Genomic DNA, 245,489 nt, shown 5'->3' on the forward strand with positions numbered 1-245,489 from the left:
GCAATGATTTCTCTTCTTCCTTCTCCGGGCTAAGGTTTCTGTTCCATGGGAGAGATAAGGAGCAGGGTCTAAGAGTTTTGTGCCTCTCCTGCAGCCACAGTTTTTCATCTCCCTAGGCCAGCAGGGTGGAAGTTTTCCCAGGACTCTTCCCCGTCCTCCCTGTGAGTGCCTAGTGGGTTTGGAGGAGAAAAGCCCCCCCTATGTCTGTAACCCCCAGGAGCTTCATACTGCCCCACCAGCCCATACTTGGCCTCCACCAATTGTCAACTACTCCAGCTGGATTCTTCTTGCTGGTGTCAAATAGGAAGCACCCTGCAGGTGCCTGCCTATCCCCAGATTTAGGTGAGTTGGTTCCCCTATATCATTAGCCATCTGATGGGTATACGAAAAGCTGGGGCCTTGCATTCTGCCTGCCTTTATTCTTGTTGTAAAGATTAGGATGATGCTCTTTTCAATTCTATATTCTGAGTGGAACCCAGGAGACCCAGAATGTCTATGAGCTTACATTTGCTCTTATTGCCAAGTTTCCTGTCTCCCTGGGTCATGGGTTCAAACCTCATTAGCCTAACCTTCCTGCTTAGTAATCATCCTAACAAATATGCCCAACTCCCTAAGTGCTATTAGGCCAAACTTTTTGTAATTGCAAATTTGGTTAACCTTTGGACCTCTCTGTAATTCTTCAATAGCTCCTTCTTACTATGCTGGTTGAAGTCCAAGGAATCTTAGAATAACATTAGTAGCTCTCAGGGAAGGTGCTGGTGCCAGTAAGGGTTGGGAGAAAACTGCTGATGCATCCTAGCCATGCCAGGGTAGAGCAAGAGAAGGGGAAGTCGATCCAAAACACTCGTGTTTAATAAATACTGGGTGCCTGCTATGTGGCAGGTGCATGCTAGACAAGGTGGCTACATGGGTTAGAATGACATGAGTTTTACCTCCACTACCTAACAATTCAACACACAAATAATTATAATAAATTGTGATAAATATTAAACCAGAGGTATGTACAAATATTATAGGAAAATACATAGGGAAGAAATTATTTTTACTGGAGTGTTCTCAGAAAGCAGGTAGAAGGGCAAGCAGACCCTAAGACAAGGATTTGAGGGCAAGTGATTCATTTGGGAAGTGGTTCCCAAGAAATACCAGTAGGAAAGTGGGCAGAGGGACAGGGAAAGAAAGGACACAAATAAAGGGCATGTTATCAATGGGACCAATCCTGCTGGAGAGCCCGGGGGCCTGTGAGCAACATACACCTTGGAGTTATTCTACCCAAAAGGGATCCTGCTGGTTATGGTGAGGACTGGTGAGGCCAGGGAGAGGGACAGTAAGTGAATTTTCCGGTGCTTGCAGGAAGCCTTGCACAGGCAGAATGGACTCTGTGGCAACAGAGCACTCTAAAGCACAGGGACTGGCAGTTGAAGTCAGGCTGGTGTGCACAGAGAAAGGGGCCAAGGGGATATGGGTGGGCTGCTGACAGCATTGGCTACACGATGTGGCACTTGACTTGAGCCTTGAAGGATGAGTGGCATCAAAGAGCAGGGAGGGGCACATCTGGCAGAGAGAAGGGAAGGGGCAGAGGATGAGAGACAACTATGTTACAATGTGGTCAAGTAAAGGTACACAGTTTAAAGTGGATAGAATGGTCAGAAATGAAACAGGAAAAGCCAGCTGTGGACAGCTTGATATTTACTCTCTGGGCAACAGGAACCATCAGAAAAGAGTAAGTAGGGGAGAGATGGAGAGCTGAAGGGAAGCATGGTCAAGGATATGTTGTGATGATGTGCTCGTTCTCCCTTCTCTCTCTCTTTCTCTCTCTCTCCCCCTCCACGCTTCATATGCCCAAGTCTACTTTCCCATACATTTTCAGAATGTCTCTGTGTTATATCTTACCCCCTACTAGGACGTGGTCTCGTCCTTGAGGAGCTGACATCACTGAGATTTTCTCTCCTCTGACTTGAAAGAAGAGATTGTGTCATTTTTTGCCTTACCCCCAGAGAGGCTGCAGCATGCCTAGCTCAGAGTAGAGCCTTAATATACATTTGTGAGGGAATTAATTAAAGTAAGCCCTCACTCCTCAGCAATCAATGTTAGTTATTATTACCAAAATTCAGCAGCTTAAGACAACAATAATTATTCTCATTCATTTGCCTACAGTTCAACTGGGGGTTCACTACTTTGGGCTGGGCTTGGTGGGCCTTCTTCCACGCTCAAGCTGAACCAGGTTTGCCTGGTGTCTCTGTCATTCCTGGAGCAGCAAGCTCATCAACATACATTTTTCTCACAGAAATGCAAAGGTACAAGAGCAAGTTCCACCACATGATTATATGCCAAACCATCATGTCCTATTAATGGCCATTGGCCAAAGTAAGTCATATAACAGAGCCAACAGCAATGATGTCAGGGAACTGCAAGCAAAGAGCTTGACCCAGTGATATATCACATCCCTCAAATTGGGAGTCTTGGGAAGTTACACACGTTATTTTTGCATTGACTTAACCTGCTCTTAAGATGAATATTGAAGAGGAAAGTATTTCCCTTGGAAACAGGGCCAAGCTTGAGAACTCCCAGGTAATTTTATTTCCCTTCTCTGTCCATAACATAGTGATTCTCCTGCCCAGTAAGAAATACTAGACTGACAACGGTGACTTTTCTGAGGTTAATATCTGTAGAAGAAAGGGAAGAAAAAGCAGTCAGGTCCTGGAACCCAGTCCAAACCGTGGCACTGTGGTCAGGAGGGAATGTGTGCAGAGCAGCAGCACCAGGCCACACAGTGACACACTGTACACCCCATGAGCCGCTCAGAGAGACTCCTGTGTGAAGGGAGCCTCTGGGGAGAATGCATGCACAGGGCCCCTGAGTATGAATCGGAGACACAAGGAGAGGTCCTGGAAAAAGTGAACATAAACTGTAGTCTATTCCTGTTTCCCATGAGGCCACCTCATGTATAACCTACACAGTGCTTCACAATGATAGTCATAATGATGCCTGACACTGGTGGGTCACTTGCAGTTTACATAAACTTTTTCAATCCATTACTGCATTTGTTCCTTATAACAATCCATTTTAATAATGAAAAAACAGACTCGAATGTAGAAAGGTGGGGAAGCAAGGCAAATAGTAGCACAGTTTGGACTAAGCCCAGGTCTGTCTATTTCCACAGCCTAAGCACATACCAGTCAACATGCAATAATTTCTTCAACAGCCTCTCCACATTTTAATGAAAATTCACCAACAGATCCTGACAATACCATCAGTAAGCAAATAGGCCAAATGCCCTGGGCAAGCTCCCATTTCAGGGCCTAAGAGCAGTGGAGCTCAGATGTGGAGTAGCCTGGACAGCCCTTCCATCTGCTCTCTCACCTGCCCACCTCTCCTGGGAAATGAACTCAGGCAAACTACATTTGTAGACGCAACCGCAGGGTCAGCCCAGTGACTGCTGTAATGCATTCCCAACTCATCAGAGCTCAGAGTTCCTGACAGATAGTATGTCTGCAAGAATTCAAGAAGCATTTATGTCCTTTAGGCCAACAAAGACCTTTTTTAAATAAAAAGCAAAAAAGGAAATGACTCCTTAAGCAGTTCCCAATGAAATAAGACTCATCTCTCTCTGTGCATGTGGTTTAAATGAATAAATAAACAAACAAACAAATAAATAAATAAAGTTTCTCTCCAATCTAAAAATGCTTTGGTAGCTTCTCCTGAAGTAAGTGCGGCCTGTTGAATAAACAGAAAACATTTGAATCAACATTTCTTTAGCTCTTGTAGCATGCAGTAGTTTTTCTTTTTTAACTAAAACTGAAAATGAATTTTGATGCCATGATGCAATCTTTGGCTTCAGCAGCCTATCTGAATAGAGACTAATGCTTTCTTTATTCTCTCAACTAGATTCTGGAGAGAAATTGATCAAAGTAAAGGGAAGAACTTATGTTAATCTAAAGCCGCACTTCTCAAACTTTAACATGTATTAGAACTATCTGGGGATCTTCTAAAAATGCAGATTCTGATTCTGATTCTGTAGGTTTGGAGTATGGCCCAAACTTCTGTATCTCCAACAAATTCACAGGTGATGCTATTGCTGTTGGTCTATGGATCATACTGTGAGCAGCAATTACCTAAAATTTAGACTCTCGTGGATTTAGCCTGGCTGTTCTCCAGGATGAGTCCTTGTCTCCTGACTCCTCTCTCTCTACTGTCATTGAACAAGTCCATGCACATCAGTAGCATCTACTCCCACCAATGCACCAACGATTCCAAAATCCTAGTATCCAATCCAAAACTTGGACTTCCCACCTGGATGTCTCTCAGTCTGCCGTGCCCAAAATTGTTCTCTTCATCCTCCCACAGCCTCCCATATTTGCTCTCTCCCCTGGTATTGTCTCATGTCCAATGACACCACCACCCACCCACATGTCCAAGCCAAACACTCATGAATTAACCCAGATTCCTTCCTTTACTTCCTTTTTCATCACTTATGTGTCTGGTGTTTTTAATTAATTTTATTAAAGTGTAATTTACATATAACAAAATGTATCTTTTCAGTTTAATAAGTTCTGACAAAAACATACATTTGTTACCACCACATAGAAGATGTCCATTACTCCAAAAAGTTATCTCAATCCCACCCCACCCAGGCCTCCAGTAATCACTAATCTATTTCCCAGCACCATAGCTTTGCCTTTTCTAGAATTTCATATGGAATGGATTCATTAAGTATATACTCTTGTGTCTGGCTTCTTTCACCTAGTGAAATGCTTTTGAGAGTCACCCACGCGTGCATCAGCAGTTGTCATTTATATTGCTGCATAGCATACCACTGTATAAATTCCCTAATTCTGCCGGTAGCCGCTGAATAGCTGAGAAGTTTCCAATTTTTTCTATTGGTCCAGAAAAGAAAAAAGACCAGGATTAACTGTAGTGCAAGGTTATCCCACACACAGAAAAGGAAGCCAAGATCATGTGCAAAATTAAATAGATTTTTTAAAGTAGTATCTTCAATATTGTTAATATTAGAGGTGTGTGTGTGTGTGTGTGTGTGCGCGCGCGCGTGCGCCTGGCTGTAGGTAAGTGTATGGGAATACATATGCTTTTAGGGATGTAGCAAGCAGTTGGCAAATGAAGAGACAGGGGAAATGTCCCCACTCATTTCTGCTTTAGCCTTTGAGCCTTCCTCCCTGCATCATCGAAAGAGATGGAGGACACTTTACATGAAATACTCAGCATTTATCAGGTTCCAAATGGGGTTCTGAGGAACTTAGGGCTTGGATCCAGTGCTATGCAGACGCATAGCAGACCACTTCAGGCCCTGGCTAAAGAGAGATCTAAAACAGAAAGAACCTAACAGGCCAGACTCCACCTGTGACAGCCTCTGTCACCCTCAAAGAGGCATCTGCAGATCCCAACCCTTGGGCTCAAAAGGCTGGAGCTGATAGTTCACTGTTGGTGTCATGACAAACTCATAAAAGATGTGACACAAACCACTCGGTCAAACCACACTGGTTATCTCTGAGCTGCCTACCCAAGCTGGCTATTTAAATGAAGGGTTTTTTTTTTTTTAATAAGGAGATGGCATAAGTTGGAGTACAAAATCATCTACACCTCTTAGTCCCTGAGTCCAGTAATCCCTGGGGCTACAAATTTGTAGCTTCACAGTGGAATGTGTCCCACTGCCTAGCTCCATGAGATGATCTTTGTGGTACTTAGATTCCCCTGCTGTGTGAATATAGCTTTGCAGATAATAAGCAAGAGAAACTACAGAAAGGGCAACCCCTCTGTTTCAGGTATTATTACAGTAAGAAGAACTCCTCTAACTAGAAATGGAAAAAATATGGCAATGGTTACCAAAATCCCTTCAAAAACAAAAAGAAAGATTGAGGCTGGGTGCCTTGGCTCACACCTGTAATCCCAGAACTTTGGGAGGCCAAGGCGGGAGGATCATTTAAGGTCAGGAGTTCAAGACCAACCTGAGCAACATAGAGGGACCACCATCTCTACGAAAAATAGAAAAAATTAGCCATGAGTGGTGGTGCATGCCTATAGTCCCAGCTACTAAAAAGGCTGAGCCAGGAGGATCTCTTGAGCCCAGAAATTTGAGGTTGCAGTGAGCTATGATAATGCCACTACGCTCCAGCTGAGGTGACAGCACAAGACCCTGTCTCGAGGAAAAAAAAAAAAGATTGAAAAATCCTTTAACTCAGTAAATTCTAATCCTCAGAATATTTCCTAATGGAACGTAAAGATATAAGCAAAAGATATAAGTTCAGCCCAGTGTTTCATGTAATGGGAAATGATGTAAGTGTTGTTTAAAATAGGAAACAACTTAAATGTCCCTCAGTAGGGACAAGTTAAATAAACAACGATATGATGATGCAGTGGAATGTTGCTCAAATATTTAAACACAATAATGTAGATCAGGGGTCAGAAACTTTTTCTGCAAAGGACGAATAGTAACTGTTTTAGCCTTTGTGGGCCAGCTTGTCTCTGTTGCAACTACTCAACTCTGTCATTGTTGCTCAAAAGTAGCCAAAGATAATACATAAATGAATGAGCATGGCTGTGTCCCAATTAAAGTTTGTTTACTAAAACAAGCAATGAGCAGAATTTGGCCCTTGGACCATGGTTGCTGAAATGTGATGAAGATGAAGGTTTCCTTGATATATAAAGATGCCCACATTATATTGATAATTTCTAACCTGAAAAAAATCAGGTTAGAAAGCACATAACATCTTTAAAGTATAATAACAACATAGAAGCCTGGAAAAAGCTCTGAATGGCAGAATTAATTGTGTTTTACTTTTTTCTTCTTTGTGCTTATTTTTATATTCTCTTTTTTCCTAGAGGAAAGGGAATATAAAATAGAAAAGAGTGGTTTAACCTCGGGAAAAAAAGCAATCACACCACATAAAGAAATTGTGCTAATGTATAGGTAACAATGACACTTTCTAAACTTTCTAGTTTTGGGCCACTATCATCCACCTCAGAAGCTAAAAATGCCACATTGTCACCAGCCACAGCAGAAAGCTAATGTGCATTCATTGAACAAGCCCAACCCAAGCCATTTCTGATTCCAGTACGACTTTTCCACTATATCCTTCCAAATTCAGCCTAAGGGCTCCCCCCAACCTGTAGTTCTTCCACGAATTTGAAGTGTTGTGACATGGGACAAGTTTTTGAATCTGTAGAGTGGAGCCACAGAATGCCTCTCTCTGAGCCCTGCTACGAAAGTCCACAATTCAGCAACTCTACATTGAGGCACCCTTAACTGTTCCCAGAGAGTAGTTTCTGCCCTGGAATGCCTATTAAAGTTATGACGGTTAGCATAGCCAAAACAGTGAAATTTTGTGGTCAGCGGCTGCCTACTCAGGAAGTTGTTGAGTACCACTGCTTGTCTCCTGAAGCCTGCTAAATTGTGGTCATGGGACACAGGCATTTTCCTTTCATGACCTCAGCTAAGCTCAAGCTAAATTGAAATGGTGTGCCAGCTGAACAGGAACTATAACTTTCTCACCTGTGATTTAAGCTGGAAAGAGAGCCTATTCCAGAGAGAACTGGTGAAATTTAATTTACGGTGGGGTTGGGATTAGGAGCAAAGCCGAAGTTGTTTAAGGTTACGTTTCCTTACTATTAAATTTCACTTTCGAAGATGTGCCTTCAGCTCAACCTATGTCAGAAACCAGAGGTCTCCACAGTTCCAGTCTGGGGCTGTGGCGTCTATGGTCTAAGGCAGCAATGCAGCAAAGAGAGAATTTTGATGGGAGGCAGGGAGATGACCAATGCAAGAGCATTCCATCATTTCCAGTGAGTTTTAGCTAAGGGCAAATTGCTCATTAAGTGGAGAGCAAGAGTTCTGAGGTGGGAATGGCAGCCCTACCATTTTCACCAAGAATTTTTACGCCCCTCTCCTGATCCTAGCTTCTTCTTTGGGCCTCTTGGGGACCTCTAATAAGCTCTCTATGAGGCAAGATTGCTATTATCAACAGAGAATGGGCTTCTAACCGACCTCTGTGAAATAGCTTTCCTTTTACCCGCTGTGCTCCTTCTTGAGACAGCAAACCTCACCACACATTCTGCTGTGAGCCGAAAAAGGAACTTTCTGAGTGTACAAGAGTATTTGCTTTGTCCAGCTAAGGAATCTATGTTGGCAAAGAAATCAAGCCAGAAACATGTTACTGGAAAAAATAAACAGGGAAAGGAGGAAATTTGTCTCTAGTGCAATATTCTGGTTCTCTCCTTTTTCACCTGTTTTGAGTTTCTGTGGGGTTTTTGAGAACCTACACAGACATTAAGTACCATAAAAGATCTGATGTCAATAGGGTTGGGGATTACCAAAACTGCCAGTAGTTGGGCAGTGTGTAGTGTGTGTGTGTGTGTGTGTGTGTGACTACAAAGCCACGCTAATGCAAAGCACATTGGAAAACTGTGGATGTGAGTCAAAAAGAAAGAGCTTAAAAAGTCAGGTGATTGAAATGCTAAAGTCGGCTCTGATTCCCTTAACAAGAGGCTGAGGAAATGGTCAAAGGCCATAGGATGGATAATGTGGGGACCGCATCTGGGAAGACTCAGCTGGCAAAGGCTAAAGAGTTTGACCCATTAGCTGTCAATTACCAATAATTCCACCAGCATTATACTTCTCTTTTCTATCTATATAAATGGAAACTTTTACTCAAAACTTTCCTCAGGTTTCCATTCATTTAATATTCAACAAATATTTACTGAGTTCTTATATTCCTTGCTACACAAACTGGTTCATGAAACATCAGCATGCTCATAATCTTGGAGCTTGTTAAAAATGCAGAATCTCAGGCCCTATTCCAGCCCTACTGGAAGCAACGGACTATGTGATGAATATTGATCGTATGAATAAATAAATGAGTGAAAGTGCATCATTAGGTCACCAGAGCCTCCCAGTGAGGATAGCCCAGTTTTGCTTTGTTTACTTAAGGATTCCCACCATGCCTCACCAACTTCCCCTAGTGCCATAGGCCATGCAATCAGGCTTGGCACCACAGCACTCTGGGGCCTTGGAAGCACACCAGGACAAAATTGGGGTGGGAGAACATGAAAATTTGGCCCTCTGTGGACGGAGGGAGTAAGGACTGCTGCTCAAACTGCATGTTCAAAACTTGAGCTTGATGTAGGCAAGCCATTATCCAAGGTGTATAGTAGATTATGTTTTAGGTTCCTGGTGATAAATTTGTTTTGGATAAACCAAATGGGTTGGAGTCAAGGGCCAAGCCAAGGCCTGGGTTACAGTCAGGCAGATAACCCCTGAAAAAAGGTAAGATGACAGGCTGACAGAGGGAGCTATGTGGATGCTAAAGGCTCTATCTGACATACCTGACTTAGTTCAGAAGGAGTAATGCAAGATCCCAACATTTGCAAGTGGGGGGCGAAGTTTTGTGTGTCTCTGAGCTTGCCAGTAACATTCTGGCTGCCCTAATCACAACAGGACCAAGGTTTGAGGGCCTGAACCTGTAGGTTAACAATTGATGGCACAGGCTGAGGAGTACAGTTTGGGGAAAAGCTGGAACATGCTTTCACCCAAATGGAGGAGAGTGGTGAAAAGAAACAAGCATAACATCTCTGCATAGAAACCAACACATCCCTTTTGAGCTGAGTGTTATACACTGGAAAAACAAGGAGCTAACAGGTGTTACTGCAGCAAAGCTGGAAAGTGACCACAGGGAACTTACATATTGTTGCAGTGTGTTCAGTGTCACTATTCTGCACCCCCTCACCCAATGGGGTTTCTGACAAATGAAACACAGGAGCTATGCAGACAGTTGTTTCCCAGACTTCCTGACCTGCTTTATTTTTCTTCTCTGCCAATATCTTTTGCTTAAGTGATGATTTTTTCTAAGTCCCTCTAAGCAAACAGAGGAGATGGAATAGTGTGGCAGGAACAATTGGCCAGGAGTCCCTACCAATGGTCGGATACAAATGCTTGGAAGACTAAACCAAGTTCATAAACGTGCTTTTTGTCTGCCAAAAATCCAGCTCCTCATTATCTTCAGATTCATCAATTTCCCACCATCATCCTTGAAGAGTTGTTCATTTCCACCCTTAAATCATGGTGTTCCATGGGCAGCTCCACTTTGGCTGCAAGGATGGGCAATTACATTCCCTGGCTACAGTGATTGGCTCAACCGAGCACGTGACACAGGCCCAAGCCAATCAATCAGTACATCCCAGTATCCCTTTATCTCCCAGCTTAAGTGCTCAGCCTGTTTCCCAAGTTGGTCTATTGAGACTTGATTCTGGAACTTCTGTCAAACTGAGAAGGGAATCTTTCCTGATGGACTGGGAACAGGAAGGATTTGATCTTAGTGTTCTTGGGAATTACTGTGAGAAGAGGATTTGCTTGGGAGTAAGGTCAAGAGGGAGGAGAGCAAAGCCCAAAAATGAGTGAAAAAGAGAGAGTGAGAGAGAGCATGAGAGAGAGACACAGAGAGAGGCCTGTTGATATTTTCTGAGCGCTTGAATTAGCAATGCCTTGAACTTGTCCTATCCTGGACAATTATCATTTCGATTATATGAGCCAATAAATTCCCTTTTACATCTTGCACCAGTTCATATTCTATCTCTTGCAACTAAGAGTTGAACTGGTGGCTGTAGTACCTGCAGTCTTCTGGCCCCAGTGGAACAGACATCTCTGGGCTGGACATCCTCAGCAAAGGAGGCAGCGTTGGCTGGGTCATTTTAAAAACGAGAAAAATGAGACAAAGCAAGTCCAACCCTTCATCTTTTGGGAAACTATGTGTTCATAAAACTAATCGTTCCTGTTTATTTAATGTTTTCTTAATCCATGCATTGAACTAATTATTTATCATATGTTGGTTACTACCTTTAATCCTTATGATAATACAATAAGAAAAGCACTATTATCTTAGAAAATAGAGGTTCAGAGTGGTTAAGTCATCCACTTTATGTCACACAGCCTGTATCTCTCTCTCTCTTTGTCTCTGAAAGGAAAAGCTTTAGTCCCTTGACTTATTTTTTTTCGGTCCATTGAGTTATAGAGCCAAAATGCCTACTTGATTCTTGGGCCACTTAATCAACAGTATTCCTTGTGCTCTTACTACAAATCAAGAGGTTACATGAGCAGGATTATCAAAACGCTTTATGGAAATCTGGGTAGTAATGAAAACTTTGAATAATGGGCTGGATCGTGAGTATTCTGGGAAGTCTCAGTCTCCAGCAGTAAAACAATTATTGAAATGTGCTGTAGGCTACATTTGTGTTTTCAGAGATAATTAATTGAGCATTTCTTCCCTACAACTATTTAAAATATTTATCAGCAATACATACAAAGTGGCCTCTAGGACCTAGAGGCAAGATGACAACATTCAATAAGACACAGAGAATTTGAAAATTTCATAATTTTAATACTGTCTCTGATATATCTCTATGATATAAACTAAGGGTTTTTGCTTAGTGGGAATGGAAACAATTGTGGGTATAAAAGCTATGCAAAGTCTAGGTTTTCTTCCAGTATCCTGACTTTGTTTTTAACCACTAGCTATTGACTTCTTAACACCTTTGAACCTTGGGTTTTGAAAATCTCTATACTAGTGTTAGTGATCACCATTCCCAGTGGCTGTTACGATGAATAAATACGGAGGTGAACTATGCGAAGTGCCCTGCATAGTGCCGACACGTAGTAGCCACTCAGCACGTCCCTCACTCTCCGGTGGAACGAACAGACTGATTCTGAGGTGAGATTTTTAGAAATTATCCTCATGAACATATTGTTCCTTATAAATCTAGCACTTCTTCAAATTGATCTGATTAACCTTTAAGTGAACAAGAGAACTTCCGATTCAAATATTCAAATATTATTTGTCAACCTCTTGTTTGTGTGTTTGATTTCTAATCCATATAGCTCAGTAAAGCCTTTAAAAGTAGAAATGCTGGTTAAAGATGAGACTGGAGTTTTGTTTCAAAGTTGGCAATTCACCTATAGTGTTTCTGAAGGAAAAGAAAAAAGAAAATGATTGTCTCATAACTACTCCTGAGATTGTGTTATGGAGTCTACAGGGGAAAGTAGGGAAACAACATTTCCATGACATTTCATATCCCTTAAAGTATAAAATGTGCATTAAAATATTGAAAATGTAGAAGAAAGTGGAAGTGAAAGGAAGACAAGCTTTAATATTAAATAATATAACAGAGTATTAACTCCTGAAGTCATTGTGTTATGTAGACAGAGAAGTTTTTCCTGTTAGACACAGAGTTAGACAGAGATAGCATATGAAGAAAGGCACTCCAAATTCTAGAGTAAGAAAAAAGAATGAAAGAGGTGAGTAGCTATTTGGAAATGCAGCCAACATGAAGCTTCATGCTACCTCAATTTATCTATGAAAATATCAACTAAAAGGGAAAGGACTGCCCTCCTCAGAGAGTAGAGTGTGTATGTGTGTGTGTGTGTCTGCATATGTGTGTGTGTGTGTGTGTGTGTGTGAGAGAGAGAGAGAGAGAGAGAGAAAGAAAGAAAGAAAGAGAGAGAGAGATGCAGGATGCAGGAAAAGAGGGGGAAGGACAATCGTAGGCAGTAGAAGGGGCCAAAGGTTTCCACTGGCAATTGTCTCAGGAGCAAAGAAAACAGTCAGGGATGCGAGCTCTTTCTTCTCACATATGCACTTTAGGGGCAAGCAGATGTGAAATAGCCAATGCTACCACTCCCTGCCTTTCTGTACCACTGACTCTGGAGTACTCTTTCCAAACTGGAGCACCTATTGTCAAAACACTAATGGCGTTATTGATAAGGTCCAACCAGGCAGGTGATGAGATACACGAACATGGGATATGACAACCTTCATTGTCAAGAAAAATATTTCCAATGAAAATAGTTTCTACTGTATAACTGATCAAAGGTGATAAGCATTTGAATAGAATTAATAGTCATTTGTTATGTACTTCATACTGAAAGTTACATGTTTGTTATGAGAATTAATTTCCTGGAAAGGCAAGTGATAAGATCACTAAAAAGTTCACAGTGGGATTAATAAGCATAATTCAAAAGCATTTTTCAAATAAATTAGCAGGTACCAAGATGCTTGTTAATTCAGTTGAGGTTATATGAATGAAACAAACATTCTCAAAGGAGACTTGGAGAAGGACGTATGAGAAAAACATTCTATACCTCTTAGAGACCAAATGAGAGTCAGCCAGGTTTCCCCAAGGCTAAAATTATTCTATTTGTGTCTGGTCAATGGAGGCTGGGGAAGACCATTTCTTCCCTATTTTAGGGGTCTCCCCACTTCCTGTGACATCTTTGGTTTTGGAATTCTGGCCCCACTTGATCTATAGTATAACAGTAGAATCACAGAAAGAGGCAGCCCTGCTCCCCAAGGATAGGAAGGAATGGCCACAAGTCCGGTGAGGAGGCTGGGGAGGTGCTGGGCACTGTGCATCCATCCTTCCTTTATGCTGCTGAGCTCAGTCATCCCACTGACAGCCACATGTAATCGCCAACTGGGATAGGAAGAGGAGGCACGGCTGCAGTCCCAACCACCAGAACATGATGCCTACTTTCATTCCTGCTTAATGGGGATGCTCGCCCAGGACACACCACAGTGGCACCCATCAGTGAGTCATTTCCAGAGGCACGTGTAGCATTAAGAGATTGCCAATCCACACTCCTTGACACAAATATTTTAAGCTAGTATTGATTTGACCATTTATGTTCAGCCCATGCCTCAGGTGGGGCTCCCCAGTAGTGTGTCCTGGGAGGGATTCCCTAGGAAGTGATGCCAGGAAAACCAACGGGTAGGAATGGGGATGGGAAGGAAGCCAGGCTGGGATACCTCATCAGGTACCATTCCACAGAGGGCAGCTTTGACCCAGTTCTTCTGGGACATTGTCCTCAGAGCTGTCTCAATGAGGGATGAGGGTGCTGGAGGATTTGTTCCCATGTACTCCTCTGTCATGGATTAAGGGCTGCCTCTGGGGACAGAAATCTCCAGGCATTACTATTGTCAGCAGACAAAGCTGGTTCTAGCAACTGGAGGGCAGTTCCCACCAGGGAGACACAGATGCATGCCACTGGGAAGGAAGGTGCACCAGGAGGCCGGTGCACAGCGATAGTCAAAGGGTCCACCGGACCTGGGTGGTGCACTGGACAAACCTGTTCTAGGCTAACATGGTACTTGAGCACCTACCACTATTGCAGTGTTTAATTCTTGCATCAAGTCTAGGCCCAATAACCTCTTTAAATGGAGTCTACTATTTTCTTCATGATACAGATGTGGAAACTGAGCCTTAGAAAGGTTAAGTCTTTGGTGTGAGGTCATACAAGTTGAAGATCATGGAGCTGACATTCAAACCCAAGTCTACATGAGTCAAGGGCCTAAATTCCTAATCATGTTTACTTATTATGTCATGTGCAAATAAATGTAGAGAATCGTATGCTTTAAGTAATTTCTTTCTTGATCCTTGAACAATTCACAATATGAGTACCTATATAGCAACGAAAATGACAAGTATTTCCCTGGGTTATATAAACAACTTTTTGCGTGTACCAAAGATGGTTAAAATGTCTGTGTCAACACTGCATAACTCAAGAGATAAAACGAGTGTATGCACAAAATAAATTCTTGACATTTTAGTCTTTATAGTGTGATAGCAAATTAAATCTGTATTACAGAGGCAGCTTCAGATAAAGAATAAAATGAGTACAAAATTATATGCTTAATTTTGAGAAGAGGGACAGAATCTTTAAATTTGGGAGACATTTTCCTTGATTCATGGCTTATGAGGGATATTTTTAAGATTGCAGTTTGTAGCTATATCAAGTTATACTCTATAATTCATTTACTTAATTCTTGTTCTCTGCCATATAAACAAAATTACTGAGAATAATCAATTTGTTCTCATTTGATAAATGACTAAAATAAGAATAGCAGATGACACCACATCGAGTTTTAAGATGTGGGGGATATTTCCTTTCCTTTCTTTTTTTTTTTGGTGATTATGATAATTTTATTTTATTTTATTTATTTTTTTATTTCAGCTTATTATGGGGGTACAAAAGTTCAGGTTATATGTATTGCCCATGTACCGCCCATCCCCCCCAAGTCAGAGCTTCAGGCATGTCCATTCCCCAGACAGTGCGCATTGCACTCATCATGTAGTTATACCCCATCCCCTCCCCTCACCCCATCCCCCCGAGTCAGCACATTCAAGCGTGACCATTCCCCAGATGGTGCGCAACACACTCATCATGTAGAGCACCACATGTACTCACCAGCAAATTGGTTTCCCTGATCATCACCTAAATGCACATTTGGGAATAACACCAATTGGGTATCAGACTGAGGTGGGGGTGGGAGGAGGGGCTGGTGTATACCTGCATGATGGGGATATTTCCTTGATGCTACTCAAAGTCCCTCTGGCTTCTGGCAGAAGAATAATGTCCATTCCTGCCTCTCATTCCAGTGGCTGAGGCTTGTCTGTTTATTTGCTGGGTTAGATTTGGTTTTCAAATAGCCTGCTGGATATATCTAATGAAATCCTGGACAGGCACTGGAAATGTTTTGGAATTCAGGTCCTGCAGTCTGAGGTCATTTTCATGAGCCTACTTCACACCATTTCTCCTTTCCCAGAGCCCTAGGACAGAGTCTTCCATCAGGGCTATGGTCACTTGATATTGTGGTATTTGATACTCTATGGCCCCAATATTTCAGGTCTGCCTATGTCTGTGCCCTTTGGAATTGCACTTTGTGGCAGACACACTCCCAAGGTGACCCCAGTAACCCATGCCCTTGTATAATCCCCTCCCCAGGTGTAGACTTCACCTGTGGCTTGCTTTTAACCACTTGAATATACCAAAGGTGACAGAATGTCACTCCTTGATTTGGTTATAAGACTCTGTCTCAGCAGGCTGGAAAGAGACTTTTCTGTGGGCCTTGAAGCTGCCGGCTGCCTATGGACAGGGCCACGTGGCAGGGGACTGTAGATGACCTCTAAGGCATCTAGCTGCTGAGGACTGCAGTCCTCCAAACACAGGAAGTGAATTCTGCCAACAGTCACATGAGCTTGGAAGACAATCCCAAGGCTCAGATGAGACTCCAGCCCTAGCCAACGCTTTGACTTCAGCGGTGAGACCCTGAGCAAAGGACCTACTAGGCCCTATTTAAACTTCCAACCCACAAAAATTGTGAGACAATGCATGGTTTGAAACTGCTAAGTTTATAGTAATTTTGTTACATGTTAATAAAAACCTGGTACAGCTGCCCACGCCAGTGCTGGGTTTGACTATGTGATCTGCTTCGACCAAGGGGAATGGCTTTGTCAGAGTATTTGTACGTGTCTGCGTTCTCTCTTTGACTCTTGCTACCAGGACAAAAGCACATCTGAGCTAAGTTGCTGGAGAAATGTGAGAGACCAGGGAAGATGACTGGTTTGTCCCCCATGGGTCTATTCTAGACCAACCAGACCTCAGCCAACCTGCCAGCTCCCCATAGACACATGAGGGAGCCCAGGGGAGACCAGCTGGGCCTGGCTCAGATCAGCTGACCCACCCACCGACTCATGAGAAAAAAAATAAATGGTTGTCATCTTAAACCACTGTTTTGAGGTGCTTTGTTATGCAACATGTGCAACAATAGGTAATTGCTACAGGGACCCACCAGTTATAGCTGAGGACATATCTGAACTTACACACATATATGAATGCCTGTTTGGATTTTTTTTTTTAATCAAAAAACTTGAAAGCATAAGAAGAGAAATTGGGGAAGCTGGTGAGAGAGAAGAGATGACCATTTGCTGTAAATTCTTGACAAAAGAGAAATTATTTTCCTATAACATTGAAAATACTTTTTAAATTTTCTTTAGCATTTTACAGAGCAAAAATAAAAAGTTGCTTGCATCTTTTATATAAATCTCTTAAAGAGACATTTCTTTTTTCTTCTCTTCAGGGCCTTCTACATTTTATAGTCTAGGTGTGCTCGTGCAGGGAGTGTTTTGGAGGCTTTAGAAGGACAGAAATCATGTGTAGAGAAGTACCTCCCTCTGGCTTCCATATCGCACCACCATTACAGAACCAAGAAGCATTCCTTCTAATAACACACATCTCTGTGCAGGAAACCTCATAACAGTTTGTTCCTCGGGTAGGATATAGGGTATGGGGGACTTTGCAGCTGGGTGGGAGGTGCTGGAACCAAAAAAGATACTATGGTAGAGATTACGTGGAAAAAAGCATATTCAGGGTATTTTTGCATTCTGCAGGCATAGGCCCTTGTCTTGGATCCTGGGCTGTCCAGAAATAGAAGCTCTGGGCAACATGAGATTAGGGACTTCTCTTCCTTTCTGAGGACAGCTCTGTTCTTTTTGATCCTCACAAACTTATCACTTGGAACAATGGAATACAGGAAGTATTATAATTCAGTTTTGATCCCCTAAATGTCGGTAAGCAAAATACACTCAAAAGATTTTCTTTGAAGTGATTTTTTTTTCCCCAGTTAGGAAGAGTATAATGATGGAATATTTCCACAGCCTGATTATCAACTGGTTTACAAGCAAACAATTAAAATACCTTGCAATGTTTCTTTTCCAATCTAGATGATATAAAGATACTCAAATTTTCATTTATTCATTTAAGTTCCACATACATTTCCTGCAAAATTTGCATTGTCAGATGAAATGGGCCTGAGGCCATGGATGAAAGATGGAAAACAAAACGTGGCCCCCAGGGGCAGAACCACACTCCCTTAACGGCAGATAAAACTACTTCTTTGAAGAGTCGAACTCTTTGGAATGCCTCCTAGGGACCCTATCCTATGGATTCCACCAACAGGTTACTGTAGAGCCTTTGGGGTCTTCTGCTGCCATTCTGGGTGTTCAACTTGCTGGTGGCAGTGCCCAGCAAAAAGCCCAACAATAACTGTCTGCTGGGGAAGGATCTAGTTAGCTGCTTCCAGGAGACTCAGTAGCAGGGATCACTCAAGTTTCTGGAGCTACCTCTTGCCAATCACTCACCACCCAGTGCAAGGCCTGCTGGGTGACCCGGGCCCTGGGGAATCACTTGCCTTCTTCTTGCCCTCCGGCTTCTCAAAGCATAGTTTTTATTTGGGGATTGTCTCACCTCCTTGAAAGATCTATCTTTCATCTCTAACAAGTTGGGGTTTCCCTTCTGAGTACTTAGAGTTATTCACCACCCTCAAAGTAATGTTAGGTTTGTACAAATACTTCATGTGTTCCTTGGTGGCATGAGGTATCCCTAAACCAGCTCCATTTCCTCCAAAATTCACTGAAACATGAGGTAAACACAGAGTACATGGAGAGCAAAGGCTTTAGCTAAAATTTAATAGCCATTCACGGCCTTATATTCTTTTTCAGAATCCTGACTCAAATGGCGAAGCTAAATCATGGTTTAAGGATGTAATTTTATGTGACCTTCATAGTCTGATTTAAGGTGCTAAGGCCTTAAAGCATTTGTTCTTCTTGGTTTGTTATTTCTGGCACAAACCTCTGCACTTGTTTTATGGGACCAGTTCATCATATGTTTGCAAAAACTTCAGCTAATTTTTCATTTGTGAGCTCACCATATCAATTCCAAGCATTCCTCTGTACTTGTGGATAGTCAAAATGACAGAGATAATTTTCCATAAAAACAAAACTTCTATCCTTGTTCAGGAGAAACAAAGTTAAGCTACTTTCAAAAGACAGCATTTGAGTAGTCACATATTTGCCATAACACACTTCTGTTATCTCTAAATACAGTAGCTGGGTACAGTGCAAAACTTCACAGTACAAAAAGGCAGCTTCTCACATTTAGAGAAAAAACTTTCCACTTTCACTTAAGTTCATTTACTTTTAGGATAAAGCAATGAACTGCATTTTTAAATTTTTATATTATTAATCAATTGCTGCATATATGTGCTAAAACATCTAGCATACCTCACATACCAAGAATGCAGCTGTGATTTTAGGGTATGTGATCTTCATTTTTTTTCTCTCTTTTTCTTTTCTCTTTTTGCCTTCAGCTTTGCATGGACAACTGATCTTCATTTTTAAAAACAACCATTTCCTGCAGACTCAGAGAACACGTAAATTGGCATTATTCATCACTCACCCCATTAAAATCACAAAAGCTTTCCTGTCCTCTTGCGAATCTCAAAACAACATCACAGCAGGACTATAATCAACCATAACAGTCATATTTATAATATGCAATTTACTGTAATGACACACAGAAGAATTCTTTTATCACAAAGTTGTTTCCCTGAGACATTGTGTCTTCCTATCAATATGAAAAAACAGCATTCAAGGGTAAGCATACTGTTATCAGCTCATTTCAATTGAAAAAATAATCTATCCAAAACCATGCCAATTTCCACCAAAGGATAATTAATATAATCTGAAAGATGTCAAATAGTGTATATATGTAAAATACACTTATTATTACATTTAGTTGTTGAACATGAAGAATTTCATGTTTGGACAGAATTTCACCCAAGGAGTCAACGTCAATATACAGAAGTATTAAGCTTCCCTTGCTTAGGAGTCCTTCAGAGCTGTATCTACAGGGTGCTGAAAAGCTGTTTCAGCCAGATTCCTTTGCGCCTCTCCAGTTCATTTCAGTGCTCATGAATACCACCATTAAACAGAAAAGGCAAACAATAAAAGTCCCTTTAAAAGACATTTTTCCTGCCTTCAGAGAGAAGCTGAAGTCATTTCTAAAGGAACCCAGCATCTTTACTGTGCAAGCTTACTCTCTACTCCAAAAAAAGAGAAATAGCAATAAACATATTTTGCAATCTAGCAAATCAAAAAGAGGAATGTAAGTTCTATGCCTTTTAATACTGATAGAATTGACTAACCAATATTGTAGCTTCGCACATCTTAAATAAGAGTGGTGATTCATTGCTGGAATTACACATAATCAACCAGTCCTATATTTGTTTTTGAACACCGAGATTCATAGTATTAATGAATCATACGTGATACCTACAGGAAGACCTGAACTCCTAATCAATAATATCATCTGAGTAAATTTCATAACTGTGTTTCTTAATTACATTCTTCTTTAGAATGCCAAAACAGACTCTGTGCACACCGCCTAATGCCACTCAAATGTTTATATTACACTTAAGCAACATTTCTCTAGGTTTCTGAAATTCATCCACAAGCAGTGGGTCCACGTGTACACATTACTATTCCCTGAAAGCCTCCAGTTAGAGATTACGTATCTAGAAGAAGACAAAGTTAACAACAAGCAACTATTCCTGCTGCTGTCATGTCCCTGAGAATGGAACATTTTGCTTTTCAAAAGCAAATTAAGGTTTCAAGTAACACATATTCAGATAGAGCTGGTGGATCAAAACATAATTAACTGAAGCATTTGTGTTTCAAAAGTGATCTGAAAAGACTGATTCATATTCTATTCCATACAAATATTCAGTCACTGGGAATTAGATGAATCCAATGAATTCACAGGGATTTCATCATACAACAAATATTAAAAATTATACAAGAGAAAGAAAAAATTTTAAATCCATCAAGAAAAGGTTAGGAGGCCTATTAAGTTCAAGTAACAACTTCTTTGCACTAGAAGACCGTTTGTGGAATCAAAACAAAATGATCATTCTTGTTTTATTATGAGTAGAGGTGCTCCTTGTTTGAAAGTTAGAAAGTTGAGGGCTTTTGAAAAGTCAACTTCACTCTTGGGACATGATTCCATATACAAAATGGTGCCCCTGCTAGTGCCTAACCTTCTCTTAGAGATGTAGTCATGCACAGCAAGGTGTACATTCAGTGATAGTGGTAATTTAAGGAAGAATTCAAATAGAGCATGGCCATTATTTTGGCAAAATAACACATCTATCAGCATAGACTTGATGGGCCTGAAGTTCCTGTTAAAAAAGACACACATTTGCTTATTTTTGTTAATTTTTACTGGCTTCTGGCATAATAGATGTCATTTCTAAGACCTAAAAGAGTTAGATAGAAACATTTTGCTCCTTTTTTGGTCAAACAAGGTCAACTGTAAGCACTTAAAAATACCTTCAAATAAACTATTTCTCTATTCTTACCAAGGTGTGACTTCTGAATACTATTCTTTTCTAAACTTTGTTTACTGTAAGTTACCATTTGAGAAAGAACTTGATAGTTCAATCTCTTACCATAGAGCCTGGTTTATTTCTAGGTATGGGATTCCAATAGACTTAGAATTTGTACCCCTCTTGGCCTGTGCTTCCTACAGGGTGAGGAAATGAGCCCCTTCCATACATTAAGAGATCTAAAGAATGATACTGTGGGTTCAGATTATGTTGGAACAGAGAACAAATTTTGTCTGGGTAAATCAATAATACATAGCATTTTGATTTTGCTTATAAGTTCCACATATAGAGGGAATTGGCTTGAATGCTGAATTGAAATTTTTCATTACTGTACTTGCATCTATTATTTTAAGTTACAGTGTATTCAGTAATTATTAATTTGGCTTAAAGACAAAAAAGATTCATTGGTAATCTTCAAAAGCATTAGTGTATGAGTAAAGGGAATTTCAATATCACTTAAATATTAAACACACTAATTTAAAAAATAGCATAGATTCTCATACTACATATAAAGTTATTACGTTTCAGCCACTGTAAATATATTGAACTAAATTCAATCATGCTAAAAATATATTAATGTAAATAAAGATAACTCAGTAAGATATAAATAAAAAGCATAATTTCAGCTTCCAGATTACTAATTATAGAATAAATTGTTCTTTCAGTAGTTAGAAGTGCAGTCTGATGTGGCAATGAGGGCATTTCTTGACATTACACCGGAGTTATAAGAAGCAAGTTGAAGAGAAAGAGTTAAGCCCAATAAGAATCTAGCAAACTTTCATCATACATTCTCCCTACAAAGGGATGGGACACTGTTTGGCATTCTGATTTCCCTTTCTTTGAACTGTCTCAATGAGTAGAGAAGGAATTTATATTTTACTATATAACATTTTCATTGCAAATTCCCAAACAATTAAAATTTTGTAAACAATATAGGCAATTTTAGTAAGGACAGACTTTGGATAAGGAATATTGCATCTTTTACATAGATTCTATGAACTCTTCAAAGTGCTCTAAAAACACTATGAGTTTGGTTAGCAGCAAAGCATTAGTCTAATCAAAACTTCCCTTCTTCCCCCATACATATATATATATACACACACACAAACACACACACATGCACACTGTACATCAACATATTATATTAGTCTAACTTAAGTCTGACAATTTGACAGTTAATCCCTGAGACTGCAAGGTTACAAATACTGTCTACACTGTATCAGTTCAAGACCACTAGCAGCCAAGTGGTTAAGAGAGAACCAATCCTTTCATTTAAAAAAAATCCAATCACATATTTTGAATTTCTTTAAAGATAAAAAATGGGGGATACAGTGAATCACCCAATATATAATTCTGGATCCTGTAATTTTCTTTATCTAAAACTATTTTTTATACATGGAAGGCTATATGCCTTTAAACAAAATTTCAGCAATTCTGAGTATAAAATGTTCCTTTGAAAAATATGACAAGTTTTTTTTCTTTTAAACTTGAAGGAAAGTTCTATAAGAGTGAGTTACTGCCCCCCCCAACAGATGAATTTTGCAGCATTTTCTCCCAGGAGCACATTGACAGCCCTGTCATCCTGTATACAATGTGTCTTGGCAATGGAGCCCCCAAGCACTGCAACTGCCATATACGTCAGCATAGAAAGAGGTCCTGCAGGCCCTGTGGCATCTTGGTCTTTTGTCTTCTACACCCTTTTAGCAGCACCCAATCCTTGGGCATCTTGCAGTACTGGCTGAAGTCCAGAACTTGAACTTCACGGGAAAACCAAGTCCATTCAATATGCAGCATTTTCATCTTTTGGTTGGGTGGTTTTTGGTTCCCCATGGATAGGAGTGATACCTGTAAGATTCAGAAATGAAAGGAGTTTTCTATAGTTACAAATATTTTAGTTCACATATTCAATTTCAAAAGTTGTGGCTCAGGCATATAAGTAAATAGATCGCAATAATTAAAAAGATGATTCTTTTTATTAGGATGGGGAAATTTTGAGAAAGCTGCTTTGTACTGAAGTTTAGTGCTAACGAGCCTTTCTCAAATTATGAACTCGGTAGGAACTGATAACCACTCAAAAATAAACACTCATTCAAAGTAGCCTGTAAATTTAATGCCTAAGTACATTAAAATAACTATTTTACATGTTTATCAGTCAATTGGGAAATAAAGCAATGCAAGTTGACCAAACACATATTCTATTATTAAGAAATAAAATATTGGCCGGGTGTGATGGCTCACGCCTGTAATCCTAGCACTCTGGGAGGCCGAGGCGGGTGGATGGCTCGAGGTCAGGAGTTCGAGACCAGCCTGAGCAAGAGCAAGACCCCGTCTCTACTAAAAAAAATAGAAAGAAATTATCTGGCCAACTAAAATATATATATAAAAAAAAATTAGCCGGGCATGGTGGCGCATGCCTGTAGTCCCAGTTACTCGGGAGGCTGAGGCAGTAGGATCGCTTAAGCCCAGGAGTTTGAGGTTGCTGTGAGCTAGGCTGATGCCACGGCACTCACTCTAGCCCGGGCAACAAAGCAAGACTCTGTCTCAAAAAAAAAAAAAAAAAAAAAAAAAGAAATAAAATATTAATTTGTACCCCTAAGAATAATCATAAAGATGATATGCTTGTTATCAACTCATCCACAGAACTCAAACAGTTTTACTCTCAAAAACAATAATGACAAAATTAAGTCACGTTAAGTTGTATCCTTCTGGTAAGGAAACTAAATGTTCACGTATGTAAAATATAATTTATCATACAACCCTGCAAATGATCAAGAATAGATCCTGCTTTGGGAACAGTTATTAGTCTGGCCAAGCCTTTTTGACCTTCTTTCATTTCTTTACATGGATTTCTTCCTTTCAACTCAGTCCTAGTTCCTTTTCCCAGAAGCCCAGAATGAGAGATCCCCCACTTTGATTGGGAATCCTTGTTGCTATTTCTGTTCCTGTTACCATTTTCTTTTCCTAATGCAGCATTTCATGCCTGAGACATTCTTCCGAACCAGCTGTGCAAGCAGCCTCTCTTATTTAAACAGCTCCAGAAATCTTCCCCAAAGATAGCTAACAGATAGATAATGGCTTTATCCCGAGACTTTCCATCTGAAAATGGCACCTCTCTATTCTCTCCCCTAACTAAATGTAAACCCTACAATCTAAGGCTGAAATTATACTTGTCTTGGACTAATGCTTTAGTTAATGCTTTAGCTGGATTAATGCTTTAGTTGGCTGATATGTGTATAAGGTCAAACTGACAGTCTTAAATTGTAAATTTGAATAACACAGCAATTACGTATGTAATTCTCTCTGCATGGCGCTTAATCAAGATTATTCAATAATGTTTTACAATGATGATGACGGCAACTAAGATGATGATGACAATGAGAACAGCAGCAGATCTGAGTAGACCTTGGTGGAGGAATAAAAACAATGTTTCCCATTTTCAATCATATATCTAGGGCAGCTTTTTTCAACTTGTATGCCATGAAAACAATGAGGAAAACACTGGAGTAAACAAACAAGGTCAACAGATTTCTTTTCTACAGTGTATCTCAGAGTCTTTAATATGGTATTCATGTCAACATTCCCTAAAAATGAAAAATTGTACATTCTGAGTTTCCCAAATATATTTGGTCATGAAACTTTATTTTTCTGAGACCCACTATTAACATCTTTGATAATATTGGCCATTCTATGGAACCTACTGGGGGAAAAATATGCTCTATTAATTATAAATGCTGATTCTAAATACCTCTACATGTCCTGTGACATTTAGCATTCTTCATCCTTTAACCATGGAAAAACTGTGGTAGCACCAGCTGATCTGATTTGTGTTTGAAGTTATGTGTATTTTCAGCTCATGGATTATTAGGTGCTTCTAAGTAAAGCCTGACTTATTTCTTGGGAATTTAATTTGAAACACTTGTGAACAAGTAAGTAGTAGCTTTCAGCACAACCAAGAGTTATTTTTACTAGTAAGTTGTGAAGAGTTTTTCTCCCAAGATATGTTCTATTATTGCTATTAGACACCAAAGGGAGTACCATGGATAGAATTTTTAAATGTGATTCATTTTAAATTCAAGCATTTTAGGAAAAGTTGACATGAGACATATCCAACTTATTTTGCTTCAACTTGACTGTTCAAATCATGCCTTCATATTCTATTCACAGTTCCAGATATAGCTGTGAATAAGTTTTTGCCTTTATTATTAGGCATCTTATTATCTGTTTAACATAATCAGAATATATGCAGTGTCTTTTAATAAAGGAATATGTCTTTGGAATTAGATTTTTAAAAAACTTACTGGCAGTAGAAGTGAAAAAGAATAACCATAAATTCTAAAGTAAGACTTAAATAAATATTTTTAAGAAAGTAAAAATAACAGCTCTTGCAAGAGCTTCCCTAAGTTCCTTACATATTCAGTTTTTCAATAATATATAGTTAATTTTCTTCAGAAATATGAAGGCATTCCTTGCCCATGATCCCAAGTCTCTGAGGAAATACAGATAAAACAACTAGAGTGATCTTTGCCCCAGTACAAGCCAAGGGCCCTTGAAAGATTCTGAGAGTCAAAAACAGAAACATTCATACTATCCGTAAAAGGTTGGATATACTCAGCCCTGAACAGAAAATGAAAATTCAAAAATCTCTCCAGGGATGGTGGGAGGACAGTGGTTGTGGGAATAGTAATTTCTATTAATGATATATCTTTAGAAAATGAGAATTACTCATCATTTTTCTGCAGTTACAAATCACAACAGAACTAAATTTATAAAGGTAGTATTTTGAAACTATATTATCAAGCCAAAAGAGCAAGTCATTAAATAATCTTATTTGTGATTCATAAGAAAAACTCTCTGAAATGGGAGAAGAAGAAAGAAACCATTAGAGACTGAAACTTAAAAAAAGAATCTAATTTCCATATAATGACCTTAATAGGATGTTCTTTAGCCCTTTTTGTCTTACCACGGCTACTAGTTATCTTTGGGGAAGAATACTGGAATAATTTAAATGGTGGTCAAAAAATAGCCTCAATAGTTAAAAAGGAAGGCAGTTCCTCCAGACATAAAACGCCACTTTGGGTGAACATACTCCAAAGGACTATGACTCCTAAAACAACTTTGGGCCATGTGGAGTATATATGCGGATGCTTACAATCAGTTTGATGACTCAACCATAAGTGGGATCCTTGGAAAAGTCAAGAGACAATTCCTCTGTAGCAGTCATTGTAAATCCCCACGCCCCCTCATCTACATCACTTCAAAACATGCTGGCCATATTTCCAACTGCCAGTACCAGCATTTCTTTTCCTAAAGATTTCTCTGGCCTCTAGAGTCTTCTTTGTACACATTTATGAAAGGCCAGAAATACCAGGGAATTAACACTTCCTAGGGTAAGGCCTCAAACAATGACTAACAGGAGATTAGAGGACAAATTCCCCAGTTCTTTCACTCTTTGAGTGGGATAACTCAGGTATGTGTCCTGCGGTGGCTCTCAGATTTCCCCAATGGGATTATCCTCCAGTTACTCACAATGGTAACTTTCTTGATTACAAAACCTTTATTGAATAACTTCTTCATTCCCTACCAGTGTTTCCTGGAATCACACCTCAAATACAAAAATTGTACTCAAATTGCTGTGCCAACACTATGTCCAAAAGTAAAATTATAAGAATCCAGAACTGTATGAAACTGATAAAATAGAGTATATTTTTAAAGCATCAATAATGGTTACATTAGAAGATAATATACAACCCCAGTAATTGGAGGTTTCTTATCTAGGGTAAGCAAATAGTAACACATAATAGCAAAGTCCCTTTGCTACAAACATATCTTAAATTTACCTGAAGTGATTGTTTGTTCAGTTGCATTTTTTTCCCCAGCATACTATGAAAATAATGAGCAGATTTAAGTGATAGAAATCTGAGTTTCTAGCTCTTCTAGAATGAGACAGTTAATTTTTAAAAAACCAATCTAGATATGCTTTTCCATTTAATTATGTTTGTTATTTTTTATGGGAGTAAATTACTACTAAGCAATCACCCTTTTTGTTTCAATAGAGAATTCAGCAGTTGTGTCCACTCAAAAGATGGGCAACATATATTCTACCCCTGGATGTATCTAGTCTAAACAAAGATATTTCATAAAAGTGTTTAAAATAAAAATTGAAAGAAAAAAAACCCTCTGAAATCAAGGATAGAGAAATCAGATCTAACATCCAATGATCTCAATTCATCTTTCACATTTGAAAGCAAACTCTAGATCTTACCTGTTAGATGTAAAATTGTAATAGCCACTTTCCTCTAGGACTTCTTCAATCACAGTCTAAAATTAAAAAAAAAAATAGTATTGAATTAAAAGCAACAAAATAAAATCATTCAGAGGCACTGCAAAAATCTTACCTGCATCTGTTCATATGTTATTCCTTCCTCCAAATCAAAGCTGGTAGGTAGACCTGAAATAGAAAAATTATGGAAAGTCTGACATTCGGATCATATTTTCCTACTTATACTTTATTGGCAATTATGACTTTAGCCACAGTGCAAACAGATCAATTTCTTAATGATAAAGATGAAACTTACAAGCAAATTTCAAAGTCTCTTGGCTTTGAATATTCAAACTTTTTGTTTTTCATTCTTTAATAACTGGCTGCATTGAGCATGACCATCAAAAAATAATATACAAAGATTTAGGGGCATTGCTCATGGAATATGTTAGCCAATTAAGTAAGGGGTGTGTGTATTTGTGTGTGTGTGTGTGTGTGTGTGTGTGTGTATGTATTAAGGGCAGATGAGGAGTGATTCCAAACACAAACTACCTGATGGGTAAGTTTTCTGATTAAGAAACTCTAAAAGAGTAAATATGTGCTAGAAAGAAAATTAATTCATATAGGGAGGCAGAAATAGACAACAAAGCCTTGACCTTTTCATATGGCTGTCTAGAAGGAAATAAAATACATTTAATGCCAGAAAACTTTTTGAGGGTTGGTCTGAATTTGGTGTACCAGCACCTTAACACACTCTGATGCCCCCCAAAGCAACGCTGACCAGCCTTCATTCAAACCCATCAACACTGATGGAGGCCCAGGAGTTCCCCTACCACTTCAGATAGTGAAAAGAGAATGGGTTGAAGGTTGAGGGGAGGCATAAAGATGTGAATACTGGCAGGTCATCTTTAAAGCCAAGTTGAAAGATGTTCCCCATGGTGTGGGCAAGCTCTGCTGTCTTTGTTTTGCCCAGCCTGCTGTGACCTGGGCTAAGCCTGGTCAGCTCTGGGGTACGGCATCCAGCTGCCCTGGGAGGAGTTTGTCAACTTGCTCTCAGGCTTCTGAGAGATTTTTATCAAAGTTTTTCATTTCTTCAGAGTTGCTATAAGTTTGGCCTGCAGATGAACTTACCTGTCTTGAGAGAGGTTTTTAAAAGCAAATGACTTTATACAACATTTTATCTTGATCTTATGGATTTCTCAGGGACTATTTTAAATAAAATTCTGCCTACATGGGGGTTAGCTTTATCCCAGGAGTCCAAGACTTTGGGAAAGTTTGCTAATTAATACATTAAATTATTTACATAGACAACAAAAGAAAAAACACAACAAAAGTGAGCATTTTTCCAAGCTGTAGAGATGGCAAGTCTTCATTTAACTGTAATAGCTTCACTTTTAACTACTCCGCCAAGTTACATAACTATAGTTTATAAAGATTTAAAAATTATTTAGGCATTCTCAAACCTCAAAGTAGCTCGAAAGCTTCCTTTTAGAGTTCAACTATGATAAAAGAGTTCAATTATGCTGAGCCCCTACTGATGAACAGGCACTTTTTATGCTTATGCTGATCCTTACTATGCCTGTATAATGCAAGTATTATTTTCCTCCCCATTTTACATGGGAGGAAACTGAGGTTCAGAAAGGTTAAATAGTTTGTGCAAGGTCAGCTACTAAATAGTTGAGCCAAGATTTGAATCTAGGCATCCAGGTTTCCAGAATCTGTGCCTTTACATCCCTATGCTATACTCCCTCCTTATGTGAAATTTCTGCAAAAAAGAAAAAAAGTTAAATGTCTGATGTAGATATTTTAGATAAGTTTCAAGTTTTCTCCATTTTGAATACTTAAGCTTTTCATTTCTGCTTTTTATTTCCCTGGATGGTTTAGGGCATTTGATTTCCCATCATCAGATAAGCAAGGAGAAATAAAATGAAATACAATTCATCTACACAGATTCTGCTGTTTATTTATGGTATTAATACACGATCAAGGAAGCTGCCACAACTGTGTAAGATAAATCTAGGGGAATTTCTAGATTCCTACCAGATGTCCCTTCCAACTATTGCCATAGATAATCAGAATAAACTCTATTTTTCCTTTAAATTGAAGACAATCATTTAGGAATAGCTATTGATCTCAATAGTACATGTCTTTGTGAAAGCCTGATTACCCATGTTGATGACCATTACCTGACAGGTCGTTGGGGAACAGGTTGTTTCCACCCGATGACTGATGTAATAAATGGTAATCTGCTGTAAAAAAGTTGGGCTCTATCGGTTCTGGAGATCCCTGAGATAACTAAAACAGAAAAAGCAAAGTCACATCTTACTTTACTCTCAGAAGCAAATGACAGGAGACTTCTGCAGGGGGGTTTCCATTTCTGTATGTCTCTGCACAGAAAATTTAGTGCTCAGTGGCTTTTAATCCCTTGTAAATAGATGAAGAAACATGTTCTTCCTTCCAAAAGAACTTAGAAATTAGAAGCAGGCAAATTCTCTGGTCACGTGAAAAAAGTACAATTCATAGCTTTGTGAGAGCAAAAAAAAAAAAGGATAAATAATGGCATGGGCCTGGGACATCAGGATGTTATTTTTATCAGATGTAGGAGGAATAAACTCCAATTATTGAACAGAACAATATGTTTAGCCTAAATCATTACCCCTTTTCATGGATCTGCTTTGAATACTGGCTTCTTGTTTGACCAAGGCAAACAAGTTTCTCAATGCATCTTTCTATATTACTATCAATCATTTTTAATCTACAAACATTAATTCTCAACACTCTGAAGGAAAGAGTAATTCACCAAACAGTAAATATTAAAGTTTGAATTGTTTAATATCCTTCTATAAAGCTGAATTTTTAAAATGGAATTTTAGGTTATAAATGTTTTTCAACCTTCTTTCAACTTTAATTGCAACCATCACTTGGGCTGGCCATGTTTTAGTGCCTAAGTTAATATAATATACTTTTAAAGTATCATTTCATATTAATAAGCCAGAAACAAATGGCACAATTGGTACTATGCATTAATAGTTACCTTGAATTCATATGCTCTGTTCATGAATTAAAATACATCTCAAGTGTTGTTCAATCACTTGGGAAAACTGTTTGGCAATACATCCTAAAATTAAACAACATATGCTTACTCTATAACCCAGCAATCTCACTCTTAAGGATTTGCATGAGAGAAATAAGTATATATATTCATCAAAAGACATATGTAAGCATGTTCATAGCACTTTTATTCATAACAACTAAAAACTGGAAAAACTCCAAATGTCCATGGACAGAAGAATGGATAGATATGTCATAGTGTGCTCATACAATGGAATGTTGCAAAGCAATAAAAAAGAACAACCTATGAATCCTCACAGCAATGTGAATGACTATTAACGAAGCCAGAATCAAAGGAATGACTTCATTTATGTACATTTTCATAATCAGACAAAACTAACCAAATGGTGGTAAAAATCAAAATAATTACATGTGGCAGGTGGTGAACCTTCTCCAGGCATAGAAATGTTCTATACATTGAGGTGAGTGGTTGTCATATGGGTGAATATATGTTCATAAAAGTCCACGGACCTGTAATATGTATTAATACCTCGCTGTATGCATTATGCATTTATGCCTTAAAATATTTTATATTTGCAATTGAAAATTAATTTTTTCATCAATGTATTTTGAATCATTTATGTGTTTTTCAGTCTCCATGTTGCCAAACACCTATTTACACTTTAGGAAAAAAATATGGTTCCATCTTTTTTATTCTTTTTTTTTTTTTTTTTGTTTGTTGAGACAGAGTCTCACTCTGTTGCCCAGGCTAGAGTGAGTGCCGTGGCGTCAGCTTAGCTCACAGCAACCTCAAACTCCTCGGCTTAAGCGATCCTACTGCCTCAGCCTCCCGAGTAGCTGGGACTACAGGCATGCGCCACTATGCCCGGCTAATTTTTTCTATATAGATTTTTAGTTGTCCATATAATGTCTTTCTATTTTTAGTAGAGATGGGGTCTCGCTCAGGCTGGTCTCGAACTCCTGACCTTGAGCAATCCACCCGCCTCGGCCTCCCAGAGTGCTAGGATTACAGGCGTGAGCCACTGCGCCCGGCCCATCTTTTTTATTCTTGAAAATTTATTTTCTTTGCTTCAGTGACAACTGATAAAATTAATAACCTATCTGTAATATGACAAGATTGCAAGATTGTAAGATACTGTAATACCAGAGGATCTGATAGTCAGACACACAATAACTTTCTCATCATTGCTGTAGGGTGCCATGGAGGTAGCCCTAAGCTCATGTATGAGTTCTGTATGGCTCATATCCCAGCTAGTTCCTACAAGTATCCTGCAAGGCAGGCATTAGCTCCATTTTACAGACAAGGAAACTGAGAAAGAAAGTAATTTGCACAGGAAGCATACTATTAAATGGCAGAACCAGGGCAAGAACCCAGGGCTATCTACCATCAAAGGTCAAAACCTCCCACAATACAAAGACTCCCTGGGCATTAATGACTTAGGGGGTGCAGGAAACAAAGTGCAATGGTTGAAAGCAATTGTGAGGTTTAAAGACTGAACAAAAGGAAAACTGATGCTTACAGGGAAACCGATGTGGACAGGGGAAGGGAGGAGAAGGTGGTGAGTCTAATTCTGGACATGCCAGATGGCAAAGTAAACGGTCACTCAGGGCATGGAAATATGGAGGATACAACAGAACATCTTTAAAGCAGCGGCCCCAATGGCTGGATGAGCCATGAGGTAGGTCAGCAGTCCAATACCAGTGTTGTGTGAGCCCTCTCTTGCCTCACGGGCATTCAGCTTATAGGTGTACCTCTGTTTTTAGCATACATGCTATTTGAAAGAATGTATTAAGACCCTCCTTCTGAACCAACAAAAAAGGGCTCTCCTGCTCTGAATAAACATCTACAGATCTGCAGAGCAAATGATTATACACACTGACTAAACAAATCAAGTAAATATATTAAGGAGAACAGACTGTATCACTGTTAATACCCCCTCCCCCACATAAAACCCACTGATTTTAAGCAATTATTGAGCACATTTAGCATTTAATTGGTCAATTGAGAATATAGCAGTTTTCAGGCAAAACCTAAGTAGAAGAAAACAATGAGGAATTACACATGTAATCTTTATTAAATTTCCCAAACTACATCTTCTTTTTCATATTATAAAATAGGGTTATATTTGCTGTAGATCAACCACACAAAATATTAGGAATCTAATCAGATGAGGTAGAACTTTGAAGGAAATTGAGCCAAACATAAATAAAATTCAGTACCAGAAGTAAGAAATTTTTCAACACATTCCATCACACTGCACTTGCCAGTCCTCTGGTCTTATTTCCTTTAGATTTTCCTTGTCTTCTTTGACTGAAGTACATCATTGTAAAATATCATTGTAAGATATAACATATTGCCTAATTTTCCATCTTTTCTAACCTACAGCTCCTTTCCATTAGTTTTTTATTAGCTTTTTCCAGGCCTCTTTGCTAATAGAAATGTCCAGTATTTACACTCACTGTTTTCTTCCTACACACACACACACATACACACACGTGTGTGTGCAAGTGCACGCAGAGAAGTGTGGTCCATTATCAGCTCCACCATACTCAAGTCCCAGGCATGTACACCTTACCCTCATCCCCACTTCTGCCAAAAGTAGCCCTTTTGCTGTGATGTTTACATTTGCAGCAAGGACTGTGTTCTTAACAGAAAATTCCAAAACTAAGAGAAGGCTGGAAAACCACTGTTCTATTTTAATTCCAACCAGGAACTTATCCTCCCAGAACCTTGGCTTAACACCGAAGGTGATGTCAAGGCGAAGAGTGAATGGTGGCCTGACACAGCTGGGCAGGAGAGCCCTGCTATTGGGGTTTCTCTACTTGGTCAAAAAGTTAGGTGCTGGGCTCTGCTAATTTATGATACCTCCATGGGGCCCTAAGGAGGGCTAGGCAAATATGAAGTATGATTATTATATGCATAAAGAGCCATTAATTAAAGTCTGAGGAGCTGAGCAGTCTGCCTGCCTGGAAAAGAACCAGAAACCTGGAGTTAGGAATTAAAGAGGCTGCCAGGTGTTCAATAAGATAAACTTGACCTTGTTGATCTGTGTTGAAGCGGAGATAAGAAGTAAAGAGAAGAGCAGGATAGTCCATGACTATAGGAATTAATCTACACCATAAGACAGGGAAGATGTCACTGGGTTTTGTGTAGGCCTTATTATTCAAAGTGTGGTCCACAGAATGGCAGCATCAGCCACATCTAGGGGCTGGGTAGAAATGCAGAATCTTGAGCCGAGGATGTGATTTCATCCTGGACAAATATTTTGGCCTACTAGACAACCTGTCTTTCTACTAAAAAGTCTCAAGTCTGTTGGATGTAGCGTAAGCTCACAGTGGCCAGGTGCTATATTCAATAGCCTTGCTACTTGAACTGATCAGCAGCAGCCGCCATCACCTGGGGGATGGTTGGACAAGCACAATCTCCGCCCTCCTTCCCCAGACCTACTCAGTCAGCATCTACATGTTAACAAGATCTCCAGGTGACTGATACGCACAATACAATCTGAGAAACACTGATCTGTCAGGCCACTAATTCTCATTTGGCTGCTTATTAGAATCACCTGGGAGTTTTTAAAACAAAACAAAAACAAAAAATTCTGACATCTGTATCCAACTCCTGAAGAGCCAACCCCCACGAATCCAATCCCTGAAGACTGATTGATGTGGTGTGTGGTCTGAGCATCAAGATGTTTAAAAGCTCCAGGTGATTCTAATGTGCAGCAAAATTTGACAATTCCTGGGTTTAGGCACATGCCTATATAGCCAAATGCTTCCCACCTGGGTCTAGCTTCTTTTGTTTGTTTCAATCCTTGGTCCAAATGACATTTGTAACTTACAATGCACTGATTCTCAGCCCTGACTATAAGCTAGAATCACTTGGGGCCAGGGCTCCAACTAGCCCATACTGTGCCTTTGTGCAAAATAGAAAGTCACTCCTTTCCCCCAGAGGATGCAGCCCCAGTCAGTCCCTTCATCCAGGTGTTCTTGGACTGAACATAACCTGTCCAATTCTAAGTGGCAGCTCTGCCAGGAGAGCTGTTTTCAAAGTGCTAATGTCCAGGTATTGGTCTGGGAGGAGTCTGGCATCAATATAAACAAACAAACAAAACCCCACAACTATTTCTATTACAAAAAATTTCAAACATTTATAAAAGTAGAGAGAACAATACAATGAACTCCAGGTACTCATGGCCAATCTTGCTTCATTTACATCTCCTTCACTTCCTTCCCTTCCTACCTCATCTGACTCCCAGCAATTGGAAAGCACATACTGCTATCCATAATATTTCAGCATGGCTCTTTAAAAAAGATGGATTTCTTTTTTTTTTTTATTAAACAGAACCACAATATAATTAGTCCACATAAAAGAAGTTATTGATTCCTTAATAGAGTCATGCATCACTTAATGGATATATGTTCTAATAAATGTGTGATTTTGTCATTGTGTGAACATCACAGATTGTCCTTATACAAACCTAGATGGCATAGCCTACTACACACCTAGAGTATATGGTGTAGCCTAGTGCTCCTAAGCTATAAACCCGTACAGCATGTTACTGTACTGAATAATGGTTGGCAACTGTAACACAGTGGTAAGTATTTGTGTAACTATACATATTTGAACATAGAAAAGGTATTATAATCTTATGGGACCACTGTCATATCTGTAGTCAGTATTTGACTGAAACATCATTATGTGCTGCATGACTTTACAACAAATATATATTCAATGTTTAAATTCTCCTGATTTGCTTATATATATTTTAAACTTTTGTTAGAGTTTCTTTCTGTAAGTCAGAAAGAAAGAAGTCCATACATTGCAAGTGGTTACTATTTTCCCTAAACTGCTTTAATCTTTATTTGAGATTATCTTGAATAATCTTTATTATTGCTATAGACAATAATAGCAAGAATAATCCGCTCTCTCTTTCTCTCCTCCCTTAGCAATTTATTTACTGAAGAAAACTTTCCTACAGAATCCCCCAGTTTGGATTTTGCTGATTATCCTCATAGTGTCCTTTAACATGTTCTCTTGTCCCCTGTATTTGCTGCAGGTGGATAGGTAGATCTACAGCAGGGATTGGCAAACTTTTTCTGTTAAGTAAATATTTTTGGCTTTGTGGGCCCTATGGTCTCTGTCACAGCTACTCAACTTTGCCTGGAACCTCAAAGCAGCCATAGACAATACATAAGTGATCGCATGTGGTTGTGTTCCAATAAAACTTTATTTATAAAAACAGGCAGCAGGCCAGACTGGCCTGAGGGCTACATTTTGCTGACTTCTAATCTAGAGGCTTGATCAGTTGTGGATTCATGTTTTGAGTAAGAATACTTCATAGTCAGTGCTACCCACTGACATCAGGTGGACCATAATGTCTAGTTGTCCTTCTATTTGTGATGTTAGCAGCCACTGGTGATTATGTCTAGATCCATTATTTCATTAGGGGCTGCAAAATGGTAATATTCTTTATTGGCACTTATTAGCCAAAGTACTTCGAATGAGAAACCACCCCTCATCAATGATTTAGTTATCCTGAGTTAGAATTCATAAGAGAAAGGCAAAATAAATGTTTGATTCTTTCCTTTGTAAATAGTTTTTAAAATAATAAGTTGATTGCTTAGCATTCTCCAAAGGTAACCAATGAGGGATTTTCTTTTTTTTTTCTTTAGTATCATTATGAACACTGGAATTTAAACATTATTTAATGTATTCAATCCATCATGGTTATTATTCTTATTGATGCTTCAATTATGCCATAGATAGTCAGTGGGAGACTCTTCACGTTGGCTCCTGAGAACTTTTGATACACCCTCAGTAGCCCTGATAGTATCCTTGCTATGCCATCTGTTATGTCAGGATATTCCAGTCTAATCTTGTACAGTTACAGCTCTCGGTCTGCAATCAACTATTTCTCCAGGGACTTATGGGTCAGGGAGCTCATTGCTGCTGATTAGTTTCTAGACTATTTTAGTGAAAGTATTAGGAAATGTGTATATTTTTTAATAGATGAGATTTATCATTAATTCATATTCATTCATATTGATACTTCCAAATCTAATTTGAGGCGATCTCTTCTATCTTACTACTATTTCTCCTTTTTCTCATGCTGAAAATGCTAGTTCCCAAAGATACCTATACAATTATTTAATTGCTTTATTCCCCTTACAATTCTAGCCAAGATTGAGTAGACTGGACTGAAGACCACCTTAGGTGAGTTATAAATAAAGACCTTAATTTCTTAGAAAAGGGCTTTCTCATTTTTTGAATCCTGTATATGTCCTGCTGGGTCTTAGGCCATTAATAAGTAGGTACAATCATCCCCTAATGACTCCTTCAAACTGGGGACGTGGGGTCCATGGATTTTAGGAAAAGCTTCAGGGAGAAAGGTGAAAATCAATTGCATTTTATGTGCTGTCACCACTTACTGCTTGGCTCTGGTATGGGGTGACTTTGTCAGTCAAAGGATAATTGGCCACTCCTCTATGACTGTACAGGGGATGAAAAACCTATTTCAGAACAAAAAATTATTGCTAGTAAAAGATTATACCAGAAAGAGGAAAAAAACTGAGATTACAAACCCTTCTCATTTAGGTTTAGGTGGGGGCAGAGAGCTCCTTTCGCTATTCACATAGAAATATATATATGAATATATTATATCAATATACACCAATAAAGAATAGAAAAAATATAAAATATTATACAGAATATATCTTAATATAGAATAGAGTCTATATCCAATAATTATACATTAACCATCTACCATATGCCTGGCACTGTGTAAGACCCTGGGGAATTAAAAATGAATAAGATGCACTCACTGCCTTTGGGAGAAACAGAAATGCAAGTTAGATAAAAAGCTATATAAAACACAACAATATGAGTGAAAAAGTGATGCAAGCACAGACAAAGGTAAGAAGAATTCTGGACAGGGAAAATTAAGGAAGGTTTTTTTGGAGTAGCTGGCTTCTCAGTTCAGTGATGAAGAGAAAAAATTAATATCCCAAGCTGAAAATTTCTTTAGCACACAGGAGGCAAGGCCTGCCTCCCTGACCAGGAGGGTATGAACCAACTTTGGGGGAGATGGCTCAAGCTGGACACAGCCTATGGAGGAATGAGACCATGCTTCTGTTGATCACTAGCTGAGCCCTGGAGCTGACTGTCCGTCCCTCTCTCCAACCTTCAGGCCACAATAGATGTCCCCAGACCACCATGAGCTTGTAATATCAGAGAAGAGGATTGTGGCATTTTTCATGGGAGAGTTTAACCTGCATCTTAACCAAGTTAAAGATAAGGATGAGTTTATCCTTCCTCGGGTTCCCTCACCTGTGCTTCCCAAACACCCTATACCACCTGTCAATATCTGTTTCTATTTTCCCAGACCTAGAGGAACAAAAGGGAAGCACTCTAATGAGAGATGTTGCCACAATCCAGAGGAAGGAATACAAAGGGCAGGATGGGAGAATTTAACAAAAGAATTCTCTTTTCTATCAGGGGAGGAAAGAAAAACAGTGAGGAAGAGATATAAAACTGAAAACCTAAATAACAAAAGAGAAAATGATTCACTTCAAGGACGTGCACTGAGGGAAAATCACTGAGCAGGGGAGAGTTGAAGCCACCTTTGTGTATCAGACAGTTTGCAGCAGATGCTTTCATTCTCATAAAACTAGGATTTCTGTTAAAATAAATTTGTGTACAAACTGGATTACTCTGAATATCGTTTTAATAAGAATATAAAACCTAAGCAACATGTAATCTTTTCATGGGAGATTTGAGCTTCTGCTTTTGAAAATATATTTATTAGTATTCATGATACAGTATATAAAGATTGTAAGATAAATATCTGAGGTCTTTTCTATTTCTGTTTTTATCTCCTCTAGCTCTGTTTCTTGGCCCTTTTTGCCAACACAACCATGAAAGAAATCTTGCTCTCTGATCTCTGGTGAGGCAGAGTTTATGTTTTGTTTACCTGCAGCTGTGTCTTTCCCCCCATTTCCTTTCTGTGTATGTATGTGCAGACCCCACTGGTAGAAGACAACAAAGCCAAAACATATTGTTTGCATTTTTTATCAAAGAGCCTGTCATATCTCCTGAATAATGAATAAGCAAATTTATGCTTAAGATTGAATTCATTAAAGAGAAAACTTAAAGGAAAAGGTCACTGGCAGCATGATCGTACCAAGGTTTAAGCATATGATGAAACTTTTTTAAAAATATGAAATTGAAGTGGGACCACGTATCTTTACCCAGGTGGACCCAAACTGCTTGTACCTTGGGCCTTTCAGAGACAGGAGAATGGGGACCTGCGGGCCACTTTCAGGGGCTGTCTTAAAAAGGCTATCAACCTGGACAAGGGGATCTCCCATCACCAAGTTTTGTTAACGAGAGGTAAACAATTTTCCTTCTGCCTGGTTGCTTCAGACTCTTTGGGTTTTGCTTCTATATGTATGAATAGAAATATTTGCTAGCACCAGAAGTTTGGGAGACTGTAGAATGGCAAAGATGGAAAGAACCTTAGGAATAGTTCTGACAACCCTCATATGTGATAAAAATCATAGCTTCTTGGTTAAATGACTTCTTCAGAGTGGCAAAGCTAATTTAGGGGGTCGTTAAAAATTATTCTAATAAAATACTGAAATAGAATCCTCCAAAAGAAGCTAAAATATACAGATTTCAAATTAAAGATATGTAATAACATTTACTCTTAGGAAAACACAATAAAACTGAAAGAACTTTCTGTTAGTCATCTGAGAATAAGGGCTACAGAAATAAAGGTGGGAAAATTAGAGGCAAAGACATAACCTCAATTTAGTACCTTGAGCAGTGATAATAACCTTTAACAGAGGATAGAGAGCTTAAAGTACAGAGTAAAGGAGATGTAAAATGTAACTCTTGTGTTTTTGTTAGCAAAAGAATTCCTAAATATAGAATACCATACCTTTTTAATTTCAGATTTCAAATTACAAGGGTTACTCTGCTGGCTGAAGAGGGACTTCTTGAATCTCTCTATAACCCTCCTTTTCAAATTGTGATGCAAAGCTGGAGGAAGCTGCATAAAATGAGAAAATCATTGTAAACAAATTGTTAACACTGCACACCTGACTACCAAGAGCATTGACTGAGTGTCAATGTAATAATATTCACTCAACGAGACTAAATAAGAATTTAAATTTTACTGCAAATAGCATGACTATATGCTATAGTTTTTTACCCTATGACCCAGAAGGAATAAAATATTTGACTCTGCTCTCTTTCAAAGGGCTGCTTCCATTTATCATATTGTTCTTTTACTTACTGATATCATTTTTCATATAACAACTAAATAGCTTATAAATTGCACACATAAATTGACTTTTGTAAAGAATAGCCTTGACAAAGGAAGGGTGCATTTTATCATACGTTTAGGCACTTATGGCATGCCCAGATTCATGCCAAACACTCTAGCCATGGTGCTGGCCCTGCAGAATCTGATATTTTGGACCACGAAACACATACCTACATTAGTATATAGTCAGATGTCTGCTTGTGAATGCTCCTGAAATTTCAGCTGGAGAGAGATCAGATTTTAGAGATCAACATTATTCAGAAGAAGGAGAAAATGGATTAGTATATATTAGGGCTGGACCAGGATGAGCTAGATTTAAATTGAGTAGTATTAATAGAATGTCACTTTAGGATCTTAGAAAACATGGTAATTAGATTAAAATTAGGGTTTAAAAAAAACTCATTTGTAATGCTTTGCAGATTAGATCTATGCGAGGAAATCAAAGGTCCTGAAAAGCACAGAGAGAGGAAGTAAAGTTTGGAAGAAGGCTAACAGAAAGAAATAGGGTCAGAATTACAAGGGTCTCAGGGTTATAATAATGTTCAGTTTTGTTTAAATTATGGAGAGAAATTGAAAGGAGAGAAAAGGAACCAGTAAGAAAAAATATGATTAAGTGGGAAGGAAAATGTGGTAGTACGAGCTCTCAAAATTAAACAAGCATATAATCAAAGCACAGATCAAAAGAAAGAGGAATATGTCAGAGACAATTATCACCCCACTTTTCCTCCATTTTCCTGGCTCCCTTACAGTTTGAGTCTGTGGCATGTGACTACTTTTAGCCAATAAAAATGACTTGTGCCACTTGGAGGATGGGACAATCCAAAGCCAGTGTGTTTCCTCCATTTCTGTCCTCTCCTACCACAGGGAGCATGGAGTCCCCCTATTCTTATGGCATGGCCACAAGATAGAGCAGGGCCACTTGACCAACCCAACTTTGACTGAGAGATAAACCTCTCCTGTCTCAAGCCAAGGGATTCAGCATATATCTGTTAGTGCAGTATAATTTCCCTTATCCTGAGGAATACAGGGTATACCTCTTCACTAAAGTTTGATGGAAGAGGGGGATATATAAAAGGTAATGGCAGAGCCAAGAATAGGGTCTGCAAGGGCTCAAAGCAGCTGACTGATTAGCCAAACACAAACTGCTCATCATCCCAAGCACAATGGGATGCAGGGCCTATTATGAAGTACTGTAATTATATAAAACACAAAAACAATGCAATTGAAAAATGTTTCTAAAATGCATCTTTAATCCTAGTGCTGGAGTCAAAGTAGGTTTAATTAGGGAGGAGATAAGACTGTTCTGGAGATACTGAAACCCCTTAGTATACTTTGAAATGTTTTGCAGGACTGAGGGAGCAGCACTGAGTCTCTACTGATCTCTTCTGATGTCAATATTATAGCTTTCTTTTACCATGATCCAGATGCGATTCCTCCCTTCACCTCCAGCAAACAGTCATAATTATTGTTGTCTTTTCATGTGGAATGAAAGAGGGAAATCAAGAAATGTGGAGGAGAAAAAACAGGGGAGAGGAGAGAATGGGGGGGGCAGAGACAGAGATATCTCAGCATTAAGGGGCAAATATTTGGAAGACAGATGAGAAGGAAAATGAGTATAAATTATATATGTATGCATGAGAGAACAGCAAAAGAGAAATTAATTTAACTTAAAGTAGAAATAGGCAATGATGGGAGATGTATGTGCATACTCTGCTGGCAAGGGGATGGGTTGGAGTGGTGAGGGGACCAGAAAAGTACCTGAAAAGACACCAGGTTAGATAATTTCATATTGTTAAGCTCCAGAAGTTGCCACTTTCCCAAATCAAACACCAGAGGACAGCGTTGGCCCTGGACTGGCTAGTTGCTGCCCAGCTGATTGCAGTGTGGCTGTCAAAGGGAAAGACAACAAACCTTCTCTGCTACAACAAACCTAAAAGTGTGAAACACCAGTGGCCTCACAGGTTCCTTCAAAGGGGACTTAGCCCAGTACTGGCAGTTACTGGTATCAAATTATTAATTCAGATACTCTGCAAATTCTTGCTATTCATTTAACTTGATAAGCCTCTAGTTAACTTAGAATTGTTTTTACTGCTCCTGATGGCCTGAATTAATCTTCATAAAAACTCATTTGAGTAAGTTACCATTCAGTCAACTTAAGATGCATACTCGGGGCAGTATTAGGAAGCTATTGATCTTACTATAGTCCTATAAGCTCCCCCATCTTACTAATGAAGTAACTGATTCTTGAAAAGGTAATGACTCCTCAAAGTCTAAAATCTAAGTTTGTTCTTATTTGCCTGTTTTTACTATACCACAGAAAATGACAAAAGAAAAAGTAAAACCTGTTCTGGATGTTTTATACTAGTTTTCTCAAACTTGAAGAATTCATGGATTCTGTCCAAAGAACTGCCTGCATTCTCTAGTAACTCAAAGAATACATGAGAAGACCATCCATAGCTCACAGGGCTCCATTTGACAGTGACTTAAATTAGTGTCTTATCCTGTTTTTTAAAAAGTTATTTTGACATATTACTGCTTAAGAGATTTCCCTAAATGCTGAAACAAAATGTTCAAATATTATCATCAAAATAAATATGCAAAGTATAACACCTTCTTAGAATTTACAAACCCTGAAGATGTTAGTCAATTTGAGAAACACACAACTTTACCCTAAGTATTTTATTTTGTTTAATCTCATTCACCCTTGCCATCAGTAACTAGGAAATCCAGATGAGTGGGTATGGATGGTTCTATTTTTATCCAGCACTACTGCTGAAAAGAACACAGTATGCTTCACCAATGACAGCCAGTAGTAAAATTTTCATCTGAGGACAGCACATTGCTATTCTTAATCACATTTTTTTCTTGTTGGCAATAATTGTGGTTGTGAAAATGGGCAATCCAAAGGATCTTCAAACTGCCTGTCTGCTCTCTAGGACAGCAGTACTCAACATTTTTGGCACCAGGGACCAGTTTCATGGAAGACAATTTTTTCCATGGACAGCGGGGTGGGGAGGATACTGGCGCTCAAGTAGTGCAGCCTTGTTCTTAACAGGCCATGGACTGGTACCAGGCCATGGCCCAGGGGTTGGGGAGTGCAGCTCTAGGAGACAGATGCTTAACTGTTAAAAGTTGCTATATGCTGATTTTCAAAGCATTTTCTTAACAAAACAATCAAAACGTAAGTATAGGGTTAAACCCAATGCTTAATTTGGCTATGCAGGTCTTACCTAAGCAATAACACATAAAGACTCATACTAAAAGGTAGCATATGTATTTTAGTCACCTTATATGCCCAAAGATAGATTTTGGTTTCCAGCAATGGAAATGAACCACTGATTTCATTCTTTGCTTGCTGGTCTTGAGATTACCATTTTAGTTCTGATGAAAACAGAGGTCAAATCAGTGACGGCAGGGTAAGGATTTTAATATCCTGCCTTGTAAAACAGTTGCTTTTAGATGATTTTCTCAGATCTGTTTCCATGGAAACTGGACAAGAAAGGCCACCACCAGCCAAAAGTAAGAAGTTTTCCCTGTAAGTTCATCTGTTGGGTGTTGTAATAGGAGGTATCTGGCCTGCAGTTCAGAGCAGCCACCAACTGTAGGCTGTGAGAGTCTGAGTAGTAAATAAATATGTGAACAAGAAGCGTTTTGTTTGTTTGTTTGTTTTGTCAATTCAGCGTTACTTTCAATAGTTTTCCGTTGCAATTAGCAGACAGGGAAAACTGATCTTGGTTTTTAACCTATAACAAATATACTAGCATAATATTTAGATGTATATTTTTCTTCTTTATTTGAAAGACATTGACTTTGTTTAGCACCTTAAGTTAAAATTTCCCAGAGGGGAATCATTCTTAACTATGTGTGATGTCATAAACTTTAAAGTATTCTTGAAATACATTTTTAAAATCATAATAGTTATATCTGAACTTGTAGCAAGGAATGCCATCCTGCCAAAATATATGAAATCATTTGTTATGCTGGCAGTTTAAGGGCATAATTATAAGATATTTAGTTTCATTCTTGCTTTAAAATACTTTCAAATCCAGTACAGAAATGGAATACATACATTAAAAAGTTTTTTATTACATAAAAATTAGCAAGGCAGGCATATGGAAACTATATTTAAATTTCAAAGGATATTTCTCTCAATTTAATAGTTAGTAATTGAGGTAACTAAAAAGCTATTTAAAGCTATTTCCATAACACTAAAGTTAAGAATATTTTTCTCATATTTCCATATCAGTATTTAAATGGAAATACATTTTGAATATAATATTTTAACTTAGTACAGATACGGCAGATTAACCAAGATTCTCTCCCTCCAACAATACTTCCTTGTACCCCTGCACCCTCTTCAATTTAATCAGTTAGACAATTCTATGTGATTGCCTAAGAGAAAGGTTGACAGCAGAAAATAGAGAGGAAAGTAATCAATTTTAGACTCTTGTGCCTCAAAAAGGCAGCTGTCAGGGTGAATAAAAGGAATACCAGATTTTGGACAAAACTTGATAGATAAGAGCCAGGCTACTCAGCCCCAGGCTTAAAGACTCCTCCGCTAGAGAGAGAGTCAAAGGGAAAGCAATGAGAATTCAGAGGTACCAAAGAAGGCAGGTTGGTACCTTGACTGGTTCCCCCAGGCTAAGTATGCTAGTTATCAATGCTGCCAAGCTCTAAGCCCACCCTTAATTGCCCTTCTTGTGATGCTGGAAACATTTCTCCCTTGCCAGCTGGCAGGATGCTAAGCTATATCAGAAATGGGCACTGCCGGGACACTGGGGGAGGGAAGAATTCATCTCTGCTTCCAGTGGTGCTTCTGTCTCACTTTGCTCTAGCAGCTCCCAGTGGACAGCACATGTGGGACCCCTAGTGGTTGGTGCTCAGCCCTAGTCAGTTCCAGTGGCACCAACCCTGCAGATGGCTCCCACAGAGTCCCAGGGAGCAGCACCTACCAGTGGGTGGCCTCCCCTGGTCCCACAGAGGGTGCCTCTCAGCATAACCCCCTCAAATGCTTATCCCACCAAGTTCCACAGCATGGTACCTCACCGTGGATGGCTTGCCCTGGTCCCCCAGAGGGACACTTCAACTTCAAATCTCTCCAGCTTAGCACCTTAGCAATTATTCCTGACCTTTCTAATGAGGTTTGGACCTCAGCCCAGGGTAGAAGTGTTCACTTCCATATTTGTTCTTTTCTTGCGTGCTCGGCCTCAGCCCCAGAGACTGTGACTTCCCTATCTGCTCTTCCTATATTCTTTAGATTTCTCTTCCCCTCCTTAGTAGATAATACTCTGTTATAGTTCACAAAAATCTTTATATTAAACCTTCCCTGTTGAAATTACCATGTGGCTTCTGGCTGGACCTTCACTAATACAGATTCAGGTTCTAGGAATGTCTCAGGAGAAGAACTCATACAGATAAGATTTGGGTGCCCTTGAAACTGATCCCAGTGCTGAGTTTTGTTTGTTTGTTTGTTGCCAATAGGACATGGGATGCTAGTGATCCATGGCATGCAGTGGTATCACAATTAATCAGGTCATCATCTTGATGAAAGACCAACTGAAGCAGGCACCTTGGAAGCCCAAATGGCTGCTGTTTTCACTGTCAGGTGGTGATCGGGACTGTGGTATAGAATGGATTCTTCTAAATGCACTGGAGCACTTACACAAAGAAAATGGCAAATTTAGTTACTTTAACTCTCAGCTCAAGTCAGGGTCTGAGACCTGAAAAGAGTCCATGACAGCCCTAGAAGAATCCGTTGCTTTGTGCTTCCACAGCACTTATATGGCTGATAATCAAATGCAAAATTTAATTGGGCAGGTCGCTATATTACAATGTCAGTTGAATTCATACTTCATCAAATTTCTCATGTGAAAGTTAGAAAAAAAATAGGATCCTAAAGCTTGGAGTAGGGATATCTTGTTAGACCCAGATAAAATTAACAATCTTGAAACTCAGATTGCTCTGAGCCTTCCTTGCTAGTGGAAATAGCTTATCACCCTGTGCCTGAGAAGACAACCTTTCTTTGCTTAAAAACTATATATGACAGCCTTGTCTGGGACAAATGTCTTAAACAGGGATGCTCATAAGACCCACAAAAATGAGGGTCAAATCCATAACTAGGGTAGTACTTCAATATAATCCACATACTATGACCCAGGTGGAAATAGCTTATACTCCAAAAGAACTGAAAGATTTTGCCATTACATATCAGCAGAAACTCAGAGAATATGATCAGAAGTGGACTACAAGAATGTTAGGCAAAAAAAGGTGAAATATAGCACAAGATCAGACTGGATTCATTGATATGGATGCTCGTACTAGAAATTCCAGATTTAATACATTAGTTCATGCAGCTAGAGGTGGTAGCTTAGTTGATTGGTTGACTTGTACTCCCCAGTGGCCTGTGTCTAGTGAGGATGAAATGCCAGAGCTTCTCTGGTATGTGGAGGGGGGAATTAGAGAGGCTTAGAGAGACAGGAACATGAGGTGGATTTACCACGTGTGACCTGCACACCCACTCCCCAACCACATTCAGCAAGAACCCCCAGAAGCTAGTCCTTTCACTAAGGCACTGAGAAACACATTGCAGAGGGGAGCACCAGCATACTTGAAAAGCTTTATGGTTGCTCTCCTTCATAGGCCAGGTGTGACACTGAAGGATGCATGTTCCAATGTATCCAATTGGCAGAGGCCAAATGACTACAATTGACCACCAGTGACAAATTGCAAGCATTTACCATAAAGGGCAGCAGGGATGTACTGTTAGTTAGAACGCCTTGGCCCACAGAGATCTTTGGTGGTGGTTAATTGACTAAAGTGTTCCTGGAAAAGAAATAGATGTTCTGCCTACTAGAGTATTCCTTGATCTATTTCACAGAAAAGAAACTCCAGGTCTGCTAGACAAAAACCTGACCTGAGTTGCCATTGCCACAGTGGAGAGTTAAAGCCTCTCACATGGTTTCCAGACATAAGTCAATTCAAAGACCTAAAGCCCCTTGATTAATAGGGAAGCTGAAACCCCTTGAGGAAGGCCCCTGAAGCATTGCTACAAGTACACACTATAAATTTTCCTCCAAGCCTTCCCCAAAGAGACTTTTAGCCATTTGCTAGACTGGCTGTTCACTGGGGAAAAGGAAATACCCAGGCTTTCAGGGAATGCTAGGCAGTGGTTGTAAATTGACACTAATTTCTAGAATTGTATAATGTCACTGTGGTACAACAATGAAAATGGTTTTTGGGGGGAGGGGGTTAGCCAGGTGAGAGATGGAGTATTAGCCCAAGTTTGGCTTACAGTGGGCCCAGTTGGTCCAATGACCTAGTGGTATTTCTCTTCAGAACCTGCAGTTATAAACAATATTGCCACAACTGGCAACTGAGAGTATCCCTGACATTGGCTCTTTGAATCTTAGGGTGAAGGAATATTTATATGTTTTGCTCACTGATATATCTTAAGTGCCTGGAATAGTCCTGGCACATAGTAGGTACCTAATAATTATATGTCAAATAATAAATGAATTAATAAACTGCAAAAGACATACAATGTTAAACTTCAAAATAATACTTTCATGTTCAAATGTCTGCACTTCTTTGTCTACAAAAGTTTCGTTTTTTATTAACAGTACATAACTGTACATTTACCTTTGGTAAATGAATATTTAAGTTGTTTATCAATAGACAGATTTTTGTCAATAATTAATGGCCATTTGTTAGCACTGATTGTTTCCTTGGTATCTAGGAGTCACCAAGATTTACAAAAAAGAAGTCTTAACAATTCTGGACGTTTTGTGGTTTGACCTTCCCTCTCTGAAATGTTCTGGTTTCCACCCAATATCCTCAGGATTAATGGATGGGCACCATTTTCCTCTTTTTTGCCTGTAGTAGAGCTGATTATGGGCAAAGAAGCCCTGCTCTGTCTCCATTTTCACTCCACACTGAAGGGCTATTTATGTTAAAGTTTGTTTTTGGTTGGACATTAACAGTGAAAGAGGAGGTTAGGAGTCATAGGGAAAATATGACATATTTGCTTTTTTACCTTACTACATTTCCAGCTCTGTTGCTAAACCAAAATATCCCCAAATATATGTGGTTGGAGAGAATAAGAACAATAAGAATTAACTCTAAATGAAACTCCCACAAAGTAGTTCTTCAGCAATATTAGCACCAAATTTTCCTTTAAGATGAAAACAAAATAAAAAGCTAGAACACTGACCTGTGTGATGTAGATGATTTTGTGCAGCTGAATTAATATCTGCTGAATAGGATCACTGATCTGACGTACTTTCCTCTGGGACACAGCAATTCCTGCAGATGCTGTGGGTGATAAATTCTATAGTTAGTCAAGTTCTCTTTCAAAAGTGATAGTAGTGGAAAAGGAAGTAAAATTCTCACAAATATTTTAAAGCAAAGACCTCACCCTACCAATGAGACAGTACGCAGAGACCCTGTAACACTTTAATATTTTGTGATATGAAATAAACAATCTTCCCTTTACTTCTCAGACTTTTATGTAACATAATGATGTTTCCTAACATAACATTTGAAAGACTGCTTAGCTCTTGGATATTTTGCTTGCAATTACAGCAGGCTGCCATCAGGAGTCAGTGGTGCCTTGGACACTGTGACCACTGAAAAGCCAGGCTTCAGACACATATAGTTAAGAGGATATCGTGCTTTTAAATTTTTAATTCATTATGCCCTCTATAACATGTTTTTTGTTGTTGTTGTTGTTTTGTTGTTTTTGAGACAGAGTCTCACTCTGTTGGCCAGGCTAGAGTGCCGTGGCGTCAGCCTAGCTCACAGCAACCTCAAGCTCCTGACCTCAAGCGATCCTCCTGCCTCAGCCTCCCGAGTAGCTAGGACTACAGGCATGCGCCACCATGCCAGGCTAATTTTTCTATATATATTTTTAGCTGTCCATATAATTTATTTCTATTTTTAATAGAGACAGGGTCTCGCTCTTGCTCAGGCTGGTCTCGAACTCCTGAGCTCAAACAATCCACCCGCCTCGGCCTCCCAGAGTGCTAGGATTACAGGTGTGAGCCACTGCCCCCGGCCTATAACATGTTTTAAAACTAATTTTATCAAAACTACTAAATGTAAACACTGAATAAGCAATCTTACAAAGCAAAAAAATCCAAAAATCCTCTTAGCTAGGATTAAGTAACTTTCAAATCCTTGATTATTACAAATTATAATTTTCACCTGGATGAAAATTATAGGTCTAAATAGGACACATTTATAATTTATACTGGATTCTCATAATAGAGCCACACCACCTTCACAGTTTCAGGCTAACATGATGTCAAATTGCAGAGGGGTTGCTTCCCCAGCTTCCTGTTATAGTCACAAATGGTCCATTTTAAATGAAGAATATAAGATTATTTAAAGGAATGACTTTAATTTCTAGATTAGCTGCAAGGTCACCTCTGCCTCCTTTCACCCACAAAACCACACTGGAGAAAATGGAAGAGAAACTTCATATGTGTGATGTGTATTTTCCTCCTTCCTTTCTCTTCTTACTCCTTCTCTTCCCCATTCTCCCCTTAAGCTCGAGCATGCTTCTGCAACAATACTTCTCTTGCCAACTTCCCTTTTTAAAAAAAGTCCCAAAGCATTTTCTTCCCTTTATACAACTTTGAGCCTCTATGAAATTAAATATGAATAAAATCATTGCTTTAGCAACAGCTAAGATTTTTAAAAAATGATTCTTACATAAGTGTTTTCTGAGAAAGCTTGCATATTTTACCATAAATATTTTGTTTTCAAGACATTTAAAAAGAAAATTTAATGTGTTTGCTTAAAAGACTCAAGTTTTTTTATTATAAGCTTATGAAAATTTATATTTAAGACACAAAATACAATAAAGAATAAAATATGAATGTTTAAAGAAATAATATTTTCTTTACGGATAACTTAGTTGAGAAATTAGCACAAGAAATAATCTAGTTCTAGTTCATCTGCATTTAATACCTTGTTTAAATATTTGGAATTTGAAGATCTATCTCACCTGTACACTGTGTCTAACCCCTTTAAAGTGTCAATTATTTTATCATTAAGATGAGGTTTAATAAATCACCCTTAGGGTAAAAATGTAAAGGCAAACCAGAAAGAATTAATTTAGCTCTAAAATAGAAAGCGGAGAACTGCAGTTGTCTGCTCCAGCTTGTAGAGATGGCCAAGTATACCTATGCCATATTTCCTACAGTGGTTCCCCTTGCAGAAATAATCCTTAAAATGTAAGTATTTGTTTATCTAGACTCATGCCAAAAAAACGAGATACTGTGTAACATGGCCAAGTTGATGTTGCTACAAAAACATTAACTTTGTGTTTTCTGAAAATGGAGGGCTTGAGTTTTGATCATTTTTATATTAATTACTTTATGTTTTTGATTTACAGATGCAACATTCATAGATAATGAGTTAAAATCTCACAGCATGGCAGAGAGTTCTTAGGCTTGTGAAGACATTTTGAGTGGAATATCACATAGGTTTGACTCTACCTTGCCACAAGAATGTGCTCATCTGTGGCCCTAAATATAAAAACAGAGAGAGTTAGCTAGAGAGTTAGCCTGCCTTCTGAACTAATCAACTATTCAATTTAACTTAAAAATTATGTTTCTTAAGAATGTTTGACCACTACCCTCTCAATCGCAGTAAATCCCTAACTTCTGAAAATAGTTATAATTGCTTATTCTCTAAAAAATAAAACAAGCAAGCAAGCAAACAAACAGAAACGTTAGGGTTCCAAATGAGGCTCAAGGCTCCCCGGAGCCACCACCCATCATAGCCACCTCCCCAGAAGTAACCTCTGATATTAGAGTGGTGGTTGCCTTCCAGTCACTTTTCCATCCATTTGCATACATATGTGTGTGCCTCAAAACAATATTTTTCAAACTATAGTTAAGACCTGAAATCAATTTAATGGGTCATGACCAGCATTTTTAAAAATGGAATGGAATGCATTGAAACTAGATCAAAAAATTTCAGAGTGCATTGCAAGGGTCCACTCAGTCAAGATATATAATGTGCTCCTGATTGATGGTCACTTCCAAGAGTTCGAAAGGTCCTATTATAGAAAATCTATAGTAGTCCTTCCTCCTCCCTCTTTCCCTCCTTCCCTTCCTCCTTTTCTTCCTTCTTTTCTTTTTAAACAAATAGTGACACATCACATCACATAGTGCTTTATAATTTTACTCCCACTCAGTCTATCATGGAGCACCTTTTTTATCAGAACACCCAGTTCTAGCTTATTCTCTACAACTATTGAGTATATTGCAATAGTACTGCATGTTTTGGATGTAGCATATAGTTTACATAGCCACTTCTGTCTTGATGGACACTTAATTTGCTTTCAATTTGTCATGATTATAAGTGATGTTGCAGTGAGTATACATGTGCATGCCTCATTGTGAATAAGTACAAGAGTTCTTTTAGGGTAGACAAGGAGAAATGAAGTAACTGAAGGCCCAAGGATACACACATTTCTTATTGTAACAAATACATTTTAAAGTGGTTGAATCAGTCCCATTGAGTCTACCTCACCATGTCTTCTCACAAGACTTTCAGAATCAAAAGGTTTCTGGCCAAGAAGCAGAAGCAAAATCGTCCCATCCCCCAATGGATTCGTATGAAGACTGGCAATAAAATCAGGTACAATTCCAAGAGGAGACATTGGAGATAAACCAAGCTGGGTCTATAAAGTTTGCACATGATATAATGGCATGCATATTTATGCTGTATCAAGGTCACTATCATCTTACCATATCAAGTTGGAAATGTCACTAATATCCGGACAGACACATTTCATTGGGAAAAGTGATTTTTCTCTTTGTTTATATGCTCTGTACTAATAAGCTAGTTCAGTAATAAATATGTGAGACCTTTTGTTTAAAAAATAAGTAAATAAATAAAGTAGCTGAATCCCTTTATACTCTGACAAGAGAAGAACCCATTCTTCTATACCTCAGTTAACACTACATATTACCAGACTTTACAATTTTGCCAATTTAATTTTTTTCTATTTTGTATTTATCTAAATGTTAGTGACGTTATTGTACTTCTTTGGTGAATTTCTTGCTTGTACCCCATGCTTCTTTGTTCTTATTGATTTGTAAATACTCTTTACATACTCTGAATACTAATACTTTTATTGCATTTTATATGTTAAAAGCATTTTCACCTCATCTGTTACTTCCTTTCTGTTTAAAGGGCATTTCCCACTCCTACCACTTAGACTCAGGTACCACCAGAACAGCCTCTCAGGTAGCTGCTGCTACTGCATCAAGGCAAGCTGGGATCCCACCACCAGTTCAGCATTACTGGGTGCTCTGGCAGGATCACTAAACTGTGTCATGAGTTAGGATAGGGAAGAGAAAGAAAACTTGGGACTGAAAATGATGTCTACCTGTACCATTTGCAAACTCTCTTGATTTCCTGGACAAATTGAGCTAAACCTAGGTATGAGAACCATTCTTCCTCATTTTCTACCTGATCAAATCTTCACATTTGTTTTATATTCTCCTACACCAAAATATATATTTATTTAGCTTTTAATAATTTTAGGGAAACAAAAATGATAAAAATCCAAATACATATCTTCTTTTATTTTTATTCTTCATTTAAAGATTAATAACTACTAGGTTCACGGCAAATGTTAGCCAAATCGTGTTATCTAGTTTTCAAGCATTCTCTCTCAATAAATCTTTCAGATTAGCTCACTGAAAATATTATACTTCCTAATGATTCACAAAGAAATTCAGCATATATTTATTTTGACAATTTTGTCCTAAGAATATTTTTATTAGAAGGATTTTTCCTTAAAAAAAAAAATCAGTGAGACTGATCACAGTTCATGTGCAATGTCAGTCATACATAATATGCCCATGACTCATATCTATGTGGTATTTCCTACCGCAAAACATATACGATATTTGGTCCCCTTAAAATTTAAATAAAATCAAAGTTTAAAATATTGTAATACTTTGTATTCTTTTATTGTTTTTATTGAAATAGTAAATTTGACTAATGTCTTAAAACATAGAAGGAAACTAAAAAATTCCTCATAAGAGGTAATTTACTTAAAAGTGTCAAAAATCAAAAGTAATTATATTTGCTAGCTTCCTCTGTGGCATGACACTAAAGAGCTATACTTTCCGCCTGGAGTGTCAGGTAGGAGGACCTGCAGAAAGAGCAGTGCTTTCTTAGCATGGACTTGGGTTAGAGACTGGGAAGCATTTTACACATTTAATCTCATCTAATCCACACAACCATTCTAAAGGGTGGCTGTCATGTTCCCAATTTTATACATTAGGACACTGAGTGCTATGGTCTGAATGTTTCTGTGCTCCTAAAACTCATACATTGAACAATACCAAAGTGATGGTATTAGGAGGCAGTGCCTCTGGGAGTGACTAGGTCATGGGGGTGCACCTCTCATGAATGGGATCAGTGATCTTATAAAAGAGGCTAGCGAGAGCTTGGTCACCACTTCCACCATGTGAGGACACAGCTTGAAAGAGCCATCTGTGAACCAGGAAACAGGCTCTCACCAGACACTGAACTTGCCAATGCCTTGATCTTGGACTTCTATCCCCCAGAACTTGAGAAATAAATTTCTGTTATTTATAAGGCAGCCAGTTCATAGTATTTTCTTATAGCAGCCCAAACCAATTAAGACAGTGAGCTTTAGGGAGATTAAAGAAAATGCCCAACCAAGATCACACAGCAAGTGAGTGCTGGGACATGAAACCAGGAGGGCCCTAAAACACTACTACACTGACTCAGTCTATATGGTAGTTAAGGGCCTCCCAGTTTTACTCCTAAACCCATCCCTAGGAGGCTGTGTGATGATGGACAATCCCTCTGGTTGCTGCAAATACAAAATAATACCTACACTCCTTGCCAGCCTGAAACACTATTTCCTTTCTTGAAAGGGGTTGCTACTTTTAACATGATGTTCTACCTATCCCTTTGAACATTTAATGGACTAATAAATATTTTTGGAAAGCACATACATGTAACAAATTGGAAGCATTAGGTCTTTGGAACCTGCACAGTACACTATATTCTATTATCTCATAGCACAATGATAAAACAGCCAAGTTAGTTGCCCATTCCTGGGGCTTTCAGACTTGATTTACACTATATATCCAGTCTATGGAAACTACAATTTATAATGTACAACCTGAAGCTGTCAATTACTACAAATTGAACCAAAAATAGAGTATACTGTATTCTCCCAGGTGACCAAGAGATGGTATCAACTTATTAGTTTTCTGGATTCTTTCTGTTAAGAATCAGGAAGTTTTGGACAACTGGAAAAAAGAAAGATTGGGGGGAGGGGTGCGGCGGCAGTCTGTGAAGAAGGAAAAAATATATTTTTTTTAATGAATGAGGCCAAACACAGATGAGCTTCTCTATATTGGACCAACTGTCCTGTCAAAAGACAATACAAATTCACTTTACCTCTTTTCTTTCCTTTTGTAACAATGAAATAAAGTACCTTAATTGTATTTCAAGTCTACAAATGTTCAGCAATCAATCCCTGTGTCCCTGGTTAGATGAACGATTTTGCACTCACAGAGGTTTCATGGGAGGTTCCCCCAGAGAACCATGGATGGGGGATAAAGAGTGGATGCAAAGGTCACATGTGAGCAAACCATGGAGAACTAGGAGGCCTTCAGCAGGCACAGGGCATGGGCTGGGTGTGAGGGAAAGTGTATTGGAGTGGTGGCTTCCTAGTGTTAACAGAAGGAACAGTTCCAGCAAAGGGAAGAGTCAGCTAAGTGAGGGCTACATTTGAACAGCAAAGCATCTATACCGTAATGAGGTATGGTATTTGTGCAGCTAAAGAGGTAGCCAGGGGCCACACGTGGTGAAGAGCCATAAGGGTGACTGTATTTCATGAAAGGTGACCTCATAAGAAGATGCCTGGAGCTGAAGTCAGAAGGCCTGGCTTAAATTTTCTCTCTCTGCCAGGTACCAGGAACATGGTTCTAGTCAAGTCACAACTTCTTTGGGCCTTGGTTTCTTCATCGGAAATGGGAGCATGGTCAAAATGGGAAAAAAACAAAGGGGGCTGAGGTGATATACACTACGGGGGGGGTGGGGGAATGAGTCTACAGCGTGTGGAAACTATCTGTGTGCGGGGAGCAGAGGCTGAGGATTGCAGAAGCTTGGGGCTGAGTGACTAAGAGAATGATGTCCCATCAAAAGAGAGAGAGAAGTGACAGAGAGGATGAAGAGTGGGAGGCTGGGGCATGGGGTGGGATACTTCCCACACAGACCAACAGACCGTTCCGCAAGCAGGCAGGAATTGTTAGAAAGGGACTTGACAGTCTGGGCCCAGTTCCCCTGCTGTCCCCCACCCCTGCTGGAATTTCCCACAGGATGGCAGGAAGCCGAGTCAAAGCATCAGCTCCCTTCACCTTCTGGGTGATCAGGCAACAAACTCCCTTTCATTTGAAACTTCTGAAACAAGCTGTTTAAAGGCCACAGAAGCAAGGCCGCTTTGAAGTCCTTCCCTCTTGACTTCTGACTGAATCTCATTTATGTAATATGCCTTATATCCTGTCCAGGTTTAATATTTTTGGTGTGTTTCAGGGTTAGGGTTCTTCCAATTTCAAAACTGCTATCTCTTCAGTTATTTTTTTAGAATATAAAATATAACCACAGGATTTTTGAAATTGAAATTCCTGGAAATGGCTACATAATACACATGGAAAGCTGCTCTGTGGAGAATTTACTGCTGTGTTATTTCCCACACTTACTTTCGACCCCAGGAGCCTCCCCAGTCAAGCAGCAGAGTGTGAGGGGAGCATCGCCCCAAGATGCGGCGGCAGAAAGGAACCAGGAACAGAGAAAGCTCTAAGCAGAAGGCAGAAAGATTCGAAAGAAGTTTTGTTGAACAAACTTTTCTTTCTGCCTCTCCTGGGTGAGATATGCTTCTCTGAGGATGGAGGATGAGGAGATAAGAAAAAAAGAAAGCCTCAGGAAAGATCCAAATTCCAGCTCACTTTGGGCAGAGTCTGGGGTGGGGGCAGCAAGGAGGGAGAGTTGGATGCTAGAGCTCTCTTTAAGTTTGGGGATTCAAAAGTGGTGAGGCTGCCTGCCCCAGTCCCACAGGGAACTCTGAGAGGACTCAGTCATGCTGATATTCCCCTCACCACTATGGCCTGGGGGTCAGGGGGCAGTAGACATAGCTCCCTGGGGTATCAGAGCAGAGAGCTTCTGCGGAGTTCCCAAGTCTCCATGCCCAGAGAGGTGAGGAAGGGCAGGCCAACCCTCCCGAGGTCCCTGAGAAAGTGAGCTGACGGAGCAAGAGAGCTTGCCCTGCAGAGGACTTGCTTTCATGTCCAGGGGACACTGCTGTGGGTGGAAACATGGACTAGGAGCTTGAAGTCAGGTAGGGTTGTGCCACTTCTTTGGACACAAAGGTGGAAAAATGACCACACCCAATAATCAGATCAATGTGAGCACAGGCAGTCACAAAGCCCCAGTGCCATAATGCTGACTAAGCCCTTGGAACAAATTCCACCCAGGGAAGCAGAAGAGACAGAAGAGCAATCCTCGATTTGTCTGATATCAGACTTTAAGTTTGATATGATAAAGAAATCACCAACACATTGAAATTTACCTGTAGGTCAATTGATCATGTTTCTGAAATCAGTTAATATAGATAGTAGGTTCAGATTTGGGAAAATACAGAAAGTTATATTTTTATTCCTGACTGTGTAGGCTAAAAATAGCATATGAACTTGGTCTCGTTCATAGAACCTGACTCTTATCCAATGATCTAGTTGTTTCTTATACTATACTACAATTGCTGATCAAGTCACACTAGCTCCCTTTATTCTTAGCACAGGGAATTTTTCTTCTCTGAAATTCAATTCCATTGATGAAGCCCAGAATTCTCAAGAAAAAAGTGTTGTGGTGTGAAAACCATGCTGTTCACCACTATGGATGCAAAGGCAATTCAACTAAATGAAACCGAAAGAAAAGATGGGCTTCCTCTCCCCACCCCACCCCCATTCAATTGCCTGGACAAGAAAAATTTAACCCAAATGTGGAAAATAGGCAAAATGGTGATTGCTTGATTCTCTGATAGCATGCTAGAGCATTTTCTAATAACCCCACTTAATCTTAATCTAATACTCTTGGGTAATGTCGTAGTATATTTAACTAACAATCTACACCAATAAAGAAGCATGCAGTTTATAGCTCCATAGTGTTAGAGTTAACCTGTAGAAATTGATATATTGTTATGATTTTATACCTGATGAAGAGCTTGATCACAAAAATGATTTAGTTTTATTGCCCTGTAGAAATTTAGCCGGCCTTATGCTTGATTTAGCAATCTTATTTCAGCTTTGCTTTCTTGCCTAACTATACAAATCCCTGTTCTCCAAATGCTCTTGGAATCAGCTCTTTTGTCTTCTACACAATTCTATCATTAATGGGTTAAATAAAAATATTCAAACACTTGCTAAAAATAACTTTAAGAATTGTGCTGTTGCACTCCAATTATGAGAAGAAATAATATGTAGTTACCACAATAAAAAATTGTAGTTGACACACTATCTAAAACATCCCAGACAATCTTTTGAATCCATACTGAGCAATGTCAATTAAGAATAACACATTCTTAGCTGTAGGGGAGGGCAGGTAGGTGGCCCAGAGAGAAGAAAGAGGCCTCCTGCTTTCAGGAGAGTGGACTGCCGCAGCAACCATTAGAGAATGGTCTGGCCACAACCTTAGTGGTTTCAACGTTTTTCTTGAACAAATGGATTTAATAGAAGCTTAATAACTGAATTAATGATTAATACTCCCTGTGGGTTAAATGTACTCTGTCTGAGATTCTAAAAAATTAAACTACTCCCCAAATAGGAGCCAACACATGGATGGGTTCTAAGTTGTTGGTGCTCACATTTCTACAAAGGAATAATTTGGTTAAAGGTCTATATGTATGAAACAATATGGTTTATGTGCAGAAGAGTCCACAGGAACCTAAGGTCCTTAATGTCTAGATTTCTCATTACTATGGGCTCATCTGTCACCATCTTCAACACTCAAATTGGTCTGTATGACAAACCAATTCAAAGGGTATTTGTAAATATCTAAACTATTTTTTAAAAATATATGAAAAATCATTAATAATGGAAAATTGAAATTTGAGAGACATACCTTTCTCCATTACCTCAATTATTTTGTATACTGTGCTACAATCATCACCCAAGTCACATTGACCTGGCCTGATTCCTACCAGAGAGTGGTGTACCTTCCGACTCTTCCTTCAGCCTGTCCTCCAGGCAGAAACCCTAAGGACAGGAGTATGAGCTTCCATTGAATAGCTGATATGCAGTTCGCATTTGGTCTTCAATTGGGATGATCAGTAACTTTTGTGAGACTGAGTATCTCTTTGAAAACACATTTCCTACAAAGACTGTGAAAAAAATCTATACCTTTAGGCAGCATTCTCCCGGGAGCTGGTACACGCTCCCTAAGTACATGAAGAATTAGTAAACAAATCATCATTGGTAAAGGAAACGCGCATTGTCGCCCACTCCTACCCCAATCTGAAGTCTAAACAATATAAACACATATATGTTTAATACAATTAATAAAATAATTTTAAATAAAAAAATAATTTGAAAAAGTCTATCATAAAATAATCATTGATTCCCTCACTGTTTCAGACTACTTATACAATTGCTGTCAATACAGTAGCAAACAATACAAGGCTTTATAGAGGGTGGGTCTGCATCAGTTACTCAATAAGCAGTTTTCAAGGGGCTGATCTCAGAGGACATACTCAAAATATATACAGGTATACGTCATTTTATTGTGCCTTAATTTATTGCACTTCAAAAATGTTGTATTTTTTACAAATTGAAGGTTTGCAGCAACCCTGCGTCCATCAAGGCTATCAGCACCATTTTTCCAACAGTGTATGTTCACTTCTTATCTCTGTGTCACGTTTTGGTAACTTTTGCATATTGCAAACTTTTTCATTATTATTATATCTGTTATGGTGACTATGATGAGCGATCTTTGATGTTACTAATACATAAACCGTGCTCATATGAGATGGCAAACTTAATGGATAAATGTGTGTGTGCTGACTGCTCTGCCAACCAGCCATTTCCCTCTCTCTCTCCCTCTCCCCAGGCCTCCTTATTCCCTGAGACAAAACAATATTGAAATTAGGTCAGCTAATAACCACACAATGGCCTCTAAATGTTCAAGTGAAAGGAGTCACAGGTCTCTCACTTTCAATCTAAAATTAGAAATGATTAAACTTAGTGAGGAAGGCATGTCAAAATCCAAGGTAGGTCGAAAGCTAGGCCTCTTGTGCCAGTTAGCCAAGTTGTGAAATACAAAGGAAAAATTCTTGAAGGAAATTAAAAGTGCTACTTCAGTGAACACATGAATAATAAGAAAATGAAATAGCCTTATTGTTGATACGGAGAAAGTTTTAGCAGTGTAGAGAGAAGATCAAATCAGCCATAATATTCTCTTAAACCAAAGCTTAATCCAGAACAAGGCCCTAACTCTCTTCAATTCTGTGAAGGCTGAGAGATGTGAAGAAGCTGCAAAGGAAAAATCAGAAGCTAGCAGAGATTGATTCATGAGGTTTAAGGAAACATGCCATCTTCATAACATAAAAGTTCGAGGTGAAGCAGCAAATGCTGATGTAGAAGCTGCAACAGGATAATATTTTCTTATCCAGAAGGTCTGGCTACACTAAACAACATATTTGATGAAGGTGGCTACACTAAACAATATATTTCAATGTATATAAAATGATCTTCTTTAGGAAAAAGATGCCATCTAGGACTTCCATAGCGAGGGAGGAGAAGTCAATGCCTGGCTTCAAAGCTTCAAAGGACAGGCTGAGTCTCTTGTTAGGGGCTAATGTAGCTGGTGAACTTAAGTTGAAACCAATGCTCATCTACCATTTCAAAAATCCTAAGGTCCTTAAGAATTATGCTAAATCTAGTCTACTTGTGCTCTAGAAATGAAACAACAGAGCCTAGATGACAGCACCTCTGTTTACTAAATATTTTAAACCCACAGTTAATACCTACTGCTCTGGAAAAAGGATTCCTTTCAATATATCACTGTTCATTGACAATATACTTGGTCACCCCAGAGCTCTGATGGAGATGGACAAGGAGATTAATGTTGTTCCAATGCCTGCTAGCACAACATCCATTCTGCAGTCCATGGATCAGGGGAGTCATTTTGACTTTCAAGTACTATTATTTAAGAAACACATTTTGTTAAGTAATAGCTGCCATAGATAATGATTTCTCTGATGGATCTGAGAAAAGTCAATTGAAAACCTCTGGAAAGGATTCACCATTCTAGATGCCATTAAGAACATTCATAATTCATGGGAAGAGGCCAAAATATCAACATTAACAGGAGTTTGGAAGAAACTGAATCCAACTCTCATGGATATCTTTGTGGGGTTCAAGACTTCAGTGAAAAAAGTAACTGCAGATATGGTAGAAATAGCAAGAGAACTAGAATTTGAAGTGGAGCCTGAAGATGTGACGGAATTGCTGCAATCTCATGATAAAACGTGAATGGATGAGGAGTTGCTTCTTACGGATGAGCAAAGAAAATGGTTTCTTCAGATGGAATCTCCTTCTGGTGAAGATGTTGAGAACATTGTTGAAATGACAACAAAGGATCTAGAATATTCCATAAACTTAGTTAAGAAAGCATTGGAAGATTTGGGAGGACTGACTTAATTTTGGAAGAAGTTCTACTATGGTTAAAATGCTATGAAACAGCATTGCATGTTACAGAGAAATCTTTTGTGAAAGGAAGAGTCAATCACTGCAGCAAACTTCATTGCTGTCTTATTTTAAGAAATTGCCACAGTCCCTCCAGTCTTCACCAACCATTACTCTGATCAGTCAGCAGCATGAACACTGAGGCAAGACCCTCCACCAGCAAAATAATCAGGGACTCACTGAAGGCTCAGATAATCATTAGCACTTTTTAGCAACAAAGTATTTTTAATTAAAGTATGTACATTATTTTTTAGACATAATGTTATTATACACTTAATAGAGGACAGTATAGTGCAAAAATAACTTTTATATGCATTGGGAAACAAAAAAATTAATGTGACTCACTTAATTGTGATATTCTCTTTATTGCTGTAGTCTGGAACCAAACCCACAATATCTCTGAGGTATGCCTGTATATATAAAAGCTTTACTGAAGATGCTTACAATATGGTTGGGAAGTATAAGTAATATACCCCAAATCCTAACAAACAATATGGAAATGCATATAATTATATGCCAAATTGCATGGTATAGACTAGTATTATAAAAGTTTTGACCAAAATCTGGTGAGCAAATTTTTATATGCTAAAAAAATTGCTATGCAATAAAAAAAGAGAATGTATGTACTCAAAACCACTTTGGCAATTGTGAAAATTAGTTTTAAGTACTTATGTCAATAATTAACTTTCAAGTAAGCTACTACAAGTTGCTCTCATGTAAGGATGACTAGAATATTAGCTGTGCTCTCTAGAGTATTTTGATGAAACACTGACTGCTTGATTTAGATCTAACCTTTACGAACAAAAGGCAAGTGTAAAAATAGATTCATAGTCATCTAATAAGAAAACATAATTAAGAGCCCAGAAATCCTGAAGTGACAAATTCTATTCAAAATGCAGAGCATAAGAATCTCCATACATCAGCCTGGTGTCAGGGGCTGTCTAAATGAAAAACTCAGCATGGGAGGGAAAAATGCCAGTGTTAATCCAGTCAAATTAGACCATACTCTTAGTTGACATTACATTTGCACTTTAAAATTTAGGTTGACCCACACACCCAAAAATTTACATTTGACACACACAAATAGCATCCATAACATTACATCATGTACGTGACAAAGAATACATTACCTGTGTTATGTTTTGGTATGATTCAATTTTCACAAATATACACCATTTCCCCTGCCTCAAGCAAAAAAGATTACTTCTTTTTTATATATAGGACAGACCCTGGACTTTTTTTCCCCATTCAAAATACTTGGTAATATCCAGTTGTTTGATTAATTGATTTGATGCTACAGACAGCAGAATCAATTATTTTTAAAGCACGGAGTTTCCTAAGGCATGAGGCACCTATACAGCCTAATTTTATATAGTAAGTAGATCAGGTATGAAATAGCCTGCTGGGAAAGGTAATCCTTCTGCAATTTTCTTTTCTTTCTGCTGATCATAACAAGGATTAAGTTTCAGTATGGTGCAAGTATGTCTTCACCATTTCTCAAATACTAGCCAATATCCTGTCATAACAAAGACAATAGACCTCAGGATATGCAGACAACAGTATCTACTTAAAATTTAATTTTGTGTTTCATAGATTTGTATTTATTTTTACAACTACCATCTATTCATGGCAAGTGATACTATACTAGTTTCCAATTTATAGAAATAACATAAACTTCACTTGTAAAATTATTGAAATTGAGTGAGTCAGTTTAAAAAAAAATATTGGGAAATAATAGTACATATGGTTCTCAGATATAGCCAAATTTGTGCAATGATAATATACAAGTGACTAAAGTTGGAAAAATAGAGCTAAAATAATTAACATCTTAAAAATGTTTATTCATTGATTCCATATTAATTACTATTAACATTTTTACCTAATCCAGGAATTCTTAAATTTTCATTTCTATTGGCATGAAAATACAACCTATTATTTAATCCAAATAATATTCATAAAATAAATTATTGATATAATTTATTAATCATTAGTATTAAAAAATAGAACAAGGGGACTTTTAGCAGAGTTAACTTGTAATAGTTTCATGGTTACTTGTTCTACAGGAGTTTGGGGGTGCCATTAAATACTGTTATATCACCACGCTATGAATCTAGAAGTCCATATTTTAGTAGTGTCACATAGGCAAGATCATATTACATAATACAGCCATCTGGCACTCTAAAATAATGGTTCTAACCCTGTGTTCTGCCATAGCACATGGAAAATAATGTTCACATACTAGATATATTCTTGGGGACAGACTCAGATTTTGACAAAATTCTCCTCTTCCTGCTAATTTTTTCCAGAACACTGGGCAATACAGGGCTATAGATGTTGATTACACATAATTTCCAACATTTTTCTTTCCATCCAACAAAGCTAAATCAAATGTTAGGAAAGCTAGACATACGAAGGTAAGGACTGGAATGGAGCATGATTTGCAGATGAAGTGATCTAAGTGAGTGAGGCTGGTACCAGCCGTTTGTATTTTGATAAAGTGACTAACAGCCCAGATTCACCTGCAACACTTTAAAAAGTATGAATTTATAGTATACAGAAAAACAATTTTGTGTTACGATGGAAAAAAATAAAGAGCTAATTTTTTGACTCGAAAGAGGAATAACTCACAAGTGATAACCCAAATTTTCTCTTGTGCATTAATGTGTTTTACAATATTAGTACATTACCTATTCCTTTTATGGGGAAAATTTAGCATTCACTGATAACACTTAAAAATGTTTAGTGTATTCTGATTCAAATTTTAAAAATATATGAATCAGTAAATTTTAAAAAATTAGATGGTATAACAAACTATTGGAATAAGGAATATATTAGTATTATTATATATGGAAACTGTGCCACATTTAGTTTGTTTAAAATCCAGAGATCTGATTAATATCACTGACATAAAATCAAGTCTTACACTGGACTAACTCAACGCACCTACTAGGAACAATAATTCCTATTATGAATTACAACAGAACTGTGAATTGCTTATATATGTGTGTGTGTGTTCCACTCCTGCTGTTATAAAAATCAATCAACAACAATCATTTTAATTTTATGATTATGTTATGAACTTGCCTTTGCCAAAATAACAGGAACAAAGTATGGTCAACATGATAGTTTTGGGTATCCTAATAATCTAATAACATCTTTTTTTTGCATCTATACTGATATTGTAATGGCCCCAAACTGTCAATGACTCTTCCAAAGCACATTTAATAAATGTGGACACATGGGCTAATATTATAGTAAAACAATTTACATTGCCTATGTTCACTATACATGTTAACTCTATAGAAGAGTGTGAATTAAGGAAGCTAAAGTAAAAATAGCATTAAACAGTAATTCCAAATTAACCAAAATAGTAAAGTGGAACTTTATGTTCAGGAGTCATATACAAACACATATGTTACAAGCACAATTATTAAACTTTTTTCTGAATTGTCCAGGTTTAGCTAATAATTTTAATGTTACCATTGGACTTTGGTCTTCTTTAACCGAAATTAGAAACAGATTAATAAACACATTCTTTTCTTCCCCAAACCATTATTATAAACTTTCGTGTTTAAGGATCCACAATTTTTCAATTATTATATAAAATGTGATATAATATTTTAATCAAGTACAAGTAGAAATAACTGAGAAATAATTACCTGTGTCAGAGTAGAGGAAATAGGAAAAAATATGATTCACTCTGTTCCCTCTATATGCATCATGTAGGTGTGGAGTTTACAAAAATACCCATGTAAAACACAGTTCCAGTGTTTTGTTAGTAGGTATGTACTTTAAGTATCAACACTCAACTGGTTAACATTTCCACCAAGGCAGAAACACAAATTTTAGAAAAACAGCCATAATATTTCAATCTATAAGTGAACACAGAAAGCATTTTGATACGATCAAATTGCCAAACTAATAATGATGGACAAATGAAACAGAATTCTCTTGCTATTTATCTTAAAATTACCTCCCAAGCATCATTCAGACATCTCAGGCACCACTATAATTCTGTGTTCACCCATTGTGTACTTAACAACAATGTGATCTAATAAGTACTACCATGATCTTTGAGATTTCGAAGAATCACGGCAGGAAGGCTGTGGGACTGCCACCCTGTCACTAACTCGGCCTCTATCTCCTTAACGTGAGCCCTGAGCCTGAGGGGTGGCACTTTCAGAAGCAGGTCAAGAGGCAGCAAAGCTGAAGAAATAAAAGGGGGAAAGATAAGAAACTGTAACACAAATTACATTGAATTTCAGGGAGGTGTGTCTGATTTTATTGCTGCCAACACTAAGTTACCTGGTCTTGGTCTTGATCCTATTCCACCAGTAAAGTCCCTGAAAACAGAATGAGAGGCCATTAGAATGACTTGTTCAACTTGGATTTGACAAATATTTATGGAGAGTCTACACTCTGCTATGGTCTACATTATAAAAACAAACAAAGGTCATTTTCCCTCAAGATGCTCTCAAGAGTTTCAATAATGAGGAAAATAAATATATTCTAACACACATGAGAACTGACATTCTACTGGCAAATGGAAGAACCCTGTCCCTACCACAGTTGTTTATAAGCTCTAAGTATATGATTAAGAACCTACATCTCAGTATCCTGAATGATTTTCTTGTTGTATTTAAAATCCAAATACTGACTTTTTTATTTAAAGAAAAATAACATTTAAAATTTTGAATATGGTATTTTCCATATTAAAAAAAATAACATTTAAAATTTTGTATATGGTATTTTCCGTGATTTGTTCCTGTTGTCTTAAAAAAATCAACAAAAAACCCTATAACTCTTCCTGTGAGAATTTTTTTGCATTTAAAAGAAATATATTTTTCCTAAAGTTTCCAGTGTTACTATCATCCCTCATCTCCTTTGCTTTAAAATTATAGATTACTTGATAATTTTGCATTGCTTTGATAGATTGCTTTGATAACTTGGTCTCAGTGTCTTCTATGGAGGTGGCCTTACACCCCACTAGGGATATCCATAAATAACCTTCAGCCTTGTTTTCCTCATTGTATCTTGGAGCCAGTTTCTTAATAGTTTTCTAGAACAAAATAAGAAACATCTGTGCCATGACAATTTATAGAATCATACTTCAATTTAATGCAATCCAACAAAAATATATCAAACATCTACGATGTATAAGGCACATGATAGGCATTTGCTAAGTAGGAGTGAATATAGGGATTCAAATACAAATAAACATGGCTGATAATTCTCTTATCCCAACCTTTTCATTTGAATCATAGAATTTTCAATGCATATATGCAGCAACACATATCTAAGTTATTAAGTGTAACAAAATTGGCACTCATTTACCCACCATCCAACTTAAGTACTAGCATAATACCATCATCCTTGCATCCACCTATGAGTTAGTTACCTCTCTAACCCTATCTCTTTCCATCCCCTCTTGACCCTCACAAAACCAGCCCTGTCTTGATCCCATAATTTTTTCTGTCCCATTCTCAGCATAGGTTTCCACAGCCTTGAAAAATAAATGGAACTTGCCAGCCTTGGCTAGAAGATGCACTCTCCATATCCCTGGGAAATGCAGCATGCTTAAAGGAAATAAAAGGGACAGTCCTGCTCTCAGAAAGTTCAAAGCCAGGCATGATCACAGCAGTGCCTGTGTGTGGGCAGGACAGCCCCAGGGCCGAGCTGCAGAGCAGAGCATCTGTTCTGGCTCCTCTCATCCTCGCACACACACCATACCCCAGCAAATGCTTTCTGCATAACTCTCTGTCCCTTAGCCTTCTAGATGAGTACAGCATTGACTAATAGAAATACAATGCAAGCTACAAACATAGTTTTAAATTTTCTGGTAGCTACACTAAAATAAAAAGCAAAATGAAAAAAGTGAAATTCTTACTATTTTATTTAATCAAAAATATCCAAAATTTTATCATTTCAACATATAAAAACTTATGAGATATTTTACATTGTTTTACATTCAAATTAATATTAAATGAAATTAAAAATTCAGTCCTCAAAAATTCAACCGTTCAAGTGTCACATGTGCCCAGTGGGCTCCATATTTAACAGTGTGTTCCAGGCCCTTCCTTAGAAGGTGTTGGTCATTGCTTTCATACACATAACATCACAATCACACCCCTTAGCTGCTAAACTTGCAAAACCTCCTGGACCCCACTATCTTAAAAGGTGAATAAAAAGGTAACTTGTGGAAAACTTGTATCCATAAGGTTACGCATGTTCTTAAAAAGCTGATAATCACTCACATGCTGAGTTAACTAGATGACTATTCTAATTGTCCTGATGAATCCAACATTTCAAACATTTCTACATATTAAAAAATGTTATGCACAATGTGTGCTAGTGGGATAGGTGAAATAGCCCACCCTGATGATGCTGAGTTGCTGCCAACTTTGCTACTCCTATATAATTATAAATTCCTCTTTAATAAATTTTAGGTAATCTTTAAAAACAACCATCACACATTCAGTCATTCATTCAAGAAATATTTATTAAGTGCCCACAATGTGTAACCACTGCACTAGACAATGGAGACGGGATGGTGAAAAGAAATAGTTTCCACAGTCTTAGAATTTACAACATTGCATAGGTATAGCACAAAAAGTTTAATTTTTCTGGAAATTATATAACTAACCATGAGAAAATATAGTCATCTGAAATTCCATAATAGAACAGATTCATTGTGACCAGAAGTGAGGGGTTTAAACTGTGCAATTGTTGGGTCCACAAATGGAGAAACGATTGAAATTATGCAGAACTTGCGGGAAGGCTGCTTCTAGATTGAACCACATTGAATGTTTACGTCCAATAGAGCATTATGGCTACAGAGAATGGTTTTCCCATGATAGCTCAAGCTGGAAAATACACAAAAGTAGTTTAACACAAAGAAAATGTTCCAGCAACATTTTCTGTTGAAGAGGCTTAACATATTGCAGTTTGTGTTCTCTGAAAGTTTAGAAATGGGCATTGACCAATAGTATTTCAGGCTAATGGAAGAAGTTCAGAGAAATGGAAGGTTAAAAGGATTCTAAAAGGTCATCACTTCCAGCTCTCTTCAGATCTGGTGTGACCTCGTTTGGAATTTATATGTCAAAAGAGAAAATGTTGTGCTGAAAATGACCATTAGCCTACAAGTTCCATCCAAAACCACTAACAGGTAAGGTGAAGAATGCAGGTATTAGCTTTGTAATTTTTAAAATAGACTTTTTGCTGAATTATTCAAGTGCAGGGTGAATTATTTGGATAATTATTCATCCTGGCCACGAAGGAGATGAAGCTCTAGAATTTTATCTCCCATAAGAATTCCTTTAACTATATCTCTGAATGAAGGAAATAATTTCACATGTATCATATAATTTTATTCAGTTGTGAAAAGTAGCCAGTACTATTTGATGTTAACAAAAAAAATTAACCTTATGAAATGAGAGGCTTGGCTAATGATATTAAGATAATGCCTTCGGAGGCTACTGCTACCACAACATATAAGCTAAGCAGCATTTACAACTGAAAGTCTCTTTCAGGCAGTGACATTCATAAACCTGTCCTGTGTGAATAAGCAACATCATGTAGGGTTGAATTCTCATGTCCAATAAGGGCTTTTATCTATCTACAATGCAAATGGCGTTGGTATCACGACAAGAAAGTGGTATAATGCTCCTGCGGCTTTCCACTCATACTCTAATAACAACTAGAAACAAATGAGCAATAAGCCAGGAAAGTTCAGAACTGTCACGGAAAAGGAATAGAGTGGTCTTACTGACAATGTATTCCAGTATATATATATATATATATATATATTTTTTTTTTTTTGTGAGACTGCTGGAGTGTGACATTGGCAGATAGGCTAGGATGACTTTGGCAAGTGGTGATCTAGCAGTATGTATTCAATCAAAGCAAAACTAGACACAGATTATGAAAAGGGATGGGGGGAATAGCCACAAGTAAAAACAAGCAAGACTTCTGCTAAAAGGAGGCAGGATCCACAGGTCCTGAAAACATACAAGGTCTTTCTGGTCACATCCATGATGCTGAATGGTCACAGACATTTACAATTATCTTTGCATACTCTGGAATGCAATCATGCATGTACTGATTTATCAACAAACTTATGAACCACAGGCATCTCTGATACTGCGAACATCCAATATCTTAAACCGGTCTGCCAACTATACTCTGTTTCCTTGGCAACAGGAGGCAAGCAAGCATGGAGAAATCTTGTTGCCTGAGCAACAGGATCCTAAAAAACATGGGCCTTAAGCTGTGGCTATGGCAAAGGCTATAGGTTCAAGACAGTAGGCAAGATTTCAGTCCTTTACAGTCATAGATACAGAATTTACACTAAGGTAATCGTCATTCATCTATTAATTAACAAGTATTTGTGGATTGGTACCCACATGAAATACACTGTGCCCTGGGGAATGCACAGATAAATCACGCATAGTCTAGCACATGTCTGGCATACAGTAATAAATATCTATCAACTGAATGAATATTATTAAGATGGTCATAATACAATACCCAAAGCTCACTAGGACCTGAGTGTATATGATAAAGAAGCCCCTATGTGACTTATCAAATTCTGCTATACAGAGAAATTTATTTATAAGTTGAAATAAAATACTAAGACTTGCTGGATTGGAATTGTTGGTGTATATATACTGGGTCAGCCTATAAAACCCACATAAAACTGGTAAAAGTCAAACTCATTCTTAATTCTTTCCTGACAAATAGTAATGAAGGAAGATTTTAGATCAAATTTGAAAATAATTGAAGTGGGAAATTTCAAAGCAATCGGAGACTGGTCCTCTCTTGATCTCGCCATTAATTATATTACCGAAAACAGTTTTACCATATGACAATGACTTGGATCACCAGGGTGCCTTCCAGTTCAAATATATTTCCTTTCTCCAGCCTTGAGACTTCCACACTTCTCTGATGAGGCAGGAGCTGTCCTTTCTAGTTCTGTTTGCTCATGTTTTACTCATTTGTCTGGCTCATTTGTCGAAGAAAGCCTATCCCAAGTTATTAGGCAGGTACTTCAGCTCCTCAGCAGGCAATTGGTTCAAAGCTGGCTCCTGAGATCTGGTGTGACCAATGTTGAGAATTTATGCTTAAGCTTTCTCTCTGTACTGTTTAGCCAGCGCCAAGTCTGAATTCTAAACTTTGAAAGCTGTGCTAAGATCAGGTATACACTTCTCTGTGGCTTCTTCTCATTGGAACCAACTGCCTTTTTCAAGAGGGTCCCCAAGGGGACAGTTGTACAGGGTCTCATTGTAACTGGTATATCATTTCATACATGGCACAGAGTAGCCAAAAAACCTCTACAAGCTTGATTTTCAATTTATTTTTATTCTATTATACAGCTTTGCTATCTTCTTTTATATTCAGATTTCTCATTTAGCTTCTAAATATTTTGCAAGATGGGTTCACATTTCACATTAATAAACCAGAAAACCCAGGAAAATCCTAAACAAATTAGATTGTAAATAATTTTGGCTTTATTTAATGCCTTTTAAAGAATTATAAATACATTTTAGATCTGTCTCCTTTTAACTCAGAGAAGCCCTGGAGATTACCTGGAAGAAAGTCAGAAAGTTATTAATTTTCTCTCTTCTTACTTGGCATCAATCAAAGGCTGTCTTTTATCATTTATTTTCCTCTGAAGTCTGCCTTTGTCTTCTCATTACACTGTGAGTTCCTTGAGGGAAGAGAGCTTGTCTTAAACCAACCTTTGTTTCCTGGTGGCATGTCACACCATATGTATCACATTCATGGCACAGTTTTGCAAATGTTGCTTTAGGTCAAGTCCTATAGTCCTATTCACCTTAAAACACGCTTTCCAAAACATAAACATCAATGTCTGGGTCATTTTCCATTTTCCATCTGTTGACTTGATAATAACCCCAAGTTAAAGCTTACTCTGTAATATCCCTGTTTCAATGAGCTTCAGATTGAACTTCTCCTTTCTGCTGATTCTAGTTTACTCAATTTGTTATAAAATGTTTAGATAATGACTACCTTTTTAAAAACCATCTCAAGCTCTAAAACATACAGTACATATGTTTCTTTTGCTTTTGAAAAGTTGGACATTAAAGGCTGGGTGCAGTGGCTCATGCCTGTAATCCTAGCACTATGAGAGGCCGAGGCGGGCGGATCGTTTGAGCTCAGGAGTTCGAGACCAGCCTGAGCAAAAAAACAAGACCCTGTCTCTGCTGAAAAAAATAGAAAGAAATTATATGGACAATTAAAAGTATATATAGAAAAAAAAATTAGCTGGGCATGGTGGCGCATGCGTGTAGTCCCAGCTACTCGGAGGCTGAGGCAGAAGGATTGCTTGAGCCCAGGAGTTTGAGGTTGCTGTGAGCTAGGCTGACGGCACGGCACTCTAGCCTGGGCAACAGAGTGAGACTCTGTCTCAAAAAAAAAAAAAAAAAAAAAAACAGTTGGACATCAAGTGGATTCTTGCAAATAAAACAATTTCCCATGGATCCTTTTAGCAAAAAAAGAGAATTATTTGGCAGTGCTGAGATTCCTAAATTAATCTGATTGGTAATTTCTATTTTAATATAAAATTCTCTTAATTGAGGAGTATAGCCATATGTCATAATTTATTTTTATACTAAAATACTTGTTTTGTATCTTTCCTACATATTTAAGCAACTTTATATCACCGAATAAAGTATATAATAATAGGAAAAAGGACTTTGACAATGTTCTTAAGAATGCAGATAATCACAAACCTTAAAAGAGGGTAGTTATTTTCCAAAGTGCACATATTAGTTATTTTGGATCGTTTTCCTATACAAGTACTGTCCCTGCCAGTGGATAGATTTCCAGATAAGCTCACAAAAGTCTATTGAACTCGTTATGTGGTTAAGGTAGAAGCTATGATGCCAGAGATAAGGACACACTCACTGCTTCCGACCATGTGTTCAGAACCCCAGCTCCAGGGCCAGGCACATGTCTCCCACTCAAATCCCTCCCTTGCTGGACCAAAGAAGCAGGAACTTCCATAGTTTCAGTCTCCTATGTGTGGCTTCCTTGACTGCAAAAAGTACAAGCAAAGGTGGTGGGCTAGCAATGGAAAGCAGAAGGTGGGGAATGTTGGGGACCAGGAAGACCTGGAGATACTCTGGAGGATCTTCTAACTCAGGTCCCCAGGCCCCAAAATCACCTATTTTGATTCTCTTTAGAGTTTTGGACTGTTTCTTTTTCCCCTGACCTCCTTGTTACTTCTGTCCACAGCTTCTCTGCACTTTGGCCTACTAAAGAACACCATGAGGTCTTATAGGTTTTACTCAAAGACCTTTCTGGTAGATCATTTGCCCAGGTAGGCTTTCCTTGAGTTTTTGTTACCAGCTTATTTATTCCATTTTTGTGTCACCTTTCTTAGGATTCAGAGTCCTGAGAAAGAGTCAGATTGACTTGGCTTGGATCAAGTCCCTGTTTACTGCTCTGGAAAGAGCTGAGATCCTTGATTGACAGTCCTTCAAGTCCATCAGGGAGCCTTTGCTGCAGGGTGCAGGTGTGGGTGCTAGGCAGCCTAAACGGAACCACTGTATATGTGTGGAAAAGAATTAGGAAGTTAAAAGGCTCCACCTTAACCCTTCCTGGCCCTCACTTGGAGAAGATAAAATTATCAGCGATGTATCTTTGACTAGACAAAAAATGATTTATCCGTATGCACCTTGTCTTGCAACCTAACTGAACTTCCCAGGGATTTGCTGAGGGGGTTCTTCATCGTAAAATTCATTTCCATTATGCAATTTCCAGCACCCTCAAACCCACAAATAGACCGTGGTTCCATTTAGGCTGCCCAGTACCCACACCTGCTCCCTGCAGCAAAGGTCCCCTGATGGACCTGAAGGACTGTCAGTCAAGGATCTCAGCCCTTTCCAGACCAGTAAACAGGGGCCTGATCTAAGCCAAGACATTCTGACTCTCTCTTCCAGGACTCTGAATCCTAAGAAAGGTGACACAAGAATGGAATAAACAAGCTGAGAGCTCATTCATCCCAGGATCTGTGCCCTTACAAGTCTGCCAAGAATGTCTAAACTTGATCCTCCAGATTCCTGATGTGTGAGCCTCCAAAGCTTCCTGTTGCATAAGTGGGCCAGAGTCAGGCTCTTTTGCTTATATCACAACACCCTGACTGGTACAGCACATCGCAGCCTTGGCCTTTTGTCACATATATGCTGTTATCCCTGTAGCTGGAGCCACTGCACAGCTTTCAAGCCCCCTGACTGGCATCACTACTTACGGTGGTCCCAGCCTCAACTGCTGTCCTCACCTCAGAGCTATCTGGCAGTCCTTATGCCTGTCTCTGTTTGGTCCCTTTCCCATCTCTAAACTGGTTATTCCTAGCTGATCACACTCCTCAAATGTAGATGGTTCTATCAGCAGTGGCCTAGAACATCATCTAATGCACAGAAACCACCACATAATCTTCCTTAATATATTACTTTTCGAGCTTCATTTAATTTTCACCTTACTTTCCCCAGACACAAAGAAAGGGTTGCCCTGCCATCTTTTCCAGAGGCTCACTCCTCTGGCTCCAAGCTACTCTGCAACTAGATACCATCAATTATCTCTTCTTTCCAGTCTCTCTTCTCCATTGGCTTCTTCTCCTCAGTTCCAAATGCTTTGAAGTCATCCTTATTCTAGAAGGCCCTTTACCATCAACCCTCCCCTGCCAGCTAACTCTCCCAGCTCACTGCTCACGTTCTTCAGCTGCCCCCATCTCCGCTTCCAGAACATCTAAGACCATTGCAGTCATATTTCTGCTCCCTCCAATCCCATCTGGTGCCAGTGAAACTACTCTCACAAAGGTCACCAGGTGGCTTGCAAAAGGCTGAATCTAACAGTTTTGTTTCAGTCCTCACTACACGTGACAACTGTCACTGACACTGCTAGCTGTCCCAAAATTACAATTTTGCCTTTCTTTTAAAAGAGAATCCCCCAAACATATTCTATCCTCCCTTTCAGCTAGATGTGGTCTCATGAGGAAGTTCCGGCCAATGGTGTGTGAGCAGAAGTGATGAGCACAACATTTGGGTCATGTCTTTAAAGGAAGGGGTGTCTCTCCACTTCCCCTTTCCTCTTGTTGCTGGCTGGGATGTAGGATGTGGCCTGGTGAGCCACACTGGCCACATTTGCCATGAGGATGAGACCTACACCCTGGGGACGTGGAGGAACAAGACATCTCATGGAGCACCAGGGTCCCACCTGCTGGCCTGCCCATGAGCTCAGAGAGGCTAAGAGGCTAACCAATTGGCTCAAAGCCACAAAGCTAGAGAAAGCCAGAGCTAGACTAAGACCCAGGCCCAAGCTTAGTACTCTTTACAGTATGCTATTTGGTTCTGGGAGGGTGAGTTTTAACAGCCTCTCTTTCCATGGGCCCATGGTAACTTCTGGCTAACAGGTTTCAATTTACCCACCAGTAACTCAGCTCTGTACAGTCTAATATTTCTAGGAACTCAATTTGTACATACCTTGTTTGGGATTGTCTTTCTCCTCCTGAAGCACTAAAACTTCTCTTTAAAATGCCTGAAATAAGAAAATAAAAGTAACTTTACATTATTTCCTCTGCAAATCTTTTGTTTTATTAAAAAAAAAAAACAATGCTGAACAAATGCTAATAAGGATGTGAAGAAAGGGGAACTCTTACACACTGTTTGTAGGAATAAAAATTAGGATGGCCATTATGGAAGTATGGAGGTTCTTCAAAAAACTAAAAAATAGAACTACCATATAATCCAGCAATCCCACTACTATGTATATATTCAAAGGAAAGGAAGTAAGTATGTCAAAAAGATATCTGCACTTCCATGTTTATTGCAGCACTATTCACAATAACCAAGACATGGAATCAGTCTAAGTGTCCATTAACAAATGAATGGATAAAGAAAAAGTGGTATATGTACACAATGGAATATTTTTCAGCCATAATAAGAATGAAATTCTGTTATTTGCAGCAACATGAATGGAACTAGAGGACATTATGTTTAGTGAAATAAACCAGCACAAAAAGACAAATATTTCATGTTCTCACTTATATGTGGAAGCTAAAAAAGTTGATCTCATGGAGGTAGAGGTAGAATGATGGTTATCAGAGTCTGGAAAGGGAAGGAGGAAAGGAAGATGAAGAGGCTGGGTGCGGTGGCTCACGCCTGTAATCCTAGCACTCTGGGAGGCCGAGGCAGGCGGATTGTTTGAGCTAAGGAGTTCGAGACCAGCCTGAGCAAGAGCGAGACCCTGTCTCTACTAAAAAATAGAAAGAAATTATATGGACAGCTAAAAATATATATAAAAAATTAGCTGAGCATAGTGGCGCATGCCGGTAGTCCCAGCTACTTGGGAGGCTGAGGCAGGAGGATCGCTTGAGCCTAGGAGTTTGAGGTTGCTGTGAGCTAGGCTGATGCCACAGCACTCTAGCCCGGGCAACAGAGTGAGACTCTGTCTCAAAAAAAAAAAGGAAGATGAAGAAAGGTTGGTTAATGGGTACAAACATACAGATGGAAGGAATAAGTTCCAGTGTTTGATAGATCATTAGAGCAACTATCGTTAATAATAATTTATTGTATATTTCAAAATAGCTAGAAGAGGAGATTTGGAATGTTCTCAACACAAAAAATATGATAAATATTTGAGGTGCTGGATATCCTAATTACCGTGATTTGATCATTACACATTATATGCAGGTATCAAAATATCACATGTACTCCATAAATATGTACAAATATTATGTATCAATAAAAATATTTTTACAATAAAAGTAAATTTTTTAAAAATTCATAAAAAGGAGATATATATTCAGTGAATGTCTTGGTCTGTAAACACCGCATATTGCTCTAAGGCAGGGGTTACCAGATGTTTTCTGTAAAGCACCAGGTAGGAAATATTTCAGGCTTTGCAAGCCATACGGTCTTTGTCCCAACAGAACCCTGCTGCCCTTGTACCGTGAAGGCAGTCAAACAATATGTAAGGAATAAACATGGGTTTATTCAAGGCAAAAAATAAACAAAAATAATGCTGAATTTCTGTCACCTCAGCAATGTACATACTACAAAGATTATCTTGTTTATGAAAGCATCAGCTAAAATATAATGTTACAAATTGCTATTTACTTTGACAGGTTTATTTAAGGGCTTCTTTCTCAAAGAAAAGGTGCTAACCAGACAAAAAAATTCCATTATTAATATCTAACAAAATACAATAAAATATCTATGTCATAATCTTCCTGAGCTCTTGCTAAGGCAGCTACAAGTTATCACATGCAAACTTCTCCTTTCCACCTCCCCACTGACCTCCTACCATTGTCACCAGGGATATACAACACTGAACTCATCCCAAAACAGTAATGAACTTCTTCTAGAATTTGCTATATATGTTTATATACACAAATACTTTTTCGTGTATTATACTCATACTTTCCCAATTGCAAATCAAGACATTTTATCTAACAAGCAGGAATTTACAGGAAAAATAGGGTAGAGTGTTGGAAACTGGGATTGACCCAGAAAATCTGGAATATCTAGTCACTATTTTGATGGATCAATTATGTTGGAAAAGGCAAAGAACATAGCTAATCTTTAACATTCTACTTTGATTCTTGGACTATTTTAAACTTTCTTTTATGAGATTTTCATTCTATAGTCGCTGAGAAGAGAGAATTATTTACACTTAATTTATTTCAGAGTATTTCTATCCATAGTTTTTAATATTTTATCAACTTACTCTTTAAAAAGAATATTCTTTTCTCTCCATTTCCTATTTTAACTACTCTTTTCTTTTAGCTTCAGGTGTTGAGTGCATTTGATCCTATCTTTCTTTACAGTCTTTAAATTTTAATTTTATCTTTACCTTTTTTTTTCTTTCCCCTACCCCAGTATGACTATTTTCTTAACTGTTTCAAATTAAGAGTCAAGAGTAACATTATAGACTGAATTTATATATCATTTTTTATAGCTCTAAAAAAATCAAAGTTTTTCTTTTATTTTAGCGTTTTAATACATCCCTTTACATTAATGTAAATAAAATTATACAAAAATTAGTCCACACTAAGACTAATTTCTTCTACAGGCTTTTAATCCCTCTGACCAACAGACCCACAGAAGCTCATTTCTATTATTCCTATGGTTATTTAGCTGTCTCCAAATTAGTTACCTCAGCTCTCCAGTTGGAACCTGCATTTGCTGGTAGATATAATGAAACTATGCATTTGACAGCTAAGAAAATGTAAAACCACTGTTCTGTCTGTCCTTTGGGCTCTGTCATAGAGACAGACACCCCTGTCCTAATTAGCATTACTCCCTGGAAAACAAACCACCAGGTTATATATATGGTGATATTTGCTTGACTCAAGTATAATTCCCAAACCACTACTTGCCAGAATCCCACAAATGGCAAACTTATAAATAAAGCTTACTGAAGGTAGATTCTTTCAGAGGGCTTGAACTGGAGCTGCTGGAGTTATCCGAAATGTCCAATTCATCATCTAGCTCTGAATATATATCTGCACATTAATAAAAACAATAAAAAGCAAATGAACCTTGAAACAGAGAGGAGTCAAGAGTGCATTCATGCTGACACCCTTTCACTAGAAGTACCTTTCTCAATATTGTCCAGGTTGAAGTTATCATCCAACAGGATTTCATCACAGGCCCTGTCTTCCTCCTTACCACTGGGAGCCTGGAGGCCTTCAGGGGGCAGGTCTGCACTTTCTGAGAGTTCACTTTTCAGGCTGGCTGCTCCACTGCTGCTGCTACTCAAGCTTGCCTTCTCAAAGGTTTCCTGGAAAGAGGATTTAATTTTTAATAGTCTCTTTCCCTTTCCTTCTGTAGGACCCAAAGCCAGTTAGAACATATATTAAAATGCCTAAAATATCATTATAAATATTTTATGCAGAAGCACATCAGTAGTTCCACCTATATACCTGCTATGGAATTTATTCAGTTCATAAATACAAAAAAAAGTAGGTCCACAAGGTACCATTGGACAAAGAAGAATGGAGGTGACGACAGTGCTCAGTAGCAAAGGCCTATGTAATCCAATGGGGGTGGCGGAATGTACTTCCATGAAATAGACTATGTATCAATTTAGCAGACATTTTAGAAATTTATGTTTTTTTCTAAAATATCTGCTATCAAAGCCTCTCAGCAGCACAGGGAATAAATAAGGCTTATTTTCTTCAAAACTCAAGGGAAATTATTAGCAGACAAAGCCAGGCCATGGAGAGTGGGAAGTGAGGTCCTCTATAAGATGAAGAGCTGCAGCGAAGAGGACTTCCAAACTACCAGGACTCCACGCTACTGCTTGGCTTGAACACTCTCTGTAAAACTAGCCACGGGCTCCTCCAGAGTCCTCTAAAATTGATGGGAGCATTTCTATTATGATAGCACCACAAGGTCATCCATCTGGATGTGTGATTCCACATTTCTCTAACTGGTATTATGAGAACAACAAAAAATATGTCTCAATAAGGATAATGAAAAAAATCTTAATATCATTGAATGCTAGAAGCTTTGATTTTTCTAAGAAAAAGACACTGGCAGCCAAGTGCGGTGGCTCACGCCAGTAACCCTAACACTATGGGAGGCCGAAGCGGGTGGATCCTTTGAGCTCAGGAGTTCGAAACCAGTCTGAGCAAGAGCAAGAACCCGTCTCTACTAAAAATAGAAAGAAATTATATAGACAATTGAAAATATATATAGAAAAAAAATTAGCCGGGCATGGTGGCGCATGCCTGTAGTCCCAGCTACTCGGGAGGCTGAGGCAGGGGGATTGCTTGAGCCCAGGAGTTTGAGGTTGCTGTGAGTGAGGCTGATGCCATGGCACTCTAGCCTGGGCAAGAGAGTGAGACTCTGTCTCAAAAAAAAAAAAAAATGACACTGGGGAAGGAAGGACATATGACTCAGCAGAGAAGTACCCCTTGTTTCTTTACCCAAGTAATTCTTAATACCTCAGACATTCATTGTGTCCATTTGCAGCAGGTGTAAAGAACCTTCTTCGGCTGTGGGGCTAAATAGCGTTGACAACACTAAGCTACAGATCAGGTAGACAAAAAGACACAGGCAGAAAGGCCATGAAGGAGGAAAGGATAAAACAGAACGTCCAACAAAACAAAACAAAACAGGGGCACATTTTCTCAGTATGTCTTGAGGCCATGTGTACTAGGCTGTTGGTCACACACATTTGGCTCAGCGTAAACCTCTTTAAATTTAAAAAAAAAAAAAAAAGCAAAAGGCTGCATTTATTGAAAGGAAAAAGAATTCCCCTGTGAATTGTGTCAGGTTAGTGACAAATTACCCTTTCTTGATTAAAAGGCACCAATGATAAAAGCTGCCCATTTGAGAGATAGGTTTGGGTTTATTTATTTCAGATATTTTTCCTACAATTAAAATGACACCCACAGCTTCAAGGGGCAGGCCTTTAAAAACTTCATGGTGGTAAAGAATGGAAAAACAAGCATCACATGTACTCACCAGAAAATTGGTTTCCCTGATCATCACCTAAATACAAATCTGGAAACGACACCAACTGGACATGAGACTGAGGTGGGGGATGGGGGAGGGGATGGGGGTATGCCTACACAATGAGTGCATTGCGCACCGTTTGGGGAGTCGTAACACTTGAAGGTGCTGACTCGGGAAAGGGGGGGGTGGGGAAAAAAATATGAAACTATTGTTTTTAACTTGCACTGTTCACTTAATAATTTATCATGAATATTTCCCATATTATTTCATATCATTGTACAAGAAATAATGTATACATTATGAGGACATACTGTACCTAACAAGATATACTGTTAGACTCTTTGATTCTGTAAAATTAAATTGAAAAAAAAAAAACCAAAAACTTCATGGTGGTAGAATTTGCAGATGAAGAAAACCTAAAACCTTATGGATAACTAAAGTCAGAAGTAAACCTCTGAAAGCTTTCATGTGTTTATGTTCTCTAAACAAGATGAAAAGACAAAATGAATATCAAAAACATTTGTGCACTGCAAACTGTCCAAAACAATTACTGTTTATTATTTCTTTTCCATGAGAAACTTTTCAGTGTTCCTTTCTTCATAGTTTCCTTAAGTTCCTTGCTTTGTTGAAGCTAAAATGCAGGTGAAGAAGCATTCTAGCTTTAGTTTTCTGTGACTAGTCCTCCATCCAATGTTCAAAGTCTGCTTTTATGACTATGAATTGTTAATTACTGCTTCGTAGGCCCACCTTGGTCTGCTAACTTAGAATCTGAGATGAGAAATGCTTTGGCTACCCTCTAAAAGACCTGTGTGTTTGCTGCTTAGAAATGTTTCAAATGTATTGGGCTTCTAATGCCAGCTTCAGTTCTGCCCACACTCAGCCCCTGATACCAAACTCAAGACCTCCTACTAAGGCCCCCGAATTTACTGTAAAACCCACTCAACTTCTTTCATGTCCTCCTCTTTTCTCTCTCCCAAGCCACAGAATCCTTATTCCTCTAACTATACCCAATTGAAGTAATTAGGAATTTATTAATACATGAAAATAAACATCTAATTTAGGGCCTTCTTCTCCTTATGCCATTTTTTATTCTAAATGAGTATCTTCTGCCTAGTCTAAAGACCACAGCTGACATTTACAACCTTCTAAGGACTTTATATCCAAGGTATGTCAATGCTGTCAAGGTTGAAAAAAGATTAAGGAGAATTTTTGAGTTGAGAAAACTTTTTTTTTTTTGCATTGATGCAATTAAGATACTGGAATCCTACAAGGCCAGTATCGCCCTGATACAAAAACCATACAAAGACACAACAAAAAAAAAGAAAACTTTGGACCAATATCCCTGATGAATGTAGCTGCAAAAATCCTTAACAAAATACTAGCAAACTGAACCCAACAGCACATCAAAAAGATAATAAACATGATCAAATAGGCTTTATTCCAGTGATGCAAGGATGGTTCAACATTTGCAAATCAATAAATGTGATACATCACATAAACAGAAATAAGGAAAAAAACCATATAATCATAGTCAATAGACACAGAAAAAGCAATTGATAAAACTCAACATCCCTTCATGATAAAACTTCTCAACAAACTAGGCATAGAAGGAACATATCTCAAAACAATACAGGCCAAATATGACAAAACCACAGCCAACGTCAAACTGAATGCAGAAAAATTGAAAACATTTCCTTAAGATCTGAAACAAGACAAGGAGGACTACTCTCACACTCTTATTCAGTTATGGTACCAAAAGTCTTAGCCAGAGCAATCAGGCAAGAGAAAGAAATGAAAGACATCCAAATTGTAACAAAGGAAGTTAAATTATTCCTGTTTATAGTGATATTATCTCATATCTAGAAAAACCTACAGACTCCACCAAAAAGCTCTTAGATTTTATAAATGATTTTAGTAAAGTTGCAGGATACAAAACTAATGTACAAAAATCAGTAGCATTTCTATATGCCAATATTGTTCTAGATAAGGACAAAATCAAGAAGGCAATCCTATTTACAACAGCTAAAAAAACAAAATAAAATACCTAGTAATGTATTTAACCAAGGGGGTGAAAGATCTCTATAAGAAAAACTACAAACTATTGATGAAAGAAATTGTAGATGATACAAACAAATGGAAAAACATCCCATGCTCATGGATCAGAAGAATTAATATTGTTAAAATGACTATACTAGAGATTGAATGCAATCTAGAGATTCAGTGCAATCTCTGTCAAAGCAATCTAGAGATTCAATACACTCTCCATCAAAATACCAATGTCATTTTTCACAGAATCAGAAAAAAACATTCTAAAATTCATATGGAACCAAAAAAGAGCCCAAATAGCCAAAAAATCCAAAGCAAAAAGAACAAAGCTGGAGGCATCACATTACCTGACTTCAAATTATACTATAAGGTTATGGTAACCAAAACAGCATGGTACTATTATAAAAATAGATATATAGATCAATAGTGAATAGTGACACATAGATCAATGGAACAGAATAGTAAAGCCACATACTTACAGCCAACTGATCTTTGACAAAGTCAACATGAACAAACATTGGGGAAAGCATACCCTTTTCAATAAATGGTGCTGGAAAAATTGGATTATTGCCATATGCAGAAGAATGAAACTGAACCCTTATCTCTTACCATATACAAAAATCCACTCAAGATGGATTATAGACTAAAATTTAAGATCTTAAACTATAAAAATACTACCAGAAAACCTAGGGAAAATTCTTCTGTGCATTGGTCTAGGCATAGAATTTATAACTAAGATCTCAAAAGTACAAACAACAAAAACAAAAATAGACAAGTAGAACTTAAACTAAAAAACTTCTGCACAGCAAAAGAAATAATCAACAGAGTGAACAGACAACTTGCAGAATGGGAGGCAATATTTGCAAACTATGCATCCAACAAAGGACTAATGCCCAGAATCTACAAGGAACTCAAAAAACTCAATAACAATAACAAAAATAATCTCAAGAAGTGGACAAAGAATATGAATAGACATTTTTCAAAAGAAGAAATAAAAATGGTCAACGGGTATATGAACAAATGTTCAACATTACTAATCATCAGGGAAATGCAAATTAAAACCACAATGAAATATCATCTTACCCCAGTCAGAATGGCTATAATTAAAAGGGCAAAAAATACCAGATATTGGCAAGGATGAAGAGAAAAGGGAACACTTACACACTGCTGGTGGGCAATGTAAATTAGTACAACCTCTATGGAAAACAGTAGAAAGATTTCTCAAAGAACTAAAACTAGGACTACCATTTTATCCAGCATTCTCACTACTGGGTATCTACGCAAAGAAAAAGAAATCCATATATCAAAAAGATACCTGCATTCATATGTTTATTGCAGCAATATTCACAATAGTAAAGAAATGGAATCAACCTAAGTGTCCATCAACAGATGACTTGGTAAAGAAAATGTGGTGTATACACAAAGGAATACTATTCAGCCATAAAAAGAATGAAATAATGTCTTTTGCAGTAACATGCTGGAGGCCATTACCTTAAGTAAAAGAAGTCAGACACAGAAATACAAATATCATATGCTCTTACTCATAAGTAGGAGCTAAATAATGTTGTACCCATGGACATAGAGACTACAGTGATAGACAATGGAGACCTGGAAGAGTGAGGGTGTGGGAGAGGGTTGGATGACAAGAAATTACCTAATGGGTACAATGTAAGTTGTTCATGTGATGGATACCCTAAAAGCCCTGAATTGACCACTACGTAATATATGCATGTAAGAAAATCATACTTGTACCCCATAAATTTATACAAATAAAAAAAGACAGTGGAATCCATACATGTCTAAAATTAGCAAAACTTCAGCAAAGTCTTTGTCTCTCTTAAGAACAGACCTGAAAAAAACATCAGAGGAAGACATTTCCCTTTGAACAAATGAAGAGTAGGAGGAGCTGTGATTCCTGAAAAAGGCAATTGCAAGTTTAAGGATGCTTGACTAGCAACCAAAACCCAAGAACCAATGGAGTTGTAAATCAATGATCATTTGCAACTACAAAAAAATGCACCCATAGGTAATTGAGTATTTGCACAAATTCTGATAAAGGGAATTCACAATCTGATAGAGATGTTTTTTCATAAAGTAGAATGTATGATTTTAGTTTAAAATTTATATTTCTATAATAATCTCTTACAGAAGTTTTTGCATCAAAAAATTGATTCAGTTTTTGAACTTGCCGTAAACTGTATGCTAATGTAATACATTTTCCCTACTGTGCTTTCCAGAGTTTTTCATTGTAAATATTTGAGTGTCCACCCAACTGTTTATCCAAATTGCTCCCCCAAGAACAGGGGGCTATTTTAATCCCTTTTAAACCCCTCAGTGCTTTGCACATAGCACATAGCAAATGCTCAATAAATAGTTTCTGTGTTGAGACCAGAAGAGAGAGAAGAGCCAAAAAAGCAAGTGAAGTCCCTTATAGGGCGAGTGGGTTTTGTGACTTCTGTGGGTTTTTTTAAATCTTGCTCCTTTACTCAGGAGCCTATATTGTGAAGTTTGTCCAAGAACTGAAGGGACTATTTGATGATACATCCATGAGTAGGAGTGGAACTTCTCCCTTCCTTTTTCCCCTTTGCATTTATGAGAAGTTGTAAAGCCGTCTGTCAGAGATGACCTGCCCAGCAATGGCAATGTGCCTTTATAACCCAGCAGGCAATGGCCAAAGGCAGAGTATCGTTGGATGTTTTTGCTCTAAATATTGAAGCCATTAAGTTGTTCTCAGCAGATACTTCCAGCAAGTACATTAAGCTATTACATGGATTTAGGAAGGAAAAAAAAAAAAAAAAAGAAGCTGCTTTGGGGGATGGAATTTGACTGCTATCATCTTTTTTACTTTCTAATTACTTAAGATTTTTCAAGGAGGAGGAGAGGGAGTTAACTAGACTTTTTTGGCATCTGCATCTCTAGGAATGGATGGACACATTCTGTGTATCAATATGACAGCAAGGAGAACACAATGCAAATCAGACAATAAGATTATCACTGATATGGAAATCACCACCATTATAGAAGACGCTTCCTGTCACAGTGCTGGTATAGGCACAATTATGTTTAGCTTGGTTTTGCTCATTATAATGCAATATTTTTATGTGTGCAGCAGATCATAATACATTTTTAGTTGAATAGCAATTCTGACACTGCCCAAATTAACTGCTACAGTAGGGAAAGAATTAAAAGAGCCTATTTTATTAAAACTAGTGCAATTTTTTTAAATGACCAGAATGTTAATTTTATAAGGAGAGAAAGGAAAGAAAGTAAGAAATAAATTAAAGCCTCATACCAGCTAAATCCTATAGATGCTTTACTTTAGAATTATTAAAAAATGCACTACTTCTTTTATATTCTGAAATATTCATATTCTACTAGCTATATTTTTACCCAGTTTCTTCCATTTGTTAAGTTAATAACTTTGCTCTTAAATAAATAAATTTAGTGCTACCAGATGCTTGACAGAAATTCATCCAGCATCCAGCTGAGGTGATCTTTTATCAGTGGCAAAACACATTCTATGCTTTTCATGGATGACAGCACAAACAAAATTCAAAATAGAAGACAGATCATTGGCTGCATATTATTTTACATCAACTTAGTCCCTAAATTTCAGAGCACTTTAAAAACTCAGTCAGTGTGGTCAGATGACTGAAGGAGCCATGTGGACCCGACCATAGGTGAGTGAACTGCCCTCTTCAGCAGTGCAATGAGAGACTCTCCAGGCCTGGCTCTGGGAGACGAGGCTTGGTCATGTCAGAGATGACAGAGATGCAGGCTAATGAAACGAGCCTGGAGCCTGGTCCCTTCCATGGTAGATGGAAATCTGTCAGCCCCAAAGTCGTTTGGATGATACCATTGTCTAATTCCATCTGTGCATCCTGAAGCATTTCCTTTTTTCCATTCTCTCCATATCAAGTAAGACAGCAATAGTTAAAATTAAACCAGAAAAACTGGTGTTTTGGAACCCTAAAAATAGCTAAATTTATAAGAATTATATAATAAAGGAAAACATTCTCTTCAAGTTTAGATCTTATTTACTGTTTTATTTTGAAATTCTTAACATAAAATTCTGCTATCATGATGTAGTTGTGATCCTGTTATTTTTTTGATACTACCTTAATTAGAACTTCTTAAAAGTACTTTAACATATAAATGAACTTCCACTAAATTAAATAAGTTAGAAAATGAATTTATCATTACAATTCAGTTTAAAAATCAAGTATGAAATTTACCACAGTTGAAAATACTTCACCGCCACCCCATAACGAACCTAGTACTGTATCAGAAATGGATGGGTTCTCTATTATTCCTAATGCAAACACAGGTTTTCTAGAAGTAATAAAGAAGAGGAGAAGAACAATGTCATAATCTGAAAGTATCATTTGTTAAACATACAGAACATGTGGTCTGTAACATTACTGACCACTATGTTCTTCCAAGACTGCAGACTAATGTGAGAATAGAACTAAATGTGTATGCTAATATCTCCAAAAGCATTTCAAATGAGTCCAAAATCAGATAATTCTATTTAACATACAAAAGAAACAATGAATAGAGAACCATCAAGTAGAAATAATGAAGATACGACATCTCTATGGTTCTCCTGGAGAGAGTTGGAACCCATTATATTAAGCGAAGTATCCCAAGAATGGAAAAACAAGCATCACATGTACTCACCAGAAAATTGGTTTCCCTGGTCATCACCTAAATACACATCTGGGAACGACACCAATCGGATATCAGACTGAGGTGGGGGGTGGGGGAGGGGATGGGGGTATGCCTACCAATGAGTGCATTGCGCACCGTTTGGGGAATGGTAACGCTTGAAAGTGCTGACTCAGGAAGGGCGGGGTGGGGAAGGGAGGGATATATACCTACATGTTGGGTGCAACGCACACTATCTGGGGAACAGACACGCCTGGAGCTCTGACTTGGGGGGAAAGGCGGTACATGGGCAACGTATGTAACCTGCAATTCTGTATCCCCCATAACAATAAGATGAAATAAAAAAAAAAAGACATTCTAATTTGTATTTCTCAAAAACAAAAAATGCAATTGAAATCTGGCAATTATTAAAGCATAAAGAGTATGAAATTAGACATGAGTGGTGTCAACATGAATAAACCCCACAAATTAGAACCCCACTGACTGTTCTATTTTTAACACAGAATTACATAAGGAAAGGTCTAGCTGTTATTAAACTGCACACTTGCACATGATGTCAAATACCAAACTGATTTAAGTACGAGTAGCAAAAGAATTAAAAATCAAAAAAAGAGTCAATATCATCTTTTGCTTGGTCCACTGCAATCTCCTTTTAAACAATCTCCCTGCTTCCACTCCTGGCTCTCAGTGGTCTCTTCCTACACAGTAGCCAGCTATATCCTTTTAAAGCCTAACAGTAGCCTCTTGCTTGCTTAGGACTCACATCACTCAAGTCTATGCCACAAACTATGGCAACCTCATCCCCTCTGTCTCCCCCTGCTTCACTGTACTCCAGCCACACAGGCCTCCTTGCTGCTCCCTGGGCTTGGCAGGCACGCTCCCACCTCAGGTTCTTTGGACATGCCATTCCTTCTACTGTCAATGCTTTGTCTTCAGATATTTTCAGGGATCATCCCTTTAATGTACAGTTGACTCTTCAACAACACAAGGTTTAGGGGTGCTGATCCTCCATGCAGTCAAAAATCCATGTGCAACTTTTAATTCCCAGAACTTAACTGCTAATAGTCTACTGTTGACTGGAAGGCTTACCAATAACATAAGCAGTCAATTAACACATATTTTGTGTGTTATATATATTATAAACCGTATTCTTACAATAAAGTAAGCTAGAGAAAAGAAAATGATATTAAGAAAATCATAAGGGAGAGAAAATATATTTACTATTCATTAAGTGGAAGAGTATCATTATAAAGGCCTTCTCATACTCATCATCTTCACATTGCGTAGGCTGAGGAGAAGGAGGAAAGGAGGAGTTAGTCTTGCTGCCTTATGGCAAAGGCAGAAAAAATTTCATGTTTAATTGGACCCACTAAGTTGAAACTGACATTGTTCAAGAGTCAACTGTATTCAGGTATCTGTTTAAATGACACATACTTACAGAGGCTTTCCCTGACATCCCTATTTGAAATAGCCTATCTCCCTGCATCTACCAATCACTCTCCACTACCTTGCCTCCTTTTATTTTTATCCATAGCTCTTAAATATATTTTTATCTATTATTTGTCTTCCCCTACTATGAAGGAGGGAGTCTTTGGCTATTTGATCACTGTTGCATCAGGAGACTACAATAGTCCTCAGAAAAAAGTAAATGTTTAACAAATATTGTTGAATAAGTGAAATAAATGATTGAGTTTTATAAGCATTGTGATAATCTTCTCTGTGTGAAAACAAACAGTAAAAATCAAAATTTTAGTATGATTTTTTGAATAAATTGACAAACTGATTCTAAAAATAATAAGGAAATACAACAGACCTAGAATAGCCAAATCAAACTTCACAAAGACCAACAAAATTAGAGGACTTATACAACCTGCTTTGAAGCCTTATTAAAAAACTACAATATTAAAGAATACAGAGTTTCCATTGGATAGGACAAATAAGTTCAAGAGACCTATTGCACAGTTTGATAATTATAGTTAGTAATAATGTATTATCTTCTTGAAAAATGCTAAGAGACTAGATTTGAAATATTCTCACCACAAAAATAACTGTGTGGCAATGCATATGTTAATTAGCTAAATTTATTCATTCCACAATGTGTATATACTTCAAAACATCATGTTGTACACAATAAATACATACAATTTTATTTGTCAAGTACAACAAAACAAGACATTTTTAAAAAACTACAATAATCAAAACAGTGTGTTATGCGCCTAAGAATAGACATATAGACCAATGGAATAGAATAGAGTTCAGAATTAGATCCATAAGTGGGTACAAACATAAAGTTAGATAGAAGAAATAAACTCCAATATTTGATAGCAGAGTAGGGTGACTATAGTTATGAACAAGGTATTATATATTTCAAATTGGCTAGAAGAGAGGACTTGAAATGTTACCAACACACAAAAATGATAAATACTCAAGGCAATGGATACCCCAAATTCCTTGATTTGATCATTACACATTCTGTGCATGTAACAAATACTCACATGTATCCCATAAATTTGTAAAATATTATGTGTCAATAAAAAAAAAAGAAATATATCCATGAGAAAGGATAATCCTCATATACTGTTGATAGGAATGTAAATTAGTACAGCCACTATGGAGAACAGTATGGAAGTTCCTCAAATAACTAAAAACAGAATTAACATATGATACGATCCAGCAATCCCATTGATGGGTATATATCCAAAAGAAAGGAAATCATATCAAAGGGATATCTGCACTCCCATGTTTATTGCAGCACTACTCACAATAGCCAAGATATGGAATCAACCTAAGTGTCCATCAATATATGAACATATAAAAAAAGTGGTACATATACAATGAAATAGTATTCAGACATAAAAAGAATAAAATTCTGTCATTTGCAATAGCATGGATGGAACTGGAGGACATTATTTTAAGTGAAATAAGTCAGGCATAGAAAGACAAATATTGCATGTTCTCACTCATATATGGGAGCTAAAAAAAAATTGAACTCATAGAGGTAGAGAGAAGAATGAGGTAACCAGCGCCTGGGAAAGGTAGTAGGGAAGGGAGGATAAAGAAGGAATGATTAATGGGTACAAATATACAGTTAGATAGAAGGAATAAAATCTAGTTTCAGTAGCACACTAGGGTGACTATAGTTAATAATTTATTATATATTTAAAAAGCAGAATTGGAGTATTCCTAACACAAAAAATTATAAATGCTTGAAGTGATGGATATCCCAATTATCCTGATTTGATCATGACCCATTGTATGCTTATATCACATGTAGTTCACGAATAAGTTTAACTATTATGTATCCATAAATAATTAAAATTAAAAATTAAAAAAGCTGTAAGCAAAACAAGAAAATAAATAGATCCACATATACATTTTCAAGAAATTTTTAATGAAGTACTTAGCAAAAGCATGGGGAAAGATTAGACATTTTAAGAAAAGATGCTGGAAAAACTGAATACCCATATTTAGAAAAGTCAATCTCTTCATTATTCTATACACAAAATTAAATCAAAATAGATCATAGGTCTAAACATAAAATCTTTAGTCATAAAACATTTACAAAAAAAAATAGGATCCTATTTTTGCAACCTTGGGGTAGGCAACAATTTCTTTAAAAAGATGCAAAAAACTCTAACAACCACAAAAAACTAAATGAATAAAATTGGTCTCTATCAAAATTAAAATTTTCTGCTCATCAAAAAATACTATTTATAAAATAAATAGGCAAGCCAGACTGTGAAAAATGTTTGCAATACCGATGTTTGACAATAGGCTCATATCTGGAATATATAAAGAACTCCTACAAATAAAAAAAAAAAACCACACAAATAATGCACTAAAATGATGGGTAAAAGACTTGAACAGACATTTAACATATACATACAAAGATATACAAAGAGCCAACAAGCACACGTAAAGGAGCTCAACATCATTGATCATGAGGATAATATAAACTAATACCACAAAGAGATACCATTACACTACAGAGGCTAAAATACAAAAGACTGAACAATATCAAAGGTTGACAAGGACGTGGAACACCTGGAACTCTCATACCTTGCTTCTGAAAATGCTAAACAGTACATTTTGGAGAAATATTTGGCATTTTCTTTTACAGTTAAACATACAACTACCTATAACCCTGAAGTTCCATTTCTAGGTATTTATCTAAGAGAAATGAAAATCTAACCATAAGACTTATATGAAAAAGTTTATAACATTCTTACTTATAAAACTCCAAATCTGGAAACAACGTAAGTGTTCATCAACAGGAGAACAGAGAACCAAGTTATGGTGTATTCACACAAGTTAACACCACCTAGCACTGTAAACAAACTACCAGTACAACAATCTCACAGACATTATGTCACAAGAAAGAAGCCAGATACTAAAGAGTGCATGTGTTTGATTTATATGAAGTCAAACAACAGGCAAAAGTATCTATAGTGACAGAAATCACAACAGTCTTTGTCCTTGGGCAGGGAATTGTATAGAAGAGTGAAAGGGAACTTTCTGAGGTGAGGTAAAGGTTCTGATTCTTGTTTTGGGTGGTTATACATGTGTCAAAAGTCATTGAACTAAGCACTTAACATTTGTATATTTTACTGTATGTAAATTAGATGTCACTAAAATAAAGGATTGTAGTATGGATGTGAGAATTGTGTCTATATCTGTATAGGAGTCTACAAGGCACGGCTTTAGTTTCTTAAAACATTATAAGCACAGAACATTTCCCAAACAAGTCATGATTTTTTCTGATACTTCATTCCCTGCATCATTACTTGCTGAATTTTCACAGCCTTGGGGGAAATTCAGTCAACAATTAACCAGACAATAAAAGCAAAGATGTTCACAAAAATATTGTCCTTTTAAAATACATCATTTTCTACATGGCTTAATTTAATCTCCTAGCAGAGGACTGCAAATACATGTTTTTAGTAGTGTGCTCAACAATTGTAAATGACATATGGTATAATAAAAATAAAGCAACTCAGATAAGTAAATAGCACTTTTTAAAATATTTGCACCAAGAAAATTAGAATATGGATGTTTGCATAACTGTTCAATTGTTAAATGGTCAACTTTAAAGACATCTGAGAATTTAAGGAAAACATAAAATATCTGTGAAAGTTTGCTAAGAAAACGTACAGATCAAATGTTATTAAAAAACTATAAGAATGCCATAATAAAGAATTGAAATTATGAAGAGTTTGTGAATTTAAAAAATAATCTTTTCTGATAAGTGCTCTACCAGCTGCCTTGTCCTTCAAAGTAGAAGGAATTTAAGATGACACTCATGTATTCCATATTTCGACTGTTAGACTATATCAGATGATCATAGAAATCTTTGTTTTAATTCACCAAAAGCTTTAGAGGAAATTTCCAGGACTCAACTATATGAACATTTACTTGTCATCTTAAGCATGGGTTATATTTAAGATATTTAACACATCCAAGATCAGATATGCTTTTTTCAAAGTTAATTTTGGTAGGCATGTAGAGGACAGCTAAGGGAGAGAGATGACCCTAGATAATCTGAGTGGAACTGATTCAATTAGTTGGCAGGTCTTCAAGGCAGAGCTGAGGCTTCTCTGAGAGAAGGAAGAAATTCAGCCTATGGACAGCAGCTTCAGCCCATGCCCAAGGTTTCCAGTCTGCTCTTCCTGCCGAGTCTCCCTATGGATTTTGTCTTGCGAGTCCCCATAATCACATAAGCCACTTCCTTGCAACAAATCTCTTAATATGTATCTCTTGGTTCTCTTTCACACATTTTGTGCAGGACTGTCTTGCGCATGGCATATTATCAGCGTCTCTGGCTGCCGCCCCTTAAATACCAACAGCATTCAAAGTCACAGTGATAAACAACAATGACATGACACTCACCAACCCCCAACACACACATTTCCTAATGCTGCCTGGCAGAAAATGCAGAGGTGGTATACTGACTGAATCCCTGGTAGAGGTGAAGAAGAGACAAGAGGCAAGAAAGTTGGATGTTGCAATGATCCAATGCAAGATAATAAGAATGAAAATTGAAAGGATAAGATGGATTTGTTGAATATTTCAAAGACATAATTGGTAAAACTTGCCAAGAAAATGAATGTAAAGATTTGAGGGAGTGTGAACTGAAGATGTCAAGGTTCCAACAAAGGTGAGGAGAGGATAGAACACTACTGGGTCGAGGGAAGAGAACCCATTCACCATGGGACTTGCTGAGTATGAATATCTGTTAGACATGCAGGTGAATGTCCAGTTGAAAATTTAGGTCTGGCACACAGGAGAGGGTGAGATCAGACAGGTAGCTTTAGGGGGAGTAACTCTGGGGGTCTTCAGCAAATGGGTACGGAGATTATGCTGTAAAACACATCCCAATACATTTTGCCTTCTCAGAAAATTTTGTGCACGTCTCCTCCCAGAGCTCTTCTACTTCTGAAACCAGGCCATGAGGCCAAGGCTAATAGACCTACGAGAAGACAGGGGTGAAGAACACCTGGGGAAAGAGAAGGATGTGATGGATGGAAGGGCAGCGTCTGGCAGACAGGATGGGAACTGGAAAGTTCTTCTAAAGCTCAAAGGAGGAGCCTGGCAGAAGGAAGAGAAAATGAGAGGGCAGGTACAAATACCTTGTTTTTCCTTTTTACACCCACTCCAGAGCTGAGCTGAACCTTTGGATTAGAGTTGGGAGTTTGGTAGAGATACACAGAGGGTTTAAGGGTGGAAATCCAGGTGTAGCCAGAAAAGAATAGGAGCTTCAAAGAAGCTCTGTGATCATCACAATACTATATACTATGTGGTTGATAAGGGCATGTAACATATGGCCCATGAGAACAGAGATGTTGTCTGTTTTGCCTTCTGTAGTATCCCTTGTACCTAGAATACTGCTTGACACCTGTTAGGCACTCACTAAATACTTTCTGGATGAATAATTGAGTGGCAGGCAAGGAAAGAAAAGTAGGAAAGAATGAAGAAGGTACCTGAGCGGAAGGTTCCTTAAGCTGAGATAGTGCCCTACTCCCAGGTAGCTCCGCATGGGCTGTGTGTGGGTGGCATGGATGGGAATCCGAAGCTCTCATGTGTCTCAGTGGGAATGAAGATGGCTATGGTGCTGGCAGGCATGTTCACCAGGCCATCACTGTACTGGGGGCCACAGAGCAGACTGCTTAAATGAAGGATGCCAAGGAAGTCACAATCAGGCCTCAGAAAAGCAGGAATAGTGACCCAAAAGTGAGAGTTGAGACATCATGGTTCATTCACTGGGCTTAAACTATGATGAGAAAAGAGGCCATGAGTTATAGATGCCATAAACATTTAACAAGGACAGAAGTCACTGTCCCAGAATCACAGAGATGGGTTTATATTAATATCATCTAAGGCCAGCAGAGGCCAAGAGAGGAAAGCAGCATAAAGAGCCCCTTCCCCTCTCCCATCAACATGGGGATGCTTACGCTTACTCCTGCATCCAGCTGCCATCTTGGGAAAAGGATATAGAGATAAGAACCCTTGAAATGGAAAAGAAACTTTTAGACAAAAAGAGACTGATATAGTTGATACTGACTATATCTATCATTTTCTGTCATCAGTATGAATAGCGGTTCAAAATAAAATGATATATGATTATAGAAAATAATGTTCCCATCTTATACAACCAATTTTTACCCAAATTCATATAAAATGAAAAACCAGGGGGCTAGATGGAGCTCACTCAAGAGAAGAGCAAGAAGAGAAGTAGAACATCTAAAGTTAAGAGGCCAGAGTTGGTAGAGAAACCAAGAAACAGTATTCAGAGAGGTAAGATGGAAACCAGGACAGAGGAATGTAGTGGAAACCACAGAAGAAAAAAATCAAAAAAAGGGTATGTATGATAAGCAAGAATTAGCCTTTAGTTTGGCAATTTGGTTTTTAGGTACCTTGGAGAAATTCAAGGTTTTAGTCCAAACAACCCACAGGATTGAATCCAAACACCTTAACACTATCTAGCGCCAGCCTACTTTCCCAGACTTTTCAACCTAGACATATAAAAATATGCATTGTAAATCAGCAGATTTCACTTTCAGTCCTGGGCCATCACTAACCAGCTGGGAGGCCTTGGACAAGTCTCAACTTCTCCTGGTTTCCCTTTCCTTATCTATTATTTAACATAAAACAACACTATTTCTAAGTTTGATTATTAGTCCTAAGTGAGCTAAGCTGTTATATCTCAAGTTCCTGACACTTTTACTATTACTTTCCATGCATGAGTGACTTCCTTAACTAGATATCAAGACCCTATTTTCCCTTTGCTCTGGGAGCCTCGCTGAACTATCACCTACACATCTCATTTATTTACTCAAACTGTCTAGAATCATTAGAAATTTCCTCCTGCTCATGCATATCTATCTTGTCTTCTCAAGTAGATTATAAGCTACTTTACAACTGGTACCATTGTTTATAATTTTTATAAGCTTCACAATACCAAGCATAATGCCTTACATTCATAAGATATCTAATAAATGCTTGCTTTTTATTATTAATTATACAGTACAAGCATTTGTAATTTTTCTCTTTTGTTTTATTCTCTGATATGCTTATGGATATGAAAGCAGTTCTCCAAACTGAACAAGTTTGCTAAACTAGTAAAAAGAAATTATCATTCAGCTTTAAAACAGGGGTAGTAAACTTCCTGTCAAATATCATTGGAAGAAAGTGGTAATCCCTGCAAATCTCACACTGCAATGACATTCTTCTCTCATGATACCCTTCATTCTCTCTGGAACATTCAACTCTGCTCCCTTTGTACACAAACAAATATACTTTATTCACCCATGTAAATATTAAAGTCTAAAGCTGTATCCAGAAAATGCCAATAATCTGAATGGAATTGGAGCTTTCCATTGATTCTCCAGGTTTTTCCAAGCTGAATTTTTTTAATGTTCATCCTTGTATCTGTTCTTGAAGACGTAAGCAATATACTTCTCAGAAATGTCTGTAACTGATTTTTCTGTCTGGCACATATGATAATACATAAAGGGTGATGATTCTGTATGTTCAACACATTTTCTACAGTGATCATGATTTTTACTATTACAAGGCCACAATATCCTCTGTATTATAACATCCTTTCAGTTATTACACATTTAAGTAAAAATTTTACCACATTACACTGTTTGATTCTTATCATTCTCAACTGTGTGCTCTCCTTATGATCTCTTATTTTAAATTGTAAGAATTAGAAAGCTTAACATTCTTCAAAAGGAAGGTCTTGTTTCACTTTCATAGTGGGTAAACTGCAGTACACAAGAATAAACTTTAATAAAGAAGATTTCTTTGTCCTTCTGAAATACATACGAATACTTGTCTTTACTAGCTTATTATGAAAATTTCCATAATTAAGAATAAGCTAAAATGTGAAAGTAAATGGTATACTACCCCATGAGATAGGAGCCTTTAATGTTTCCTAACAATTGTTTGCTTAGGCACTAATTTGCAAAATTTCAGTAATTCACAATGGATCACCTTATTGGGTCTGGGAATTCATAAAGTTCTACTGAAACCACTAATTTCTTTTTCCTTTGACTATTATTTATCATTGGATTGTATAATGGCATTATTAATACTAACTGCTTTAGGAGAACATGCCACTATATTTGAAATGAAATAATCATAATACTGCTTGAAAAAAAAGAGTCATAAAATTTTACACTTATAATTTTTCTGCCAGCAGTGGTATAGATGTAAGTTTAAAAAAATAATAATTGGTTCTCAGTGAGGATAATGCCAATTAACTGCATGCTGTCTTTTGCTGAAATACAGTCATATTTCCTTCTTGGTTCTTTAATAAAGATGAATTTTTTTTTCCTTTTAGTTAACATTTGTTTAATCTTGAAGTGAAAAATTACCAGTATACTTAAAATAGTTCAAGAGGAGAAGGTATTTTATGAATATTTAAAGGAGGAATATAAACTTTGCTTTTAAGAAAGGATGTCTCCTCTGTGGTCCATAAAGGGCTGAATGCTCCTTGAGGGCACTGAGGCTGGCTAGCAATAGGTGTCAATAAACATGCATTAACTGCATATCTGACATACATGGATTTAATGACAGTGACCACTTGGACAAATTATCAATAAACTATTCTTCTGCTACCTTATAATTTTATGCCACTTTAAAAATTGCACAGTATATTTGAACACATTAATTTATTTAATCTTCTGCGGTAGGCAATATTTCCCTCCTTAATTTACAGATGAATATACAACCTAGATCTAGAACCTCAAAATCCCTCCCTTGACTTCAGAGATCTTCCTTTACCTGGCCATGGCCTGAGAGCCAGATTTTTATAGCCAAAATGGCTCTCCACGTACATATGGAAACATTGATGGTTGAAATGATATAGTATCTGAGATTTGCTTCAAAACAATCTGGGGAAGGCAGGGAGTGGAAAGTGGGTGGGGATAGAGATGATACGATTAGTCCCACATCGCTAATTATTGAAGCTGGGGATGGTACAGAAAGCACTATTTGCTTCTATAAATGTTTGAAATTTTCCATAATAAACAAATTTTTTTAAAGCTGAGAAGTAAAAATAAATAAATGAATGAATTAATTAATTAAATGGTCCTTCTCAAGGTGTTTTACTAAAGATAAGAGGATTTCTGCTGTTAGATTGTAAATTAACACCACCCACCCTCACATCAGCCAAATGGGTCTAATATAAAATGACTCTTTTATATGCAACTGGAAATTAGCTAAGTAGCTTTGCAGTGCAGAACATAATAGAAGGCCCCAAATACCTAAGATATACAGAATAGCTAAATCTCTTGCATTTTAGTCTACTAGGAATACTATATTTGGAACGCAACATAACATACATAGAATGATGTGTTTCTCATGGTTGCCTAGTTATTATGAAGTCAGTTAGTAAAATAACAAGCAAAGTGAGCTCAAACTTCCTATGTATGAGATTTAACTGTGTTCAGTGAGAGCTATAACTCCGAGTCCTAAACATAAACATGTTACTTAAATAATCATTGTGGATTGTTCTGCAAAATTACAGCTGGGCTCAGCATTTAAGGTAATGAGGATGAAAGAGTTTCCTCCCAAAAGAAAATCACATTGATTCTTCAACTTCTGGATTCCAAGTGCCTTAAGGCAAACCCACTAAACAGTAGTATTTTCCTTCTTTTTAGAAAGTTCACCAGAAATGCTGTTTTTCAAGAAATCAGAGCTGCCTCTTTGAGACCAATTTCTTATATAATTTTCCCAACTGAGATACAGCAGGTGCTTAGGATCCCAGGAAAGAATTTAATGACCAGGTACCCTGACCAAAAATGGGCTTTATGATCCTATTGCCTTGGGCTCCACCCCCAGGACAGAAGAAAAGAACATTCAGTGGGTTGAAGGTCCCCTGATTGGATCCCAGCTGGGTGGAGGCCCAGAGCATGAGCAAACCATGTATCACAGATCATTACTATGACAAAGACACAGAAGAAGGAAAATAAGAAACAGCAACAAGAGAATCCCTGGCACCACCACTTGCACAGATGGAAATTTGTAGCTTTGGCATCCCTTTTTCCAGTAATGCTCAGAAAGACACTTAAATATCAAAACAATCTAAAGGTTACTGGCAAAAAAAATAAAAAGACATATTCTGATTTGAGTCATGGCAACATTATTACCACCACAAACATCAATGAAAGCAATTACACAGACCAATGAGAAAAATTTTGAAATCAAATGCTATTTCCTTCTCTGAATTAACTCACAACATTTTCACCCATATTCCCAAAAGATATAATCAGATTGCTGAAGAAATTAAATGTAAGCATTCACTGCTAATTATATAAAGAATATAATTTAAACCTAAAGAACTACTAAGAGAACTTTTTGATACCTCTGGTTTTGCAACATACAGTAAATTATAAATGAGTATTTTGGAAGGTCAGTTATATTGAATTATTTTAATTTTATTTATAAGATATAGAAATGGATGTAAATATATAACTATATAATATTGAAATATTGCATGTAACAAATATTTTCCTAACAGGTTGGGGGTAGTGGCTCACGCCTGTAAACCTAGCACCCTGGGAGGCCAGGCAGGAGGATCGCTCGAGATCAGGAGTTTGAGACCAGCCTCAGCAAGAAAGAGACCCTGTCTCTACTAAAAATATAAAGAAATTAGCTGGACAACTAAAAATATATAGAAAAAAAATTAGCCGGGCATGGTGGCACATGCCTGCAGTCCCAGCTACTCAGGAGGCTGAGGCAGAAGGATCGCTTAAGCCCAGGAGTTTGAGGTTGCTGTGAGCTAGGGTGACGCCACAGCACTCTAGCCTGGGCAACAGAGTGAGGCTCTGTCTCCAAAGTATGTATATACATATATATATATATATATATATATATTTCCCTAACTTTAGAAGAATTTTCCTTAAAACAAGCATGAACAACTTCAGACAGCCTATTAGTGTGCACTATGAAGAGACTGAAAGATTTGTACTTACATGAGATAGCAGAGCCAGCTCATGGTGACATGTGACGGCATTCCGGTTGGCTTCCATAAAATACCTTTGTGTGCGCCTTCGTTCCCGTTCCAGCTTCTTCTCCAAGGCCAACTGCGATGTAGATAAGTTGTCTAAATACTTCATCATGACATCCGATATCATCGAACTGACTTCTACAATATCTGGACGGGCCTCCGCATCAGCAGTGAGGCACCTAAGAGAAGATAAGCTAATTATAATATTCTGGTCAATGTCAGGAGCAGCTCATGAGGTCTAGAGAATAAAAGTTAAACTCCACTGTGTATATAGTATTTGCACTCAAGAGAACCTGGGATAAGATGGATATCAAGCACAGCTTTGAGTCTAAAACTTCTCAAAAGGGATTTAGAAAGTTAGGGAAGGAAAGGGAGGCTGTACTCTTCTCTTTGCACTTGGGCAGGAAGGCAAGCATTCCAGGCTGCGCTTGAAGCTGTTCTTCAGGTCTCAGGATAGGCAGATGGGGTCATCTTCTTCTGTGTGGGTTGGCTGCTTTCTGAAATCACTGCTAGCTCATTGGCCAGTGAAACACAGAGGGATCCTAATAATATAGGCCTTGATGACCACCCTGGATGCACCAAAAACAGGCAAGGTTTTGGGAGTCACAACTTTTTATCCTTTTCCAGCTGTATATTAGCAATATTAACAGCACTTGATTAATGAGAGTCTTACATAGCATGAAATCATAAATATAAAACACAACCCAGTTACTTAGAGGTTTAAGATGTTTTTAGTGTCAAAAATAAAATCAGATCAAATTTTAAAATTGTAGAAGCTTATTGTGCATACAAAAGAACAATTCATAAACCAAGAGACTTTGAGAATGAGAATGAGAAGCTCACTTTACAACAGTTACAGCACAGTTTATAACACATAAAGTAGGAAGTATTTTGATCTTTTTCATGATTGGCTTTTATAGATTATCATTCTTTTTAAGGCAAACAGAGTGAGCTGATTTGTCCATAGATGATTGGTTTAGTTTCACTGAATCATGCTGACAAGGATGTAAAGCTTACATTTTGTGTTTTATTTACGATGAGATAGAATTTCAAGGACTTCAGAATAAAATTTTTTTTTAATTTTTGTGGGTACACAATAGTTGTAAATTGTCTGACTTAAGTTGTGACTATGTGATTATAGGCAGTTGGCCTTGGGATGGGTCTAAATTGTGGCCTTCATTTTTATTTTTCTTTAACAGTGGTAATTTTTTTTAAAGCAGCTTATTTGACACATTGCATGCTAATATTTTATGTGATTTTAGAGGTAGAAAATATTAATCAGCACAGTAAAGGGAGCATTGTTCATGTCACAGCTAAACACTAATAGAAGGCTATTCTATATGCCCATGAAACCAATTATCAAGGTCATTGGTTAAATACTTCTGCAATTCACTATAGTATGCTTTTTATTTTTAAATTCAAATTCTCTAAGTACACTGAAATCATGCATACTTCTCAATAAAATTTAACTTTTTTGGATTTTGAGGAAAATATCTAATTTTCACATCTTGTATTTGATTTAGCAACCCATAGTCAGGTAATGCAACTTTCACCTATACTGCTGTCTCCAGGCAAGGTTTCAGCATTATTAGCACACAATTATTCTTCATAACAGAAGCCAATATAAGACTCTAAGTGATAATTTGCTAATTATTCTTTCTTATTGAGTTTATTAACCATAACTAAAATACACAAGAGTCTTACTTAGGTTTTAAGATATTGCTTTATCTTTATGCTTTTTCTTTTTAAATTCCAGGCAAAGGACATGAACAGAAACTTTTCAAAAGAAGATAGACTAATGGCCAATGAACATATGAAAAAATGCTCAGCATCTCTAATCATCAATGCAAATCAAAATCAAATCAAAATGCAAATCAAAACCACAATGAGATATCACTTAACTCCATTGAGAATGGCTTTTATCAAAAAGTCCCAAAACAATAAATGTTGGTGTGGATGCAGAGAGATAGGAACATTCATACACTACAAACTAGTACAACCTCTGTGGAAAGTAATATGGAGATACCTCAAAGAGCTACAAGTAGAACTACCATTTGATCCAGCAATCCCATTACTGGGTATCTACCCAAAGGAACAAAAGACAGTCTATAAAAAAGATATCTGCACTAGAATGTTTATAGCAGCACAATTCACAATGGCAAAGATGTGGAAACAACCCAAGAGCCCATCAATACATGAGTGGATTAATAAAATGTGGTATATGTATACCATGGAGTACTACTCAGCCGCAAAAAGCAATGGTGATCTAGCACCTCTTGTATTATCCTGGCTGGAGCTGGAGCCCATTTTAAGTGAAGTATCCCAAGAATGGAAAAAACAAGCACCACATGTACTCACCATCAAATTGGTATTAATTAATCAACACTTATGTGCACATATAGCAGTAACATTCATTGGGTGTTAGGCAGGTGGAAGCGGGGAGGAGAGGATGGGTATATTCACACCTAATGGGTGTAGTACGCACCATCTGGCGGATGGACTCGATTGAAGCTCTGACTTGGGCGGGGCAAAGGCAATACATGTAAGCTAAACATTTGTACCTCCATAATATACTGAAATAAAAAAAAAAAAAGAAAGAAAACCATACCAGGTGCTGATCAACCAAAAAAAAAAAAAAAAGTTCTAAGGCAGTGGGCTTGCACTTTGGTTATGACAGCTACTTATATATCTGCTGAATTCATGTTAAACAAAGTTCACTCTATGAATTTATTATATACAGAGTAAGGCAGAAGATTGTGGAGATAAGGCAGCTACATAATTTGTGGGGTGCCCAGTGCAAAATGAAAATGGGGGATTCTAGGGGGGAGTGGAGAAGTCAATCTCCTGTTCCCACAGCCCAGTGTCCCAACTGATGATAGACAGGTGACCCCCCAGGAGATTACAACCTCCATGCTAATGAGATGAACCTGATTGGGGGTGGGGAAAAGGACCCACTGGTTATCCACTGAATGTGCTCTGTTACTGTCAGCCTAGTCAGGGATAGTGTCTTCTTTGCTCCAACCCAAGATAAAATAGGGCACTTGCTCCACCCTCTGTCCTCACCTGCAGTCACACCCCCACAGGGGAGGAGGGGGAAGGTAGAATACCAAGCCTTCCAATGGCAGTGCCAGGTACAGGGCATCAGCAGGGAGTTGCAGGTAGAGGTGGAGTCCAGGTGGGAACTTAGAGTGACAGGAAGCAAATGGCTGGGGAAAAAAACCATGCAGGGGAGGTGGGGAGCTGGAGGGATGAAAAGGCTGAGGCTCCAATCCCCCAGGACATGCTTCTTGTCCCATTGACTTCATATCCAAGCACAAATTCAAATACAAAATTATTAAGAATTTCAAGACCTTGAAAACAGAGCCTTAAACCCCAAGCACAGGACTGTTTGAGCACAAGGGCCCTGCATTGGTCATAGGTACATGCGTGGCAACAAAATATTTGTATTCAAGTTTCTTACTTTTGCTCATAACCACAAAAGAAGTTAAGTTGTTGAATTTCACTTTCCAATTGAATCAGGTTCTTTATCTACCTTCACTTACTTAGCAAAAGGAGTTAAAGCTGCTAAAAATACTTGGTTGACCTAGTGTTGGTTATGACTGCCATGTGAGAAAAGAAACAAAAAAACCAAAACACTAGCATCTAAGCCTTTCATTAGTGCAGATACTCTAAATTATTAGACTATAGATGTTTAAACTGAATGTAATATTAGCAGCTTAATTATCAGCTGAGCTTTTTTTAAAATCAAAAGAGCAATGCAAGCTACTTTTACAAATATATAGTTATATATTATGGTAAATGGGAACTGGAATGACCTCTGTTCTCCTGGCATTTAGTCATCTTCTTGCCCAAGGTTGTTCCTGGTCCTGTATTTGCCTTTCCTGGAAAAGGCACCACCAGGAAGATGCAGTTCAGCATCATAGCTAGGCATTCAGGCTCTGGCTCAGATTGCTGGGCTTTAAAGCCCAGTTCACCATTTATAAGCTCTGATCTTGAGCAAGTTACATAGCTTCTGAGTGTCAGATAGCCCACCCATTAAGTGGGACAATCACAGTATCTACCTCATCAAACTGGTATGGTGATTAAATAAGGTAATTTCTGTGAAGTGATGGCACATCGTAAAAGCTCAATAAATTGAAAAGAAAAATCCACACTTTTATTTCTCCTCCATTCCCTCCCACATTTAATAGACACCAAAGTCCTGTGGCTTCTACCTTCTAAGTATTTCTTGAACCCATATCCTTCCCCTCTGATCCTACAGTTAATGATCTGTTACATCCTCACTTGCTTGGACGACTGAGTCTCCTAAATGACATGCTCTTTTCTTGTCCACCTCTGATTGTACCATAAACTGCTACCAGAATGATATTCCTAACTCTTGCTATATTATTCCTCTACTCAAAATTCCTCAAAGCTTCTCATGGCCCAATAGAATAAAATTAAAATTCCCAGAATGCCACACAAGGTCCTTCTCAAACTGGCCTTGACCTCTGACCACTCTTTCCCGCCCCTGCTCAGCAACACACCCTAAGCTTCTCCCTGTACCTCTCCAAACAGCACTTGGCTCTCCTATGCCTCCATTTCTTTGCTTATTTTATTCTGTCTGCGTGAATTTGTTTATATTTGCTGATGGTATCAGTCTTTTCCCAGTCACCGTCCTTTATGTGCTTGCCAAAATCCCACTCTTTTCGCAGTCTCCATTAGGAAGACTTTTTGGACTGCCCTCAGACAGACTTCCTGGCCCCCTTTTGTTTGTTCCCGTTGCCCTGTCTGCATTTAAGTACTTAAAACTCCTGTAATTATTGTATTGCAATGGTCTATTTCACCACTAGATTGGAAACTTCTTGGGGGGAAGGAGATATGTCCCTTTCACTCTGATCTCCCCAGCATGTAAAATGGAATCTGGGTCCTGAAGGTACTCAGCAAATGGATAAATTAATCAATGAATAAACGAAAAAAAGCCTCAGCCAAACAACTAAAGAATATGCCTACATAACTCAAAATATTTGGCCACAGACTTTTGGACTCTCAGGAACATCTCCTACCAGAAGTTCCAGGTTAGCCTCATTGCTTTGAAATGACTCCCTGCTTAGATATTTCAGAAAAATTCTTAAGAGTGACCAAATTAGAGTCATAATACAGGCTGAAGATTGTCTACCTAAGATTGTTCTCTAATCAAATAGGCATAAAATCTTGTTCTAGAAAAAATTTGGGATGTTCCTCTCACCTCACCTACCCCCCACTCCACTCTGAGAGACCAGATACAATGAGGAGAAAAATAGAAATAGAAATAGAAATAGAAAATAGAGTGTTCCATTGTATTCCTGTTTTAAGAAACAAAGAGTTGAAGGTAAGGTGAAAAATACAAAGATCCATTTGTCCTTCAAGCCAACCAAAAGAACTTTGTTAGTGGTCATGACTGTCTCTGAAACAAAGCACCAGACAGCTTATGCAACCAGGCACAGAGAGAGAAAAATAAGGCAATTGGAATATTTTGTGCATAAAAGGAAATGTTCTTCCTTTTTAAAAAGTAAACAGACAATACTCTCTTAACAGTGTACCGGTAGGTAAAAATAGTAATGCTGGTACTGGGCAGAACAACAAAATATATTTATTTTCTGCCCCAAACGCTTCAGGGTTGCTAAGTTATTCTTGCAATTTAAATGTCTGCTAAGAAAGAAAAGTTTCAATAACAAATGTGCTTATACACCACATGAGCAAACAGGAAAAAGGAAAGATGCTGCACATTAGAAATGCAAACTGTGTGAGCTCTACTTGACAAGGATGTAGGAAATAGAAATGAGAAGATACTAAAAGAGAAGAAAGAAGATATATATAATTAGAAACAATACATAGTTTAAGAATGATTATAACACACTTTCCCATCAATAGTTGTCTTATATTTCAAAGGCTCTATCAAATTACTAGTGATTGCCCCTGAGCCTGGTGTTTTGCTGAGTCATAAATGACCATTAAGAACACTTTTGGCTTTATGTGCCCCTTACATCAATTTCTTGAAGAAAATAGGAAATTTGAATTTGGTCCCTAAATCTTTTGTAACTTAATTTTTTTAATAATAAAAATCCAAAGCAAATTAAATATGCAATTGCATGAAACCCATGACTGATTTTTGTTTTATGTCCAATTTTCTAAAGATAAAACTTTATTTGGAATGTAAACTCAGACAATGAGGAGTCTTGAATAACTCTAAATGAAAATAAATTTGTAACAGAATGCACCCTGCAATCTTAATTTATAGTTAGTCATAAAATTAAATTGTCAGTTCTAACTTATTATGACATCTTGTTATTCAGATTTAAAAGTGACCTCAAAAACATTTAATCTGAAGTTCCCTAATAGGTGATCATTCATCCTCTGAAGTATTCTGGTGAGAGTGAACTCGCAACCCCCCGAACATCCTTGTTCACTGTGGACATCTCTAATTCTGACAAACGCTTCCTACTGGCGAGCTGACCTTGGCGTCCCCATAACTTCTACGCCTTGATCTTGGCTCCATTTACTGAAGCTCCACCAAATAAATCCAATTCTTGTCATATTTCCAATGTCATTCCATTTTCCCAGTTAACCGAAGTATTTTTGAATCCTCTTACAATTGAACCCCCTAATGAACAGAAGCAAATTCCAGCCTACAGTGGAAACAATCCCACTTCTTTCTGCCCCTACAATACCACTTCATCCAAGTCACCGTCACCTCCCGGGGGCAAGTAAAACTGCTTCGTCCTCCCACTTTCATTCCCTGCCAGGCTGTTCCCCATAGATCAGTCAGCATGATCTCTGCTGAAGAAGAAATTTTCACCGTGTCCCAGCCTGCCAATATAACCCTCAGTCCTCTCCTCAGCACTCAAGGTAAAAATTCAGAACCCTCAACGCAGCCTCCAAGACCTAGTCCACGTGGCCTTTGTCACCCTTTCCCAGCGTCAAATCATTTGCTGGCTCTTCTCTCCCTTACTTAACATGCTACATCACTATTTTGAGTTCCTCAAATTAACAAGCTGGTTTCCTCAGCAAAGCCTTCACAGAGGCTGGTCTGTGAAATGCTTTCTCCACTCTGTTAACTAATTGCGAGTTATTGATTGTTCAGGTCAGATTATGTGTCCTTTCTTCAGAGAAACTTCCCAAATGCCCAAGCCAGCCCAGGTCCTTCTGTAATCTGTCATTGCCCCCTTTATTGCTTTTTATTGCACTTATCATAATTTGTTTTATATACTTAATTCTGTAAATAATATAATATCATTATTAATAACAATAGCTAATTTTATTGCAAGCTTACTATGTGCTGGGTACTGTGCTGAGTGCATCAGAGGCATTATCTTATTTAAGCTTCAAGACAAGCCCATGAAGTAGTTACTATCGCTATCCAAACATCACAGATGAGAAAATTGGGGCTCAGGAAAGTTAAATTGAGTGAAAGATGAGAGATCACAATTCAGTCAGTTCCAGAATCTAATGATGCTCTAAACTTTTACACTATAAGGTTGCTATCTGACTCTCCCACTAGTCCATTAACCTCAGGAGGCTAACAATGGTACCAATAGCCAAGGAACCCAGAAGAGACTTGTGGTTCTCTTTGCCTATATTCACATCAACAGAGCAGTGTCTCTGTAGCTTTTTCTTTGCACTACCCCTCCCTTGCCCTTCGTGGCACTCAAATACCTATGAAAAGGAAAAAATAAATGAGCAAAAATGGTACTTTTGTCTTGACATCTCTGGAGACTTCATTCATTTTAGGGTATTAATATTTTCCAAAAAATAAATAACAGAGAACAGGAACAAACTGTAAAGATGAGCAGTTTAAATACATTTGTCTGAATTCATTAGCATCAGGGCATGATCCAGTATATGTGGAATTCAGATGATTTAGAGAGAGGTTACAGCTCATTTCCCATCATATTAACACTGATAATTGCCAAAATTACTCAAGTATTTACCATTAACCAAGTCCTATGCTAAGGGATTTGCATACGGTACGTTGTATAATCATCACATCAGCCCAATGAGATTGATACTATTATGATCCCTATTTTACTAGATAACGAAACAGAGATGCAGAAGTGATGGTCACATTACTTGTTCAGAGTCTGCAGTTTACAGGATGCAGCCCCAGCTAGGCCTGACCCCAGAGCCTGAAGCTCCTAAGACTGCAGGTCAGTATTGTGCCAAAGAAGGAAAGGTTCAAGATGGAATCCCACAAACAGGTGAGGAGTAACTATTAGTACAAACAATGGGCTGGGAGGAGAAAGCAAAGGGAAAGGGGCGCAAGCACAGTAATAAATCTATTACATTCCATCAGGGCTAAGTGCTGGGATGGATTTCACAACACGCTTTAAGAGACTCGGGAACGGGGATGGAAAATGATTCTATCTGGGGTGATCTAGAGTTTCTATAATCCAGAATACTGAGAATTTGGTTTAGCTTGATGGGATGGAGAAATAATCTTGGGGCAACTTAAGTACCTAAGACGGTCCAGAAGTACTAATCAGCCAGATAAACTTATTGAAACAACCAATATTTATTAAGGCTCTACTTTGTGCCAGGCACTGCTCTAGGCACTAAACAGCTGTGAACTAAACTGACCAAGTCCCTACTCTTGAATTTACATTTTGGTAGGGAAGAGACAGACAATAAACAAAAAGTGTGTATGCACATGTATATAAGTCGGGGGAGATGGGCGCTGTCAGCTAGATGAAGCAGGCAAGGGGGCTGCAGTGCTGAGGTGGGTCATCAGAGTAGGCTCTTTGACAGGGGGACACTACAGCGAGACCAGAAGAAGCAAGAGCCTGTGCCACGCATATATCTGAGCATCAAGTGTTCCAGGAAAAGGGGACAGCAAGGGCAAAGGCCTAGAAGGAGGGTACATGCCAGGATGAGCAGGAGCTCTGTGTGGCTGAAGCAGAGGGAGCAGGAGGGAAAGTGAGGGCATGGGTAAGAGGTCAGCAGGGATGGTGCCATGGGACCAAGAGGGACAGGCCAGAACTTTTGGAGTGTGTGTGGATAATGACTTTCATTAAACTTCTTCTGTACTGATAGCTGGAGCTTCTGATTTTCTTTGAAAAATTATTACAAAACGCATTACCAATTTAAAAATAGAAGTGAAAAGATAACTGCAATTTTATCATCTAACATGGCTATTCTCAGTTTCATGTGTTCTTGTCCTGACTTTTTCCATTTTCATGCATCTTTTATGGGTTTTGTCATAGTTGCAGACAGCTTTGCATCCTGTTTGTCTTAGCTTCATATCATATGCATTTTATAGGTCGATAGAAGGCCTCCAAATAATCATTCCAGTGGTTGCACAACATTTCAAATGAATGTACTACTACTTCCTCTTGGTCACTTCAGTGGCTTCCAAATAGTCACTATCACTGATGATGCACAAACATTTTTCTAGGTTTGGTATTTATTAATTGTCCCTATATGTTTGAAGTTGTGGGACTAATTACCTGCTGATGGTATCTGTCACTTTTTCAGAGTAGATACCTTCTGGCACTGGTTCATAGACCGCCTCCACTATCTGCAAAACAAAGAGACTGGAGTGATGGAAGTAAAGGGCCATGGATATCTTTGAACAGTAATACGTGGCCATAACATGAGAATTACTAACTAAGCAGCATAACTTCACGTACGAATTTTATTCAGAAATAAAACATCCCAACCGAATAAAAAATTAATACCAATTAAGCAGTTCTTCAACACAGAATTTTATTCTCCAAGCTGAGTTAAAGTTAACCTTAGGTTCATAATAAAATGATGTGTGGGATAACATAAGAAGCTAGATTGTGGGTAGTCCCAACAGCAACTAAAAATAAAAGACCAAAAGTAATTTGATATATTTATTTTTAAAATTTTATATAATAAATGAAGACAATTATAGAGGGAAATATGCCATAGCATGTGATATATATTTAGAAGAAAGGCAAAAATTAAGTTGGATAATGCAGTTAAAAAAACAATGCCCACTTTTAGCTAATGGTTGTATAAAGATCGCAAAGGTCCGTTTAAGAAGAAAAGGAATGGTGTTTTTAGCAACATGAAGCCCTTTTGTCACCCAGTGTCACTTACTTTTGTAGCCAAGCAGAGCATGTTGGTGCTGCAGAAGGGCGGATTCAGAGTTGCCATCTGGTAAAGGATGCAGCCTGCCGCCCAGACATCAGCCTTCTCCCCGTATGGTTCACTCTTCAGGACCTCAGGGCTGAAGTAAATAAGGGTGTTAATAGACACTAAGCAAAGGAGAATTTGCACAGAAAGAAGATCTAATTTTCAAGCTGTAGTTGGAGTTACTTTTTTAACGTATCTGAAACTCTGAATCACTATTTCAAGTAAGCATATTGAAAAGTATCTTTGAAATCTCCCAGCTTCAGATAAATCAGGGAGCAAAATCAAGCAATTCCAATCAATACATCATATAAACATTACCTACTTGTATCCAGGGATGTGTTATTGCCAGAAACAACAAGCCCTCTGTGATAGATGGAACTGATGATCCTAGTTCTTTACTACCCTGGAGCCTTCGTACATCCCTACCCTTGTTGTAGCCTCTTGCTGGGCAGTGTTCATCATGTACTCCTGCCTTTGCTTTTGACTGTGCTTTCTTGCTTTGACCAATGGAATACGGAAGTGACACATGCCGTAACTTAACAGGTATTGACTGAGTGCTTACCTTTGTCCTTCTAGGAGCTTCTCTCCACTACAAGGAGAGGAATGTGTCCCAGGTAGCTTTACCCTTACAGCCTGGCTCCAACATAAGACACATAGAACCAACCTGACCTAGACAACTCATAAATGTGCAGCCTAAAGAAGAACCAGCCCAGCAGACACACAGACCTGTGATTCTGAGAATAAATGCTTATTGTTGAGTGCCACGGGATTCTGTAGCAATTAGTTATGTAACATTATTACATGAAAAATTGACTCATACAGTCTTCCCCCTTTGCTATTCGACTCTAGCATATGAAGTAGGGCTAAGACCATATTTAAATATGTTGCAGGAAATGATGAAATAAATCTACCATATTCACCTCTTCTGAAATTGTCACACAATTTAAACATTTAAATAATCTCTGAAAGTTTAGGAGTTTTAAAATTTTATTTTCTTTATGTGGAAGAGAATGTAGTTTCCTTGGATTTTTTGTATGAATAGTAGTTTCTTCTATTATATATATTAAATAAAAAACAAAGTACTGAAAGCACTCGACACACGCCCCCCCCCCAAATTAATGAGCTTGATAATTTAGCTCTATAATACGTACTTAGCCCTCTAAATTAGTGGAGTAAGGATTAACAGTGGGTTAAGGTATAAAGAAACTTAAAAATTGGCATCAAAACAATCAGGGTTGGTATAAATTAATATTGCACGTTAAGAATAATCAAAGGGGCCAGGCACAGTGGCCCATGCCCGTAATCCCAGCACTTTGGGAGGCCAGGGTGAGAGGATTGCCTAGGGCCAGGAGTTCAAGACCAGCCTGAGCAACATAGCAAGATGTTGTCTCTACAAAAAAATAAGAAAAAATAGCCAGGTGTGGTGGTGTGTGCCCAGGTGACAGAGCAAGACTCTGTGTCTGCGGGGTGGGAGGAGAAAAGAATCAAGGAATTACTGTTCTTGTGAGAAAGAAGAATTCCTGATTTAAGATTTATAGGATGTAGTTGCAGAGGAAAGTGATTTCTAGGTCTCTCAGTTAAGCCTTTTCACATATACTGTTTTTGAGCTCAATAATATGATAATGGGGAATTGGGGCTGAGATTTCCAGGGCTCTGCTGGTCCTAAGTGTATAAAAACTATTTCCTGTTGTCCCCTCATCAACTGCTCACATTAAAGAATGCCTTAACAAGAAATAGTGTTCTCAACAGAAAAAACGTCTGGCTCCCCACAGACAAATTTCTCATATTCTCATCTACTGAGAACTGAAGATTTGATTCGTATTTCCAAAAGATCATGAAGCGGAGGCTACAAGTGCTCCATCCATATCCCCTCACATCTCTTTTCCATTTCCTATTTCTGGTGTGCTTTCCCTCCCAACAGCTAGAACACTTCTTTGGAAGACAGCTTTCAGCTTTTTTCTCGACAGACAATTTTCCAATATCTCTTGTGTAAGAGCACTAATCCCTTTGGTGAGAGCAGAGCCCTCATAATCTAATCAACTACCAAGGGCCACACCTCCTAATATCATGAAATTGGGGGTTAGGATTTCAAAATATGAATTTTGGAGGGACACAGTCTATAACAGACTTACTTCTTGAAACACTGCTATTTTTTTTTATTCATTCAATAAATATTATTAAGCACCTCCAAAGTACCAGTCACTCTCCTGCTTGGAATATACCAACAGACACTTGCCCTCATGGTGCTTACCTTCTGCTAAAGAACAGAGGCACAGAAGATATAAAATAATATACAATAAAATATTTTAAAGTAAATTACATGGCATTTTAATAAGTGATAAATGCTATGGGAAAATAGACCTGGATTAAAGTAGTTCTGGAGTGGACTGAGGGTGGCAGGTTGCAATATTGTAAAGAACGGTCCCTTCTTCCCTCTCAGATCCCAGACACTGACACTTCAGTGGCTTCTTTCCTTCATTCATTCACACCCAAGACTTCCTTTGAAACCACATGCTGATGCCTCTCAGATCTACTCTGCCTTCCTCGTGCCCCTCAGGCACACACAGACGCTGCATCTTATGGGGGCTCTGTTACAAATCACTGATTAAAGTAGGGTTAAAGCAATGGACTCTGTGAACGATTTGCCTATTTATAAATTAGAGCTGACATCCCATCCCCTGTCAACAATGCTCTTACTTTCTTGAATTTCAAGGGCTGTTTCCGAGGTATACAAGAGAGCTGGGTATCCCTGTGGGACAAAGGCCAGAGCATCTGAAGCAAGGAGATAGTCAGTTCCCTGGGAGAGACCTTAAAGCCTGTCTTTGCCCCCACATTACCTCCTGAGGCAGACATTTCTATTTATTTTTCTACCTCCACCTCTGCTGCCATTTGCACTTCAAATCTAGTCACTTCAAGCAATGTGTGTGTGTGCCAGGGAGCTTTTTCTTAATCTAAAAGATGCAGGGTCAACTGCTCTGCATCCCAGGGAAACTTTCTGATGTCAAGATTCAGTGTTTCCACTGCATCTGCCGTTACAGATTTGTCCTTAATTCTTGGTGTGTCCACCATCATCACACTAGTGACTCATGGTTAAATTTAACCCTCCAAATGATAAATTACAATATTGGGCAACTACAAGTTCAGAATACCTAGCTTATATTCACCACTAATGAGCAGAAAGAAATACTAGGGCTGGAGGAGTCAAAAGGTATGAGAAATTGGAGAAGAAATTAAGACCGAGAGATATTGAAAAACTGTAATTGAGAAAGTATCTTATTGACAATACAATGATATAGCATCTTAGAAGTAGCATTTGGAGACATTATAAAAGAAAATGTTCCCTTAACAAGTATTAGAAAATACTAATAAAAGAATCTTGAGGAGTTTGGGACACAGTGAGGGCTAAATGTTCAGAGACAAGTTTCTTTTATTGAAGTAATCCATCCAATAATATTTGCTTCACTAGGTACAGATAGAAAAGGGATTTTTGCATCCCACTGCAATGTATTAATTCTGCGTCTATTAAAAAGTACATTTAGTTCCCAGGTATTGGCTATCACACTTTCATCTCTCTAGAGTGCCTTAAAATAAAGGAGAAAGAGAACTAACTTATCTGAGAAAAAAAACAAAAACATAAATTTTGAAAGAACATAAACTGTCTCTCTGCAAACACAAGATCCACCATTTGTGCAATCAGGAGGCAAAATCCCATTTGAATTCTTGAGGATAAAAATCTGATCTGAGATGACCTAATTAAATCCATATGACAATAACTTTCATTTATTGACTGAAAGGCAAATTATGCTGCACTCAGGATGATTCAATACAGCATTTAGCAATACAGGATGGATAAAATGCATGTGTGTGTCTGTGTTGCTATGTGGTGTGCGTCTGTGTCTGTGTGTGCATATGTGTATGCAACTGTTTGTAGTGTGCACGTCCCTGGATGTTTATGGTTGCTGGAGGCGGGTAAACTGTTGCTGAGAAATGGATCAAAAATCAATCACTATAGTGGGAGGGAGAATTAATGAGGATAAGGGAAGTTGGGAGAAGCCAGGGAGAAAAAGAGTCTCAGTGCATTTTTCTAGAAAGAGTGAGCAACATGATATTCAGATATTTGCTAAGGTAAACAGAGCTTAGCAAAAAAGACTGCAGGCAGAATCATGAATGTAGAGAGATCCATCCACATCTTGATCTTTTTCTATGAGGTCCTACTTATTGTAAGTACTTAATGGCATTGATAAAATATGATCTGATCCCGCTAGATCCACAAAAGTTAAAGAGCACCCTGATCAGCCCTGTGGTGTTTTCCACTACGGAGGAGTGAAGGGATTGAGGTGGAGGAGAGACAGGAAGGTGGGGTGAGCCTCCACTAATGTAGTAACTAAAGAAATGAGAAGAGGAAATTCACAGAACTTCAGAAGTGATTGGATGTGGGGAGGAGGATAAGGGAAGGGGAAGACCCTCTCCTCCTCCAGGCTCCCAAGTATCTGGCTTGAAGGACTAGATCAGTATCAGTGTCATTAATACAGATACAGAGGGAGCAGATGTGGAGGAAGAAACTAAATCAATTTGGAATATATTAATTTATGTCTGCCAAATCCACAGCTGGGGTTATCCAGTGGGTAACATCATTCTGGATGTTAACAGTCTCTAAATGCCTTATTCTCAGAGCATGTGTCGTCTGTAGCCTGGCATCACGGAAATGTTCTCAGCTCATAGATACCTGCTGCCATTAAGTAGATAGCTAAAAATGATTTGCTATCTAAACAGATCTAAGGCTTTTCTGAACATAAACCTCTTACAGAGAGAAAAGGGAATTAGACAACATGTTCATGAGCCCTGGAATAATACACTATGCCACTGAAAGAAACTAGCATGCCTTTAACATAGATTTTAGAGCCTGCCTGCCCCTAGGCTGCACCTAGGGTTGGCAGCTTTATCCAGTAAAAATAGAGGACACCAAGTAAATCTTAATTACTAAAAAAGCACAATACTTGGGAAATATTTATACTAAAAAATACAATATTGGGGACATGAACTAAAAAACACTTGGTGCTCATTCAAAATTCAAATTTCCTTGGACCCCTTATATTTTTTTTGGCAATCCTAGTTGCAGCATTATTTGTGTACTGTCCTTTGTTAGTGCTCAAGTCATCTTTCTTCTATATATGGTTTTCTGTACTTACTTTACAAAAATAGCCAAGCAAGGTATGTATATGGGGCATTTGGCACATTTCTCTCATGTTGCATGAAGCCATGGATTAATATGTCTTCACACCAGTGAAATCAATGAGTTAAAAGTTCTTTCAAACTTAAGCAGCATCTTAAAGTACAAAACATATTTGAATATATGAAATGTTAAATTCAGGCCCAGTTTTTAAAAATCTTTTTAGAAAACGTTTCTATAAACGTTAAGTTAAATATAATAAACAAGCTGGAGTATAAGCTATCAGAAATGCCTCATTAGTCCCACAGTAAAGATGGGCCATGACTGATTTCTAAATGCCAAACTCTCTCACTGGGTCACCTACCTCCTAAGGATTGTGTATAGGGAGATGTACGCGAAGAAAACCAGAATATTTCACCCAAAAATATACTCCTTTGGCATATTTCAATATGGCTATACAGAAAGGCTGCAAGCCACAGGAATAGCCTTGAAAATCTATCTTTTATGGGAAAGATTTGTATCTGTAGAGAAAATCTACATTAGTGATATAAAAATCCACATTAGTGATATAAAAATTTGAGCTCCACTATTCCTTGTTTGCATCTAGGAAAAATGAACTCATAGGAGAGAGACTAACAGTTTGACACTTTCAGGGTCTGACAGACACCATAGGCCATCCTCTGTTCTTTCTAAGAACTGCTACCACAGGTTTCATCTGTCTTTTGTCTTTCTTCTGTGGCCTATAATAGTATACTTGAAACTGGATAATTTATAAAGAAAAGGAATTTAGGCTGGGCACGGTGGCTCACGCCTGTAATCCTAGCACTCTGGGAGGCTGAAGCGGGAGGATCGCTCAAGGTCAGGAGTTCGAGACCAGCCTGAGCAACAGCGAGACCCCGTCTCTACTCAAAAATAGAAAGAAATTAACTGGACAACTAAAAATATATAGAAAAAAGTTAGCCAGGCATGGTGGTGCATGCCTATAGTCCCAGCTACTCAGGAGGCTGAGGCAGAAGGATTGCTTGAGCCCAGGAATTTGAGGTTGCTATGAGCTAGGCTGATGCCATGGCACTCTAGCCCGGGCAACAGAATGAGACTCTGTCTCAAAAAAAATAAATAAAGAAAAAAGAAAAAAAAGAAAAAAAAATAATAATAAAAGGAATTTATTTCTTACAGTGTTGGAAGCTGAGAAATCCAAAGTCAAGGGGCCACATCTGATGAGAGACTTCTTGCTGGTGGGGACTCTCTACAGAGTCCCAAATGAAGTGGCACAGGGTATCACATGGTGAAGGAGCTCAGTGTGCTAGCTCAGGTCTCTCTTCCTCTTCTTATAAAGCCTCCAGTCTCATTCTCATTATAACTCATTAATCCGTTAATCCATGAATTAATCATAAGGGCTCTTCTCTCATGATCCAATTACCTCTTAAAGATCCCACCTCCTAATACTGCCACATTGGGGATTAAGTTTCAATATGAGTTTTGCAGGGGGCAAACATTCAAACCACAGCAATCTGCATAACAAGATCACCTTCACTAGCCATGTCTTCCCTTTTGTCTCCTTCCCATAACCTGTCTCACTACAGTCCAAGCCTGTATTCTTTCTGTAACCTCAGGATGGTATAAAAACTTCAATCATCTGGCCCTTTCTTTGAGTTTTCATATTTTGTGAGATTCCCGTGCATGCAATAAATTCATATTCCTTTTTGCCTGTTAATCTTTCATTGGTTTGTTTTACAGACTCAAGTTATCGATCCTTCAAAATGGTGGTGGAGGAGGTGACTCTCTTTGCTCCTACACATAATTTGGACCCCTGAGTAACATTTTATGAACCAGAGTAGCAAGACACTCTAGTTGGAAGAGTTATCAATACACGTTGTATGAATAAGTGGTAGAAGGCTGTTACAACTAAAACCAATACATTATTTCATAGGTTAATGCTTCTTTAAGCTAGGGAAGCATTTTATATATAATATACATAAAATTCATAATAGTAAAAAGCAGAATAGATTGACACTGCATTATGCAAACCAGGACCTGTGATTACCAGTGTGGTTACAGATCTGCCTTCAATTGGTTTGTCATTTTTACTGGAAAAGGATGAGTCATTTTCTGATAGGATCAGTGGACATTGCCCAAATGACACAATTGATTTCAGGCCATTTTATGTGACACTACAATTTATTTAGAATCTGTTCATGAGATAATACATGCATACGTGCCATGAAGAATACTAAGCGCTATACAAATGCAAAGTGGCATTATTATTACACACAGAGATCTGCCACATTTCATAGAGACCGTGACCATAAGTGGGCTAGAAAAAAATAGACGGCAAGATAAACATGGTACTGAAGAAGAGACTATCATATTCCTGAATTCTGAGAAGTTCTGAGTGGACAACCAAATATTTGACCCTCAGTCTACTGAAGTCAAAGTCAGATTAAGCCAAGGACTTTTTTACTATTAAGGTAAAATTGTTGGTAGTGGTGACAGCAGTGTCAGGCTGTCCTTACCAGCAGGTCCAGTTTGGGTGAAGTATATATGATCTCAAAACACTAGTGGTGGCCTATTCTTAACCTGTCACATCCATGCTGACAGCCCTCCTGATCTTTGCCCCTAGTTCATGGCAACCCTTATCTGGCATGTTCACCTCTTCCTCCCCAAGGTATACCACCATGCTTTAACACCTAGATCAACTTCTATCTATTGGATGAAATGTTCTCTTACTATGCAGGTTCATACAGATGGTCTGACAACAAAGGATTTACAGCCTGTATTATTCCCCAGATAGTTATTTTTTTCATTTATTAAGTAAATATGCATTGATACTAAGTGCCAGGTACTACTGTAGGAGTCGGGGATACAGCAGCAAACAAAACACACATACAAAAATCCCTGGCCTTGTGGAGTTTACATTCTATCAAAGAAGACAACTAACACATAAACTAAATAATTAAAATTTATAAAGTGCCAATGAAAAAAATAGACTAGTTTAAAAAATAAAATTTATCTCATGAATTGGCATTTAACTATTCTGTGGCCTCAAGTATGCTATTTGACTTTGGGGGTGGGGTGGGTGGATATTAATCTTCATATCTGTAAGAAAGAGAGATTATTTATAATATTTATTCCTGTTCCAAATGCTGTGTTTACCAAATAAGGTTTAAAAACATTTTAATGACAGATATGTACACAGTTTTAAAACAAAGATTAAATTTGTTTTTCAGTGTGACTTAAACATTAAAGATCAAGTCAACAAAACATGAAAAAATGCTCAACATCTCTAATCATTAGGGAAATGCAAATCAAAACCACAGTGAGATATCCCTTATCTCCAGCGAGAATGGCCTTTATCAAAAAGTCTCAAACAATACATGTTGGTGTGGATGCAGAGAGATAGGAACACTGATACACTGCTGGTGGGACTGCAAACTAGTGCTACCTCTGTGGAAAGTAGTATGGAGATACCTCAAAGAGCTACAAAGTAGAATTACCATTTGATCCAGCAATCCCATTACTGGGCATCTACCCAAAGGGACAAAAGACAGTTTATTAAAAAGACATCTGCACTAGAATGTTTATAGCAGCACAATTCAAAATTGCAAAGATGTAGAAACAACACAAGTGCCCATTGATACATGAGTGGATTGATAAAATGCAGTATATGTATACCATGGAGTTCTACTCAGCCACAAAAAACAATGGTGATCTAGCACCTCTTATATTACCCTGCATAGAGCTGGAACCCATTCTACTAAGTGAAATATCACAAGAATGGAAAAACAAGCACCACATGTACTCACCATCAAATTGGTATTAACTGATCAACACTTACTTGCACATGTCGTAGTAACATTCACTGAGTGTCGGATAGATGGGAGGCGGGAGGAGGGAATGGGTATATACACACCTAATGGGTATAGTACGTACCATCTGGGGGATGGACATGCTTGAAGCTCTGACTCAGGTGGAGCAAAGGCAACATATGTAACCTAAACATTTGTAGCCCCATAATATGCTGAAATAAAAAAAAATTAAAAATAAAAAAAGAATAAATAATATTGAAATTTTTTGAATTGACATTTTATTTTTTTATTTCAGAGTATTACAGGGGCACAAATGTTTTGGTTATGTAAATTGCTTTTGTACGGTTTGAATCAAATTTATAAGTGTGCTCATCACCCAGATGGTTCACACTATAACCATTAGGCTTGAGTTTATGCATCCCCTCCTCCCCACTCCAACCTGCTTGATTTCCACTGAATTTTACTACCATATCTGCACATGGCTGTTGATCCATTAGTTCCAATTTAATAGTGAGTACATGTGTTGTTTGTTTTTCCTTTCTTGAGATATTTCACTTAGAAGAATGATCTCCAGTTCTATCCATTGTTAAAAAAAGATATTAGTTCACCATTTTTTATGGCTGAATAGTACTCCACAGTATACATGTACCACATTTTATCAATCCACTCATATATTGATGGGTATTTGGATTGATTCCACATCTTTGTGATTGTGAATTGTGCTGCAGTAAACATCCACATATAAGTGTCTTTTTGATAAAAGGACTTTTTTTCCTCTGGGTAAATATCTAATAATGGGATTGCTGGATCAAATGGTAGTTCTACTTTTAGGTCTTTGAGGTATCACCATATTACTTTCCATAGAGGTTGTACTAGTTTGCAGTTCCACAAACCGTGTATAAGTGTTCCTTTCTCTCCACATCCATGCCAGCATCTGTTGTTTTGGGACTTTTTGCTAAAAGCCATTCTCACTGGAGTTAGATGACATCTCATTGTGGTCTGGATTTGCATTTCCCTGATGATTAGAGATGTTGAGTATTTTTTCATATGTTTATTGGCCATAGTCTATCTTCTTTGGAAAAGCTTCTGTTCAGGTATTTTGCCCACTTTTGAATGGGGTGGTTTGATTTTTTCTTGCTGATTTGCTTGAGTTCTTTGTAGATTCTGGTTAGTAGCCCTTTATCAGATATATAGCAAGCAAATATTTTCTCCCATTCTATAGCTTGTCTGTTCACTCTGTTGATTATTTCCTTGACTGTGCAGAAGCTTTTTAATTTAATCAGGTCCCCTTTATTTATTTTTGTTGTTGCTATGATGCCTTTGGGATCTTCTTCATAAATTCTTTGCCTAGGCTGATATCAATAAGAGTTTTACAAGCTCTTCTTCGAGAATTCTTATAGTTTCATGCCTTAGGTTTAAGTCTGTTATCCATCGTGATTAATTTTTGTGAGTGGTAAGAGGTGCAGATCCTGTTTCAGTCTTCTGCATGTGGCTATCCAGTTTTCACAGCACCATTTACTGAATAGAGATTCTTTTCCCCAGTGTGTGTTTTTGTCTGCTTTGTCAAAGATCAGATGGCAACATAAGGATTGTTTTACATCTGTGTTCTCTGTTCTGATCCATTGGTCTCTCTCTGTTCTTGTGCCAGTAACATGCTCTTTCTGTTAGTAGTATAGCTTGAAGTCTGGTAAAGTGATGCCTCTCGATTTGTTCCTTTTGCTTAAGGTTGCTTTGGTTATTTGGGGTCTTTTCTGGTTCCATACGAAGCATAGACTTATTTTTTCTAGATCTCTGAAAAATGATGTTGGTATTTTAATGGGGATTGCACTGAATCTGTAAATCAATTTGGGCAGTACAGATATTTTAATAATGCTAATTTTGCTGATCCATAAGCATGATATGTTTTTCCATTTGTTTACCTCCTTTGCGATTTCCTTCCTCAGTGTTTCGTAGTTCTCCCTGTAGAGGTCTTTCACCTCCTTGGTTAAATATATCCCTAGATATTTTATTTTCTTTGTTCCTATTGTGAAAAGTATTGAGTCTTTGATTTGATTCTCAGCTTGACTGTTATTGGTGTATAGGAATGCTACTGATTTGTGTACATTGATTTCATAACCTAAGACTTTGCTGAATTTATTTATCAATTCCAGAAGTCTCTTGGTGGAATCCTTGGGGTTTTCTAGATATAAGATCATACCACCAGCAAAAAGCAATAGTTTGATCTCTTCTTTCCCCATTTGGATGCCCTTGATTTCCTTCTCTTGCCTGATTGCTCTAGCTAGGACTTCCAGCACTATGTTGAATAATATTTTCAAAATTAAATTTTATTCTACTCACAAACAAATTTGTGAACATGTAAACAATGCTGATAATGTATTACTTTGGTACAGGATTAAATCTGCATTTTAAGATTTTTAAACAAAATGAGACATTTTTATTCTAAAAAATAGCTAACATATTTATTATAAAAGTCACTTTTTAAAATTATAGATGTCTTAAACTGAATCACCACTGTATTTGCTCATAATAGGCTGGGAGGATAGATACTAAATCTGTAATCTTATGTGGCTGAAGAAGAAAAGAAATGTGTTTCTTTTTCATCTTTGAAGCAGAAGTTCCCTCACTCTGAATATATGAAAAACCTCTGGCCGTGGCCTCTGGCAGATTCCTCACGGCCAACTGCATTCTGTCTCCCACTTGCTAAGCCAATACAAAGAAAGCTATCAAAAAAAAAAAAAAAACAAACAAACAAACAAACACAGATTCAGTGATATTTGAAGAGGACCAAAGAGCTTCCTTCACCCAGAATATCTTCCCTCAGGCCAATGCCTGAGTTCCCACAATTAGTGATGTATTCTTTTATGTTATCTATGGCAGATATTTCTGGGAAGTCAATAAGGAGAAATGAGGAAAAAGGATAAAAACATGGGATGTCCAGGGCCAATATATCTGACAGTGAGTGTTGGTGGGCTGAAGAACAATAGCCTGATATGATATTGAGTCCAAGGCCACACATAGAGCATCTTTATAGAAATGTCACTCCCGTTAGTGTGTGGGATAAAGACAGAATAAAGGGAATAAAGAAGGAAGAGATTTCAGAGAGCAAGGAAAGAGGAATTTTAAGTCACATTTTAGTAAACTGCTCCTAGTTGTCTATCACTCCAACATGACAAGAAGCTGTTTTCCTTGATACTTTGCTGACATTCTGGTTTGCCATAATTGGTTATTGTTTCTACTAATCTGATTAAAAATTAAGGTTTAAAAATAATCAATTACCCAGTATATGACTTCTAGGTTTCTAGGTAAAAGTTAAAGAGTGAGGATCCACTTTTACTACCATTTTACTACCAAATTTTCACTAAGTTGCTAATTTCCCTCCTTCTGTAAGCAAGGAACTAAATGGTCTACCTCAACTTCTCTTTACTTACTGCTCACTAAAATGCAAGGCAAGCAGCTTTTACTTTCTTTAAAAGCATTATCCTTGAAAACTTCCATAGTCTCAGCTACCACCACTAAAATTAATCTTAATCTCTGAACACTTACAGAAATAATCCTTTTTTTCTCTCTTTTGATATAATAACTATAGATTTTCAAAACAAAAGGAAATAAAGCACTTTATCAGTTCCAGATTTATTGTGTTCCATTTAGGAATTAACTGCTCTCCCAGTAGGCCATGGGATGCCAACTCTATACAGACAGAATAAATCAATTTAGCAATGAACCTGGTGTGGCTGAATGGAATGACACATCAACATTTTAGGGCTATGGAAAACTAGAAATCTTCCTTGTGCTTTAGTTTTCCTTTCTTATACAATAGGAAAGTGACCTGTCCAGTGAGTTATAACGATTGCCAAATGCATCACATTTTTAAATATAAGGCACAGAGTATCTTTATTTACACACACTCAAGTAATTTTTACCCTTCTCCTTTCCTTGGATGTTGGCAATTTAAATGGGAGGGAAGGGAAAAGTGAAATAAGGATTGTACTTTGTTTTGTTTATTACATTTAGAGAGTGTCACATTAATTGATTGTACCAACGCTAAAGGTTCAATGATTTTAAATTGACATATGTATTACTTTAAAATTTTCCTCTCCTTTATTAAATTTATGAAAAGTATAAAGTAACAAGCTTTGTGAACAGGGTCATTGTGTGAGAAAGAAAAGAAACAAAAAAGAAAGAACCCCTGCCCAAGAAGAGAGTCCTTAGTAGTCAATGGAAAGACAAATAATTCCAGACAGGGTCATTACAAATTCAATACAACAACAGGAAAAAATAAAAATAACCAAGGACCACAATGAAAATGAGAATTGACAATACTAATATAAAACAAAGAGACTATTTGGGACAAGCAAGCAAAAAAAGTATTTAGTACAATGATAGCCACTCGTTATTGGTAAAAGTTACAATTAAAAATAAAGATTCATGAGACTTAACATATTTGTATTACATTGCATAAAATTAAAGTAAGATTATTATAAAGCCCACTAAATTTTTTAAAGATACATCATTGACATAATGAGGATATATAAGATCTGAATAATATGCCAATCAATATAGTTAGAGAAACCTGAGTATTGTGGTCTAAAAACAAAACACATTCTAGTCAAGGAATTTATAAAAGTTGAACAAGCTTTACTATATATCAGGTGTGGCAAATTACTACTTTGGTGGCCTGCCAGGAAAGCACTTTTACTAGTATGTATGCTCTTGTGTAGCCCCTTCATACATTATTTCTGGGCTTGTCCACATGATTGGCTTTAGCCAATGGGACATTAGTGTGATGCTAACAGATGCTTGGCAAGTGCTTGCACATGCAGGCTATATTTTTGAAACTCTAACTTTTAGGACATTCCTTCTCAGATTCCAACCACCATGTTGGAAAAAGCAAAGCCCAGTCTAGCCATGTGAAGAGAATACATGGAAGTAAACCAAGTATCCAGCTAATAACCCCAGGTGAGCTCCCATCCTTCTTAAAAGGTATTCTTCCCGCCCCAGTTAATACTACATGGAGCAGAGAGAAGCTATTCTCACCAAGCCCTGTCTAAATTGCAGAATTTGAGCAAATAAATGATTATTGCTTTATTAATCCAATAATTGTATGGTAAATGCCATGCAATGATTATCTGAATCATCAAATTATGAAGAAGTTCTTAATTTATTCTGAAAAACTATGATTATATAAGCTATATTCTTTGAAATAATAAAATCAAATTAAAAAAAGCTTTGGACAGGGGGAAAAAACAAAAACTTTGAAATAAAAAGCATTTTATAAATTACCTATGAATGATAAAGATAAAAAGTTTTAATGATTGTTTAGAAAGTAAAGACAATGAAGTGATACATACAAAAATTAATGAAATTATAAATTTAAAAAGATTAAAATCACACAAAGTACCTCTCTGACCACAATGAAATTAAACTAGAAATTATTAACAGGAGGAAATTTCAGAAATTTACCAATATGCAAAAATTAAACAACATATTCCTAAATAACCAATGGACCAAAGAAAAAATTAAAAATGTAATTGGAAAATACTTGGAGATGAGTAGAAACAAAAACACAACATTACAAAATTTATGGGATATTTCTAAAGTAGTATTTACAGAGGAATTTATAGCTGTAAATGCCTATATTAAAAAAGAAGAAAGATTTAAATCAATTACCTAATCTACCTTAAGAAACTAGAAAAAGAACAGCAAACTAAACCCAAAGCAAGCAGGAAGAAGTAATAAAGATTAGTGAAGAAATAAATGAAACAGAAAACAGAAAAATAACAGTAATAAGCAATGAAAACAAAAGTTGGTTCTTCGGAAAATCAACAAAATTGACGACCTTTAGCACGACTGACCAAGCAAAAAGAGAAAAGATTCAAATCACTAAAACCAGAAATGAGGGAGGAAACATTACTGAAAACCTTACAGAAATTAAAAGGACTTTAAGCAAATAGTATGAACAATTGTATGCTACCAAATCAGATGACCTGGATGAAATGGACAAACTATTAGAAATATGCAAACTACCAAAACTGACAGAAGAAGAAAAACAAAATCTGAATAGAAGTATAAGAGATTGAATTAGTAATCAAAAAACTTTCCACAAAGAAAAGTCCAGGAATAACATTAATCGGGTGTTGGGCAGATGTGAGGGGCGGGGAGGGGATGAGTGTATACATACATAATGAGTGCGATGCGCACCGTCTAGGGGATGGACATGCTTGAAGCTCTGACTTGGGGACGGGGGAGACAAGAGCAATATATGTAACCTAAACTTTTGTACCCCCATAATATACTGAAATAAAAAAAAAAAAAGAAAGAAAAGAAAAGTCCAGGGTCAGATGGCTTCACTGGTGAATTCTACCAAATATTTAAACATTTTAAAGTACTAACACCAATTCTTCACATTGTTCCAAGAAACAGAAGAAAAGGTAACACCTCCCAACTCATTCTATGAAGCTAGTATTATTATGCTACCAAAACCGGACAAAGAAAATCACAAGAAAAGAAAACTACAGACCAATATCTCTAATGAATATAGACAGAAAAATCTTCAATAAATGCTAGCAAACTGAATTCAGTAACATATAAAAGAATTACAGTAATCCCTATTTATATGTTCCAAGATGCCCAGCAGATGGCTGAAGCTGCAGGTAACTCCAAACTCTATAAATACTATGTTTTCTCCTATACATGCATATCTATGATAAAGTTTAGTTAATAAATTAGGCACAGTAAGAGATTAGCAACAACTTATAATAAAGTAGAAGAATTATAACAATATGCCAGCATCACTACTTAAGTGAAATAAGAGTTACTTGAACACAAGCATCGAGATACTGTGACAATCAATCTGATAACTGAGATGGCTACTAAGTGACTAATGGGCAGGTAGAGTATATAGTGTGGATATACTGGACAAAGGGTTGATTTCCCTTTACAGGCAAGAAGGACAAGATGGTCCAAGATTTTATCACACTACTCAGAATGGGCGCAATTTAAAACCTGAAATGTTTATTTTTGGAATTTTCTATTTAATATTTTCGGAATGCAGTTGACTAAAACCATGCAAAGTGAAACTGTGGATAAGGTGGGACTACCGTATTATACCATGACCAAGTGGAATTTATCCCAGGAATGCAAAGTTGGCTCAAAATATGAAAATCAATCAATGCAATACATATCACATTAACAGAATGAAGGAGAAACAAATCTTATGATCATCTCAATAGATACAGAAAAAGCATTTCACAAAGTCCAACTCTCTCTCATTATAAAAGCCCTCACAAACTAGAAATAGAAATGCCCTCAAACTGATAAAAGACATCTGCACAATTGTCAGTGAAAGTTTCTGCCCAAAATGGTAAACAATGTGAATCTTGGAAAAAAAAGAAATTTTCCCTTATGCAGAAGGGAAAGAGATTTTCCACACACACCCCTTTTCTTAGTGCACGTACCTTAGAAAACTTAAAATTGTGAATTCTTTCTCTGCCTCTTTAACATGTGCATAAATCTTTTTAAAACCTAAATAAGCCTCCTGTCAGTGTTGCAACTCTGGAATCTTTTTCTTAAGGGCCTTGGAGCAATGTTTTTGAAATGCAATCATCAAGGGAAATAGTGTATCCACCTCCCAGTTTCCATGGCAGGCTAGGAGCCTAACTTCAGCGGGCACCTGGCTCTAGGTTATAGACCACCTCCTGCAGTAAAGATATGAAAAATTTGTTTTTCTTTCGGGTAAAGGCAATTAGCAAACACAGATGGCTATCCCAATTATCAGGTGAATTTAGGATGAACTATGTCTGACAAATGGTACTGTCAAGTCCTCTTACTTGAAGATTGGTTATTTATCTTGAGAATATGAATGGCAAGGGTTGCATCTGCTTAGCTATATAAAAGGATGAGATTTCTTTCTGTCTTTGCAATCTGTTTAGTGGATTGCCTAGGAAGAGAATTACGTCTGGTTTAATGCTTATTCAATAATAAAACTGTTTTCATTCTCTTCTACTTTTGTGGAGAACTTATCTGGGTTGGTAGGAGATTTTGTGTTTAACTTGTATTTCCCCTACACCTCCTAAGATCAAGAACAAGACAAGGAAGTCCGCCCTTACTACTTCTAATAAACATTGTACTGGAGTTACTAGTCAAGTCAGTTAGGCAGGAGAAGGGAATACAAGGTATCCAGATGGGAAAGAAAGAAGTAAAACAATATATGCAGATGACATGAACTTTTATGTAGAAAATTACAAGAAATCCACAAAAAAATTATAGCTAATATATTATGTCAGTAACTTTACAGGATACAAAATCAATAATATTTCTACACACCAGCAATGAACAATCCAACATGAAATTAAGAAAACAATTTGTGGCCCTTTTGTTATGACAGGGGGCCTGTTCATCGTCTGTGGCGAATGCATCTTGCTCTGTAAACCTATCTTACCCTTCCTCAATAAAATTCATTGCATTTAGAAAAAAAAAATTGTTTAAAATAGCATCAAAAAAGAAAAATACTTAGGAATAAATTTAACAAAAGAAGTATATGACTTATACACTAAAAATTGTATAACATCATTGAAAGAAGGTAAAAAGGACTTCAATAAATGAAAGACATCTTGTGTTCAAAAACTGGAAGACTTGCTATTGTTTAAATGGCTACATTGGTTTCCTCTTGTTGCTATCACAAATCACCACAAATTTAGTGGCTTAAAACACAAATCTTATAGTTTCGGATGGTTCTAAAATGGTTATTGATGGATTAAAATCAAGGTTTTGGTAGGGTGGCACTTCTTTCTGAAGGCCTAGGGGAGAATCTAATTCCTTGCCTTTCCCAGCTTCTAGAGACTGTGCACATTCCTTGGCTTATGGAATCATAAGCCAGCATTAAAGCCAGCAATGGCCAGTCAAGTCTTTCCCATAGTTTATCACTCTGACACTTACTCTTCTTCCTCCCTTTTCCATGTTTAAAGGTACTTGTCATTACATTGGACCCAGTAACCTCAAATTCATCTGCTACTTTAATTCCCTTTTGCCATATAACATAACATATACACAGGGTTCAAGGATTAAACTAGAATGTGGACATCCTGGAGGGGGGAGGGGATCATTTTTCTGCCTGTTACAATGGGAATACTCCCATTTTGATCTACAGAGTTAACACAACTGGCTCTTTTGCAGAAATTGACAAGCTTATCCTAAAACTTATAGTGAAACACATGGGACACAGAATAGCCAAAATAAACATGAAAAATAAGAACAAAGTTGGAGGACTCATACTTTCAGATTTCAAAAATTACTACAAAGCTACAGTAATCAATACTGTATGGGACTGGCATAAAGATACACATATAGATTGATAAAATAAAATTAAGAGTCTCTTGAATGTTCCTTGAGAAATAAACCCTTATGTTTATAGTCAATTGATTTTTAACAATGATGCCAAGACAATTCAATAGAGAAAGAATAGTTATTTCAACAGATAATACTGGGACAGCTGGATGTCCACATATAAAAGAATGAAGTTGGAACTCTCTCTCATACCATATATAAAAATTAACTCTAAATTGGTCAGAGACCTAAATATAAAAGTTAAAACTATGAAACTCATAGAAGAAAACATTGTCATCTTTGCGATTTTGGATTAGGCAATGGTTTCTTGGAACGATACTTAAGCACAAATTACCAAATCAATAAATTGGACTTTATCAAAATTAAAACCTTTGCACTTCAAAGGACACTACAAAGAAAATGCAAAGAGAACCCACAGAATGAAAAACACATTTACATATCTTATGTCTGATAAGGGTCTGCTATCCAGAATAAGTAGAAACTCTTACAACTCAATGATAAAAACACCAATAATCCAATTTAAAAATGGGCAAAAATAGTTGTTCAACTTTATTAGTCATAGGGAAATGCAAATCAAAACCATAGTGAGATACCATGTCACACCCACTAGGATAGGCTATAATCAAAAAGACAGATTATATAATAACTGTTGGCAAAGATGTAGGAGGATTGGAACCTTCACCCATTCCTAGTAAAAATATAAAATGGTGCAGCCACTTTGGAAAACAGTTTGACAGTTCCTCAAAAAGTTAAACATAGAATTATCATTGTTAGGAGTATGGCTCCAGGCCAAAATCCTATGTCCAATCTTTCAGGTGGGATCCCAGACAGTTACGAGGCTTTGCCTGGCAAACCTCAGGGGGGCCAGGGGGAAGCTGTCATCTCCATACTAGACTTGGCGCACAGGCAGCATGTTACAGTTTCTGAAGGGAATTGCAATCAAGAACTCAGTCCCCACTCCCTCAACCCCAACAAGCCATGCTCATAGGCATGTCTGCACTCCTAGCCCAGGCACCTCCATTCAGAGGCCTCAGCTCAGGCACTTTCCAGGAGCCTCAGCTACAATCTCCTATCTCTGGAGAGGAAAGAAAAACAGAATGAGAAGCTGCCTTCAATTGAATCTATAACATTATTTCTTTAAAATATTTTTTCTTAAGATAATAAAGCTGGAATGTATTGAACCTAGTATACATAAATGGACATTTGTTATACTTAAGAAATATTTCATAATACAAAAGAATGAAAATATTGAAATAATGGTTAGCACTAGGTGGTTAAATTATATGTGATTTTAATTTTTTCTTAATATGCTTATACATTTTTTAAACTCCTCCAACCAAGATGCATTTCTTTTTACAATGATAATAAACAATACAAGTGTTTTTCAAAAAGGCATCACTACCAGTAGCTTTGCTTAAGCAGAGAGCTACAAAAATGTGTTTTTATTAAACTGTAATATATGCCTTAAAAAATTGAACCAGTATTAAATCTCATTTTGGTATAAAAATCTCCACAGATATTTTTAATAGTTCAGTGCTCAGGAATGCCTTTTTTTTTTCTTTTGCGAATGAAAGTCAAAATTTAAAAGCTAAAGTTTATACATATCCAAAGTATAAGAGCTAGTCAAGAAGTGAAACACAAATAATTATAGCTTTAATAATTATTCCTATAGATTAAGGTCCTTTTGAAAACATGACCTTAAATTATCCAGGATTATCTGAATATATTCATGCAAGCTATTACTGTAAATTACTCTGTACAGAGCTATATTTAATGATTAATAGATCTTTTTTAGAGCTAGAACATCTAATTCAACAGCTTCCAGTGATTTTTCTAGAACTCTCTCTTCATATTAAATAATGTGTAGAAGCTCCACATATAGAAGCCAAAACACATGTGCTTTGTCTGAAGGAGGGAGATGCTTCCTGAGTCATTGCTTGCTCCTCTCACACCTTAATCCTCTCTCTCTATCAGTGGCTCCTTCCTGTCAGAAGACAAACATCCTCAAGTTTCTAAACTCCTTCCTCATCCTTCTATTTCTTCACAGCACAGTTTTCTCTACTGGCTGTTGCTGTAGTTCTAGCTACAACTGCTGGTCATCGGGCCTACAGTGTTGCCTCAGCCCTCACCACTGCCCTGAAACCTCTCCGGCTAATCACTGCCCCTGTGCAAACACAGGGGATATCCTTCAGTCCTTTACATGGAATCATATGAAATCACCATATGAAAATGACAGTTCTCAATACTCGGCCATCCGTGGAACTCAATACTACTGACCTTAGGAAAGCCTTGCATTTCACCTCAGAAAAGCATTGTGTTCCTCCTTGGAAACTTTCTAGTGTCTTTTCTGACACTATTTTCTCCTAGTTTTTCTTCTTTCTACTCTCCTGGCTTTCTGCTCCTTCTAAGTCTCCTCCAAGTCTTCCTCTCTCTGTGTTTGCCTCTTAAATGTTGTGGCTCCCCAAGGTCTTATTGAGCACTTGTCTATTTCACAGCAAGTTCCACACAGATATTGATGACCCCTTGTCTCCTTCCCAGCCAAGAACTCTCTCCTGAGGCTCCAGAAACATTTGGGTTGCTAATTGGATAAGATAGGCTTATTGTCTCAAAAGCAATTCAAATTCAAAATACCCAAAACGATGTTAATTTCTTCCCTTTCTCTGCAACTTTTATCCTACATCTTCCCTAATCACTAAGATGCTATTGTGGGTTGAACTGTGTCTTCTGGAAAGATATATTGAAGTCCTAACTCCTAGTAACTGTGAATGTGACCTAATTTGAAAGAGAGTCTTTGCAGATGTAATCAAGATGAAGTCATATTGGATTAGGGTGGGCCTTTAGCAGCCTGTCCCATGGAGTCCCCCATTTCCAAATGCTTCCAGCTGTCCGGCCCCCCGGTGAGGACAGGCTTCCAGCATGGATTTCCTCATGGCAGCTGTGGTGAGAGCTATAGCAGTGTCTGCACCCAGGCCTCTGCCAACTGCTATACAAGAGATTCTGGCTGCATACCCCGGCCCCAACAACACTCCCAGTGGGGTTAAGCAACGATCCAAAAGTATCAAGAGGTTAAGTAAGGCCTATGGGCACATTTTGATCAATTAGAGACAGGAGATGAATTCTTCTCCCTTCCTCAATGCAATGGACTCTTCTAATGCACAGAAGTCCCACGATATCTGTCCAGAGACATCTCACATGACTAAGTAACTGGCTGTTTCTCAGTAAAGCTGTGGTGAGCTCAACAGTACATTACATTGCTTTTGATATCCTTCCTCCCCTTCTTGGTTTCTCATTTTTCCCTTACTCTCACTGCCCTGAGATTACCATCTTCCCTCCCCAATAAACAGCTCACATGTAAACTCCATTTCCTATGGAACCCAGGCTAAGAAAACAAGTTCTTAAACATCATTTTTCCCATCTAAAAGTAGAAATAAGGATGGCTCTTCTCATAGGACCATCAAAAGTATTACATAAGACAAATGACTGAAAAGCCCAGTACCTGGAAATACTCAGTGTTCAGAAAATGTTACTTGTTATTACTAATAATAAATATTAATACATAAAGATTCATAGCTATTTTTGCATTTCTTTCCCACTTTGGGGAAATGGGAATTGGAAAATGTGAGCACATAATGCCCCCTTTTTTCTTTAGTCCTTATTGTGCTACATTAAAAACCATTACTACTGCACCTTGTGCCACAGAAGCACTAAAGCTCATTTGCACTGAAAAAGCACTTATTAAAGGCTATTAGAAGGCTTACAAAGTACCTGAGAGGATCTGAGAGTCACTCTTGGAGACTGTACAGTGAGGAACACAGCTCCAGCCGACTGTATGGACCCAGGCACAGCTTGCACCACTGACACTGGACAGTACAGCCAGGACCCCATACTGCCACCTTCCACTTCCGCTACCACTCGTGCTCCCTACCCCAAACTGGACTCTTCCCAGTACATGCTCTCTCCCAGTTCTCACTTGCAAATCCAAGTCTGGCTGATGTTATCTGATGACGGAGTCTAAGACACTTGGTTGTCCTACAACTGCAAGGGAGGCTAAGATAACACATTTTTCAGGTGATTTGCTTAAGGAGAGGATATTCATGGAAAATTACCCCAAATATAGGAAATGTGTTCATAAGGTCAACTGAACAGCCAGAAAATATAACAAAGGTCTATTCTATATCTGTTTGAAGAAATATTCCAAACCAAATAAAATATGGTTCAAAATAAAAAAAGAGTGGCCGGGCGCGGTGGCTCACGCCTGTAATCCTAGCACTCTGGGAGGCCGAGGTGGGCGGATCGTTTGAGCTCAGGAGTTCGAGACCAGCCTGAGCAAGAGCGAGACCCCACCTCTACTAAAAATAGAAAGAAATTTTATGGACAGCTAAAAATATATATAGAAAAAATTAGCCGGGCATGGTGGCGCATGCCTGTAGTCCCAGCTACTCGGGAGGCTGAGACAGGAGGATCGCTTGAGCTCAGGAGTTTGAGGTTGCTGTGAGCTAGGCTGACGCCACGGCACTCACTCTAGCCTGGGCAACAGAGTGAGACTCTGTCTCAAAAAAAAAAAAAAAAAAAAAAAAACAAAATAAAAAAAGAAAGATGGAAAGAGAAAGGGGGAGGTAGGAACAATCTACCTCTTGAAGGAATTCTTACAAAGTATATGCTGTGTCTAGGCAGTCCGTAGCATTCAGGGCCTGGATGTGACCCCCGCTATTTCACCATTGGACCTAATTGCTGCTACAGAGGTCACAGTAACATGCTGGGGTGACCTGGCCAAAGTGGGCTAAATGCTTATAACTCTGGGTCACCTCTTTCCAGCTTTCGGGTAACTCCAAAGAGTAATTAAAATTCAAAATGAACAGAAGTAAATTCCACTTGGGCTCAATGTTAATGATCTACCATTAGACATAAATCTTAAGAGACAATATAACCTCACCAATGAGTATATGTAATATTAAGATGATAAGGTTTTTATTCTTAGAAAAAAAGATGTATGAAAAAATAGAAATGTAAATACTTGAAAAAGGAAAACAAACCACTTCTGCCAAGTATATCCCTATTAATTGTACCACCAAATGATCTTTTTATCAAATATAAAATCCTAAAATTATAGGCTATTTCCTCTCCTATGTTACATATGCATATAAGTCACTGAAGATTTTTAATTGTTCCTTCAAAGTTCATATACTATCTCCCATTTCTTTTTCATTCTCATTACCAGCAAGTCCAAATCAGCCCACATCTAAATTATTGCAAAAGTCTTACTTTCTTAAATACTTTCATTCATTCATTGAACAAGTATTTACTGAGCACCTACTATGTGCCAAGTCCTCTCTTTCATGAGTTTCGTTTTTTTTAACATAGGAAAAATGACAGGATGCTAGTAAATTGGTAGGAATGAGCTATTGGAGGTGGAGAAATTGATGCAAAAGAGAGAGGAGAGAATTGCTGAAGCAAGGCCCTTGAGGAAATGGAGACCCAGAAGGAGGGATGGCCTTCTCTAGGACAATGGAAGCAGAGTCACGTGAGAGGTCAGTTTCAGGGACACAGGTGAGGTTACATGGGAAGACATGGGAACAGGAGCTTGTGGAAGTTCTCTTCTGACAGTGTCTAGTTTCTCAGTGAAGTGGGGAGCAGGGTACTTAGCACAAAGGTTGAATTCAAAACTTCTCTCTCCTGCCAAATCCTCCTAATTCAACTCTCACTCATAATCAAACACCACCTCCTCACAAAGCCTTGGGCACATGTTGATTTCCCATTTCACTGATCCGCAGCCTCTTCAACTGCCCGTGTCCCGTCCCAGACTTGCTCTGTTCTTGCCCACTGAAGTGGCAGCCAAGAGGGTATAGGATAAACACTCACTTCCATCAGAACACAGATCTTGTGTCATTAATTCAATAGCACGAAATGTGAAAGTAAATATCACTAGGTAGGTGATACCCATAACCAAGGAAACATTAGTTTACTCATATGACCAGAGCATAAACAAAGAATAATGAAAATCTTTTTCTAATTGTACATAAACAGAATAGGAGGAAGGGTAATCTGGTAATCTGAGAAGTGCCATAGGCATGACTACTTTACCAGCAGCCTGGGGACACTCTTGAATGGTAGAATAGTGTGAAGATTTGATCCAAAGCTACTTGGTCAAAAGGCGTTGGAGTGTAGATAGATCTTGTTTAAACTCAGACACTGACACAATAAGGGCACAATAACATCTAGCTAGCTATTATTACTTTAATGGTTAAGAAGAAACTCTTAATAGTGAAGAAGTTTAAAATGTCTTTGATAGAATGAGAAACTGACCACCAATGAATATTCCTAGTCACTGGATTTTCCACATATTGATACTGATTTTGCTATAAATGGAAACTTTTTTTGTCATCTTTTTTGTTTTTTCAGTTGTGGTGTTAGACAAGCCAAGTTTGAATCTTTGTTGCTCAATTTATTAGCTATGTGATTTTGGTTATTAAAGCAAAAGTACTAAACCAAACTCCACTTCTTACACATCTCATTTTTTTCATTTCTTCATGGTGACTTGAAAGGATGTATTTGGAATGACCACTTTCCCTCCCATGCTCAGAGTCTGTGTTCTCTTCCAGGCCCTCTTGCTATCTCTTGTTATAAAGAAATACTCTAAAAAAATAAAAATAAAAAATAATAAAACAATAAAAAAAAGAAATACTCTAGCCCTATTTTCTCAGAGGTCCAAAATAATTCCAGCAAATAATGTTAGCTAGATGCTGGTATTTTCTCCTTGGTAATTAGCACATCCTGCTTTCTTCCTCTATGACCCCTACTTCTTGGCAATACTTGACAGCTGAATAAAGAGGTTTCATATAGGACACCAGGCTCTGAGCGGCAGGAGCTGAATGGGAGCAGGCTGTTCCAAATCAGAAAATGGAGGGCATCAAATCACCAAGCCATCCTTTTATAACCAGCTCTATGATATGTGAAATTAAAAGAAAAGACTTGTGTCACCAGTAACACACTATGCTTTCCCCACATTCAAGATCAGAGATCACTGAACTGCACACAGCAGAAAGGTTTAAAATACTATAGCCAAAAATAAAATTTTTCTTTGTAAGTTCACATACAAGTGTAGTCAGGGTTTTTTATTTGGGCAGTAAGGAGGGGATGATGTGCTAAAGGTTGACTTTGCCACAAAGAATTTTCTTTTCTTATTTCTAATTTATTTTTAGCCAATCGTACATGCCCATGTTATATGAATTAGGGAAAAGCTGGAAATAATTTGAATATCTAAAAAAAGGAGTTTGGTTGAATAAATTATGATTCATCTAGATAATAATCAGATATTAGAACTGAAGCTACAGAAAAGCACTCAAAATCAATGTGTGTATAAGTACCTGTGTATGTACATAGAAAAAGATTTGGAATCTTTTTCCAGGGCACCAAATTTGTTTTTTTTTTTTTTTTTGAGTTTTTTTCCATCTTGGTTAGTAGGATTATGAATGTTCTTAATGAGATTTTTTTCTTTACTTTGTACTGAGAATATATTGCTTTTTTTTTTTTTTTGGTTACTTTGTTTTATTTTTTTAATTAAAAAAATTACAAGTTATAAGTGTTTTTTGTTACATGGATGGATTGTATCATGCTGAAGTCAAGGCTTCAAGGCTTTCAGTGTACCTGTCACCAGAATAGTGTACATTGTACCTGATAGGCAGATTTTTATCCTTAATCCCCCTCCTATCTATCCCCTTCAAAAAAATAAAATAAAAGAATCAGTGAATCTGTGAGAAAAATCAATGCAATTGATTCTTGGAATTAGGTAATGCAAGCCCTCATATTGTAGTTGAATTCCCTGACACCAAGAGGAATGAAGCAGATTCCCTAAATTTAGCAATGAGTAGAGATCTAAGTATTTTCAATGCTCGGTATTCTAAAGAAATATGGAAACATTTGCCAGATCATAGAGACTGGTATAGAGATGGAATTTTACTAGCATATTCTTTTCTTTAGAAATCTTATTGATTTCAAGGACTTAATGCAAAATTTCCAAACACACAATTTTGAGAGTCTCTGAATACTATAGTCTGATTTTGATACAAATTTGTTTGCATAAAATACCTTTAATCTAAAAGAAATAATTATGGCTTAATATAAGGAAATGTACCACAATCATGGCAATAAGTCAAATAAGACAATGATAAACATTTCATATGGTAATATAAAGCCATTTGATTGAAATATAATTTTCATTTCTGTTATGAGTACAAAACAATCTAGAAATGGAATAAATGTTTAAAATGATAAAGTACATCTTTTTTAGTCTATAACCAATTATATATTTATAGTTATTCCTATCAAAGAGATGGATTAGACCTACTACCACTGTTAATAATATTCTAAATTTTTTTTTATAGGTAAGCATGTTTATTTTGATCAGTGGTTTTCAACAGAACAAGCCTTCTGAGGAGCTTTCAAAAAATATCCATGCCTAGGCCAAGCCTAGACCAATTGAACTGGTGCCTCAGGGGGTATAGGCCAGACATCTGTATAAGCAAGTACAGGGACACAGACCAGTGGAACACAACAGAAAATCCAAATATAGAACCATCCTCATATAGTCACCTAATTTTTGACAAAGCAGGAAAGAACATACTCTGGGGACAAGAATCCCTATTCAATAAATGGTGCTGGCAGAATTGGTTAGCCACATGTAGAAGACTGAAACAGGACCCACAGCTTTCACCTCTCACAAAAATCAAATCACGGTGGATAACAGACTTAAACCTTAGGCGTGATACAATTAGAATTCTAGAAGAAAATGTAGGAAAGACTCTTACAGACATTGGCCTAGGCAAAGAATTTATGAAGAAGACCCCCAAGGCAATCACAGCAGCAACAAAAATAAATGAATGGGACATGATTAAATTAAAAAGCTTCTGCACAGCCAAAGAAACAGTCCAGAGAATAAACAGACCACCTACAGAATGGGAAAAAATTTTTGCATACTACACATCAGATAAAGGACTGATAACAAGAATCTATTTAGAACTCAGGAAAATCAGCAAGAAAAAATCAAACAACCCTATCAAAAAGTGGGCAAATGACATGAATAGAAACTTTTCAAAAGAAGATATAAGAATGGCTAACAAACATATGAAAAAATGCTCAACATCCCTAATCATCAGAGAAATGCAAATCAAAACCACAATGAGATATCACTTAACCCCAGTGAGAATGGCCTTTATCAAAAAATCGCAAAACAACACATGTTGGCGTGGATGTGGAGAGACAGGAACACTCATACACTCCTGGTGGGACTGCAAACTAGTGCAACCCCTGTGGAAAGCATTATGGAGGTATCTTAAACAGATTCAAGTAGACCTGCCATTTGATCCAGCAATCCCATTATTGGGCATATACCCAAAGGAAAAAAGGTCATTCTATAACAAAGACACATGTACCTGAATGTTTATAGCAGCACAATTCACAATAGCAAAGATGTGGAAACAACCCAAATGACCATCAATACATGATTGGATTAGTAAGCTGTGGTATATGTATACCATGGAATATTACTCAGCTATAAGGAATAATGAAGATACGACATCTCTATGGTTCTCCTGGAGAGAGTTGGAGCCCATTATATTAAGTGAAGTATCCCAAGAATGGAAAAACAAGCATCACATGTACTCACCAGAAAATTGGTTTCCCTGATCATCACCTAAATACACATCTGGGAACGATACCAAGCGGATATCAGACTGAGGTGGGGGGTGAGGGGAGGGGATGGGTGTGTGCCTACATAATGAGTGCATTGTGCACTGTTTGGAGAATATATTGCTTTTGCAATAAGAAAACAACATAAGAAACTTTAATCAACAAATTATGAACTCTTTGTAGTCCTTTAATTTCTAATTCACTTTTACTCCATAATGGCTACTGGATTTGGCAATATTTTCAGATATTTCTTTTTTTAATAGGGTCTTATGCTATTGGTAATTTATCTTTTCTCTTACTATTACAGATATGCTTCTAGGTCAACAAATATATTACTATATTACCACTCGTTGTTATTTACTAACCAATCTCCCATTTTACTGAAGAATATTCACAGTTGGCTGAAAATGAATGAAGACATAAAATATCAAGTACACAGGATTAAAAAAGAGAAAAAAAATTAAATAATTAAAACTGTTAAGTGCCCAGAAAGAATGTAGTACTTCCTGAATATCATCAATAGATTTTAAAAATCGGTGATGAAAAATATTCATTTATAGTAATTTTCTCATTTTGATTATATTGTTACCACAACCAATTTATTTTCAAATATTTTCCAAATTGGCTGAAGCCCAACTGATGTAGGGAAGCTCCAGAGTTTGTGGTGAGTGTTATTGTGGGGAAGGAGAAAAGGAAGAAGATTAGAAAATCTTTTGGGGGAATTTAGAATTTTACTTTGCTTCATCAGTCCTGAAGTAAATATGCCCTTATGTGAAGAAAAAAAATCTGTATTTAAGTTAAAAAAGCAGCACTGAAATCACACTTTTAAAAAGGGACTTGTATCCCTCCTCGTCAGATGGGCTCACATGGCTTTCCAAAGATATTACAAGGTTTTCTATGAGATTTTCCTATGCAATATCTAGAAGTTTGAATTATTAAAAGATTAGAAGAACTATGATGAATAAGGAAAGAAATTTAGAAGAAAGAGCTTAAAAGAATTTTTCACTATGTGAAGAATTATTAACTGTTAGGTAGTGATCAGTTGCTTTGCATAGCCACTAAAATCCCCAAAGAATTTCAAGTCATGAGAGAAAGACTTCAATTGACACAAGAATGCTTTTGGGCTTTTGGCTTTCTGGCTATAGAAAAGTTCTAAGGCCCAAAACGATAAAAAAAAAAAAATTGATAAATCACCTTCATGGAGTCTATTTCCCCCTTAGCCTGTCATGAAGATAGTGAAAAATGAAACAGATGAGCACTCGGTAGGTCTTGACTTCAGGAAAGGACTCGAACTAAATGTTCCTTTTCAGGTTTCTCTGATTCTACTGCTTGATGGTCTCAATATATTAAGAGGACCCTAATGGGAACCAATTAACTGTAAATACAGTAAGGAGTCTGGGCAATTAAACAAATGGTTACATTCACCTGGTGATTACACTCCAGCCATCAAATGATTATCCTACTTTGAGCCCCAAACACAAATTGAATTCAGACCCAGCAGCCTTGAAATTTCTCATTATACATCAACTGCCATTTGTTTGTCTTTAATGATTTTTTTTTAGGAAAAAAACAGCTGGCATTATAGGTTGACATCAACCATTTTGTATTTGTATTCAAGCCAAGTATCACCAGCTTTTAAAATTCAAGTACATAATTAAATAAAGTAATTATGGTGATTTCACAAGAAGGATAATACAATCTCTCAATTACAATATATAATTATACAAATGCCTTTCTCTAAATATAAAGTCACATAAAAATGTGTATTCTTGCTCCTTAACAACAGACTGAAAAAAAGCAGTCAAGTAACTTCCAAGTAAACATTTGATAGTCTTCATTCAAATTAGTAGAGACCCTCACAGAGAGAACATTCCTCTCTGCTTCTGATTTTCAGTTATTATCACATCCATTTTTAAATGACCGTTACCTCATCAGCCTGGTATTGCTATCTTATTTGCAAAGTCAGTGCAGGAAGCCCAAAACTATAGGAAGGCAGAAAGTCTGGGTGAGACTGGGGAAAAATTTTTCTCAACTCCATCTAACTATGAGGAAAATCTAAAAACAGTTGTCAGGGATTTTTAATGACTTCCAACTATCAACATAGAAGAATATGTCCGGAGAGCATGAGAAAAAATTTAGACTTTTTTCAGAGAACAAAAAGGAACCATACACACAACTGCTCTTTGACATGTACAAAGACTTTGAGGCCACCCTGCAAGCATTATCTCTATTGCGCTAGTCAGAGTTGTTTTCACAGCTGAAGGAGATGTTGTAGGTGTCCTACCAACATCCCAAACACTTCTTCAGAGCACATTGGAGTGAATTCCAACTGTTTGCAGGTTTGTCTGAGTATTTTCTTTAACCCCTTAACCTTGTCTGTCTGCAGCAGGATCGGCCTGAAGTGCTGATGAATTAATGTACTCCAGGAACAGCCTTTTATCAGTCATTGGTAAGAGCTGGGGTATGAATACCCCACTGTCTCTCTTTGGGTGGGATAATTCTGAGTTATTTGTTTAAGCGGACTCCCAAGTTCCTTAACAGATTTGAGCTCCAGTTGCCCACAGTGGTAACTTTCCCAAGAAATTCTGTATCAGCTGATTTCCCTTTCCTGTCTCACTTCCCCACCCTGCTACCCATGTTTCCTGAGAACACCTCCAGAATAAACCACCTGCACTTGAATCCTTGTCTCCAGGGCTGCTGTTAGGGCAGCCCAAACTAAGAAACAAGTAAAAGAAACCCAACAAGGTTAGGCAAATAGAGGTATCTATTGATAGCTTTCTCTAAGTGCAGGAACAGCAAAGCTACAGCTGGGTCCTGGGAAATGGAATCTAGGGCATGGACATTGCCAGAACTCTCTCTCTCTTATTCTCTCCAAGTGTTGACCTGATTCTGTCAGACTGGCCTCCTCCATGCTACAAACATGGTCACCAAACACTCCTAGGCCTTTCGTCAAGCTTCCACTCTTGACTGAGCTCCCAGCTCAACACATTCTCAGCAATGAATTCTAATTGGGTCAGCTTGAATCAAAGAAACACTCCTACTTCTATAATTTTTGGCTACAAGGACATGAATGCTTTGGCTACAAGGACTGCCCCACCATATATGGCCAAGGAGGCAAGCTCTCTAAATCAATGGGACTTACTAAGTCATTTAAACCATGTGCTTAGAGTGAAAGGGGAGAAAGAAATATTTTCTTAAAGAATGAGGCTGTTGCTCCCAGCCTGCCAACAGCTAATATTTATTGAATCCCTGCTATATTAGATACTACTACCTATCTATCCATCCATCTAAGCATCTAACCATCCTCATAACAACCCTATGATATAGAAACGCCCCTACCCATTTCAAATGAGGAAATTGAGGCCTAGAAAAATTAAGTAGCATGCCCAAAGTTCAAAAGGAAGGTGGAGAGCTAGGATTAAAGCCAGGCAGTCCAGGTCTAGAGTCTACAGTCTAGTCTAGAGTCTGCACCACACCCAGTTGGCTCCCAAGGGAAGGGACAGCCACACAGCACCAATGCCCACGGAGCACAGGTACACACATGTCCACTGACATCTCACTACTCCTCTCACTGCCACAGTTCTCGGGCACTGTTTACTAAGTTCATAGATAAAGTAGACTTTGATATGAAAATCAGAAATGAATTCAGAGGAAACAAGTTGAGGAGGGGCTGAGCAGGCTTAGAGGCAAATGCTTTATTGGGGACTAAATATGGCCTTCTTGGAACCCTAGAGCACTAAAATGAGATTAACTAATTTATATATAATCTTCAAAATTTAACCCCGTAGTGTGAGGATCCTTGGAGTATGCCTTTCTGTGAAAATGAAGGTTTTTAAAGGGTTGAATGTTGCCAATGTATATCAAAGTTACATACAGTTCACATTTTCAAATCTTAATTTTGACATTTTATTATAGGACATAAAATTATTACAGTTTGACAGTTTATTATTTTGTTTTAATGTGTACTTTTTAAAAAAAGAGAGGGGTGGGGAGTGGGGGAAAAAAATAAATAAATAAATAAATCCTCCTCTAAAGGGAAGCTTGAATTTGAAAACATTGTTCTTCTAACTAATATTACACTATTTTAGAGAAAATAATTTCTGGCACTGCAAAGAAAGGTTTTTCTTTTATTGGCATTATGCTATTTCTTCTAAAGTTGTTATAGACAGTCTGAAATGCCAAGATCAAAACATTAATAATTAAAACTAAATCTTAAAACTTAATCATACTATAAAGTACTAATATTAGCTAAATAAGTTATGAAATAAATTGACATAAAGTGATACTAATGTAAAGCCATTTGGAGTAATTCATTCATAGAATAGGACAAGCTTAATGTTGCCCAGCAAAATAATGTTTCCTTAATTCCTTTACCTTTGATATGGTAATTTGGCTTTCATATTTCTCCATTATTTAAATCCTCTGACTCCTCCACTGTTTCTTTCTTTTTGGTGGGGGGAATACAACAAATTTATTTGTTATACTTATGCACATGTGTTTCTTTTCTCTGTTTATCCTCATCACATTGCTTTCTTTTCTCTTTTTCCCTTCTGATCCCTTGTTACCATTTTATTCCTCAATCAGACTCACTTCTAAGTACATACTGTCATAATGTCTGAATCTGAGGGAAATGTAAGTCCCTTTGTATAATCATTACATAGTACATAGAATACGGTACAATTGTTATACAGAAAGGTATGGCGCCCACCTCAACCCCCTCAGCCTTTCCCTTCAGTTTTGCAGCACTGGCAGGTCCCTGCTCTGCCTGCAGCTTTCTGTACTGTCCTAGTGACAATATTATATATTGTTATATACTATTTCCTATATACACCCAATGGAGGCTCATTACAAAGCATTACAGGATTTTTAACCCTTGACCCTTCTACATGTGACTGATATTTAGCTCTGTGTGTGTGTTTGTGTTGTGTGTGTATGTGAATGTATTTATCTCTCCAAATTAAATTGAATTCTCCTTGTGAGAAAGAACTAAGTCACCTGCTCCTGACAAGTAAACGCTGGATTATCTACTTGAGGGACAAGTAAAATGAGGAACACACATCTCTTTTCTTCCCTTTCTCCAGTTTCATTCCACAGATCTTCCAAAAAACAGCGCTTCCATTAAGTGACTGTCAGGCTGAGAGATACCCAGTGGCTCTACAATGCCAAGAGGAAAATTCCAAGTCTTCCGTTATCACAGCATAAATCTCAACCCAGCCAAACTATAGCTCCTGCTCTTCCCCAAATATGCTGAGCCTATTCAGAATTGAACTGAAGGAAGATTTAATTTTCACAATTCAAAAGGATATTCTGGAGATGTACCAATGCTGGTGGCAGAGAGAAATAAAACGCCTATTGTACAGAGGAAATAAAGGCATCGAACATGCCCCAGCAGGGCGCACCCCTATTCTCCTAGTTGCCTGGTCCATGGGTATACTGGGCCAAACCCTGAAGTTACTTAATGTGTCAGTTATTAATTTATTGCCTCAGCTCTTAACATACCCTTCAATAAACTATGGAATCCCTCCAAGTATTTCTCCTTTAAAGTGAGCACAACGTTAAGCTTTCTCTGTTGATGGTGCTGGAAGGACACTGCAGGGGGAAGAGGCTTCCTGCAATTTCTGGCATGGGCCAGGGGTAAGCAGTATAGATAGGCATGGGATTAGCTAGTAGAGAGCCTGTCTCAGCCACAGGCCCAGAATATTCTCCCTCTGAAACCCTGCAGCCTAAGCCTGGTGACCAACTTTCTGCAGGCCTCGCAACACAGAAACCAGAGCCTCTGCACAGTGTGTACCCTCTGAAGGGCGCCTGCTCTGCAGTGCCTGGACTCACCCCCACTCCTCCCTCCCTGTGGCCCTGAGTCTGCAGGTCTTCTGCACCTGTGGCAGCTGGACTCCCACTACATGCCCACGCCATGGGGTGCTGATGCCTTGTTTCCTCGTCTGCACTGCAGAGTGTTTCTCCCTGCTTGCCCAGAAGCTCCAAACAGCCTGGCCCATCCAGCCAACTTTTCTGCTATCTGTTGGGCTACCACACCTTTTCCAAAAAGGCTGAATCCCTTCCAAGTTTGTCCTTTCTTGGTACTGTCCCTCAGCCCTAGGGTACCATGTGGAGTTTCCTTATATCTTATAGTTACTCTTTTATCATAGTTAATCATTTTTTTATATTAAACTTCCCCTACATTAGCTCACTGTGGCATTCCTATCTCATTAGATCTAGGCTGCTAACTTCATTCTAAAGAGATTTGGGGCTGATATGACAACTGTTAGTTTAAAATAAACTATTGCTTTGTTTCACAGGTCTTCGTTTCTGAAGCCACTTAGGAGATTATGCTTCTTTTTAAATGACCTACAGTACTACATTATGGTTTGCTGAATATGGCCACAAATTCTGTATACCTCTTTCCATCTAGAAGTAAATGTATTCCCCTTCCCCTTGAATTTGGGCTGGCCTTGACTTACTTTGCCCAATAGAATGTGGCATAAGAGATGTTAAGTGGCATCCAAGCTCGCCATTAAAGGCTAGCACAAAGAGGAGTAAAAGTTACTGGAAATCCAGAAGGCGGGAGGAAGGAAGAAGGGAGGGGAGAAAACCTACTAAAAGGTACAGTGAACACTATTCAGGTGATGGGCACACTGATGGCCCTGATTTAAACATTATAAAAGCTATCCATGCAACAAAATCATTTGTACCCCCTTAATATTTTGAAATTTAAAAAAAGGAAAAAAAAAGGCCTTGCAGATTCCACTTTTGCCCTCTTGGAATGCTGTTCTAACACTGTCATGTAAGTGAAAGGCCACCTGGATGAGATCCAAGCATCGGCACCAACTGCTGGATAAGCAAGGCCATCTTGGACCTTGCAGCCGAGCCAGTATCCAGCTGAATGCATCCACGTGAGCCCAGGGGAAACCAAAAGAGAAACTGCCAAGCAAACCCACACAAACTGTTTATTTAAGCAGCTAAATTTTGGGATGGATTGTTATACATCAATGGATAACTGAAATATACATCTCCCCATCATCAAAATGGTTCTCCTAATTTTTTAACTATTCAATAAATTAATTTGTGATAAATACATGAGGACATTCTCTTGACCAAATTTCCCCACCTTCAAAAGAATATGTTAAAGGAAGACGTCTTATCATTACATATTCTCTCTCACATCTCTTTCCAAGAGGAAATGTGAAATACTATACATAATGACTTGGGTATCAAAGTTTAAAATGACAAACTAGACAAACAACTTAAATAAATATGGAGAAAGAAATCCAATGTTTACAGATCCATGTTTACTTGTAAAAATAAAGACTATAAAGAAGCAAGAGAAAGAAGATGTGGAAACTGAAGATAAGTCATCTTGAATTACCAGTCAGAAAAGAAGAAAGAGCTTCACTGACAGAATCAATCATCACAGAGCTCCCTTTCTTGCTTTTTTGTGCTGCTGGGGAGTTTGGAACAAATCAGACTCTGAAAAATCTATACTGTATATGACACTATGTATCTATATTCAGACTTTTGATGTTGGCTAAACCAAGTGTTTCACATTGCCAGAGACATGCAAAATGAAAACTAGGCATATCTTAACTATATACTATAACATGTTTTGTCTTCCACCCATATATTTTCTATAGTGTCAGCAGATTCAAAGACACTGTAATGTCAAAATTATATGAAGCTATAAATGTTCTTAAGGTAGAATTTTTATTTTCTTTTCTAGAAGCTCCACAACTTTTTTTTTTTTCTCCTTAGAAATGAGATTTTGCTATGTTGCCTAGGCTGGTCTAAAACTCCTGGGTTAAAGTGATCCTTCCCAACTCCGTTTCCCAAGTAGCTGGGACTACAAGCATGTGCCAGAAAAGTATCTCTAGGTATTATCATCTGTTATCAGTATTCAATAACCTACCTAAAAATTTTTTAAAACTATTAAATGATGAGAAAATAACCATAAAAATAAGGAAAATTTTAGAACAATAATTTTTAGTTGAATAAAAGTAAACTTGGCAAATAATAAATGTATTGATGAAGGCTACCTGGAATGCATACATTCTGAACAATAAGTCACAGTAACCCTGAAGCAAACATCTAATCATAGTGCAATATTCATAATTCTTGACACATGGCCACCAATTATTCACTGCTCAATTAGGGGGCAGTGTAGCAGAGTGGTTAAGAGCACACATTCTGGGCCGGGCGCGGTGGCTCACGCCTGTAATCCTAGCACTCTGGGAGGCCGAGGTGGGCGGATCATTTGAGCTCAGGAGTTCGAGACCAGCCTGAGCAAGAACGAGACCCCATCTCTACTAAAAATAGAAAGAAATTATATGGACAGCTAAAAATATATATAGAAAAAATTAGCCGGGCATGGTGGTGCATGCCTGTAGTCCCAACTACTCGGGAGGCTGAGACAGGAGGATCCCTTGAGCTCAGGAGTTTGAGGTTGCTGTGAGCTAGGCTCACGCCATGGCACTCACTCTAGCCTGGGCAACAAAGTGAGACTCTGTCTCAAAAAAAAAAAAAAAAAAGAGCACACATTCTGGAGTCAGGCTGTATAGATTTGAATCCAGGCTCCTCCACTTAACAGTTGCGTGATGCTGGGCAAGATTATTTAACCTTTCTTAAGATTACTTAAGATAGTCATACTTATCTTAAAGGACATTTAAGGATTAAATGACTTAATATTTATAGAGCACTTAACAGGGCCTACCACTTGGTAATTTCTGTGTAAATGTTTGATAGATAAAAATAAATGAAAATATGTGGCAGCAACATAATGCTAGACAACATGTGGTGGAGAATCATTAATATATTAATATGTTCTCTAGTGATTTCTATTTAGTAGCTTCCATTCAAATTTGAGACAGTGTGACCTATTTCATTGAGTCTTTAAGATAGATGTACATAGAGTTCAGTTTGTACAATAAAATCCTGAGTTCACTCAAAATTCCTAACTCTGTGTGGTGTGTGTGTCTATGTGTGTGTGTGTGTGTGTGTGTGTGCATGTCTTTATGGAGCTGCAAGAGACGAGGGAAGCATGAAGAGGGCACGGAGGGTGATGTTACTCAGGTAAATCTTATCCTTCTTGGTCACAGAAAAACCATAAAAAGAAGTAATTAAAGCACAAGCAAAAGTATTCCCCATCTACTTGCTCAAAGCACCACTATAGAAAGCTTTGTTCTCATAGGTTTCTTATCTTTGCATGCTAAAAACTTCTTACTTCCCTTTCATATTTCTCACCTGCTTGGGCCTGGTTGCTAGAAAAGCCTGATCCCTACCAGTAACCAAAGCAGCCATCCGGGGGTCAAATATAGAGACAGGGAGAAAGAAAGCACTATAAATAAATACAGCATAATTAATTCTTCTCTATCGTGACTATTAAGAAACACATCTCATTCTTAGGTGCAATATAATCTATACATTCAAATGAGTACTATCCTTTCAAACTTTAGCCGGACGGCAAATGGCAATCACTATTATCTAGAGAGTGTTTATCATATGCCAGCACCAGATACACATCACCTCATTTACTCTCACAACAATCCTAGGAAATGGGCACGATTATTATTATTATCTTGAGGTTGCAGATAAGGAAACTGAGGCATAAGAAGTTCAATAATTTAAAACTCTCATCTGCAGACCTAGAATTTAAACCCAGACAGGCTGATTCCAGAGCTTGTGCTCTTAATAATGACCTACTAACCTGCTTGTCAGTACTATGTTCTTATTCCAGTTATGCTCTTATTTTTGAAAATTCCTCTTTTGCAATTTCCTTCAGGGCCAAATTATCAGTCACAGAAGAATACTTGTCTCAATAATTTCTAATCATTCCACGTTTTATTTTTTAAAAATGATAACATCCTACTTGATCTCATTATTCATTGTTCTAGTAACTGCAGAAGATACAATGATAAAATAAATATATGGAAACAAAATAAAGCAAACCCTGCCATCAAGGTACTTACTGTCTCAAACTAAAAGCATTCACTTCAGGGTCATTGGGGTAAAAGTAAGAGAAGTTCAAAGACATGGTATTACCTTAGAGCCCATTAAAAATGCATACTAATTTTTAATCACATTAATGCAGAATGACTTATCTTCACTTTAATTATTCAAAATATTTATTAACATTCTGGCAGTCAACTCCTCTAGGCCCTGGGGAAATAGTGGTGAACAAAGGAGACAAAAGTCCCACCTCATGGAGCTTGTGTTATAGTGGAAAGACACATGATCAACCAATTCAAGTACAATATAAGGTCAGGTAGAGGCAAGGGCAATGAAAAAATAAAGCAGGATACAGGGATAAAGTGTGAAGGGAGGTTGCTATTTTGGGCAGGTGATCAGGGAAATCCTCTGCACAAAAGTGACATTTAAGCAGAGACCAGAATGAAGCAGGAAGTAAACTCTGCAGCTATCTGGAAGAAGAACATTCCGGGGAGGAACATTTTGAAGATCTGAAGAAACAGCAAGGGGGAGAGTGATAGGGAAATTTGTTACAATAAAAAGAAGCAATTTTTCTTTATAGTTATATTATTTCAGGTATGGTTTATAATCATGCAAGTATTAGATCATTCATATAGGAAATATTTCTTGTGAGTTTACAGAGTACCAGACTTTGGGCTCAGTGCTGGGGAGAGAGGTGAACAAAATCATTATGGCTTAACATGAAATAAATAAAAAATTAACTGTGTGAAGGAAAAGTACATGGAATGTGTAGACCAGAAGGAATGTATCTTGTTTAGGGGAGTTCACCTGAGTAGGCCACATTCCATCTGAGAGCTAAAGGATAGGTAAGAATTAACCAGATGACAAAGGGAAAAAGTACTCCAGGTAAAGGGAGGAGCATGCGCAACAGGCCTGTGGCCAGCCGGAGCCCAGAGGGAACAGCTAGGAATTGCTAGAGTAAAGCCTGCTTTGAGGTAAAGCTGGAGAACTTGGCAGAGACTAGGGTACACTTGTAGCCATACTGAAGACTTGGTCTTTGCATTAGCAACTGGATGTCACTGAAGTGTTATAAGCCACTTAAAATTTTCAGAATTTTGAGTTCATTATACTTTCTTAAGAATTTAAGAGGTACAGTCAATTGTTGGGCATGCTTCATTTTGTCTCTACTTGTCCATGTTTACCTCCAGGCTTATTCTGATCCATCTAATAAAAACTTTACAAGCTTCTCTCCTAATTATGTAGTGTCAGAATATGAATGGGATGATACCAAGCAATAGAGTCTCAGATAATTCCCATTCCAGGAATAGTTGAAGTTTTCCATTTTTATTATATCATACTTATTTATTAAACCCCATATATGTTTCATGAAAAACTGGCCTAAAATATTTCTATAATATTTCTATAATCTGCAATGCAGTTGAAAATGTAGTGCAGTTTGTTCTCTGGAAAATGCAGTTGAAGATGGTGTGCAGTGTTTATTGTTCTCTGGAGTTGGAGTAAGACATAGAGATAAAAAACAGATACAAGTACCATATTTTGAGATGATTTTCCTTGAGAAAGATAACAGAAACCTGCCTAATAATGAATCACATCAGATGCAGAAAAAAAGATTTTACAGACCTTCTGTTCTAGCACAATTGGTCCAGCAATGCGCCCACAAACCATTTATCTAGCAGCAGAACACAGAATAAAAAATGCTTTGAGGTATTTTCTACAAGTTGACAAAGAAACTTTCTTCCATTAAATAAATTAATATCTGAGGAAGTAAAAGCAAAGGGAAGGGCAAAATGAGATGAGTACATCAAACTCTAGAGACCCTGGAGAGAAGGGACAGAGGTGCCACAGGCGTCTTGGGACTACACTTACAGGCTCAGAGAAACACCAAATGACTACAGAAACATTATAGAATTACAGAAATTTACAGAATGTCAGGACCCTGGCCAGGTCCCCTTCTACTCACATTTCCTGGGCAAGTCTATGGAACCCACTATATCTCAGGCAATGCCCTGCCACTCTCTGCCTGAGGGCCCTCTCCGCAGCCCAAGCTCATGCAAGCCAAAAGCACCTGGGCATCAGCCCCCCAGACCAGCCCTCAGTCAAGTGCTGAGGGCTCCCACTTGTAACTGAAAAAAATATATACCCCCACCTCTTATCCAGTGTTTAGAACCACTCTAAAACATCTTCTATACTGTATCTCAGGTAAGAGTCTATAAACCTGATTATTAATGTGCATTATGCTGGCTGCTTCCCAGTGTTTCCTGAGACCACCTTCCAAATAAACATTCGCTCATGTTCTGCTTTTGGAGAATCCCAAACTAAGAAAGTAACATAATATAATGTAGGACTGAGTTCTTTAACTCCATACTCAATTGAAGACATCAAAAATTAGGAAGAAAGATGGCTTATAAGCTCAACTTCATAGTAAAGCCCATCACACAAGGGGCATTTCTAAAAACTGGAGGAGAGGGGAGATGAGAGAAGGGAGTAGAAAGAAAAAATTTTAAGCAATTTAAAAGAATTAAGGGTTTGATAGAAAGATAAATAGTAATAAGATATACTGTACGTGTTATTAAAACAATCATGACTGGGGGAGGAAGGGGAAGGGCAATATACATAATCTAAACTTTTGTACCTCCATTATACACTGAAATAAAAAAAAACAATCATGGTATACCTACATGAAATAATGGTTATCTATATTAGTAGGTTCAGCTTTACAAACTCTTCAGTTGATTTAAAAATTAAATGAAAGTGTGAATTTGTATTTGGACTAATAAAGCAAAAAAAGTTGTCATGTTTTGGATTTCTTCCTACCTACTCTATAGATTCTCTCTGTCTCAAACACACACACATACATACATGCACATACATATGCATACACACACACACACAAAGTTGACACTACCATATGAACAATTCTAAACTTAATTCACAATCTCAGGAATAAAAATCTGCTTTTACCAAGTACAACGAACTGAAATTTAAGTTTGTATTTTATTTGTTCTGTAATTTTAATTGACAATCAAATCTGCTCAGGAATATATGATGATATAACACTTTTATGATCAAATTTTGATTATTTATTTAAAAAATACAAAGTGAAACAAAAGAAAATTATTCTTCTAACAGCAAGTAATGGATGGGTCAGCTTTATTGTTAAAAGGTTAAGCGTACAGATACACTTGCAGTTTTCAAGCTACATATTAGCCTGGCCACCAATCTCTTTGTATCTTCTCATGAAACTGATTTTAAGAATAAAGATATAATAAATTTCCAGTAAAATAAAAGTTAACCTCTAAAAACACTATTCTGAGCACTCTTGTATGAAAGGATTTTGTAAAACAGGAGCTGTTATTTGCAGACAACTTTCACCATCCCTCAAGAAGATTCATGTTTAATTCTATTCCCAGGACTCAATTTTATAACTATAGGCTAGATTTATTTAAAAAAAATGGAAAATGTCTTGATTGCTTGACATGTTGAAACATATTTCAGAATATTTCCCTCAAATCTGCTTTCCTACTGATTACCATATCTGTTTGCTAATTTCAACAAATTCAGACAAATGATATGTGATTTGGAAAAGAAGATTCTCACTTCATAATAATTAAAGGCTTGCAAGGGAACCCTCAAAGTATGCTAAATAACTTACAAGTGTCTCAATTTATCAAAATATAAACACTCATTTACCCAAGAAGCAACTCACTTTTTATAAACATGTGTCTAAGTACACATGTCATTATTTATTCATTCATGCAATAAAATGTATTCAATGTCTATTATTTGCAAGACACTAGGATAGGTAATAAGACACAAAAAATCCTTTCCCTTGAATGTTTATAGGTAGGAAAGAGGAAAAGCGTCATACATACAAGTAGGCACAATGAAATATTTCAAGTATCATGTTGGGAAGCACATCTACTACTAACTGTTCATTCTCAGATTCATTGAACGACTATTGCACATCTACTATACACTAAGGGTCACTTCAATTCTTAATTTAGAAAAGTAGTACCCATGATAGGCAGAGCTACCTTAGAGAAAATATTGTTTTTTTGTGGTGGCTGTTTTAAACACACATAATGACCCACAATTCTATTCATGTATATTACCCAGGTAATGGAAAAAAAAACTTACTAAATAATCTTTCTTTCTTAAAATCCTCTTTCCTTTGCAAGCCAAGAAAAAAAACAAAAACCCAAACCAGTTAAATATGATGTTTGAGAGCCACAAAACAATTGTCCTTACCAAGAATACAGGATTGTTCCAACAACAGATGTGAGTTTACTGTTTTCTTGTTTTTGCTTTGCCAGGCCAAAGTCAGCTAAAATTCACAAAACAAAGCAATGTGTTACTATGTTTTCCCAGAATTAGCATTGTTCCTTAGCTTTTGATTTTCTATGTGATAATAACTATTACACTTCACAACAGAAGGCTTTTCTTTTCTCACCTTCTGTCAAGGTGCCCCATGTGCCAATCTTCCACATCACTCCCAGTCTTAATTAACGGCATATATACATAGTTTGACATAGTGACATTTATCATTTAAAAAAAAAAACCTAAAATAAATCTTGCTCACCGAAACATAGGACAAAGTACTTACTGAACTGTGATTCTACTTTTTAGGTTATCCTTTATAACTTTCAAATAAATAGAATGAATCTAACATTTTGGCATATGGCAGTCATCACCTCATTCGGACAAAAGAAAAGGAAGTCATGAAGAGTAAGGTAACCACCATGAAGATCCGGCCCTGAAATTAACTGGTATCTATTTGTACTAAGTCACAGTAAATGCAATGTTCAGAATCATCTCAAAATATTTATATATTAACAAAGGATTGTGATTTTTATCATAGAACACCAAATATCTATACTTAATATTAGCACTAGCTTGTATTTTTTTTAAAACACCTTCACATGCTCCTCTTTTTTTAAACCACTCAACAACTTAGGTCAAAGTGGTAAACACAGATATTCTTCCTATCCTCTTCATGCAGATTCATCAACATTGCAAGAGGTTGAATTACCAGAATTTCATTAAAAGACAGGCTTAACCCAGGCAAGAATTCAAGCTGCTTTTCCTAATAAGCTTTGATGTTCACAATAACACTTTGTAAAGTACAGCAAATGCTTATGGAATTTCATTGCAATGAACTTTAATGGAGTATGTGATTATTTATACATACGAAAATGCTTTTCGGGTTGAAAATATTCCAAGGTAGTTGCACTTGAAAATAATAAAAATTCACAAATGTGTACTGTTATTAATAACAGTTACATATTTACTAAACAGCAGCCTAAACTAGCACAAAATCACCAACTGACATGAATTGCCTCATTTAATAATACTCATAGCAACTCTAAAAGATAGGTATTATTGTTAGTAGAGCTTAGTGCTTAAAAGTTAGGACTCTGGAACTGGACTGCCTCAGTTCAAATCCTGGCTTCATTATATTATAACCTCAGTAACCCTGGTCAGGTTAACTGCCCTTTGCAATAACTTTCTGATCTGTAAAATAAGAATTATAATGGTATAGTACCTGTATAGTAGTAAATAGTATGGTATAATAGTAAATAGTATAGTATAATAGTAACAGTTAAATAATGTAATATATGGAAATGCCATGTATACACTATATGTATAAAATATCCATAGTAGAGTATTGAACAACTGATGTATATTATTATGTAATTTTCACAACCACCCATTTTATAGATGAGGAAACTAGCTCAGAGAGAATGAGTAACTTGCCAACTGTCTTGCATGGAAAAATTAACAGAGTCAGATATTAATCTGGGGTTACTTGATTCTAAAGCCCAAAATCTTTCTCAAAAGCTGACAATACTGCCAACAAAGAAAAATCAGGCCTAGATCAATTCAATAACAAGTGCAACCAAAAATTTAAGAAATGTATACCATTCTGCACAAACTCTACCATAAAATAGAAGAGGAGGGAACACTTCCTAACTCATTTCATAAAGCCAACATTACTGACACCAAAGCTAGACAAAGACATTACAAGAAAAGAAAACTACAGAGCAATAGTCCCATGAACATAGACACAAAAATTGTCAACAAAATATAAGTAAATCAAATCCAGTGACATATAAAAAGGATAATACACAATGACCAAGTGGGGTTTATGCCAGAAACACAACTGATTCAACATTCAAAAATCCATTAATGTAGTTCACAAGATCAACCCCTATAGAAGGAAAACTATTAAATATGATCATCTCAAAAGCAGTACAAAAACCATTTGACAGAATTCAACATCTATTCCTTTCAACAAACTAGGAATAGATGGATAGTTCCTTAACCTGATAAAGGGGCTCTACAAAAAACCTACAGCTAACATCCTACTTAAAATACTGAAGACCTGAATGTTTTCCCCTAAAGTTCAAAAACAAGATAAAGACGTCTACCACACTCACCATTCATACACAACATTGTATTGAAGGTTCAAGTGCAATATTTGCATACAAATTTTTGTGTAAATGTAATTTTTAATTTCTATTTGATAAATGCCTTGGAGTAGGATTACTGGATCATATTACCAAAAAGTATGTATTTAATCTGATTTTTAAAAAATGCAAAGCCAAAATGCTTTCCAGTGTTTTCTCTCACTAGAAACATGTGAGAGTTCCAGTTGCTTCTGCATCTCCACCAGCATTTGATATTGTCAGTTTTTGTTTAGTTAGCCATTCTAATAGGTATGTTGTGTTATCTTAGTATAATTTTCATTTGCATTTTGCATTTTCCTAATGATTATTGGTGTTAAACATTTTTCATGTAATTATTTGCCATCTGGGTATCTTTTTTAGTGAAGTATCTCTTCAAATTTTTGCTTATCTTTTATTAGGTTGTTTGTTTTCTTATTATTGAGTTTTGGATACAAATTATTTGTCAGAAATATGAGTTGCAAATATTTTCTCCTAGCCTGTAGCTTGTCTTTTCATTCTCTTAATAATGTTTTTCACAGACAAAATTTTAAACTTGGATGAAGTCAAATTTATTATTATTTTTTTTTGTTTTATATATTATGGTTTTGATGTTATATTTAAGAAATATTTTCCTAGCCAAAGATTACAAAGACTATATCCATTTTCTTCTATTATATCTGTTTTCTTCTATTAATGTAAGATTTTTTTTAATTTCAAAATATTGTGGAGGTACAAATGTTTTTGGTTACATGTATCAACTGTGTTATGCTGGAATCAGGGTTATAAGTGTGCCCATAATCTAGATAGTGTTTATTGTACTCATTAGGTAGGTTTTCACCCATTCCTTCCTCCCCCTTCCCCCTGCTTGATTTTCACTGAGTTTTACTTCCCTCTGTGCACATATGTGCTCATTGGTTAGCTCCAGTTTAATGGCAAGTACATGTGGCATTTGTTTTTCCATTCTTTAGATACTTCACTTAGAATAATGGCGTCTAGTTCCAACCAAATTGTTGTAAAAGTCCTTAATTCATCCTTCTTCATGGTGGAGTAGTATTCCATAGTATACATATACCATGTTTTGTTAATCCAATCATGAATTGATGGGCAGTTGGATTGATTCCACATCTACAATTTTAGTTTTACATGTAGGTCTGTTCTCTACATTGAGTTAATTTTTATGTAAGGTACAAAAGATAGTTTAAGGTTCTTATTTTTGTGTGTGGTTTTCCAACTGTTTCAACACTATTTGTTGAAAATAGCCTCTTCCTCTCTCTAAGCACTAGATTTATATATTCATCCATCTAGTCAATACCTTCACTTAACTGTCCTCCTAGGCATCTCAAAATTAATGCACCCCAAAGGAGTTCTTAATCCCAACCCAAACAACTCCTCCTTGGTTCCCTGCCTCAATAAATGTCATTGTTATTGACCTAAGTACTTTCCTTAGTTCTTCTGCTAGTTGTTAATTTATTGCCTCTCAGCTTCAAATCCACCCTTCATTGCTCTGCTTTATGATATTGGAGCTGGACCATGATAATATTTCTCCTTTGTCACCTGGCTTGATGTAAGGCATTGTCAGTAGAGGGTGCTGAGGAGGAAGTGCAGGAAGAGAAGCTTCTCTTCCTGGTTCTGACATGCTTCCTCTTTTCCCTTGTTCCTGCAGCACTTGTGTGGTATACAGCAGCAGTCCCCAACCTTTTTGGCACCAGAGACTGGTTTCATGGAAGACAAATTTTCCACAGACCGGGGGCAGCGGGGATGGGAGGAGATGGTTTCAGGATGATTCAAGTGCATTACATTTATTGTGTGCTTTATTTCTATTGTTATTACATTGTCACTTTCCACTCACTGATAGGGTTTTGATATGACTCTGCAAGCAATTGATTTATTATGGTCTCTGTGCAGTCAAACCTCTCTGGTAATCACAATCTATACTTGCAGCCACTCCCCAGTGCTAGCATCACCACCTCAGCTCCACCTCAGATCATCAGGCATTAAATTATCATAAGGAGCACACAACATAGATCCCTCACATGAACAGTTTACAGGAGGGTTTGTGCTCCTATGAGAATCTAATGCCACCACTGATCTGACAGAGGTAGAGCTCAGGCAGTGATGTGAGCTATGGGGAGCAGCTATAAATACAGATAAAGCTTCACTTGCTCACCCACCACTCACCTTCTGCTATGCGGCCCAGTTCCTAACAGACCACAGACCTGTTACTGGTACCAATCTGTGGCCTGAGGGTTGGGAACTGCAGGTGTATAGGATGCCTAGTGGTGCTCACCACCCCTGCAGGCACTCCATCCAGCTCCCAGCAAATCTTGCAGGCACCCCAACAGACAATATCCAGAAAGTTCTGCTGGCACCTCAGCCTGCTTCACAACAGCTCTAGAGGCAGCTTCCCAGTGAGTTCCACGAGCATTCTAGCCAGCCAGCAGCTTCCCAGTAATTTCCACTGACACCCCAGAGGACGGCTACCTGAAGAGTTTTGTTGGCATCCGAGGGGGAAATTTTGTGCTTGACAGCTTTACCCTGCAGCATTTCAATACCATTCTCTGCCATCAGTGGGCCATAGTCATACCCTCTCCAACAAAGTCTGAATCTCAGCCTTGGAGGAAAGAGGCCCTCTTGAAACTTGCTCCTTCTTTGTATACTTCGCCTCGGCCCTAGACGTAGTAGCTGCTACCTATACAGGCACACCTTGTTTTATTTCACTTTGCTTTATTGTACTTCACAGATATTGCATTTTTTTTTTTTTTTTTTTACAAATTGAAGGTTTGTGGCAACTCTGCATCCAGCAAGTCTATGGGCACCATTTTTCCAACAGCATGTGTTCACTTTGTGTCTCTGTGTCATGTTTTGATAATTCTCACAATATTTCAAACTTTATTATCATTATGATTATATCTGTTATAGTGATCTGTGATAAGTGATCTTGAAGTTACTACTGCAATTGTCATCAGGCACCACAAACTGTGCCCACATAAGACAGCAAACTTAATTGATAACTGTATGTGTTCCGACTGCTCCACTGACCAGCCATTCTTCCATCTTTCTGTCTCTCCTCAGGCCTCTCCCTGACCTAATATTGAAATTAGGTCAATTAATAACCCCATAATGACCTCTAAATGTTCCAGGAGTCACATTTCTCTCACTTCAAATCAAAAACTAGAAATGATTAAGCTTAGGGAGGAAAGTCAAGACCGGCTGAAAGCTAGGCCTCTTGCACCAAACATTTAGCCAAGCTGTGAATGCAAAGGAAAAGTTCTTGAAGGAAACTAGAAGTTCTACTCCTGTGAACACATGAATGGTATGAGAGCAAAGCAGCCTTATTGCTGATGTGGAGAAAATTTTAGTGGTCTGGACAGAGATCAAACCAGTCACACCATTCCCTTAATCCAAAGCCTAAACCAGTATAAGGCCCTAACACTCTGCAATTCTGTGAGGGCTAAGAGAAATGAGGAAGCTGCAGAAGAAAATTTGGAAGCCAGCATAGGTCGGTTCATGTTGTTTAAGGAAAGAAGCCATCTCCATAATATGACATTTTAAGGAGAAGCAGTAAGTTCTGATGCAGAAGCTGCAGCAAGTTATCCAGAAGATCTAGCTAAGCTAATTGATCAAGGTGGCTGCACTAAACAACAGATTTTCTATGTAGATGAGATAGCCTTCTATTGGAAGAAGAGGCCATCTAAGACTTTCATAGCTAGGGCGGAGAAGTCAATGTCTGGCTTCAAAGATTCAAAGGGCAGGCTTAGTCTCTTATTAGAGGTTAATGAAGCTGGTGACCTTAAGTTGAAGCCAATTCTCATTATGAAAATCATAGGGCCCTTAAGAATTCTACTAAATCTACTCTGCCTGTGCTCTGTAAATAGAACAATAAAGCCTGGGTGACAGCATATCTGTTTACAGCATGGTTTATTGAATATTTTAAGCCCACTGTTGATAACTATTCCCCAGAAAAAAATATTCCTTTCAAAATATCACTGCTCAGTGACAATGCATCTGGTCACCTAAGAGCTCTGATGGAGATGGGTAAGGAGATTAATGTTTTCATGCTGGCTAAAACAACGTCCATCCTGTAGCTCATGGGTCAAGGAGTCATTCCAGCTTTCAAGTCTTACTATTTTAAAAATATATTTCATAAAGCTATAGCTGCTGATAGTGATTCCTCTGATGGGTCTGGGCAAAGTCAACTGAAAATCTTCTGGAAAGGATTCACCATTCTAGATGCCATTAAGAACATTCATGATTCATGGGAGTAGGTGAAAATATCAACGTTAACAGGAGTCTGGGAGAAGCTGATTCCAACGCTCATGGATGTCTTTGAGGGGCTCAAGACTTCAGAGGAGGAAGTCACTGCAGATGTCACCACAAGAGAACTAAAATTAGAAGTGGAACCTGAAGATGTCACTGAATTGCTATAATCTCATGGATAAAACGTGAATGGATGAGGAGTTGTTTCTTCTAGATGAGCATGAAAGTGGTTTCTTCAGATGAAATCTACTCCTGGTCAAGATGCTGTGAACATTGTTGAAATGACAACAAAGGATTTAGAATATTCCATAAACTTAGTTGATAAAGCAGCAGCAGGGTTTGAGGGAATTAGACTCCAATTTTGAAAGAAGTTCAACTGTGCTTAAAATGCTATCAAACAGCATTGCACGCTACAGAAAAATCTTTTGTGAAAGGATGAGTCAATTGATGCAGTAATTGTTGTTGTATTTTACAAAATTGCCACAGCCCCCGCTCCAATCTTCAGCAACCAAAACTCTGATCAGTCAGCAATCATGAACATTGAGGCAAAACCTACCACCAGCAAGAACATCACAGATCACTGAAAGCTCTTATGATTGTTAGCATTTTTTAGCAATAAATTATTTTTAAATTAAGGTATGCACAGTTTTTGGACATAATTTTATTGTATACTTAATAAACAGGAGAGTATAGATATAACTTGTATATGAACTGGAAAAACAAAAAAAAATCATGTGATTTGCTTTATTCTAATATTTGCTTTATTGAGCCCACAATATCTCTGAGGTATGCCTATATATGCTATTCTTGTATTCTTTATTGTTGTCTTTACTGCTTTGTAATCAGTCCTGTTACTAGTTTAAAATCACTTACATTAAACTTGTTCTGTTCAAATTACGGGTGGTTTCTGTCTTACAAATGGACTCTGGCTGATATAGTTTCTCCACTTTCCTTCACCAGAGTAAAGTCCTATTGCTTCTACCTCAAAAATATATCTTGAATTAGGCCGCTTTTTATTATCTCCACTGCAGCGGTAGTTTTGAAAATATGTTTACAAATCTTTAATATTCCTCCCTTCAAGAAGTGAATCTTAATTTTCTTTCCCTTGAGTGTGGGCTAGACTTGGTAACTCTTGGCTAATGAATAGAATACAGCAGAAGTGATGTGATGCTACTTCCATGGTTAGGTTATAAAGAGACTGTGGCTTTTGTTTTTAGTGTGCTCTTACTGACTCTCTCTCAGAGTCCAGGCACTATGTAAAATAGTCCAGGTTATTCTGTGGAAGGGGCTACAAAGAAAAGAGCAGCTCTGGAGAATGAGGAAAAGTGGAAGAGAAATGAAGTACTCAGTGCAGCCAAAAGCCAGAACTCACTGCTAGCCATGGGAGTGAGCCTCCTTGCAAGCAGACCTTCCAGGCCCGGCCAAGGCTCAGATGCTGCAGCCCTGGCTGACAGTCTGACCACAGTCTCACGAGAGACCCTGAGTCAGAATCACACAGCTAAGCTGCTCCTGGATTCCTGACCCTCAGAAACTATGAGAAAATAAATGCTTCTTGTTTGAAGTCACTAAGTTTTGGGAGAATTTATTTCCAAGCAATGGATAATGAATATAACTTCTATCACCCTGGCCATGCCACTATGCCACCATGACCTCTCACTGAGGCTACTGTATCTCCTAAACACACTCCCTGCTTCCATATCTCCCCCTAAAGTATAATTCTCCACTCCAGAGCCAAAAAGATCTTTTAAAAACCTAAAGCAGATATCACTACTTATAAAGTTAACATTCTTTAGAGTCTTCTGATAAAAAGTACTAAGAATAAAGGCCAAACTCTTTCCAGGCCTATAAGACCATATACGACCTGGATTTCCAGAGTGATCTTTCTGGTACATACTATCGAAAATTTGCTCCTTCCTTCAACACTCTTCTATGACATTTATTTCATTTTTAACATCTTTCATTATCTGAAATTATTTATTTATTTTTATTTAGTATTTGTTTACTTGTTTAGGATCTGCCATTCCTAATTAGTATGCAAGATCTATGAGAGCAAAGACTTTGTATTGTTTATCACTGTAGATTGATGGATTTATATCTTTTGACACATGTTTACATAGATATATATGTATAATTATATGTACATCTGTCTATCCTCTCAACCCAGTGCTACTGACAAATAGAAAATATTAGAAGGCTAAGTCATATGAAGTGTTGTTAACTAATCACAAGCTAGGTGGTTTCCTACAACCTTTCCTCGTCTTTATTATATTTTGGAGAAATTTAGTTAAAATTAAGCAATCACTACAGAGAAGGAATAGTATTTAGTACTTCAGTATTTTAGGGAGAACACTACAATTTTAGTACATATAAACCCTGACCAATTTATGACCTAAAATAATACTTTGACTTTTAGTTCTAACAGTATATAAAAATCATCTTATTTTTATAAAAAGGTCATTGATTTTGAAAGGCAAAAATTAACAAGTGTTACAATGATTTTATTCATTCCAATTAATTTAGATAATAGCAGAAACTTGGACAGATGTCTGCAAAAACACAGATGGTTGAGAAGCATTCTTAAAGAGAGCAAAAATTAATATTGTTTGGCCATTTGGAAGATTTTGGTAGTAATAGGAATGTTTTTATTACTCTTCCCTCATTTGTGATCATATTTGGAGTAGAGGAAAATGTTTTATTACAGAAACTGTGGTCATAAAAGCATTCATGTGCTATAATATGTATTCAAAAATGGCAACAAAAACAATACAGCACACTATGAAAAAAATTAGTATCAAAAAAATCTCCCCTTTGATAGAACAAATATTACGTAAAATGTTAAAAACCATAGCATATTTACACTACAGCCTGCAGCTTTTAACCTTCAGATGGAAAAGTTGTGTGGTCTCTGGTTGAGACCCTAGATTCTTGCTCTGTCATTTACTATCTCTGTGACATTGGACATATCAATCAGCTTCTCTGGTTTTTCAAAAATGGCCTATAAAATTTATCTTTTGCAAGGAGTTGCTCCAATAACAACATGACAATAGATAAGAAGCATTTTGAAATACATCCAGATGTAAGGTATCCTTTCCACAGGGAACCCAGCTGTTCATGAGCTTTAACCCATCACATATGTGTCAGTGACTCCCAAATTCACAGCCTGGCCATAAAGTCTTAGTCTTTGTCTGGGGCTTCACCTCCAGCCCTCTAAATCATCTGCCACTTCCCACCTGAGTCGGGGCTCATTGTTCACAGCCATCAGGGATAGCCCATTAAAGCAGATGGCATCTCATCTTCCCATTTCCTGGGCTTGAAATCTCTGCCTTTTCTCTCTTGCTTCTATATTTGCCCCCTCACCAACTCTTATATTTGATCATTTCTTTTGATTTCTGTGACCACACTTCAAATGTGCCAGGACCCCAGGTACTCACTCATCCTGTAACAACCTAAATGTACTTCATGAGAAGCGTTTTCCTTCCAATCCATTCTACAGAGTATTTAACAATGGACCAATTCACCAAACCCTGTCTTTATCACAGCAGGCCCCCAGATAAGTACCAGAAAGTTTTCTGATAAGCTGATTTTTATAACATTTCCAGTTGCCTTATCTGGCCTTTGAGATTGTCCATTTACTAGTTGATTCACTCATTTGTTCAACACTAAAGACCTGTGTTCCAGGTACTGAATTAGGTACTCAAGCTAAGATGATAACCAGGTCAGAAACCATCCACGTTGACACAGGCCTTAGGGACTAGTAGTAGAGATACATATTAAACAAAGAATCACACATATAAATGTAAATTTAAAGTTGTGATAAGATTATTAAAGAGCAGGTAGATATATGATGTTATGAGAAGGTAAGGTAGGGAAAACAGCTGATTGGGAAAAGCTTCTGTGACAAAATGGTCACTGAGTTAATATCTGAAGGAAGATAGACATTAACTAGGTAAAAGGAGAAAGTGGAGAAGAGACTTCCAGGTAGCGGAAATAGCATGTGCAAAGGCCCTGTGGTCAAGGGTACACAGTTCATTGAGGAACTGAGAGGCCAGTCTGGCTGCAGGGTAGAGACTGGGCTGTATTTCCAGACCATGCAAGAACGTGCAGCCATGTGCACCTTGGTGCCCTCAAACATGTCTTTTTCTTCACCTGGGAAGATCTCCTTTGACGGACGACTACAAAGAGACTTCGTTAAGAGATGAGCTCTGGAAGCAGACATGGTTCATTGCTGGCACTGCCAACATATTAGTTGGGTGATTTAAGCAAGTTTTCTAACCGCTCTAAGCCTTTTCATTATCTTTAAAGTGCCTCAGAGCATTGGATGAGAAAATGGATATATACCCTTTCATCCCATAGTAAATGTGCAAGAGATGTAGCTATGGGCAGTCGCTCCTTTCCTTCAAAGGATTGCTAAAATTTTTATCATCTTAAGGATGTTTTCCCTGAGTAAAATGGAAATAATTAATGACTTTGACGATTTTAGGAAATGATCGGTGGAAAACCCTGTAATGCTAGGCAATGATAGAGGAGCCTACTTATTCACAACTGTAGAACAGGCCAGAAAAAAGATCTCCACCTTGCAAACTCGTCTAGTTTACAGTTCTGCTCTTTTCTGCTGCCTCAGTACATGGAGTGGCCAACCTCCAACTTCCATAGGAACAGGACCATGGGGAAAGGGTTTTTCAGGAAGATGTTGAGAGAGTTTTCCTTCAACAAATACTGTCCCCACTGAACTTCCTCCTCTGAAGGCACTCAGATTTCTAATATCTGCCTACCTAAACGGCTTCCTGGCTTTCTTTTAAAAGAAGTTCAGCTATTATTAATAATTTTATATAATAGTAATAAGATTATTTCTAACTGAACAAATGGCATGCTAATTAAGCCTAAAATGGAATTTCCTAAATAGAGGTTTACTGTTGGTCACCATGCCACTTTCCACTGTTCTAAAGCTTCCTTCCTCAGTGCAGACCCTACCTTCAACAGCATCATTATTGTCTTGATTTTACTGATGGAGTTATGATGACAAGGAGCTTCAGGATGAAAAATTCAACACCTGCTACAAGAGTGCTTTCCAAATTCTAGGTAACTCCATATCTATGGTCCATAAATATCACATCACTCTAGGACATCTATCCTGGATTCCTGGGAAAACTAATGTCCCTACTACTCGAGGGCTCTTCTAAAATCACTTTTCACTTTGGGGTTTCAATATGAGGTTTGTTTCTGGTTATTCTGGATGGAATAATGGAACTTTACAGATATAGTCCTAATATGACATAAAAGTGCTAAGAGCCAGATTCTTATAAGAATGGGAAGTCAGGGATGTGCGTGCACATGCGCTCTCTCTCTCTCTCTCTCTCTCTCTCATAGAAACACACACACACACACACACACACACGCGCGCACACACACACACACACACACAGTCAAGCACATCTGCTGTGTGTGACACAATTCTAGTTTTCAAAAGGCCTAGAATGGAGATCAGGGCAGTACCTCTGAAGCTCCAATGGTTTCAGCAGACTTAAGAGGTTGAGAAGGCTGATCAAATGATCAGAAATGTAGTACTGTGCACCACTGAATTAGTCTCTATAAAAATAGATACTCCCACCTACTTACTACGTAGCTTCAAAGAATACACTTTGGGAAAACTCACAAAATGAAGACAACATGTCCAAAACACATCACACATCAAATTCTACCTGCTACATTTAAAAGCTCTCGGAGAAATGAATAATATCCCAATATGCCCATATGAAAACACACATTAATTAAAATGAACTTTATTTTATTATCCTTAGTCTTTGGTGTTTTTATTTGGCCTTATATATTCCACATTGTGAAGTTAGTATTTCTAATTTTACCCTAAAGTAATAAAAATGTGGTGTCTCCGTAGTGGCTCACCCAGTTTATTGGAGTACACATCAGAGGAGGATAACAATTGTTCAGCCCAGGGTTAGTAACTAACCCTATCTGGCTCTAACTTTGCCAAATTGTAATTCTTATCTTCTCCTCACAGCCAACTCAAAATTGCAGAATCTCATAATTGCACAATGACCCACCAAAGGTGTAAGAATCTTTATAATATTTCAGAACTTGGATTTGACTGAACTGCTTTCATCACTTTCTCCTTGTTTTACGAGATCCAATGGCAATATAAGACAACAGTGATGGACTTGCTAGAAAATATTCTTACTTTCTTGAGAATATTTGAGGGCATTTGTTGACAGAAAAATTCCATGGCTATCCTTTCCACAACAGACATTGAGAGGGTGCATAACACAACTGACTCAATATTATGTAGTCTTTTAAGAGCACTCAAAATTGTATCGGCTCAAACTCTACGGGACACTGGTTAAAGGGAAGTAAGCCACAAAACAAGTTCAAAACAAGGTAGTTGAAAAGACCTACAAAAACCACAAATAAAATCATTATATACATATTTGACCAGGATATTTTACAAGTATATAAGTAATGTGCATATAAGGACTTTGAGTTCCCTATCAGAAGAACAATACTAATTCGTTTTTCCTATAATGACAGATTTCTTAGCAGCAATTTACCCAACTAATGACAATTAAAATCCTCTAATCTTCTAAAAAACAATTAAAATACCAAGGATTCTGGCAATATAAGATAAGACTAATTTGGTTTCTCAAACTTTGGTGGCATTTAAGAAAGTAAAATCTTTCCTTTGGATTATCGCTTGCTGAGATGACTGTGGGAACTGCTTGTACCTTTGCCCACATGCACATTCAGTTTCCACATTAATCTTCAACTTCTCTGGCATCAAACACTCTTCTCAGGCAGTCCTGGCTATCAGATCAAGATCTCAAACTCAGGTACCTCCTTGATCTCTGTTCTCGATTTGTAACTGGCTTCTGAATATTTCTACTGCATGTGTTTTCATTCATTTGGTCGTTCATTCTTCTAACCCGTTTTTTCAATAAATATCTATTAAGTGCTATCAGAGAAACAAAGTCAAGGAAATTGTTTTCCCTTGCCTCACAGAGGAGATGGCAGTAAACCAAAGTTTTCAATACTTCATCCTGCGTGCTATGAGAGAGCCAAGCCCAGTGTACTAAGTGAGCTCAGAAACTGGACATATCAGATGTGGACATCAAAGATGCCACCTAGAGGAACGGCATTTCACTTGAGTCACAGAAGAGAAGAAAGGCATTCCAGACAGAGGAAGGGCATGTTGGAAGTCCCAGGGGTAGACAACCACAGCCTGTTCAGGAAAGAGCACTCTGTCCCATGAGGTCAGAGTAAAGGGAAAGGGAGAGATCATGAAGAAGGGGTCTTGGGTCCCCTAAGGAAACTAAACTTTATCCTGAATGTCACAGGAAGCTACTTGAAGGATTTTAACCTGGAGAAGGGCATAATCAGATTTTAACTAAAAGCCCAAAACCTTACACATTAAATCTCCTCGCCCAATTCTCTGCCAGTGGCATCACAATCTTTGCAAACTAAGACTCTTTCTCAACTGTTCTCATACCTCACACCTCATCAACTGGCCACCAAATCGTTTTAATTCTGGGTTTTAAATAACTGCTGAATCCAGTCCCTCCTCCACATCCTCTTCTCCTGCTGCCATAGGCAAACCCCACATCATGTCTTTCCTGGACTATTGCAGAGCCCTCAGGGTCAAGTGCTGCAGGCTAGCTCTCCAAACGCCATTAGCCCACTCCCTCTCCCTTTCTCATCTCCAACTATAGGGGCTGGAAGCTCACCTCAACAGTTACCCTTACAGCTAAGAGTGCTCACATGATTGGTTTTGGACAATACGATATGATATGAGAAATCTAATGGAGAACTTTTTTTAATGATGGAGATAGCCATTCTAGAAAGAGATTTCTTTTCTTTTTTCTTTTTTTTTCCCCACCTTAGCAGCCTCCCTGCTTCCTGTCTTTTTTGTCCATTTGGTAATGATGCCTAGAGCTCTGCAACCATCTTGTGACTATGAGATGACAGTGTGTGGACAAGAAGCCAATGTGCTGAGGACACTGGAGAGAAAGGATAGAAAGACCTACATCATGGCCGACCTCCTTAAGCTGCTCAACCCGCCCTGGCACTGCTCACTGCCAGACCTCTTACTATGAGATAACTAAATATCCTCATGACTTAAGATATTGTTGATCTGGCTTTTTGCAGCTAAATATATCCTCACTGATACATGTCCCAAACCAAGTATCTATTTCCAGTCCTTTCCCAACATGTCCCTTCACGTGCCATTTTAATTATCCTTCTACCTCTCAAATTTGATCCATAATTTCAAGTCTGAAAAGATCTCTGGGGATAAGTCTTTGACCAGAGAACAGTGTCGAAGCTCCCCACCCACCAAGGCTCCTTATTCTCTTGCCACATCAAACATCTTGCTAGTACCTAGACACACTATACTCCTTCACATCTCTAATCCTTTGCATTTGCTGTGCTCCCTGCCTTAACTGCTTTTACCATTCCTGCTTAACTCTCCACCCAGAGGACACTAAGGCAGAGTTAGTTACATACTCCCCTGTGCTTGACAGTTGTGATAGACTACATAGTCATTCACCCATATTCTCTCCAGGGAAGAATACATCCCCACCCTGTTAAACCTGACTCTTTGACCAATGAAATCTGAGCAGAAGTAACATGTGACACTTTGGGGCAGAAGTTTTAAGAGCTAAGGAACAGTTTGCCACATTCTCTCTGTAACATGGAAGCAGGGATAGAGGAAGCTCCAGCCAGCCTGGGTCTCTGAACACAGCTCCCTTGCTGACCTACAATGAACATGGAGCATTAGCAGGATAGAAACCCTGTTGTTTTAAGTCATGGTGAGCAAACCTTCTTCTGTAAAGAGCCAGATAGTAAATATTTTTAGCTGTGCTAAACTACTGTGCACGGCTAATTTTTCTATTTTTTGTAGAGATGGGATCTTGCTTTTGCTTAGGCTCTTATTCTTTTTTTTTTTTTTTTAACAATCATTTAAAAATATAAAAACCTGGCCAGCATGGTGGTTCATGCCTGTAATCCTAGCACTTTGGGAGGCCAAGGTGGGAGGATCACTTGAGGCCAGGAGTGTGAGACCAGCCTGGACAACATGGCAAGACCCCATCTTCCAAAAAATAGAAAAATTAGCCAAGTGTCTTGGCGTGTGCCTATAGTCCCAGCTACTCGGGAGGCTAAGGCAGGAGGATTGCTTGAGCCCAAAAATTTGAAGCTGCAGTGAGATATGATGCTGTTACTGTACTCTAGCCCAGGAAACAAAGCAAGATCCTGTCTAAAAAAATAAATGTGTGTGTGTATATGTGTGTGTGTGTGTGTGTGTGTGTGTGTGATTCTTAGCTCACAGGATATATAAAAACAGTCTGTAGCTGAATTTTTCCCACAGGCTATAGTTTGCCACTGTTTTAAGCTACTGAGACTTTCAGCTTATTTGTTACTGTAGCATAACATATCCTGATTAATATAATAGTATTCTGCACATACATTCTAGCCTTTATCGTTCTGTAATATATTATGTAAGATTCATGAAGCTAATGGCCGTGCCTGACTTGCTTGCCTTGCTCACTGCAGACGTGGCAGCTGAGGAAATAATTGCTGAGTGAATACCGTAAAGTCTTCCCCGTAAGACTGTGAGCTCAGGAGGCAGAAACCATGGCTTTACATCTTGTTTCTATGCCCATCCTGCAGTGGGAATAGATGGCATATGATGGCATTGGATGAGCATTCGAGCGTTTGTTAAATGCTACATTGAATCAAGTGTGTCCTTGTTATTACCATCAGAGCAGCAGCCAAATATCACTTGAAAAATAGAAATACGCACAGCTTGTTTGTTTGCAGGATGAACATGTGACATTCTGAGTCACATGCTAAAGCCCACGTTGAAATCCATCTATATAATATAATGAGTTTTGTTTTTTCTTTTCCTTTCCTTTCTATTTGGGATCAGAGGATGTAAGGGGACATGGAGGACTACATTAAAATGCAGATATTTGAAAAGATCAAGAAATGTGAAATGGTGGGTTCAAGGATAAGTTCATTTTTGCCAAACTCCCTGCAGAGTCATTCTGTAATGTGATGGTACAGCACGGATCTTACAGGGCGAGTGACAGCATTTACGGTAAACTTTGTGCTCTACCCCAGGTGCCACTGAGTCGGGGTCTGTTCTCGTGTGTGGCTTCAAAGGCTGCAAATAAATGCAGGAGCAAGACCTGGACACGTGTCACAGCACAAGACATTAAAAGATACAGTCTTCAAATGGAAATATATTTAGACATTAAAAATAGATATATTTGTAGACAGATTTGTTAAACCATGCATACTGAAATAAACTAGTACTTTGTACACAGCTTTCTCATGAAAACAAACTCCAGCCAGCATGCTTACTATAAATAATAGTCAACCAACCTCAACCTTAAAATATTTAATTCACCTACATTTAGAAAAATGAGAAGAGGGAAATTTCAGTTTTTCTAAAGCTTTTTTTTTTTTTTCTGGTCACATTTTCAATATACTTTGTCCTGTGCATCTTAAACATCATTTGGCAATTCTGTGCTTCTTTTCTGGAAGTAAATAAACCTTCTAGCACAAGCAGAGAAAAATAAAACATGACAAGGCCGCCCCTCTGTGGCGACACGCTTTCACAGCCACCGCAGCCACCAGGCTCTTTTGAATTGCAGCTGTATTTCAACCTCCCATAATGTGGGAATTTTATATATTAATTTCAAATTAATTCTATAGTTTTATTAATAATTTAGCCACAATCTCTCTTAAAAATAAGAGTCTAATGGCCATATTTATATCAATAGTGATAGAGGCTGACAAATATTTCAGCACTAATTATATTCAGCATATTTTTTAAATGATGAATGATATCAAATCTCTGTGGTTTATCCTTTTTGTCATAAAATCATTTTACACTCATTGAAAGTAATGGTAGTACATCAATGCCTTGACCATACAATTGCTTTAGTAGAGAGAAACTGGACTAGGATAAGATTCTCTTCTTAGATTTATCATGGCTTCATTATTTGAAACCGGGAAAATACTGTTTAACTTAAAGCTAAAAGGTCTTAAAAATTGGAAATAATTTTTTAACTTAACTCCTAAGTATAACTCTTATCAATATTAATAAGATTGAGCAAAATGACAATGAGGGGCAAGACAGAGACAAACAAAATAAAACATTGGCTTATTCTTTTAAAACAAAATAACTTTTTCTAGGGAGTTCCAGACAACTTGAGTGCAAGCAGAAATATATATTTTTATTAAAGAATAAACATGAAAATGGAATATTTTGTTAAGTCTAATGTGTACATTTAATAATGTAACTAGCCTGCCCACTGGGGATTAAAAGGTGGATTGACTGCACATTTTCATCTATAACTCTCAAAACCTTGCTAAATGAAAGGGATTGTCTTTGAAACATTACTAACCCACGGGGACAATGAGAATGGGCTTGGCAACAACAGAGGATGAAATAGTCCAATAAATGTTTGGCAGGTGGAAAGGAGATGGAGGATCTTTAACAGACTCGGTAGAGCAGAAATCTGAGGACAGGAAGCCCCAAAAGGGAGCCATTGACCCTGCAGAGCCCAAGTGCCACCCAGTGGAGAAGAGAAGCAAAAGCTCAAAACGTGGGCTTGAGATCAAGACCCCCGGTCTCCTCCCACAGCCAGTAAATTGAATATCCTCTGCCACCAACAGAAAACAGATCTATTTTCCAAAGAAAGTGAACCAGCAAAGAACCAAGCAGAGTGAGGCTGAACTCACGGGAATTCAATGAAAATCTATAAACTGAGTGGGGTTCCCTGAGCCTGGTTTGTCCGCACTGCTCCCAGAATGACAACAGACAGAAGCACGTTCCCTCAGGCAAGGTACTGGAGGAGCAATCTCTGAAAAAACTGTTTAGATACTGACTTTGGGAGTCTATAAAGGAAAATCTCCATTTTTTTAACAATGAAGGCTGCCAGATTACAAGCTCAACTGTAACTCACAGAGCTACCAACAGCCTTTTTCATTTCTTCCTCATATTTACTAAAGGCCAGCCCAGGGTCACTAGATAGCTGAGAAAATTCTCCAATAAGAAAGAGAGATTAAATTAAGCAGAATACACACACACATACATACACGCACACACACACATATATGTGGACATAAAAAATACAGAAACAATTCAGGGTGCTGAACAAAAAAGGGTTATATTGTTCTGAAAAAGAATAAAAGCAGGATTCCATGAAAATGGAACAAAAAACAAGATGGAATTTTTAGACATTAAAATGTGACAATATAAATATTCAATAGAATAATTAGAAAATAAAGTTGAAAGAAATAACTCTAAAATACAACAAAGAGACAGAGTTAAAAAACAAAGAGAATTATTTTTTAAATTAGGAGATCATTTAGTATATGTAACATCTAACACTAATAAGAATTCTAAAAAGGAAAACAGAGAAAGCAGACGGGAGAGAAGTAGCAAAGAAAATAATGCAAGAAAAGTTCCTAGAACTGAAGTTTTAAGTCCCCAGATTAAAGAGCACACCTAGTTCCAGTTCAAGACCCATCCAAAGCAATGGATAAAGGGAACATACTAAAAATTTCCAGAAAGATAAAAAAGCTCATTTATCAAGAAATAGGTATTAGAAAAGCACTGCCTTTAGCAAAGCAAGCTGAATACTAGAAGATTGAAGAAATGTCTTCAAAATTTGGGACGATACGGGTTTTCACCTGAGAATCCTATACTCAGCCAAACTACCAATCAAGTATAAAGTTCCATTAAAATATTTGTAACATGCAAGCATCCAAAAAATATAACTCCCAAAGCACTTTTTCTTAGGAAAGTACTGGAAGACACACTTCAGCAAAACAGGGAAATTAAAAAAGAAAGAGAAAGACACGGGATGTAAGAAATAACTATAATCAGAAGAGGAGCAGACAAAATTCCAGGACAACGCCTGTACAGCAGACCTAAAGTGAAATCCAGTGTACCCTGCAACAAGCAGCTGCAGTAATGGGGTGACCAGGAAAACACAATTGGGAGTTGTCATGTTTGATCATGTGGAAATAGTACACAGAGGGCTTTTATAATCCTTTTGGAAGATTTCAGAAATAGTAATAATAGATATGTAGAAAATTAAGAATACAAAAAAGAAGGCAATTATTAACCCTAAGGGGAAAAAATATGGTGTATGAAAAAGGAGAGGAAATCAACATTGAACAATAATTACACAGTGATAATGATATAAACACTGAAGATGGACTTAACCTAAAATTGTGCTACAACTGCATTGGCAGGATGGCAGACGGGGAAGAAGAGGAAATAAGAAAACTAAATCCTCAACTATCACAATAGAAAAATCAAATACCATGAGAATAAGCGTAAAAGAATTAAAAGTGGTCATTTTGGGGGGAACAGAACTAGGGATTGTAAAGGGATGAAGCAGGAAACTTATTTTTCTCTATAAGCTTTTTAGCACTATTTTATTTTGTAAACTATTTTGGTGTGTAATACTGATTAAAGAAAGTAAATATAAATAGAAAAGCTAATTAAAAAAAGTTTTGAAAGAAAAGAAGAATGTGACTACTGCAATAAGAGACTAAGTTCAGTGTATTTAAATGTAACCAAAGGAGATGATTGCAGCTAATTTTAGTAAGAAAAGAAAATGCAGGGTTAGCTATCACTCAGAAAATATGGCCTCATCAGTCATTTAGGATTGTTCTGTACTTTTATATACATAGTATACATATATTTATATGTATACTATGTATACATACACTATTTGCTATGAAATGCAAACACATACTTTATAATAATCCATATTAACTTACACATTGAAATACCTACGTGTAAATACATTGTAAAAATGTTTAAGGAAATACAAGTCCAATTTATAAGAAGGGAAAAAGCAAAAAGCCAATAGTAAACAAAACTATAATTAATTTCAAATTATTAAGCAAATGCATGTCCAAGAGGAAGATTCATAATAATTTGGTCTCTTTTTTATATTTCACAATGCGTTGGCTTGGAAATATTTCCAAGTAATTTTTGCATTGAAGATTATCTATAGAGTTTCTGTTTGAGGGTTTTTTTTATTTTTTAAACTAATATAGGATATTCTACTTACGAAAATCTAAACACTAAATCTAATCATTGTTTCTGAAGACATGCGGTTATGGTAAATGTGTACATTTGGAATTGCCTCGTGAGTAATTAGATTCTTGCAGAACTAAGGGACTCAGCTTTGGGTGTCATATGTTTCTCACATTGATAACATTTAGGGCAGTGGTCTCCAAAGCTGGGTGCTTATGGCAATCGAATGGGGGACAGGAAAAATATTAAAACCTCTATTTTGGTTTTTAAATGCACCTCTTCATATTTTATTTATGTAGACTTTGTTATGTATTGTAGAATCTTTGTACAGCAATATACATATAGAATTTACAAATAAGTCTACATATACTGGCAGTATATTCTCAAAAAATTTCTACTGATGGGATGTTATGATCAAAAATATTTGAAGACCACTGATTTAGGAAGATAGCTTCCTACTTGTAGTTAGTGAATTATTAAAGTCCATGAGAGTAACACAAGTATTCATGAGTGAAGGCAAAAAAAGTTAATATATCATCCTAAGCTAAAAAATTAATTTTAAGTTATGGTTGAGAATTACTCAACTGTGGGGAATAAATAAACCTTCTAATTTATAAAATTTTGTCCAACATTAGGCCTACCTGCTACAGATGAAAATATTGTAATAAAAACTATATGTTAAAGCATACAAATGGCTGAATTTTTTATAGAACTCGATATGTACATTTGTCACCCATAAGGCACAGACTATGGTAAAATAGTTCACAACAATGTGCTCATGTGACAGTCACTAAAACTTTCATTGACAAGGTAGTGTTCTACAGAAAGAAAAAATCCAGAAACCATTGATTCCAGAATTAAATACTCAAGTATTCTAAGAGTAGCTTATTCTCTTATATTGGCAAAATACAACTCAATCATTTAGTAAGAAATATACTAGTCACTGTCCAACATGGTAGTCACTAGTCATATAGGGATATTTAAATTAATAAAAATTTAATAAAATTTAAAATTTATTTCCTCAGTCACGCTAACTATATGTCAAGTGCCCAATAGCCACATGTGGTTAGTAGCTACCATAGTAGACCACAGAGAACATTCCCATGAGTGCCAAAAGTTTTATTGGACACGACTACTCCAGAATAATACTCAAAAATTTTAACACTTTTATACTTACTAACTGTTACTTTGTCCTTATCCCCCAACATAATGTTGTTTGGCGTCAGATCTCTATGGACAATCCTCTTCTCCTTGTGTAAGTACCGAAGAGCTAAACATAGCTTGAAACAAGGAATAAAAAAAAAAAGTTATTTCCCCCAACATATATACAGCCAATGACAATACTGCACATGTCTCTAAGAAATCAGCTCAGAACTTTACTGTTTAAAGAAAAATTTAATGGAGATAAAAGTGTACCTACCTGTATAAATATTTTCCATAGTCTTTCTTCAGTAAAATGGTGGTGTTTTTCCTTCAACGAACTAAAATGCTCTCCAAGTGGTGCTCCTTCTATAAGCTCCATAACTATGTACAATCTATCATCTATATAAAAATGCAAAAACGGTAATAGAAATTTAAATTCAATATAGACATCTTGAAAAACCTTATGAATTAGAGTCCAAGCTTCCCAATGAGCATGCAGGACACAACACTAAAGAATTAGAGATGTGCTAAAATATGGATTGACTCAGCCCTGGAGGGGATGGAAGTGAGGGGGTCTTAGGGCAATTGGAGCACCGCCAAAATCTCTTCTGGCTATAGGCAGCTTCTTAGCAGAAGTGTAGGCTGGCAAATATTATAATTTTCTATGTATGCCAGGCTGTGGAATGATTAGAAGGTGCCAAAGAGAATAAGCAAATGATTTCCAGTCATGGAGGGTTCCCTGAAGAATATGCAAACCTGCCTTTCCTCTCAATAGTCTAAATTTACCCTCATATCAGGTCAGACATTTAGAAAATTGCATTTATACGACATTGTTTTGTAGTAAAAACGAGTATAGATTTACCTTACAGATTTTTACACTGGAATAATGCCATGATCTTGCAATGACAGCTGAAAATGCCACCCATGATAGAAATTTCTGTTATGCCCCTCAAGAGCAGAGAAAGCTGGACTTCTGGTTTTATCTTGTGGATACTGGGAATTTCATGATTAATTGTATTTGTCTACTTTGGATACCAAGAAACAAAGAAGTACATTCTACTTCTTCCTCTAAAAACCAATATGAAATTATGGCATGTGATATGTCTCTTTTATGACTTTTGGATATATATAAAATTTGTATGTACACAACATTTACAAAAATGGAATCATACTATACATGTTCCGCAACTTATATTTTTTTTCATTAAACAGCCTTATATTTCAGTACACACAGATCCATACCATTCTTTCTGTTGGTTGTACAGTATAACACAATATGGGTATATCATAATTTATTTAATCATTCTCCTACAGATAGACAAAGAGGTAGTGCGGAAGCCCAAACTGTTGTCCTCTATTCCTTTAAATCTTCCTTCAAGTGGAGATTTGAAACTTCATGTGACGCAGATCATTAAGTTTTATAAATACTTATTTCTGCCAAAGGTCCCGTTTTTTTTTTTTTTTTTTCCCAAAAAAAACAAGTGACTGAGTATGGCTTTATCTCAAAGTTTTGATCCCGTATTCCATACTTGCAGAGTCTGCCTGCAGAATCAGTCACGGCTCCATCGCCACCTTGTGGCATTTACTTGAACTTCAAGTAAACGAAATCACGAGGATTTAGCCTGCTCGTATCTATTTTGGGGGTGGAAAATGTCATCTAATTCAACAAAAACCCTTTTCATTTTTTCTTAAAGAAACCACCATCCTTAGTTTTCTTTTTTCCTGATCCTATTAAGTGCTTTTAGCAATCACTATTTCGGTTTGTTCATGCAGTATCTTTCATATGGGGACCTAAGCATTTTATGTGTTTTCAGGTCATTGATTACATCACTGTTTCACTGGTCAAGAAAGCGATGCTCAAGATCATCCACTGTCATATTCACAAAGAAATAAATTAAATATTTGATGAATTTTATTTTGTGACATGCTAATACAAACATATGTAAGTAACAAAGATGTTTCCATAATTAGAAACACATGAAAACTCATACTTACTTTCCAGAAATGTTTTGTAATAACGTACAACATTGGGATGATAAAGCTATAAGAAAATAAATAACAAGCATTTATTACACTACTTCAAAACACAAACCTTTTTTATAGTCTGTTTAGTAGGACTTCATCTTTGAAGCCAACAAAGAAATTATTATATTTACATTTATTTATAAAACTAAGCATTTTAAGATATCATCTAATTGTGATTTATATAATTTTTAAAAATTTGTTGCTTACAAAACTAATCTGAAAATAGCAATCTTCTATATAGCCTTACAAAACAAAATTAAAACTGTGCTTTATCACCTAACTTAACTAAAATAGAGAATTTTAGAACTAGAAGGAAGCTTTAGAATTCACTTAGCACTTCCTGCCCCGACATCACACTCAAACTGCATAAAGGAAAAAACTGAAATGAAGTCAGTTATGTTGAATACATATATTCATTGCTCCTTACATCTGTCTACCACCTAAATATGTATATAGTTTGAATCTATTACACTATTTCTGTCTTTCTATGCCCTACAAAATGATTAATATGAAAATAAAATAATTTAAGAGTTAATTCAGTTTAAATTATAATAATAGTTGGCAAGGACTCCATTCTTTTTTTTTTTATTTTTTTTATTTCAGCATATTACAGGGGTACAAATGTTTAGGTTGCATATATTGCCTTTGCCCCACCCAAGTCAGAGCTTCAAGCATGTCCATCCTCCAGACGGGGCGCTTATCCAAACTTTAGTCAGGCTCCTCTGAGTCTACTTGACTAGGTCTCATTCTTGGTCTGCTCTGCTCAGTTTTCACATCAATCCTGCTAAGTCAGTTTATGGAAAATCCCCCAACCCTCGGTATCCAATAAAGTTCCTCATCCCCTCACCCTTGATATCTAACCAAGTCCCTAGTAATTTTCCATTCACTGACCCCCTCACCCTGTAAATTGCCTATAAATCCTCAACTGTCCTTCTTGAATTTAGAGTTGGGTTCAATCTCTCTCCTTTATTGCAACAGCTTGACCCCACTGCAATAGTATTGAATACAAGTTTTCCTTGCCATTTTTTAAAAATGCCTAGTGCAATTTCTCTTTGATATAAGTTTACTTAAGGATATAAATGGAAATTTGACATTTTTAAATTAAAAAAGACCATTTTTCTACAAAAATACTAATTTTTTATAGTCATTTATTTATAATTTTAGCTTCTAGGTAAATTGGAATTTGTCTTATCTCAGAAGAGTCACCATCACATCTAAATGGCTTGCACCTTTTTTTAGTTTTTCTGCGAGACTTTTTGGAAGGAGACTGCTAGCTGTCCACCAAAATCCTACTGTCCCACTCCTCCACTGCAATACAGTAGTAGCTAGACATGGCTTCCTAGTTAGAGAGCACATCTTTCAGCCTCTCTTGCAGCCCGGGCTGGAGCTGTAACTAAGTTTCCACCCATGGAATGTTAGGGGAAACGTGTGCATTCCTGTGTCTGAGCCCTAAACACTGGGAGTGGCCCTCCATGCTCCTCCCACTTTGGGTGGGAATGTGCCTATGGCAGTTTCAAACACTCAGATGAGGACAATGCCCTTGGAGGTAGCAGAGCAAGAAGAGAGAAAAAAACCGGTGTTCCCAAATGAGTGCATACAACAGAGAACACTACCAACCTGGATGACCCACTTTGGGATTATTACATGAAAGAGAAATAACCCTGTGAGGCCTCTTTTTTAAGCTCTTATATTTTGGAGCCTCTTTGTCACTGCAAGTTAGTCTCAATCTTAACAAATACACTCCCCCGTTCTAGTCCCATTTCTGTTGCTTCTGTCTACCATGACCTCCTCCTTTTAGGGCTCAATGTTGTTATCCCTCCGATTGGTTTGATCAGCAATTTAATCAGCAATTGTATGACTATGAGTTACCTCAAAGTCCAAGTAGATGCCTCTTATCTGGCCCCACCTTGACATTTTCTTTTCTTAGGAAATGTGCTAAAAAATGTAATCTACCTCATCAACTAGACAGTGGCTGGCAGATTTTAAACAATATGGGACCATGTAAACAATCAGAACCATATCCTGGATCTAACTCACTGGCAAGGACTATAATCCAAATTTGGGTCCAGATGAAGATATGGGACTGGCTTAGGTCAAAAGTCATGTTCTAGCCTTGTGCTAGAATGAAACTGCATAATGTAGAAGGCCAAATTATCCTAAACATGAACAAATGCTAACTTTTTAAAATTTAATCTATTAGTATATAAAAGTCAACTGTAAAATAAGCTATTAATGATATATTTATTGTAATTTATAAATTAGAGTAAAACTATAGCTTTTGATGAATAAAGATCATATTTATGGTATTTTTTTATGTCCCAGCACAGACGCTTTGCAAATCTGACTAGTGGCGAACAAAGAGCAGTGAAGCTGATCGCTCTCCACAGAAGTTATAAATGAACAGTATTCGTAATGAATGTACAAATAAGGAAGGCTGTAAAAGAAACCAATGTGTTCTTGGATCACACAAAGAAATCTCATTTCTCTTTTGAAATGTTTATTCTTTCTCCCCAAACAAACTTTCATAATGATAACTAATTGAGCTGTTACATTATGTCAGAGTATTCTGCTCATGCCAATAAATAATAATCCATCTTGAAAATCTACATTTTAGATTTAATAAGCCATATTTGAGGAATGTTAACAGCTTGGTTTCACTTGACAAAAGTCAGGAAACTCTTAGTCATATTTCTATGTATGTAACTAAGTAACTAAATATGCTAAAATATAATGAGAAGGGAATAGATAGGCTCACAGTGAAAAGGATTTCTCATATATGATGCACTGTGTGCCATTAACCCAACTGCTTTGCATCTATGACCCCGATATAAACTCCAAAAGGTGTTTTAATGTTTCAATGTCAAGCCTTAAAAAAGCTGGTGAAAATATCACTGCCTCAATGTCAATGATTTCACATAAAATTAGCTCATAAATAGCATGGACAAGGATAGTACAAGAACTTTATTGTCTTTTGATGACCTTTATTTAAGAAAAACATATCCAGAAACAAAATTATTTACCTGTTCTTTAATTATTGTTAATTCAGAAACAATGTTCTTCACACTGCTGTCTCGATCTTTTTTGTCCTTTCCAAATGCTGGGTTATGCAAATTGACCTCTTTCATTGCTAAGAGATTTTGACCACTACGCTTTCTAACCTAAAATAAGGAAAACCACACACACACACACAAAAGGAATGGGGTGAAAGTACAAAGTGGAAGAAAGAGATAGATTAACAAGGTCACATGATTAACTGTCATCTAAATAAGTCACAGAGCATTTAAAATTCTAGCTGCATTTATATTAAGCTGAGCTCAAAATATTGGTATCTCCTGGGTCAGTGTGCAATATTCAGTAAGATTTCACTTGGGAAATACAGAAACACTGTTGTGAATTTAGAGATTGTATCATGTATTGAGACAAGCTATTTTGACTATTTTTTGTGAGAGATTAATGATACCTTTTATCTTAAAAAATCAGTGGCCAATTTCTAGAGCTGAGAGCTAAGACATCAGCACAGCTATTTCTATCTGTTGAACAGAAACAATCATTCTAATTTTTATATCTATTTGCTCATAATTTTTCCATGACATAAGTTCCAATTCAATTGAGCATGGATGTGCAAGTGTGACGTCTGGTTTATTTGGGAATATCAGAAATGTTGCTCCCCAAGGGCAAAGTCACCTTGTAAACACAGCCAAAAGCTCCACTTCCAAGATGATCCAAAATTGCATAGTTGCCTATATATTTCGAAGGAGCTTTGTTCTGATTAATGCTTTCAATATTTTCAGCAATTTGCTTCAGTTCATCCTCCTAACCAAAAAATATAAAGGAAATGGGTTGCTGTGATAAATTCTATCCTGACCACATAGTAGCCTGACAAAATATTTAAAACTCAGGACTTACCACTAATAAATTCAACTTTGATACCAATTCTTCATAAGCACTGATATCACGAACATAATGTCCTATGTCAATGAAGATCTCAAACAAGTCCGTGGGGAAAAGTCTACGGGAAAAAATACACACACTTAACATAGAACTTGGAAATTCTTGGCGTTACTCCCCTTTGGATGTAGCTCACTCACAGATCAATTACATGAAACAAACGTAACTTGCTTAGCTTATCAACAAAGTGAGGGGAATAACACTCCCCGATTTATCTTGCAAAAATACACTATAGCTACAAGTCTTGAGGGGTAAGAAAAAACAAATAGAAGGGAAACTTCTAGAGATTTACGGTATAGCACAGTGCTTATAGTTAATAATACTGTATTGTACACTTAAAATTTTAAAAAGGTATACTAGAGCTCATGTTATATATTTTTTTACCACAATAAAAAAATAGATATGATATAGATGTTACAAAGACTTTATTTATAAGATATTTGGGGAAGGTAGGTATTAAAAAGATTAGGAAGGAATGTTTATTGGATGTTTATTGAGTACAGAGTGCTTTCATAAATGTCATATGATTCAGTCTTCATATTAACCCTAAAAGGTAAATTATTAATCCTAAAAGGTAAATACTAGCTGAATTTTTAAATGTTTTATGGGGAAAAAAATACAGGCAAATGAAAAATAAACCAAATGGAGAGGTCTAGGCATCATTTCCAAGGTACTAGTTTCAATGGCTTATTAAAATATTTAAGCTCACTAAAATGAACGGTTTAGACCCTTGAAATGAAAGGTTATAATGTATCATAACGAATTTTACTTCCTTTTCCCCTAAATTTAAGTGTTCCATGGAAATAAAGTAACAACAGAAAATGGTCCATGCTTTCAGTTTGATCTTATCCCAAAGACCAAAAGTCCATGCTTTCTGAACAAAAAAAACACTATATTAACTCAAGAATTTATTTCTATTCTGCCTTATCAAAAAAATTTTAATAAGCATTTATGCCTGTGATTTTGGCTAACCCATCCAACTAAATGGTGTGCAGACCCCCGCTTTGGTAACTAGTGTTTGCTTCCCAAGATGGTGACTTTTCAGTCAGGCTCAATCAACAGCACAGGCTCTGGACCCCTGGACATCCAGGCTTCTCCCCTTCAAATGACCTCCTATCCTATCAAGGATAGCCAGACAAATAGTTTGTTTTCCTATTGATTAAGGGGAAATGACCAGATCAATTTTCAAATTTCTTAAAGAACAAAAATAAGCACATGTCACATGATGTCATGCACTTAAAATGTTACTATCTTTAATTTCAAAAAAAACAAAACCAGAGTAGTCACATGTAATTAAGGAGTTGTATTGATACAGTGATTTGCTCTTTGGTCACCATTGTCTTAATTTTCAGTATTAAGATATTGCTACAGTAGCTCAGTTATATCTGTGGAATCTAAGAAATCTGAAGATACACAATTTGCACAGTGATTCATTCTTAGTGCTGCATCTAAATCAAGTATGTGAAAACAGTTCAATCTAATGATCTCTTAAATCTAATGATCACTTACATTTTTCTAAGCTCATACCTTTTAAAGAGTGGTCTGTTTCTTTCCATACTAAAGAGAAATCTCAAAGCTCTGAATGCATAACACTGGAAAATAAAAGAATATGTGATTCTTAAATGGTAGCTCAACAAATTAAACAATTTTCAAGACAGAATTGTCATGAAGCAAACATTAAAGTGGCTTTATTGTGAGTGGCTGGCCCAAGTTGGAGCCAAAGCTTATGACTAAAAACAAAAAGCACCAACCCCTGGGGTAGTTCTTGTATTTTAAAAGTGTTTATGTTGTAGAAACACTTGTTAGGGATCGTGGCCTTGTTTCACTCAGCACTTGTCATTAATTTCTTTCTAGAAAGTTACAAAATAAGTACAGAGACAAGAAATAAAATTCCTATACTGAGAAAACCAAACGTCCAAAGATTTCCAGAAGCTCAAGGTTTATTTTGTTTCTAGCCTGCTATGTATGCCTCAATATTTATATGGTTTCTGTGAGAAAATAAACACCAGAAATGATGACATATAAAAATAGCCACAGGCACACTGGACTCAGACTTGACAAATTGGTCTCTTGAGTAAAGAGTCTTAAGCATTCCCCAAATAGAACAATCGACACTAACTCCCTAGAACGCTCAGAAAGAGGCCTGTGAGGCTTTAACTAAGAAAAATAAACATCTGACATTCTGCAGTGCTGAGAAAAAAAGAGCGCCCCAGCCTGCAGTTGTACCTGTACAATATGCCACCACTGCAGCAATCAGGGTCTCTCAATCCAATCTGGGATCATGTCATAAAATTAGTGATCTGAATACAGAAGGGCCACAACAAAATTGCCCAGAGAGGCCTGGCAGATAACGAAAGGACATGAACCGCTCCGTGAGAGCAGCGGAGATTGTGGGAAAGGGAGAATATGCATGCTCCTCAAAAGCCGTTCCAACTGGAAATTTTAAAAACCTTCCACTGGCTTAACCAAATGCATCTGCAGGATGGATTTGACTTTATATGTTTTCCAGCACAGTGTCATATATCTGTGGCGCACTAAAGAAATCAAGTCCCACTGGTAGCTTTCCAAAACCCCCTGCCTGCCGGCACCTCCAAAAAGTCTCTGCTAGGTTTGGCCATCATTCTGGATGATAATTCTTAAATCAGATTGGAGACAAAGGTTGTTTCTTACTTCCTTTTCTAAGTGACTTTTTAAAAAGAGAAAAAAGATGAGCTGCAACTACTGCAAAGGCTTACTTTAAATCCGGTTTTTGTCATTCGGGACACTTCCCCCGCCTCCCCCCAGTGTTACATGCCTCAAAACAGTCCACAGAACCCTGCATAAATGTGCCCCCTTCTTAACTTTGAGGTCTCATCTTCTGGGGCACTGCCTCCCTCAACCACACACCCCAGCCCCATGGAGCAGCCCACCCCTCCCCAAGCACGCTCTGAGCTCCCGGGCTCCCACGCTTTGCACATGATGTTCACTCTGTGTGGACGCCCTTCGACCCTGCAGCAGATGCCACTGGTGCCCCACCCAGTATCTGCTTATCCACTTGGCAAGTCCCTTCTTATCCATCAAAATCTGTTTTACAAGTTTTCCTTCTTAAAGGTGAAATGTTAGTGACTGTGGTCCATGTTTAAAGATGGCAAGTAATTTTCCTCTCTTGTTATATTCTGATACATAAGCAATGCATATTTTTTTAAAAAATAGAATTTATTGCTAAGCAAAGAAACAAGTAAATAAAATCTCCTAATTCTTTCACACAGACAAACCACTATTATCTTTTACATTGTTTTAATGTCATTCGATTCCATGCCAGTCTCACTCATGGGATATTTTTCCCTCGAAGTCAGCATAAGGACTGGCACTAATTCAAAAATTCTAAAAAGCTTAAGTCATTTTACCAAATTTCCCTAGATTTCAATAACTTGATATTGAAGAACAACAGACATGTTCATTACCTGTAATAGATTAGTTTTTGCTGCATTCTTTTGTCTATTTGGTAAAATTAATTTTGCTATTGTATATACACCATTTTCCTGGAAGAATAAAGGGGTCGTGTTACCAGTAACAATGCCACAGTGATGTAACTAAACAACTCAAAAATTAATATTAAAGAAGAAATGTTAGTATAATTTTGGAACTTTAAGTAAATATTACAAGACAATACTTAAAATGTCAATGTAATACTTTTAAACACCAAAGACTACAACCACAATCTTATAATTTCCACTGTCTGTAAAGAAAGAGTCAAGATATAATAAAGTATATAAATTTAAAGTGATTAAAATACTTTAAAAACAAAGAATAGAGGATTAAAAAGGGACAGAGTAAAGGGATCCAAATATCTTTATTCCTTACCTTTTAAACAACACCTGACTATGAAATATAATTTCTCCTTTACAGTAATTGGTAATTCCTTGGTAATTAGGAATACATAGAGATTAATCATTATAAAAAAACTTTTTAAAGAAAAAAAAGAAACAAGAATAATAGATTAAAAAAGAAAATGAACGTTATCTGTGAAAACACGGTTAACATCTTTCTAGATTTTTTCTAATACAAATATAAACATGGAGGAATGAATAAAAAGTATTAATTTATTGTTACTTTTCTATTATCTATTAAATATACAATTTACTGATCTCTGCTGTGTGGTGGCATTCATGTTATAACTGTGAAGAGCTTTACTTGCCTTATTGCATCTAATCTTTATAGCTATGCTGTGAATTAGTTTAAAATTTCCCTATTTTATACATGAAAAAACCAAAACTTAGATAATTTAAGTCATTTTTTCAGAATCCAAGCCAGTAGATAACAATGCCAGGAATTGAACCCCAATCTGCCCCCTGATTTGCTGAGTTTCCTTAGGGACATTAATCATTGATGATCTGATCCCTTACTAACCCTTATATATTTATGTATTTTGAAGTTAAAGTTAGATATAGCATATTAACCCACCCAAAAAGTTCCCTCTATAGAAGTCAGTAAGGAGGTAACTTTTGCAATAGAAACCCACACAAGGATTGTACACATATGTGTGTGCTTACATATTTATTTATTTATATTTATGTGTGCATATATACACACACAAATATAGAGCTGTATATACAATAGATTAATTAGTGGATTATACTTTGTGAAATCAGTTTCGTGGCAATAAATATTTTATTTGGTGTGTCTCAATCACCTCTAACTGAATAACCTTGATGTATTATTCTTAGTTAAAATCCCTGCTGTCCTTAACTCATGTATGCTCTATATGCCCAGAATTAAGAATTCTGAATAAGCAATTCTAATTAATTAATTCTAATTAAGCAATTCAGAATAACTTTTTTAAAAAGATAAAGAAAATGAAAAGATCTGCACATAATGTAGGGAAGAATTATCAACACCAATTAACCACATGTCAGTCCTTTTTAAGTTAAGTGGATTAAAGAAGGAAGGACAGGAATATAACGTGGAATTCTATCAGCTAAATATGTAAACATCATGGGATGAGACCCCTACACCTACATTCTGCACCGTAAGGTTAATCATCATATATATGGTTGCAGAGGCCTGACCTCGGAGAAGGGTGCTCTCACCTGTACCACCTGGTGGGCGTTGGTGTCGTTGAGCACCAGTTCAGTGAGGGCAGCACAGCAGGCTGGAATAAAAACAATCAAACACATAATGTACCTCATCGCTATAAACGCACTCCTACATAAATACTCTTCCCCCACAGGGGATTTTATTAGCAAAGTCACTACTCAAGAAACACTAATTTTCCTTCTGCTCCAGCTCTGAAAGAAGGGAAGCTGACTTTTAATGGCTTCTAATCCTCCTTTCCATGGAATTCATGTGCATGTACATCCCACAGCAGCCGTTTATTAAGCAGCTACTGTGCACCAGGAAGTAAGGACTACATCTGTCCGGTTCATTGTAATCCCCCGTGCCTGACATATGCCTGGCACTTAGCATGTGCTCAATAAATACATTACTATGGTTGACAAATGAATGAATGCTTTAAATATAATATCTAAATTAATCCTTCTAATCAGAGTATGTACTATGATTACCAGTTTTACTGATGAGAAAATAGGTTCAGAGAGGTTAATAGACTAGGCCACACAACCAGTAGGTGGAAGGGGCCAGGAGTCCAGACCCCGTCTGCCAGACATTAAACCCAAGTCCTGAGCAGTACCACTCCAGCCTCCTTTTGGCATCGTGGCAGCCTTGGGTGGCATCATGCACTGAGATGGTTGGCCTCCCAGAAGTATGCCAGACTCTGCAGCACAGAGCACCCCTAAAGGATAAGGTTGAGCCTTGCCTTGCGTTTTGGTCCAGCTGTGTGCTAAAGACTTTATACACATCCTCATGTAACTCTCACAATAACCTTCTATCACTGATGCCATGATTATCATCACCATTTTACATAAGCAAAACTGAAGCTTGGTCAGGTTAAAGAACTTGCCCAAGGCCATATGGCCATCAATGAGAATGGAGCCAAAACTCAGACCCTACTCTTAACACCCTTATGTTTTTAATTTTTATTTGTTTTTCCATTTTATTTAGATATTAAATAAGCTATGTAAAGTAAACATCTTAAGTGTACAGCTCGATGAGATAGTACATATCTATATGCTCTTTACCCACCCAGGTGAATATATAGGCTATTTCCAGTCTCCCAAGACTCCCCCCGTGCCTCTTTCTAATTACAGGGATTAACTCCCCTGTAATCCCACACGTAGGTAACCACTCTTCTGCCTTCCATCACCATCAATCTCACTCTCTCTTTGAGAAGGTCCTAGAAATACTCAGAGCTCTGGGATTCAACTGGATTAGACTTCCTAGGGAGGCTTCAAACAGTAAACCCTCAACATGAGCCCTTGTATTAAGAGAGAGGCCTTTTATAGTAAGCAGAAATGGCAATTCGAGGAGGGGATCCTATTTCCCTGTCTTCACAGTCTGTGAAGAAATATCTTCCCCATTCTCCAAGAGGAAATAGCAGGGAGCAAAGAAAGCCTGCCTTCTCCTACCCCTACTCCCTCATCCTCTCTCCCTACCAGTCTGCTCTTCCCCTTACGATTTCCCTGCCCCCTGCCAGCCCACACTCTATCTTGCGGCTCCCTTCCTGGGGACTGCTCTGGGGCACCCAGCTTGGCCTGGCAGCACTCAGACTGCACTGTAGCTCCACTTGTCCCAGAGGCCTGGTGCCCCTGTGCATGACTGCTCGAGGTGGCCTGGCCAAAAAGTGTATTCATGCATCGTGACTCCTGCTTTCCTGTGAAAATCCCACACAGGGCAACATCTGCTGCTGCCTTCTCTTTGGAGCTCACAAAGCAGGAGGAAGGCACTCCCTCACACCTGGTGAGATGAGTGTGTGCACTGCAGACCTTCCTCCCTTAAGTAGGGTGTGCTGAGGTTGAGAAAGTTCTAGAAAGCATGATTCTGGCCACAGATCAAGCTGCATTCTCTAATCCAACTTCATCAATAATAAAGCTAATATTTATTTTGTCTCTTTATCTCAGACTTCTGTGTTTACTTCTCAGTGAGTTCAGAACATGGAAGAGAGAGAAAAGTTTGTTGTATCATTAATCTGCAAATCCAACACTAGCACCAAGAAATGTGTGGTATCCACATGCGTTTTAACTTTACATTTTTGTAAACTTATAAAGTGTGCCTAATTAACACTACCATCTTAACTTTATAAGAGGGAATAATAAAGCAACATCATAAATTATACAGTATCAAATTAAAAGTAATAATATAACAAATACCTGCTTGAAGAGAGAAAGTATTTTCTTGTATTTCCTGAGGGCTTAAATCTTCTGATAAATGAAGCTGCTGGATTCGTCCTGCAGCATTTGCACTCGACAGGCTTCCGATGGAGGAACGATCAGAAACAAAATTTCTGTCTCTGAAAAAGAAAAGTTAATGCACAGACCATTTATCAATTTTCTTTCATGGTCAGTCCTTGCTGTATCCTGTTTAAGAAATCATTGCCTTCCCCGTGTCATGAAGTTGTCTGTACTGTTTCACTTTCCAATCCACCTAGAATCGATTGTGTGTGATGTGAGGTAGAAGTCATTTTTCTTCTTATGTTCACTGAACTGACTGCAGACTATTTATTGAAAACCCTGTCCTTTCCCTACTGCTCCACGTGGCCACCGTTGTTTCTGAACTCTACTCTGCTGCAATCAACTCACTTGAATACATCTCAGTCTTAATTATTCTGAGTTTTCTTTTTCCATGAAATTCCTGGAAATTTATTCTAGGAAAGTTTGTTCTAGGAAACTTTATTCTAGGAAAGTTCTCTTTGTGTTATGGCAAGTGTTACAGTGAGTGGTCCCGAGGACAAACCGAGCAGCACACGGAGAGTCGGAGAATCACCGTTTATTCGCCGGCGGGCTCAGAGGGGTCTCGCCACCAAATTCTGAGCACTGTCTACTTAATTTTTCCTATTTTTATTAAGTTGGGGTGATCCAAGGGGAGGGGGGTCTCAGGTGACAATGCCCGCCAGGTAATAAGTTTAGTGTCTGCACTAGGCAATAGGATTAGTGTTATGCTGATGTGCCAAATGTTAGGTTAGTGATATGTTAATGTACCAGGTGTTAGGTTAGTGATATGCTAATGTGGGTCCTCCCTGAGGGGTGGGGGTCTCAGGCGGCTGCTGTGCCAAGTAATAGATGGGAGTTTTCCTTATCATTTGAACTTTTTTATCTTTTTTTATTTTACTCTCTACCTCAGGAATCTCAATTATCCACATGTTGAAAACCCATCTTCTGTTGGCCTTATCTTCGAGTTTCTAGCTTTCATTCCTTCATCTTTTCTCTCTGCATTACATTTAATTTTTTCAAGCTTGTCCTCCATTTTACTACTTCCTGTTTTTTCTGGTATTCTAGAGAGCTTATCAGTTCTCTGGGTGTTATCGGTCCTCATTTTCTTTCCTAGCTCTGCAATCTCCTTTCCTTTTTGGTTGTCCTATCATTTCATCTTTAATCGCCTTTCATAAATTCATGTTCTGCTTAATGTCTTTGATAAAATAAAGCATTTGTTTTTCTGTTTACTCAGTGCACTGTTTTCCACAATAGATCCTTTATCTGTCTTTTGTCTGCTTTGTTTCCTTTTGTTTTCTATGATTACCATATTTTTTCATTTATTTATTTTGTTCTGGTAGCACCTCTATCTGGATGTCTATGTGCCCAAATATCATGTGGATGGAGTGTCCCTGACTTCCTTCTCATGTCATCTGGGCCCACTGGTGTCCTTCCTTCAATACACATGGAAAGGTAATGGAGCTGGGTCTAGGGACAGCCATAACTGGTGATCATATCTGTCAACATAATTATCTTCACACTCAAGTTTTATGGATGTCTCCACCTGATCAAGAGTATGTAGCCTTGGAGAACTGCCTTTGAGTCTGGGATTGCAGGTGAATGGGCACGAACGGGTTTCCTGGCAACTGCCCTGACAATAGCACCTGTTCATACTCAAACCACCAGACAACCTGGCAACCTCCACCCCTAGCGCCAGCTCCAGGCAGCCTAGGGACAGGCACCAGCTCTGCAAGGATATTGTTTATCCAGCTGGGGCAATAAACTCTCCCAGAGAACCAAGACATATTTAACATAGAATAAGAGTTGGTATATCATTTTCCCAGGGAAGAGTTTTCTAACATCGTGCCATAAAAACAAACTAGAAAATGACGCTTTAGACATGAAAGAACTCTTTTCTATCAAGGATAGTTATGACTTGAGCAAAAGAAGGAAACTAGTGCCTTGTATTATATTCAACTGTATGTGAGAAAAAGGGCAGGTTTTATCTTTGAAGTATTGCTTAATTATGTAGCTCTTCTCTAACAGGGCAGCCCACAGCTATTGTAACAGATACGATTGACCAATAATAAATAATAACCACTATTATCATCACCATCGTCATCCTACAAGCCCCCCCAAAAAACCTTTGGCAATTGTAATTATTTTGACCAAGGGTCTGGCTTGTATCTCAGCACTAATGAAAGGTTTATAATTTATACTTTAAAGTCATTGAGACTTTCTTATGATGGTCATAAAAGCATGTAGATTGCGTCAACAGTCTATAAATTTTTTTGCCTTTGTTTAAGTAATGACAGAAATAATTAAAGCTACTGTTCATATCTCTATGGAAAATGAAGTTGGTAACACATAGTTTCGCAATATCCCTAGAAGCATAACAAGTACAAAGTCTTAATAATATTGATTTGATAATATATTAAAATTGATAAGTCACTTTGCCTTTATTATAACAATCTTTATTTATATACTACAGATCATAAACGTGATCCCTTTCAAGCATACATATTCACTTTTAACTTTGATTCGGTATCCATAGGGCTGAATTATGCTTTATAATAAAATTAGGTAATAGAATCTTCCCATAGAAGGTACCAAAAGATATTACTGTTCGCTACCTCAATATATTTAATTAAGAAAATGCAGAAGTTAGACTGTGACATACTTCTACAGAATTTCAATTGGAAACTATGTTAAAAAACTATTCCTTCCCCATGCTCATGGCTTAGGATGTCACTGGAATTCTACTTTTAAAAAAGAAATAATAATAGTCACCTTACAAGACTGCAATGAAGACTAGAAAGAAAAGTAGAGCAACTGGACCAGGGTCAGTAACACGGCAACCACTTGATTAATGATATCATCTCTTATTTTAAATAAAGATTATACATCTGTTCCTTTAAATTAGGCTTTCCTTTTACAGATAGATAGTATGTATACACACACAAATGTTTTAGTAAAATATTAGTAATTATTGTACTTATTGGCATGACAAAGTATATATACTGATTCAAGGAAAAGCTGGCAAGACAAACGTTTTCTTTAAGTTACAGCCTACATTACATTTGCAGACTGATGGCCTTCTACAGTCCTGGCACTGTTCTGGAGGCTGGTGATGCAAAGATAAATATATCAGGATCCCCAAGGAATTTAAAAGATGAATGACCCTGACATTGATATAGAGCATGCTTGCGACAAGTATAGATGGCTCTGGAAAACACGAATAGCCAAAGAACCCACAGTGGGAGTAAGGTGAGCACACACCCAATATGCCATCTTGTCAGAGACCCAGCCTTCGACGGAGAGGGCAAAGCAGGCCAAAGCCCACTTGGACTCACCCTCGTAAAATGTGAAGAAGCTGCTTGATGCCTCCCCAAATGCGAATTTCCACACTGGTCTCAGGGTCCTCACAAACCTGGACCAGAATCCACACAACACTCCAGAGCAGCTTCAAGTGGTCAGAGTGGAGCAGACTGAGGAGAACAGGTATCCCCTCGTAGAGCTTCACCTGCTCTTTCACCTGGGGTTCGGCACAGAGTAGGCGCAGCAACTCCGCGGTTAGTCTGAAAGGGATGGGGAGGGTGGGGATGAGAATCACAGCCTTGCCAGTTAGTGACTTTATATTTAGACTAAAGCTATCATCACTGCACGGAATATAGCTCTAACATTTTCTAAGCCATGGGTCAACATAGGTTTTCTGTAAAGGGCCAGACCAAAGCCAAATGTTTTCAGCTTTGCTAACCATATAATCTCTGTCACAACTACTCAGCTATGCTGAGATAGCATGAAAGTAGCCATCGGTAACACATAAAAATGAATGAGCAGCCAGGCGTGGTGGTTCACGCCTATAATCCTAACACTCTCGGAGGTCAAGGCCAGAGGATCACTTGAGGTAGGGAGTTCAAGACCAGCCTGGGCAAGAGCAAGATCCTGTGTCTACTAAAAATAGAAAAAATTAGCCTAGTGTGATGGTGCAGGTCTGTAGTCCCAGCTGCTCGGAAGGCTGAGACAGGAGGATCGCGTGAGCCTGGGAGTCTGAAGTTGCAGTGAGCTATCATGACGCCACTGCACGCTAGCCAGGGCAAGAGAGTGAGACTCTGTCTCCAAAAAAAAAAAGAAGAAGAGCATGCCAGTGTTTCAATAAATCTTTATTTACAAAAACAAGCAGCAAGCCAAATTTAGACTGTAGGTCATAGTTTGCTGACCATTGTACAAAGTTATATCTTCATTGTATCCTCACTGGTCTGGTTAAAAACCGACTAACAAGCAAGTAGGTATCAATTCTAAACAATGAGCTCTACATTGTGCTAAAGACAAAAAAAAATATGAAAAGCTTTATTCAAGTCTTCAGAATCTTACTACGTGGTTTCAAAAAAAATAAAACATTCATAGAAAATGTCAAAACACTACAATACAGGGGAATTAAGTGCAAAGTTCTCCATTACTACATACCCAGTGGAAAGTGCATAACAATGATGGTAAAGACATAAGGTTCAGCTGAACCATGAAACATCATGATGAATGTTTCATAGAACCATCTTTAGTCCTCCGAGCACTCTAAACACTCTCCCTGGACGCTACCATCCCTTCTTATGGTTTCAAACACCAACTCTATCCTGGCATTATCTCAGCCCAAGTATTGCTCCAAACCTCCAGAAATTTTAGTCATGTGTGTGTTCCACAAGCACTCACCATACTACCTCTAAACTCAAAGTCATTATCTTCATCCCCAAATCTGTTTTTTCTCTTATATCCTTCATCTTGACTTATGGCACCACAATCTTTGCAATTTTCCAAGCCAGAAGACTGAGAGTCACCAAAATACTTCCTTCTCCTTCCACACCCTGCTAGCACCAAGCAAAAACCTTTAGTGTCCCCTATTTCCTGGGCAACTGCTGGGATTGATTCTCTTGAATGCCTGGAAACTAGCTAAGCCCACTGCTCCTCCCATCCCTGTGGTCCTTGATTGTGCTCAAAATATAAAGCCTTCTGTCATCTACCTTTCCAATATCCTCATTTCTGTACTGCTTTATAACTCCTTTCCCCTGAACCAATTTTCCATGGCTCCTCTCCCTCCCGAATTTTCTGCTCTGACATTAAGAACATAGGTTCTTTGGTAAACAGTATTTGTTACCTTCACAAGCTTTCAACACCAAACATTCCCTCCCTGTTGTAAGTGGATATCAATGTGTGGATATAATCCACCCCCATCCACCCACACACACTGGTATCAGAATGATCTTTCAAAAAAAAAATCTGATCATGCTTAAAATCTTTTGTGAGTCCCTGCAATGTTCATGAGAAAATCCACATCTTTATTTAGCACACACAGAGACCATCATGACCTGGATGAAGGTGTTTTATTGTCTCATCTATAAAATACAGAAAATAATAGGGTTACAGTGTAGATCAAATGAGTTAAAACACAAAAATGCTTAGAGCAGGTCTTGGCATATAGAAAGTACTGATCAAAGTTAGCTACACTTTTAACTTGTCATTAACCATCCGCTCTAATTTTCAGGTACTTTCCTTCCTTTGCTCCAATTGTGCCCAACCATGCACATTCCACCCAATTTCGTGCCTCTGTGTCGGAGCACCTTCTGTTTTCACTTGCTCTCTCCCTCAGCCTAGATATCTCCTCTTTCCTCCAGGTTACCTGGCAAAACCCCTCACACTAATTGGGAGGTGTCTGATCTATGCTCCCAGAGTGCCTCATACATTTTTCTACTGCACCACTTACAGCACTAAAATGAAACCAGTGATTTGTCTGTCTGTCTGCTCCCCTAACTAGACCATCGTATCTTAGTCATCTTTGGTTTTCCAACTCCTGGTGCAGAGTCTGGCACCTTGTTTGTTGGGTGAATGAGTTCAGATAACCAAGTCTATAAGTATATAGACTCCTGTCTATATGTAACACTCTTTTACAATAACTCTCGTAAAAGAGTAAATCAGCTTTGAAGACAAACCCAAAAAAATTTACAAGTTTAGTGTCAGGGCTCATTGCTTGATTTCTGTTATCTATTTTACTTCTTTAGAAAATTATGATTTATTTAAGTAAATATCAAATGATTGCAACTCTATTTAAACACAACCTAATAACTATCTGGATATAGTAATACTTTAGAACAATGTTCAGTTCAAGTGAAAATGAATCTATTTTACTCTAGATTCTATTTTGAGTTATTATATCAGGTGATCACAAAACACGTCAAGATCACAAAACATGTCAGTAGCTACCTTTGTTTTACTTGCCTTAAGCACAATTGATTTTAGCAGTCTAATCATTAATTGTACACACAATCTGAAATTGCTCACACAATCTGAAATTGCTAAAAATAGAGTCACCTCAGAGTTTCTTTTTCTAAAAAGGCAGGATGTCAATAAATGCAATAAACAAAAATATTAACAATGTTATCATAAGATTTATATAATTAGATTCTATGCCCAAATCTAGAAGTAATGCAGGACTAAAGATAAGTTGATACACTTCTTTGTTCTAGTTTCATTATATAAACTTAAACAGAAATAATGCCAACCTAACTAATGATATTCAGTTACAATGTAAATAACATGACAAATAGAAATAATAATAAGCATTTGCATCGAGAAAAAGACATTGTCTTTTTCCCCTGTTAGCAATCCTACCTTTTGGAAAGCAAGTCATATTCATGTAAAATCATCAACAGATTTTCTACAATGCTGAGTTCACTTATCTTCTCCCTACATTCTGGACTATAAATTGAAACATATTAATAACTACTAAAAACATCCACATATTTATTAATCCACTTATTTAATATCCTGACTCTCATATTATCTCAGAAGAAGGGACCAAAAAAAAGAAAGGAATCATATGCTGTTTGCTAAAAAAAAGGCAATGATCCAAAGTATAAAGAAATATTTAAAGCTCTTTTATTTAAAATAATCACAATATCTATAGGAGAGTAAATTTTCTCAAAATTTTTTTAAAGGGCACAATGTTTGAAAATGTTTTTATGTTAACAAATACACAGGTAAGAATGAATTAGGAAGGTCAGGGAGATACAACTGCCAAAGAAATATTACGGTAATTTTGAAAGTAGAAGTAACTGAGGGAGAGATGAGGACTAGATAAATATTTCCCATCAGGAAAAAAACTAAAATTTTGTGATTTGCCTTTCAAACTTAAATTTTAAAATGATGCTTTCTTTCCAGGATCCTCTTCAACATATAAATGTTACTTCACACTTATTTTTCACAAAAATGTCTTTACTGAGTAAGTGACAAAGTAACTGATCTATTTTGCATCCTTCCCACCTAAATTGCAATAGTAGCAGAACTGAAAAGTATATTAAAATACACTACTTACCTTTCTGCTAAACTAGTCAGAGCCAGAAGGGAACCTAACAGAACATTTGTATCTCGGGCACCGAGTAAATTTACTAATGTCTGAAAAATGAAGTAAAATAAAGTTTAGTTAATGTTATATAAGTAAAATCAAATTTATTTTATAAATTATATAAGTACTACAAGCTTCTTGAATGGTACAATATTTCTTTCTCAAGATCATAGAAGCTTAATCTTTTTTTTTTTTTTTGCTCAGTATTTTATAATGTATGTGCCTATACAATCAAGGGCAAACTGTATATATGATTTTAGAGCTGCTCTTGTTTTTTTCTTAATGTTGTCCACTAAAATTTTTCCATGACATTAAGTATGTCTTTATAAACATTATTTTTTGTTAATATAATCAAATTATTATATTATGGCTTTACTTATAGAATAATGAAAAATGTTATGCCCTGTCAAGCTTTATGTAATTTCTTTTATTTTTTTATTTTTTGTAGTCTATATAGAGGCTTAACTTGAAAAGAAATTTTATTAAACATTCAAAATATCCAGTTCTTTACAGAGAGCAGGTGTCCATCGCCTCCTTACTTTGGAACTCTTCAGAGTAAGTAGCTTCTTGTACCCTTTCCTTGCCCAGGACAGTGAAAGGGACCAAGTTATACAACCAGCATGGTTCTCACCCTTTCCTCTATTTCCATATGCCAAGCATTCTGCTCTAGCATTTCTGATCCCTCCCCAGGGAGAAGTGGGGAGACTAATGACATAAATTATAACTGTAGTAGCAACCAGCCATTGAGAACTCACTCTGAGGCAGACATTGTGCACTTTCCAAATAATGGAACTATTTTTCAACAAAATGTTGAAACTTTCATTTTTTTCCAAACTAAAAAATATATGTCAACACTATGGAGTATTCCGTTTGCCTCTCAGATTTCTAATTGATGTTGAAAGTGCACCATCGATGCTCTCGATCATCATCCTAAGTAATGGCTTAGCTGGAGATCTCCCATATCTTGTCAGTTGCCTTCCCTGAATCCTCATTAATGCAAAATTTCTTATCTTCTGTCTACATCTTCAGAATCAGAACCCCCTAAAAAGTACACATCCAAAATTTTCCAGGCTAGAACTGCAACTTCTGCAATGACTGTTCAAATGATTTTTCAGTTTCTGTTACGTGGATTTTTCCCCTTCATGATTTCATTTTTTAAATAAAGCTATCATTATCTTTATTTCTCTGATCCTTTCCTCCCTTTCTTCTCTCACTTTTTCTCTTCTTTCTCTGTCTTCAAACATAATGCTTCCCAAACATCATTTTTACACTTTTGTCGTGTCCACCTAACACCTTAGTGCTAACTCAAAAATTGTCTTTAAATCCTAAGCAACAATATCAGTGACTTAGATGGCTATTGAAATGAAAAATGTTGACCTGTGTATCACCTAGAATCATTCCCTAAACCAAGAGCAGCATGCGTTAATGCATTTCAGGCAATCCTGCTCGCATGTACACCGGAAAGCAGCTTCCTGGGACATGAGAACTCAACAGATTATTGAATCTTAGTTCTACGTGGCTATAATCTAAGCAGTTTTGCTGGAAATGTAAATTTAGTCTGTTTTGATTAAAGCTGCATTCATCTATCTTAAAATGTATATTTGATCCATATACTTATAATTCTATACTATCATCGCACGAGGTTGAACCATATGAAATTGCCTGTATTCAACCATTTTTGATCTATAGACAATGGCAATCACATATGCTTTAAACTATATAACCCCATGTGCCACATGGAATTTGTTTATATGTGTACATATATTTTATTTGTTTATTTACATTTATTTATTCATAAACACACAACTAAAGCCAGTTTTTATTTAGCCAGGGCTTTTCAAACAACACTTAAGCAGTAAATTTAGTTAGTATTAAATGACATAGGAAAAAAGAAAAAAGAAAGAGTTCTGGAAAACTTTTTTCTACTGTGTCTCTATTAACTTGTTAGGCTGGTAAAGAATATAAAAAAGTTGGCAGAGATTCACAATTTCAGGCCAGGTTGGCAGGTTTATGAGTTATAATTGCACGTGGCTCTGAACGTCCTCATGTGAACCATTGCCGTATGTAGCAGAAGCATTAACTCTTTCACGGGCCACTCACCTTGTGGGCTCCACTTGTGGTGACCCATTCTCTTTGGTCTTTGATAGCAGCAAGTTTTTGAAAAATATCTATAAAGAAAAGAAATAACTCAGAGAGGGATCCAGAGATTAAAGGGGGCAGGACTCATAGAACCTCAGGTCTGCACTATTGATGGGCCAGCAGAGAAAGGGCAAGGGGAACACAGACAACACAAAAGGAACAATGGAAGGAGGAGGGGCAGGGTTATGTTTTTACTCCAAGAATGCCCCTCAAGCTAAAATAGTACTTATTTTATAGCCATGAATCATGGAAATACCCAAAGAGGCAAACCTCTTCTTCCACTTAAAGCTGAACAAGTTCCTTAACATCATTACAAGTTCAAAGTGAGGCCTATTTTTCAAATATCCTCCCTATAAAGATTTTAACTTATAAAGAGGAGGGAGGGCCAGCGAATGTGATGAACTTTGCAAGTTTCCTTGGCTGAGGGAAATCGGTGTCCTCAAAGAGATTTTCCCATTGCCAGGGCTTGCCACAGACTCTTCTCTCCCTGCACCTGAGAATCAGTGTGCTGCTCTGCAATCATACCGGGGGAGCCAGCCTATCCACACAAAGAAAATGGGCTAGCATCCCACAGCAGAGGTCTGTGGCTCACCAAAACTGGAGGGACAGAAGGTGGAACTAGACAGAACCTCTAAAGACAGATGATTGAGTGACTAGGGAATGTCTCTCACACTCACAGACTGATGTGTGCATTGGATGAGATTTGATGTTGTTCTTGTTGTTTGATGCTCTGATTACTCCAGATTCTATAAGCTTGGTATCATTATTAATCCAATTTTGTAGATATAAATTGAATGGTCACTGGCATTTGAATACAAATCAAAGGAGGCAAAAATATCTTTACCAAAATTTGCTTTTCTGGAAATCTGTCTTGCATTAAATAAATTGTGCTTTTTAAACTAAGAGTTGTAATCTAAAAATCTTCCTTCTGGGTACATTTTGCTATTGCATCTAGCAATTGGTATGGACTCCCAACACCCTGTGTATGGGAACATTCATAAATAAGTATCCTTTGTTTCCTGCTGGAAACACCATACTGCTTATTCTAGCAAGTCCACAAAGTTGGCTGTGTCCCCAGTGACAATGCTTACACGTCATGTTGACCAGCTTGTCCACACTGTGCTGCTCTTCTCCATAGCCGAGGTACTCATTGGCCACAATCTCCATGTACTGCAGGAAGGATCAAACCAACAAGCCATTCAGAAGGGAGAACACCAAAAGCACACAAGCAGGTGAGGGATAAGATTGTGCAGTTCTTAAAATGAGCTGTAGGTGGCACAACAGATTCACCAAATAATCCTCAGTGCTCCTGGGCCTGTTTCACTCAAATGCAAAAAGTGGTTGGGTTTCTGAATTCTTTGCCTTTTCTTTCATGCCATGTAGTTGAGGGAGGGAGATAAAGACTGTATAAAAACTCTGAAGAGTCTCAAAAATGACTTGTAACTGAATAGGTTTCTGGTGTAATTTGGTATCCAAATACAAGACACATATAAGATATAAGATACATAATCTATAGTACCTAGAATTTTAATTCTAACTTTTTAGAATTTTTATGACATATTACATATATTTTATTGACTTGTTTTATAATATCCAAAATTACATCTAACTAACATACACACAGTTAGCAATAATCAGAATAACATGGGTATGGGGTATTTTGATAATTCCCACTGTGGATAATTGAATATAATAATTTAAAAAACAGGCTCAGAGAAATATACATAATTTCTGATATTATAATGAAAGTTAAAGTGAATAAGAAGATCCTTTACAATATAATATTATGAAATATTATTTTATTAAGTGAGGCCAATCTGTAGCCAATTCAAAAATTCTTAAAAACAAAAAGTAAACATAAGTCAAGACCCTAAGAACAAGAATATAATAAAATAAAATAGATTTAATTTTAAATTGCCATAAACTTAATCTTTGATTAATAATTCAGAATAAGTTTGAAGGGCTGCAGGCTTATTATAAAAATCATTCTTTCTGTACACACTGAGCTGTTCCAATTCGATGACATAGCCATAAATTTTGTTTTATTGTATTAATAAATGCTCAGCATATATCTTCATCTGCTTACCCTCCCCCAGTAGTTAGCAAAGCAGCAAAATAAATGAAGTCAAGATCATTCCTTACTTTGTCACTTATGTATCAATATTTTAGTGAACACAATAATTCTTTTTGTGTGTCAAAAATTTTTCAGCATCTTTGCAATCAATATTTTCTCCCACCAAATGGTATGTACAACGCTGAAACGTGGGCCTGCCAGCCAACACCTATTTCTTGTAATCATTAACTCAAGACATGTGACCTTTTTTAGCACTTTCTTATTTCAACAGACTGGGTAAAGTGAGCCTGATTAGCCAGAGCAAAATGTCACAGGTCCCTCCCTGCTCTGTGAGTATCATGCCTCATGTTCACAGTTACCAACCCGCCTGCTCCTCCTTGAGGCAGGCACAGCATAACATAAAAAAGCCATCTTCTGTCACACATCTATTTAATTCTTTCCCAGAGCATGACACAAAATGAAAACGCAAGATTAGCCACCACAAAAGGAATCTTACCTGAGCAAGGTTTCCAATCCCACCCAAGCTATGGAGTATTTCCTAATAAAATAAAAACAACAGAACACATATAAAAGACGAGGGTGGAGGGGAAAGTATATTTTATATGCAAGTTCTCTACTAAGTCATAAGATTTATAATTAGTTTTTGAAGGTCCACACTCTAACAGAAATATGGAAAATTTAGTGTTTGTCATTCATACTACATTTAAGAGAAATTTTGAATAAATATGAAAGTTGGGTTGAGATTAAGAGAATGAATATGTGCTCAGAATTGCAGCCTGTCTCCTCATTCCTCTTACTTCCTCCTATGGTATCATAAAATGTTAGAGCTGGGAAGAGTTGTTATATTTCATTCATTCAACTCTCTGATGTTACAGACAAGGAAAACCAAGGCCCGGAAAGGTAAACTATTTTGCCTAAGTGAAGAGCCTGGATGAGAATAGCATTACCATCACCATCTCCCAGGAACTTCCTCGAGGTCTTTGCCTCGTGTGGTCCATGGACCAGCAGCATCAGTATCACCTGGCAGTTGATCAGAAATGCAGAACTCCCCAGCCACCCCAGACCCGCTCATGCTCTGACTTTGAACGAGATCTCCAGGTTAGCAGCACATACAGAACAGTTTGAAAAGCACTGAGCGCTGCTCTAGTAGACTACAGGGCTTCTCCTTAAAATTATTATAATGTTCTTATTAATCCCATATTCTAACCAATGTGAGGATCATCTTTGCACAGTGTCTCCTGATAAAGGACTTTAAATCTAATTCCCAGTAAGTAGACACTTTGATGCACTTCTGTAGCTGCTCTGAAAGTGCTAATTAGAGAAGAGAAGAGGTGGGAGGTTGAGGCTGTGAAAGGGACCAGTTTGGAACTCAACTAAGCCTAAGTGTTCTTAGTTTATCCACATTGGCATTTATCTGCAGGCAAATGTTTTCAGGTGGCCCTAATCTACTTAATAAAGCTGTATTGACATCTCTCTCCTTACTTAACATGCACACAAGGAAGTTATTTGAAATACAAACACTAGCCATCGTTTCAGTTCTGGGAAAGCACAGGGACGACGAATACATGGACGTGAGTACATGAACAGGGCAGAACATGGTGTTCTGACATGAAACCGACCGAGTGGACAGGCTGGGGAAGAGGCACAGGTTCCGAAGGCCTCCTGAGTCACAGTTTCCTTACTCTGTGTGATGTAAAATTGGAAACACTGAACATACTCATCTCTAAAGTAAATAAAAAGGAACATTTAGAATTCAGTTCATAATAGTTCTATGACTACCTACTAATTTGAAGCTCATCAATGCTATTCACTCTAGAAGAGCTATAATTAAAGAACATAAGAATATTGTATACATCAACCCTATTTATAGTAGAATATTTTATACATATAAAAATAAAAATAACATTTAAGGCCACTTATATATATTCAACAGATATTTTTTTCATTCTTGCTAGGTAAAAGCCCTTGGTTAGGCTCTGAAGAGGACACAAATATGTAGATAAGCTTTAGGCGAGCATAAGGTAGTTATACAAACAGCTAGAATTTAAAAAAGTATAAGTGTTATGATGCACCAGAGAGACACCTCATTTCCTGCTGAGAGGACTGAGGAAAACCTCATGTGGGTGGTGGTCTCTGAACAGGGATTGGAAGGATGGATGGATTTGCTGAGTAGAGACGAGAAATAGGGAAAATAAAGGAAACTCCAAGCTAAGAGAACAGTAGGCTCAAAGGTACACAGAAATTGTACAGAGAAAACATCAAGACATTCTGTAACTCTGAGAGAAGCAGCTCCATAAGTTTATGAAAGTCATTATTGGGAAAAATATTAGAAAACTAGGGTGGATCAAACTTTAGGAGGACTTACATGTGACCCTGAATTTGAACTTCTTCATGTAGATCATGAGACCCAGTGAAAACGTGTGAGCAAAGGACTGGCCAGAACCAGCTGTGAGGACTTCCATCTAGTCTTAAAATGGACTGGACAAGGAAGAGACTGTCACCTGGGAGCCCAGTTGGGAGTCGGTGGCAGTGAAAATAAGAATGGAGAGAAAGGGATAGTCTTTCAAGTGATATGACCAACTGGGCATGAGGACAGACTGGAAGAAAAGGAGCAAAGCAGAAGACACCAATCTATTTGAGCGTGGGTGATTGGGGATAGTGACATAAATAACAGACACGGGGGGGGGGGGGGCGGCGGGCAGAGAAAAGACTGGATTAGAGGAGAAGACTCAATTTTGAACACGCCAAGGTGCTGATGGGATGTCTGGGTGAAAAAAGGTACAACGGGCCATGGAAAATGCGGTAAGGGCAAGACATTGAAATCTAGGAGTCGTTCACATGAAGGAGATTCAAATTTAAAGCTTTGGAGTGGGAAGACACCAAGGGAGAGAATAATGTTTAAATGATTGGTCATGGTAATGTTATTTTTAGATGTAAATCATGACAAGAAATTTATCTATCCAATAATATTAACAACATGGGAGTAAGTCAAAGTTTTCCAAGCTATGTCCTAGAAACAGCCATTTTATTTTGCACAGTAAATGGGATTAGGCATTCTACAAAAAAAGAAAGAAAGAAAAGAAAAAGAGCTTTATGCTCAAATCAGCTTGGGAAATGCTAGGTTAAACAGAGTTTAACGAACTCTCCTCAGAGCCTTTACTATGCTACTGTGCACTGTAAGTCTCCAAGGGGGAAAGTTAGCATGCAGATTTTCCTAAACATCACTAACCAAAGCACACTTCTGTTCACAGAGCACATATTACTCATGTGGAATACAATTTGAGAAGTGCTGCTATAAAGTATAGGAATGGGAAAGAGACTTTCTCACTCAGAGAATTTCATTGTTAAGTACTCAAAAATTTAACCTTGGTTTATGAAATGAACACATTCCCTCCATGTTCCTAGGGAGAGTGAAGCAAGGCCAGGAGACTGTTCACAGACCCACGGTGTTCCTTATATTTCCTTTCCTTATACCAATAAGACTGCACTAACCCGAGAGCGTAAACTGAAGAAAACCATGACTACAAGATATGTATACACTGGAGCATAAGAGTTCTTGCTACTGATCTGAAAAGCAAATATGACTGTAATCTCAGATTCCAGTAACACCTCCTGTGTGCCCTTTTAAACCTCGGCATCTTCTCCCCATACAGGCCAGAGGGTCAGAAAACTGCATTCTATACTTCTGAGGCTAATAACCTGGAGAAAGTTCCCTAGTCAATCTGAACTTCAGTTTAATCTATAAAATATGAACAATGTCCTTGTTCTGCTTACTCCCTTTTTCCTTTTTTTAAAAAAAAAATTGATCCAATAATATAGTATTGGTAAAAAGTATGTTTTAAAAAATAGAAGCCAAGCACACTGGTTCATGGCTATAGTCCCAGCTATTCAGGAGGCTAAGGCAGGAGAATCACTTAATCCCAGAAGTTCAAAGACAGCCTGGGCAATATAGTAAGACTCCATAACTAAAAAAAAAAAAAAGTGGAACACCTTATGCCAAATGTCAGAATGGGGGGGAGTGTTTGTACACCACTATTTTTACCATGGCCAAAACCATTATTTCCCTTTAGGCATCTTCATCCCAAGCCTACTCAGTAACTAAATCAATGAATGCTGAACACACTGCAATAGATTTTAACATTGAATCACTAACATGACCATTTTACTCCTCGATTCAGAAATCATCAGTGGCTCTACACTGCTTATTCCCTGGTCACAATTTTAACACCACTCTATGGACTGGCCTTTACTTATCTTTCCAGGTTTATAATAGTAAGTACTCTTTTAAAAGGTTTGGTATATTAGATTCGTAAAGGAGTAAAAGGGAAACACAGAGATGCTTCTATAGCCTCCTACCCTGAGTCTGAGGAAATATGGTGCCATTAAAAGAATCAGGAGTTGATTCTGAAGGTTCAAGGATGAAGGGAAGAATTGAAGAGCTCCATTTTAAAGTTATTGAGTGTAATGTGCTATAATAGTGATTCTCAAACTTTTGGTCTCAGAACTCCTTTATCCCATCAAAAATTACTGAGAACCCCAAAGAGCTTTTGTTTATATGGGTTACAGAGTAGTGATTTATATTTATATCATTAGAAATTGAAAGTGATACATGTTAAAAACACAAGAATGCACAAGCACATGCCCCATCAGCTACCAGAGCCATGATGTCATCACATGTTGTGTGGCACAGGGAAAATTCCACGGCAGATTTGTAAGAGAGTGACAGTGGAAAGACAAATAACATCTTGACAATATTTTGAAGATAATTTTGAACTTATGGAACCCCTGCAAGGGTCTCAGAGACCTGTAAGCATTCCATGGACCATACTTTGAGAACGACCACACTACTGGGTCCTTGAGGTGGCTGACTAACATATCTCTGGAAATTTGGAACTTAAAGGGGAAAGTTTGAGTCTGAAAATATGGACTTGTGAGCAAAGAACAAAAATAAATGATAGCTGAAGCCAAGAGCTGGGAAGATATTGGAGAAGACGATAAACGGAAGAAAAACTTTGAGGAAGGTTAACATTTAAGAAGACAAGATTAAGAACATCAGCATGTACAAAATACCCCAAAAATGCTGAATAAGAACTAGAGGTTCTCAGGATCAGTGAAGGCAAAGAGAAAATGTAGTAAAGGTTGTCTACTGCTAAAGAGAGGTTGGAGAATGTAAGGACTAAGAGAAGGCAACTCAATTCAACCATCTCTTTTTTATTGTTTCTAATACAAGTGCAGTTTGGGAGCTTTTAAGATTTTCTCTTCATCCTTGATAAGCAATGCGCTATGGCTTCACTATAATGAGTCCAGGTGAACATTTATCTTTATCCTCCTCGGAACTCCAACTGCACTTGAAATCTCAGTACTATGCCCATCTTTAATTCTGAAAAAATTCTTAGCAATTACATCTTCAAAAATGGCTTCTCAGGCATTTCTTCTAGTCTTTTCTTGCTGGAGCCACCCTTAAGTATATACTGGAAGCTCTGTGTACTGGCAGGCAAGATCCAGTCTACAAGCCACCAGTTTGCAACCTCTAGGTCAAGGAATGAGAGGCTAAGGTGTGGCGCAGTATGGTCTATTTAGATGGCTTCCAGAGAGAAACTTGTGCATGGAATTCAATGTGCAAGTTATGCAATACAGTAAGTAGTTCTGATGGAAAGAAAGTGGATTCATGAAACATAGCCTAACCTTTAAAGAAATGTAGTAATGAAGGTAAGAAAAAGACTTAAAAAAGAATAACTGGATCAGGAAAAGGAGATTTTTTATGATAACAGAAAATAGAAAGGGAACCACTGACACTATAAAAAAAGGGAACAGGTGGAGGGATAAGCCTTGGCAAGGAGAAGGAATATCACTTCTGAAATAAGAAGGAAGTAAAGTTGCAGGATAATCCAAATATTTCAAACAACAAAAAGCAGAAAATAAGAGAGCTCCCACTGAGATAGCTCCAGTCTTCCCTGTAAAACAGACAATGATGATGTAATTTGATGAGACCAATGGGGACAGGAGGGGACTGGGGTGAGAGAAGTGGAAATGGTTTAGAACAGCCACTTATGGACCCTGCAGTACTGATTCAACAAGAGAGGACAGGAAAGCATAGCAATGGCAAAGGCTTGCTGAGACTCACTGGCGTTAAGTCATAGTAAACCCCAGCATAGCTTTGTGACTTGGGCCAACAATTCTTGGCAACTCAAGACGTTAAACAACTGCCTGAGCACATGCTCTTCTGTGTGAAGAGTGCCAGGGGGAAGAGACTCAGAGAAAATTCCCTTCTGTGGAAAGACTGGCAATCAGGGGATATTAGTTTAATATGTGTTTTATAAAATGTGTTTATAAAATCTCATAAACAAAGTAGTCACTGAATTCTTTCCTTTAGAGGGCAATACAATCAACCCTGTTCCAATCCATCAAGAACTAGATTAAGAAAGGCAGTACTCTAGATGGGAGATCAGCAGAGTAGGGCACCATTGTCATCGGTTTTCTGAACAAACAGAACATCTCTAGAGCAAATATTTTGCTAAGTCCTACAAGTCTGAAAACTGGATCTTCCTCCTTGAATACTTTCATTAACATTACACATATAATGTTTTCATCCAAACTAAGACAAATCAAGGAGTAAAGAAGGGTGCCATTAACAATTAAGTAGGAACAATGAGCACATACTGAGACTGCTCCCGGCAAAATCAAACATATGGCCCAGCCTTATATATGACCCACACAGAGTTGCAAAGAGCAGCTCAGAAATGTGTGGAACACACAGTTCTATATGGTTGGTCATGGGAAAAAAGGACGTTACCTACTCAGAAAATTGTGAGCAACCAGGACAGAAAGCTGTTTGGAGAATGCCCAGAGTTACATATGCAAACGGGTGTGGTTAGCTAAACAAACTATAGTGACACAAGACCAGGTGAGAGTGTAGTATGAGGAAGGAGGTGATTCTTCTAATGGAAAGATGTGTAGTGACCACGAATGCCAGAAGACTCGATTCAGAGCAGGCTTTGTAGCTCGTTGGTACCAAAACACGTTCTGAAAAAGATGGCTATTTTTCCAAACTTGGCACTTACAGGAAACACATTGACTCAAGACGTCATCAACAAAATTGAATCCAAAATAAAAGATCTGAGTGGTCTGAGCTTCCTTATAGCTTATGAGGACAGGGCATAAAGGGAGATACTTCTTAGGAAAAATAATAATCTGTGAAAATTACAGAAGCATGCACGAATAATGAGAACCCTCCTTATATATTTAACATCAGCAAACAGAAACAATGATCCATAAACAATCTTGAAGCTTTGAGGAAATGATTCTCAAACAGTGGTTCCCTGACTAGCAGCATCACCTTCACCTGGGAACTTGTTGAAAATGCATGGTTTCAGGCTCTACCCCAAACCTAATGAATCAGAAACTCTGAGGGTGGCCCCAGAAATCATTAAGTCCTCCAGGTGTTTCTGATACACAATAAAGTTTGAGAGCTGCTGGTTTATGCAATCAGTTATTTATGTACCAGCTGAGACTGGTAGAAAACACTTTCTAGGTCCAGATAAAATATTAAGTAAGCTTTTCTTTAAAGCCTCACTGCTAAAGCACTAAGTCCTTGTTACTCAAAGTGGGGGCCATGGAACAGTAGCAACAGCATCCCCTGGAAGCTATTAATAGTTAGAAATGAAGAATCTTGGGTCTCAGTTTACTACTGAATCAGAATCTGCATTTACAAAATCCCCAGGTGATTTCTGTGCACATTAAGGTTTGAGGAGCACTAAACTAGAAGCAGCACATCAACCTAACTAAAGAGAGAAGGGAAAGATTCTTGACCTCAATGCCCTCCACTGAGAGAAGTGGGAAACCGCTTGTTCACCTCTAATTGAGAGTCTTAGGCTAGAGGTTGAGAAGGGATGAGCTCTGGAGCAGCTACTAAAGCTGCAGGTCCTGCCTTTCCCACTGGCTGCCCTTGGAGCCATAAGAGAAGGCCCCCACTTGTCACTGCTGACTTTGACCTAGTGAACTGTTTGGCTTTCAACATGCTTGAAGATGTGGCCAAGTGTACACCTCCTTGAACTGTGAATGGTTTAAAATGACAGGTAGCAAGGAAAACATAGACCAAAAGTTCAATCCACTTAATCTCATAAGTAACATAGTAGAAACATACAGATTTTTTGTCCCCATTAAAACACTTCTCTCAAATCTTTTTAAATAGTAGATAAGATACTTCCCAAATATGGAAGCTATTGAGTTGTGAAAGAGAAAAACAAAGTTAATAAAGACTGCTTCAAAGAAAAACCCACCTGTATTTCATTTCATCTTTATAACAAGTAAAAAAAAAATTATTTTTCCAACCAACCTGGTAACATGGATCCCTCATTAGTAGCCTCAGACAGATTAACACTCTCAGAAAATGAATAGATGGGGCTCGATTAACCCACTCTCTGAAAGAAGAAAACAAAAGAATATGGTCATGTCTAAAACCCCAAGGTGACAGTTCATGAACAGTGCAAGACCATAAAAGAGTATAAAGAACACATAAAGGAATGAGCAATTCTTTTATTTGCAATGAGGCCTGTTACTTGGTACTTGAACACTTGACCCATTTTAATTCAAAACATTTAAACCATCTTTGTCACTATGAAGCAGAGCCCCCCCCAACTTACTTAGTTTATGCTAAGTAATGTTTCATGGTACACCCAGATCAAAAGAAATAGCTAAAAGTTCCAAAAATTAGTTAGGTCCAACTTAATAATAATTATGTCCTAACAACTTACTATCCATTTGAAAACATAATATGCATACATTAAAGTTATTTTCATAACTACACCTATTTATTAATGGGGTGTGTGCACCTGTGGACATGAAACAACTTCTCAAGCCTAGGAATCAGATTGGACACCACCATCCCCGTTTCCTCTTCCACCTGATTTTCATAGGATATTTGCTCTCTATCACAGCAACCGCTGAAAACCCAGCTTCAGAAAGATATGCCATCACGTAAAGGAAGGTGGTAGGATCTAATGTTGAAATCATTAAGTACCTTGAGTAGTTTGTGCTGTGTCTGATGGATGTTGAGTAACACTGTGTTTTCCTTGAAAATTTAAAATATCCCACGCTGCCCCTGAGAGTTCTCTGCAGCCCCAGAGCAACTTTGGTGCTCAGTTTGGGAAACACAGTGATAAAGGATTTTTTTAGATCAGTTTCCTCAGAAGCAGACCCTGAGGTGAAGATTAGTGTGTACAAATTAACAATTAAGGACATGCTCTCAGGAGAGATCAGTAAGAGAGTGGGGGAATAGGAAGGGGAAGGGGAGGAATCCAAGCAGGCATACAACCTCAGACCAAGCCTGGCCTCAGCCTGGCTCTGCGGTGGGGCTCAGAGTTGTCCCATCTGGAGGCAAGGACACCGGGCTTTCATATTACCGGAACTGTTGCCAGTGGCTGAGCTAAAGGCACGGGAGGAACCGAGGGCACAAATTTCCAGGCGCTCTCACTGGCTCCCTGTGCCGGCAGGCAAAGCGGACTCAAGGAGGCTGAGGTCAGTGCTGGCGCTGTTGGACAGGAAAGCGCCAAAACCAACAGGGCGAGGACCTGAGGGTTCTGGGCAAAGCACCAACATCATCCTACAGCTCTATATTGAGACTCAGCAGAACCCTTTGAAATCAAAGTCACAGTCACTGGAGGAGTAATATTATGACAGAATCTGAAGAGTATTTACTAAAAGTCAAGCACAAAGGCAACTACTGAAACCAGGCCTGTTTGGAGGGGGGAACAATCTGGATTTTTGCTGCAAACAATGACTATGTCCAATATTCAAAACACCATCAGCAGATTTCTGAAAAACCATTTATCACTTCACTGCCATCAAATGATATAAGTACCCACGTACCCACTCAAGTGCATTTTGAGAGGTTTTTAAATTATATTTCTTTAGCAAAGAATGATTTAGCTGCATCCTTTCAAGGACCTTTAAAATAAAGATAATTGCCAATTTTGTTGTGTTGTTGAAGGAACTGGACAATGCCCCAAATCAGAGGAGATCACAGGGCCTTGCACCCAGTAGCTACTCAAATATGCATCGATTGACCAATTCTATGATTTAAACCAGTGTTGTAAAGGTAAGTATATATGAGTTCCAGTTTAGGTACCTTTCACTTAATGGATTAAAACCTAAGGGAGCACAGCAATCAACACAGAACCCTTCCAATTACATGCCTTTATAAGCTCAGAAGCTCAGGTTAGCTCAGAAGTAGGAAGACAGGGTGGGGTAGTCTATGCTCTTTGGTGACAACTATCATCCCTTCCCCGCCTTCCTGAGCCACAGCGAACAATTTCTATTTTGTCTCTCAGCTGTACTGTGACCAGTTAGAGCCAGTAGTAAATGCAGTCAAAATGTTAAAGCTTTTCAGCTGGCTCCCAATGTTGCTCCATACGCTGTAGAGTGTGCAAGATGCAAGGTGCCTTTCACATCAGTTTCTGAGGACACTTGTACCCAAAGAGTTGGAACAACACAGCCCAGACTGAGCCTAGAACCCACAGCTTCCTCAATCTCAGTTTGATAGTCAGCATGTCTGAAATTGATGTTGTGAGCTTCCCCACAAGCCAGATCTTCCCAGTTTTCCAATGACCACACCCTTGGTGGTGTTCTTGCCTTTTCCATTTCTCTCATATCCTTCGTCCAATTCTTCAACAAATTCTGCCAGCTCTACCTTTAAAATATCTATCTCCACAGTCTGACCAGTTCTCACCACCTCCTGCACCACTATCCTGGTTCAAGCCACCATGATTCTTTGCTTGAACTATTGCAAAAGTTTCCTATCTGGCACCCTGGCTTCCATCTTTGCTCTCTCCCACCTGCCAAGGTGATCCTGTACAAACACAAGTCAATTCATGCCACTCCTCTGCCCAAACCATCCAATACCCCGTCACACTCAGAATCAAGCCAAAGTTCATACCATGGCCCACAGGCCCCACAGGAGCTGGCACCACATCATACCCCTGGCCCCATCTCCTTCCACCATCCCTTGCTCACTCCCTCATCGCACAGCTGGGCCAGAGCCAGGGCCTAAGGTGCTCCCCATGACAGCCTTATAGCTTTTTAACACTTCCCCGGAAACTTGCAGAGAATCAGAAAGATGTTCTCTGATGTGACATGAGGCCAGGTTCCTGCAGTTGTTCCAACCACAGCACATGTTGTGGTGCAGAAGTGGCCAGGACAGCACAGATTGGACTTCTGGGGTAAAAAAGGCAGGCTGAGTACTGTTGAGCACTGGAACTTGCTATTGTGGGTGCTGCCTGTCATTACCCACAGAAGGCAGTCCCAGCCAGGTGACACTTGCCTCATACTGCCCTCCAAGCTAGTCCAACAATGATGCTTGGTGCACATTTTAACAAAAGCCTGAAACACAAAGTGCCTGCTATTACATATTTAACCCAGAAAAATTGAGGGAGATAATGGAAGCTATTCCAGATCAGAGTCCACATAATTTTTTTATTTCAGCATATTACAGGGGTACAAATGTTTAGGTTAAATATATTGCCTTTGCCCCACCTGAGTCAGAGCTTCAAGGGTATCCATCTCCCAGATGGTGCGCTCTGTACCCATTAGGTGTGAACATACCCAACCCCTCCTCTCTCTTCCCTCCTCCCACATGCCTGACACCCGATGAATGTTACTATTATATATGCAGATAAGTGTTGATCAGTTAATATCAATTTGATGGTGAGCACACGTGGTGCTTGTTTTTCTATTCTTATGATACTTCACTTAGTAGAATGGGCTCCAGCTCTATCCAGGATAATACAAGAGGTGCTAGATCCCCATTTTTTTTTGTAGTTGAGTAGTATTCCATGGTATACATATTCCACATTTTATTAATCCACTCATGTATTGATGGGCACTTGGGTTGTTTCCACATCTTTGCAACTGAATGGGAGAAAATATTCACATGCTACACATCCGATAATGGGCTGATAACTAGAATCTATATAGAACTCAGGAAAGTCATCAAGAAAAAAATCAAACAACCCCATTAAAAAGTGGGCAAAGGACCTGAATAGAAACTTTTCAAAAGAAGACAGACTTATGGCCAATAAACATACAAAAAACGCTCAACATCAAAACTACAATGCAAATTGCAGGGAAATGCAAACCAAAACTACAATGAAATATCACTTAACTCCATTGAGAATGGCTTTTATCAAAAATTCCCAAAACGACAAATGTTGGTGTGGATGCAGAAAGATAGGAATACTCATACACTGCTGATGGGACTACAAACTAGTACAACCACTGTGGAAAGTACTATGGAGATACCTCAAAGAGATACAAGTAGAACTACCATTTGATCCAGTAATCCCATTACTGGGCATCTACCCAAAGGAAAAAAAGACATTCTATAAAAAAGACATCTGCACTCGAATGTTTATAGGAGTCCACACAATTTTTCCCACCCTCCCCCACCTCCACAGCTGAGCTGGTTGTGTATGCAGCAAGTATACATTAAAGATCTGCCCCTGGTCAAGTGGAGCAATTACTTGAGCTATAGATTCAAGCTATCCATTGCCTGGCTTGTCCCATATTGATCCTTGTCCTCTGGTGGTAGAATTCAGCTTTGTCTCCTGTATGGGCCTTTGAAATTCAACTCTTTCCCCAGAGCTGCACATCTCAGACCAGAGTGCATGAGACTCATCTCCCTGGAAGGCAGGATGAACATCTGTAGTCATTGCCACTGGATGTGCTATCCCCCCACCTAGCCCACTTACACTCCATTCTAAGCCACTTGACATTCATTTTCCTACAAATGCTTATCTCATGGGAAGCGGGTTGATAAATATGCTATTCCCATAGCCTTATATTCCCAGGGATGTTTGAGTGCTTCTTATAGATTAGAGCCCCCAGCAGAGGCCTGGCTCTGCAGAGAAGTGTTGAGCAAGATGTCCCAAGAGCATCACTGGCTGAGAGTCACTCTTCCTGCCATCACCGAGACTCCTGGCAGGAGCTGCCTGACACAGTTGCCATCAATACCACAGCCCCTCTTCTGGCCCAAGCACCTTGTCAGTGACCCCTTTGCCATGGGGACAAAATCCAGTTTCTTCTGAAAATAGAGTCAGGGGACAACCAACCCCAGAACTGCCAGCCAGGCAGAATTATCTGAGGCCACACTAGTAACTGTACCATGGTTCATCTTGACTTCAGATGGTAAATACCTTGTATTAGAAAAAAAATGGCAAATTTGAAATACATTTTGAATTCAAAACAATTATTTATGGGAATACTTATAAAATTATGGTTATACTAAAGCTCCTAATACAGACAGAATAGCTTTAATCTTTATAACTAGGGAAAGGGCACATGACAAGTTTCCCTTTCAGGTGCTGGGGTTAGCTAAAGATAGCATGTAGCCTGAACTGCAGTGCAAGGAAACATCCCAAAGATCTCTCAGAAATAATGATCAGGTTGCAACAGCTGCTAGCAACCTCATGACGTTGAATGCTGATTACTTTTAATTATTTAAGAGGAAAAGCCATGCGACATTTTAGGAGATGATTCATGCTACAAATATTTGTATGCTTGGTATTTTTCCTGTTAGCTATATACAATCTTCATGAGGAACGTTCATGACCTTTCCAATGTTTTTCCATATTAAAATAAATATGAAAAGGTTTTTTTCTATTTCCTCCCCACCTCCCAAGAAAAAAAAAGAACAATTCCAGAATAGATTTTTTTTTTACTAGTAAAGGAGTGTAAATAAATGAAGAATTCCAGAAAAGTCTCAAAGTTAAAAGTTCTGTTACAAATAAATAGCATTTTTTTTGTTTTGTTTTGCAATTTGGGGACTGAAGCCCAAAGCTATTAATATTTCTACATGATTCTGGCCTCTGCTGTTATAAATGTAAATAGAATTCCTGGTGTCTGCGTTCTCTGGCTTCTCCTCTCTTCACACTGACCTCAGAAAAAGCAGTTGTTCCCTCCTGGCTCCCAGCCCTTAACCCCCCACAAGGACGTGGCACATGGGATGGACTGCTGGTATTCAAGGGGAATTGTATGCTCTGTAAGACAATATATACTTTTGTTTGCCAATAGCTGGGGGACTAGGAAACATACAACTTAGTGTAACCAGAGAGTTGTAGAGAACAATAGTGACATATGGGTGCCTTTATTTTATTGATCCAGCAACTGTGGCCTGGAGGAGCTGAGTGACTAGCACAAGGCTGCACATAAGTAACAGGGCTCTGGGTGCCTGACTCCCAGGCCAGTGCCCCTACCTCCCTTTCCTCCACCTACACAAGGGGATGACTGAAGAGAAGGTGATTCTGCAAATATGCTTAACATGGGAACAGGAGCCTGCGGCGGAGTGGCATGGGGGTCCTTTGAGGCAGCCCTGAATAACTTGTCTGCAAAGATAGTGTTTCCCCGGAGGCTATGTCTCAATATAGCAGCTACGCAGAAGCAAATTCATGAGCGGGCAAATATTTATCCCCTCTTGTGACTGAACTTATGCCACTGCTTTCACAGGACTATTAATACATGGCATATGATCAGCTCCCACGGCCTCTGTCCATGACGACCTGCCATTTTGCTCTCAGCATCAGGTGCTAGTTTTCTGCTATCAATATGGCACTGGAGACACAGTATTTGAAAAGAGAAAAAAGACAGTCAGGGTTTCCAACTTCTTGCACAGTGGAAGAAACCATTATGTGATGTGAGAGTTCCACGTAAAACTCAGTCACAAAGCTGTGGTATTGTACAATAAAGCTACAGCTACCACAATAAGCAAGAGCCCCAGGAGGTGTGGGGCTAAAAGAATCCACACACTAACACAAATGGCAGAGGCTCCAACTCAGACCCCCATTTGTAACGTGCTTCTCTCTGTCTCTCACGAGGAATGAGTAGCCCTTTCCAGGTTGTAGTACTCTTTCCATTAACACAAAAAACAAAACAAAATACAAAAAAAAAAAAAAATGCCACCTTTGGCTCAAGGTTTAAAAGTAGAGGAATTCAAGGCTGTTTCAAAATAAATAATACCTCAAATTCAAAAGACAGAATCCTATTTTTTTGGATAGTTGAAAAAGTAAAAATTCATATCAAAGTAGATATGTAAAACTTTAAAAAAAAAGAATATGCCTGAAGAAGTTCATCATAGATGATTATTTAAGGAATCTTTACTGATTTGTTTCACTATTCTTAATGGGTCTTTGCTTTTCCCCTGTGTCCCCCACTAAACCTAGCACAGAATGTGCACATAATCTGAAGTCCACCCAGTAGATCATGATGGCCCCTAAAATCAGGATACTGAGTAGAAAGGACTTTCATCTAGGTCTTTCTTCTAGATAATTGATGAAAATTTCAGAATGCTTTCAAATACTTACTCATCACCTGCTATCAGCCAGGCACAGTTATAAGCCCAGGAGTATAGCAGAGGGCAAAACCATGCATTTGCACTCATGAAGCTTACGTTCTGACAATAAACACAAATAAAAATGTGTATTAGGTGGTGACCGGTAAAGAACAATCAAGGTTAAGGATTTATTGGGTACTGGGGTTGCTATTTTAGGATAGTCAGAGAAGGGTTCTCTGAAAAGATTAGCATCTAAGTGCATTGAGAGATTGAGCCATATGTCTAGGTCGGAAGAGCAGAATAGTTAACCATATAGTCCCTGAGGCAGGAGCACTGTGGTCTGTGCAAAGAATAGCAAAGAAGCCCATGGGGCTGGAGCAGAGTGAGCAAAGATAGAATAGGAGTTGAGGTCAGAGAGATAGCAGCAGCCAGAACTTTCAGGGCCTTTTAGAGTAGGAACAGAGATTTTGAACTTTTATTCTGGAAAGTCACTGGAAGGCTATGGGCAGAGGATTAACATGATCTATGATCTGACTGAGATTTTGAAAGGATGCTCTGGATTCAGTGTTGAAAACAGAGTATAGAGACCCAAGTATCAGGGAGTCCAGTTAGCCAAGCAACAGATGATGATAGTTTCAACTACTAGATGGGGAAGACTAAAGCTGAGGTTTTCTCATAGGTTTAGTAAGAAAAATCAAAAGTCCTGTTTTAGGCATGTTAACTTTGAACTGCTCCAAGAAGGAAGAGCCCACCAATCAATATGTGAAACAAAAGATGAATTTGCAGTAAAGGAGACCATACTCAAAAGGTCCAGTCTCTTGGAGCAAAGTTAATAAGGAGATTCAGGGATGAGTGAGCTTTCACAAGAGTGTTTATTGTGGATTGGCTGCTTTTTTTTTTTTTTATTAGAGACAGGGTCTTCTCTGTTGCCCAGGCTAGAATACAGTGACCAATCATAGCTCACTGCAACCTTGAATGCCTGGACTTAAGCAATCCTCCTGCCTCAGTCTCCCAAGCAGTGGGACTACAGGTGCATACCACGATGCCCAGCTAGCTTTTCTATTTTTCCTAGAGATGGGGTCTCACTATGTTGCCCAGTCTCGAACTCCTGGCCTCAAATGATCCTCCTGCCTAGGCTTCCCAAAGTGCTAGGATTACACGTGTGAGCCACCGTACACAGCCAATTGGTTGATTTTTAGCTGTGGAAATGTGGTTTCTGGAATTCAACTGTCACTATGGCCTGGCTCTCAGAAGCTTGTGTACTGACAAGAAACTGTCATTTATTGATTTGGCCCGGTTTAAAACTCATTCTGGTGGCTACTTGTGGCCAAAGAACAATCAGTTCTTTCCTGGAAAGATGGGAACATTTTCATTTGATGCCTATAAGACATCCAAGTGGATGAGTTTCCCAAGAAGCAGTAATAAGTAGTAGTAAATAGAGAACTTGTGATACTTTTCCCTGGTATAAACCTGAAAACAAATTTTAAATGTGCCTTAATTAGTAAAGAACCAGGGAATCAGTGAGGCATAAGAGAAAAGAGTACCACCCAAGACTTCACCTCAGGACCTTGGGCTCAACTTTGCTTCAAGATCTTCAACCTTAACTTCTGAGCTTTTCCATCTATCAAATGAGGCTGAACTAGATTTTCTTCGGGGTTCATGCCACCTCTATAATTTCATGACCTTTTTGCATACACAGTTGTCTCTCAGTATCTGTGGGAGATTAGTTCCAGTACCCCCACCCCCAGAAACCAAAACCAGAGGATTCTCAAGTCCTTATATAAAATGGTATAGTATCTGCATATAACCTACACACATCCTACCGTGTACTCTACATTACTTATAATACCCAATACAATGTAAATGCTATGTAAATAGCTGTTATACTATATTGAGTTTTATTTGTATTGTTTTTTATTGTTATATTGTTTTTGTTTTTTTCCCAAATATTTTCAATCCTTGGTTGGTTAAATCCAAGGATGCAGAACCCCCAGATACTGAAGGCCGATTTTGTGTGTGTGTGTGTGTGTGTGTGTGTATACATTTTAAGTATGAGATAAACCCTAAATAACACTGCATGGGAAATAAAAGTGTAAGAGCTAGATATCTGCTGCAAGTTGTGTGATAGGAAAAAGAGGAATCATTATTTGCTTAAGGACTATCTGAGATCCTAGTTTTTTGAGGCTTATTTTCTTCATGTCTACATTTAAGGTTGTCAAGCTTAGAGTAATGACCTCCATGAGCCCAGAAGATACACTGGGTAGGATCAAGAGATAAGCTGAGAAGGAACCAGATCTCAAAGAACTTTGTGAACCAGCTAAGGAACTGGCTGTTAGCAGATTTTAAATACATAAAGACATGAACCTGAGACTTTGGGGGCCTTAATGAAACTTTCTCTGTATCCATTGCATGGTGCTGACTTGCAGCTCTCTCTCTAAGGAGGTTCTGAACTATCTGTCAGACTTTACCAAGTGACCAGGCTTCTCTTCTCCTTAGCAATGAGGAGTACAAAGGCCCCTGTTGGCCTCTGTCTGATGAGAAAAAGTCACAGAAAAAGCATCTCTCCATTAACCTCATTTGTTTCAAGAATGTTTATTCAAAACACTGAAGAGAGTCTCACTGCATCCTAATCCTAACTTCTGCTCCTCTGATCTCACCTCCCTCTGTGCCTGGGTCTGGATCTGTGATGCTGAGGACAAGGCGAAGCTCAAAAGAAAAAGAGTCACTTGCTTCATAATCTAGGCCCTGGAGTGGACATGGACAACAAATTGCCTGATTACTAAACAAATCACTATATTGATCTTCTTGGTTAGCAGTTTCTATAAAGTTCCCAGAACACTTTTTATAACAATTTCTAATAAGATTGTAATGTTTTCTCCTAGTTCAAGAAGTACACAGTGTAAACATATTCCCCATCTATACTTCCTACAGACTCATTTCCAAAATTCTTCAGGTTTTTAGCAGATATTTCAGGAAACAGGGGGTAAAATAATAAGGATACCAATTTGTTCTTTTCAGAAAAGTCAATTAATTTTTGGTCAAATAAGGTCATATTAAATGAATCAGGTGGGTTTCTTCTAACTAAAATGAGTACCTGGGACATGTTCACCTCTATAAAAGTTATGAGCAGGGGAAGAAGGCTATCTTGGTTATTCTAGAAAAATAGCACCAGAAAGAGGCAAGCTAAGTGTATCCATTTTAAAATAACACCAAATTTCATATTAAAGAGCAGGGGGAAAGATTAAAACATTACCTTAAAAAATAAATTATGAAACTAAGATATATTTTATTTTAAATTTAACAAAATATAAGTTATAACTGCAACACTGCTCTGGTAACTAGAACAAAGCAAGAATGAATTCTGCTAACGTTTTTGGCACATTTTTTTCTGAAAAAGATTCATATAATATGATCCAATGTTCTTTATTCACTTTTGACTTCTAGCATAAAGAGGTTCATTTTTGTGAATCTATCAAAAGGATTCATCATTTTTTCCCAAAGGCCTCTCCTAATCTCTATTATTGAAAACATACCCTTAAAGTAGCACCTTGTCATCTTTTTTGTTAATATTCTCTTCCTCAGCTGGCAAGTGGTCTAATTCCACCAGAGCCTCGTTTTTCAAATTCCACCAGTTCAGCACCATCACTTTCAATAACTTCATGAAATCCTATATCTTTAGCCAGATTTTCAAGTCCATTTCACAAGTAAATTATATTTTACATTATATTACAGTATCTTCACATCAGCAAGGAATGGACCAACAAAGAGTAAGCTCAGAGAAGCAGATATGCAGAAGAGTTATTTGAATAGAGGTCAATTTTGTAAGTGGTCAATTAATTAGAGAATATGTCAATGTTGTGACAACTTTTACCTCATACACAACCTCATAACAACTTGGCCATGTATTCCAAGCACCCCTTGTACTCTCCTGTTCAGGCAAATGAGCTGGCAAAGAGGTGAATTTATTTTCTAATATCAGACTCTACTATAGACAAATGATGTCATGACAGAAAGGAAGGCTGAAGACCAAAATTTGTTTCCATACCTTGCCACACATCAAGATTAGTTACCACTGTGTAACTAGGAGTTACCTCAGGTTCAGGGATATGTTCCCTTGCCCTTTGAGATTTACCATGAGGTATTTGCAGTGTTACCTTTTCTGAGTCTGGATTAACAAGTCTTGTCTAGTTTTGGAGGCCACCTGGCAATTTCATTGCTGAGAATGAGGGAGTAATTACAGGTCGATCTTAGGAAAAGAACCCAGAAAGGGGATGTCTGCAAGTGTGGTTTAGGGGAAGAGTACAGTTGGGGAGAGTTAAATAGAAGAGGAACAATATTATCATAAACTGGGTAAAAGTTGAGAGAAGAGTTAGAAGGGGTAAAACTTCACAGATAAGACTAAATTCCAATCAGTCATATTACCTGGGTGAAACTGAGTGGGATAATATCCTGAATATGCCCAATCTTGTCTACAACCAGAATTGGGCCAAGGACCAAAATACCTCCCCACCCTGATTTCACACAGCCTTTAGTTGTTTTACTATAAATTGTATATATTTACCATGTTTTCCCTTGTTGGGATAGTGGGTAATTGTTTCGCTGATCAGAGTAGACTTTGAGTCCCCAGGAAGAAAGGGACCACAGGTCCTACTCATTTTTGTACTTTCACCCACACTTCCTTCCCCGCCATTTGCGTTCTACCTTCCTTGCACATAGTAGATGCTCACCAGTTTGTTTATTAAATTGAATCTAAGCCTTCTATCCAATACTAAATCTGATGTTTGCAAAGAAAGGGGATAGGAAGCCATATCAAAAAATAGCCTAAGGTGCAATTCTTCAATTAGTCTAATGTTAGAGGAGAGAGGGAAAAAATGTGTGGTCCTGGCCATCTTAGCAAGGTTATGTGGGGTGAGGCGTACTGGAAGGCCTTTGTACTTAAGCCATCTTTTACCCAACCCTGCTTTTAGAATAGAACTGAACATAACAATCTGTCAGCAGCCACAGGATGACATAAAAGGATGCTCTTGATGTTCAGCATTCCTAAATTCCTTCTCATACTGTGAAAGCAAAGAGATCTACAATTATATCTTCCTAGTTTAAAGATTTCCAGGGACTACTCATGTTAAAAGCCAGTAGCTCCATCCAATCTAAGATGTCCCATTAATCACTAAGTATTTGAAAAGGCCCTAAAAAGAGATCTCTTAATATCAGATTTTTTGAGATCTTTTTCAACAGGTTGATGCCAACTCTTGCCCAATTATTTTCCCTAACAATTTCTGCATCTAGTGCCTTCCCCACAGTACTGACCTAACAAATGGTCTGCTAGACATCCTTTGAAGAGTCCATGTTAGTTGTCATAAAAATAAAAAATTAAAGAACTTTATTTCCTAACACCATCTCATGCATAATTATTCTGCTGCTATCCATTGCTCTACTCTGCTCAAGCTCAAGAAGAACATAGTCAAGGACAACTTCAGGTCCTTTTCATGCAGTATTCCTTAATCTTTGAACAATCTTTGAGTGTATCATCAAGAACTGAACTGTAACCCAATTACATAAGCTTGGTAAAGATTTTGGGCATCTTGTATCATCTGGGCCAGTCTAAGACTCCTCTGCTTAAATTAAGTACAAAGCCATGACAGATGCAGTCCCAATCCTGTACTGTTTTAAACCAAACCAATGTATTTGGCAGTCACTGTCTAGTACTTAAATCAGAAATACTAAATGACCCCATCCAAAAGACAGAGGCATTAGGCCACCACTTAGACATGCATTTAGTAGCTGACTCATCATGGAGGACCCATTGGGATACTGTTCTATTATACTTAAAATCAACTGTTGTACTAGGCCAAGTCAGAGTTTTATTTTGATCAAGACATTAAATTATTGAAGAGGAATAATTTTTTCCCATTCTTACTGGGGCAGAATTCCAATATGTCAAATGAATCCCAAAATGATAGGGAAGATTTAAGGTTCTCTATAGGCATCTTTTCAGCTGATCCATGTGGGAAGAGTAAAAGGCAGGGTTCTGCCATGACAGAATGCTGGGAGCCTCCTCCACATCTGGCAGCAGCATACCCAGATCTCATACGAAGCAGTCCAGAATGATAGAAAATTCAGTCCTGACCACAATCCAGCACCAGTCAAAGGCTCACTGAAAACCCTCGATATTCATGAGACAGAATCTGAAAGACTTGTTAACTAACCCTTGCTCTACACTCCCCACACTGCACCTATGTGAAGACAAATTCAAGGGCAAAAGAAGGAATATTTGATTTGGTCCTGAGAAGAAACGTCTTTATGGGGCTGTGACTGGATGTTACACACTCATCCTTTCTTTTCTCAAGGTCAAGGCTGGGACGGCCCATTTAATCAGTCATTACACTGACTGCAGAAACTATGAGGATCTTGTCTGTGGTGTTACCCAATGTCTGTTTCATAATGACCCACATGATAAACTCCTCCTTTAGTATTCAGACTCAAAATAAAGAAGATAAGGAAAACATTATAACTTGAGTGTTTTCCCATTTTACCTTATCTGTCATAAAGTTCAGTGAAATTCAGTGCCTCACCAGAGTGATTTTAATGAGATTTGCCTACTCATTACCTCCTTTTAAATGGTCTTTGTTCTATTTTATCCTTCACATTGTGCTCCATTTTGTAAACTGCTTCAAATTATAATATGTTCTAGAAACAAGATATACAAAACACACCATTCTTGAATGAAAGTCTGCTCATCTGTCCAAAGAAAATCTTACCTGCATATGAGCCTATTTTTCACCAAAGCTGTAAAGATTTCCTGAAATAGTTTATGCTGGGGATGTTTGCTGAAATTTCGCTCATTCTTGTAGTTTATACTGAGATGAAACAAACAGAAAAGCATTTTGTGATAAAAATTATTTAGGTTGTCTCAAAGTTACTGATCCAGACAAAGATCATCTATATTCAGGCAAATATTGAAGGAGTCTTGAATTTAATATTGTATAAAAGGTAAGTATCAATTATTAAAATAGGAACTAGAAATTCAATTATAAATTAATAATATACATTATAGCCAAGCATATGTATTTCATTTACCATATTATTAAATTATTCCCTATAGACATTTAGTAGCTAAAATGAGTTGGAGAGAAGAGAAGGGCATATGGAGAGAAAGAATTATTGGGGCACATTATTTAGAAAGTTGTGTCAACAGGAAGAGACGAACTCCCTCCCTTCACTTTTCCACATGCCTTTGACCTCATTAGCTGATCCAGCTATCAACACCAGCTTGGTTGTCACATATAATTCCTTGATAATAGGGATTTATTAAACACAGTCTACACTCCTTCAGCTGTGTTGACTGTTTGGTTGTTTTATATGTTTTGTGTATGTGTGTGTTTTTAACAAAGCTTTGAGACATTCCCAGCTTCAGCTCTAGTTTGCTGATATTACAGCTCACTGAAGAGGTTAAAAATACTCCTAAAACATTCCACCTTAAAACTTGGAGAAAATAAGGAATAATCAACAAAAGGATCACATTGCTACAGAATTCATGATACAATATTTTTGTGCATAATTAAATAGACTAATTTTAAGATCTATTCCAAATAAACCGGAATTACATGAACACTTCTAACATTCTGCCTTTGTAGTCTTCCAGAGGCCATTAGGTGGCACCACCTCTCCCTAGCCAGGTGAGGGCTGTAATGGTTTCTTTACTTGGATACTGATAAACTCAATGTATAACAATTTTTAAAGTATTTAGTGTTCCTCACTGAAAAATATATTTTTGAAATATGAACCCATGTCATGTGACTTTTCTAAACTATTAAATTTATTGTTACAAAATGACAGGGAAATAAAATCTAGGCCAAATAAACAAACAATCATTCTCAAATATTTATACTGATATTTAATGCCATTCATTATTTACATGGCACTTAGTGCCACCTGACCTAAGCACATTATAAAACTAAGAGAACCAGCTCCTGAAAGGGGAGTGGCCCCCAGGAATGTGCACCTTCTAGGAGGTCTGCATGGCAACAGAGATAAACAAGGGCTGACACTTTGAATGTTAAAGGTGAGGTGCTATCCCTTCAACTTGAAACCTCGGTTGTTTTGACAACCACATTCTTTAACCACCGCATCTGTTCACAGCAACAGCTTTTTTTATGCCTTCTCACTACTGGCAGGATCTAGACAGACCAAAAGCTGAGACAAAGACTGGAATCAGCCTAGGCAGGTCAATAATCTGGAACCACTTCCTCATGGAGCAAATGCCAAATGGGTGTCAGCATGGTGTCCTAAAACTGCCAGGTCAGTTCCACCTGTAACCACTAAGCTTGTTATTTACACATTATTTCTAGGAGTGGTTTAAGCACTAACTAAAAATATTAAGAATCTCCATGGTAAATTTTGAAATAGTTTTTCAGTTTTAGCTCCTAGGATAAATAAAACTTTGGGTTAACTAGAATAGTTCGCTGAAGGCAAGGGAGATACTGGATTTCTTACCTAAAATTTTCAAGTTCAACAGCTTCTGTGGACTCATGCCACTGACCTCGAGCTCTGTGTCCACCCGCCTTGATGGCGGGCTCAGACTTCGTCATGCTATTTTGGGCACTATCGAAGTTAATGGCTGGAAGCTACAGAAATAGAAGCATAGAGTACGTGAGGATCACAATTCAGCACAGGATAAAGAAAGTAACAAAATGGGAGGAGGGAGAGGAGAGGAGGGAGAGGACACATCTTTTTCCCAGGGCAATAATTAAGATGACAGCCATGTCAAATGTAGGGATTCTCCCAGATTTAAGTATCTTTGACCTAAACATTTACTTTCTCTACCTTTTGCTGCTTTATTTTTCTTCATAGCATGTGATATCACTTGTCATATCTTAGAGTTATTTATGTATTTTCAGTCTTCCTTGATTATAATGTTACCTGGACACAAACGGGAAATTACTTGGTTTTTTCTGATCAATGCTATATCCCCAGCATCTAACACAGTGCTAGGACTACAGGTCTGGGCTGAGGCTTGGGGATCAGGAGTTTTCGAAGCTTCTCATGTGATTCAAATGTGGACCCAGACTAAAGAGTTCCTGAATCCAGGTAGAGCACTTTGGTATAGAGTGGAGTGTACAAATTGAGAGTCAGTCATCATTACCAAGTATACACCTGCTGGCCAGGTGTTAGGGATATAATGATAAAAAAGACTTTATCATTTTTAATCACTCTGAACATCATGATTACTCAATCATATTTATAAAAGACATTAAAATATATTATAGAATTCACCATAAGTAAAAATTAACTATAACAATTATGTGTCCATTTACAATATGAAGTAGTTAATTATTCATGTAATAAGTGATCAAGTTATCACTATTCAAGCAGTTTCACTTAGCAGTATTTACCTATAATTGGGATAATCCTGAGATTTGTTTCTAGCACCACAGTAAAGTTGAGCATGGGATAGAAAAATACTCTAATGTTTCCAAAGTACAAATGAGGAATGTTCTATAATTAGCTAAATTATGATAGATGAGATAAGCAAAGCATAATATAACAAAATAAAAGATTCACTTTTTAGTAAATTATTTCATTCTTTATAATTATCAAATAAAGCTATAATGTGTTGTACTTATTGTCTTATTCCATTGAAATATTTGATAGAAATCAGTATAAAGACATCATTTCCTTATCTAAAGAGAATATGACTGACTTCCCATAAGGTAGTCATTACAATAAGGACATTGTTAGATAGCTAGCAAAAATAAAATCCTTCATCATCGTATGCTAACCACAGTTGAATTCTCAAAATATTAATAATAAATCTTCCGTCCTGTAAAACTGTCTCTCTACCTCAGTTCAGTCAGCCAGTCTCCACCGACCACAGGACAATATGATAGGCACTTGAAGCAGCAATGCTTAGTGGTTAAGAAAATAAATTCCCTGGCCAGATTCCCTGGGTTTAAATCGACAATTAGCTAGCTGCATAATATTGGAAAATTTACTTAATCTCCCTGTGCATCAGTTTCTACATCATTAAAAAAGAAATATTAATAATAGTATGTAACTCAGAGTTATCATGAAAATCAAATTGGTTACTATTTATAAAGCATTTGCTATGTGCCAGGCATAATTCTAAGTGCTTCATAAATACTCTTTTAATCTTCGGATGAACTTGCTAAATGAATAAAATTTGTCATTACAAATTAGGTGAATTCCAAATATGAACTGATAACCCAAATGATATTGAACATGAAGTTACAGCAACAAGCAAATTTTCCTGTGTTATACATGAAATGTCATGACATACTGCAAACAGGAAGCAGTTTTTCCAGGTCCAAGGGATTTCAAACCCCCTTGCCATTAGCACAGCTCCCGGAATACCATTTGTAAGAGATAAGATAGCCAGCACAGAGAAAGCAAGCCCAGGCCACACAAGGGAGAGGGTCGGAAAGCTGCAGAAGCTGCAGCCATTGCCTTTGGGGGCAGAGCAGGCAGCTGGTGTTGGAAATCAACTCATGAAGACTGGGTGGATAAGATGTGCTTGGCATCTATAGTTGCAAAGACCAAGAACTTAGCAGGAATCTTGAACCAACCGGTACTCTTCACATAAAAACAATGTAAACTCAGAATCTTGTTCAAAACCTAAAGCCTTTTCTCTTGGCTCCCCAATTCCTTAGAAACTGTGTGTCTGACCTCTCTATTCCTGGGCATGTGTCAGGGATCAGCTCACACAGTCTCCTGATGAGCACCTGCCCAAGCCTTCCTGGGTAGAGATATTCACTCCCTCTCTGGTGCCAATATCATGCTTACTTCTCTTACAAAACTTATCACAGTCTAGGACAATGTCTATTTACACATCAGTCTTTTTTTTTTTTTTTTTTTTGAGACAGAGTGTCGCTTTGTTGCCCGGGCTAGAGTGAGTGCCGTGGCGTCAGCCTAGCTCACAGCAACCTCAAACTCCTGGGCTTAAGCAATCCTACTGCCTCAGACTCCCGAGTAGCTGGGACTACAGGCATGTGCCACCATGCCGGCTAATTTTTTTTTCTATATATATTTTAGTTGGCCAGATAATTTCTTTCTATTTTTTTAGTAGAGACAGGGTCTTGCTCTTGCTCAGGCTGGTCTCGAACTCCTGACCTCGAGTGATCCACCCACCTCGGCCTCCCCGAGTGCTAGGATAACAGGCGTGAGCCACCGCGCCCGGCCTACACATCATTCTTTTTCCCTTGAATTTGGCCACTCTGAGGGCAGCCCCACATCTATGTATCATTGTGTTCTTAGCACCTCTCACAGAGCCTGGCATATAGTAGGCATTCAAATGTGAAACTGTAGAAAGAATGCTGACTTTATCCCCAAGTCTCTTTGCTAAACTAATTCATCTGGTAAACCATCTCTGGATGAGTTCATCCATTCAGCACATCTGTTGCAGATACACCGTGCACCATTGTGTGAGACACTAGATATGTAATAAGCAGAATAGCTATGGCTTCTGACTTCAAGGAGTTTACAATCCTTGAAGGTGAGGAAGGGGGTGTCACAGTAAACAAGCATCAGAAACATGCTGCAAAATTAGTAAACAAGGCTTTTTTGTGGTAGAAAGCAAAGGACAGACAGGGTGGGTCATGGACCAGAATGTCAAGAGTATTCCAGGCAGATAATCACACAGACTGGAAGGCAGAGAAGAATGGCATATGCTCTAGAAACTGGAAGGTATCTGTGTAGCTCAAACAATATGAGTGGAAAGGAAAGAGGTGAGATTGAAGGAGAGGCTGCATCCTTCAGGGCCTTCCTAAAAAGTGTGATCATGTCACTTCTGCTTGGAAATTTCAACATTATCTGTTGCTTATGGGATCACATACAAAATTATAATAATAGATGGGCCTTCAGACACTGCACAGTGTCTTCCAGCTTTATTTATCACTACTTCAAATAGAAATGTATATTCACCATTGTAGTTAAATGCTTGTCATTTTCCTTCCTTCAGATACTTGATTATTTTACTCACTTTACCTAGAATACCTTTTCCATCAGTTCCACTGATGGGAAACTTGTTCATTTATCAAGGACCATCTTTTTCCCTGTCACTCAAGCTAAAAGTAGCCTCCTTTTCCTCCTCAAAATCCATATACCTACTGCATGTACCATTCATCCAGGATCATGTCTTGCCCTAATATCTTAATTATCGATGCCTATGCCTGGTCTCTGAACACAAGAACCACCATACCTCATATGTTTTCTTTCCATAGCATCTATCAAAACCTCTTTTATTTCAAGGCAATTAATGGGCCCATAATGAACTAATATCTTTCTTTCTTCATCTTTCTTTTTAAATTGCAAATGAATTTTTTAGCTTCCTGTGGCTCTAAACGTAGGGGGAAACAATCTGAGTTCCAAAATTTGTGAAAACCTCCGGTGAAATCTTCCATTAGCTTTGTAATTTCACTTTGCCACAACAACCCTAGAGCAGTTCTTTTTTTTTGAATTATTTGGTTTTACTAGGTTATGATCATTCTAACCTTGCTTAGGTTGAAGGGGGCCTCTCTGCCTCCATGTGTCTCTGTCCCCAGTTCTGTCACACTGTGGGACTTTCCTACAGAATAACAAACTCTAATGTGGTGAAGAAAGATATGCAGAAGTACTCAGAAAATACAATCAGGACAAAGAGCAAAAGTAGAACACTGGAACACAATGGAACAATGAGGGAAGTGGCCTGGCTCATCAGAGATTCAGAGGAAGGGCATTCAGTTCTCTGCACTCTCTGCACTCTCCACCTAAACCCACAAGGTAGTTTCCTCTGTAACCCATAATTGGCCATGTTGGCCCATTTGCAAAAATTACAAGCCACATCTTGTTAGAGCAGAAATTCAGGTGAGTGGGTCTTAATTCCAGGTTTCCTTTTTCAAACTGACTGCTGAAAATTTCAGAGCCAAATGTGTGGCCCACTTGCATATTTTGTTGAGCATTTCTGCCTGACCCTAACTCTTCTTTGCTCCCAACCCTTGTTTTTCTTTTATTTTTGGCTCTGGTTTTAATTTATAATAACTTGTCATACTTTCTGTATCTTTACAAGCTCCTTACTTTCGTTCTGGAACAAGCAGGGTATAAAGAAATTCTTGAGTTATTCAGTATCTTCCTTCTCCTATAAATGTCTTCACATTATTTTATCAAAAGGATAATAGGGTATTCAGAATAATATATATTATTTCAAAATTACAAGTGCATGAAAACATTATAAACAGAATGAGGCATGAATTTTGTGAACCTCAGGACCTTCATCTAATTGAGGGCTGTTATTTTTATTTTTTTCTTAAAACTATCTACTTTCTGAATAATTCAAGCATTACAAATACGCATTTTTGTACATGTGAAATAGTTTACAAAAAGATATGCCATGTGAAACTGTCAGACAATAGATTGCAAATTCTAAGATTGGTTAAAGGGAGGAAAATCATTAAATTAATTTTAACACTATCAAGTGTTAATAAGGAAGTGGTATCGAAAGGGGATACAATAGATATGGTCAGCATGAACTTCAAAATTGGAAAATTAGAGCCCCCCTAAAAGAAAAAAACCCCACTGGTGTCTCTTTTGCCCTGGCCAGGAGGTTATACGTATTCACATAGTAACCCAATTCTCAAGTCACAATTCAATTTAGCAAAAACTGGCCAAGAACTCACCAGGTCTACGAGTATACAATGAACCAGAGGCAAAAGTCAAAGTTGCTAACATTGGGAAATGTGTGATCTTGTCAGGAAATAAGACATGTAGACAAGAGGTTCCAAAGCAGGGGAGAAAATAATGCTACAGCAGTAAAAGAAGGAGCCTTGGGAAGAGGGGGATTACGTCGAGAAAGAAAGATATGTGGAGGTGGGGTCATTAGATTTGGGTCTTCGAAATAGGTAAGATTTTAAAGAAAGAAATTTGGGAGAAGGGAATAGTAAAAACAAAAAATGTAGAAGACTTTGACATTATGGCTACATGGTAGGATGTACAGTGGGAAAGAATGGGAACCACAAGCAGCGTTGTATGCTGAGTCATCTTGCTTACCTCTTGAAGAAGGAAGGGACTCGATTTGGGACAATCATTCACGCAGGTTTGTGGGCAGGCAGCCAGGAAAATTACATTAGCAGTATGGAGATAGACAACGGTAAGAATGACTGCTGAACTAGGTAGACAAAAAGAAAAGAGATCCTGGGGACTTGTAGCACTAATACAGAGGAAGGGGCTCAGAGGAGAAAAGATACTTTAAGGCCATGTTTACTCAGAGTCAATGTTCACCCAACTGTTTTTTGAACTTTAATTTCCCAAGTCATTTTAAAGTTATCTCAGTGGTTAGAAGCACGCATTACGAAGATAGGGAGTTTGGGTTCAGAACTGTACTCCACCATTAGCAGGTTGTATAATCTCAGGAAAGTCACTTAATTTTTCTGTGCCCCCTAGTTTCCTCATCTTGTAATTATCAAGCAGGATGATGTAGGTAAAGCACCAGACACATAGTAAGTGTTTCTTAAATATGAACTATCATTATTTGGCCTTTATATGCCATCAAATCATAAGAGAGTAATTCTCCGGTATAAAAAAATAGATTAAAATGCTATAGTTCTCTGGTAGGTTTGGTTGATATAACAAAAATCATCAGAGCTGGATTACCAACCATGTGAGCTCTTAAACAAATTTACTTAAACAAGTAGAATGTAGCAGACTTTGGAGCCAGACCACCAGGGTTCAAGTCCCATTCCTGCCATTTACTGGTTGACAGTGCTAAATAAATGTCTGCTATTATCGTTATTATTAGTATTGCTATGTTTTTCCCCAAACCTCCATTTATGGACTCTGAGCTCATGACTTTCCAAAGCCTTACAGAAGCAAAACCAAAAAGAAAAGTTTAGAGATAAATTCAAGCAGAAGTACCCATTCCTTCTCTAATAAAAATATAAAAATAGACAAAACTCACTCCTCTCCCCTCTTTTTGGTGAGGTATAATTTGCAGCAAGGCTCAAGAGTGGTCCTATAGCAAGGGAGCAGGATTGAGAGGGGTTGGAGAGAAGGAGGAAAATATGGTAAATCGTGCTTTGGAAAAACCAATTTCCCTAAAGCTCTGACAAGCCAAATGTTGGGCATTCAGTAAAAGAGTATGCTGTTTCCTGAAAACGAAAAGCTTTGCTAATTAGGACACAGGGCGATAAGCACAGGATAAAGCAGAGCCCAGCAGGAGAGAAGAATGAGAAGACTGTGGATGCCAAATCTTGGCAGAGCCTGAGCTGGGTATGAGAGCAGCAGCCAGATGAAGAAAGAGAAAAGATGTGAAAGAACAATGAAAAGCAGACATGTCGTTCATAAAGATATTAAATGGATCCCTTCAGAAATATGTGATTTCTCTTTTATTATTGCATGAACATTCTTTGAAGACACTACCTGTTGTTTGCTTGATTGAACGTTCAAAAGGCACCGAAGTCTTTTAAGATCTGAATAGTCCCTAGAAGAAAGAATAACACAATGTCAACCCACAGAAGGCTCCAGGTGAACAAGTTTCCTTTAGAACTCCAGAAATGATCAAAAATTTCAGTAAACACTGTAAGCAGTTGTCAAGGGTCTTATCTATTTCTCAAAAAGCCATTAAATATGTTCTGTAGCCACTGCCTAAATTAATCATTAGCAAACACTCAGTATGGGATTACCTGATGGTGATTCCTTGCTGTTTTTTATCAGTTGATTTCTCTGTGGTCTTCACCTTTTTGTCTTGATCAGGCATTGTAAAACATCAATGCCTCAGAATTAACATCGCATTCCTTTCAAAGTAAATAGGAAGGAAAACTTTAGTTGGGTTGTGTGCACCAAAATATTCTCAATCCGGACAAAATTCACATATAACATCTAATTAAACATGTAAAAACTAACATTTATTTCTAATACAATAATAAAAGTGTTAATATGAACACCATTTACTATTTATTTAGAGTATAGTTTATATTAATAGTAGCCCATGAGCCTATATTTTCTGGGTCATCCTTGATTTCAAGTATTCTGACCCATTGCCACAACAAGCATTGTTCTGCATATCAGAACAATATATATATATATGGGGCTTTCATTTCCTTCTTGTAAAACAGTCTGTAGCTATGGTTTGAGCAGGAATTTGAAGCCCACAGCAGGCCAATGTGTTTACGTAGAGTTTTCTTTCTGTCCTTGAGGGAAAAATAAAATTAGATTCTATTTATTTTGACTGGATTTTTATTTTAGAACTTTATCTATACACAGATATATAAATCAAATACTGAAAGCCAAACTGACACTTTCATGCCATCTCACTTGTCTTCTCCACAAGATTCCCAATTTAGAGTATTTCTCCCTCACCATGAGTCATTTCCCTAAGAGTCCCAGAGAAAACCTCACCTACTCACAAATAAACCCTCAGTGTTGAGGGTAACTACAAAATGTTGGAGAATTTCCAGAATTCCTAAAGCTTGTCAGCTGCTACCTGAAACCTTACATGGGTCAAATCCAGTCAGAAGCTCTTCTGGAAAACTTGGGCCAGTCTTGCACAGCTCCTGAGCTCACCCAAGCATCTGGCAGTGAGGCTGGCCCACCTGGAATTATAGTACATAGGCACTTCAATCTTCTGAATTAAGCTTTGTAGTGTCATCATGGTCACCCTTCCTAAGATCAATTTTAATACTATTTCCCACCCCGGTTCAAAAGATAAGTATGAGTTCACCAATAGACAAAGAACAATTTATGTTTGCTTTTTTTTTTTTTAACAATTTCTATTAATAATTCAATTGTTTTAATTTCCAGAATAGAAAAATTGAAGATACCCATACTTTCAATTACACAGCAAATATAAAAGTAAATCTACTAGTAGTCTAATTTGATTGGATGTAAAATTTTCCAGCTGTCTTCAGTTTGACTTCAATGTACTGTTCAGGCATGAAAAAACATGCATTATTGCCTCATAATTGCATGCCTCAATGTACTGTGAAATCTATGGTCAAAATCCAAGTGTGTTAGAGGTATTTAGAGGCAAAAGGAATGTGCCAATAGATGTTTCACTGCAAAAGAATCCAGTGAAATTTAATTTTATGAAATACACAAAGACAGTTTATCTAAGGATTTAAACATGATTTTCCCAATATAGTTGTCATACTGGTGACAAATAGTTGAGCTGGAAATAAGAGTTGGAGACCAAGGCTCTTGTCACAGATGTACAAGAAGAAAAGGCACAACATCAATAATTTAGGATTGTACCTAGGACATAACATCATGGTTCCTTCATTCAACAAATATTGAACATTTACTATGCCTAATTTCAGACTTAAACCTGATAAAGGTAAAAGAGACTATCACAGGTTTCTACCACAAGTAAAGAAAAACCCACTTATGAACTTTAAAATCTATTTCATGAGGTGCTTAGATAGAATTTGATTTAACATATGTTTTACTCTAGAAAAAAAGAAAGAAGAAAGGAAGAGAAGGAGGGAGGAAGAGAAAGTGGAGGTAGGAAGAATGGAGGATCTGTAAATTAGTGTTTAAAAGCAAAAGACCCAAGTGCTTTTGATACATAAATGTTAAAATGCCCCAAAAGTTCTAAAATAAAAATCCAGTCAAAATAAATAGAACTTAATTTTACTTTTCCCTCAAGGACAGAAAGAAAATTCTACATAGATACACTGGCCTGCCAATGGCCTCAAATTCCTGCTCAAACCATAGCTACAGACTGTTTCAGAAGTAGGAGGTGAAAGCCCCAATGATGTGCACATGAGTATGTGTGGAAAAGCTCACAAGCTTCCGCTGCGAGAAGGAGATCACATTTGCAACTAGCAAACCCTGGTAAACATCCTGTCTTATTCTCTTGCTTAATCTCCATAATTTTATTGACCGGTTGTGTGAACAGAAAGCAATCATCTAATAGTTTTATCAGTTTGAGATTAACATGTACTCTGTGAGCTGGAAGAGTGAATATAGATGACTCTCTGGAAATGTTTCACTTAATTACAGAGTAACAACAAATTCACCAGTGTCAGTAGAAACAGACAATTTGCCTTTAGGATAAAAAACAAAATCCTTTCCACTTAATGGCAGCTAAAATGGCAACTATTCTGAAAAAAAACTTTGAGAAGTTGGGAATGCTTTAAAATATTTATTATAATCTCATTTTTAATTATCAATAATGATTTCACTACACTAATGTCTACAATCCAAAATGGAGGTGGGGGGAAGTGCAGTTCACATCTTAAATCAAGATGCCCTGGGGCCAGTAACCTGTTAAGGAAATGTTCCCAATAAAGGTCAGGCGAGGGGTGCTAGCCAAGGCAAAAGCTCTCCAGAGGGTAGCTTCAGTCTGATTCCACACTGAATCAACTCTGGAGTGGAGAGTATGCCTCAAAGTTGTCTAAATCTGAAAAAAGGGAGCCTGGTTCTCATATTTCTGTAGCTTCAGTCATAACAGGAGTGCCTGGGGGTACAGAGACTTCAGTAGCTTGGGGCCAGTCCTCTGAGTAAAGAGACACAGGAACTGGCAGTTAGAAGCAAAAGAACACCGAAGCCAACGCTCAGGACACATAGAGAGTCATAAGGCATCAGAGAGGCTCTGGACAGAGTGCCCACATGATCTACATTATCTGGATCACCAACACCATGTGGAAGAGCAGTGGATAATGAGGGTACAAGAACCTTTGCTCTGGACACAAACTGCGCAAACAGCCTACTGCAATGGGTCTCCACTGCCGAGTTCAATTTCCTCCTCCTTTGCTCACCTCTCCAGACACTAGCACGTCCTCCTGGCCTAGTAGCAGGCTCAGTCCTTGGTCCTCTCTTTTCTCTATCTATCCCCTCTCCCTAAGGGATCCCTTGCAATTCCATGGTTTTACATACCATTCGTAATTCTAAATTTCTATGTCCATCCCTGACCTGCTGAATTTACAAAGTCACCATCTGGGTATCTAATGGGTATCCCAAATTTAACATGCCCAGACGGAACTCTCAACCTTACCCCCAGTAACAAATTCCCCTAGAGCTCCCCATCTCAGTAACTGGCACCACCCTACCTCTCTAGACAAAAGTTCAGGTGACATTCCTGATCCCTCTCCTTCCTCTACCTCCCATATTCAAGCCACCAACAACACTAGTCAGCTTTCCCTTCTCTCCACTCCCACAGCCATCACCCTAATCCAGGCTGCCATCTTCTCTTGGCTGGATCACTGTTACAGCCTCCTCACTGCTTCCATCCATGCGTGTCTATATCCACAGGAACCTGATGGATTATTTTAAAATGTAAATCAGATCATGCCCCTCTGTGGCTTACAACCTTTCTGTGGTCTTCTATTGCACTTGGCTTTTAACCATGACTTTCACCTGGCTCAGCTTGCCTCCTGCCCTCTCCCTCTTGCTTACTGCACTTTAGCCATGCTGGCTTTCTAGGGAGAAAAATGAACCCATAAACATGCCAACTGCTATGGTTTTAATATTTGTCCCCTCCAAAACTCATGTTGAAATTTAATTGCCATTGTAGCAGTATTAACAGGTGGGACCTCTAAGAAGTGAGTGGGCCCTGAAGGCTCTGACCTCATGGGTGGGTTTAGTGCCTTTAAAAAAGGGCTTTCAGGAGCAAGTTCTCTCTTTGCTCTTTCACTCTTCTGCCATCTGAGAAAGTGTTGCTCCCTTCTAGAGGATATAGCATTCAAGATACCATCTTAGAAGCAGAGATCAGGTACTAACTGGACACCAAACTTGCTGGCACCTTGATCTTGGACTTGGCCTAGCCTCCAGAACTATTCTTTATAAATTACCCAGTCTGGGGTATTCCATTATAACAGCACAAAATGGACTAAGACCATTTGTGCCCAGGAACATGCCAACCTTATTCTTGCCTGAAAGCCTTGGCAGTTGCTGCTTGCTATTCCCCTCTCATATTCTCAGGCTGGCTCCTTTGTGTCCTTGAAGCTCTCAGTTCAGATGTCCCCTCCTAAGTGAGGGCTCCTCTGATGAACCTCTGCAGCATGGTCACTCCCACACACTCATACTTACACAGCACCCTGCTTTATTTCCCCCTGGAGCTCAGCAACACCGGAAATCCTCTTATCCATCCATTGGTTTCCTTGAACTAGTTCCTAAGCCCTACACAGCAGGGACTTCTGTCTGTTTCATCCAAAAATATATCCCCACACATAGAACAGCACATAGAACAGTGCACGGCACATTGTAAGCACAGTATAAGCACTCAAAAAATATTTGTGTAATAATCTGTAAGCAGTGACTTAAGTTATTTTTACCAAAATCTGACAGTTATTTGCTTTTTCATAGTTATTTATTTTTAGGCTTAGAGTTTCCTCTGACCTCCCAAGTCCAGTGATCCTTCTTAGTGCTCCCAGAGCAGCTGATATTCCCATTGAGAACCTATACATTCGATATTGCGATTGCCTGATCACCACATAAGACCAGGGGGGATTGGGCTTCTCTTATTAATCAGACACAAGGTAGGCAAATAATAAATATTTATTGAATGCAAGACCTAATAAATGGATGCATGAAGAAGGGATTATTTTTAAAGAAAAATGTGTCATTACTCTTTTAGTTCAACAAATTTCACAAAGCTCTTTTCTAAATCAGATCAATTGATGAGCATGTGTAATGTTGTAATAATCCTGAATGCATTCGGGAATTATTTATTCAGTCATTTGTAGGATAGTTAGAATTCTATGTAAGATAATATTCATCACAGTGCTTCTGAAACTGTGGAAAGAAGTTTTTTTTTATTTCCAATCTTTTAGAGACTGATACATTTTGTCCAAATCTTGTTCACTGAGACAAGTCCACTGATCATGTGCTTGGATGTCATGGCTGTAAATATTTTTAAATTCTTACTCTCAATTTCTATACTTATATCCTCATGGACCAGTAACATACCAGTGTGAAGACCACCTGAAGAGCACTGGGCTAGATTACTGAAGTCTATCTTTTCAAGTAACAGAATTATTTTCACAGCAACTCTAGATGATTCTTTGAGAACCTCAGCCCTAAATACAAAGCCTAAGGGGACTAACACAGTGATTGTAAATTCCACGCAATCAGAAGAGGGCAAGGGTGAGCGTAGGAGGGGAGACTGTGGCCTGGTAGTTAAAGCTAAATGTGGACTCCCCACTTAAACCGAAGCAGTCTTACTTCTGGGGTTCTGTGTACAGTTTCATTTCGGTAAAGGATTCCATTGCTAAAAATAAAAATAGAAAATCACAGATTCTCTAACACTTATTTTACAGATGAAATGAAGCCAAAGAGATTATAACACTTGCTACACAAACACTTGTACCCACATGGATTTTTCTTTGAGTCTAATGGGAATGCTGAAATTTTAATTTGGTTTTTTAAATATACAGTAGTGAAAGATTATATATAAAAACCAAATGCATGTTACTTTAAAAACAGAAACTTGTCTGGGCACAGTGGCTCATGCTTGTAAACCTTAGCACTTTGGGAGGCCAAGGCAGGACTGCTTGAGGCCAGGAATTCAGGACCAACCTGGGCAACATATTGAGACCCCATCTCTATGAAAAAAAAAAGAAAATTTAAAATTAGCCGGGTGTAGTGGTACACACCTGTAGTCCCAGCTACTTGGGAGGCTGGGGCAAGAGGATCGTTTGAGCCCAGGGGTATGAGGTTGCAGTGAGCTATGATGACACCACTATGCTATAGCCCAGGCAACAGAGCAAGACCCTATCTCAAAAAAAAAAAAAAAAAAAAAAACCAGAAATTTTCAGTGTCTGTACTTTGTACACCTCCGTCATGGGGCCTGTATACTATCTCAGGTGGAAGAGAAAAGATCTTTCCAGACCTCACAATATAACAAATGGGTTTGGTGTTTATAGCCCCAGACAAGTACAGACATAATCACAGTTCTGACTGCACTGAATTTATTAACCGATTTTTAAAAACAAACTCTCAAAAGTTAATTCTTTTCTTCTATTGTTTGAAATTTGGGTTAATGCTAAAGAAGTCCTCAGAGACACACACCTCATTTGCTTGTGATCTCTTGGTAATTGCAGGGTAAACACATATGACAGAGAAAGAAATCTAAGCCATGGTAAAATTACCTAATTGACTGTAATTAATCTAAATTGTGCAATATAAACCCACTAACTAAATAACGTAGTGAGCATTCGTGATATGGTTTTCAGATCCTCCACCTGGAAATCCTTTTTCATTCCATGGTTGCCTTACCTGCTCAAAAGATTCTTAAGTGGCCTCATCTTTACTAAACATAAAACAGAGAGTCATTTGAATCATTATGGGATATCTCCCACAAATATATTTATATATTTTTTCCTATTAATCACATAGGTTGCATCTTTGCAAATATTTTACTTTATTTACTACATTCCCTAATAGTTTAAAAACCAGCATTTTTTTTTTTTTTTTTTTTTTTTTTGAGACAAGGTCTCACTCTGTTACCCTGGCTAGAGTGCAGTGGTGTCATAATAGCTCACTGCAACCTCAAACTCCTGGGCTCAACTAATCTTCCTGCCTCAGCCTCCTAAGTAGCTTGGACTACAAGCACATACCACCATGCCCAGCTAATTTTTCTATTTTTTGTAGAGACAGGGTACTCACTATGTTGCTCAGGCTGGTCTCGAACTACTGACCTCAAGCAATCCTCCTGCCTGCGCCTCCCAAAGTGCTGGGATTACAGGCATGAGCCACCGAGCCCAGCCAAAACCAGCACTTATAAAGTAACAACAGTAAAAATTTAGCATGACTAAAGTTAATCACCACTTTGGCTATAACAAGTTTATTATTTGGAAAAAGCACTAAAATAGACTGCTATGAACCCTACCACAAAAGGAAGTTGGAACTTCCTTGCACTGACAATGAAGAGTCTCTATTCCTTTTGATGAATTACAGTTAAACTTCCACATTAGATGACAAGTTACAGTTCTGTCTGTGCTCAAGAAGACAGATTAAAAGAACTTAGAGAGCTTTCAGCCACATAACTAACTGGCAATGCACAATGAAAAACCATTTTTCCAATTCCTCTACTGTACATATTTTTTCTTAAAATTTCTCTAACAGTGGTTCTTTGAAAAAGTGGTTAAAATAAGATAAAAATTCACATTGAGCAGCCACAAATAAAACAAACATGATAAAATGTATCATTTAAAAGTTTATTTCTTAATTCTGATGATTATACCATGGTGATGCAAGATGTTAACATTAGGGGAAGCCAAGTGAAGGGTATATGAGAACTCCCTGTCCTAGTTCTGCAGTTTTTATGTGTTGAAATTATTTCAAAATAAACACTTAAAATTCATTGTTCACTTGAGCAGGTTATGTAATTAAAGTGCTTAGAGAATAGAGAAAGAGATTTCTTTTTACAAAGAATATTTGCACTTAATTGCATAGATACATGGTGCTTAGTCTTTTCAAATTATGTGTGCTCTAGAAAACTATATATCCTGCACAGAAAGTGTCAAGTTAAATTGGTCAAATTGCTGGAAAATAAGAGACAGACAGACAGAGATACACATACACACACACACACACATTTTCAAAGTAAAATGAGGAAAAAGTTGAGGAAATCCTGTAAGAAACATGACTTACTTATACCTATTACAGCTCAAAAAGGAAGTCTGGTTCTCTAGTCTAACCTATAGTCTTGATTTTATCCTCTATATTACATTGTTATTGTTCTTCAGTGGAAAATATGTGCGGAGTTAGCAGAACAGAGACAGTTAGGACAACAAAGAACTTTAGAGAACATGCAGTATCAGGGATCTAACACCTTCCAGGCCCAGGGACAGAGTGTAAATGCATAAGAACGGTGTAGACAACAGAGAGCAGTGGAGCTTCGATCATACCTGAGAAGGCATACTCTCCCAAAAGAGATTCAAAATCACATTAAAAATGAAACAAAACAAGACAAAATACTTGCACAGGATAACCAAACAGATCTACAGGCCATCAGTTGCAGACCATGATTCAGATCCCTTCATTTACCAGATGAGGCAATTAAGGCCCAGAGAGGTAAAATGAGTCCAAGGCCACACAGCACTTTTAAGAGTAGAAGGAGAACAAAACCCAGTTCACCTTCAGGGTCTCAATCATTATTAATGGAAAACTCTAGGGTAGATGAACTTGTTGACATTGTCTCTTAGCCAACTGATGTTTGCATAACTTCATCTCCTGGACTTTGGGGTGCTTACAAACATTCATTCATTCATTCATCCTGGTTCACTCATGTGAAATATGTAGGTGGTATATTTGAATCATCATATGGTAGGAAACAAAGACACAGTTGCTACAGAACCTCCAAGGCAGGAATGTGTCCCTAGCTAAGGGCAAGTATTATTAGCATGGCCTTGCTCTGAGTCAGTAGACTTGACACCTTCCTTGTGCAAATAATTTATACTTCAGCAATTTCCTGTTTCATATTTAAACAAGCACTTGGGGATTTAAAAACTAGGAATTCTAATAGTATTCCTCCAAATAGTTATTAGCCACCTACTGTGAAGATAGATACTTCTCTAGCTAATACTAAACCAAGTTCATCTAAGAGTGCTATTCCAAAATTAACCAGAATATATGACAACAGATATCACCATTATAATCTCCTTATTTTCATGATTTATTCCCATTCAAACTCACGTCTTTTGTTATAAGAGGAAATATTTGCAGATATGAATGTAGATTCTATGGATTCCCTCAACTGTCATTGCACAATCATATTTGTGATATGCTGCTGTGTTTGTGACTTGTGTGGCAGCTACAGCACCCAAGTCTACTCATAATATAATTTATAACGTGCCTATGTGAGAGCAAATGAACCTGTGACCCACATATTAAGTAATGATACTAAAAAGGAGGAAAAAGGTCCAGATGATGTGAAGGAAGAATCTGTATTAACCATTCAACAAAAATAAGTAAAGTTAAATTTCTCTTTTCTCATTGACCCCAAACATAATAAGATTGCATTCTATTTCCTGTTTTTGTGAGAAAGAGAAAGGTGACAATGATATTCATTCATTACTCCAAGAAATATTTATTGAGTCCCTAGCATATGCCAGGTACTGAGGATACAGCACTGAATAAAGCATGGTCAATAATGTCTTCCAAAAAATAGTTAACTATCATTACAATAAATCATAAAGTACGTACAGATTAGATTTAACCCAAAGTGCTAGAACCTCTACAGGTGAAAAGAACCCGGAATAAACAAATTGATGTTTATAACATTTGGTGGCACTGCAAAAACTAGAAGTACTTTCTGAGCCATAAAATAAAATAAAATTTCACCTAATAACATATTTTAAGTGTATTTTATTATTTACTGTGCTCTGCCTGTGTACAAGACAATACTGGGCACTACAAAAAGAATCTTTCCACAACCCAGTGTGTGTGTGAAATCATAGGCATGTAGGTTAAATCATATGAAACTGCTGAAAATAGCGCTTTTTTAAGAAAGACAAATTTTAATGGTTCAGCCTAATACAATGGATTAAATAAGAACACTAGAAATGTCACAAAGCAAAAAAAATAATAATAATAATTTCTAAATGAGATTATAAATTGAAAGAAATCAGGGAAAGAATGATCCCTGTGGGTTGAAGAACTATGGAAAGGCTTCCTGAACGGGGCTTGAGGAGGGTCAGATGGATGGGGAGGGCGTGTGAACAACATGCCAGAACAAAGGGATGGAGGCAAGATCCTGAAAATGGTTTTGGGAGACAGTGAATAGATGAGTTGAGCTGGAGCTGGAGAGATGCAAACGTTGGGAAAAGGAAGTTCCACAAGCAAGCTGCAGCCAGGCTAAGGAGTTTGGAAGCAATACTCTTTTTCTTAGAAATTTAAAACATTTACATGCAGCTCATTTAGTCTATTGTCACTTCTATTAATCTTTGGCCAATTCTTTTGAATAAAGAGAAATGTACCTGAAGTAATGTTAGAGCATTCATGGAATTCAAATGAACTACAGTAAGTGGCAGGAAGACCAGAGGTAATTATATTAGGCAAGGAGAAGGACCATACAGTCTCAAATAAAATAGTCTCAAACAGAGCTTTGACACAGACCTCAGAAAAATAACACTTTCCTCTTTCTCATCCCCATATCCAAGGCTAGGTCACTAAGTCCCATCTATTTTTCTACTAAAAATAATTCTTGTCTGTTCACTTCTCTCCACCTTCACTACTAACACCCTAGTCCAAGCTTACCTTGTTGCTCACCTGAACTACCATAATCACTTCCTAAATGATCTCCCAACTTCCAATTTTTCTCTCTCCCTAACAACAACAAAAAATATGTTCTCCACACAGCAACAATAGCGCTCTTCTTATGGTATGAATCTGATCAATTAAGCCTTTATAGGCTTCCCATGTCTCTTAGGATAAAAACAAAACTTACGGAGACCTGTGAGGCGTTGTTGCGTGTGATTGATGCCTTGGCCCCCTGGCCAGCTGCCACTCACACTTTGCCCTTAATGCCTGCCCCAGAGCTGCTTCTCCTGGATGTGCCCAGGTCTTCACTCTGAGACTCAATGGCTACATTGGTATGGAAAGGCCTGGAAGGCTTGTCCTTCATGTCTCAACTCAAATATCCACTCTTTGAGCTGAACTCCTAGACAGGGTCACAGCGCTGCCAAGCACCACCTTGCAGCTCTTGATAAAGAGGCAGATTCAGGCAATAATTCAATAAATACCTATGTCCACCTCCCTTAGTTTACTGTAAACCGGTCAAGCACAGGAAAGACAGTCTTTTGGCTCATCCCCGGGATCTAGCATATAATTCCTAGATTACAACAAAAGATGTATTCAACAGATGACAGCTGAATGAATTCATTAATGAACAAATCCCAAGTAAAATGTGATTGGGAAGCTCCAAGTATAGTTGGACTATGATTATTTAGATACGGGGAGTAAAGATAACGAAAAAATATCAGCAAATGCTAAGTTTGCCCCAGCTGACCAGTATCTGGTGATTACGGAATGTTGGTTTGACTAAAAATCTCTATATAAATAAAAGGAAGCCACAAAGAAAATAATATACAGTAATGCATTCATGTTAAATATGTATTACCTCAAGTATATACGAACAGGACAATAAAATTTCCTAAAGGACTATGAATATTCACATTATATCAAGTGTAGCATACACACGTACATCATATGTGTGCGACAGTCTCCACTGAGGCGAGTTTACAAGTTTGGGAACGTGAATTGTTCTGGCTACACCACTGGGATATAGTCAAAAGGAGCAAGAGCGATAGAGGAGACCTGGTTTCCACTTGCCCACTGAGTGACCTCAGGTATGTCCTTGGACATCTCTATTAGTTTCCTAATCCACCAAAAATTAGAAATAACAATTTTCCTGTGACAAGGTGGTAGTCCGGACAAAATAGAGTGAAATCCCTTTAGAACTGTCAACAACTATAGAAATACAAGTTATTGTCATGATAGCTGTTGTAAATATCATTGGTAATTTTATTGCTTCTTGAAGAGCTTGTGTTTAAATCATTTGTATACATTCACTGATTTTCAGCCCTTGACATAAAATTTAAAATAGGTTTTAATTTCAATGTCACAAATGTCTTTATTTTAATTTTTTAAACCTCATAAGGCTTATTCTTAAAGCACTTTAGTATATTATTTAATTCTGAAAACAACCCTATGAGGTGAGTAGTATTGTTATCTCCAACTTATAGATGAAGAAACTAAAGCACTAAAAAGTTAAGCAACGTGGCCAAGATCTCATATCTAGCAGTAACAATAAGAACAAATGTTTACGTGGTGGTTACCCTGTGCCAGCACAATATATTTTCCTAACAAATCTATAGGTGGCTGCCATTATTGTCCCCATTTTACAAAGGAGGAGAATGAGGCCTAGAGAGGTTAAGTCATTTATTTGCCCAGGTCACACAGCTGGTAGGTGGCAGAGCAGGAATTTGAAGTTAGGCAGAGCCCTCCCTATTGATCTCATGTGGTACTAACTCTCATTTATTGGTGGCATTTATCCACCTTTCTATTTGCCTATCTTTATTCTAGATAAATGTTTACTTCTTTAATAAACAAATATTACTTTATATATACTTCTTTCAAATTAATTAAAAATTCCCTGTATTTTGCGAAATACACTAAATTCCTGATGGCCCAGGGTCAATGTTATGGCTGCTGTGCCTTATCTGTCCTGCTTCTAGTTCTTATTTTAATTTTTATAAGAGGGATTTTCAAAGTCTCTTTTCTAGATATGAGCCGATTATCATTTTATCACTTTGACTCTGCTGACTGCTTTGAAGCTAGAATCTATGTCCATTATAACTAATCCTAAAATAAGATTTAATAAGCCCTGAGTGGATGCCAACTCTACAAACTTAAGTATATGCAGGACTTTTATTATGACTATTGCAGATTTTAGCTGAGATGAGGGAAAGTCTGACCTATAGATAAGTATGAGGGATTATTTCAACAAGTGAAAAATCATGTATTTTATTCAGTGCTCATATTCTTTTTCTTATGATACATGTCAGGCATATACATGAGCATGTTTAAAGTTCACTTTTCTCTGAATATCAAATTTTTCAAAAATCTAAGGGTCATTCCCCAATCCAAGCCACAGACCCTTATCCCCAAGCTGACACTTTCTATCCCTTCATTCTGCTTTATTTTGCCTGTTTACCTATGTCTCTGTGCCAAGGAGAACATAACACAAATAGCTAACACTTACACGGCACTTCCTATGTACCCACCACTGTTCTAAGAGATTTGTCCATATTAACTCATGTAATGTTCACAACCATCCCATTTTACTGGTGAGGATTTTACAGGTTGCACTTTCTTTTGTCTTACCCTTATCTAGCATGGAGCCCTGGACCTACTAAATGGTCAATAAATACGTAGTATAATGACAGGATGGTGTCCCAGAAATTGCACTTGACTGAATCAAAAGATTGATAAAGAAGCTGATTAGAGGCTAAGTAATTTGTTAAGGGCCATAGAGGTAAAATGCTAAAACCCACGTATATACGACTCCAAAGCTTAGCTCTTGCAAACCATGCTGTTCTCTCTCTCTCTGCCTTTTTAAGCTTATGCAACATCATAACAGCTGCCATGATAATGACTATGGCATGAAATACAGACTGGGCATTGAAATATAGCTTCCAACTAAGGGCCTTGAAATTAAAGTAAAACCTGTATATTAAACATTCAGCTTTTATAAACAAAAGCTTTATTGGCCGGAAGTTATTTTTGACTTTTCTGGAACCAATAAGGATGCCATGAAAAATAAAAACTTCTCATTTTAGGATTCATTCATTTCACGAGTACTTGTTGAACACCTGCTACATGCCTTGTACTGGGCTAGCTGCTGGAAGTACAACAATGGTAAGACAAACATGGCCTCTGCCGTCTCTCGCACAGAGAGTCTCTCACAGAGAGATAGTCTAGAGGAAGTAGCAGAAAAATAATCAGGCAACACACAAAGAATGATTGCGGAGTGAGGGCAGGGGTAGGGAGAGTGAAAAAAAAGAGTCCATCCTAGGCAGTGAGCAACAGGTGAGATTACCACACACAGGAGACAATGTGGCATGTTCTGGAAACAAATAAAATGGAATTGCTGATAGATGCCCTAACTAAGGATTAGATTAGGGTAATGAAAAAAAATCTTTGCATGACTTTAAGCAGGAAACGGAAATGCCCTTATATGCTTTTTAAAAAGATCAGTCTAACAGTGGTGGGGAAGATAGGTTAGACAGAACCAGACCAAAATCAGGGAAGCCAGGGCGTTGAAACTAACAAAGGGACCGGTGGAAATTATAAAATACTAAGAATGGAGATGGTGATGTGGGAACTGATTCAACATTTATTAAGAAGGTGTAGCCTTGATAATTGTTGGAGATGCAGAGTCAAGGATGTTGCCCAGGGTGTGAATTTTGATAACTGAGTGGATGATAGCGCCCAAAATAGGTAATCCAAGGGCAGTAGCAGTCTGGTGAGGGTGGGTGGGGGAAGACGGCATTTAGGGTTGCACATGTGTAGAGTTAGCTGGCAGTTAGATTTTGGTGCCTGGTGCTTAGTGGAGCAAGCTAGGCTCAAGGTGGCGGCTTTCTAGGTATCAAAAGACCAGGGGTAGCAGGAAAGCAGAGGCCCTAAATCAGAGCGGCACCATTTAAAGGGAAGGCAGAAAAGCGACGCTCATAAAGATTTACAACTAGCCTCCAGAGGGGTCTGACTGAGCAGATGGGAAAGGACACACTTAGGCTCCATTTGTTTGATGGCACTTTCCCACCGTCAGTCGTCCAACACAAACCCATCTGCTTTGAGGAGACTGGCTCACGCAGTGACTCATCTCCCTAAGAGAGCCCGCATTCTCTGCCCCTGCCTCTCGCTGAGTGAAGCTGGCTGCCGCGGCTCCAGGACCGCTCCGCAGGGAGCCGGGAGCAGCTCCCCGGAGACCCTGCCTCAGACCGCGCGCCGGCACAGCGCAGCGCGGCTCCCGCCCCACTCACCGCGCCGGAGGGACGGTCCCTCCTTCACGCCAATCTCCAAATCGTCCTTCTCATCGTGCCTGCTACGGTCACCCGCTGCTCCAGATCGGGGGTCCCGTCCAGTCTCAGCCCGTCCCGCCCTCCCTCCAGTCCACTCCTGGTCCCCTCAACCTCGGGGGCACAGCGGCCAGCTGCACCGTCGGTTTTTCAGTCAAATCCTCCTTCAGGCTACCAACTGGCGCTGGCTGAGCCAATGCCGATGCTTCTTCCTCCAACCCCGGGCACCTGAGCCAATAGAGAACGGCCATGCTACGAAGTGCACAGCGCCTAGCGACAGATGACGCCTGCCACAGAGTTGCTGTAGCAACCGCAGAACAGGCTGGGTCCAGCCCGCTGCAAGCAAGAAACGAGGCAGAAGGTGCCTTAAAGCTAGCTGTGCTGCAGCCACTTCGCCCGGCCATAGAGCTACCGCAGGTCTCCTAACCGCCATAAAGTCTTCTGGACTTGGGGTGCCCAAACTTTGGCGGGAAAGAACAGCTTCATCCTGGGTGTTTAACTTCAAGAATTGCAGAGGGCTAAAAAAAAAAAAATCAATTCTCTTTCAAAGATTTAACTTGATAAGAAATCAATGCAACGTGTTAAATAGCTTTCATATGTTATGAAAACATTTTTCAGTTGCTCAAGCGCACTGTATGATGCTGCAAAAATAAGAGTGACCTGGGATCCAAGAGATCTGTATGGCATACCTATCACCAGATTGTTTTGTTGTCTTGGGCAAGTCGTTTCACCTTTTGTAAAATTCTGAAGCTTCTTTAAAAATTGTGAATTGCATTAAAGCTTTAAAAAGACACATGACATTATGGAGCTTTTAAACGATTGAAAAATACCAAATTTATTGAGTGCTCAATTTTACGCTGGGCACTATCCAAATTCGTTCCTCATTTTATTTCACTTACTCTTCACATCAGCTGATAGTCACTTTTTTATCATAATTTGGATGTAAAACGGAGGCACAAGTTTCCTAAGTAGTCCAACATGGCAGACCCAGTAAGTGATGGAGTCTAGAGCCCAGTCTTAACCCCAATTATGGTCCCATGACAATTTCTTCTAGTACAGAACCCTACTTAATACCATCTTAATATCACTCTAAATGCCTATTTTTGGGTCAACCTGGTGATTAAATCTCCCAAAACTTGATTTTAAATGAATACAGTGAACCCTTCCCTAATGTTCCTCTACTTTGAATAATAAGTAGGCCCAGTAGGATAACAATGCTTGGGTTTGTATAATTGAAAGCATTTTTTTTTTTAATTGAAAAAGGTCCTATTTCAGAAATGTAAAAAAGTGAGACGAAAGCCAAACTCCGGTAAATACAGGGGAACTGATTAAACCTCAAGAGAACATAAAACCATCAGGATTAATGTTACCAATCAAAAAACAAAAAGGTGACGGGACAGAAAGACTTATGCTGAGTAGAAAAAGTAAAGTCTCCTATACATGATTCTAAATATTAAGCAGTGAGACCACTGAACATCTAAATCTTCATCAGAATAGCAACCGTGCTTCCCATCTTTCTACGTCTCAGCAAAACAGAGTCTTAAACTAAGGGCCTTCCCTGAAAATAACTGAAAGTTGCACAGAAGATGGCAGTGGCATGAATGACACCGATGATAGAAGAGAGGTGCACTATCATCTGCAAATGCTAAGTCCATACTGTGCTCTGTAACGTGATAAAGGTATGTAAGACCGCAAAGGGGTCTTACACCAAGCTTATACAGCTTATGTAGCAGGGCTTAAAACTGTTAAGACCTAACGCTCCCTTTTTTGTTTTCTAATACCCTTTTTACTATCCTGAAATGAATGATGCATAGATAATGTAAATTATATAGTTCAAAAGTAAAACAGTACAATGTCCCAACTATAGCATAAAGAATAAAGGTAACTTAAATATGCACTGAAATCGACATTCAGGATGTACCCAACAAGAAGATAAAACCACTTCCCAAAATTTCTAAAATGCCTCTAGACTAGTGGTCTAGGAGAAAGGAATAATTAATCACATACACACTTTAAATGGAGGGGTGAGAATGATCTTACAGATCGAAAGCAGAAGGCTGAGAACAATTTGAAGTAAAGGCAGAATTTAAATCAGGCTTTGGAGATATAGCATAGAAGCAGAAAGAAAGGTTTTCCAAACAACAGAAATGTTCTCATTTAAAGCATAGAGGTAGGAACATACAGGTCAACTACGGAAAAAACTGATAGTCAAGAGATCAGATAAGCCTCAATTAGCAAAATCAAACAGATCAAACAAAAATGAGTGTTCAGAAATTCACTCTTTTCCTTTCCCCTTTCTCCCTCTCCTCCTAAAAATTCTTAAATTTCTCTAGATTGTAATTATAAATTGACAAAGTGTTTTTCCTAAAATCAATGTAAACAAAACTTTCAAATAAAATTTCCAAAAACATAACTACATTTACCCATCTTACTTCCAAATGTTATCAAATTCAAGGAGAGATATCAGAAGGTTTTCAGTGCAGCTAACAGGAAGAAAGTGTTACATACATGCTAGATGGAAAACAATCCAAGACCTGTCCTTTGCTAGTAAGGAAAGAATTCGTAATAAAAACAGGCATTAAAACCAAAAGAGAAAAACAACCCTTG

At 37.9% G+C, this 245,489-nt stretch overlaps 2 protein-coding genes across 9 annotated transcripts; one reads left to right on the top strand and one right to left on the bottom strand.

Annotated features, from left to right (window-relative positions):
* Positions 1-22,852: 22,852 nt before the first annotated feature.
* NEK10 (NIMA related kinase 10) lies at positions 22,853-228,118 on the bottom strand. 8 transcript variants are annotated; one of them, XM_069473317.1, is made up of 37 exons: positions 228,045-228,118; positions 227,782-227,842; positions 220,870-221,000; positions 219,135-219,233; positions 205,393-205,477; positions 197,554-197,595; positions 196,075-196,153; positions 194,945-195,012; positions 192,815-192,894; positions 192,112-192,198; positions 188,805-189,029; positions 185,413-185,552; positions 183,238-183,299; positions 181,612-181,689; positions 179,696-179,760; positions 178,127-178,229; positions 177,905-178,033; positions 177,241-177,378; positions 174,191-174,236; positions 172,473-172,594; positions 172,230-172,332; positions 150,527-150,602; positions 108,305-108,434; positions 107,686-107,756; positions 98,190-98,403; positions 77,131-77,314; positions 76,950-77,036; positions 74,014-74,068; positions 64,820-64,857; positions 64,580-64,720; positions 50,213-50,242; positions 47,923-48,023; positions 39,327-39,437; positions 29,502-29,610; positions 27,452-27,504; positions 27,319-27,374; positions 22,853-22,901 (listed from the first exon to the last, which is right to left on the bottom strand). In XM_069473317.1, the coding sequence occupies exons 1-37, from the start codon at positions 228,116-228,118 to the stop codon at positions 22,853-22,855; spliced, it is 3,522 nt and encodes a 1,173-aa protein (XP_069329418.1). The 8 variants fall into 8 exon arrangements, with proteins under 8 accessions (XP_069329418.1, XP_069329420.1, XP_069329421.1 ...); XM_069473319.1 differs by lacking the exon at positions 192,112-192,198; XM_069473320.1 differs by lacking the exon at positions 64,580-64,720.
* Positions 51,256-51,393, top strand: LOC138386734 (large ribosomal subunit protein eL39-like). The gene has a single exon (XM_069473316.1). It carries the CDS (start codon positions 51,256-51,258, stop codon positions 51,391-51,393), a length of 138 nt encoding a protein of 45 aa, XP_069329417.1.
* Positions 228,119-245,489: the final 17,371 nt, after the last annotated feature.

The sequence above is a fragment of the Eulemur rufifrons genome, chromosome 7 (genome assembly GCF_041146395.1).
Source record: "Eulemur rufifrons isolate Redbay chromosome 7, OSU_ERuf_1, whole genome shotgun sequence".
NCBI classification, from domain to species: Eukaryota; Metazoa; Chordata; class Mammalia; order Primates; family Lemuridae; genus Eulemur; species Eulemur rufifrons.

Bases quoted from the DNA above. Each gene is read 5' to 3' on its own strand.
- LOC138386734 (XM_069473316.1), top strand. From the start codon at position 51,256: ATGTCTTCTCACAAGACTTTCAGAATCAAAAGGTTTCTGGCCAAGAAG.
- NEK10 (XM_069473317.1), bottom strand. From the start codon at position 228,118: ATGCCTGATCAAGACAAAAAGGTGAAGACCACAGAGAAATCAACTGAT. The intron at 192,199-192,814 runs GTAAGTAGTGTA...TTCAATTTATAG, and splicing joins CTGACTAGTTTAGCAGAAAG to TCCAGAATGTAGGGAGAAGA. The intron at 178,230-179,695 runs GTATGAGCTTAG...TTTTTCCCGTAG, and splicing joins AACAGACCACTCTTTAAAAG to ACTTTTCCCCACGGACTTGT.